The sequence below is a fragment of the Centropristis striata genome, chromosome 3, assembly GCF_030273125.1.
Source record: "Centropristis striata isolate RG_2023a ecotype Rhode Island chromosome 3, C.striata_1.0, whole genome shotgun sequence".
Lineage (NCBI taxonomy): Eukaryota > Metazoa > Chordata > Actinopteri > Perciformes > Serranidae > Centropristis > Centropristis striata.
Genome location: NC_081519.1, coordinates 30,943,350 through 31,231,707, shown reverse-complemented (window position 1 = coordinate 31,231,707; position 288,358 = coordinate 30,943,350). Strand labels below are relative to the sequence as shown.

Below are 288,358 nucleotides of genomic sequence, written 5' to 3'. Positions count from 1 at the left end.
ATTGTGACTTCAATAGCAGTAACTTAATAGTACTCTAAAATGGCTGTGGGACAGTGAACAGTGAGGCTGAAAATACTGAGCATATATACAATGGGTATGTGTGTAAAACATAAATAAAGGCTGAATATATCAGATTAAGAATCAGTGTAGTTATTTACAAATCACAAAGTTTATCAGTTTGAACAATAAATATATTCTTTTTGTACAGTTTGGGCAGCTGTGGCTCAGTTGGTAGAGCGGGTTGCCCACCAATCAGATGGTTGGTGGTTCAATCCCTGACCATGGCAGCCTACATGTCGAAGTATCCTTGAGCAAGATACTGAACCCCAAATTGCTCCCAATGCTGCTTTCATCGGTGTGTGGCAGGTGGCACCGTTTAGGGTAGCCTCTGCCACCATATGAATGTGTGTGTGAATGGGTGAATGAACTCTTCGCTTTGAGTGGTCGCAAGGCGACTAGAAAAGCGCTATGTAAGTGTCCATTTACCATTTACAGTTTCCAATTAAATGTATGTCACAAAGTTGGGTATACAACATCAGGAAAATCAGACCCTACCTGAAAAAAGCCTTGTCTCTTGCCTACAACATAGCAATGGGCACAGCCCCTTCTTATCCGAACTCCTTCCTTCAGGTCCACAAACCCTCCCGTCCACTACGCTCCTCGAGTGAAAGACGCCTGGCTCCTCCACCGCTGAAGGCCTCTACGTCTCAAACCAGACTCTTCTCCTCTGTAGTGCCACGGTGGTGGAACGGACTTCCAAACTCCATCCGTTCTGCTGAGTCCTTCTCAATCTTTAAGAAGAGACTGAAGACCAACTCTTAACTGAACACCTTCACACTTGATCTACACTGATGACTACGACAAGTATCGCACTGACCGCTCTTGCGACCTATGAAGCACTTGTGTCCTAATGGGCTCGAACTGGACCAACGACACTTACTCTTGCTATGTTTCTTGACTTCATCCTTGCTTGTGTTTTATTAACTCTCATTTGTATGTCGTGTTGGATAAAAGCGTCTGCTAAATGACACTGTCGAATTATAGACAAAGGATTAGAAAATGACCACACTCTATTTTATTTACAATTTAGACACCATCCCAACATATTTAGAATCAGGATTGTAGTATCAAAGATGGGGGATTTGATTTGATGAAATTCTTAAGGATTACTGCTCTAAGCTGTATTCTGTGGTGAGTGACTGAACATTGCTACATGATCTACTGAAAGTTTTTTTTTGGCAGATTTATTTTGTACTCATAAGGGATCAAATGATGATGTGACTGCTGAAGTGTTATTTTCTACCATTCAGCATATTTTGTAAAATAATTATGTACAGATGTGGTCTCTGACTCTTTTTATGGGAAAGGACTAATGCGACAGTTTCTTCTCTTTCAGTTTTACTGAAGTAGAGTTTCATTGATTTGAATAAAAACCAAAGAAGTTTTCCACACACAACTGAACACCAGTGTCTTTACAGGCCAGCTTCAAATGTCACACCGTTCTTTTCCCATGTTTTCAGTTAGAAAATGTCAAAGGTGGACCTGGAGGGGCTGTGACAAACAGGTAATGTCACAAGAGTGTGGGGGTACTGGAATCAGGCAAATTGGCCAACAGTGAGCACAGAATTCAGGAGGAGGGAAAGAACAGAGGCTGTAAGTGCAAACAGATGTGGAACAATGTATTCTGATACACCACAGATGTGTTCATACTGTATGTTTTTGTGTGCTTCTTCATTGAGCTTAAATACAGAAGAGAGAACTCAAAGGACAAAGGTGCAGTGATAAAGTGCAGTATCTTGGAGCCTGGTGAACTTCTTACAGGTCTGAATGTAATTTTGGATTTCAATGCCCTGCACTGCTGCTTGTGAGTGATTACAGGCCTGATTGAAAAGAACACGGGCCCCTGGCTCCATCTCAGCTTGAGGTCTGCTGACATCTGAGTGCTGGCCATTTTAAGCATTCACATAAAGCCTCCGATGTAGGAAGAATGCACAAGTCATTATCTTAAATGCAGCACATTAAACACAGGCTCCGGCAGCAGATATAGCATATCTGTGGTACTAACACACAGCACGGCCTGCACATGGAACTGCAAAATCAGGTTATGCAACCGGTAGAGATTTCCAAAGTTATACAATTTAAACCACTTTGTGGATTATTGTGAGAGCCCTGTAGTTTGGGCAGAAACAAACTGACAAGCAGAATATTTAGTTTTCTGAGTTACTGAAATGGATAACTGATTACTAACTGATCCTTTAAACGCAACTATTTTCTTACTTCCTGCCACATTGTGTGGGCTTCTTCTTCAGTGTACAGACAATTGTCATGACACACAAGGCATCCTTCGCTTTGGTTTTGCATGTGTCAGGAACAGTGGCAGCATGTGTCAGTTTCCAATCATTGCATGCAGAATGGCTTTTAAAATAATCTTCTGTGTTTCCAGGAAATGGTTAACATTTTGATGAATGTTAGGGTAAAAGAACAGGGCTGGGCTTCAAAACAACTACATCTGCACTTAACTAACATCAAATAACAACAATAGCTGTGTTTCCATTAAAGTCTGAGCACATTTTGCAATGTTGCATTTAAGAAAATGCTAATTAGTGACATTTTAAATCAACTGGTTTAGAGCGAATAAACAAAGCTGCATAAATGTACTTTGATCAGAAGATGGCAGTGTAATGTATTGCTGTAGGCTTAAACAGTAAACAGTAGAAGAAGAAAAGATTGTGCGAGAAAGAAAAAACAATAATAACTAGGACTGCGCGCAGTACCGAACGGGCCCTCGCAGAGTGGAGCCATCGGGGGAGGCGCCGTCAGGGGAGGGCACATCGGACGCGGCGATGTGGGCTCAGTCCCTATGCGTCCCAAATGGCGTGTCTCCTACCACTGTGCTCGGGGTAGGTGTAAAATATAATACTTGCTGTAGCCAGCAGGGGGCGCTATGACTGTGTGTAAGTATTGACACGTGGGTGTGTTCCGGGCGGGACCCTAATCATGTGTGTGAAATTTGGGACAGATTGGACAATGTATGGTCAAGTTATACAGTCTCGTGTGTTATGGCGAGACGCCATATTTAGCCGCCATACCACGCCCACATAGTGTGACCGTCGGTAAAGATTTATACAACTTTTGATCCCAAAGCCCTTGTGATGGTACTGACCAAGTTTGAAGTGCATGGGGTGAAATCTGTCAGACGAGTTATGTAAAGTATGCAAGGTGGTCATTTTATGAAAGGGGGCGTGGATTAAGCATAAGGGGCGGGGCTTTCTGAAATATTGTTATTTAGAAGTGTTAAGGGCTGGACTATGATGAAGCATGAGAAGTTTGGAGCAGATTGGACAAAGAATGGAGAACTTATAACAATCTCGTGTTTTATGGCGAGACGCCATATTTTGCCGCCATGCCACGCCCACATAGTGTGACCGTCGGTAAAGCTTTATACAACTTTTGATCCCAAAGCCCTTGTGATGGTACTGACCAAATTTGGAGTAAATCGGATGAAATCTGTCGGAGGAGTTCGTTAAAGTATGCAACGTGGTCATTTTATGAAAGGGGGCGTGGATTAAGCATAAGGGGCGGGGCTTTATGAAATATTGTCATTTAGACGTGTTAAGGGATGGACTCTGATGAAGCATGAGAAGTTTGGAACAGATTGGACAAAGAATGGAAAAGTTATTACGATCTCGTGTTTTATGGCGAGACGCCATATTTTGCCGCCATGCCAAGCCCACATAGTGTGACCGTCGGTAAAGATTTATACAACTTTTGATCCCAAAGGCCTTGTGATGGTACTGACCAAGTTTTAAGTCAATTGGGTGAAATCTGTAGGAGGAGTTCGTTAAAGTATGCGACCTGGAAATGGCAAAAATTCCATATTCGATCCAAGATGGCCGACTTCCTGTACGTTTTAGGACATGGCTTCCACTGACTTTTTGGTGCGTCTTCCCATGATACACGTATGTACCAAATTTCATGCGTCTCCGACAAACCAGTGGGAGGATATGAAATTTAGGGGGCGCTAGTGAGTCATTTTGCCACGCCCATTCCAGCGAATACTAGAATACGTAAATTTACAGGGAGATTGACGTATATTCCAAAAATGGTGAGTTTTTGAATATGATAAAGCCCCCAAAAAGGCGATTCATTTGGGAGAAGAATAAAAAAACAGACCAATTTCAATAGGGTCCTCGCACCGTTAGTGCTCGGTCCCTAAAGAATTAGGTTGCTAATCGGACAACTTTGGCCACTAATAAGAGAAAATGGTTTTCAGGAATTACATTCAATTGGGCAATTTATAATCTCCTGGGTCAAAGGTCACAGTTTGTTTGATCCGCCTGCTTCCACTCCTCGCTATTTTTAATTTGTCCATTACTCTGCAGGTCTAATACTGCTATGGATGGGTTGACATGAGGGCGACAACAACACACACCATTTTAAAAGCGGGTGAAGCAGTGTTCCCAACTTAGCGACTTTGTTGCTGAATTTATCAACTTTTCAGACCCCCTTAGCAACTATTTTTCAAGAAAGCGACTGGAGACAAATCCAGCGACTCCATCTTACTCTTCTTAACGAGCCGCTAACGAGCCGGAGGCCGGCTCGTTAAGAAGAGCCACAGTTAGCTCTGTAGCAGTACAGTGTGTATGTGCTGCTGCTACAGGAGGTGTTCACTTAGCGATCTCTGTTTGTTTACAACAAGCACCAGACACTCTGTGCACAGTTAGCGATGCCGTTAATTAACGATCACTATGTTTATGATCAGCGGAGACTCTGTGCATAATTATCTGTGCTGCTTTCACCTGCTGATATTGTGCACAGTTAGCAACGGTGAAAACCATACGTCACCTCCAGAGTCTCTAAATCCCTCTGGGGGCTAACTTGTAGTGGAGACACACAGAGTGATCGGACTTTTGAGAGGGTGTGGCCTGAGACTTTCCTGGTGGACACTTTCCCCCCTAGTGGAAACACGGCTATTGGAGGTAATGGAAAGTCTGTTGCACCTCATACACACTTTGTGACAAATTGTTGGTATCTGATGATTTGACAGTGAGAGGGCTGGGAATGAAATGCTTTAGGAAAGATGTAGCCAGGTGACCTAACAACTGAGAAATTTATAACAGGCTTCAGAAATAATCATGTGTTTATTGCCACAGTTCTCTTCCAGTCTCCTGCCCTCAAGAGAAGTGGCTGATTGGCTGTTTAAAACACAAGCTTTATTTACCAGTTGATAAATGTTATGAACATGGAGTTTTCATCAAAATGTGCTGCTGTGTCATGACACAAAGACAACACACACACACGTTTATCAAACTTTACTGATGGTTAACTAAACACTTTCTAAACCATCTTCCAAATACCTCCTATGATTTCAGCCAGAAGTTTCTTTGAAGCATTTTCATGATAAATCATAAATCAGGTCATAACCTACATTGTCTTCCTGTAACCTCCTTTGTGGACATCTTTAAATCGTTTCCCACAATGAGTTTCCCACATGACACCTCAGACTGGAGAGGCAGGTGAGGACAGGTATCCCATAGCAGCTGCAGACTCCATGCACAGCTCAGATATGTGAAGTAGAAATAGTGCAAGCCTGCTCAGTATTCATGTCCACATGATGCAGCATACCTCCAGCACATGGCTGCCTTGGCCGAGGTGCCATAAATCCACAGTGCTGCTTTCATCTGAGAGCAGAGCTAAATTGACAACAAATGTTGTCCTTCTTTTCCTCTGCCTCTTCTGGGTTCTGACAAAGTGTTTCCAGAGGAAGGCTGTGAGTGGCTTTGTGCCCTGAGGGCTCTTATTTATGTGTAAAGATGTTAAACGAACACACGCCTGTTTGGACCCATCAGACCACTTTTCACTGTTCATTCTGGACTCTGCAGGCTGAGAGTTAGATGGTTTAAGCCCTCGCCCCTTTCCTGCTGCACACTTTTCTTAAACAATTGGGTAGTCCACAGCTTGCACAATACTGTGTTCTTCCTCACTTCAAACTACCTTCTTTATTATCTGAGACCAATTTTAGATCTGCAAACAGACAGAAGACATGATGCATTGCATCTCAATAATAAACACATGCTGAGAGTGTGGTATAAAACAAGCCCCAGGTGAGTTTGAGAAACATCTTTGGTCAAATCTGGAGTGTGGAAAGTGAGGTCAGTCTAATGGGCTCTGCCAAGCAAATAAACAGGGAGAACACATCACAGCAGCGAGGTGCAATTCAGTGCATTTTCAGGCCAGTTTCCAGTCCAAAAACTGCTCTGAGCAAAACCTTTGTCCACAGATATGTGGACTGAAATCATCCAGCAGCGGACCGCAGCCCAACTGTGTTATTTAAGGCTTTCTAAACTTCCAAGCTGCCATGTGGTACACTTTATTAAGCTGTTTTCTCACTGCGGGTCAACACAAACACAGAGGAGGCCTTTTTGATAACATGATGGATGGCACTGCATATAAATCACATAAAACAACATACCAGCATATCGTTCGTAAGAATAGTTAGAAAAAATACAGGGCCTAATGTAAAGACATACAGTGATAAGAATACATGAAAAATAGGAAATGTCAGTGAGTCAGATTCTTAGCATAACAAGACAAAGTGGAAGCCTTGTATTTAACTGTATTAAAAAACATAATAACTTCTATGTTCAACAACTTGTTGGACAGACTCATTACAAGTCTTATTGTCCTAGTTTAGTCACTTTCCAAAGCACAATGGACAGCAAATAGTTTATTTTACTTTGTGGATAGAGTGAAAAAACATGTTGCAGGAACAACCATTATATAAAGGGACTGGATTAGATGATTGATCGCAGAATGTTTTGTGATTTATTTATTTATTGCCATGGTGAAAAAAGACAAACAGCCAGCTACAAAACTTCATTACTCAATGACAGACTTGGTGTTTATAGGGCTGCTCCCTGCTTTTCTGCAGTCCTACTAAAAAGATAGAATGAGATTAAATGATATAAACTATGAAGATAAAATATATTATATGAAACAATTAATTAATTTCTTTGACTGAACTGAGCTGAACGTGGTTGATTTCCAAGTTTGAACCTCAGGGAGCTGCTAGCCAGCTATATATATAGTCATAATGCCAGTTTCTATTTTGTTTTTTTCTCTTGAGATACTGACATTCATCTGTATGAAATTCCTTGGATGGGAAACCGCATGGTGAGAACTGGAAATGTCTAACTTTGTTCACTTCCAAATAGATGTATTGTATTTCCAGAGTGCTGGCATATACAGTAGGCAGACACACATGCACAGACACACAGCGAAAGCACATTGTTCATTTTGCCCAGGTCAGTGGAGGGCACTGCAGCCAAACATGCACAAAGATATTTACAGCTTCTTCACAAAAGGCTTCTTTTCACATCAACACACAGTGTTCTCCTGCCAGCAGTGAGTGGAGCAGGGGGAGCTGAAAAAAGCCAAGAACACTTTGTCCAGTGTGCTACTCTACACTTCAGCACAGACACAGATCAGCAGCTTGATGTAGTGGCTCCAACCTGCACTGCCAGGGAAGTACACATTCATTTAGTGACTTAGCAAAAATGTATGTTCATTTCAGCCAGCTCAGAAAACAATACTCCTTGGCAATTATTTGGCAGCGACAGCAGACTTTACATTGAGTAAAGCTAATATGTAGTTTGTTAGAGTACATCCAAAGTAATATTGAAATAGTTTTGAAGTATGAATACCTCGGAGGTGACAGTATACACCTCCGAGGTATTCATAGGTCATCCCTATGTTCCCCGGGACCTATGTTCCCTGTTTTTCCCAAAAAGGGTCCTATGTTCCCCTGTAGCAATACATACCAGGGAGAATAGGACCCTTTTTCTGAAAAAGCGTGCTATGTTCCCCACTGTTGCAGGGTTAGGGCTAGGGTTAGGCCTGTAGGCCTACATAGGCCTAAATTTGGCAGTAATGGTGGAAAAAGTAACAAACCGGGGAACATAGGACCCTTTTTGGGAAAAGCAGGGGAAAAGGGTCCTATGTTCCCCAGTCTCATACAAAGAGGGGAACATAGGACCTGACCTAACATCAGACATATCCAAAGTAATATTGGTATAGTTTGGAAGTATGAATACCTTGGATGTGATACACACCATACCTGGACACATGAAATATAGACTTACTCACTTTTTAAACATTTCTTTCTACTGAGCAGCAGAACCACAGCTTCACCTAGCAGTGGAACATTCATTGTGTTGAATTAAAGTGATACTATTTGACTTTTGCTAAGTATTAGCCACTTTCACCACAAGCTGTAAGTTAGGAAAGGATAACTTTTAAGGTGTAGTGTAACAGTAGCACAAGTAGAGAAGGAAAAGAAAGGTAAAATGGGGGTCGTGTAATGTGGTCTTTGTAAATGACAGTCTCCCTGAGTGTCAGAATAACATGCGTATCAGCTATCATAAGCATTAACAAGCTTGGCTAGCTAGCATGCTGGATTCTCCGGGGTCATCCCTATGTTCCCCGGGTCCTTTTAACCTTTATTTGTTGAGCGTTGCGACGCACCTCAACTATTGCACGTTGAAAGCGAAAGGAAACATGGTCGATCCAAGTTGTATCATTAACGATTGAACGAACATCCATTGAAAGGATCCGTAGGCCTACATAGGCCTACCTGCCATGGAATTTGGCAGTAATGGTGGAAAAAGTAACAGACTGGGGAACGTTGGACCTGGGGAACATGGGACCTGGGGAACATAGACACGCTCCTGGTTCTCCCATATACTGAATGCTGTAATGAGACAGACAGCTCCAACTGCTTATGGTAGATAAATACACTCTCCAGCCACTTTATGAGGTGAAGTGTGAAACCTAATAAAGTGGCCGGTGTGGTCTTCTGCTGCTGTTGCCCATCTGCTCCAAAGTTCAACGTGTTGTCTTCTGCATACCTTGTGTAGTGGGCCACACTGATGCACCCAACACTGAGCTGTGGTTTTGAACAGAGCTCTGATACAGCTCGTCTCTGACCACTCCCTTGACTAAGGCCAGACAATAAAGGCCACCTGGTTCACCTGGCTCGTTCCCTTGCTGTCCTCCTGTTGGCTGGTGGATGCTGAGCAGGTAAGTGCTTTTAAAACAGTTTACGCACAGTTTTTAAATCCTGCCGTCATGTTATATTGTTCTGTACCCAGTTTATTTCTAACTTCTGTGGTTTCTGGTTATTTCCTGTACAAGGTGGTGAGTAGGGTTATGACCTCAACTGAACATTTTATTTTTGTATGTGTAATTCTTTTTTCTTTTTATAGGTTCCCATGCTGCTGTTTTCCCCTCCCTCTTCAGTAATATGCTTAGCTTTTAGTTTGGAATTGGCTTCTCCCTTTAGTCTTTTTGCCCTTTTCTTAAGCCTGTTTCTTTGTTAAGTTTTGCTTGGTTTCTGTTGTGTTGGTTTAACTCTTGCCTTTTTGCTTTTGCTTTTGCTTAATTTGTTTTTGTTAATTAGTGTTGAAGTGTTTTGCCCCTTCACTAATTGGTTAATTTAATAATATTCTGTTAGCCAACTGGGAATGATTTTTATTTTGGTTCTTTTTTTCTGTATTTCTGTTCAGTAGCTGGACTCTACATTGTTCAGTGGCTAGGCCCCATGGTGAGGTCTCCACATGTGTGTGTGAATGCATGGGGGCACAATATTTAGACTGCACCTTTTGATTTGCTGCAAGGTTTGCCGTGCTGTACTTTGGCTGAGTATGTGATGGAACTCTTAGGCGCTCAGTATAGTCCGCCACTCACATGTGGCGCCAGCTAGGTTTCATTTCTTTTGGACTGCTAATCTTAACTGTTGCCAATTTTATATTTTCATTTTTGAGCCTTTTTCCTTCATCAACTAAAATTTGAATCAACTAAATTTTTCAGTTACTCTTTCTCTTTTAGCTATTCTAATTCACCTCAGTTTAATCCAATTTTTAATTCCTGGTGGCCAGTAAAACCACTTCGACAAAGTAACATCACAATAATGTTAGTAAGCTCAATCCTAAAAACAAATAGAGATGTAATATATTTACGGCCACAAGCGCGATTTTGGGGGCTGTTTCTTAGTAAAGAGAACAGTAAGGAGACCCAGTTAAAATGTATAAATAAATGTATACATGAATAAGTAATAAATAAAATATGATTAACTAAATGAAAGTTGATAGAGCTGATAAATATAATTATTCAATTGAACAAATTATAATTAAATAGGACATAAATGTATATCATGAATTATTTTCTAAATTTTCCTTTCCTTTATTCTTCCTTATATCTATTTTTTACTGTAAAATAGTCAACTTTTCATGTCAGAAAAACAGAAACCCTTTTTCAGTTTGTGAGGGGCATTCTGTGGTGTCTTCTCCTCTTCTTTTTATTGTTTTCTTTTTCAACACAAACCACTGCACACACAAAAATTGCATAGTAGGAAAAAAAAATGCTAAAGGAAATCTAGTTGTAGTCTTTTCAATAGTGATCCTGCAAGATTCACAGTCTTTGTAGAATCTCAGTGTGAGACTAAGCTGGGACTAAAAACTCTAAACACTTGTCTTTAGATGTGAGTAGGTATGAGCTGAAAGTCTTCCAGGAGTCTTTCCAAATCTTTTCAAAGTCTTCTGGTGTATAGGTAGCATAAGGTGCAGAAGAGGGAACAGGTTAGGTTTCGAAAAGCTAAGACAACAACTAGAATTCAGGCAGAGATCGTGTAGAGAGTTAGGCCTTGTTCAGACTGCCAGCCAAAATCTGATTCTTAGCCCATCCAGATTGGAACTGAATGGCTCTTTTGAAGTCTGAACAGTCACAAATTACATGAATCCGATTTTTGCGAACCGGATCGAAACCACCTTCGGGAGGTAGTTTCAGATCGCATTTGGACAGATGCGTCTCAGTCTGAACCGCTCCAAACACTTGGATCGGTTTTGACTGTCCGTGACGTCACTCTACGCGGCCACGGCCGACTCATACGGGCCAGCGGGGGGCGTCCATCCACCCGGTTTCTCCCCTGGTGCGTCTGAGATGTTCTGCACCTCTACTGGACAGTGATAAGGCCAATATACTGAGGTGACCTGCCTCCATCATGTTTGTTGTTGTTGTTCTTGTCGCCGTCGCAATTATATGACGTCAGACGATCTGACGCCGTTACTACAGCAACCTGTCAGATCAGTCAATAATGTGGCCCAGTCTGAACAGAGCCATATCCGATTTGGACACTTGTTAAAAACAGTGTCGACAGTCAGCCCTAAAAATCGGATTTGAGTAGGAATCTGATTTGAATCAGATTCGCCTGCAGTCTGAACGCGGCCCTATAGATGTCACTAACGGGTAGCAGCGTCTATAATCCAGCGCTGACTGATTGTGGCCGAGGATCTTCAGTAGAATGGGTTGATGACCAGATGAGCAGCAGCTGAGAGGCCCCGACTCCAGCACAGCAGTCTCCCATCTGTAATCAGGCTTTGCACACACACAAACCAGGGAGCAGGGGCAGAGGGCATAACAGAGTTGCTACCATGTGATTGGCTGATTACATATTTGCTTTAACACGCAGTTGAACAGGTTGAGTGTATGTGAACACGATGAAACTCAGGCCACGTTTATATAGCAGGGTATTTAGAGAAACAAATATTTCCCCCCCTCCGTTTTCAAAAAAGTTGTCATTGACATCAACCCGCATAAATACGCTGTCGAGCGCCATTATAATTATGCCAAACCTATGGGCGGCAGTGTAGGGAGAAGGATAAAGCCATGCAAGCCAATCAGAATCCTCAGAATCAACAACAACGAATAACACCAGCGACTTCCTCGTGAGAACCTAAAACCCCGTTTCTCCCAATTGACACGACAACACATACATTTTTTTTTCAAATTCTCCAGTTTGCCCGGATTTTTAAAAAATAATCGTTTTCTGTGATAAAAACGGGGTTTTCGTGTAAATGAGAGGCCAAACCGCATGGAAATATCGTTTCCCTTCGTGTAAACGGGGCCTAAAAAGCCTTTGTCAATATTTTCAGATGTTCTCCAGGCATAGATGGAGCATTTTATATCAATACCATCTCACAGCTGTCTCTTAATGTGATGCAGAGTGCCAAGTTCAAAGCTCGAGGCGTAGATGTTCCAGTTTCCAAATGGTAATCTTCATTTTTTTTTTTTTTTTTAATAAAAAAAACGTGTTAAAATATTGGCAACCACATTTCGATTGCATGATTGTTGTAAATAGAACAAATGGCAGTAAATTTAGCTCTATTAGTTGATTGAGTAACACTGATCTGACTCCTGACATGTACCATTTATTGGAGACAACGACTTTGGAAAGAGCTCCACTTTCAATCAAGAGCAAGTTTTATTGCAACATAAAGAGGAAGTATTTTTGTCTGTCCCTCAGCGGTGCAAATGTCAAGCATTTCATCAGCAGTTATCATGCAAGCAGGAACATTTGGCTGCTGTGTCTTCAGCAGGCCTCTGGAGAGCCATGCAGACTGGGGCAGACAGCGCAACGTCCTCCGCACAGTCTCAGCAGAAAAGAGGCGAGAATAGAGGACACACTGATGAGGCTTGAATACGACTAAGGAATATTTTTCCTGGGAGATAACCAGTGTTGCTAAGAAATGTGAACCTTAAAGGAATACGTCACCAGAAACCCAGTTTTCCATTAATTACAGACTGTGGCGGCCCGCCATATACATTGTCCTCTTCATGGGGTTTGTGTCTCTAGTGTATATCAGCTGTTGAATGGTTTATGGTAACTCCATGAAGGATTTTCTGCCACTTTTATACACAAGTCCCTCTGAGATGCTTCTGGTGGTTCCCATCCTCCTCCCAGATCAGTTTTGCAGTGTAGGCGGGACCTTACCTCTGATCGGTGTTGAGTGATTTCCCTCATGCTTTTCTGCTTCTGCTTTTCCTATAATCCTACTCACAACACATAATTTATTATACAGTATGTTGTCATAACAATTTGGCTATGAGAACAGGACCAGCCTCAGGTTGTATGCATGCATCATTTAAAGTGATTCCCATTGAATAAGCTTTTGAAAGGCAAAAGGATAGATATCTAACCTTCCATCAGGGAGATTATCTGTTTGTTCAGCAGCTTAATAAGACCCATAATTGTGATAGCAGAACAGAAGTTAGAGTGTAAAAAACAGGGTTCAGTTCATGGGTTGGAGGGTCAAACAAACACAGGAGATCCATGTTTTAATATATATTCTCAGACTTTTAATATGTATTCTCAGGTTTCAATATATATTCTCAGACTTTCAATATATATTCTCAGGTTTTGAATCCATATATATAATCATTTCCTGAACGGCTTGTCATAATATAAATATATACATATATATATATATATATATATATATATATATATATATATATATATGTATAGATACATAAGATGAACATTACAATGGATATTAAAATTATATTCTACTTTTTATGTTCCTGTTTTGCCAAAAATAATGTTAAAACATATGTATATATATATACATATATATATATATATATATATATATATATATATATATATAGGGTACTTTCCCAATGCTGTTTGTAGTTATGCCTGCCTGCACATCTGCTCACAATATCTCAAGGATGTTCTGCATGCTGTAGATGTTCCTCCAATACATTTGGCCTCATCAGATTCTGGTAATAATATCTCCTCTTGGCTCAGTCCACTAGTAGTAAGTGGATTGTCTCTGGCATGACTATCCTTCCCACCCAAAAACTGCCAAGGTAAGATGTTTTTGATTTATACTGCACTCTAAAATAAGTACTGCTGCTCCAGAGACTTTGGTTAACATTGCTTTCTCTGACCTTCTCTTGTCAGGCTCTTCCTAAATCTAGATTATGTAACTACAGCTTTTCACCAGGTAAGCATGCAGGTAAGATCTCCTCTTAGTGACAAACGGCTGAATATAGCACATGTGTAACCAATTTCTGTAGTTTTAACCACCTGCATGGTGTGACAGAGTGGATTTATAGTGTGGAAACACCTAATGGGACCAAACAGTTGGAGAGGCTTTTCACTGTGACACAGTGGGAGCGCTGGGAAGGGAAACACCTGCTCAGTAATGGAGGACAGATTTTGGATCAGCCATGTTAAATCCAGACTGTCACAAAGGTGGCTGTTGGCATGTACCATGTGTCCAAACGTCTGGACTTCAGTAACTGGTTTGGGCTACATGGAAGAATGTGTGTGAACTGAACCTTTAGTAATGTATTACAAGATCATTTTTTGAGGGCCTTTTAACAGCATAAAGTTAGATCATGACAAAGAAGAGCCTGATCTATCAGTCAGGATTGGTGAAGACTGCTTTGTGAAACACAAGAGATCGATCAGTAGAAACTATTAGTTTTTCATTGGAGCAGATGCGCCAGCAGAGAAAGTCTTGCGCTACAGGGTTTAAAGGGAATGTGGCTTTCATCTTGGAAAACACAATTTTGAGCAGAACATTGTAGACTCCTTTTTTTCCTCCTTCAAATTACACTCTTCTGTAAGTAATTTAGATTTGCAAAGTATGTTCACTGGCTACATTCAGTGCCACTGCAGGAAGCAGTGTTATGCTGTGAATCACAGAGGACATCATGATGGAAGAAGTGTATGTCTTTCACATCAGGGAGCCACATTTTATAGCCACATTGTGAATGAGGTTGTTCATTGTGACAAATCTACAGCAAATGACCAACTCTGCAGTTCCCCCTCAGCTCTGAGGACTCTGTTGAATCTTATGGTTTTGGTTTTAGTGTATGACCATGTGGTTTGTTTGTTTTCAGTGAAAAAGCTTATAGGTCACCATATAAACCCACTGGACATATTATTTCTCAGGTCTTGGTGGAGACCAAAAACAGATTGCAGACTTAATTTTAATGTTTGATACATTAGCCCCAACCATTTGAGCAATAATATATCAATGTTTTATTTACAAGTTGCACTGCTGCCCCATAGTGGCCAAAAAGAAAAACATAATAATGACCCATGCAGTTTCAAGTCACACTACTAACTAATTTAAGATTAATCAGAATTACTCACCATTTTAAGGCTATGATATGACTCACATGTTTAGGTTTAAGTAACTTAATGTTTTACAGCGAACCATATTCTAGTTGCGACAGTATCACAAAGAAAATCTAAATATTGCGTATGAATAAAAAAAATTTCAAATTTCCAAAAAAAAAAGGAAAAAAAATACATATATACACTTATATATGTAACACTTATATAACCCTTGCCTATATAACAAAAACAGGTAACTAATTTGGGTGTATCTCAATTATTATTATTTTTTCACACTTCGGAAGCCTAGGCAGGTATTGTATAGCATATTGCAGGGATACACAGACCTCAAAAAAACAATTCAAACCTTAGTTCACTGTCACTTTAAAAAAAAAAAAGTAAGAAGGAATCCAAAGACAATAGCCCATCAAATAACAGAGAGCAAGCCTCATAAAAAAATAACAAGTGAGTTACTCACGTAGCTTCTGTCTAAAACTCGAATCCTTCCACCGTTCTTATTTTAAAAAATAAGCATGTCAAGTATATGCTCAGGTGTAAGACGTGAGTGCAGCCTAGCAACAGTGTGTCCATCAACTGAAAATACTCGCTCTGAGGGACAGTGCAGTGCAGACTACGACGTGTTTTTCCTCTTTATTAAATGCCAACATCAGATTGACGAAAATTACAGTGATCGACCAAATTCTTAATGACCATTAATCGATCATCGATGAATTATTCCCATCCCTAGTCCCGAATCAAACCCATGCTCTCACACTCACATTCATCTTCTTCAGACTTGACAAGTCTAACTCCCTCCTCTCCAAAATAAACCACAAGTCACTCTCCTTGAGGCTTCTCACTGGTTTATACAGATTACATCCCATCACCCCAATCCAGGCTTCTCTTTAATGGCTCCTTGTGCAAATTATTTTAGGGTTTTACATGGTCACAAAGCAGGTCTGGGTCTGGAGCCTAGCTACATAGTGGAAATGTTGACTCCATATGAGCCAAGTGGCATCCTTGGATCCTCTTCCAGCTCGTCTCATCGTTCTAAAATTGAGGCTCAAATCTCAATGTGACTATGCCTTCACTTCTGCTTTGGAACAACCTGCCTGAGGAGATAAGGCTCGCAGAATCAGTGACTTCTTGAGACCCATTTTTATAAACTAGCTAACTAACGCGATGTCATCTTTGTGTTACTTGCCCTTGTATTACTTTTTATTGTTTTAACTTTTTTTCATTTGTATTTTATTGGGGTTTTTTCTGACCTTTTTTGACAAACTTGTGTATTTGCATTTTTGTTCTTTCATTTTACCTTTGTGGGGGTTCTGTTTGACTTTTTTATGTGTTTTTTTATATGTTTTATTTTGTGTTTGTTTTTCCTCACCTTTCTCGTCCCCTCTTGGTTCTCCTCCTCCTGGAGGGCATGTTTGTGGCTGGCTTCTTCCTCAGCAGCAGACGAAGACTGCCTGTTTCAACTCAGCTCATCAACCTCACTATAAAATCCTGGGGCCGGATTCACAAAGCATTCTTCAGGAAAAAATGCTTTTTTAAGTGCCACTTTTTCCCCCTAACTTTGCTCTTAAGACAAAATTTAAGAAGATTTGGTATTCATGAACAAATTCTTATATTTTCTTTTGTTTTTTCTTAACTTTCTTCTTAAGTTTCTTAAGATAGAATTTGAGAACAAATGAGATTCTTTCCTAGTTCCTAGATTTCTTCTCAAATTTCTTCACAACTTTAAGAGAAGCCCTCAGCAGTCTGAAAACAGCTACAGTGAAAAGGTTAGTCTTGATTTGTATTTACTTGAACAAATTTGTATGAGATTTGTTTGATTTCTTTCATATTAAGTTTAGCCCTAGACAATGTGGTAACAAATCTTGTTCAATGATGTTGGTCAGAGTAGTTTTTTGTGAATGTATCACATAAATCTTATTTTGGCAGTTGACATATAATTGAAATGTCCTTTCAGTGTGTGTGACATGTGACACTATACCTAGATTACAATACAATGTAATCTAAGTAAATCACAGAGGCAGTATTTGATACTTATGATCTAGTGATCTTAAGTTAAAAATCTAAGAACGTCCTAAGTGAGAAAACTAAGAACTTTCTAAGACATATGATAATTCTTAAGAAAAAAATGGTGAATAGCATTTAAGAACATTCTTAGGAACATCTTATCTTTTTTTCTTAAGAATTGTCTTAAGTTTTATCTTAAGAATACTTTTGTGAATCCGGCCCCTGGTCTTTACTCAGCTACTGTGAGCTGCTGGGTATTTTCTTGGGTGGGCCTGAATTATCTGAGCTGAATGTCATTTTTATACCTTGTCCTGCTGCCAGTGACTGCCAGCCCTGCCATCCCAGCTCCTGGTGCCAAGGTGACCATGGGCGGCCTAAAAGTCACAGGATGCCAGCACATAGCCATGCCCTCTCTTACATGTGAACTCAGTAAGGTGTGCATTCTCATTTAACAAAAAGTACATCCTCTTTGAATAATTTCAGATGAAAAGCACTGAAGAGACGTGCTGAAAATAATGCTTGTATTTATGTTTGTTGATTCACTGACTGTGTTTGTGAGCGTGAGAGCGAGCAGGTGTTTCAGTTTATTCCAGGAAAGCTGATGGAGGACATGGTGTGCACAGTGTGTATTTATAGTCATTGAATCTCCAGCTGTGGAGCCTGGGTTTGGTGTGAAAATACACTCAGATGCCTGGATACACAACAGCGACCCCTTTGGAGAGCTCTCAGCCAATCAGGACAGACTGACACGCACACACAAGTTATAATTATAATCTGCATGATGGATTTGTGGAGCTTCTGCGTACACTGCAGAATATAGAGCATCCTCCTTACTGTATACACAGCAAACACATTTAAATAGATAGAAATAGTCCACATCTTGTCAACCAAGACATGTTTTTACAGTTCAAGATTTACATTGTTCAAGTTGTGGAATCACAGACAAACGACTTTTTTCACAAAATTCCTTTTAATATTTGAGGATCTCCTGTATTGTGGTGAAATGAAGTGTAAAACGCGTCATGGGTAAATGTAGCTCCAATTCATTCATCTCTGCTTAATCGCATAATTAAGAAACTTCCAATTAATTTCTCAGAAAAGTCCACTGTGTTCCCTAAACTTGTTAGATAACATTTAAATGAAGTTTGGCAGGGGTTTTCCACTTCAAGGTGGAGTAATTTAGCATTCCATCAAGTTTAAAGACTTGCAAGAAACTGACTTGGTTCAGAAATGAACCAACAGCATCTTTTTGTATGTGTCAGCTCAGTTTGATACTATTTCATGGTGGAGTGCTGCCCCCTTGTGTGTGAAAAGAGGAAAGACAACAGAATAATGGAAATACATGAACCTTCTTCCTGACTCATTGAAATGACCAGATGACATGGAATCGACATTCAAATCTCGAAAATGAAAAAATGAATCTATATTAGCAAAGACACATGCACACACACTCACTCACACCAAAACTGCTTTCCAACCACAGTGTCTCTAGTTCTGGTCTGATGATCAGGTTACTGTTAAACTAAGTGGATCATTAACATGAGTGATAACTGATGACCACAACCAACCAGTTCAGACTGAACTAAGGCACACACACGCACACACACACACACACACACACACACACACACACACACACACACACACGAGATGAAAGTATCACAGAATCAACAGTTAAGGTTGAAGAGTACAATAAGACAGAAACATAAGTGTGATCCACCAACTTAGTAAGTGTGTCCAAAATGCTTTTAACCCTTGTGTATTCCTAATAAAGGTATAACACCCATCCTCCTCAGGGGTCAAAAAGGACCCCGTGACATCAGACTGGTTTTAGGACATGTAGAAAAAAAATATTACCAACTTTTTTTTCACCTTTTAAGGCAAGTCATGGCCATTTTTTTCATTATTATTGGTCAATTTAGTCAAATATACAAAATGAGGCCTGATTTCAAGAGGGAAAAAAAGTAATAAAACCTGAATATTTTTTTTCAATATTTATAGTGAAATAATAATTTCTTGATGGGAATGCACTGAGTAGGTTATGTCAACTTTTAGTGAAACTTATGTTTTGAAAGCATTGTTCATATTTGGATGTCAGCAAAAATAAAAAAGTATAACACCCATCTTCCTCCGGGGTCAAAAAGAACATGTAGAAAACAATTATTACCAACATTTTTTTTTCACCTTTTAAGACATAACCTAACCTTAGGCCTAATTTTGTATATTTGACTAAAATATCTATATATATTAATCGTATGTTGAAAATTATTTGGGGTCAAAAAGGACACCAGGAGTACAGGAGGATTAAATGGTCTGAACCCTATGAGCCATTGCATAACAATAAGAGGGTATAAAAGAGGGAGAAGTTTATAGATGACAGTGTTCTATAACTGAAAGGGCTGCTGTAAAGGCTCGTCTGCTGTTTTTGCCCACCGCATATGATAATGTAATAGTAATCTGATGAGAAAATACAATAGAAAACTGAAAATGTAACTGATTAACAAAAAAAAGTGAATAGTTCAACTTAAAAGTGTTATTTACCTCACTTTCTTCTGTACAATATTTTGTGTGTTGCATTGATTATCTGCAGGTTAAAGGTTACAGTGTTTAGGCCCTTTTTTTTTTACCTTCTTGTCCTCTGATCTTTCTTAGTAGAGCAAAAACAAACATCAGTTCCCAGGTCACCTGATAAGATTTACATTTTTTATAGTTTCTTTCACTTTAGTTCAATCTGTGTACCTTTACCTTTAAGAATTATGAACTTGCAGTGATCACATTGGTCACATATAGAGAATAGAGTCTTTATTGTCATTGCACGGTAGTATAAAAAAAATAAGTTAGCACAACGAAATTGAGGCACAGCTCACCCGTCAGTGCAAAAAAGATAAATATTAAATAAATAACCAAACAAGGCATGCACCCATCAAACAAACAAAGAGGACACCACACACAAATTACAAAGTAAGGGACTGTAAACAGGACTGCAAACAGAGACAAGCTGCAAATGATTGTGAACACTGCACACATACATTGTGCACAAAACATTGCATTTATGTTCAGGAAAAAAAAAAAGAGAAAAGGAAAAGCCTACTGCACATGTCACACAGAAAAAAAGCTTATTGTCCATGTTATACAGGGGAAAAAGCCTATTGCACATGTCATACATGAATGTGAAACGACGTGGCTGAAACGTCACGATTGTGTCAACTGTTTTAGTTTAACAGGGCTATAGGCCTGTCCCTCAGTCTGTTTGTCCGTGTTTTAAGCATCCTGAAACGTGTGCCAGAGGGCAGCAGCTGGAACACCAGCTGTCCTGGGTGTTACTGTCTTTCAGAATGCTGCGTGCCCTACTCAGACAGCGGGTGCTGTAGAGGTCCTGAGGGGAGATGACAGATGATCTTCTGGGCTGTGTTAATGACCCTCTGTAGTGCCTTTCTGTGTGCAATATGTCAGCATACTCTCAAAATATGTTTATTATCATTTTATTTTTATATCATTCTTATAATTTGTGATATGGCATCGTTATTATATGTCACCCTTTCTGCTCACTGCTACAATCATTTTGAGTGTCAGCAGGACTATTGGACTAAGGTAAAAAAAAAAAGAAATAAGTCAAAAAGAATTGTGCAATGGGTGTCATGGATGCGGAAGTTTGTTTACAACCAGTTTAGAGTTCACGGCTGTTGAATGAACTGCTGTGACCCTGTACTGCTGTCTTATCTCTGCTTTATTCAAAATCCATTTTCATGTGCACTCTGTTCTGAGGAACTCTAGTTTCAGAATTTGGCAAGCATAATTAACAAAATCTTTTTTTTTTTTTTTAAATCATCCTGCTTTGTTTCTGTTGACTATCTCATTAAATGGCCTTCAACTGTATTATTTGGTAACACTGTATTTTACTTTTTCCTAGAAAGAACAATGTAAACTGATACTAGTTTATCTGTAGAAAGACGTCAATGGACAAATCAGGGGAACTAGTTAAGTCTCCATTACTACTGTGGTGTCTCGCTACGATACGTAATGAATTAAAGGGAGCAATTTGCTACTTTAACCTTTTCTTGGGTCAAACATTACTTTTGACAATGATGTCTAGAAGTTGTTTCACCAAGTTGAGCTGCTAACATGATGAAACAACAAGTACCGTCAACTAAGCTAAAACTGCTGACCTAGCTGATGTTGAATACCAGTGACTGTGTACTGTTATTGGTGTACTCTGTATTATCACTGGTTAACTGTATACTTTCATTGGTACACTGTAAATAATCACTGTGGAATCTACAGTTATTTACTGTATTATTCACAGTTCATCACTGTGTTTGATTTTTACAGTAAAGTGCTGTAAAATCGCTCCTTGTGACAAAATTACAGTAGTCAAAGCATTACTGTGGAACATCACAGTAGTTAAAACATCACTGTAGTAAAAAAACCCAATAGACAGTGTAGTACTGTAAAAAGTAAAGTAGACTACTGTATTTTTCCATTGTTATCATAATTTTGATCAGTCCTATACAAATGCTGTTTAAAAATGAACTTAAAGTAAACATTGTCATACAAAACACAGTATGGAAATCAATGGTAAAACCATAAATTTATTAATATTATTTTCTTCAGTGTATAGAGTAATTACTTGCAATTACTAGTTATTTTTTTATAAAAAGTAATAATTAAATTATTATCAATTCAACAGCATTGTTTACTGTGCCATATTGCCATATACCATTAAAAATCAGTGTTTAACTGTTATTTTTATTCTTACAGTAAAAAAATCAGTACTATAAACACAACTAAAAAAACGTTTAAGTGTTTAATTGATTTTTATTTAACAATAAAGAAACCATTACTGTAAATAAAACTAAAATCACAGTGTTTGTTTTTTTATTTTACAGTTTAAAAAAACAGTACTGTAAATAAAAATGACAGTAAGTTAGTTGTTAATTGCTGCCAAAAAGTTACTGTAAAAATCACTGAATTATTTACAGTGTATACTCTATATTGTCACTTGTATACTGTTGGGGTTTACATACAGTATACCTCCAACCTGAGTAACACTTGTGTCAGTCTCACGGTTCAAGTGTGTTTAGATGGCTATCAGAATTATTAATAATGATCATAAATAATTATCAATTCTAATATAATATATGACCTGATTTACTCTAGGTCACCTCAAGATGGAGCACCACTTTGTAAAACAGAGAAAGCATAGCCAGTTCACCTAAAACAGTCTCATAAAGTTACTAAACTATCAATTTGGAACACTGATTAACAAAGAACTTAATAATTATAACCTAATTACCATATTAATATTCAGTAATGGTTGAAGGAATTTGGAATTATTTTCAAGACATATACATCACACATGTACACCATTAATGGACAGCATTTATTTTCCAAAAATCAGATATTCATAGAAAGCAAAGTAAAAAAAAAACACTGTCCAGTTTTATCCAAATCACCACATGGCTTGCAAACAAAGGGTCGTAAAACCTTAAACACAGATAGTGGAGAGCGGTCAAGTACTGAACTTAAGTACAATTTTGAGGTGCATTTCCATTTCTGTAACATTATACTTCTACTTCACTATATTTTAGAGGCCATAGCTGGCAGCTTTATTTACATTTCAGGTCAAGATTTTACATGAATTTAAAATGATTACAAATTGTAGAAATTAAACCTTCGTAAAAGTATATTAACCCTTTGGAGTTTGGAGCCATTTTGTCAGTTTTTGACGACTTTTCATTCTGCCTGTATAAACAACTTAAAAAGTGTTCACCATGCCATTTTGGAATTGTTTTCAGTACAACCTCACCTTTATGTCCTGATTATTATTTTTTTTCATTTTGACTCACTGGATCAACATTTTCAACACAAACCACACAAACCACACACAAAACACACACAAAATTACAAAAACACATAAAAAAACACTTAAAACACATGAAACACACCGAAAGCACAGACTTTTTTTTTTTTTTTACCAAAACCACCCAAATAAATTACAAAAAACAAATAAAACACACAAAAACAAACAAAAAATGACAAAAAACACACATAAAAACACACCCAAAAACACATAAAACACACAAAAAATGACAATAATCACACACAAACTATAAATAAATTAAAGACAAAATATTGCATTAAAAATGCTGAATGCAAACTACAAAATTTGAAAAACCTCTGCAAAAACATACACTTGGTCAAGGTGTTTTTTTTTAACTTTGTTGAAAAAGAGTTGATGCACTAAATTGGACATGGAAACTTCTGAAAAAGGTGACAGCAGGGCTCCATGCTGCTTCGTTTTTACGTTGCAACGTCATGAACAAGTCATGCTCCAGTGCTTTCGTGGACTCCAGAGGGTTAGGTAAATAAATGGACCCCCACCTGGACAACAGTAGAATGCTGTTTACATGAATGCATCAAAAATAATAATCCAATAATGATTGGATTATTATGACAAGTGAGGGTGCGGGCCGTATGCGGCCCCCGGGCCTCCAGTTACCCATCCCTGCTGTAAGGGATTTCATGTACCCTTTAAACTTCTAAAGTTGGGTGGAGTTTTGGAGTATTTGCATTTGTGTATGTGAAATTCGCCATACAAAATGAACAGGTTTGTAATAAAGGTGATGTCATTTTCTCCATGGGAAAAATACATTATCACACTTCTGCAGTCACCTCATATCTTTTTTTCAATATTCTAGTCATTTATCAAAGTTGACATTGCTCAGTCTGCGTGTGATTGGACTCGCTGCAACACATTAGCAGCTGATTGGCTGGCCCCTGCAGCCTCATGGCCCGTCCTGGCCAATCAAGCTGCTTTATGTCCATGTTATGTAATTGGGCCGTTGCCTGAGTGTGTGGGGGAGGAAATTAAAAAGCAACGCTCTCTGCCCGACCTCTCTTTCCAGGCAGGCAAAGGAGCTGTGGGTCTGCAGGCGGGGTAAGGGCTCACTTAGCTTGTTTTCTTCTCTTGTGTTATTCTTTGCTTCTAAATGAGCGTGCACACTGCTGATAGCTATCCTGACACACACACACACACACACACACACACACAGTTGAGTGCTCTGGGACAGAGCTGTAACAGGTGGCTGTTGGTGTTTGCAGTAACTGTTGAGGATACTAATGTGACAGTTCAATGTTATGGCTGCACACGACTTGATAAAAAGTTGTGAGGATAATATGCGATTGTTATGTTGGCGTGTGGTGAGCTTTCTGTGTGAACCTTGTCCCTGCATTGGGCTGTCATATTCCTTCAACTGCTCCTCACTTTTGATTGGTTAACACGAGAGTCATGAGCCACACTGATGGATTTGATTGGTTTACACCATAACAGGCCCCGCCCCTCTAATTTCGGGTGAATAAACTGTCAAACAGTCATGATGACTGAGAGCTTTTTGTCTCATTTAGAATATGCTGAGTTGTGATTGCTTTGAAGTGATTATTTTATTGTTTTTATACTGAGTATATACATGATATGCAGTCAAACTGAAGACAAATGATGTCACTCTTTATTTAATATTTAGAAATATTCCAAAATAGGGCTGGGCGATATATCGAAATAAAAAATGTATCAATATATTTTTAAATGTGATATGGAATTAGGCCATATCGCATATATTGATATAGTTAATTTTTTTGTCTTTCTTTATATATAAATGCTGCCCTTACTAGGGTTTGTCATATTTAGTTCTTTTGTAATGTTTGTTATTCTTTTCTCATATAAATATATTTTATATGAGAAAAGAATATTATATACTTATTTTATAGATTGGCCTATTTTATTTCATAGGCTATTTATTAAGGATATTTTGTATTTAAATGTGCACTTTATGGAGCTTTGATTTAAAAAAAAAAAAAAAAGGTACTCCTGTTGTAGCCTTGTAAACGGCTTTAATAAAACTACTAATGACATGTCATATTTGACTTTTACTGAACATTTGCTCTCACTTTGCGATAAAAATATTGGGATATATATCGCATATCGATATTCAGATTAAAAATATATCGGGATATGACTTTTGGTCCATATCGCCCAGCCCTATTCCAAAAAATGTTCTAATCAATTCAAAATACTGCTAAATGGGACATATACAGCAACAATTTTCTTTGATCAAACATCTGCAACCAAATCGAAAATACTTTTGCGCCTTTTGTGAAAACAGATTTAAAATGTGAGTCATATAAATATTTTGCCTGTGTGACATATCTCTACATGTCTTATTCTTCATAGTTTCTTGTAAAGTCAAACAATGGTGAAACCACCATGGAGTTGCTCAGTTTGCTCTTTGGACTGAGTCACATAGTAAAGACTTTGACATGTTTGTCTGAGTGTGAGCCAGTCTTTAACATAACAGCCTGAAACAACAGAGCTTTATTGTGAAATAATGCCTGCACACATGCATACCTCATAGAAGCACAGGCATGTTTGTCCTGTCTGAATTTTGCCAAGTGTGTTCTGAACTCAGTGTGTTCACTGTATGAGGGTAATGTTCTCTAGGAATTTGAAGTGCCCTTTAAACAAAGAAAGATTGAAACAAACTGAAATGTTTCAGGTGTCTTATAGTTACAAAGAACTTACAAGTATGAAAAAATATATGCAGTTTGTTAAGCCCAAAAACTCACTTGCAAATGTGTTTTTTTTTGTCATACATGATATAATGCATACACCTTGATTGCTTGCACTAATTACAAACATATCTTTTGTTGCTGCATCTGCAGAACACAGTAAGGTGTGAAGATGAAGATTGCAGTGATTGGACAGAGTCTGTTTGGCCAAGAGGTCTACCAGGAACTGAGGAAGGACGGCCACACCATCGTAGGCGTCTTCACCATCCCTGACAAGGATGGCAAGGCTGACCCACTGGGTGAGAACTTTACTGACTGACCCAACGTTAGCTTTGTAATACTTTTAAGTGCATGGCTGTAGGAACAGACAAAGTGGAATATTTAAACTGTCTTAACTCTGTCAATACAAGGATTGACACAGACTCATGATGGTGCAAAATGAAATTTGGACCCTTCACATCACACCACTTTTATCATTTTGCGCCATCAAACTAAAAAAAAATCAATATAGTCCAATAAAAGTTGCATAGTCATTCATATTGGTGTTCAAGTGCAGTATGTCAACACATGTATGCTGTCTTTATATCTGACACTACAGATCATCATCTTTATTTCGGCACAATAACCTGCAGTCACATGGTTATGTTGGTATTTACAGCACTGTTAAAGTTTCAGCGTGGAAATGGCGAAAAACGTCTAAAACGCCATTTTCAATCCAAGATGGCCGACTTCCTGTTCTACGACAAACAGTTCAATAGTTATGAAAAGGGGCCGTGGTTAAAGCATAAGGGTTATAAGACCACTTTGTGAAATATTGTTATGTAGAACTGTTCAGTGATGAACCATCATCATGTATGACAAGTTTGAGGCAGACTGGGCAATGTATGTTCAATATATATGTGTTTTATGAAAAAACGCCATATTTTGCCGCCACGCCCATATAGTGTGATGGATGCTAGAGCTTTTAATAACTTTCGATCTCAAAGGCCTTATGATGGTACTGACCAAGTCTGAAGTGGATCAGATTAAATCTGTAGGAGGAGTTTGTTAATGTATGCGGCGTGGAAATGGCGAAAAACGTCTAAAACGCCATTTTCGATCCAAGATGGCCGACTTCCTGTTCGTTTTTGGGTATGGCTTCTTGAGACTTTTTGGTGTGTCTTTCCATGATATATGTATGTACCAAACTTAGTGTCTGTACGACAAATCTGTGCGAGGGGCTCAATTTTAGGGGGAGCTAGTAGGTCATTTTGCCACGCCCATTTCTGAGACCAATAAAATACGTACATTTTTACCGGGATTGAATTATGTGCCAAGTTTGATGAGTTTTGGAATATGATAAAGCCCCCAAAAACGCAATTCATATTTTGGTCATCTACTTACCAGGAAGTTTGTTATCACGCGCATCTGTTACCTTCATATGGCAGACAAAGTGAAATATTAAAACTGTCTTACCTCTGTCACTAAAAGGACGCCTGCCATGAACAGACTCACAATGGTGCCAAATGAAATTTGGACTCTTCACATCACACCACTTTTATCATTTTGAGCCATCAAACTAAAAAGAATCAATATAGTCCAATAAAAGTTGCATAGTCATTCATATTGGTGTTCAAGTGCAGTATGTCAACACATGTATGCTGTCTTTATATCTGACACTACAGATCATCTTTATTTCGGCACAATAACCTGCAGTCACATGGTTATGTTGGTATTTACAGCGCTGTAAAATAATAAGGAAGGCTAGGAATTAATGTAGGTCTGATGGTTTATGAGGTAAAACTACAACATTCAAATTCAATCTTTCTCCTTGACACAGACAGCATTACATTTGTGAATTATGAATTGTGGTTGGGCTCTTCTGTGTAGAGTTTGCACATTGTCCCCATATCAGTGTGGTTCTCTCTGCATCCTCTGGCCTCCTCCCACAGTCCAAAAACAAGCAGCTGTTAATTGGTTAATCCAGTTAATAGACGAACAAACGACAAACCTGTGTGAGGGGCTCAATTATAGGGGGCGCTAGTGGGTCATTTTGCCACGCCCATTTCTGAGACCAATAAAATACATACATTTTCACTGGGATTGAATTATGTGCCAAGTTTGATGAGTTTTGGAATATGATAAAGCCCCCAAAAACGCAATTCATTGGCAGTTACAACAATAAATGAACCAATTTCAATCAGGTCCCTGCGCTGTTAGTACTTAGGCTCTAAATATTTTGGTCATCTACTTACCAGGAAGTTTGTTATCACACGTATCTATACCTTCATAAGACTTTCCATGATTATTGTGGAATAGTTGAATATAACTTCTGAATAATGTTGAGCTGATTTCTGAAAAAAATATAGGCAAATTTAGGGGTAATTTGGTGGTAATTTGAAATAAATGTTAAATACATGGCTTGATAATTCTTGCTCAATACCATTACATTTGCGGACCTGTAAAATGAAGTGTACCAAATTCATAATAAAAATTGTCATATTTTTTTGTCTTCATTTATTGATTGAGACTCCCACCCACCCCACCCCTAATTCTCTATTGAAGGGGATAATCCATAAAGAAGTGAACTTTGTAATTAAGAAGAAACTTTAAATCATGTTATGCTTTACTATTGATTGTTTGATTGAGAATTTTATTTCGAACATGTAAAAGTCAACAAAAACACTAAAAATAAGAGAAAATAAAAGTGAAATGAAAAGAAATATACAATGATAGGAAAAAAGAAAAGAAAAGGAACAAGTCAAACCTGTACATGCAACAGCTCAGTTGTTCATTTCTCTTAACAGATTAAATTAAAGCTTCCTCTCTCCCACAGCCACTGCAGCGGAGAAGGATGGTGTTGCCGTCTTCAAGTTCCCCCGCTGGCGTGTGAAGGGCCAGGCCATCCCGGAGGTGGTGGCTCAGTACAAGGCCACTGGCGCCGAGCTCAACGTCCTGCCCTTCTGCTCCCAGTTCATCCCCATGGAGGTGATCGACAGCCCCAAACACGGCTCCATCATCTACCACCCGTCCCTGCTGCCTCGCCACAGGGGAGCCTCAGCCATCAACTGGTGAGTCATGTGTTGGTCGTTGTGTTGGGGTGTGCATTAGGGTTGTCACGATACTAAAATTTTCAACTCGATACCGATACTCAGGAAAATATTCAATATTTGATACCATTTTCGATACCACAAAGATAAAACAAAGACTCCAAAATGTAACAGAAATATTTTTATTAACAAGAAAAATGCAACATTTAAAAATTAACAGAACCACAGGTTAAATATTTATAATACAAAAAAGTTGTGCAAAAATAAACTGCAACTATGATAACAAGCTTCAGGTCTGAGGTAGTGCAAAAAATAAATCAATACAATAAACAATAACAGTTAGAACAATATTTTCGGCTGTGTGTGTTGCTGTTTGGTTGCAGGTCGACTTTTCTCTGCTTCATTCTGGGACTTCAAGAGAGAAAACACTTTTCAGTCACCAATATTTATGTAAACTTATGAACTCTATGCTTATGTATACTGACACTGTGTCAATTAATGTAATATGGGCATACTACGTGCCTGATTTATTTATTTATTTACGTTGTTTATAATCATTAACGTGACGTCAGCCTTTAATTGCTAGCTGTGGCTAATGGGGTATCCATACTTTTGAAAATGAGTATGGTATTCGGATACAACGTTTTAGAATCAATACTTTTTTTAGGAACGATACTTTTGAACACCCTAGTGTGCATGATGACGAGCCCACTCTTTTACACACTATCTCTGGCACACAGGACCCTGATCCATGGTGACAAAAAGGGAGGGTTCACTGTGTTCTGGGCCGATGACGGACTGGACACCGGCCCAATCCTTCTGCAGAGGGAGTGTGATGTTGAACCCAATGACACTGTCAACACAATCTATAAGAGATTTCTCTTCCCAGAGGGAGTCAAAGGCACAGTAAGTGTAGTGATGACCAAGGCATTGTGGGTGGAGCAAGCAGGCTGTGTTTAGCTGCTGTAGGCTGAGCTAGTAGGTCAAATAAAATGAAAAACGGCATAAAAAAAAAAAACGTTTATATTACAAAGGCTCGTGCTTAACCCTTCATAGGGCACTCACTGAAATACTTGCAAATTCCAAATTTCAACCCTAGAGAATATTGGAGGATATTGCATACAGCCAGAATGTGTAAAAAAGAAGACATACGGACCCAGAGGAGGGGTGATTAAAGTGTCAAATCTACGAGAAAAAATTTGCAGATTTATGAGATTTAAAGTGGTGAAGTTGCGAAAAAAAAATGTTCCCCTGATTTTGTCTCGAAAATCTGCGACTTTTTTGAGGAGATTTGCCACTTTAAATATCTTAAATCTGCACCCCCCCCCCCCCCCCCCCCCCCCCCCCCCCCCCCGCTTGTCTAAAAACAAGATAAAAACACTAAATCTGAGGGAAATGATCTTGCTGGATGGACAGATATTTTACCTTGACAAGATTTCTGAAATTAAGATTATTAAATCTAGACACTTAAAATAAGAAATTCACTCTTAAAACACACTTCTAAATCTAAAGTTGTTTTTTTTATCTTGGTAAGAAACAAATAATTGTCAGGTCACTCTGCTCTGGCCAGTTCATCGCTGCTTGCAGCTTTAATTTATCTTGTTTTAAGAGTTAATTTCTTATTTTAAGCGTTCAACATGCTTATTTCTAGTTTTAACAATCTTAATTTAAGAAATCTTGTCAAGTGAAATTATCTGTCCATGCAGCAAGATCATTTCCCTCAGATTTCATTTTTTTTATCAGTTTTTAGACACACCTTCTTTGCAGTCTACATTTTCCTGAATGAAAAAGGACTCCAGGCTCTGCTCTCACCTGCCGTAGTTAAACTTTAACTTAGCTTTATTGACTTTACTTTGCCTCAGAGTTTATGGGGTTCATGTGTACACATCAAATGGTCAGTCAACCTAAAATATACAGACACACAGTAATTAAGAAAAAACAGTGTGATCATTTGCTAAATCCTTTTTTTCATATATTCAGTTAAATTGTACAAAGACAATTATTACGGTAATGTTCCAAATGATAAACTTCATTGTCTATTGGAAATATTCACTAATTCTGAATTTGATGCAGGAACATGTTTCAAAGAAGTTGGCGACATGGGCATGTTTCCCTCAGTGTCTTGTTTGTATTTTTCCATTCCAAGCAGTTATAGCTTTGCATTCATGATGCCTTATTATTTAAGTTGCATTATCATGGAGTGGAATTACAGGGCAGACTATTAAAATCAATCTAAACTTTTACTTCACTGACGATCAAACTGCTAATGGATTTTTACTTAACAAAATTAAAGGTGGGAGTAAAGTAAAGCTGACTGGGACAGTATGATAAATCTGAAACATTACTCCATGGTTTGAAAAATGGAAATATACATTTTATTTGATTTGCAGATAATGAAACAAAGCCCTTTCAAGTAACAAAGTGACCAAAACAGCTAAATAAGTAAATAAGTGTTGTGTCATGTTTGGATCCTACTGCTCGTTACCGACAGCTGCCCTCTCCTGGGGCCTCATGTATCAAAGCGTGCGTAGCTTTCATACTGAAAGATGGCGTACTCCCAAAACTATAAAAGTACGTACGCAAACTCAATAAAATAACAAGTGTTGTGCAACAGTGACAATAGCTGCTTGTTGTGCTTCCAGGTGGATGCAGTGAGGCTGATTGCAGAAGGGAAGGCCCCGAGGATCATCCAGCCACAGGAGGGAGCCACATACGAGTGCATTCAGAAGAAAGATAATGCTAAGGTAATACACAACGATATCCACAAACCTCACTTCACGTCAACAAATAACAATCAACAAAAAAAACGGTAGAACCAAGTCACTGTTTTACTGTTTTGTGTTGGTGAATCTTTTTATTTTCTATCCCAGACTAAAGTTGGAGGGGTTTGTGGAGCAACTGGCTTTTAGTAGATGTAGACAAAGAAGAGGTGTGTGTGTTTGTGTGTGAATTAAATGAGGTTACGTGATGCTTTCCATTTTCATGAATGATAATAATCAGATGAGATGGTATTAAAAAGCATTGGGAGCAGTAACGCCCTATAAGTTTGTGCTGATATATATATTTAAAGCTTATGGTATGCTTATAAGTACCTCAAGTTGAAAACTGAATGTACTGCATTGAAATAATTAACTTTGAATGTATGTGTTTGATGCCTTTGGAATTTCCGCTAAATAATTATCAATCAAATAGTTGATTTGAATGTCATTTTTTTACTTGAATGAATTGTCCATGTTGCTCAAAGTCAACTGGGTATTTTATGTTTGAAAAATTTAAGCCAAGTAAATAAATCAAGTTGCTTAAATTGGATTGATAACATTCAGAGGCCAAAAAATTAAAGTTGAAAATTCAAACTGAACGTTGGTGCTGCAGATAATAAACACTGAACCTGAATGGAAGCTGTCAAATCTCCATCCCATTATAGCTTATAGTTAACTTCTGGAAAGTTCAGATTAATGGTTTTTATTATTACCTCAATTTAATGTACATTACATCTGAAGTCATAATAACTGATTCTGTTTGCAGATTGACTGGAACCAGTCTGCTGAGGCTCTTCACAACTGGATCAGAGGAAACGACAAAGTGCCTGGTGCCTGGGCCGAAGTTGATGGACAGGTAAAACCCTGGACTATAGTCTGCTCTCACAACAGAAATCATATTGTCTATTTATATCTTATGATTTAAGCTAATATTAAATCTGTTAAATTACTTAACCCTCTGGGTCCACTCTAATTTACTACCCTTTCAGACCCTACGGGCTGAAAATGTCGACTTCCAAAAAAAAAACGCGATAAAAACTTTACAGATTTTTATTTTTTTCTACTTTTTTCTGCATAAACCTCTTAAACAACTTCCACCCTGCACAAAACTACCAAACATTCAAATATTTTGAGGATTTTAACCCTTTAAATGCCAGTTTGATTGCACAATGTCACTGATGGGTTTTTTTATGAAAAAAAAACACAAAACTGTAGTTATTTTCCACATAATAAATAATTTTTGGCTGGGTCATCGGTTTATCACAGCCTTGGAAACTAAAAATGCATCAAAATCAATTTTGTTCTTAATCTTTGACATATCCAAGGGTGTGATAAAAACCAATGCCCCAGCCAAAAATTATTTATTATATGGAAAATAACTCTTTTTGTGTTTTTTATTTGAAAAACAGTGACATTGCGCAATCAAACTCCTCAAAATCTTTGAATGTTTGGTATTTTTCTGAGGGTGGAAGTTGATTAAGAGGTTTATGCAGAAAAAAGGAAAATATTAATATGTAAAGTTTTTATAGCATTTTTCGGATGTGGACATTTTCAGCCCAAAGGTTCTGAATAGTAGTAAATTTGTACAGTGTATTATTGACACATTAGAAAAATTTAAATTTAAATTTCAAAATATATATCAAGTAAGAAATCCTTCTTCCAAAAATCATGTCATTTACATTTCACAGCTAAAATTATTGCCAAAACAAAAGTGAAAAATGACTGAAATGGCTCCACAGTGGGCCCAATGAATACCAATGCAATAGCCAAGAAACAGTGTGGCTGTCAGCAGGGAAATGTCCTTTAGCATGACAGGTTTCTGTATTTGAGATTTTCTAAGTGCAAGTCTCACAGCTTTGAAGCGGTTGGGACTCTCTGTCAAAAACAAAACCTATAATCAGAATCAGAATCGTTTTTATTATCAACTAGGTTTTCACATACAAGGAAATCATATCATATACAATCATGTCATATAAATCAGAATGTCAATCAAATCAGTTTCGTTTCATTCTTTGTACAGAAAGTGACTTTCTACGGCTCCTCTCTGGTGGGCAACAGCAGCACAGCTAACGGTCAGGCCCTGGAGATCCCCGGAGCCAGCCGGCCCGGCATAGTCACCAAGGCAGGCCTGGTGCTGTTTGGCAATGACAGTAAAGCAGTAAGTCAAAAATGTTATCTGTGTTTTCTTTTTCTTCTTCTTCTTCATTTTTTCCTCCTCTAAAGTTGTAACCGGAGCTTAAGTCTTTGATCTGCACTTTTATTTCTTGCCTAAATTCAATGTCATTTCAAATCTTCCACCAAAGTTTCATGTGACCACAAAGGAATCATAGGTCATTTTTATAGGTCTGTAGCAATCGCCTACCTATAGGGTGCAAAGAAATTTACTACATCGATCCAGGACAGATTAACATACAGTACATAGGACAGTGTATGCATATTTCTTGCTGGCCTGTAAAGTATATAAAAAATGACCCTGAACAAATGTCAGCACATTAAAAGTTGATGTGATGCCGTAAATGAGAAAATACAGCATCAAGTGCTTCACAACAGCAACAATAAAAACAGAATCCAATAGAATTTAGAAAATCATCATAGCATAATAAAAATGATATAGAAGTAAGAATAATAAAAAGTCCTTAATATAAGATTAGAACCCTGCCCACTGATATCCACCATATTTGGGGTATTTCCTGTTCCGACTAGTCTCACTAAGGAAAATTCTGATATTATTGCTTTTGCCTCGCTCATAGCCTGCAGATGTATTCTATTACAATGGAAAAGCCCAAACGCTCCCTCTACCTCTTCATGGATGACTGATTTAATGTCTTTTCTGTCTTTGGAAAAAATTAGATATTCCTTGAGAGGCTCAGCAGCCAATTTTTATAAAAGATGGCGACATGTCATCACATATTTGAGTACCCTCACGTCTCTGGACCCCAACTGACTCAATATGATGCATCCAATTTTCATTTATTTTATTAAGGTTTTTTTTAATGAGCACACTCGGCATCCTGTGTTTATTTATGTATTGCTATTGTTAGTATACTTGTTAATGTTTCTGTTTCTGTTCTCTGCTCTTTTGTCTTTCTCCCTTCATATTATTATAAAACTATGTATTTTATTGTATTGTATTTATTTCTCTTTTTGTTTCGTGGGATGTCTTTTTTGTGGTTCTGCGTTCTAATGTACTGTTCAAAAAACAAAAATGTGGAAAACAACTGTGGAATAACTAATGTCTTGTATTGATGCTTATGAATGCTGATTTCCAATAAAAAATATTATTAAAAAAAAGAAAAGAAAAAAATAAGAATAATCCAGTTTATAGTAAATAAGACGGTAGCATTGATTATTAGACATGCACAGAAAGGAAAGGAATTATAAAATCATGCCTATTTTTAAATGAAACTAGTTTCACGTTTCAATAATTAATTATGATGATGTCATGCTCTCTTCCTCTGTAGCTGCTGGTGAAGAATCTTCAGTTTGAGGATGGGAAGATGATCGCTGCAGCACAATACTTCAGCTCAGGGAGCAGCGCTGCTGTGGAGCTCACCGAGGAGGAGAAAACCTTCGCTGAACAGATGAGGGTGGGGCCTCGTTTCTACCATCCGGGGGAAGTTTTCAGCACAATTTGTATTTGTTCACTAAAAATGCCTCTTGTTTTGACAATGTTTCCTCACAGGCAGTGTGGCAGAGTATTCTGACTAATGTCAGTCAGATTGAAGACTCCACTGATTTCTTCAAGTCTGGTGCTGCTTCCATGGATGTGGTCAGGTAATGAAAGAGGGGTGAAAGATGATTTTAACCCTTTATAGGGCACTCTTGGAAATTGAAAATGTCAACCCTGAAGTGTTATTAGAGGATATTACAAGACTTTTTGCTAAATGTTTTTTTAATTTTTATATTGCAAATCGAGGTCAATTAAGTCATTATTATTATTATTATATTAATTATTGTCTCTTTCCCACAGCAACCCTAAATAGACAATAACACATCATTTGCATCCATCACCACTTTATCTTTTACCTTTAAACTATTTATTATCTTTTTAGACTACTTATTACATATGCTTAATGTCTGAATGTCTTTTTTAAAGCTTATATAGCTTATAACCTTGTATATGATATATTTAGAGCGAGGAGACCTGTTATAGATGTCCGCTCAAGTTACCAAATATGGTTATTTGCCTGATAAAGGGTTAATTAATTCATTTCTTTAGGGTAATTATACCAAGAGATCTTTCCTTCTCTGTCTGCGACATTCTTCTGATTCCTCCCTCTCTTAATAGTAATAATAATAATTTTTATTTATAGAGCACTTTTCAAAACGCATGTTACAAAGTGCTTTACAAAGACAAGTTAAAAACAACCATGAAACAACAGATAACAATAATGTTACAGCATTACATAGTTCTCTGCAGTTAAAAGACAGTTCAAAGGAAGGTAAAGTTCAGGTAAAATCAGGAAAGGTTCTCTGATAAAAGTATGTTTTAAAAAGAGATTTAAAAGAGCTCACTGACCCAGCCGACCTGATTTCCTCGGGCAGGTTGTTCCAGAGCCTCGGGGCCCTGACTGCCAACACTCTGTCCCCCTTAGTTTTCAGCCTCTGGAACAGTCAGGAGACCTCTGCCCGAGGATCTCAGGGTACAGACTGGTGTTTAGGGTGTTAAGAGGTTATATTATTATTTATTATTATGATATATTTTTGGGGTTTATTTTATTTTTTTCCGTTTATTTTGGTTGAAAGGACGCTACCTTTTATAGAAGCGATGTTTGCCTGGATTAATGATGTCCAGGATTACAATCAATGATACTGGTTAAAGCTGTATTGTTGTTTTTTTTGTATTTTATTTGTTTTCTGATCAAATGCACCTGACCAATTATTCCTAAACATTTAATCCAGTTTGATTCTGCAAACTGTCTTTTTAATTTGTGCTGCATTTTGTAATGTACTTTAGTGCTGCACTTTTTTTACTGTTAAAAATGTACTTGTTGGAATTTGGACCCCAGGAAGACTAGCGAACTGCCATGGCATAAGCTAATGGGGATCCTTTAATAAAACATAAAACATAAGAGGTCAGAGATGTAGCAGGGAGTGAGGCCATGAAGGGCCTTAAAAGTTATCAGTAAAATCTTAAAATCAATTCTAAAACATGCTGGGAGCCAGCGTAAGGACGCTAAAACAGGAGCGATGTGATCATATTTCTTGGTTCTGGTTATAAGTCTGGCAACTTCTTCTCTTCCCCTGTTGCTCCTCAGGCTGGTGGAGGAGGTAAAGCTTCGGGCCAGTAGCTGTCAGCTGCAGAATGAGGACGTCTACATGAACTGCACTTTCCAGGATTTTATCCAGATGTGTGTCAGGAAGCTGAGAGGGGAGGACGATGAAGAGGAGCTGGTCGTTGACTATGTAAGTGTGATTGGCTGTGTTTAAATTTACAGACTGGCTGGTATTTGTCACTGACCAAGACAATTGTTGACTGGTATCATTCCTTAGGTGGAGAAAAACACTAACAACATGACCATAAAGATGCCTCACCAACTCTTCATTAATGGAGAGTTTGTTGATGCAGAAGGAGGAAAGACCTACAAGACCATCAACCCCACAGACGGCACGGTAAAGAGCAAAAGACACAGGATGAAGATAAAATGAACACTGTTATCAAACTACTTTTAACCCTATGACTTCTGTCTAGAGCAAATTATTCGGTCTCTTATTTAACAAAATCTTTATATTTTTAAGACTAAATAAAAGGTTGCAGATATTAAAAAGTGCTGTATTATTAGATATCGGTACTCATTAGAATGCCTTTGACATAATGCAGGTTTTACAGACTGACTTAGTGAAGATTTTAAAGTATCCTTCACTGGTATGCACCAAGGTTATAATAGTTTTGGATTTTCTTTAAATCAAGTTAGTTTTAATTTGTTTTTAGAGTGAGTTTGTTAGTTTTAATTAGTTTTTATTTTTGGGAAAAGTTTTATTTTTTTATTTTTTTGTAATGGGGTGTTTGTTGGGTGCAAGATTAAAAAAAAGTCGCAATAAATGTTTCCTTTATTTCCTTTGTCTGATCCATCTCAGCCCCAATAAGTTTATTGAGTCATAAAACCAGATAGATGAAATAGATTTCATATCAACCAAAAAGGTTTACGTATGAAAAAAGTTGACAAAGATGAAAACGAAGTATATTTTCACTATAATTTTAGTTTTTAGTTATGTAACCACACAATACAGTTTCAGTTAGTTATCGTGTTTTTAAAAACTCTCATTTTTATTTTTATTTCAGTTAATTAAAAATGTTTTTTCAATTCTAGTTTTCGTTAGTTTTCGTTAACTATAATAACCTTGATATGCACATTCTTCAAGAATTGTAACCCAGCCCAGCTGTCGTCTTTGCTGGCTTTGTAATTCCATGTCCTGTATCTGTCTGTCCTGCAGGCCATCTGTGACGTGTCTCTGGCCCAGATTAGTGACGTGGACAAGGCAGTGGCTGCTGCTAAGGAGGCCTTTGAGGAGGGAGAGTGGGGCAGGATGAACCCCAGAGACAGAGGCAGACTCTTGTACAAGTCAGTGCCCTTATTGTTCACTTAACGTAAATTACTAAATGTGTCAGGCTGGGCTCAAGTCAGGACTCAGATGCTGAGCAGGTAAACTAAACGTTTCTTTATTCGAAGAATGCAGCAGGGTAAGTCCTCACAGAGAGAAAGAAAAGGGCTACCAAACACCTGACTCTGAGTAAAAACTAAACAAAGAAAAGTCGCTCCAAAGGAGGAAAAACACTGAATCTATCTACACTAAAAAATAAAAATAAAAATCCTAATCTAAGATAAGGGGGAAAACTAACTAAACTCTCAAGGTTTAACTCTCTACAAACAAAAAGGCGCTCCAAAAGGGAGGAACAAAACCTGATAGGAAAAATAAAAGATTCTACTAAAACATTATGAAAAACTGGATCAGGACTAAAGGAGGAAAAATAATAAAGAACACAAAATCACTCCAAAAGGAGGAAAAACAAAACGGCTGACTCAAAAAACTATGAAACTAAGAACTGCGCTTAACTAATAAATTACAAAGAAAATTCACTGTTACGAGGAATCCAAAAGGGCGAAAACAAGACAAGCTGTGGCAAGAAGGAGATAAGTGGTTGGTATGGTGACGGAGTCAAACACACTGGACCAAGACAAGGGAAAACACAGACTATTGGAACACATGGAGGGAAGGGAGCACCAGGTGAACACAATCAGTAATTAGGGGAGAAAATCAGACAAAAACTATGTTTAAAATAAAACAGGAAATAACAAGACCAGAACACAAAATAAAACACCATCTCACCGCAATGTGACAAAATTACTAAATGCAGATTCAGGCTCTGAAGGCAACACATTAGGCCACACACTGCTTTCTGACATCACGTTCTGCATCCTATATCATACCTTAACTACACAGGTGCATGCTGCACTGCAGACCGCATGATTATTGGTGGTTTATTGGCTTATTTTGTAAGTATCACTCTCATTTCATGACCTCTGACCAAAACATAAAGGTTGGCTGGTTAAATCACAGTTTTTAAGTTTATCCATGGAAAGTTTAGTTTCCCCATATAATTAACTGGTAACACAGCATGATGCATAACAGTTGGAGTTGGAGTCAGGACCATGGGCGGGATTACCCATAGAGCAAAGCGGCCTACTACCCCAGAGGCCCCATAATCCCCTGCTTCTCTGTTTGTTGATAAATGATGCATCATTTATACATTTGTTAAGGATTCAGCACCATTAAGTACTATAGTAACTAAACCAGGTTCTAGATACTTATATGTGCTCTGTGTCAAAAGACAGCCTTAAGACGTTAATATTTTAGTTACAGTGGGGAATATCTTTTGCAAACTAGTAGCGCGAAGGAGTAATATTTTTAGTTGGTTTAGTTGGTTAACACGGCACAATTCCTTCTGCCAGTTTCATGTTAATCTGCTGTCTGATGGCTGATGGCAGTAATGCACCAAAAAAATCTAGTAATACGCCAAGAAAAGCAATGAAGAATACTGCTAGCTGGTAACAAAGGATGTAAACAATGCAGGTTTCAAAATATTCTAAAAAGTCAGCTGTGCAAAGGTTTAATGAGGAACAAAATGCATTTAACAAGTGTGTTAGACTGCTATAATGAACAGAATGTGTTTTGGTAAGAACCATTGAAAGTAACATAACTTTTTCTGGTGATTAAAAGCACTTCACAGTGTACCTTTTAAGGTGTCAGGGTGAATAATCTGAATGGACAACTGACAGACAATCAGAAGCATTCACTTGTGCTGACATATAAACTCCTGCTTCCTGAACCCACAGGCTGGCTGACCTGATGGAGGCCCACCAGGAGGAGCTGGCTACTATCGAGGCCATCGACTCTGGAGCTGTTTACACTCTGGCCTTAAAGACTCATGTGGGCATGTCCATCCAGACCTTCCGCTACTTTGCTGGCTGGTGTGATAAGATCCAAGTAAGACAGATGGAGACTGGAGGCCACTGGTGTCACTTATGATATTAAATCAGACTTTTTTTTGGCTTAAACCACCAAACGTTAGTAGTATAAGCCTCATCAGCAATAGATGAAATGATGTCCTCTTCACAGGGAAGCACCATTCCCATCAATCAGGCCAGGCCCAATCGCAACCTCACCTTCACCAAGAAGGAACCAATCGGGTAAGAGACAAGGTTATGATAGTTTTGGATTTTTCATTAGTTTTAGTTTTAATTTCGTTGTCAATTTTTGTTTTCAAATTCAGTTAGTTTTAATTAGTTTTTGAGTGTGTTTGCTAGTTTTAATTAGTTTTTATTTTTTGGAAAATGCTTAGTTTTAGTTTAGTTTTTATTAGTTTTAGGTTTTTTTTGTAATGGGGTATTTGTTGGGTGTGAGATTAAAAAAAGTCACAATAAATGTTTCCTTTATTTCCTTTGTCTGATCCATCTCAGCCCCAATAAGGTTATTAAGTCATAAAACCAAATAGATGAAATAAATTTCATATCAACCAAAAGGTTTACGTATGAAAAAAGTTGACAAAGAGGAGAACTAAGGAGATTTTCACTAAATTTTAGGTGGTTTTGTAATACAGTTTGTTAGTTATCGTTTTGTTTTTTTTTTAACTTTTTTTAAAAATGTATTTCAGTTAACGAAAATGTTTTTTCAATCCTAGTTTTCGTTATTTAGTTAGTTTTAGTTAACTATAATAACATTGGTAAGAGAGAGAACTGACATGTCTGCATGATTAAACACAGAAAATGTTTAAATTTCATCTGTAACTTGTGATTGTAGCTCTTAAAAAGTTAGAAATAGAGACACCACTTTAAGTGTGATGTTCAACAGTAACTCAGAAGAACAAGTCCATTCAACATCTTAAGTGAGACCTTTTAAATTATTGCCTTAAATCATCCCAATGTTTTTTCCCATGTTACACAAAAACTGTCTCAGAGTGTGTGCCATCGTGATTCCCTGGAACTACCCTCTGATGATGCTGGCCTGGAAGACAGCAGCCTGCCTGGCAGCTGGAAACACAGTCGTCCTCAAACCGGCGCAGGTCAGTCCATACAAGAGGAAATGCAAATGGCTGTGCAGTCTGCAGTAATACTGTTGGGTGTGCAGCAATGCTAGCTGTGAGGCTGTACATAATGTTTACCATTAAACATCTTACTTTAGCTTTTTAACATTTGTTCCTATTGTTACACACACTGTAACTAAGGCTGATCATTACTTTTGCATGTATTTGGTTGAAAATGGCATTCTGACCTGATGATGATGCAGCTAGATGAAAAGTCACACCCTGTTATAATAATTCATCCTGAGGGGAACAGGAGTGTCTGCTGCTAGTGTGGCTCTAAACAAGTCAATTGTTTGCAGGTGACTCCGCTGACCGCACTGAAGTTTGTTGAGCTGGCAGCGAGGGCAGGACTGCCCAAAGGAGTGATTAATATTCTGCCTGGATCAGGTAGGAACACACACTTTCATGGTTATTGCTGTTTTTTAACTGCCTGTTTCTAGCTAAAACTGAGGTACCAGCATATTGTATGATCATCTTAGCACTCTGTCTACCAGAAAGGACACGTTTCTGGGGAGCGTATCTATGTTCCCCTCTTTATATGAGACTGGGGAACATAGGACCCTTTTTCCCCGCTTTTCCCAAAAAGGGTCCTATGTTCCCTGGTCTGTTACTTTTTCCACCATTACTGCAAAATTCCATGGCAAATAGGCCAATGTAGGCCTACAGGCTGTTTGACGCGCATATGCAAATAACCTAACCCTAACCCTAAAAGGAAAAAGCTAAGCCTCGATGCAAGACAGTATGATTAAGGGTGGGAATATACAAACATGAGTAATCCTAGATTTAAAAGCCAAAAAATGAACTGCAAAGTTGTGGGCTGCTTGAGCTAAGGTGGGCCATGTGACGGTTGGCCTGCTGGCCATGCTGAGAGTCTACCGTAAAGATTGATAGATTGCGGGGAACATAGGACCCTTTTTCTGGAAAAGGGTCCTATGCTCCCCGGTATGTATTGCTACAGGGGAACATAGGATCCTTTTTGGGGAAAACGGGGAGCATAGGACCTTTTTTCTAAAAAAATATATCAGCAAGCTAATGTTAGCTATGGGGTCATCCCTATGTTCCCCGGGTCCTATCCCCGTTTTTCCCAAAAAGGGTCCTCATACAAAGAGGGGAACATAGACACGCTCCGTTAGCTATATGTTAGCAAGCTAGCAAGCTTTCTGAATAATCCACGTTCTACAGCACACAAGTTACATAGTGTCAAATGCTTTAGATTAATTTAGAGAAATGTAGTTAGCCTAAAACTGTCTTTGGATGTATGACTTAGTATATTTAATGCTAACTTATGTATGCAGTGCATTTTTACACTGAGTTTAAGCATCACACAGTTTTTCTTATTGTAACTGATGATGTTGCACGTCGGTATATGTCTGTATCCAGTTTTAGACATTTTTGTTGTTGTTTGTTAATAGACAGAATTGTGAAGGAGGCTCCTTTATTCAATGCAAAGTCAGTGGAGAGAGATGTTTTCCCCTTTGGTGGGGACGGGGCTTAAGTGTGCTCTGTCTCTATCTCCAGATAACAATTTGAACAGCAGCAGCCCATTATGTGTGTTGTTATTCATGTCAGCCTTTATCTCCTAGGTGCTCTGGTGGGTCAGCGTATGTCTGACCATCCTGATGTGCGTAAACTGGGCTTCACAGGTTCCACTGAAATTGGTAAACATATCATGAAGAGGTGAGAGGTAAAACACATTGACAAAACTCTCTCTGAACAAAATGTAGCATCACTGCTCATCTTTGTGTGTCTATGTGCTCCTCCATCTAAAGCTGTGCCGTTAGCAACGTGAAGAAAGTCTCTCTGGAGCTCGGAGGAAAATCTCCTCTCATCATCTTCAGTGACTGTGACATGGACAAGGCTGTGCGCATGGTGAGTTCAGTCATGGAGCATGTTTTGAGTCATTTTGCACATGTTGAAATTGTTGCACAAGTAAAGCAATGATATCTGTGTAATTCAGGGCATGAGCTCAGTGTTCTTCAACAAAGGAGAGAACTGCATCGCAGCTGGCAGACTGTTTGTGGAGGAAACCATCCATGACCAGTTTGTGAAAAGAGTGGTACGTGTCTTTTCACCTCACACTTCAGATCGTTTGCCACTCCTCTGAACAGCAAAAAGCTCCTGAGGGGCACTTTATTTTTTAATCGGGATCTGAATATTTGATTAGTCTTCAGAGATGAGTTTATAGCCATGGCTGCTTTACTGTAAAAAGGCACGACCAACCCGCAATGTGCCAACACTGTAAACCCATACACTATGAAGTGACATGCCTGGGGCCAGATGCATATAACCCATGTGTACACACCAAGCTTATAATAGTTTGGGATTTTTCATTAGTTTTAGTTTTAATTTCATTGTGATTTTTTGTTTTCAAATTCAGTTATTTTAAATTCATTTTTAGAGTGAGTTTGTTAGTTTTAATTAGTTTTTATTTTTTGGAAAATGCTTTTTTGGAAAATGCTTAGTTTTAGTTTAGTTTTTATTAGTTTTAGTGTTAGTTTTTGTTTTTTTGTAATGGGGTATTTGTTGGGTGCGAGATTCAGAAAAATCAATAAATGTTTCCTTTATTTCCTTTGTCTTCTCCATCTCAGCCCCAATAAGTTTATTAAGTCATAAAACCAGATGGAATAGGTTTCATATCAACCAAAAAGGTTTACATATGAAAAAAAGTTGACAAAGACGAAAACGAAGGACTTTTTCACTGAGTTTTAGTTAGTTTTGTAACCCCGTAATACAGTTTCAGTTAGTTATCTTTCTTTATCTCTCATTTTTATTTTTATTTCAGTTAACGAAAATCGTTAGTTTTCGTTAACTATAAAAACCTTGGTACACAGAAACCATTTCCCACACATGAATTAATATGTGCAACTCAGCCATGCTTCACACCAGGTGGACACACATTTTCTGAAGTGATCTAAAGGTGTTAAGAAGAGAAGACATTTTTCAATTGACTGAAAAGCGAAAGGAACAATATTTTACTATTCAATTTCAGTTCAATTTTCATTTTCTGTCTACACAACAATTCATAAAATTCCAATCTTAGCACACTTTTCATTGACAGAGGAGGCATTGTATTCCCATCTGTGTATATGATCCTACACCTCACTGCTGCTCTGTCTTTGTTTTGTGTGTTTTTTTTCACGTTTATCTATTATTTGTCTGAAGCATTCATATGCATCTCATTTTCATCTATCCTGGAGAAAGAATCTAATTATTCATTCATTCATTATCCTTAACTGCTTATCTGAACTCGGGTCGCGGGGGATCCCAGCTGACATCGAGCAAGACTAATTACTCATACAAACCTAAAAGAATTACAATGAATGTATGCAATCAATGAATACACATTTTCATATCTGTATACATTTTTCACCTTAATCTACAGTGTCTTATATCACTGTGTATGATTATTGTTGTCGGCCATTCATCTGTCATAGACATTTCATGTCATGAAGGATGTATTAATTGTTTGTATTCTGCTTATCAATACTTATTAGCTTTATCAAATACAAACGTGCCGCCAAACAAATCATATTATCAATTGATTGTAAAGAGGTTATTTGCAGACTCAAAGTGAGAGACATACACGGCGGCTTACTGTAGTTTGGAGGACACAAGGTTTGATTGAAATTCAGATCAATGCTTCAGTTCAGTAAAATAAAACCCTTGATCTGCTGTATGCTAATGTTTCCAACAGGCTTACAGAGCTACTGCCTTGCCCCCAATTGGACAATCCGAACACAACTTAGTTCTTCTGGAGACTTGTTACAAACCTTGTTTGTGGAGGCAGCCTGCAACTAAACATCAGCCATCAGGCTGTCTCATTCTTCTAGACTAACTGAATTTCCCCTCAGGGATAAATAAAGTAATTTTGATTTGATTAAAAACTGAACTGAACTCATGTAGTGAGTTTATATTTTTGATCCCAGAAGCCTTTGTATGTAGACTTTACTGGGGTTTCCAAGCCGACAGCATGTGTCTTTATTTTTCTTGTTGTCTCATTGTGGTGCCTTTTCTCTCAGGTTGAGGAGGTCAAGAAGATGAAGATCGGAGATCCACTCGACCGCTCCACAGACCACGGCCCTCAGAACCACAAAGCCCACCTGGACAAACTGGTGGAGTATTGTCAGACTGGCATCAAGGAGGGAGCCACTCTGGTCTGTGGAGGAAAACAAATGCAGCGACCAGGTGAGGCTCTGTGTGCTCCACCCCTGACACGACAGATAATGGAGATGGACTTACTCCATATTCATGGTCTTATATAATGCGCTGTCTGCTCCCAGGTTTTTTCTTCGAGCCCACGTTGTTCACTGACGTGCAGGACCACATGTACATCGCTATAGAAGAGTCGTTCGGCCCTGTTATGATCGTTTCCAAGTTTAAAAGCGGGTAACTCTACATTATTCTGCCTCATATCCCCTTTTTGCCACATTTACCACAGCTCACAAATGTTCACATACACTACAAGCCAAAAGTTTGGAAGCAAGATCAAATTTGTACAAAAAAAGATCACAGTTTCATTGCTATACTTTGCAACAAAATAAATGTGATTATTATATAAAGAGTCACTTATTAGAATACATTTTTACTATAATTATCAGGTCTTTGGGTTTTTATTGCTTAGACTTTGTGTTTCCTTCTTTTCTTAATTTATAAATCTGAACTCTTGTTTCTTTACTCAGCTGCTTCAGTTTGAGCCATTTCTGTGGTAGTTTGTCAGAGATATGAACACAGTTGAGATTTATTGGGATTTTTGTATCCAAACTCTCAAATCCAAAGAGCTAAAGTGAATAATGCAAATTGTGATTTGTTTTTTTACTTTTGCACTGAAGTTGTGACTCTTCTAAATCTTCTCAACCCTAAAACTAAGCCCTTCTTTTCTTTTGTTAACATTTATTCAGCAATGGTCTACTAACATCAATGTTTACCTTACATTTTCCTCCATTGACCTTTAGGTAAAGTCTGATCATGCAGTAAACGCATCCAAAAATACAAAGAATCCATACTGGTTTTTAAGAAAGCCATTGTGAACAGAAAATTTTAAGTTGCTTCCAAACTTTTGGCCTGTAGTGTATTTATGAAAAACATCACTAGACTTACCCTCTTTCTAATCTTCTCTGTCCTGCTGTTCTCTCTGCCTCAGTGATGTGGACGATGTCCTGAGACGGGCCAATGCAACCGAGTACGGCCTGGCGTCAGGTGTTTTCACACGGGACATCAGCAAAGCTTTGTATGTCAGCGAAAAGCTCAACGCTGGTACAGTTTTTGTCAACACGTACAACAAGACTGATGTGGCCTCACCTTTCGGAGGTTTCAAACAGTCTGGCTTTGGCAAAGACCTGGGTAAGAAAAACTGCTGCAGACACATTTATGGCAGGGTTGTACTCACATTTTGAAGAAGACGCTTATTGTCACATATATTCTTGTCTGTACACTAAATATGCAGCTTGAACCCTCCTCTCATTAGCATATGTAGGTATAAAGACTAGTAACAGCAAACAGTTCAAAGCTAGCAAAATCTTCCCACCAGCACCACTGAAGTCCACTGAGTCACATCTTGTATCTTGTTTGTTTAATATGTAAAAACAGAAGAACCTGAATGTAAAAACAGGGTTTCAGAGATCTTCTAATCTGGAAATGAAAGCAAAACGACTTTTCCCCCCAAACTATTGTATAAAACTTGATAAATGAGATGAAATAAATGGAAGACAGTTAAAGACTTTACTAAGAAAGGAAGTTAGACTATCAGCGTGAAGGCAGCTACCCTCATCACCAGATGTGTGACCATGTGGATACTTCTGCTCCACAATGCATAACTAAATTTTCACTCAGGTTTGATTTTATGTTGATTTGTTTCTCCCGAGGAACAAGAAAGACGTTCATGACATTGTTTTTCATACCCAACACAATTATGGCAGAATATCCAGAGGTGGTTATCACATATCAGTATCAAACACAAGGAAAAAATGTTACAAATGTAATCAACAGTAACACTGAATGTTGGAAGGACAACTAAAATAATATCATGTTGTTTCTCTCTATAGACCAGTATGCCTGTGTGTGTCCTGATAAAGATTCTTGTTTTCATTTAGTATTGTAGTTTATTACTCCTCTCAGCTCCTGTGATGCTTGTTGATCCCCCTAAAACCAACAAAGTGTCTGGGCTCTGCTTTTTTCTCGGAAACAACAACAAATTTAAGAATTTTATCTAACTGGCTATGCATTACAACAGGGGGTCAGACTGATCCATTAAAGGGCACGTTTGACTCCACTCATTCACTCACCTGAAATGTCTTCACTCAGTGGATGTGTTAGGTTTCCTCCTGCTGGGTTGGAACAAGAACCAGCAGCCACAATGCAACACTACTGTGTTATATTGACCAACAATTGGCTTTTTAACCCTTTGATGCACAACATATTGACACCCCTTTAATGCACAACATGGGACAAAAATGACCCGCATTCATTTCCCATGTTATTTCATGCTAGCTGTGTGTTTCTGTGCTCTATCTTTTGATATCAACTTATCTTATGATTGTTTTATATTCCAAGTATTCTTTAAATATCTTGTTTTTGTAACAACTGATCATTATTTCCATTTTGCCTCTCATACTTTATGAAGAAAAAAAGTTTTTGTATTATTGCATGGCTAACTACTACTTAGCTTGCTAAGCTAACTACTTAGCCAAGAGGTTAGCTAAGTAGTTTATTGCTATAGAACATTAATATTAAAGATATAGAACATACAACTCATATATATTGGGTCACTTTAGACCCATGTTGTGCATCAAAGGGTTAACAGTATTTTCCAATTAGGATCCATTTGGATTCTTATAACATTTCCCTTCATCTCACTGCTGATGGTTGGAGGGTCAGCTGTTAATGGGTAAACCAGGATGTAAAAGGCTGATTTTTGAAACTCACCACACTAAAGAAGGAGATTAATGTCCATACTTACTATCAGTGTCTCTGTCCCTGCAACAGGACAAGATGCTCTCAACGAATACCTGAAGACAAAGGCAGTGACCATCGAGTATTAAGTCAAACTCAGAAGACATGCGCTCCCTGCAGCCTCAGGACACCATGTGTGTGGACACGGACCAAGGAGAGACGCAGAGAGATCCACAAAGGAGTGACGTCAACCCCAGCCTGTAGTCATGTCTCTCACTAGTGACTACTGACTAATAATAATGCCTTAACATGCTAAATTTGTCTCACACATGAATGTTGAGTTCTTTGACTCATGTTGAAGGAAGTGTTGTCCTAAACTATGCAAATGAAGAATGTTTGTAGTGAGCCCAAATGACCTCTCAGAGTGCTTTGTAATCAAGGTGATTGACTTACAAAATAGGAATCATTTTAACAGACTGCATTAATTTCTAATATGGCTTACATTAGGTCAGAAAAGTCTTCAGAAATGTAACATTTCTAATAACGATTTTTGATTATAAATAAACACTGCTGAGCGAAATTATACAGTTTCTGTCCATGACTGCTCAACTCTACTTAACTATTATGGTAACACTTTAGATTAGGGAACACATATTCAACATTAGCTGCTTATTAGCATGTAAATAAGTAACATATTGGCTCTTAATTAGTCATTAAGTAGTTAATGGCTAATTCTGCATGGGGTTTAAGTTCTCGGCCTACTGTATTAACTATTTATGTAGCATATGTTTATTGTTTTCGAATTGTATTCATTTCACAGGTTCAGACAACATGTTGGTGACATAAACAGTCTGTAAATTATAATGGGGGAAAGAAAAAAGCATGCAGGCATTTTAACTAGCTTTGCCTAAATAATGCAGAGGCATGTCTGTTACACAGCACAGATACAGGACTCAAATGCAGCACTCTGGAGGCAAATACAGGAGGTAACCAGTCTTTATTCACAGGCAATGGTTCGGTACATGGGAGTTCAGTCAGGTAAGGCAGGCAAACAATCCAAAGGGATAAGGCAGAGTCCAAACCAAAAAGCACACTAGGAAAACGCTGGAGAGTAGGACACATGGTACACTAACAATCTGAGGAAAGGGACACAAAGGGTTTAAATACTGAGAGTCAATGAGGTGATGAGACACAGGTGTGTGATTAGGGGCGGGGCCACCACCAGGTGGGAAAACTGGCAGACTGGAGTAGGCAGAGGAGGGCCTGACTGTGACAATGTCAAACTGTAAATGATGTTAGAATAGCCTTTACCATTGGCTACTAAATGTTGCAGTAGGGATACTTTCCCATTAATAAGGATAATAAATGACATATTTCAAACTTTTGCATGTGGTCTCAGTATCCATGTATGTGTATGTGCATAAATAAGCACAGAAGACCTTCAGAAGCCAAGCTGCCTTGAGTCATCACTCCCTTTTACACCCACCTGCACTGCACCCTGCTGGCTGGCAGCTCAATCCTCCTCTCTCTCTCTCTCTCTGCCTCTATTTCTGCCTCTCTCTCTCCCTCTCTCTCCTCTCTCTCTCTCTCTCCCTATCTCTCTCTGCCTCTCTCTCTCTCTCAAAATAAATAAAAAAATATCAAATTTATATAATTTATGCTGGGTGTTTTGCTCACGGCTCGCTGTGCCCACGGTGGTGCTGTGTCTCGGTATGATCCCCCCGCCGTGTTTCTCGTGAACAGCCCACTCTTCCTCTTCATTGGTGCCTTTAGAAACAGGGATGGGCTCAATCCTGCAGGAGCGGGTACCACAACAATGTCTGGAGAGAGTTTCCATCAGGGACAGGGAATGGAAGAAGAAGGCGCCGTGGATCAACAACAGGCCTAATGTGCCCAGGTAGGTGATGAGGTGATGGAGGCTCTTCGTGGCTCTATTTCTCTGTTTCTCCGCCATATGTGGATCACAGAAGAGAACCGTCATGTCGGGACTGCGAATCGCGGGATGTGTGACTGTGTCTAGGTTTCATTGCTGTAGCTTATTTTATACAGTTTTATTTGGGTCATTGGTTTTCATCTGTGGTTTCTTTTTCAAGCAACAAGATGGGAAGGCGGCAGTCACAAAGGAAGTCCCTGCAGCCGCAGTACCCGCTCCCAAGTCAGGAAAATAACAATGAGAAGGTAAGTGTGAAGTGGAACAAAAAACACGAGTGGATTCATAGATTAGACAATCACGGGGAATTAGTCCGCACCATTTTGGCCATTTATTATTCATTTTTCAAGCCGAAATAACATTTGCTCATTAGAGCTTTTTCCTATTTTTCACTCTAAACTGAATAATAACATTTTTTTTTAAAAACAAATCACTTTTAATAAACAAAAAAACAGTTATTATAAACACGTATTCACATCTAGCTCTAGGAAAGTGCACTGAACATTTTTCACAATTTTCAGATGATTAATCGATTAACAAAAAAAAGTCCAATTAGTCACCAGTGACAAATATGCAGCATTACTGTGCTGTAATTATGTTTGTTATGTAATGAGTGATGTGAACTCCATTAAAGATATAGAATAGCCTAATATAGTTCAGTAAAGAATACTAAGTACTACGTAATAAACACAGCTATATAATATTAAATTATATATAGCATCTAGATTTAAGTAATGGATATTAAATGTAAAGATGAAATAACATCTCCTAAATGGATATATATGGAAATTATTTCTATTAATGTACTATTAAAATATAGACTAATATGTAAGTAAGGTATATTAACTACTACATAATGAATATAGCTATAGAGCATTAAATGTATAAAATGTAAAGAATGTATAGAAGATCCTGATTTTGAAGATTTGCTATCTTTTATATTCTAGGTTTTCTTTTTGTTTTTCTTTTCTTTTGTTTGTTTTTGCTTCACTATTCCAATTGTTAACTCTTTAAGTTTGTTTTAATTTAAGTTGTATGTGTATATTATAGATAGATAGATGATAGATAGATAGATATATAGATAGATAGATAGATAGATAGACATACTTTATTTATCCCAAGCTGGGAAATTACAGTGTAGCAGCAGCATTACACACAGAGACAACACACAACAACACAATTTAAATAAAAACAACAACCTAGGCATACTTGAGGCAATAAAATATAAAATACAATAAAAAATAAAGTGTCTAAAGAAGGAGTATGTATTAAGGAGTAGAATTCCAGTGCAAAATAAATATGAATATACAGTATAAAAATATTGGTGCTGTGAAACAAATAAGGTGCGATTGGTACCTGCACAGTGTGCATAAAAAACACAAAGTGAATAGCAACTGTATGTAATGAACCAGACTATTATCTGTTATTGTACAGTGTGATGGCACGTGGCAGGAAAGATTTTTATATCTCCAAATATCCAAATAAAACAAAAAACAATGTGTAGAAAGTGTGTGCAGCCTTAATATTGTCTCTCTGTAATCACAGAGGCTGCAGCAAAGAAGAAAGCAAAAACCTCACAACCCCTCCACCAAACATGTTACCTCTCAACACAGGTGAGATTGCTGTCTGTGCACATTTCATGCCTTTCTGTGCTGCCTGGATGCTAACATAATGTATGTACTTTTCCCTCAAGTGCTCAGGGAACCTCCGAGTCAAAGTCCCAACCACTGTCCCCTGCAGAGGACAGGATGGAGCCAAAGGTCCAGCCGGCTGCTCAACACTGCCACAGCCACAGGGAACACAAGCACACAGGTTTTAGAGGCAGCAGACACACGCCAGCCTTTCCCTGCCACCACCTGTCTGATCCAAGTCCTGACCTGCAGGAGAGGCTGTCACCACAGCCAGAGGTAGGAAGTCTGAGCGGCCATGGAGAGGACGACAGTGACACTGACTTGTCTGAGTCAGAGAGACTTCCTGTGTCGCTATCCGGTCGGGTTCCTGCACAGCTCCAGCTGAGGCCAGAGGTCATCCAGGCTGAAGACTGCTCCTCTGGCAGCCACAGGTCCAGAGGACACGGCCATGCTTGTTTTGACTTCCCAGACTTCCTCCCTCCACCTTTTAACAACTGGAACCTCAGTCAGCTGGCTCATTTCTACAACATGGAGGGCCGCGGGGCCCCTCGGCCCAGACCTGTGGGCCCTTTGGAAAGGTACCTGGAGAGACTGCTGCAGCTGGAATGGTGCCAGATTCAGACTGTCCAGGAGGAGGGTGAGAAGTCAGCGGTGCCAGATGTTTCATCCAGCTGCCACAGACCGCTTGCTGCAGTCTCGTCACGCCTCAGCTCTCCCAAGTGCATCCTCCAGTGTCAACGTGCCTTCCCCCTCACCTTCCTCTCCTCTCTAGCCAGTCACTCTGCCCTGCTCTCAGGCTGTGCCTGCACTCTCTGCCGTATCCGCTACTCCACCTGTAGCACATCATGCTGCCGCTCCACCCACCACACCCGTCAGTCCAGACAGAGTCCCATGCTGGAGCGCAAGGGGCCCACGTCACTTCCCAAAAGGAGCTACAGCGAGAGCCGGGTTCATTTCTCAGAAAGAAGCTCTGCATCCCGAGCTCAGGTGTTCAGCAGCCCCGTGAGGACCAACAGCCACCAGAGGAGAATGCAGGCATCAGGCAACATCCGCAACCCTGTTCAAGGTGCTAACACCACAGCTCATCCCACTGCCAGAGACTCTAGTGTCGGGGCACGGAGGGACTGTTTGGGGGTTTGGCCGGATGTGTTGGACTACAGGACAGGGGGGTTTAGGAGGAGGAGTGGCTCAGAGCAGAGAAGAGGTGGACTAGAAAGACAACAAGGTTCGTCAGGGAAAAGACGAAGTGGTTCTGAGTGTAGAAGAGGAGGAGCTGAGCGGACGAGAAAAGCTGAACTCAAGGAACGGGAAATAAAACCAGATGCTGTCGCTGCAATAATGGACAATTTGCCTGGGTCCAAAAATCCTCCAATAAACAGACCAGGCAGACAGAAACAGGTTGAATTTGTTACATAACAGCAATATGAGTACTGTAAGTGTAATCTGTATGCCACAGCTACAGACACCATGTTTAATATTTGAATATGAATGTATATTTTACCTTTTTTCCTTATTTGATCAGGTTGACAGAGTGAAGTTGACACTCGTGGAAGTCATGTGATATGCGATATTTTTGTTACAAGCTAATTAGTTACAATACTATGTTAATTATTATGTTCTAAATCCTACATTTTTTGAGCATGTGAATATTTATTTCGTTTTGGATTTAAATCAACCCAGTCAGCCTTTGTCAGCACAATACATGATATGTGTATGAAGGAGTTTTCAGCACAACATCAGTTTTACTATTAATTCGTTATTAGTTTGTTCACAAAATAACAGCATAAGAAAAATGTACCAAACAGTTATAATTGACGGGCGTAATTCCTTAAAGTCATAGAAGGAAGTGTGGAAAAGTTGTGGTGCAGGTCCAGTTGAAACTGTAATTACTGTTTAATTTTGCAATAATAAAGTTCTTTTTTTTTTTAAATACTCGACTCTGTTAATTCAATGGATTCACATACACACACATGCATTGCTTAAAAACAAAGACAATGTGGCCAACTGAGAGGTTCCACTAGACTTAATGGCAGGACTTGTACACTGCTGTTCACTCACAGTCTGTATGTGACTTCACAGAGCCTGAGCAGTTTTTGAAAAGAAGAACGAGGGCAGATTTTGTAAAGCTGATAGCAACATTGGATCAAAGAAGGCCTATATTGTCAGGTGTTCAAGCGTGTCCTAAAAACCTGTAATGTGGATATATTACACTGCAAAAACCAACTGACAAAAAATAAGAAATAAATAACTAGAATTTAGCAAATACATGCTTGAAAACAAGCAAAATTATCTGCCAGTGCCGTAAGAATATTTTTCTTTGAATGAAATCAGTAAAAAAAAAAATATCTGGACACTGGAAAAACCAATGATATGTTGAAATAAAAATAATAAGTCCAAATATACTTATTTTGAGCAATTGTGGCTTGAATAGCCCAACTTTAGTAACATTAAAATAAGCCAGTATTACTTGAAAGGAGCATGTTTTGGTGGTAGAAAATGCTTGCTGCTGAAATAGCATCCAAACTTCATGCAACCAAACATCTCAATTGGAGCCAATATTTTAGGTAAAAACTCACCATATTCAACAGTTGAATAGCTTGAAAAGCAAGAAAAAGCTCACAATGTCAATCCGAAAAAGAAGTCTTAAAAGTCTAAACAATAAGAATTAAATAAGCACATAATAATAACAATAATAACAATAATTAAATAAGCACATAATAATACTTATAATTAAATAAGCACATACAGCTATGGTCAGTCGATCAATTATACTCAAAACAATATAATTAAGATACTATTGCTAGATATAAGAAGAAAATACTTGGTAAGCTTCATGTTTTTTGCAGTGTAGGTTTGATATTGTGTTTTTGCAGGGGGAATCAGAGGAGTGGAGGTGAACATTCATTGCAGGGAATGAAATTCTAAGAATCTTGTGATTAATTTTCAAATTAGAAACTGAATATGACAAAAATGCAGGTGGTGGCCATTAATTATTTCAGAAAGACAGTAGACAAAGTCTGCAAAGAAACAAGCCTCTATTTATTTACCTGAGGGAAACAGGACTTATAGAGAATTTAGTTGTGTATTTGATTATTTATATTTGTATTGTAATATGCTATTATTGACAATATTCCCCCCCTTTTCCCATTTAAATAATGTATTTATCTTAATTTTATTATTATTATTATTATTATTATTATTATTACTTTATTTGTTTTTATTTAATTTATTTTATCAGTATTATTATTTTCTCTCCTTATTTTCCTGTCAATGGACTGCGCCACAATTATGAATTATTATATATATATATATATACACACACATACATATATATGTATGTATGTATATATATATATGTATGTATATATATATATATATATATATATATATATATATATATATATATGTATGTATATATATACATACATACATATATCTGTATATATGTGTGTGTGTGTGTGTGTGTGTGTGTGTATGTATGTGTATATATCTGTATATATATATTCTAAATTTTCCATAAAACATTTAACAACATAAAAATCAACGGTCCTTTAAATGTATGTGTCTTTCCTATATATGTTTTACGCCTAGACAGGCGAGAAACCATATATGGTCACTTCATTGATCTTGATTTTCAACATAAAAATTAAAAAAAATTAAAATGTCACAAAAGTAAAAGTTATAAAAAAATAAAGCTTTTGTAGTGTCCTGCAATGACACTCTAGGGTTGAAATTGTGAATTTCCAAGTATTTCAATGAGTGCCTGATCATTTATCAGGCACTCATTGAAAGGGTTAATTTCGTGTCCATCTACTGCTCCACAAGCTAGTCAATAGGTGGCGGTAATGCACCTGGAAGTTGGAATGCCAACCGCCAAAAAATCCTCAGAAGAAGAAGAGGAAGACTTTCTGTTACACTCGTTGTTTCAGACCGGCGTATTTTCATAGTGACACAGCCACCATGGACGCGGTTTCCCAGCGTGTTTTGGAGTATATGACCGAAGTTGAAGAGGCAGCCGAGGATGTTCTCACTACTAAACAACAGGTAATAAATAATAATAATAAATACAGAGAGATCACGGCCCCCCGGGAGAATGTTAGCAGCTTGGCTAACTAGCGCGACGTTCAGTCAGTTTATGTACAGCTAAATTTCCATTTGTTAAGCTGGGTGCATTGTATTATATAATAGCTTTTGTATTGTTAATTGTACATCTTGGTTGATATGTATTCTGTTTCAAAAGAGGTTTGATCAAACAAGCCAACAATGACTCGTTAATGACATTACTTTGAAGCATTTGGTACAATTTTATTCAAGCAAATTCAGAATGAGGCTGTAAACTTTACCAGAGAGCATTGTGAAATTATGATTGAAACTTATTTTCTAATACAATGTCCACCTCAGTTTTTGAAGGAACACAAATCCAAGAAACGCACTGCAATAAAATGCAGTTAGTCCCCAAACATCACGGTTGACACAGTGGCTGTATCCCCAAGTCAAGGATCCTTCCTTCAGAGACGGGTCCTCCAGAGGACAGAGTCCTTCCTATCACTGGTATATAGACCAAAAGTCATATCCAGATATATTTTGGCTGAACATTGATATACAATATATATCCCGATATTTTTAATGCAAAGTGAGAACAAATGTTCAGTCAAAATCAAATATGACATGTCACAAGTTGTTTTATTGAAACCGTTTATTTAAGTGAACATAAATACTGTTTAACAACAGGAGTACCTTTTTTTTTTTTTTTTTTTAATCAAAGCTCCATAAAGTGCACATTTAAATAAAAAAAAAATCTTAAATAAAATCTTGCCTGGAGCTGGAGCAAGGATCACAGTGCAAATTTGAACTATATCGATATATGCGATATGGTCTAATTCCATATCACATTTAAAAATATATCTCCCAGCCCTAGACTATATGAAACAGCCTTCCGAGTGTGCAGGTGTGCCTCATTGCGTAACTGGACATCCTGCTTAAATTCAACGCTGCATTTTCAAAACCAGTTCACAACATGATGTGTCTTTGGCATCAGCACTCTGACACATATTAGTGAAAATGGAAGAAGATGCTTTAAGGTTGAATCTCCACGATTTAACAAGTAAAAGCCACAAAGTGGATTAAACCTGAATAATTCTCTGATCCTGGCTGAATTTGTTTGCTACTTAGTTTCATAAAAGCAGCGAAGCACAACTCACCATGGAGGTGTTCTGTGATTTATTTTTTATTTTACAGTACAGTACAATAAGTTATTTATAAATAACAATAACGGATAATAGCGGACTGTCGGTCCCTGTTAACACAATAAACAAATGTATAACTTTCTGAATGGCATAGCTACATATACTTTGGACATAGTACATTATCTGACACATATATATGAATTAACAATTAATAACTTTGGCGACTGAGACGGCATCAATTACACGGCAATGTATCAAGATGACGTTTATCATCTTTTAGCTGAATATACTGTTATTTGTTTATACATATTTTTTGCTTGACTATGAACACAAGTTTTGCGAGTTATGTGATAACAAATATTTAGTGTTAACTGAAAATACAATTATTCGATTAATCAAACAATCGACTATTAAATTAATCAACTATTTTGATAATCAAATAATTGGTTTGAGCAGTTTTTTAAAGACAATAAGTCCAAATTCTCTGATTTCAGCTTCTTCAATGTCAATATTTCTGGTTTCTTTGTTCCTTTATGACAATAACCTGAATATCTCTTTGGTTTGTGGACAAAACAAGAGATTTGAGGACGTCATCTTGTGGTTTGGGAGACACTGATTGGTATTTTTCAACATTTTATTGACCAAACAACTAATCGAATATTTGTTTAAATAATCAACAAATTAATCGATAATAAAAATAATTGTCAGTTGCAGCCTTATACAACAGTAACTGAATTTTAAGATATCAACTGACAATATATGGTATCCATTATTACAATGATTGTTTCCATCTTTAACACTGTAATACAAAACATGGACAACTAAAACATATGACTGCTCCATATTATTATATGAGCACATTAATGTTTATGCATCACTTCCTGTATATTGTGGATGTTTCAGATAGTGGACCTGGACACAAAGAGAAACCGGAACAGAGAGGCACTGAACGCACTGAGACATGAAATGTCAGATTCAGGTGAGTGAGCCTCCATCAGGATGCTGTCAGAGAAGAGAAACAGCTTCCTAATGTTGAAGTTTAAGTTCGTACATGCACGTTTAAACAGTGGACTTTAGATTATTGAAACAACTATTGTGGTGTTTTCACAGTGTAATACAGGTTGTTGACTAACCACTGCTGTTGTTGCAGAGAAAGTGAAGGTTTGCTTTGGAAACATGTTCATCAAATTCCCCAAATTGAAGACAAAAGAAATGATTCAGAAAGGTAAAAAAAAAAAAAAATCCAATCAATAAAATGAAAAAATTATTAGATTTATATTCATACATTTGATTATAGAGTGAATTGTTGTCCATATATAGTAGCCACATTTGATGACTTCATCCTGAACTTTTTTTTCTCTTCTGTAGACCAGGAGCAGCTGGACAAGGAGATAAACGACCTTCGCAAAGCACTGAAAGCAAAAGTCAATTGTCTACATGAGTTGCAGGGTATGAAGAGTATTCAGCTGTCCAACTGGCTCACTGCAATATGCTCATTAAAAGAGATGGTTTGCCGTTTCGGAAAACCTGTTTAATTGCTTCTTATTAATAGATGGTCTCATTGGCCTTTTTTGCGTGATTTCAACATTTTTTGTCATTTTGACTTTTTTCATGTGACTTCAACTTTTTTCTTTTCATTTTGACAGTTATCACTTATTTTCACTTATTCTCATTATTTTGACGATTTTCTCGTTCTTTTGACTTTTTTTCCTCGTGATTTCGACTTTTTTTTACTTATCATTTTAACCTTTTTTACATGATTTCAACTTTTTTTTAAATTTGACTGTTTTGATGTGACGTCAACTTTTTATTTTCATTTTGACAATTTCCTGTCACTTTAATTTTTTCTCATTAAAATGACGATTTTCTCGCCATTTTGACTTTTTTTCGTGATTTCGACTTTTTTTTTGTCTCATTTTTTTTTTTTTTTTTTTTAAAGATTATTATTTTGGCATTTTACATGCTTTATTGAAAGCGAGAGACATATAGAAAGGGGGTGACAGAGGGGAGGACATGCGGCAAAGGGAGCTCAGGCCGGATTCGAACCCGGCTCCACTGCAGCGAGGACTGTAGCCTCTATACATGGGGCGCCTGTGTAACCCACTACGCTACTAACCACCCCTTTTTGTCTCATTTTGAATAATTTCTTGTGACTTTGACTCATTTTTACCTTTTTTCCATGATTTTGACTTTTTTTCTATCCTATCAAAACAACGAGAAAATAGTAATAATGTGACCAATAATAATAACATTATTAACTGTTTTAAATGTATAATTGTCCAGATTCATAGTATAAAACATGAAATGGGAAAGGAAGTAGAAGCGAGGCAGGTTATATCAGAGAGCAGGCTGCTTGCATCGTCCCCACATCAGACTCAGCATAGCATCCGATTGGCCCTCCTCTCTGCCAGGCTGTTGGTCTCTGTGCCTCCACTCAGTTAGTAATCTCTCCTTGGATGGAGCTCAACTCTTTGGGGACATGTCCGTTGCACCAGTCTCCCAAATGCTGATTTTCAATTTAGGTGTAGGTCCTAATTTTAGGTTGGAGAGTAGAACATGCAGGTTCATTATGTGTCATTATGCTAATCACTAATTACTGTCTTCTAGTTTTTGGATCATGTGGACAGTAATTTTGCACCTTTTTAAGGAAGCGATTAGCGAGAGTGGAAACTCATTTAAAGCTCCATGGTGTAGCTTGGTTGTTTAATCTGTAAACAAACCTGTCAAAACAAAACTTTATGATGTTATGAGCAGTCCCATGTTGGAACTACTTTTGGGGGAACAGTCAGATAACTTTTCAGAGAGTCTTGTTGCCATGAGACTGTCTGGAAAAGCAGCAGAGGCTGGGCAGACGATCAAATGAGCCGTGTTTCGTTTAGGGGGAAGAGTGACCACTGGGGAAGTCTCAGGCCACGCCCTCTAAAATGTCCTCTCACTGTGCGTTTCTCCATTACAAAAAGGCCCCCAGAGGGATTTATGAGACTCTGGAGATGACGTATGGTTTTTCGATGGTCAGAACAGATTAAACACGGGAGATGCAACTGTGGCCGCCGTCGCTAACTGTACAACGTCAGCAGCTGATCATAAACAAAGCAGCATGGCTAATTATGCACAATGTCTCTGCTGATCATAAACATAGTGATGGTGAATTAACCAGCATCGCTAACTGTGCACAGAGTGTCTGGTGCTTGTTGTAAACAAACAGAGATCGCTAAGTGAACACCTCCTGCAGCAGCAGCACATACACACTGTACTGCTACAGAGCTAACTGTTAGCCTATTAGCAATTTGCAGACTGGACGCTAAGGGGCTAACATCCCCCCCGGCTCTGCAGCTGGGAGAGACTGCTGCAGGAGGACTGTGCTGCTTCGGCTTGTTCTTAGTCTTTCTAACGAGCTGCCGGCCCCACGACTATTTTGATAATTGAATAATTGGTTTGAGCAATTTTTTAAAGACAATAAGTCCAAATTCTCTGATTTCACCTTCTTCAATGTGCATATTTCTGGTTTCTTTGTTCCTTTATGACAATAAACTGAATATCTCTGGTTTGTGGACCAAACGAGATTTGAGGACGTCATCTTGTGGTTTGGGAAACACTGATTTTTTCAACATTTTATTGACAACCAAACAACTAATCGATTAATTGTTTAAATGATTGACAGATGAATCGATAATGAAAATAATTAGTTGCAGCCCTAATCCAATGCAAGTGGAACATTTCAGTTATTACTGAACTATATGTTTCTTTTTATAAAGAATACCTCCTAAAGTCAAGGCTGATGTGTCAGTGCACTTGGTGTCTTGCAGCAGTGAGTGAGCATGATGTGTCTTTGTTTTGATTGCAGGAAAACCTGAGCTGAGAGGCTACAATCTTTCTCCTCTGTCCACGGATGAAATCAAAGCGATTAACAGCCTAATAAAGAGATGACATCAGGGCTGCTAACTGCAGAATACTTTTGAGGACAGAAGAACAAAGAGAACATTTTAACAAGATGCTGGAGAGCCTCAACTCCAACTCTTAATTGTGCACGTTGCTGTAACATGCTAAAATCTGGAGTATCTTGTGGAACCATATACGTCTCCTGGATCATTAATAACAGGGATGTATTTGGCATTTTCATGATTTATGTTCAGGACATTTTTGACATTTTTGTCAGACATTGTATTCTGGTTGTTAAACCTTCAAAAAGCAAAGACAATGTGTACTTGGATGTTCCCTCTTTCCTCTCACTTGCTTGTCTGTTCCAACATTTTTCAGTTATGTTGAGTTTCTGTGCTTTTAAGGGAGCCTCTAACCAGAAGCAGTGGGAGCGAGAACCTAAAACCTAATGGGTTTTTTTCTCCCATGTCCCTTAAGGGCTCCATACATTTCAGACCAGACTGCAAAGAAAATGATAACTGCAGTGACTTTTGGCTGGGCATTTTGAGGAGAAGATTATTTTTTTTTTAAAGGACAAAAAATCTATTGCGCCTTCAGCAGAACTGTCAAGACCAAAGTAATCATAAAATGTGCAAATTTTTTAAGATATGGCCAGATATAAACTAACATTTGCAAAAGAATTTGAAGAATTGACAATTTTGATATTATTTCAAGACATATCTATTGAGTATGCTAACCAGCTATTCCTGGGACATCCTATATTGTAATACTACTTGTACCTCAGAGAGGAGCAAGAAGTAGACGCAAAGCCCGCCCTGACCAACATGGTGCCCCAGGCAAGACTATAGTAATTGTACAAAAATAGTACAAAAACAGCAAGTTAATAACACAAAGCATTCATGCACAAAACATGTTTTAATGATCACATGATGCATGCTGTTTGCTAAACATACCAGAAAAATGATTTGATAATTAAATATACACAGGCTTATAAGATGGGATGGAAAAGGAATCATATTCATTTACTATTACAATCGTGGCTAATTTGGCTAAAAAGATATCAGCAAAAAAAAAGTAGGACTGGTTTCTTTAGGCAGTGGATGGTTTGTGTTGGTTATTCTCCAAACATATGAAGTCTCTAACCTTTCCTTGTAAATTTAAGGTGGGAGTAACTGATGTTAATTTTAGCTATTTAATGTTATTAAATTAACAAACGTTACCATCGTCCAAAGTGAGCTGATAAAATGCTACGGGCTGTATGGCCCTATGAAGAAAAGTGAGAAAAACTGCTTTAAAGTTTTTTAATGTTTTTTTTTTTTTTACTGGCCAGCCTAATTGGTTGGTAGATAAGTAATATGACAATTATTTCTACATGTATTGATGTCATTTTTATGCTCAAAAATCATGATTTATTTGACCTTTGACCCCAAAAACGTAGTGACTGCATTGCTGTGAAAGGTATATAATAGTAATGCAAAAACAAAGTGGAGTAACAACAACGTTGTCTTCTTTCGTTTTTTTTTTTTTTTCAGTGAATAAACATTTTAAAATTGACTCTGTTATCAGTGTGTTCAAAAGTGTTTAACAACCCTATTCCAAGATTTGCGCATTTTAGACTTAATATTATAAAGTGATGTTATATTTTAGTCCTCTTTATATCATTTTATTTCACTTTTTTTTACTTAATCACCATCTAGATAATAATTTCCCTTTCAAATAAACTTGTATCTATTATTTTTATGTTTAAATTAATATTTATATCCAAAGCAGACCATGGTAAGTGCAATTACTGCTTGGTTTTTAGTTGGATTTTGTGGTTTTTATGTCATTATTTCTTTGATATAAAGCAAAATTGAAACCTAAAACTCTGTCACAAGATAAAACAGACATCAAGGAGTTAATTTTTAGTTAGAACTCAATTTTGACCAAAAATGTAGTTACTGCAGTTAGACTTTGTAGGGCAGTGTAGGCTGCTCCAACTGTAACTATGCAGTACAACTCAAAGGTAATGTTATGATTTTTTTTACCCAAACACCTGAATAATCATACCAACTTTCCTGAATGAAGTTAACCGATCTTTAAAAATGCCAATTGCTCTGTGGAAGTGTACGAGACTGTCTGACGGACCTCCTGTGGAGCTCAGGCCATATGCTGACTGGCCACAAGGTGGCAGTACATGTGTACAGAAGACTGTCAGAGAGTTGATTCACTCTGCCTTTGTTCTAATACTCTTGTATTAATTCAACATGTCTAGTGTATTTTCCTGTTCATAATGTGAAATGCTTACCATTGTATAATGTCGTTATTTGCCATCTTGTCAATGAATAAATGTATTTAATATGTTTACACTGCAAAAAGGTTTGTCTAAAAACACTAAATCTGAGGGAAATGATCTTGCTGCATGGACAGATAAGATTTCTTAAATTAAGATTATTAAATCTAGAAATAAGCATGTTGAACGCTTAAAATAAGAAATTAACTCTTAAAACAAGATAAATTAAAGCTGCATGCAGCGATGAACTGGCCCGAGCAGAGTGCACTGACAATTATTTGTTTCTTACCAAGATTTTTTTTTAAACTTGTTACATAATTTATCTTGTTTTAAGAGTTAATTTCTTATTTTAAGCGTTCAACATGCTTATTTCTAGATTTAACAATCTTAATTTAAGAAATCTTGTCAAGTGAAATTATCTGTCCATACAGCAAGATCATTTCTCTCAGATTTAATGTTTTATCTTGTTTTTAGACGCCCTTTTTTTGCGGTGTATGATTTTGGGTGATTTTTTTGTTGTGTGTGTGGTGAGAGTTACTCTCACTATGCCTGAATGACTTTTTGTTTAATTTGTTTTTTTCTGACTGAGACATACCGTACATCCTTAGTCACAGTGTGAGTGATAAACAACCAATGTGCTTTCCCGGGAATAAACTTTATTTGTGTGCATTGCGTGTAATTGCTTGGCCTGACATGCCATTGTATGACAGTATGAGAAGACATGGATTGCCTCAGGTAACAGGAGACAAAACAACATTCACAAAGCAGGTATGATTGTTGACAAGTGCGGAGGTGGCTGTGGTTTTGTTTTACTCTCTCCTCAGACTTTGGTTGCGTGCCACCACCCTCAGACCTGGGACCAGCTATTAGTGATGAACTCATGACTCAAAGGATGGGAACCTGCTGATCATGTCAAATGTAAGACAATTATTCCCAACAAGGCACGCTACAGTGCTATGTTAAGAAAATGACTCAATGACACACAGCATTTGTCATCCACCTGTGAAACTAGAAACTGATGATAGGTTATACAGTGTTTACCTCTACTAGACTATAAAAGCTAATTAGTCATTCCCAAAAGTAATACAAAAGAAATCCATAAACTATGAGCAATTATAGTGGCTTTGGCAGTGTAAAGTAATGTATCAAAGGCCAAATCTGTGCAGAGCTCTATTGAAATTAATCACAGTTTGAAGTCACTTGTATGTGTGCCACGGTTATAATAGTTTGGGATTTTTTTTAAATTAGTTTTAGTTTTAATTTAGTTGTGATTTTTTATTTTTATTTTGTTATTTGTGGGAAAATGCTTAGTTTTAGTTTAGTTTTTATTAGTTTTAATTTTTTTGTAATGGGGTATTTGTTGGGTGCCAGATTAAAAAAAGTCACAATAAATGTTCCTTTATTTCCTTTTTTCTGATCCATCTCAGCCCCAATAAGTCATAAAACAAGATAGATGAAATAGATTTCACATCAACCAAAAAGGTTTACAAATGAAAAAAGTTGAAGTTGACGTTCGTTGGTTTTCGTTAACTATAATAACCTTGATGTGTGCCAGAAAGCAGTGGTGTAGCTGCAACAGTTGGATCAACAAGATGTATAATGAACACATCCAACACCTGTCACTCTTTGAAAGACAACTTGAATTAATCTACATTGATTACTGAAATCTAACTCTAAAGTACCTGCATGGAGAGTTTTCAAGTTTTCCTTGGCACTGTGTGTGTGTGTGTGTGTGTGTGTGTGTGTGTGTGTGTGGCAATGGTTCCTTCCTGTTGCAAGACTGAATTGTTTAATGACTTTCGAGAGAAGTTCTCGTTTAGTTGTCATTCCCATGTCATCCCAATCTGCAGAACCAGAGTAATGATTTACTGTAAGTTATGGGCTGTTTGTGAGTGGAGAAACCTCAGAATGTGTGCGGTCACAGTGCTGCAGATGTAAATGTGAAGTCAAATCTTGAAGCAATAATTAGGTAGATCAATTTCATATGCAGGGTAGAAAAACTTATTTTGACAGACTTGACTGAGTCGTATCAGTTAGATTGAATGGAGAGCGCTTTACTTCTCATTAGTCAGTGAGAAGGTGTAAACTGTTAGAAATAATCAGTTATTCTGTCTCTGTTGTCTGTCTCTGTTAACGTATGTTTCTATGCGTAATTCACTGTATGTGTGTGTGTGTGTGTGTGTGTGTGCCCTCTCAGTGCATGCAAGATGCTTTGATACAATGATCATGTGCTAATATTATTTTTAAACTATGATTAAACTAAATAAATGCTGCTTAAACTTCCTCTGCCCTATTTAGAGTAAGTAAGTTTTATTGTTTTGTTGAAAAATCTGTGTCTCCAATAATGTCTCTGCAAGTCATATCAAGGCAGGAGTTTATGTTTTGAAAGTTTTGTTACAGGTCACAGACATCAAATCAAATCAAATCAAAATTACTTTATTTATCCCCGAGGGTAAATCCAGTTAGTCTGGTAGAATCTCTGTTAGAATGAGACAGCCTGATGTCTGTAGGAGAGAAGGATCTTTTGAATCTCTCCGTCCTGCAACAGAGAGAGAGGAGCCGTCCACTGCTGTTTTTTTGTCCATAAATGTTTTGTGTAGCGGATGATCTGGGTATTTCAGGATGGCCTGAACATGTTGACAGGTCATCTCTCCCTAGATACACCTAGATACTTAGAACTTGGCACCACCTCCATGTCCACCCCACAGGTATTCACTGGCTGAAGAGGGGGCTTGAATCTGTGGAAATCTCTGATCATTTCCTTAGTCTTTGAGGTGTTCAGTAGGAGATAGTTCTTGTGACTCCAGTCACTGAAGGCTTTTATCAGATCCCTATATTCAGATTCTTGTCCATTCCTGATACACGCCACAATAGCAGTATCGTCGGAGTATTTCTGGATGTGGCAGGACTCAGAGTTGTAGTTGAAGTCCACTGTGTACAGTGTGAACAGGAATGGAGCCAGAACAGTCCCATGGTGTGCTGAGCAGAAAGATAACTGTCTTCTCTGCTTGGTAACATGACGTGTCCACGTATGCAATAAGCTGACAAATCAGTGGCTTGAAAGGAGGCGACTTCTGGAGAGTTCTACCTACATTTTTTAGTAAACCTGTTAGGATATAAAACAGATTTAAAGGAAAGTAGACTGGTCCAGACTTCATGAACTGACCAGCCTATGATGTCAGGGACGTGTGGATTGAACCCAGAGACTCTGTAAACTGCACATTTCTTGACGTATTGTAATAAAATGAAGTTAAACTGAGAACTTGGACGTCTCCTGCTCATCATTCTCCATCAAATGATCGGCGCAGAGAAATAGTGCTGAGGATTTTGTGTTGGAGTCAGATCATTTAATTTTAAAGGATTCCTCAATGCATTTCTCAACAAAACACTCAGAAAACCAGAGCAACACTTAGCAGAAAGAAAAGCAGCAGAGAGAGTGGTGCTGGTGTCTTCAATCACCAGGAGAATGCATGCAGCACATGGGGCTCATGGCTGCATTTATCTCCTCCATGGCAACAAGCAGCAATATGTCACCAGTACAACTCCCCCCAAAGCCCACAAATCCCCAAAGCCCTACACCCCCAGGCCCAGCCCTGTCAAGTCCTTCTCACCAGGGTGCAGCCCTTCCAGGTCCTGCCCTCCCCGGCCCTTCACCTATAGGTCTAGTCTTCCCATCCCCAACACTGGATCAGAGAGAGGAGGGTCAGCAGGGTGGTTCATATGGAGCCATGTCATTTCCCCTGCAGAGCACAAAATGTTCTAGGTCAGAACTGATGACCCCTTCCGGGAAAGCCTCCTGAGGTCTGTCAGTCAGCTAGATGCAGTTGCATCTTCATTAACCCTCTGAAATCTTGGACTATTATGTCCTTTAAAGAATCTGTTAACAACTCTTTACCATGCCATGTTGGTATCAGTTTTTCAGCATCACCTCACCTATATGTCCTGATAATTAATGTTTAACTTTGACTTACTTGATCAAAATGTTGAACCCAAAAGAAACTAAACGAAACATAAAATCTGATCTTGAAAATTGTATTTAAAAACACATAATTTTAAATGTTGCCAATATGAATACAGGTTGCAAATATAACATATAACAGGTAAAATGAGGATAATATCTAGTTCTATATTTTTATACTAAATATATTTGACATTATCTCCTTACTTGGCCGAATATAATAAAAAAAAAATCTGGCATGGCGTTTCAAGCCAGAACTTTAGAGGGAAGCTGATGGCATGACTCGATGTTGCTTCATTTTTATGTCTTCATGAAGAAGTAATGTGCAGGTTGTTTCATGGACTCCAGAGGGTTAATAAAACTTTTGGAGGACAACATCATTTTTATTTACCGAACAAGAAAAAGTTAAACAACTTAGGAAGGAAATAAGGTAAATTATCAAACAAAAAGTAAATATTTACATAGTGACACACCAGGTGTTGTTAACATTGATCTATAATGGTAAACAAGTGAGAGGAGGGTTATTGTGTGGCCTTACATATATACTGATGAACAGACCAGCAAACAGACTGGTAGACAGACAGACAGACAAGGAGGTAGCCTGACCAATGGGGGGTGTGTGTACTCTGTATTTATAAGTGCTTGTATATATGTGTGGATATTTCAGGGAGAAAAAGAGGTGTGATACAAAGTTCTGTTGAATTGACAGCAGGCATTTGTAGAGGTGAATTTTTTAATAAATGTAGACCAAGTTTTGTTGAACGGGGAATGTTGTGATTAATTGATGCTGACATTTTCCCATTGAACTTTGATAACAAATTCTTCAAGTGTGTGATGTTCAGTTTACTTCATGTTTTTGCAGTTTAGGAGGATCGTTTCCTTGGTGACAGCTAGGGCTGTAAACAGTGTAATGTGATTATGTAATTGTGAGAATAAGATGCAGAGTTGAGGGCATAGTGGGATGTGGCAGTCTAATATATGTGATAGATGATCGGTGACTTGTATCCAAAATTGTCTAATTGCTGTACAGTACCAGAAAGCATGCATGTGCTTGTCTGTTGTGTGCTGTGTGCAATTAGTGCATTGGTCTGATGTAGTGAAGCCCATTTTATGTATTATCCTACCTGTGTAGTATGATCGAATGTTTACGTATGTAAACACGGTTTTATGAATGAAGTGAACCTGTAACCATGTGACTACAACCCTCGGGTAGAAGGCATTATACCAAATTAATTGCAGCTGTGGTTGCGCCGTCAATCACTACACCTGTGTATATATGTGAGGCGCACCCACGCACTCTCCCTCTTTCTATCGACTGGGAAGGATGCCTACCTTCATCGCCGAGTGACCTCGTATGGTTACAGGTTCACTTCATTCATAAAACCGTGTTTACATACGTAAACATTCGTTTTATTTCATTTCAGTGAACCTGTAACCATGTGACAACTGAATACCAAATCAGTCACGAGGAGAGGGAGGTGGCACCACCTGCAGGTTAAATACAGGACATTATGTGCACAGAGGTCATTCAGATGACATCTCAGGAAATACATTGAACACAATCAACTGGGTTCAAGCTTTTTATTATCATGATTGAATAAAGCATGGTAAACAAAAATCCGTCTCTCTGGAAAATAGTGTCAACAGAAACACATGACCCAATGTCACTCAATCGTACATAAGAGAGAGGGAAGTGACACCATAAACAAAAACAGCAACAAACTCAATTACGTGCTGCAACCCCGAGAACAGATGAGGGGATAACTGATGAAGCCAGGTTAAAACGGTAAAACCGGGCGAATGTCAATGAGGAAGACCAGCCAGCTGCAGCCAACACCTCTTCCAAGGGTGCACCCCTTAACATAGCCCATGTAGTGGCAATTCCCCTAGTGGAGTGCGCCACGAGTCTTGAAGGGGGATCCACCCCGGCATGCTCATACGCAAGGGCTATGAGATCCACTATCCAATGGGCCAGACGTTGTTTTGTAACAGCCCTGCCCAATGTGGTCCCTCCATAAGACACAAACAGGCTGTCTGAAGCACGGTAGGACTTTGTGCGGTCAACATAGAACCTGAGGGCCCTCACCGGGCACAAGTTGTGAAGCCTCTCAGCTTCTGAGGAGGTATGTGGTGGTGGATGGAAGGCCTCAAGAACCAGAGGCCTGGATACAAAAATTTTTAGGCAAAACCTTAGGCTGAAAAGCTGGATTTGGCAAAAGCTGGACCATCTTGTCCCCGAACCTGAGACATGCCACGCCTACGGAGAGGGCATTCAGCTCACTCACCCGTTTGGCCGAGGCAAGTGCCAAAAGAAAAACAGTCTTCCAACTTAGAAGACGAAGGTCAGTGCTCGACATTGGCTCAAAAGGGGGAAGGCAAAGAGCCCCAAGGACCACCTGGAGATCCCATGGGGGTAGCAGAAGCTTCTGGGGTGGACGTCTCCGTCTCACCCCTCGCAAGAACTGGGAAGCCAGGGGATGCGCACCTGGGGAAAAACCATCACACTTATCATGCACAGTTGAGACTGCAGCAAGATAACCCCTGATGGTAGATTCAGCCCGACCCAGCACAAAAAGGTGATGGAGGAAGGAGAGGATGACTGAGATGTGAGAAAGTCAAGGGGTCTTTGTTCTTTGCACGGCACCAGTCCGTAAACACTCTCCACTTACTCATATACTGCAGTTGAGTGGAGGGGGCCCGCGAGGCTTGCAAAGTCTCCACGACCCCTCCCTCCAAGCCAAGGGATGTCAGATGCTGCCGTTCAAGGGCCATACATGAAGGCTCAGAACCATGGGATTCGGGTGCCATATCTTGCCCTGTACCTGGGATAACAGGTCCACTCTGACCGGGAGACGCCATGGGCAACCGTCCAGCATCTCGCAGATGCTTGCCATCCACGGCCTTTGTGGCCAGTTGGGTGCCAACAAGAGCACCTGGGCATGTGAACACCTGACCCTCCTGAGGAAAACCGGCAGGAGAGGGAGTGGCGGGAATGCATAGAGCTTCACCTGAGGCCATGACAGGCTCATGGCATCTGTTCCCAGGGGTCCTGGAGGCCCGTGCATTGATGACCACAGAGGACAGTGGGTGTTCTCTGATGTGGCGAAAAGGTCCACCAGTGCCCGACCAAAGCAACACCAAATTTGGTCCACTATCTGTGGGTGCAGTCTCCACTCGCCAGGGTGAGGACCTCTCCGTGACAGCAGATCCGCCGCCACATTCTGAGGCCCTGGAAGATAAAAGGCTCTCAGGAACACCTTCTTGGACTGAGTCCACAGGAGCAGCTGATGCACCCTTGCATGTAGGGATGGCGACTTCAACCCGCCTTGACGGTTGATGTAAGCCACCACCGCTGTGCTGTCTGTTCGAACCAGAACCTGTCTCCCCTGTGCCACAGGGAGGAAGTGTCCCAGGGCCAAGCGAACAGCCTCCATCTCCAGGTGGTTTATATGCCACCCCTGCTGCGCTGTGCCCCAGTGCCCCCGAGCAGTCCTGCCCTCCCAGACTGCGCCCCAGCCTGATAGGGAGGCATCGGTTGTTATGGTGACCCTGCTGCCATCTTGGCCCAAGGGAACACCGTCTCGGACAGCCTGTGACCGGCTCCACCACCTGAGGACTCTGATGCCTTCCTTCGACAGGGTAATCATCCTCCCCTTGTCTCTGGGTAGAGACACATCCTGGTGTACAAACCAACGCTGGAGCGGGCGTGTGTGCAGGAGGCCCAACAACACAACTTGGGCAGCTGCTGCAAAGAGGCCCAACATCCTCTGGCACTGCCTCACCGAAACTGATTTTTGGGAAATACATTTGGCGATGCACTCCCTGATTGCCCTCCTTCTCTTCAGAGTCAGGTAGGCCCTCATGGCGCTGGAGTCCAGAGTAAGGCCCAGATACTCGACTGACCTGGCTGGGGCTAGGCAGCTCTTTTCTGCATTCACATGCAGCCCGAGTGTAACTAAATGTGCCAACACTGCCTCTGTATGGCTCTTCGCTAGGACCTCGGATGAAGCACATACCAAAAACCCCTGTCTTGCTCCGTCTGGGGACAGAGGCTGTATTGCACCCTTCCCCAATAAGGCGGAGATCTCGTCGGCCAGAATAGCAGATCGAGTTGCATCCTTCCTTGGGGTTTCCAAAATCCCACGAAAGCGACGGGGATGGACCCTGAACTGCAGACGGTACCCGAACTCCAGAGTATTCATCACCCATGGACAGGAGGTGCACTGGCGCCAAGCGTTTAGCTGGGTGATGGAAAAAGCCAGCGCCAGTGGATGCGCACCATCAGGAGCGCTGGCGGGGCTCTGCTGCCCTATAATCAGCACGTCTGCGCCTTTGCTGGACCTGCACCTGATGTCAGGGAATCCCCTGTCGCACCTGTCCGAAACCCCGTGAGGAGCCCTGCCCCATGGGACAAGTCCGCTGGGGGTTTCTATGCCTCTCCAGAGGACCCTGAGCAACAGCTCTAGATGGCCGAGGCCTAGACTGCCCAGGCCGTTGAATGGACTGCGTGCGCAGCCTGACCTTCTGGGCCTCATCCAACGCAGCCTCTGCTGTCGGCCCGAACACGTCTCCAGGGGTAATAGCAGCCTCTAGGACAGCCGCCCTATCACCATCAGATAATCCTGACTGGCTCAACCACACATGCCGCCGGGCCATGGTCAATTGCGCCATGGAGTTACCAAGAACCCTGGCTTGGGAGCTAGCGCCCTGGATCACAGTGTCCACCACCTTGATAATTTCCGGCAGGTGATCAGCTGAGCCTTTGGACTCCAGGTCCCGAATCAGGCTCTCCAAATAAACCAGCAAAAGAGCATTGGTGTTTGCCAGCCGTGACGCCATGGCTACAGACTGGTAAGCCTTAGCGACTAATCCATTAGTCGTGCGGCACTTCTTATTGGGGTGGCGCACAGCTCTACTGCTCGTAGGCGGAGCCCCTGCCAACAATGCAAAGGTCTTGCCCACCTTCGACACCCCATCCAGGCCATGCTCTGCAGCACCCTCCAGGATGCTAAGTGCAGAGCGGGCTGCAGTCGCCTCTTTTGGGTGAGCCCAAGACTTCTGCAAAAGTGCAACAAAATCAGGATACAACGGCAACAGGGCCTGTCTCTGGCTCCCGGGATCCCGGTCTAGTGCCGAGGCCTTTGCAGCTGCTGCTGCCCGTGTGAGCAGAGATCCAATAGAAAAATCACTGGACTCAGGACAAACCTTGTCTATTTGGGAGCTGGTGTCAAACTCCTCATCACTATAAACATCTAGCTGCCCAACGGAGCCACAGCCAGAGCTAGTGGTCTTATCCAAGTTATTTGAGGCAGAGAGAGACACAGCATCAGGATGGGGAGGCACCCCCAGAGGGGTGTCACGTGGTAGATCAATGAGGCGGTGCTGATTTGCAGCCATACATTCGATGGTCTTACGCATTTCCTCCAACTGCTGTTGCATAAGATCCACCCTTGGATCGTTGAAGCGGTCTGGCTCGGTCCACTTCCGCTTCTTACTGGCCTTCTTCCCGCCAGCTGGAGCATCTGAACTCTGTGGAACTGGCTCTTGGCCAGGTGTCATGCCATCATCAGGACCACTGCAGTCCTTGTCGCCATCCAGAGACGCCATCCTTTCCGGGTAGGGAAAATGTGGCGGTCACACCAGATCTGGAAGGTTTAATACAACAAACATGGAACAATATATTCCAAATTAGAGAAAAAAACAGTGAGTCCAAGCATGAACAAATTGTTTCCAATTTATGCTATTGTTTTCTATAGAAGAAAAACAACAAAAACTAAATTTTACATTCCAGATAACTGTCAGCCTGGGTGCAATACCACTCCAGAACACCTGCGGTGCACCAGCCGGAGGAACTTCAAAAAACTTGCTCAGCAAGCCAGATTAATTGCGGAGCTGAATGTAATACCACCCCAGAACGAAGGGTGGCGAGAGCTCACCAACAGCTGGTGAGCCCAGTAAATACTCACCAAGCCAGCGAGCGAGTCTGCATAAGATGCCAAACACACAGTGCGGCAGCGTGTCTCTGACAAACTCTTCTCTCTGCAATAAACAGACAAAATTCACGGCACGCCAAAGGGGTGCCAAATGCAAGGCAGCCCAACAGTCGGCACGAACGCCGTGAGGAATCAGTGAATTGTGAAAACTCACACACAGGTATAAGCCTTACCGACCAGGAGGATAGAAAGAGGGAGAGTGCGTGGGTGCGCCTCACATATATACACAGGTGTAATGATTGACGGCGCACCCACAGCTGCAATTAATTTGGTATAATGCCTCCTACCCGAGGGTTGTAGTCACATGGTTACAGGTTCACTGAAATTAAATAAAACTGTGGTAAACTTTGAATTGAATGAGTTGTAAATTTGGGATTTTGTAGTGAGTGCAGTTATTGTTTTGCACATTTGGGACCAGAAATCTGTATTTGGAATGATGGAGACATCCTGTTCCCACTTTGAGGTTGGGAGAAAAACTAAAGTGTCAGTAGTGTTTAGAAATGTATATATCCTTGAGAGTAATTTAACAGAGCAGAAAATCTTTGAAAAGTCATATATGATAATTGTATGAGCTTGCGTCTCAAATCTATTGTTGATTTTGAGGAGAATGGTGGACTAAAGCTGTAAGTATTGGAGATATTGACTGTTACAACTGTTGAAAATTGATGATTTTGGAATCCTGAACAATATGGTGGAGATGTGTGATACCTTTTTATTTCCATGACATGAAGTTTAATTGTTTCCTGTTTATTGTAAAATCTAGGTTGTTCTAAATTGGTGAACGAGTGGATGGTGCAACCATGGAGCCTTTATTTTCCACCAAGCTGTCAGAGCTGAGGCAATGGAAATGTTCTGAAAACTGTCATTTTTAATTTTTTGGCTGATGAATGGGAGGTTTGAGAGGTTTATATTCTTGCAAGTGCCTGTTCAGTTTCCAACCAGTGTGAATCATGATGTGAAGAAGTGAGCCATTGTTTTAAGTATTTTAAGAGACTGGACAGGTGATATAATTCAAAGTTGGGTGCATCTTGTCCTCCTTGAAACTTGGGTTTTTGTAGTGTTGATCGTTTTATACGAGGTGTTATACGAGGTGTACGAGGTTCCAATGGAATTGAGATATTCCTGTATTGAGGGAATTAAGCCAGGGTAAATTTAGAAGTGAAGGGATCATGGTGAATAGGTGATTCATTTTAGGGAGGACTGACATTTTTATTGTTGAGATTCTTTCTGACAGTGAGATTGATAGATTTGTCCAGCATTTAAGGCAATTTTATATTGATTTTAGTACCGATGTGCTCTGACAGCCTGTGGGAAATGTGGATTCCTAAATATTCTGGCAAAGACTTAAAGGGATATACCCAGCCAAAAGGGTGGTTATAAAATGTAAAATTCACTAAGTTATCTTTGAGACAGAGGTGACCAACTGATCTTTTTCTGTGTGTTTTTAGTTATAAAATTGTACAGTTTGTTTATGGTATTTAGCATGTTCTGTTTGGTGCACTCCATCAACCTACATATCAACTTGCAATATGTAGAGTTTTCATTTTCATAAACAGATCTACAACAATGTAATTATCTACCAAAACATACCTTGAGATGTGACATGAAGCAATTTGACACATAAAAGGGACCTCAGACCAGGGCCAGATTAACACTTTGCTGTACCCTGGGCAACAATATTCAAGGGCCCCATCATCACGACCCCAGAATCACCATAATCTGGCAAAATACAGAATAAATTACAGTAATATACAGTTAATATACTCAATACATCAATAACTAACTGTCATCAAGTGCATTTTCATGTACGGATGTGCAAACCCACTCACTCACATATGATGTTATGAAAACAAAACACATCAGCATCAGTATAATCTGGCAAAATTGACCTACTACATAGATAATAATAATAATAATAATAATAATAATAATAATAATAATAATAATAATAATACATTTTATTTGGAAGGCGCCTTTCTTGGCACTCAAGGACACCATACAAAAAGACAGAAAGAAGAAAGAAAGGGAAGGAAGTGTCCTCAATTTTCACAAAAAAATAAGTAAACAACCACTTTCAAAGCATCCAATATTCATTTAACAACACCTATTCCCAGCAGCACAAATGTATTTAATTGATAGAGGCATCACAGAGGAAGACAAGACACAAACAGATATTTTGCTTGTGCCCACACTGCCCTGGGCCCTTTAGAGGGCGTGGGCCCCTGGGCAATTGCCCAGTTGCCCATATGGTTAATCCAGCCTTACCTCAGACGATGGCTTGTGACTGTAGGCTGTGGAGACAAAACAAATAAATTACACACAGTAAGATAAGGCATTACATAAATACAAATGCACACTGTGTGTGGCTCTGTCTGTGCTGCTCCTGGTGCTGTTGGTCGTACACACCTTCTCTGGTTGAGGGTGAGCAGCATCTAACTGTAGAGGATGCATATTGATTTCCGTCAAACCTTGTCAGGGTCACCCAGCGGTCCCGTCACCCAGCGGTAAATCTATCACTTGCAGGACAGAATGCCAAAGGCATGTGGTATATTTTCTGTTACTTTTAATCATAAGTCCTGTGCTTTTTTAAAAGGCCGCAGTATGACCTCCTGATCATGTAACAGCCGGTTTAAACCAGAAATAACCTACTGTAGGATCTGGGATTTGTCAGTCATTAGAGCCGTTTGGGGGCAGAATATAAACAGTATAAGTTGTATCCTTTTAAGGTTAAAAATAGACCTAGCAGCGTGCACGTTCAGGGAAAACGTGTCCGATATATTGGAGGTGTGGGATGTTACAATTGTGGTTTACAGAGTTGTTTAAATGCCCTGACACAGACAGAAAAGAGAGAGAACTCAGGGCTATATTGGACTCGGGGACACCTTTTTCAGCAGCCCTTAAGTTCTCCTCCGCTGTACCTAGGCAGTGTAATTTGAGGTCTGATACTAAAGAAAACTAAAAGGAACTTCGACGTGAACTTTGATTCATTTTCTCATTCCACTACAGGCACACTGAACAACTAGCCTGGCTCGGGAATGGTGATAATTGTCAATCCTCTGCTATAAGGGACCAGGGTAGGGTCCCATGAGGTTCCTTTGAACGGGGACGGCCTCATTACCGATGTAGACGAACCAATTAACCCTAACCAAGACACAAGGGGTATGTCCCCTTGTAGTTGTAGGACCTTGAACTAGATCTGAGATTGACCACATGTTTACCATCCACTACATAAAATTGAGAAAACATTTAGTATAATGAGTCAAGTATTAACCTCCTTTCATCAATCCATTTTATTTGGCTTATCTGGGGCTGGATCACAGGGACAGCAGGCTAAGCAAGGAATTCCAGACATCCAAACTTACTTGTGATCTAGACCCTTAAATACTAGACTTTGTTTCCACTAGACTTTGTTTTCAGCAGCTGGTAGCTGCTTTTGGAGGAAAAGTGTGTGATAAACTCACTGTACTTTACCTGCCTGGCAACAAACAAAAGTCAAGGATAGCAATTATTATATTATGTTATATTTTCCCACAAATTGGTGGAGACCAAAACAGAGCTACAAGGAGAATATTTAACTTACATATTGCTTATTAACTTTATAATGCCATAATACATTAAATTTGTGATTTTCAGGTTGTTGCTGCCTCCAAGTGTCGAAAAAATGTTGATTGTGGCTTAAAAACAATAAAAAAAATTTTTTGTCAGCGATAGACTGTATTCATTTAGGTTCTTATGTGGCTGCTTGTGTATCACTTGATAAGTTTAGCATCTTCTGCTAAATGAAAACAAGGTTTTGTCGTAAGATGACAAAATAAGTAGGTCTAACGTGTTGCCATCAGTACCATAACACATGGTATTGTATTAGCACTTGTATCAAAAATAATTTCAACCACATTTCCTACCACCATCCGAATATAATGGAGGGGACTTTTGTTTGTGGCTCTCACAGCAAGGAAACGAGATATAAAAAAAAACAGCATTGTCCCTCTCTGAAGCAGTGTTCCAGTTACTCTCAATATTTAACAGTAGTCACTTTATACACTTTTTATTGGGTTGCAGGAGATATGCTGATAACAGATGCATTTTTCAATACCTTTTATTTTGAAGTAAATAAGGGGCAGAATGCTTGCAATCTGCCATAAAACAGAATGAAGAAGAAGTGATGTTGAAGCTCTGTTTCGATAGAGAGTGCAAAGAGCAGCTGCTGCTGGGTCTGGGGTCAGGGCAGAAGTAAACAAGGGAAAAAACTGCAAATTAAAGAGCAAATAAGAGAAACCAAAAGGCAGTATTCTAGTTTGGCCATTGCTAAAAAAAATATTTGAGAATTCTAGAATTAAATCATAATATTAGAAGGAAAAAGCTGTATTATTTGGAGAATAAAGTCATAAAACAATAGATTGCTTCGTGTCAGGTGCAAGCTATAGCATGTTTTAGCATGTATGTAGCATGGCTACTGTCTCAAGTGATTTTGGCTGTTTGGACTGCAGCGTGGCATCTTTGCTCTGACCACTAGCTCTATGTCGCTGTTTCTTTTCTTTCGTCCCCTTCACTCAGAGCATCTTGTATACAGGCCAGTGGTGTGTGTGTGTGTGGTAGGTGCTTCACATTCTTTGGCAGGCTCGCAGGCTTTTGACAGCTGTGATAAAAACCACACTGCTGATGTTACATGTAAATCAAAAACAGTCCCGTAACTTTTTTACTCTTGTTTATGACTTATTTTAAGTTTCTCTTTCTCCACCCCCTTTAGCTTCAGTCTGTAACTGACTAAACCTTCTGACCTTTTTAGCAGTTTCTAACATATTTAGACAAACATGCACTAGGCTAGTATAAGATAAGGTGTGTAATACAACATTTCCTCCCAAACTGTCACAGCCAGAGGATTCCAAAAGCAGGTAGTCATTCCCGGTTGATCCATAAAGCAAATTCAACATAGTTGAAGCTCAGGGACTATGGAAACTTATGATAGGAATGTAGTAAGTAGTTTTGCTCTATGGTAGAACGAGTCAGACTTAACAAAATAAGTCTGGCTTATGGAGGAGTTTTGCCTGAGGACTTGGATGTCTCATACCAGTTTGATGTTTTTGGTCTGGAACATCTGCCCCTAACCAGAGTCCTGATTGATGTGGGTTTCTAAGAATCTCAAGTTATCCTGATGTTTTCCACTTACTAGTGGGGTTGTACAGTGTTAAGCATGACCTTTATTGCATAAGTTTGACAACAAGAAAAAGCTGTTCTTGCATCCATTTTGGTTTTCGTTTGTACCTCTAACTGTCAGCCTTGGTTATTGCATTTTGATCATTAAAATAGCACTCTTATAGTTGTTATATAATAGATAAAAAGCAGGGTACATGAATGAGTTATAAGAAGTGTCCAATGGACTTGAAGTAGCCTAATTAGCAAACATGTAGTTACAATTAATATATATTCAGCAATAGTAGAATTCAAGGGTATGAGCAACATAATTGTATTAATTACATATGGGTTTTCTGCAATGATCTGAATAACTAATGCATATATTCCTGTGAATCTAAGCAGGCATGATTACAGAGAAGCTAGAGATGTATGACAATCCTACCAACTTCAGACCAATCTCTTCAGTCTCCCCTTTCGGTCCAAAAATCCTGGAACGTGCTGTTGACTCTCAACTTAAAAACCTACAAAACATTTCAGTCTGGATTCTGCTCAAACCACAGCACAGAAACAGCCCTCCTCAAAATAACCAGCGACGTCCTGTCTTGTGATGCCAAAAATCTCAATATCCTCATCCTCCCTGACCTCAGTGCAGCCTTTGACACCATAAACCAATCCATCTTCCTCACCCAGCTCCAAACCACCTTCAGCATACCTCTCTGACAGACAACACTCCATGTCTATTAACAACTGCAAATCCACCTCTGCTCCTCTAAGGTGTCCCCCAAGGCTCAGTTCTCGGTCCCCTCCTCTTCACCCGTGCCTGTTCCCCCTTGGTCAAATAATCTGTTGTCATGGTCTCAAATTTCACTTCTTTGCAGATGACATCCAGCTCCTCCTCACTACAAAAAACATCTCCTCCACCACCACCACTCACTCAAACATCTCAAACTGCATTGCTGAAATAAAATCCTGGCTTCAAACAAATTTCCTCAAACCAAACTGCGACAAATCTAAAATCATCACCAACGGTCAAAAGAATCACTCCCCAAACCAACAGCTTCTCAATCAACATCTACAGTTTTCCAGTATCCACCTCCCCCAAACCGTTTACTTCGACCAACACATCAAAAAACTCACCATGAACGCCTTCTTCCACGCCTCATCCATGGCTCCTCTATGGCCGACCATCTAAATCCCTCAAAAACTACAATACATCCAAAACCCTGTTGCCACCTCCTCACCCCTGTCCTCTTTAACATCTACTGGTTTCCCTCAAAAGATCCATTGCAATCTCTTCCTATTGACCTACAAATCCCTACATAACCTTGCACTCTCCTACCTGACTGAGCTCCTACATCCACATCACATCCACCCACTCCCTCCACTCAGCTGACGTCGTCCTCCTGTCCCCCCCACCCGGACCGAGTCTAAAACCTAGGGAGACAGAGCCTTCTCTGTTGCTGCCCCCACCCTCTTGAACTCCTTCCCAAAACACATCCGTGATTCTCCCACCCTCACATATTTCAAAAAAGCCCTAAAGACCCACCTCCTCACTACCACCTTCAACTCATAAACTGACATTTTGCTTTTTGATTGTTTCTCTTGTCTGTCTGTTTGCTTTTCTTTTCTGTTTCATATATTTTCTTTGAGTTTTTGAAAAGCGCAATATTTATCAAATCTATTATTATTATTATTATTATTATTATATTTTTTATTTTTGGAACATGCAGCTCAAAGTGGTTTTTATTAAAAACAAAAATGAACAAACACATAAAACAATACATGATAAGAATATTTCAAAAACAAAAACGATACTGAATAAAAATATATGTACACAAGAAGAAATAAAATGCTTAGTCCTACAGAGAAAGTAAATCATTTAAAAGATTGGCTAAATACAAATCAATTTAAAGTCATATAAATAATTTTAAAAAACACAACATTTATAGATTGTAAAGATAATGTTTTTGAGAGCCGTTTAAAAATGTCAACATCAATTCCATAGGTTTCAGGGAGTCAGTGCAATGTAACTTGTATATTGGAGTGATCTGATCTTTCTTCTTTATTTTGGTAAGCAGTCTAGCAGCAGAGATCTGGATTAGTTTTAGCCTCGAACAGACCTTTTAGGAAGCCCCCTAAAAAGCGCATTGCAATAGTCTAATTTACTTGAGACAAAGGCATGAATTAATTCTTCAGCATCTCGTTGGGTTAGGAATGGCCGTACTGTGGCTTGGTTTATGAGGTGAAATATAGCCAGCTTGGTTGCCCTGTTTATGAGGGAGACAAAAGTCAAGTTGGAGTCTAAAATAACACCCAGAGCCCCAATTTATGCAAATCTTGTGACAGATGTTATGAGACATTTACAACTGGAGAAAATCAGATTCTTACTGAAAAATCAGGAAACAAAGTTCTATAGAATTTGGCAACTATTTATTGATTATTTTAACCAGAACACATAGTCTGAGGGCAAGTTATAGAAGTGCTCTTAATAGAAGGAAATAACTTTTATTTTATTTTTTTTTATTCCTGTCTCTGCTTATTCTTATTTTATTTTATTTTATTTTATTACTTTTGAAGAGTGTATACATGTTTGGGTGCATATATATAGGTATAATCTTTTTATTTATTTTTTATTTTATCTCCTACACCTCTCTACTTTTCATTTTGAGACACATAAGTTAATACAACTTAAATTACCTTTTTTCATGTAAACGTGTACTTGTAAATATGTATGGTGTCTGTAGTGACTGATATGTTATATGTTCAAAATGAGGAAAATCAATAAAAAGAGTTGAAAAAATAAAAAATAAATAACACCCAGGCTGGTAACTGCTGGTTTGATACATGCGTATAGCATGTGTCACAGCTGAACTGAACCAGAAGTGTAAGGTTACCATGGTCAAGCATTAAGTCTTAGATTGCTAACTATTTTGTAAGAGCAGTCTATTCTCGGATTTTGTTTGTTTTTTCTGGTTTATCCAGTTTCCAGGGACCTGTTTATAATATTCAGGACAGAGTTTCAGATCTTACTGAAAACACTGGGGTTTAGATGTGGTTGAATTTGGTCATGGTTGAAGGCAGAGGTCGAAGGCAGTTTTACAAAAGCGAAGATGTTTGTAATTATTTTCTAAAAGGAAATTAAAAAATTCCTCACATTTATGGGCCGAGGCTTGTCTCATAGGGTCAGAGACAGGGACATGTTAAACAATTTGTGGAGAAACATATTTTTAACCTTATCAACTTTATCCAATGTGGTAGCCTTTTAATGGAAGAAATTATAATTTTATCTAGGTTACAGCTCTCCTTACATGATCAAAAGAGCTTACAAGCTCCAAGAACTGGTTTCTCTGCTGTAGCATCTAAGAAACATTTCTGAATGAAGCACTCATCTGTGATACTAGCTATGGACAGGACACTATAAAAACACAGAGATGATCAGTCATAGTGACATGTGTTACTATAAGATTTTCAATTTCCAACATTGATAACCCTATGGCAGCCATTCTCGACCTTGGGGTCCTGACCCCAATTGGGGTCGTGAGAAAATTTCTGGTGGTCGCTAAATGACTTTAGAAAAATATAAATGCACAAAATTAATATTAAGTCACATAATTTCAGACAGGGAGATGTTTTAGTTGTAGTTTTGTATGATCTGAACTGTGCGCATGAGATTCTGTTCAGTAAGCACAGCGGGGGAAAAAACTAATAAAAAGGAAAAATAATGGCGCGTTGTTGCTTTACCGCAGCTGCAGTTTGCTAGCAGCTAACTATAACTGATGCTGGAAAAATAGAGCGATGGCTGCAAAGAAAAGCTCCAGACTTGGGTCGCGACTCAAAAAGGTTGAGAACCACTGCTCTATGGTATATGGGGGTGATTCCGCCTCCTCTCTTGTTCTGTCTCGCATGGTAGACTGGAGCCATGGGTGGAGACTTAGGCCCTCATTTACGAAGGGAACGTATGGCAAAAAAGGGGGTGTACGGTCATTTCTATGCAAGGCTCAGCATTTATTTATTATTTATTTGTGTGAAGGTTACAATCAAATCTGATGTCCGGTCTGAGCTCTCGAACAAAAGTTTGAGACAGCTTGAAGTCTGCATGTCTGAGTCAGAGAATTATTAGACAACTGTATCAACATCAGCATGAACCTTTTTTTTTTTTTCTAAATAGTGTTTTACAGGCGGCAACCTCTGGGTCTGAGCAGTGAAGCAATCCCGGAAGTCTTTCAAAATTCCAGCAGGGGGTTGCCAACAGAGGTTGCAAAAGAACTCCGGTCCTATCTATCTCAATACTAAAATCACCTGATTTATTACCTCAGAAAAATTCTCATGGCAACATTATTTTCTCCATTGCTTGTTTCAAGTATTCTTCAAGTGTGTAAATAATGGTCCCATTTAGAAGGAAATAGATGATAAAGGAGCTTATGATTTGGGGCAGGGCTACCTTTGATTGACAGGTTGCTATGGCAAGCTGTCAATCAGGACAGAAGCTGAACAATGTGAACATCTAAATAGGCGTGAATCTGTTTTCTGTGTTTTCGTAACAGAACTTTGACCCTTCCACTGTGTGTTATTTTATTAAAGTTTATGGACATTTTGGTCATTTAAAAATGTCTTGTTCAGTGTTCGGTTGTACTAAAAGACAAAAGTAACCTACATTTTGTTTTAGCATTAAGAGTTTATATGAAGATACACCTCTCCTTGGGCCTCCCCAGTCAAAAATATGGCTTCTCCCATAATACACAAGAAGATCTTTGTGGCATTGTGGAAATAATATTACATTATATTACATTACATTACATGTGATTTAGCTTTTGTCCAAAGCCACTTACAATAAGTGCATTCAACCTGAAGGTACTAGCCTTAGACCGCAGGAATCAAGTAAGTACAGAACTTTAAGAGCCATCTGTAATCGCTACAGGAGTGCTATATGCTAACGAAGAGAAGAAATAGAAGAGCAGAGGGTTGTTTTTTTTTTTTTTTTATATAGGCGACCATGACTTGACCGAGGTATTGTTGGAAGAGGTAGGTCTTCAGCCTGCGGCGGAAGATGTCCAGGCTGTCTGAGGTCCTGATGTCAGTGGGGAGCTCGTTCCACTTGGGAGCCAGGACAGAGGAAAGTCTGGAAGAGGTTTTCAGGCGAGTTGACCCACGCAGGGTGGGAGTCTTCAGCTGTTTGGCTGATGCAGAGCAGAGAGGGTGAGCAGGGGTGTAGGGTTTGACAAGGTCCTGGATGTAAGCATGACCTGAACCATTAGCAGCGGAGTATGCCAGAGCTAGAGTCCAGTTACCAGTGAAGGGAGCGGAGGAGGGGTGATGTGTGTAAAAATTTAGGAAGATGAAAGACAAATCGAGCAGCTGCATTCTGGATGAGTTGCAGAGGTCGGATGGCTTTGGCAGCAGACCTGCCATGAAGGAGTTGCAGTAGTCCAGGCGTGAGATAACCAGCTCCTGGACCAGGACCTGAGCTGCCTTCTGGGTGAGAAACGGGCAGATTCTTCTGATGTTATGCAGCAAGAATCTGCAGGATCTGGTGGTAGCTGTAATGTTTGCATTGAGGGACAGTTGGTTGTCGAAAGTCACACCAAGCTTTTTGGCGGTTTCTGTGGAGACAACCACTGTGTTCTGGACAGTGATGTGGAGGTCAGTGGTGGGAGAGCCCTTCCCTGGGAGGTAAAGTAGCTCAGTCTTTCCCAGGTTGAGTTTGAGGTGGTGTGAGGACATCAACTGGGAGATGTCGGCCAGACATGCAGAGATACGTGCTGCTGCCTGTGTTTCCTGTGTTCATATATAGCTGTTGATGGGGCAGGATGTTCAGTTTAAATAAACATTATTTCACTCCACAGATACAATCATCCATCGGCGTTCTGAGGAGGAACAACCCTCAAATGTTTCTCACATTTTGTTCCTTTTTGCAACGTATAAAATCACTTTTAGTTTTAACAATGTAAGGGAAGACATATTAAGCACCATCAAAGCACATCGATGGGAGAATAAATACCCTGATCACATGTAGAGTATGCATTGACTTTTGTGTGCTGACCTATTGCTCACCCTTCCTTGTGGAAAAACATTCTGCACGAACATAAATAAAGAAAAATGAATACATTGACATCTATAGTTCAGAAAACATATACCTTACACTTTGCCCAGGAGACTACTGCTTGCTACACAGATGATTCTGTCAGATGAATGACTTCCTTTGGAGACCCAGAGCAGTCATTTTCCCCAATAGTTTGGTGTGGTTTCCTTGTAGCTTGGGCAGGGCTCAAAGCAAAAAACTAACAATGTGTAATAGAGTTTTGTTGCAATATTTATTGTATTATAAATGGTTTCAACCCATGCCAGCAGCAGGGATCTGTGCCACTTTAACACGACACAGAAAAGCTGCCTCCTTGGATGGAATGAAAAATAAATTGGTTGTGTATCTCATGGCAGTATAAGAACTGCATGGTGATTCTGTGGAAATGTAAAACAAGCAAAGGGTCCAGTGTCTTCCAAGCTGAGCTAATCAACACAAAACTGACAATGACCTCCTCTGTTAGACTTTGCTTTGAAAAATGCAGTCAAAGCAACCAGATAATAACCAGAACAAATTAGAGAGGAATAACAGGAGAAACAAGGTCTTTTGTATTCACCTTCCATGCACTGTTTCACTAGGTTATTTTTTCTTGTAGCCAATGTATTAAGTATTTTTGGTTGTCAGGTTTATGGACCATAATGATTATCTCTGTTCCACATAATGCGGACTAAATTAAATGACAATAAACTAAAAACCTTTCCTGCAAATTATTATTTGAAAATCATCAGGCTAAACTGGAAACAGGGGCATGCGTTTAACATGCAGCAGTTGCAATTGCTAGACCTGCATTTGTAATTATACTATAAAGAGAAATTCAGCTGAGCCATTGATTGATTGATTGATTGAAAAAAATGACTGTAAATAAATGTAATATATTACTTATATAAATAAATAATTATGCAGAGCCTCACCGGGCAACATAACTTTGTACAAAATTTGCAATAAGGGCAAAGCACAATAAATCCAAAGAGCTTCTTTCCATTGTGGTCCTTTTAGCCACACCCTGGTTTTTAATGCTGTTTCACCAGACTTTATTTATCCTGCAGCGGGAAAATTTAGTTGTCACAGCAACTCAAGTTACAGACAGGGGAGTGTACAAAAGTATAAAAACAGGATAAAGGATACAAATAAGACATATACATACATACTAAACATGCATTAAACACCTTTTATGCATAAAGTACTTACATGGCTGCTATTTAGAATTTATTATTAAAATTGCACATATGTTTTATATATATATGTATATATATTCCACATAACTGCTGCTGAATTAAAAAAAACCTTTACACACAACTTTTTTATCTGCATCAAACTTGCTTCGGTGGGATAGCTGTGGACATTACTTATCCAAGAAAACTAAACATTTCCTCCAATCCCCTACTGTGGGGAGCAAAAAACAACTTTTAGCTAACTGCAGGAAGTTGTCAGGTATGCAGTCACGATGAAATTTCTTGAGTTGTACCTCATGTACCTCTGGATTGTTACGGCTCCACCCACACCCTCCTCCTCTGCCCCTTCACAACCCTCTGTTCCGGCCTCATCCACTCCCAGCACCTCAGCTCGCTCCCAGCGTGCACTCCACAGACACAGCTGCAACAGGTTGGGTTGACGAGGTGAATGAGCTTACAGCGGATCACTGCACACCTGCTGCCACTCTCCAATCAACCCCTCTGCCTACAAGACTCCAGCTCTCCTGCCAGTCATTGCCAGATCTTCCCTGATTGTTACCTGGCAAGTACCTAGTAGAGACACAAGCGCCCTGCGAAGTGTTTGTTGCTGTTGCCTTTTTTGGCTTTTTGACCTTTTTGCCTCCTTGATTGCTCCAGCTCATGTTCAACCTCTCTTCCCACAGATCTCCCCTCTCCAGCAGTGATCCGGCTTGCCTGCCCGTCAACCAGCCCAGTCACCTCACCTGCTCTTCACCTCCAGCTCACCTCCGGCTCACCTCCAGCTCCCCTCCGGCTCACCCAGCCTTTCCCCTCCACATCACCCTGCAAATAAAACCCTGAACTCCACTAAACCCTGCCTCCTGTGTTGTGTGCTCGAGCCTCTCCCCGCTAGCCCTAACATGGATAATATTATTCCACACGTATGAGGAAAGTGATGGCCTAGCTACTTAACCATCTGTTGCTAGCCAACATGATGAAGACATGCTATCTATTGAAGCAAATCTGAGGATTTTGGAAGAAGAAGAAACAGATGAACTGTAGAGGGGGTCCCTCCTCCCCTCAGTGACAGGATCTTGTTCTGCAAGAGCAGACTCCTTTAGGCTACCTGTAACCATCTGCCTTTAGAGTTCCACCCTCTGAACCAACATGGATGAACTTACAAGAGCTGGCCCGGCCCCAAGGCATTCCACCACCTACTGAGTGACTCTGGTCTTTGGCGGCTAATGACACTGCCCATGATCTAGACCACATGTCGGCCATCAGTGTTATGCATTGAACGTGAACATATTTTGGTGATGAATTAACTGAACCCATCATTTTGAGAATTAATAAAACTTGTGCTGTTATTGAAGGCACCCAGCATGCCAGTGTTGTGTGTCAAAGTTTGTTCCTGGTCTGAATGTGCTGTGTTCATATTTTGTGACTAGTACTTGTGAATGGTGAACTTGCATTGTGCATAGAGTACACGGCCTCTCATCAATTCTTTCAAGCCCTCAGACCGGATGCCTGTTGTCCTCGTTCACAGTGTAGAATCACTGATGACCTTCTAACCAAGACCTATGATATATCATCTCATATGGGCCGCACTTGAAACTCTCTTCCCACCTAATTTTAGCTCTTTTGCAAACTCTTCAGACTTACAGAGTTGATGCCTCAACACAGAGCCTGAGTGACGCTTCACTTCAGGTATTTGTTTTAAAGAGTAGAGAGCTTGGCAGACTGTTGTCCTTTGACCTCGGCCTGGCACCAAGTGTGCCTGTTGTTAGAGAAATGCATTGAGGAAACCTTTAAAATTAAATTATCTGACACCAACAGAAAATCCTCACCTTTTCTCTGTGCAGGTCGTTTGATGGGGAATGATGAGCAGGAGACGTCCAAGTTCTCAGTTTAACATACTTTTATTACAATACGTCAAGAAATGTACAATTACAGAGATCTCTGGGTTCAAACATCACTTCCCTGATACACAGAAGACTGGTTTCAGGTCATGAAGTCTGGACCAGTCTCATTTCCCTTGAACCCTTTTTTATATATATATTCTAACAGATTTTGCTAATCATAATGGTAGATTTCTTCCAGGAAGTGCTGCCCTCTTGATCCATTGATTTGTCAGTTTTAATCAATATAGGGACATGTCATGTCACCAGGCAGAGAAGATAGTTACTTCCTCTCCTCAGCACACCGTGTCCATGACCTGGCCTGCTCCCAAAACATTCAAAACATCTCCTGCCTTTTTATGACTTACAGAGATATAATTGGAGACACAGATGTTGCGATGTGCACATGAAATATAAAACATACCATATATCTTGTTATGGTGATAGAATCTTACTAAGTTTAAGCAGTTGTGATAAATGTATTTTAGTTTTTATGTATCTAGAGTAATCATAGTTTTAAAACAATATTAGCACATGATCATTGTATCAAAAGCATCTTTCATGATTAATATATAATTGCATAGAGAGAGGGCACACACACAGTGAATTATGCATGCATTTGATAGTGACCTTTGATAGTGACCTGCATCACGCACAGACAGACAACAGAGACAGAATAACAGATTATTTCTAACACCGTCATTCCAGGCAAGATGTCTGGGTCTGCAGCCAACAGGACACCTACCAAACGACCCCCTAAGATGCCCAAAGGTCATCAAATTGAGCTTCACTACCAAAGTCCAGTTTTTTCAAACAACATCTCAGCTGCTGGGAGTTCTTGATTTGGAATCCTTGGGTGTTGTTTCCAAGGGCTACAGTAATTAGCCGTGTTTCCTTTAAGGGGAAGAGTGGCCACCAGGAAAGTCTCAAGCCACGCCCTCTCAAATATCCGCTCACTCTGCGTGTCTCCATTACAAAAAGGCCCCCAGAGCGATTTACGAGACTCCGGAGGTGACGTATGGTTTCCGATCATTGCGTAATCGCTTAGCGACAGTTTCGAGCGTGATCCGTGATCACATACGCGACGGATTAAACACGGGAGACGCAACTGTGGCCGCCGTCGCTAACTGTGCACAACATCAGGAGCTGATCATAAACAAAGCAGCATGGCTAATTATGCACAGGGTCTTTGCTCATCATAAACATAATGATCTTAAATTAACCGCTAACTGTACACAGAGTGCACAGTGATTGTTGTAAACAAACAGAGATCGCTAAGTGAACGCCTCCTGCAGCAGCAGCACATACACACTGTACTGCTACAGAGCTAACTGTTAGCCTATTAGCAATTTGCAGACTAGACGCTAAGGGGTAAACATCCCCTCCGGCTCTGTGACTGCAGCTGGGAGAGACTGCTGCAGGAGAACTGGGCCACTTGGACTCGTTCTTACTCTTCCTAACGAGCCGATGGCCCGCGGCCTGTTAAGAAGAGTAAGAACGAGTCTCCAAAAGTCTCCAATAACACCAAAAAAAAAGTTGCTGGACTTGTCGCCAATCGCTTATTTGAAAAATAGTCGCTAAGGGGGTCTGAAAAGTCGCTAAAAATAGCGTCAAAATCGCTAAGTTGGCAACACTGAAAAACACCCCTGCTCTTCGACAGGGCCAAAAAAGTCCAGACAAAAGACCACTCAGGACAGCTCATATTCAAATTAGGGGCATTTTGGTGAGTGAGACCTGCCTCATTCCGGGTATTAGACTGTAATGGAAACACCTCTATTTGCTCAGATCACTGAGGTAAGGTGACCTCAACAATGGACAATTCAGCCCTTGGTAAAAAATAAAATAAAAATAAAAATAAATAAAACTAAAAATGCAGCAGCAGAAACTGCTGAATTGTGCTTTTAAGTGCACATCTCAGTTTTGTTGATGACCAAATAATTGTTCCATCCAGTCATATGAGCCTTAATAGCATGTACCTGGGCAGTTTCTAAAGGAAGATAGAGGCCCCGTTCACACGAGGACGGTCTGAACAGAAGATGCAAAAGTGGCGTCGCGTCTTCACTTTTTATTCCTCGTTTAGACGAGCATTTTCGGGAGGAAATCTGCGTGCATACGGTGACGCAAAAGTGTGTGAAATTCGATTGTATGCAGCCAGGCGGCATCACTTAAAGCGATAAGAGCATCTTTGGGCATGCAGAAGTTTTCACGCCACACATTTTCATCAGCTTCTCCTTCCACAAAGTTCTCCACCATCCACTAGATCTCCCAGGTCTCGTTCACAGCCGTCTGGCTCGCCTCCGACGAATTGCTGCATCCAAAATGTGATGGAGGTAATTACAGATCCTTCTCTGTTGACTAATACTATCTCTACATATCCTGTACATTTGGTGGAAAGACTCCTGTAAGTTTATTAGAGCTGCCAGAGCAGCTTGAAGGTCCGACGCATGGAAATAATCCCACGTTTGTTTATTTTCCTGTACTGGAGCATGTATGTGACGTAAACACGTACGTGATGTGAGCAGATCTGAGCAGAGTTTTGCGTCTTGGCAGTGTAGACGGACACGATACGGCGGAGCGTATTTAACTTTTCCACTTTGGAGGGTGGTTTCAGATTTTTGCGTCTTTAAGCCCCCAAAACGCCATCACCGTCTAAACGAAAGGCACTTCCGATAAAATATTTTTATTTTTATTTCACCCGCGAGCGTCCTCGTGTGAACGGGGCCTTAAAAGCTGTGGAGATTGCCTTAGCTCTCTGCAGTCGAGAGGAAATTGCCTACAAAGCCTACAACACACAGGTGGACCTAATCAGGGCTGGGGAGACAATCACACAGGTGGTTAACACATGGATGCATGAAGTGAGGAGTATTTTAAAATAAAATAGAAAGCACTACACGTGGATGACTGAAACAAGAACAACATAACCTAAGAGGAGAGCTTGACATGACAGAGGTGATTATGGTTCAAAGGTTTTTTATAACAATGTCAAAATATATTTTGCAATGCCTCAGTATTGTTTTTCTGCAAACACCTCAGAGAAAAAGCAAAAGTTATCAAATGCATGCACACCAGTTGTTTTAATGAACCATAAAATAATTTTGTCTATATACTGATTAACTAAATAATGATCAATAGCATATATAAGAGTCAGGCTGAGCAATCAGTAGCACCTTTCAATACTTTATAGACTTTGATATAGCAATAGCTGCAAATAAATTTCAGTCTGGACTGAAAAAGACAGTCTGACTTTCATTATGCAAAATCAACAACTAACAGTTTTACTGTTTTATTATAAGTTGAAATGATAATGAAAAGCTCATGAATGCTCAACTTGATTAAATCTGATCCAGGACTGATTCACAGGTGTTGTTTGGTTTAAGATAGTCCTCAGTGAATATCGGGTAAAACCACAAAGAGAACTGAATCATTTTTTTATTCACATAATGATTTTATTTATCACCGTTAGTCAAATATTTCTGTTGTCATCACAACCACTTGTGGGCAAAGTGGGCACTTGAGAATTTATGTGGAACATTCTTGAATTGGTTCTGTTGGCAGCAGTAGCAGAATGATAACTAACAGAAAATCAGATTAAACTGCCTCTGCCATGCTGAACATAACAAACCTCCCAGAACATTGATATCACATTATTCTGCAAAGCCATGTATTATGGTAAAGTTTTTTAATGTCTGTGGCCAAAATATTCAAAACATTATTTCTTCAACATCTGTGCATGACAACCATGATTTGATTATGAATAGGGTAAGGTAGCTTCCAGAGAAAACTGTGGGTACACTTAAAACCCAACCACAGTATTTAATGTTGGATTGTGACAGGATATAATCTCCAAAGTAGCAATTTAGCACCTCAACCACCACAGCCTGGTGGCCAGGGTTAGGTGAGTGAAACATCTGGAGAGTGTTAGGGAAATATAGAAAAGCTGTTAAAATGCACATACTTCCTTCATTGCCACTGAACAAAACCATTGCACAAAATTATACACAAGGCAACTTGGATCAACATTTCAGTTTTTGAATGCTACCAGGCTACCAGTAACACCAAACCTACTCCTCATCCTGTAGTGATGTTAACATGGCAGGGAGGAATCAATGTGTACAAAGCATGCATGGAGTATAATTTCAATAGATATCTTTAACCTTGTGTAGTGTTAGGATGTAAGTCCACAAGCAGATACAATATATGAACAAGTACACTGCCCTGCAGTAACTACATTTTTGGTTGAAATTGAGTTATAACTAATAATAAGCTCCTTTATGTCTGTTTTATCTTGTGACGAAGTTTTAGATTTCAATGTTGCGTTATTTCAGATGAATTATAATGTAAAAGTTGCAGTAGCTACAAAATCCAACTCAAAACTAAAGCTAAACTTTGACTGTGATACAGTGTAGCCTTGAATTTCTTCATTGTGTTGAATAGTGAAGACAAGATAAATCAAAATTATAAGTTTATTTGATAGGGAAATTATTATCAGGATAGTGATTAAATAAAAAAGTGAGAAACAAGTCTAAAATACACAAATATTTGAATAGAGTTGTGCACTCTGGTTTTGCATTACTATTGCAGTAATGCAAAACCAGAGTACAGTTACTACATTTTTGGGGTCAAAGGTCAAATAAATCGTCATGATATTTGAGCATAAAAATGACATCAATATATGTAGAAATAAGTGTCATATCACTTACCTACCTATAACCAATTTGGCTGGCCAGTTAAAAAAAACTTTAAAGCAGTTATTCTCAGTTTTAACCTTTGCATAGTTACTGCAGTTAGACTTTGTAGGGCAGTACAGATCACTGGTGTTATCAGGCGGATCTAGAACCTGACAGTACAGTGTAATACAATATGCATGGTGTGCTGCCATGATGGCTTCAGTTAGGACAAATACCAGCTATAGATGGTCTAATTCAGACTCTAATGATATGAACTTGGTATGGATGTGAAAGGAGCCTCTGATCAAACTAACCATACATGGATCAGGAACATTAAATAGGTAACAATTTCTTTTTACATATGCATCAAAAAGCCAGATTTTCAAAATTCAAACATTAAGCGAGGAATCAGCATTTTCCTTTTGTCAGACTGAAACAGAATAATGGGCAGTGTTTTTCTGGGGGAACCATTCTTATCATCATTCCTGTGCACATGGTCAAGAGAAAGCACTTTACTGTTTTTTTTTCTTACCACAGAGGACTGTTGATTTGCATCATCACATATATAACTCTATATACAAAATCAATATACATATCTTATTATACACATTTATTGTACACATAGGTATTGTATGAAAATATAATTTATAGCCTTTATATATTGAGACACATTTCATATAGAGAAGACTTGGATACAGCTTAATAAAAGTTCCTTTACCTCCAAAAATCTCACAGAAACATAAAGTAATTCACTGAAAGGCTTTCAACAGGAAGCCTAAACCATGACCCTGTGGAGTGAGAAGTTCCTGTGTGAGTTGAGGTGGAGTCGGATGGCAGCGGCTCTTGAAGTGGCCTCAACATCACGCGGCGTATACATGTGAGAGGCGGACCAAAGTCTTTTAATGATGGACACAAGCAGGCCATGTAAACCATCCTCACTGTGATGGGATAATGAAAATCATTGTCCACACCTGTCCATCAGGGCAGAGTGCAGGTACCACTCACTGTCAGTTTTTGTGCATGCAGCTTTGGGGTTATTCATCCGCCAGTCTGATGACAAAGCACCAAATAATGGGATGCCTTATGTAAACAGATATGTCCGCCTTTCATGTTATGAGCTTGTCACTCAAATGTTCATTTCATAACAGGCCCCTTGCGCAAAAAAGCCGTCCTCTTGTCTACTTGAGGTGCTGCTGCAGCTGGCCTCCTCTGCCTGCTGGAAAAAATATACACAGACACACATCTGATCAGGTGCTGCTCATATAGTCACAATTCAAAGAGCACCATGAACCAAAACTTTGAAAGTATTTATATTTGGTTCAACTCATGATTAAGGTCTGTTTCTGAATCTTTGGCTGATGATTGTCCCCACACTGCAAAAAAGGTGTCTAAAAACAAGATAAAGTTGCTGCATGGACAGATAATTTCACTTGACAAGATTTCCTGAATTGAGATTATTCAATCTAGAAAATAAGCATGTTGTACGCTTAAAATAAGGAATTAAATTAAAACAAGATCAATTAAAGCTGCAAGCAGTGATGAACTGGCCCGAGCAGAGTGCACTGCTAATTATTTGTTATTACTAAGATAAAAAAAACTTTAGAAGTATTAGATAATTTATCTTGTTTTAAGAGTTATTTCTTATTTTAGGCGTTCGACATGGTTCTTTCTAGATTTTTTTTTTTTTTTTTTTAAGAATATTTTTTTGGTATTTTTCATGCTTTATTGAAAGTGACAGATAGAAAGGGGGTGACAGAGGGGAGGACACGCGGCAAAGGGAGCACAGGCCGGATTCAAACCCGGCTCCGCCGCAGCAAGGACTCGGCCTTAATGGTACCGTTCTACCAGTGTGAGCCACCGGGACACCCTTCTTTCTAGATTTAATAATCTTAATTTAAGAAATCTTGTCAAGTGATCAAGCAAGATCATTTCCCTCAGATTTAGTGTTTTTATCTTGTTTTTAGACACACATTTTTGCAGTACATCTCTTAAGTTGGACTTGGAAGAGTCAGTATATAGAGTGACTTGACATCCTTTAACTGGTCATGGAGGATAAGCATGTTCCTATGGTTACCAGCAGTTTATATATAAATATTTCTTGAAATGTCCAATGAACTTTGCGTTTCTTTCCTGTGGTGCAGTTACCTGTCCATGCAGAAGCCGCTGCAGTCAGAGTCAGTGTGCTGTGTGCACACACAGCGCTGAGCCAGCGCCCCCCTCTTCTGCTGCTCAGCCCGAGCAGATCGCCTTGCACGTAGGGAACCCTGGTAACTGGACATACCATACGGTACAGTGTGCCTAAAATAACATACAAACATACGTAAGCAGCCGGATAGGAAACCATGTGCATTAGACTGACATGACACTTCAGCCCAAAAGTAAAGCTATACTTCTGACCTGAAGTATAGGTTTCACACTGTAAACAGACACAGAGATTCAACTCAAACAAATTATTCTTCAATCACAGCCACAGAAAAGGACAGTTCCAATTTGTGAATGTAGCCATATCACAACATCCGCAACAGTCCTGTACTCCGGAGAAGAAACTATATGAAAGGGCACCCAAAATGTTGGTAATATTTCCTCATTGCAGTAAGCACAAACTACCAAACTGTGGTAAGTACAGAGTCCGTCTGTTAATTGTGGTGGTAATATGTTCCCATTCCCTTTCTTTTCTCTGCCAATTAAGTTGGATTAACTTGTGAATGTGTTTACAACCTATTGGACTGGTTGGCTGCTCTTGCGCTGTGTCTCTTGTCCCTTTGAACTTTGTTGCCACGATACAGCCACAATATTGCCGTGTTACAGTATTGTTCTTGGACAAACCATTAAATAAGACCCAAGTTGTAAGAAACCAGGGCTCTTCATTAATTTCAGCTACAACACACTCTTTGTACCTCTTTTAAACCATCTCAACTGAAGTAAAACAACCTTCTCTTCCTCACCACAGAGCTGTCAAACTGTCATTTCTTGATATAATTACTGTCATTATACATATGCACGGGTTAATAACTCCTGACAAGTGTAAAGTTATTTGTACTGTTTCTTCCAATTAATACCTAATTCCCAGTATATGCTGGGATCGCTCCACCTCTACCTCTGAATGAGAACAAGCACCTATAGAAAAAGCATGGATGGATCACATTATGTTGCTAAAACAGAATTCAGCAAAAGAATGCAGTGTGAACTTCTTATACTCTCTTCTGAGCACATGGCAAACAGTGCTCTGCTTTAAGAGGACTGCAGGTCTTTGAGGTCTTTGACTGTGCTGAACTCCCCTTGGACAGTAAAATCTGATACTATGGGCTGAAATATGTGCCACCAGAAACTGAATTTTAATTATTTATAGTTGAATTTAAATTGCTTTAACTTAAATAATTGCATTGAAAAACTGGATTTGAATCACATAATTTGAATTTTTATTGTTCAGTTTGAAACACTGCATTGAAAAACTGAATCTGAATTGTAATTTGAAACTAGAAAATTTCCTCTGGGGAAATTCTGAAAGGGCCCCAGGGGCTACTGCCGGTATGTGTACACTATGATGAGATTCTTCAGAGATTTCAAACTATGCCCTTTAACCTCAAAATGTGTGTGTGTGTGTGTGTGTGTGTGTGTGTGTGTGTAGCGAAAATCGCATAAAGTTACCTGTGTGTGTGTTTGAAGCATATGTATGCATGTGTGAGGAGTGTGCGCGATTATGCGTGTGTGTGTGTGTATTTGTAACTGTAATCACATCAAAGATCAAACGCGATCAGATCAAAGCAATCAACAGAATTAACTGGCACCTGTTCCGGCTCAGTGACAGCAGAGGTAGACAGATTGGAATTTCTGGCCTCGAACAGAAAGCATTTTTGGCAAAACCATAATACCTATCATTGATCCGAATTCACTTTGAGCGTCCTGAGTTCTTCCTGAACGTCTACATATGTTTGTTTTTTTAAGAAAAATGAAAAAATAGCTTTGTTAGAGCGATCTAAAAAAACTGTTACATCTCCCTTATTCCAAAATCTTCCTGCGTTTTTAATATGGGAGCCAATGAGGCTGTTGGTGCGTGTTGGTGGCGCATCTTTGCGTCCTACACCCAAACTATAACTCTGACAGCTTTACCAGAGGATTGTGAGGGAGAAGACAAATTTTCCTACGTTTCTATGTATAAATTATTTCTGTAGAGTGGAATTTTCAGTCTGGAGCGCAGTTTTCAAATTTATTTTTGGACCATTTATTCTCTCCCTCTACACTCGCGATGATGTCACACACTGTGACACGAACATTCCGTGCAATACACACCCATTATAATCTCAGAATTTCTCCAAAAATGATCATGGTCATTGAACAGGGATTGATAAAAAACTATATGACCTATCGAAATGTGGATTAATACACCGATACACAAGACTTGTGTCTACTGTTTAAAGTTTAAATGGAGTCTCTAGGTGAAATAATGCCGGAGAAGTAGACGTTTAAAAATCTCCAATTATTGTTCTTTTTCGCTCATTTTTTGTCGGCCGTCCCATTCATTTCAATGCAAAATTTTGGGCAGTTTTTCGCGACATAAGTCGCGAAAAATTTGTGTTCTGTAGAGAAAAGTAATAGCACACCGATCCCGATCAAACCGCACGTTTTGAAATATAATTTGTCCTGCAACTCTTCAAGTTGTAGGACTAGTAGCGGGACGAAATTGCGTCCGGAAGAGGAAGAAGAAGAAATCCACAGTATAACAGTAGTGCTCGGGGCCCTACAGCTATTGCTGTATGGGACCAGTGCTTGGTGCGATTGCCCCGAGGCCCTAATTAAATATATTAGTTTGGAACTGAACATTCAGTTCTCACAATTCAAATTACATTTTCTGCGACGAACATCCGGGTAGTTGAGGCAGAGCAATCGAGCGCAGAAAACGGAGGTGCTGATTGGCCGAAGAGGCGCTATGGCAACCGGGTGGCAACAAGTGTTACAAAAAAAAAACGGAGGAGCTGATTGGTCAAAGAGGCGCTCTGTGTATCTGTGCTCGATTGCTCTGCCTCAACTACCCGGATGTTCGTCGCAGAAAATTGAAATTGAATTTTGCGAACTGAATGTTCAGTTCCAAACTAATAAAAATGAATTTCAAATTACAATTCAGATTCAGTTTTTCAACGCAATGATTCAAATTGAACTATACAAATTCAAATTATGTGATTCAAATTCAGTTTTTTAATGCAATTATTCAAGTTAAGCAATTAAAATAAAAATATTAATAACACAAATTCAGTTTCTGGTGGCACATATTTCAGCCCATACGATACGGTCTCATACAGAGATGTCTGACATTACGCTTGGCTTGCACACACCACGTATGCTGTAACTGTAAGGGGCACTCATGAACACATGAAGTAATCATTACACTCAGCACTTCTCACCCTCGGGCTCTGGAGAGAATTTCTGAGAAACTGATCTCATCTCAACGACTCATAACCTTTCCGTTCAACTTGAGATGGAGGCTATCACCCTAACCCCAACCCTATACGGGCCTATAGAGAATGTGAAGAAATGAAATGAATAATGATCTGCCAATGCACAGTTTTTCCTTTTGCAGTCATGAAAATATATACGAGGGACTTCAGAAACAAAATCAGAATTAAATATTGAAGTACCCCCTGCATAATTTACATGTTTCAGAAGCATGTGTCACTGAGAAACGTTTTGACATACTTTTCCAGCAACAGGAGATGGTAAATCATGGTACATTCTTATAAAAACTATTCAGTAGACAGGTCAACTTACTGAAACAGCTGCAGGCACCTTTAGAAGCTATCCCCTAAGATCCATAAAACCTCCAGTTATTCGTTTTTAGTCTCAAATATTCACTTTTTCACAAACAGGCTTCCAGGTGAACCACCAATCACAAGAGACAGCTGCTCCTTTACATCCAGGACAAAGTTTAAAATATCGTATGCAGTTAATCATCAATAATATATTTGTCAAAGAATGATTACTGAGGCCATATGGTTTAAAACATGTCAAGTAAGTATGTTAATATGGAATGGTAGCTCATGAAAGCTGAGAACTCACAGGTTAAAAGGTGAACAAGGAAAGGTGCCTAAATATTATACTGCTCAGGGTCCCTCTGTCTACCATGTCAACAAGTACATTTTCCCCAAAGAGTGAAGTGGAGTCTAAGTCAAAGCAGGAGCTGTGGACCTCCTGTGAAACATGAGCAATCAATACCTGCAAACCAAGTGACAGCAGATGACAGACCTTCTCCCTGGAGCTTGATTCACTCCACATGGTATAAAAGGTTACACTGAGCCAATTCTCAGCTTCATCTGCAGTGCATTACTGCGGAAAATAGGCCCTAATACTGTTTGCCACAACGCCTTTGATCTCAGTGAGGATTGCTGTTGGTCCAGTGGTATGTAGCATGTCAGGGCTTTTAAAGAGCGAGTCAGAACTGAAGCAGGCTTCCTGCACCAAAACATGTTTAAATGGCTTAAAATAGTATGTGACATTAACCCTGCACTTAATGTCAAGGTATTTCCAATGCATTTCTTCATGTGCTTGTAGGAATCAAAGAACTAAACACACACTCTCACTGTCATCCCACACTCCATCATCACTCCATCCCCCACTCTATCAGGCTATAAATCGGTCTACTAACCTGCTTCATGCTGCTGACAGGCATCAGCGTGCATCTTGTGCCAGAGATCAAAAAGAAGTTCAAACTGACTTTAGCCTCTAATGCAGTGTTTCAAAACCTTTTTTGAGCCACGGCACATATTTTATGTTAGAAAAATCACACGGCATACCACCAAACAAAACGTCAAAAAGAGAGTAAAAACACCCTAAATATGTTTAGAACTGCAAATGCCAATGTCATCTGTCACAATTCCAACCCTCCGCCTTTATCTGGCCCCGGGACCGACAAAAGTGACCCAAAACAGACACTCTGACTGTAAGCCAGCCGGCGGCGACTTCGTGCATGTGCGATTAATTTGCAAACTGGAACCTGAGGGGTTAACATCTCCTGCTCTGACTGCAGCTGGGAGAGACTGCTGCGGGAGGACTGGGCTGCTTGTGAGTGCTTTGGGACGGGTTAGGGGCCCAAGGCAGCACCCGCGGCTTGATAAGAAGAGTAACGACTCTCCAAAAGTCTCCAATAACACCAGAAAAATTCACTAGATTTGTTGCTAGTCGCTTTTTTGAAAAAGAGTCGCTAGGGGTGTCTGAAAAGTCGCTAAATTTAGCGACAAAGTTGCTAAGTTGCAACACTGTTCCAGCTGCTGGACATATCGCGCTGATACACTGCTCTCTGTTGGAAGAGAATTTAATTGTTCTGACTGTCACTACACTGAGGGCACCACAGTCGATAGACACTTTTAAAAAAGGACTAAAAACATTCCTTTTTAGCAAAATCTTTGGTTCCTCCCATCTAGATGGTTTTTAAATTATGTATGTATGTTTTCTGTTTTGCTTTTAATCCTGTAGCACTTCCTGTAATGTAAAGTGCATTACAAATAAAATGTATTATTATTATTATTACACGATGCTCACTTAGAGTACCAATCAGGTGAAATTGGATAATCTTGCACAGCACATCTGATGATTTCTCACGGCACACTTGTGTGCCGCGGAACAGCGGATGGGAATCAGTGCTCTAATGTGTCAAGTGTATTATATTGTGCTTTCATTGTTGCACATTGTGAAGCTCGTCTGAAATTAAACCATGAGACAGACGTTAACAACAATAAAATAGTGACCTTTCCTAATCGAACCCACGTAAGGGGATTTTTTTTATGGATAATAGCAAAAAGAACTGTTAAAAGGTTGTTACCAGACTTGTTGTTGAAATGTAAAATGTCGAATCAGCAACATTCTAAAGCAAATGGAAATACCTGAAAGCTGCTATGGATTACATTATAAATACATGCTGATATATGACAAAAAGCCTGGATTCCCCCAAATCTATCCATGGCAGAGTCTTCTTTCAACACACAGTTCAGGGTTTAATTTTGTCTACAAAACTCAAATATGTGGGCCTCCTACAGTATACCTGCATGCATGTGATGACTGGTTTCCAGCACACACAAGTGCAGTGATGTGCTGCCCACTGCTCCTTGCATGGTGTGTTCACTTGTGTGTAAAAAAGGATGGGTTAAATGCAGAGGTTGAATTCCCCCATTGTGGGATTAATAAAAAGCAATTAATCTAATTTTAAGATTAATCAGAGACTGAAGCTGAAAGTATATGGGTGACACTATATTAACTGCAGTAAACTTATTTCAATGATAACTGATCTATGTCCATGATCAATGCAGTGAAAGTACACCATAAAGGTATCATGGTAAGGTAACAGAACTGCAGCCATATAGGATATGAAATAACTGGCCCCACTGAGCATGACTCTTACTCTGGTGTGTTGATCCAAATGATGTCCAGGTGGCAGTAATACACACATTCCTTGTCCTTGTAAGTGTAACACGTGCATCTCTTGGAACGCCGCCTGGCCTCCCGCGGGTCACAGGCAGAGCAGGGCTTCTCTTCACCTGCGGGGTCGTCCAAGCTGCCGTGCTGCAGCATGCTGAGTTTAACTGCTTCCACCTCCTTCCTCTGGCTCACATCTTTGCTGGATGAGGAACCTGCTGGATCACAGTTTTTTGGCTATTTGAGATCTGAAATAGTATCAGGCAGCTATATGTCACATATGACATATATGACATATATACGTCTCCCTGAGGGGGATATGTCTCCCTGAGGGGACATATATAGGTCTCCCTGAGGGGACATATAGTGTGTCTGTTGACTCAAAGGATTCCTGAGATTTGCATATGGAGGTGGTGCCATCCATGACACCTGTACTACCTTTACCAGTTATTATCAAATTTTATAATAATAACATTAATCTCTTATTTGTTTCTGTTTGTATAAATTACGATTATTAGCTGTACTACAACTTCAGTGTCTGTCAGTGGCTGATCTGATTAGTTCACTCTAACTAGCATTAGTTATAATAGTTTCAATTATTGATTTAGGTAAGGAGAGCAAACAGGTCACTTTGATGATCTGACTATATTCTGTTACACCTCAGAGTCTCTTCCTGTAGGTTTTTGATGTGTAAGAAGAAATCTCTGTAGTTACCTTAGATGGACATTCGTATCAGACTTCCACAGTGTTACTGTTATTGTTATATATTGTTATTGTGATCCTACAGTGGCTTCTATGTGTATTTAATGACTAGGGCTGCAACTAACGATTATTTTCATTACAGATTAATCTCTCAATTATTTAAACGATTAATCGATTAGTTGTTTGGTCAATGAAATGTTGAAAAATGTCAATCAGTGTTTCCCAAACCACACGATGACGTTCTCAGATAAAAAACTGCTAAAACAATTATTCGATTATCAAAAATAGTTGACGATTAATTTAATAATCAATAATTGTTGGATTAATCGAATAATTGTTGCAGCTCTATTAATGACTTTAACCCATAGAAGCTACTCACCGTTTGTGAAAGATGCTGTCACCACGATAAGAAACAAAACTCCCACATCAAGCGATGACACGTTAGCCATCACACGTGAAACATTAGAAATTAAAAAAAATAAAAATAAAAATAAAAATACAAAAATGAAGAGAGAGATAGATAATGGTTGAAATGAGCAAACAGCACGATTAAAGTATGTAAAAGTCCAAAGCGTCCTCAGTGTTTGTCCTGATAAAACATCTCCTGTGTTGTTGTACAGACAGCTGCTCACACTCCCGTGCCTCCCTCTCACACTCTGCTTTATTATGTGATGACAGCTCACCGACAAGTCACCTGCAATTTACCCGAGCTTCCTGCTACACTTTACAAAATAAAAGCTTTCCGGTCCAACGCCAATGAGAAGTGCGAGACAGCTGGGACAAGAGCTGCTGGTTTACTCCTGTGAAATAGCATAAATTCATTGTAAACATATTCATTTATTATAACGTGAAGAAAATTAAGATACAACTTCATTGTTTTGACTCAGAATGTCAAGTCAAGTTAGAATTACAAGGATTTTTTATTTGATTTTATTTATTTTATTTTTAAATTTAAGTTTTTCGTATTTAATTTCTATTTTTCCCCCACATTTAAGGAGAAATAAATACAATGTGTTTATTTATAAGTATAAGAAAAACAATCTGACCCTGAATCAGAGCTGAAACTTTCCTTGTCCTTAAAGCTTTCGTACTAAAAAACATTTTAAATCTCCAGTAAAATATTCAAACAAAAAGCTTCATATCAGGCTCAAATCACAGATGGCAACCTGCACAAACACCACCTTAAAAACTGTATCATAACAAAATATTTCAAGTCCAAGCCATTTTGGTGATGAGAGCTGCTGCTTTTGGGTGAAAATGTTTAATTTTAAACTTGCATGATAAATTATATTTTGTCATCCAAGTTCCAAGATGTTGCTGTCTGCAAAATGTGGCTAGTTTAGAAAGCCTACCATACAGTCACATATTAATTTTTCCTTTATTGATTTAAACACAGAATCAAACTGGTGACCTTCCCATCATGCACTCAGGTTTCTAACCCACTAAAATTAAAGAAAATAATAATAATAATAATAATAATAATAATAATAATAATAATAATGATAATTGATTTTATTTATAGAGCATAACAGCATTTAATACTGTTAAAATACAATTAATTAAAAAAAACATTATAGTGAAATTAAAGATTACCAATAAATGCAAAGTGGTCCCTTCAGTTCACACATCCAGTTTTTGTTCTGAGCTCAATTAATCACTTTTTCTTTCAGTAATAATATTGCAGCTAATTCCAGAGAAAAAAACAAATCCTGTAGATTTTGGTTATGCATCTGACAATTGTTGTCAATGCCTATTTATTAGTTAGACTTCACATGTATTCATCAAATTAACTTTCATGTATTACTTATTTATATTTCTTTTGTGCTTGTATTTTGAAAAGAAATTCTACTTCAATTTTGCTGTGGTCTGGAGAGCATCACCTGCTGGTCGCAGGGCGTTAGTGATGGCTAAGGACCTCTTCAGGGATGCGGTCTCCTATAGTGGTTCCCAAGCCGTGGTTCAGGGACCTCAGAGGGCCGTTGTTTGAGTTTCAAAGGTTCCACAACCAAATGACAGACAGGCCAGCATCATGTATTTATTGAGACAAGAAGAACAAGTAAGTAAGTAGTACAAAGTGTTGTACCATGGCAACATGCAGTCTTACACTGTAAAAAAATGTTTGTAGAAATTACAGTAATGTAGATTTTGACACCAAGATTGACCTTCTAAATGGCTTGGTAGATATATTGGTTCTCATAGACTTTATATGGCTGCCATCTCCGATCCACAATCTTGATGAAGTGGCTCCCACCAAAAATTGAAACTTATGATGATGGAGAGCATGTGGAAAAAATGTGATGCTTTGATTCGACGTGTCCCCATTCTTCTCAAATCTGGTCCTAAATCGCCTGACTAAGCTTACTGCCTTTCGACACCAACTCTGTACTAACCGCACAAATATTGTTATAAATATTCTCATCTTACACTCACAAGCAAATTAGCCATTTTTTTCACTGAACTGTTACTTCGGATCAACAGAAATTCGGTTGTATTTTGTATTTTTGCTCTTAACTCACAGCTGACTAAGTGGAGACAGAAATGAAAAGGGAGAAAGCTTAAAGATCAGGAACTGAACAGAGCTACTGTTACATGGTACATTTTTTGTACGCTTGAAGGCCCAGCAGGGGCCCTGTAAACTATACCGTTACCTGATCAAAACGTTTATATAACAACTGAGAGGGGGTAAACGGACACAGGAAATCAGGTCACCCTAGAGAAAACCCACACATGCACATGCAGATGGGTGTTCGGACATACTGTGCAGTTCCATATGTTATCAAAACACATGTGCACATAATTCTCAGAGTTTCTCAGAAAACAACAAAATGCAGCTTACTGTATGTCAGTCTTCACTTTAGGTGGCATGCCTTGGAGTGTCTTCAAACACTTTAGTATCCCAACAGTGTGATTCTTATGAAGCCAGTCTAAGCTATGTCTGTGAAGATTATAAGGACACACTTTATTAAACTAAATATATTTCACTTTATATGAATGAACAATAAAGCCATAATGAGCCACACTTCATTGTTTTGTGTTAAAATAATATTTTCTATATTTTTGATTCACAAATTCATTACAGTAATGTGTCCAGATAAAAATGTCATGGTTTCCTCACATTTATATACAATAAATATTTAATAAACTTTATAAAATAAATAATTAATTTGTTTAAAAATGTATAATTTAACAGAATATAATCAAGCATAATGGTTTTTAACAATGTATAAAGAACAAAATCAGAATAAAAATTAATGAAAAAAATGGTTAGATGTTACGGTAATGATAGAATTGTTTGCATTAAAATATGTGTATATTTTAATAAAATACATTTTGGTGATACCAGCTACCCTTGAGCATATGTGCTTGCCAAAGAAGAAAAAAGAAAGAAAACTTGTTTACGGTAATGAATTTAGCTCACAGTGTCTCTAAAAATGTCAGAAAATACCTTAAAATTCTTTAAATAGATTATAAATTCATATTAAACAGTGACTTTAGATTGTATATGTTATAAAGGGTCAAAGAAAATATGTATTCAATGCTCTTGGATTTTTGCTATGAGCTGTACCATGTTACTGAGAATCACCCAACAGTCTGCTTAGTTGTTTTGGATGAACACCAGTATCCTTTTTCAAATTGTCACGCCTTTAACCCCAGCACTGCCACAAAACACATCTCTAACATCTCTGATTTTGGAAAATGAACAATTTGGGAAAGTAAACGCAGTACCATAAAGCTCTGACTATGTTTGTTTTAAGCCTGAGATCACTGTGGCCAACTCATCATCATCATCTGCTTCATGTTCCAAGCCTGGAATGAAACTGATTCAACTTTTGTTTATACTTGAGAGAACAAAGAAAAGAAAGAAAAGAACACACAGAACAAAACAACCACAGAGTTATTCACAGACAGAGGCAATACCATTATAAAAACAATTAAAAAAATATATAATTTCCATAACTAAATAATTGATAAATAAGTTAAAAATAATTATAATGTAAAGTTAAAACACACTAATGTAAACCAATTACAAGTAACCATATGGAGGTGTAAGTGAATTGATTTTAAGTAGTAGTAGTGCAGTATTTTGTTCTAGTCAGGTGCACTCTAATTAAAAGCAGTTCTTCAAAGTTCAGCCTCACGAAACATGAAGCAGGAGCCGCTCAGTAAAGCGTGTATGATATCGCCCTTCAGAATGACAAAGCGAAAGTGCTTTATACATGACAGATACCAGCCAGTATCACATCTCTCTTGGAGAAATAATGTTGTGGACAATGATGCCCAGAAGAAATTGTGAGTAATGGAAACCAGAAATTGTAATTTTGTATGAATTGGTGGGGTTTTTTCAGAGCAGAAAAAAACCCTTCCTCTCTTCTGGCACTTAATAACAAAAAAAGCTCTGACTTTTTCCAATTCATTCAGTTTCATAACTCTAAAGTGTGCTTTTAATTTGGGATTTGGAGCCTGAATGTCAACTTAAGTAAACAGCTTGTCAGCAAGTTTCCAGCCACTTAAATGTGAATATGAAAGCAGGTCGAGAGACGTTCAATTCAAAGCATAACTGAACATCTGGTAGGTTGTTATTTCAGTTAGTAATTGATTATGAGCTGCTATATATCCTCTTCAATTGCATTTATTTTCTGCCAGCCAGGGTGTTCCCCTGGAGCCCGATGGTGTTTTGACAGAAAACATGATGTCTGGAGCAAGGTTATTACAGTTAACGAAAACTAACGAAATAACGAAAACTAGAATTGAGTTTTTACAGAAACGATAACTAACTGAAACTGTATTGTGTGGTTACAAAACTAACTAAAACTAACTAAAATTATAGTGAAAATTGTCCTTAGTTTTCGTTTTTGTTAACTTTTTTCATTCATAATTCAGTGTATTTATTTGAACATGCAACACATGGTAAATATGTTTACTGAGACTGGGATGTCTACACTAGAACCAAAATTCAAAACACCCAGAACTGTAAGAGTTAATAACCTTATTGGGGCTGAGATGGATAAACCAAAGGAAATAAAGGAAACATTTATTATGACCTCTTTGAATCACACACCCAACATATAGCCCATTACAAAAAAACCTAAAACTAACAGTAAAACTAAGCATTTTCAAAAAATAAAAAATAAACTAAAACTAGAAAACTCACTCTAAAAACTAACTAAAACTAACTGAATTTGAAAACAAAAATTCAAAACTAAATTAAAACTAAAACTAATGAAAAATCCAAAACTATTATAACCTTGGTCTGGAGTGCAGCACTAGCTGTCTGATTGGGGACTGTCTTTGAAAGGTTACCTTGTGACTGCATGGCCCCATTCCAGAATGATCCACTGGTAACATAATCTTATTAAAACACTTGGTATGAACCCCACCAGACCTTTCCTGATCCTATCTATTTATTGACCCTATAAGGTCAGCAGTTAGAAGTGTGGTCTTGATGCCAGTGATCAACATACATTTACATATAAGGACATGTAACATATTTAGAAATAATATACAGTCATACCAAGGCTTACACAACCACACCAAAGGGTTTCTCAGTGGAAAGGCATTTATCACAAGATTGGTCTTGCTGAGGCATGAAAAAAATACAAAAGCAATGCCCTGAAATGTTTTAACATGCTGAGATCCAGCTTTTCAAAATGAGTCATATTAGTCATCTGGGAATGAACACTGCACCACAATCCTTGCCGATACCCAGATCTCAGCAGAAGGCAATGTCAAAATAGAGAGCCAACTGTACAGAGAGCCAAAGCCCTGACGCTGCTGTCTCTCTACACTGCAGAAAGAGAAAAGTTGGGTGAACTCCAAATTTCAAGGCAACAAACTTCGATAAAATTTTAAGTTGGACAATTAAACTAAATATTTTAAGTTCTGTTTTTGAGTTTGCTCAACTCTGAATTTCTCTGGCACGATTGTAAAGCCACTATGAATGTCAGCTATTGTTGTGACCACAATTTTGAGTTAGCATTGATACGCTAATGGCTACTCTTGTAGCTGTAACACCACCGCTAGCATCAGTTAGCCGCTAGCATCAGTTAGCCGCTAGCTTTCGCTAATGACCAAATTTCACAACAAAGAAATAAGAGTTAGCAGAACTATTGTCTCTTGTTTTGAACCCCAACTTAAAGATATAAGTAACAACAACTCACAAACTTGTTTTTGAGCAGACAACTGGCTTGCTTTGTTGTGCTAACTTACATTATTGCCCTAAATGTCAGTAATTTATATTTCCAAGTTTTACCAAATTAAATCACTGTTTTAAACCAAAAAATACAAGTTGGCTTTTTTGCAGTGTAACTGCTGATCCACAAGCTTCTTTAACTCATTCTGACCTGATGATGAGGAGATCAAAGTTATTTCAATTCATCCTCTGGGGACCATGAATATGTGTACAACTTTTCACAGCAATACATCGAGTAGATGTTGAGATTTTCCAATAAAGAACTAAATCGTCAACCTAATGGTGGCACTAAAGATAAATACAGAGAAAGTGAGCAGGATACATTGCATGGGCACTTTATGGCAGCTAAATTAGCCCTGGCTCCTGAACCCCCATTGAAACTTTAATTCCATACCATTGTAACCTTACCTAATGGGAAAAATATGTTTTGGGTTATTTTAATTATTTAAGTTACTATTATATACAATAATTATTTCATTATTATTTATGGCACTTTAACTATAATTTATGTATTAATTTTCATGTGTTATATTTAAGTTGATATTACTTGTCCCCTTGCCCAAAGTAAATTAGTTCCTACCTTGTTTTGGGGGACAATTGTATGTGAGGGGTCGTCAAGCGGATTCAGTAGTTTCGCGGGGTTTCTCTTGTGTTGTGACCCGTGAAGTGGAATGCTGTATGCTGTCGTGCCGATGTTAGTTATTAAAGAAGATTCAGGAATAAGTGTTGACTTATCTTGTAGCCCGCTGATCACCCATCAGCCCGAGAGACGGGAGAATGCTACCCCGAGAAGAAAAAAGGGTTACACCATTCACCAGAATAAATGTTGGCAATGTATGTTTCTGCAAAACACAGATAATGTTGAATCTCTACATTTTCATTGCAACCTGTTCTCATTGTGACAAATGGTGGCCACTGCTTTAATCACATTGTAACGTGTGACGATTGCTGATGACCCCATGATCACACCAAACCACCTAGTTAAGCTTTGGTAAAAAAAAAAAAAAACAGGATTAAGCTAAAAAAACGAATTTCTCACATAACTTGCAGTAACCGTACATCAAAACACTACGTCTCAACACAACTTACCACAATGGGATGCGAGAACCAGTCTCCCTGTTTAATGTTCTGGGTTGTTTGATCGCAACAACCCCCCTCCCATTGCTGTCACTGGACAAAAAAAATTAATTTATTATCATAAAAAAATCTTCTAATTACATCATTTCGAAACAGATACAGCTGAGGATGATGGGAATGACACTAGTATATCAGGTAGATCATAAAACATTGAACAAGTTTTAATAAACACAGGAGATCAATGTACTGTATTACGATACATGGCCAAACGATGTAGAGGTGAGGCTGATGGAATCGTCGGTGGGATTCATCCTCTGGTGATCATGAACCTTGTGGAACATTTCCTGACAAGGTGATTGACATCTCTGTCCCTCGAGCCTTGCTGCTTGTGAAGCTTAAAACCCATCAGAAATGCCCTAATTTTTCTTCAGAATGGTCAACTGAGTGTGTTTTCAAATTATCTTGATTATGATTGATGCACTATTTTATGAATAGGGTTATTTAAAGTGGCTCAACAGAGTTGTTCAGAGATGTAGGATCAGATAACACAAGTACATTTGAGCATCACCAAGCTCCACCCTCATATACTGAGGAAATGAGAGACAAAAACACTTTGTTGTATTTGCTTCTTCAGCTGTATATTTGTCTTCCAGTCAGGAGGTTGGAAGTGAACTTGATTGTTTCTGTCTTTCAGGTTAATTCACAACTTTGATTTACATTATGTTAGAATAAAATTAAGGCTATATATATATATATATATATATATATATATATATATATATATATATATATATGTGTGTGTGTGTGTGTGTGTGTGTGTGTGTGTGTGTGTGTGTGTGTGTGTGTGTGTGTGTGACTGGAGTCACAAGAACTATCTCCTACTCAACACCTCAAAGACTAAGGAGATGATCATAGATTTCCACAGGTTCAAGCCCCCTCTTCAGCCAGTGAATCCTGTGGGGTGGACATGGAGGTGGTGCCAAGTTCTAAGTATCTAGGTGTATACCTGGATAATAAGTTGGACTGGTCCCTAAACACAGACACTCTCTACAAAAAAGGGGCAGAGCTCCTCTTTTTCTTCTTGAAGCTCAGATCTCTGGACATCTGTAGTAAGATGCTGCAGATGTTTTATCAGTCTGTGGTGGTAGTGTGTTGTTTTATGCTGCAGTCTGCTGGGGAGGCAGCATCACACACAGAGATGAAGGCGGTTGGACAGACTGGTCTAAAGAGCTGGTTCTGTGGTTGGAGCCAGGTTGGAAGACAAATATTACGAAGGAGTATTAGGGCCACATTTAGGGGAAAAAATCAATTACGAGAATAAAGTCATAAATATTGAATTTATAACGACAAAAACTACATTGCTAAAATAGACTAGTAGTAATGTTGGCTAGCTGGCTAAGCAAGTGTCTTTCACATGAGAATGCATTACAAAAGAAAAAAATAACTTTTGCAGAGGTAGTTCTCTTGGTACACGGACTGCTCTCTGAAAATATTTCCCGTTTGATATCAGCTGATTTATATCTGTCAGCATGCAAATTACCCGCAGAGTTTATCACAACTTACTTAATTAATTTTTATCTGAATATAATATCCCTGTTTCTCCTGTAGATTTTGCCAAAGTTTTTGGAGCGATCCCATCTGGTGTTTGCATGTTGTTTAGATCTCAACCAAGAGTGGAAACCCAACATTTGTCCCTGCTGTCCTTGTCAGACACCCCAGTGGGTAAAGCTTGTTTAACTGGTAACCATGGTAATAACAACTTAATCAGAAGCCTGTTTAAAAAGGACGTCACTACAGCTCCATATGTGCTCTCATACTGGAATAAATACATAGAACACAATAATTGGAAGAAGATCTGGCTATTACCCAACCCATATTTGATAACCAATAAAGTGAGAGAAATCTCATTTAAAATAATTCATACATTTTATCCATCCAATCAGCATATTGTTAGAAGATTCAAAAAATCTGTTCTGTTCTGAAAATATTGAAACTGTTACTCATTTATTTTGGTACTGCCCCTTTGTCCAAGGTCTCTGGATTGATATTTTCAACTTTATTGGAAGCAATGTTGATAAAGATTTTACGTTGTTTTGGAGGGATGTACTATTTGGGCTCTTTGACTTTAACAAAAATAAAGAAAAACTCAATGAAATATTTATTATAAACCTCATCATACTGATGGCGAAATATCATATTCATAAATGTGAATTTGCTCGAAGAAAACCATCTTTTGTTGCCTTTCACATTGAGCTCAGGCAGTACATCGCTTCTATTAAATTCTCCAACAACCAAAAAGCTATTAAAACAGATATTTGTGAACTATTAAATATATTACTGTAAGCTCTTCCCCCTGGCGTAGAATACACATATGAAATGCTTTTTGTAAGGAATTGTATGTTTTTTTATGTTTGTGAAACAAAGTTATAATTAAAAAAATAAAATAAAATAAAAACGTATTTACCGAGGGTCTGTCGCATATGTCACAACTTGTCGCGGGACCGTGATGTTTATTATGAGTCCCAAGATGCATTGCAGTTAAAAACCATCCCATCACCTTGCATAAGATCTGTTGATGTATCGCTAAAGGTGGGCTGTAGATAAATATTGCAATTACATCATGAAACACTGGGCCACATTTACTTTCTTATTATGACGATAATTCTGACTGGTGATTATTTTAGAAAAAATAAATTAATAACGGGTAGCGCAGAGAGGGAGAAAATAGCCCCCGCTATTAACGCTACCGCTATTAGCCCCGCTACCGTAACGCCGGTGATCTCGCTACGAGCCGGGGGACAGCAGAGCCGCTGAGAGACCTTTCGCCTTTCAACTTTCGCCCTAAACTATTTAAAACACCATCTACAGCTAAAGAGAGTTTCATGTCTGCTGCAGCCATGTTGGATCCGTAAGAAAACTACAAGCTTCCGTCTGCCGTCCCTCCCCGCTCTGTGATTGGATCCCTAAAACAGGGCTAAGAAACCTCTCTGGTTGCCAGACTGCTTGGAGGTTCAAAATGAAATTCGAGCGCGCAAGGCAGTATGGGTATACCCAGGCTATCATGTAGCACCGTGGTTGGGTTATTATTGGATTGGTTATTATTGGAGTGAATAGACGGCTGTAGAGCAGAGGCTGCTCTAAGAGTTCTAAGAGTTTCTCGGCACCGCGAGCAGGTTTATATTGGAGTCAATTGAAACCTAGAGCCTTTCTCACAGACGTGCAAGGGTGCCCTTTGTGTCAGTATGATACGTCTAGGGGGGGGTGACAAATCGTCGGTATTTTACTTTGGGAATGAGAACGGTTGGGTTGGACACACGTGAGGAGGTGGTGGAGAAATGATCTGTCAGCATGTTCTAGGCCATCCTGAAATACCCAGATCATCCGCTACACAAAACCTTTATGGACCAAAATAACAACAGTGGACGGCTCCTCTCTCTCTGTTGCAGGACGGAGAGATACAAAAGATCCTTCTCTCCTACAGCCATCAGGCTGTCTCATTCTAACAGAGATTCTACCAGACTAACCGAATTTACCCTCAGGGATAAATAAAGTTATTTTGATTTGATTTGATTTTTCAGGGGAAAAAAGCTGTTAAGCGCCCCACCACATACAGTAGGTGCCCTTTTTTATTATTTTTGCCCCAACATCCTAAATTCACCAGTGCCAAACACAACCAGAGTTACCGTTAGATGATGCAGTATAAATTGTACAGGTAACTTGGGCTAAAATCACAAGTATTTCCTTATTGCTGAATCCTATTGCAAAGTACATTTTGATGATGTCATCAACTGAAGGCATAATACACAGCAAGCAATGTGGTTCCTTGAGGGAAAAGAAACAGCTTTTCCAAGTTTTTTTTTAATTGTAAAATTCTGGCATTTTTTCCTTATAAATAAACCAGTCTAATCTTTTAGTTTAAGTCTTAATGCTAACCTCTTTCTTGCAATATTGCCTCACACGTGAAGTCAGTCATAAGATAACCCGGATCTACCTCAAGACTGTGGCAGCATCTGTAAGACAGGTTTAACTCAAGAATGGACCCACACAGTCAGACCAGGAAAAAAAGGTTTAATTTACCTCTCCAGTTGTTATAACGGATGTGCAATAAATTAAAGATGCATTAAGTTATTTTGTGAGTTATACCTTCTGATGCAATCTGTAATAAGGATATAAAATTAGAATACGAAATGAAACAAATATTCATATTACAAACACAATAATAAATCAGCTTGTACTCCTGCACACATAGCCTACACCTGTCAAGTCCACAAAGTTTTATGACCACTAATGTGCTGAGTATTGAGAAGCGAGTCAGCATGAGCTGTAGCTGTGGACTTATGTACAGAAATGTTCACATACACCCATTTCCTGCTGCCGTGAGTCCCAGTGCCTAATCATAGCTGCTGACTCATCACAAACCCAGACTGGGAAAAGGGTCATGCCCCTCCAGCCAATGCCTGCTTCATCTGGGTGATCTGATTGGCAGCAGAGATCTACTTAATGGGCTTTTGGCAGCATGTGCACATTACTCACACACACAGGTGCTGTCTGGGAAGGTTCCAGAGTGATACAGAGTGCAATTTATGAGAGAGAGAGAGTGTGTGTGAGAAGGCAGACACCAATTATGGCAAATTCTGTGTTTGTGTGTGTGTGTGTGTGTGTGTGTGTGTGTGTGTATGTGTGTGTTCTTGTATTTCCTACATAGTGAGGACCGGAACACGTTTTTTAACCAACAGAGTGAGGACATTTTTGCAAAGTGAGGACATTTCGGCCGGTCCTCACTTCTTTAAAGGCTTTTTTTTTTAGATTTCAGACTTTGTTTTAAGGGTTCAGGTTATATGATAATGATAACTGAAATTGTATTGTGTGGTTACAAAACTAACTAAAATTATAGTGAAAATGTCCCTCATTTTCGTCTTTGTCAACTTTTTGTCATAGATAATGAAGATGGAAGGAAATAAAGGCAAAATTTACTGTGACCTATTTTAATCTCCCACCACATAATAACCTTCCATGAGGGCTGTTCCAATGAGGGCCCTCACAACGATAGAAGTACAAGTATGTGTGTGTGTGTGTGTGTGTGTGTGTGTGTGTGTGTGTGTGTGTGTGTGTGTGTGTGTAAGCGTGTGAGCAGAACGGAAGTACGGCAGCATTTCTCCGGGGCAGAAGTAATCTCATTGGTTGGATTCAATAGCAGAAGCAACCACAATCTTTCTGTCAACACTCATGAAACCAAACAAGAAAGACATGAAGTAAAGAAGGAGGAAGCTAATGTGAAGCAATCACTCGCTGCCAACAGACACAAAAGCTGTGCTGTTTCTCAGCAACTAAAGTTAAAAAGAAACGTTTGTGACATGGGTACACTGCTAAAAAGGTGTGTCTAAAAACAAGATAAAACACTTAATCTGAGGGAAATGATCTTGCTGCATGGACAGATAATTTCACTTGACAAGATTTCTTAAATTAAGATTGTTACATCTAGAAATAAGCATGTTGAACGCTTAAAAAAGAAATTAACTCTAAAAACAAGATATGGTAAATGGACCTGCACTTATATAGCGCTTTTCTAGTCGCTTTGCGACCACTCAAAGCGCTTTACACTACAGACTGCGCTCATTCATACATTCATACTGGTGGCAGAGACTACCCTAAACGGTGCCACCTGCCACCATTGGGAATTCATTCACACACCGATGAACACAGCACATCGGGAGCAATTTGGGGTTCAGTATCTTGCTCAAGGATACTTCGACATGTAGGCTGCGATGGTCAGGGATCGAACCACCAACCCTTCGGTTGGGGGCCAACCAACTCTCCCAACTGAGCCACAGATAAATTATGTAACACTTCTAAATCTATATATTTTTTTCTTGGTAAGAAACAAATAATCATCAGGTCACTCTGCTCGGGCCAGTTCATCGCTGCTTGAACTTTAATTTATCGTTTTAAGAGTTAATTTCTTATTTTAAGTGTTCAACATGCTTATTTCTAGATTTAATAATCTTAATTTAAGAAATCTTGTCCATTAAACTAGCTGAAAACAGGTAATGGCCATTACTTCCTTTATATTTATTCATTTATTTGTACACAGTCGTCCATAAAGTTGCAATAAATTTGTTTTCAGACACAATTCTTAGTTGTGGTTTCACTTTCATTGTGATATGTTTGGAAGAGATTGATTAATAAAGTTTTGAGAAGATATACACTTATCTGTCGAGAATAAATCACGTTGTCACAATCATTTCATGGAAAAAGGTAAAAAATATTTTATTCCAGCTTTATGGCGACCATGTATATACTCCCTAGAAAGCCTTGGTGCATGTTGTAGCATTACAGGCTTGTGGGCAAGTCCCTGCATGTGTGATACGTTACATAATACATTCATGCCATGACAGCAGAATGGGAACAATGACAAAACCTTTACTTAGCACTCCCAATTTAGCATTCATAAAGCCCAGGTGGTTACCCCCCCCATTGCCACTAGCCATCTTTTATATCCTCTTACATACTGTATTTGTAAACCAGTAAAATCAGATGCAGTGTATTGCTCTTTTTTGGTTACCATAATCTTCTGCATTAGTCTTTACAATGGAACATGCAATTGTTTTGTGGCTCCTTGCCATGTGGGAGATACATGGACAGTCAAACTTGGAATTAGGACTGGGAGGCAAGGTTAAAATAGTTCTGGATTTTTCATTAGTTTAGTTTTAATTTCGTTGTCAATTTTTGTTTTCAAATTCAGTTAGTTTTAATTAGTTTTTAGAGTGAGTTTTCTAGTTTTAATTATTTTTTGGAAAATGCTTAGTTTAAGTTTAGTTTTTATTAGTTTTAGTTTTAGTTTTAGTTTCTTGGTAATGGGGTATTTGTTGGGTGGGAGATTCAAAAAAGTCTCAATTAATGTTGCCTTTATTTCCTTTGTCTTATCTCAGCCCCAATAAGTTTATTAAGACATAAAACCAGATAGATGAAATAGATTTCATATCAACCAAAAAGGTTAACGTATGAAAAAAGTTGACAAAGATGAAAACCAAGGACATTTTCACTATAATTTTAGTTAGTTTTGTAATTTCAGTTAGTTTTGTAACCACAAAATACAGTTTCAGTTAGTTATCGTTTTTTTAGTTAGTTAGTTCTCGTTTTAACTTTTATTTCAGTTAACGAAAATGTATTTTAAATTCTAGTTTTCGTCATTTCATTAGTTTTCGTTAAATATAATAAGGTGAACGTTTTTTCTACCAGGCCACTTGGTGGTACAACATGACGTAAATGCAGCATTAGCTTGCGCTCAACTTACACTATTTTGTTGTTAAGTTGCCAATTGACCTTTTAATTATTAATATCAGAAAATATATTTTAAAAGTTAATGACAGTTAATTCATATTTGTACATGTTTATTCGGCTCTGCCCACCAACTTCACTCAGCCATTGATATTATTGCTGCCTCCAGAGCAGTTATGCCTCTGAAAAATAGATACGCTTTCTGCAGCAGATCAAACTCACAATAGCACATGAGGGGGTCATCCCTATGTTCCCGGGTCCTATGTTCCCCACTCAGGGAACAAAGTATCCTTTTTTAGAAAAAATGTCCTATGTTCCACATTTTTCCCAAAAAAGGTCGTATGTTCCCCTGTAGCATTACATACCAGGGAACATAGGACCCTTTTTCTGTAAAAGGGTCCTATGTTCCCCACTGTTGCAGGGTTAGGGTTAGCTCGAGACCTGCAGGTTTGCCACCCCTGATCAAATCTTTCCTCGTCTAGGCCTATTTGCATGTTCCCCAGGGAACATAGGACCCTTTTTTAGAAAAAAGGTCATGTTTCCCGTTTTTCCCAAAAAGGGTCCTATGTTCCCCTGTAGCAATACATACCGGGGAACATGGGACCCTTTTTCTGAAAAAGGGTCCCATGTTCCCCACTGTTGCCGGATTAGGGTTAGGGTTAGCTCGAGACCTGCAGGTTTGCCACCCCTGATCTAATCTTTCCTCGTCTAGACCTATTTGCATATGTGCGTCAAACAGCCCGTAGGCCTACATAGGCCTATTTACCATGGAATTTGGCAGTAATGGTGGAAAAAGTAACAGACCGAGGAACATAGGACCCTTTTTGGGAAAAGCATGGAAAAGGGGTCCTTTGTCCCCCAGTCTCATACAAAGAGGGGAACATAGACCCTTAGCTTGCTGACATATAGCTAACATTAGCTTTCTAATCCTCTTTGTATGAGACAGGGGAACATTGGACCCGGGGAACATAGACACGCTCCCCATATGAGCATGTTCCCCTAAAGCTCAATGATAAGCTTTCCTTCATCATCACTACTGCTGGTGTCGTCTGTGTAGTCCTGACAGCTTTGCACAGGCCTCACTCCACTGTTGGGACCCTCGGCTGGCTGGTAGCCATGAAGCTGACCAGACAAGAAGAAACACTGGTGGTAATTGTTGGTAATGTCAGGTCTCCCGGACGTGCTGCTCTGACTCGTGTAGTCATTTGGTGCGTTGTCCTTGGTGTCTTGATAATCATCAGGCTCTGGGTATGTAAAAGGCTCTGATGGCAGCACAGTATTATTTTCCAGCACATTGTTGTTGGACGTCTGAGTTCTCCCTGACACTCCAGCAGCAGCAGCTCTACTGACTGGTCCAGAAGAAGAGAGTTGGCTGGGCTGAGTGGAGGGTGCTGTGTTGACATCATGGGAGACACTTGTGTGACCTGCTAACGTAGCACAGCAGCTAAGAGTCGTGGTGCTGTTACCTGCAACCGGAGTGATGCTGATCTGCTTTTGGTCCTGGTGTGAATACGATTGTGTTTGCTGAGTGCTTGACTGAACTTGTGAAAAAGCATTTTGTGTGTCTGTTAATTGGGCCTGTGTGGTGATATGTTGACATGAATCTGCTTCACATAAGATTTGTGTTTGTGGGTTATGGATGATGCTGCTTTCCCAGTGTTGTTGTGAGAAACAGAAGCTGTTCATTTCCAATGTGGGCTGTGGAGAAGTGAAGAGGCTGCTCTGACAGCTGCTGCCAGATGAATTCAGGATGTTTGACTTGCTTGGAGCTTGCTGATGACTCTGTGGAGGGTATTCAGACATTCCTGAGTGTGTCTGGGAAAGATGCTGAGCATGCTGCTCAGTTAGCCAAGAGTTTTTGTAGGAATCCACCTTGACCGTTCTGTCCTGTCCCTGTTAATCAAAGAAAAATATTACCATCGTACCATGCTTGCCCTCCCTCCAGTTTACCTTCTCTTTCATTCCTTCATTGGTTAAATACCACAAAACTTAATGTGTTCAATTATATTAAATAACATACTAATATAATGTTTAATGATGTATGATAAAACTGTCACAGGCAAACTGATGGGGCATTCAGCTGCTCTTAAAATATGAAGTAGAAGTGTGAAGTCCTTTAGTGGAGTTCTGCTATAAAAGATTGACTGTGCCAGTCTTACTGCTGAGGTGTTTTCTGTTATAATGTGTTTCTGATGTTTTAAACTTTGGCAAAAGGCTCATGAAGCTCATGATTTATATCTGACTTGCCACTGTGTGTGGTGGTATACATTTCTGTTCAGCATATTTGCTCTGTTGTGTAAATCTTTGTCTTTTCTGAAGCGCATGCTTCACTGTTCGACACATCTTGGGGGTCATATATTCATTGTGCTGCAAATCTTTCATGAGAAAAACATAAATTGTGGCTTGGGTGTCTCTCCTTTTGTTGAATGTCTTTAAAAAATGAAAAACAATGTTGTAACAGCCCATAACGCCTGAAGCCTGCTCCACCGTGATCCCCAGATCAGGTCGTCTGGCTGTGAGGGATTGGTGGAAAGTTTCAAAATAATTAAAAAAGATTTTAGAAAAAGTATTTAGAAAGAATGCTGGGTCAGAGAGAGTACCTTGTACAATTGAACTCTGTGTCTTTGAGACATTTCTGTGCCAGGGCTTAGACACATGTGGGGAGGGAGGTACAGGAGGGGTTTGAAACAATGTGTGGATAATAAACATCCAGTGAATACATTCATTCAGTCTCACCTCTGGCTTCGTCCGATCTGATAAAGATGTGCAGTCAGACTGGACCTTGTCCCACTGTCCCGGCAACTCATCTGTCTCCATCCCTCTGTTCTTATCCTCCCCTCTATCACCTCGCCCCTCCATCCATTGGAGGTTAATCTTTCCAGCCTCATGGCTTTGCCTTGGCCTCCAGTCTGTGCTGTCTGGCTGCCCAGCAGTCTCTCCCTGTCCCAGTGTCTGTGGCTCCTTCAGCAGGCAGGCTCCTTCCATAAACCCTAAAGGAAACAAACAACATTTGTTCATCAGTTGATGTCTTGCTTAGCAGTCAGATTTCATTTGCCTGAAAACAAAAGTTAGAATATACAGATGTGTGGTTACATTGACTTTGGATAACAACGCATCACATTACCCATTACCTGCCTGCCAAGCAAATTAAAGGAGGCAATACGTATGCTGTGGGGGTATAACTGTTTTCAGTTTTTTTTGTTTTTCTTTATGAAAAACAAATGGGCCCATAGAATTTCTCTTAAATTTTTTTGGTCTGGCAAACTTGTGCTCGAGGAAAACTCACATGGACTAGCGCCACCGCTCCTTCTCTCCTTTCCACTTTCCTTAACTTTACACAACTGCCGTGTTAGTCGCAAGTCAGTTTTGTGTCACTTAGCCAGGATGGAATAACTTTTATTTATATTGTGCGTCCCAGAATTACCTTTTGACCTGCTATTGTGTGTAGTTCATTTTTACCAGTGTTGGGTTAGTTAGGCAGTGCTCTGTGCTGTGATGGGGGTCGAATGGCACTGTTAAATATTATAGGGCATGGGTCTCAAACTCGCGGCCCGCGGGCCAATTGCGGCCCTCGTGACAGTATTTTGTGGCCCCCACCTTGATATGAAAGTTTAATGTGAGTTTTATATGAATGGCACTTTACCGTGTTGTGTGTGGAAGGTCCCTTTATTGCTCCAGCTGGAGCTTTTTTTCACTTGTATCTATGATGCCATTAACAAAAAGAAAGTCAGCTGCTACCAGAGCGTTTATTATCTGCCGTGTTATTGTTACCGGAAGAAATGGAAATGTTATAGAATGTAATTTTGGTAATTTTTGGTCTTTTTTGGTAATTTTGTGTCTTTTTTTGGTAATTTTGTGTCTTTTTAAAAGTTATTTAGGGTTTTTTCAGTCATTTCGTGTCTTTTTAGTAATTTTGTGTCCTTTTTTTGGTAATTTTGTGTCTTTTTTAAGTAATTTAGTTTTTTTCTGTCATTTTGTGTCTTTTTTTTTTGTCATTTTGTGTCTTTTTTTGGTCATTTTGATACCGCCTCGAGCGGCCCCCAGGTAATTTGAGTTTGAGACCCCTGTTATATGGCATTACACTGCAAAAAAAGGGTTGTCTGAAGAAAAGATAAACACACTAAATCCGAGGGAAATGATCTTGCTGCATGGACAGATAATTTCAAGAATTCTTGACAATTCTTGACAAGAATTCTTGAATTAACACTGTTAAATCTAGAAATAAGCATGTTGAACACTTAAAATAAGAAATTAACTCTTAAAACAAGAAAAAATATCTAACACTTCTAAATCTAAGTTCTTTTTTATTTATAAGAAACAAATAATTTGCAGTGTACAGTTTACTGTGACAGCCTGAGGCCACAAGTCCTACTACTCCAGTCCATAGTAGTTCAGTGGTTCACCATGAATAAATTCTTAAGATTATAGTTCCTTAGACTGTATTTCATTGTTCAAAAAGTGAAAAGACCTCTACATCAGTTGTGGGTTTTGTGATTTCACCATACCAGTGATCATATAGTGCCATCTGGTGGTTAAAAGTGCTTACTGTCTTGAAATGTGCTCAGACTTTGTTTGTGAAAGCAAATCTACTACAGTCTGTACATAAGTCTCTGAACACAAGTCTCTGAACACAAGTCTCTGTACACAAGTCTCTGTACTCGGGGACATGGGTCTGACAGCTGAACAACAACTATGAGCTTCACATCATCACCACAGAAACAGTAACTGTAGCCCTTTTTACACATACAATATAGGATGAATGTTACCAGTTCATAGTGATTATTTAGTAGTTTCTTACTGAATTTGTATTTACTAATGTATGTGGGAATATGCACCATACAACACAATAAACACATAATGAAGATATCAAAAGTAGTTTTGTTATAACAGATGACTTGTTTAAAGGCCAACGTTAGCACAAACAGAAGACAGTGAACTTGGGGCTCTAGGGTTTTTTACCCTCCTTTTGTTTTTCAGCAGTGAAACATAATCAGTTGGAATGAAGTTCACTAAAACCATTGGTTGCCAGGTCTGTACTGTATGTTTAGGCTTGTGGCGACATTATCCAATATCAGGAGACAATTAACAAACAAGACCTGAGCTGTTCATGTAATGTGGATTTGAACATGGGCACCATAAAGTCAGCTATTCACCCTCAGTCATTGTTTCATTTTAAAAACCAATGTGCTGGACTACACTGCCCTACAAAGTCTAACTGCAGTAACTACACAAAAGGTAAAACTGAAAAAAAAAACTGCTTTAAAGTTTTTTAACATGTTTTAACTGGCCAGCCAAATGGGTTATAGGTAGGTCAGTGATATGACACTTATTTCTACATGTATTGATGATGTCATTTTTATGCTCAAAAATCAGGACGATTTATTTGACCTTTGACCCCAAAAACATAGTTACTGCACTCTGGTTTTGCTGTAAAAGGTTCTAATAGTATTGAAAAAACAGAGTGCAGTAACTACAATGTTGTTGTCTTTCAGCTTTTATATTTAGTTTTCAGTGAATAAACATTTTCATATTGATTTTGCTATAAGTGTATTTAAAAGTATTGAACAACTCTATTCAAAGTTTTGTGTATTTTAGACTTAATATTATAAAGTAATGTTATATTTAAGTCTTAATATAATTTTATCTCACTCTTTTACTTCATCACTATCTAGATAATAATTTCCCTTTCAAATAAAGTTATAATTTCTATTATTTTTAGGTTTAAATTAGTATAAATATCCAAAGCAGACCATGGTAAGTGCAATTACTGTTTGGTTTTGAGTTGGATTTTGTGGGTTTTATATCATTATTTCTCTGAAATAAAGAAAAACTGAAATCTAAAGCTTTGTCACAAGATAAAACAGACATCAAGGAGTTCATTTTTAGTTATAACTCGATTTTGGCCAAAAATGTAGTTACTGCTGTTAGGCTTTGTAGGGCAGTACAAAACCAAATCAGTCACACATTGCACTGTAAATCGTTCAGTAAATGTACAACATAAATAGTGATATAATTAAAAGGGTTATAAATACCTGCAGTAGGACTCTGAATACTCGTTAACTCAGCTGGGAGGTCTTTGGGTCTTTCTGCCTGGATGTTAGAAGACCCTGAAATAAACTGAGCAAGTTGTTTTTCTGAGTGGCCTGAACTGATTACATTCTGGGATTCACTTAGAGTCATTTCCTGTGAAGGTCCCACCCTGTCACATCCCATGTTTGTATGTTTACATGAACTCAGAGCCTGTGATGATGTAGACTCCACTGGATTATTGCAGTAGATGGACGTGTGTTGGTTCAACTGTCTTGAAGTCTTGCATGTATTAATAAAAATAGAAGAAACTGACCCGGAGAGTTCATCAGTACATGCAGCACTGGATGCCTGAGAGAGGCCAGCCTGCAGAGGGGGGAGGCCTTCTCCACTTTCTGACCTGCTGCTTTTGTAAGCAGATGCTTCGCTCATGGCTTTCTTTATGCCTACATTACATGAAGCTGCTTGATTTGTAAGTTTTTGTTGGCTTTCTTTTCCCAGTCTTTCACTTCTCGTGCTATTCTGATTTACTGTGCAGGGAGGGAGAGAGTTCCCGCTGGGCTTGTGTTGTCCAGAGAGTGTTTGTGAGGTCTCTCCACCTTGACTGAACCTCCTGTCGGGCAAAAGTTGCTCCTCAGCACAACGGGTCAGAGAATGGGTATGTTCCTCCTCTGAAGTTTGGCTCCTTTCTGACTTTGCACCTTTGAGTGAAGCAGCAGTTGACATAACATTGCCTGTAGAGCTCTGAGTCACAGTGACCATGTTTACATGACCATATTTGTGGGGGCGTAGTGACGAGCCTAGCACTTCAGGAGGTGTAGATTTAGCTGATACTGTGGCGGGAGTGGAATTACTGTGTTCTGGCGAGTTGAGATTTGGCTCTGGCTTCCCAAATTGTACAGACAGTGGAGGTTTTAGAGTGGGCAAAGACTCACTTTGCTCCAACGCCTGTTGATGGTCCTTTCCATCTTTGCTACTTTCCATGGTGCAAGAGCTTTGATCTTTGTTCTGGATCACTGCGTCCACATCACGTCTCTGTGAGACGGCTTGCCTCTCGATTTGGGGTTCAATGAGAGCCAGCTGCTCATCAGATATGATCTGGAGGCAGATCTGAAGGTCTGCTGTGTGAACATGAAACACATTCTGAGCATCTGGTTGCATCTGATCAAATGGTACAATGTGACAAGGTAGGACCGGGGTGTTGGAGCTGGCATATTGGCTGTTTGCAGGGCTCGACTGTGATGCTGGCGAGAGTTGTGTGAGCGATAGACAGGGGTTGGGGTTCAGTTGTGAGAAAGCTGTAATGGCAGCAGCAGATGACTGATTATTTGCTGTGGGCATGGTAGGTCTGGGTAACTGCATAGACGCTGAGCCCCCTGTAGATTTCGAGGGCTGTACTGAAGTGCTGCATAATCCTGCCTGATAGTTTTGTAGGCATGTTGTGGTCATTGTGGTAAATTGTCTGTGCACTCCAGCTAGACTAGAAGTTGCATTTTGATTTAGTCGTGATGTTTGTGCCTGACAAAAGGTCGTGGCTACGCAAGGTAAGACGTGCTGCTCCTGTGTGGAGCTAAGAGTCTTTTTGATATCACAAGTCTCCATCAGCGGTGAGGTGACAGGATCACCACATTTCTTCTCAGAGGTTTTGACTGAGGGAGAGATTTGCTCAGTGTGAGATGATGGCAGCCCAGCATCGCTTCCTGTCGGTTCATCCGCAGCATGCGCCGATGGATTTGAATCAGGTTCAGCAGCATTAGGTAACTTGAGCTGGTACTTGGGAAGGAAGCTGGCCTTGGCAGTGGTGGCTGTGGAAGTAGCTGGCGAGGTGCTAACAGACAGTGTGTTTGCATTGATTATGCATGTTGGGAAGAGAGCTGATTTGAGCTGAGAATGTTTTTGACTTTTTTGAGGGTTTATATGACTGAGATTTGTATCCTGCTGAGGCACACTGCCAGTGGCAGAGGGGAGGGGATGAGTAGATACGTTTGGTTCAGTTTCCATCTGCAGGGGGCAAATTATTTTATCATCAGTTTTCTGCTTTTTCCTGTCTGAGGGAATCTGGGCTTCACAGAGCAGCGAGGTGCAGTCAGTCTGTTTTCCTTCATCAATCATTCTCTCTGCTTCTGCTCTGTTCAAGCTGTCAGTTTGTTGGCTAACCAGTGATCCAATTGTAGATAATGGCAATACTGACAAAGACAGGTTTCTCCGAAGTGGAGTCTTAAGAGAGCTGCATGATGTGTGAAGCTGGCTGGTTTTTAGATTCAAATCCTCAGCGGAGATGAGGGACTGTGTGGCAGGAGGGCAGCCTGAGTGGCACACTGTTGCACCGCTGCTTGTGAAGGTCATTGTCGAGCCTGTTGTTACTGTCTCCTTTTGAACCGCCAAAGACCTTTTTTGCAGGCCCTGACCGACCTCATGCTCTGGGTTTGCCAGACACTTCCTGCCTTTAATAGCACAGTCGTCGCCTTTTTCAGCATTGTAGAGCTTCTTAAACGTCCCTCCACCATACATGTACCACTTGTTGTAAGCAAACTTCTGTGCCTTCTTCCTCCGGAACTTTCTGACGCTTGGCTCTCCACAAATGTCACCGCCATCCCCATCGCAGCTGAGACTGCCGGTGCATGCCTCCTCCACAGATGAATTCATGAAAAGACCGTCTGTTGCGTGGTTGCCGTCTACGGCTGTCTGCCGGACCAGTGGGCGGTGGGTGGATGAATGCTGGTTCACAGGCTTGATTGTGAAACCTGTTGGATTGATCTGGCCAGAGCTTCCCCTCCGGGCAAGTGTTACATAATCACTGTGATGGGAGGAGGCTGGGCTGCTCCTCTCAGGCTGCAGGAGGGTAACGCTGAATGGGAGGGAGTTGCTGCGGGTGAGGGGTGCATGCTCCATGGTGATGGATCGCTGAGTCGGCACAGAGCTGTAGAAGTCCGGATTCTTGTTTCTTTGTAGCCCAACATTGGGAGCCTTACTGATCCTCATATCGAAGTGAAAGGAGTCCTTGTACGTGTACGGCATGGGGAGGTCAATGCTACCCTGCTTTGACAGAACTGTCTTCCGCGGCCTTACATTCTCAAGCTGTTTATCCTCCACAACAGCTGTATTCTCTGAAATCAGCTTTGAGATGCGCTCCTCCAGTGTCTTCTGCTCCTGCTCCCTTGCAGTGTATTTGGGTTCCTGCCCCCCCTGGTCCGGTCTTGGAAGTGTTTGTATGCTGGTGGTTTCTTCAAGGTGCTCTTTAGTGGATTCAGTGAGAGAATCCATACTGTGCTCAGGTAAAACACTGCCAGGGCTCGGGTAGTGGTCACTGCTCTCACCAAAGCCTGAGTCTGTGCTCTCATGGCTCTGTGATTTCCCTCTGGATACAGAACTTTCCCACTGCTTGGAGAACCGAGTGGCTTCTTGTCTCTGAAGAGGAAGATGTCGACTGGCAGTCAGAGGCAGTTTTTCAGTTTCCATCCTCTGTTTTTCTTCTTCTATTGTTACCTTTGCACTTTGACTTGCTTCTGTCTTCTGACCTGCAGGGGTCAACAGATTCTGTTCACAGACAGAGCCCTGAGTCTTTACAGAGTAGACCTTTGTACTGGCTGGACAGGTGATCTCAGCAGCATGCAGTGTGGCATCCTTCTCCATGGTGCCCGACTCGTTGCTGCGCTCATCCAGAGACAAACTGGAGGTACAAGTCTCTCTGGAGTTGGACATGCTATCTATGCTGCTCATGCTGCTCTGCTCTGATTCAGACGAGAGACGTGCATGAGCCTGAGTACGCTTATGTTTGTAGAGGTTGCTCTGAGTCTTGAAAGAAACTCCACAAGTGGTGCAGGGGTAAGGCCGCTCCCCGGTGTGGCAGCGGAGATGTTTCTCCAGCACACTGGGCTTCATACAGTCCCGTCCACAGTGAGGACACACATGCTTTCCTGCAGACTTGGGTCTGGCTGCAGGAGCAGCAGCTGCCAGACTCAATCCCGGCTGAGACTGCAGTCCACCAGCAATATGGAGTGTGAGAAAGGGAAGCGTCTCCTTGGAGTAAAGCGGCGGCATGGCCAGATGGAGTGTGGCTGGCTCCCGGGCAGCTGCAGGAGGCGGGGGGTAAGGCTGTGCTGGTACAGCAGGCACTGTGTGGATGTAAACAGCCGTCAGCGGGGCCTGGATGTCCATCCTTTTCTCTGTCTGCGCTGCGACGGAGCTGATGTGCACTGGAGCACTCGCCAATCCTGGCTTGCCAGTCTCCATGGTAACCCTGCTGCTGTCGTGATGTACCAATGCCAGGTCTCTAATTACCTGTAAGATAAGAACAGTTTGCATTAGACCTCAGATCAAACAGGGCAGATCCATCTTTTTAAGCAGGGATGTTTCAGTCTTACTCTAAGAGAAGAAAATCAGACTTCATTTGTGGAGAATATTTTTATACTGGTGGAAAAGAAAAAAGGAGCATAGCAATGAATAAATGTACTGAAGATTAATAATGACAGCTTTGCAGTACCCTTTAGGACAGATGGCTAATATAGCAATTAATCCAGTCTGGATAGATTTTGCAGGGTGATAAAACCCAGGGAGATATGATTTGCAATGATGTCCACAATTCTACAGCACCAAAATAAAAGCACATCTATATCTGAGTATAAAATAATACCCATGGTTGTTACAGAGCACAGAGAAACATAGAGGAATTTGAGTCTCTGCTGCATGATTTTGAAGAGCAGGTGGTGCAGGAATACAACTCTTTCTATATGTTTTGTATGTAGACAGTGGACATATACATGAGGATAGAGATGTATACATATACAGCAGAGAGAAAAAGGGGATTTATGTTGTAGGAGAGTGACTCACAGCACGAGAGGAATGAGGGAGTGAGATCATACATTCATATAGTACATCAGAGGCTTTTATCTTGCCAAATGAAATGTGTTTTCTGACATTAGCGGTTGCCTCTGTCACCAGTCTGCACCAATTAAATGGCATACCCTTGATGTTCACAGTAGCGTGTGGCGGCTTTGTTTCCTGACACGCTGTCATATTTGTGTAGTAATCTAATCAAAGCGTTGAACCACCTACATGAAAAGATAAATCGCTTCATATTAGGTCACGCAAATTTCATTTCCTGTTGCTGTAACGGTGCTTCTACATGCATGGTGATTTTGCATAATTCACCCACATAGGTACAGTTGGCACACGCTGTCTTAGTTTTACGGCATGAGTACTCCCACGTTACACCACTTTTGTGGTGGTGGGAACAGAAGAAAGTTTGTCTCTGTTAATATTCAAGTGAAAACGGGAAGCACTGTATTGTGTATTTTGATTATTAAACATTACTACGTAGATCAACCGTCTTAATGTAATGTAACATTATGTGCTTTCAGTACCTTTTGGCTTTGTAAAAGTAATTTTGTTACGCATACCTTTGGATTTTTTTAGATGCAGGTTTTATTGTTTCAACACTTGTAGTCAGTTTGAAATGATGTGTGAAGTGTGTCCCTGGTGTTTAAAAAGAGACTGAACTGTACAGAAAATTGTTTCTGCTTGTAGTTAGAATAAGCATTTGACAAAATAGGTAGCATTGAAATGTAAACAAAAAGGAAGGCTTTCCAGATGTGTGCATTTTCTTGTGTCAGAACATTTCTTGTTTAATTTGATCTACTCTATCCATCTGATGTCCAGCTATTGGTCTGATGAGGTAATATTTGGAAAGAAGAAGGAAGAAGTGTACATACAGCACTACAAGAAACCATAACATTCCCACACGCAGAAGCAACAGAAAACCGTAAAAAATAAAAAATGAATGCAGGTCACTTACCTTTGTACTTTGCACTTCAATCAACAATGATCATCCAGCTAGGAAGTCTGCACACTGAACATCCCCATTCTCAGTGTACCTGCTCATTTCGGTCTGCTCTGCCATCCAGGCAGTCTGATTGTCTCTCACAGCTCTTTCACGTGAACTGTTTCTTGTTGAGGAAGCGGAACAAATGCAAATGAGAGAGAAGATGCACTATGAAAGTGGTGAGGCAGGGAGGAGGAGAGTGAGGGAAGGAGAAGGGCTGGCTGGCTGGCTGGGTGGCTGGGTGGGTGTGTGGCTGTCAAACAAAGACTTCCGGAGGACAAGTTGAAAACATAGATTGCACAGAGTGATCAGTGCAGAGGCCCTGTGCACAGACGGAAGGATTTACAGCTAATACAAAGTGCTGTGCAGAAGTGAAAGCTGCTGCTTGGCAGAGGAAGTGCAGTGACAGCTTACCTTCAACAGTCACGTTGGCCGACTGACTGACTTTACCATCAACAGTACCTGACTTCTGGCCCACTTATATACTTGCTCCCCCACCTACGTTCTGCTTCCCACACAATGTATTTCATACACCCACATAGACAAGGGAGCAGCAAAGCTAATGTTGATGTGGCTGCTTTGTTGCACGTGCACTGCTCTCACTCTCTCGGCAGAGAACAAACGGATGAGTTGTGAGTGGCTGGAGTGAATTTCCCACCTCCAACCACAGCCCCCATTACGTTATTATGTATCATTTTGCACCACTAGTTCACACAGCACATGCTTATACAGTAGTAAGGTTGCCCTTTTCTGAAAGCCTGTCTCATTGCTTTCCCACATTTTTGGCTGATTTAAACCAGCAAAACTGTGGATTAAAGAAACATAATGCAAATTCTATTGCTTTGTTTTAAACTCAGGAGTCTGACTAATCTGGGGGTGTGTTATTTTTAGGACCAGTTTTTTAAACTTTTCAAAGATCAAAGCATTAATCAACATGTATGATCAGCTTATTTGTACAGCTACACACAACTGGATTTAAATGTCAACGGACAGATTATTACAGTTCATGGCAGCTTCTCTGAACAACATGAAAGACGAAGAGGATCCTGTCTGGGACAGTGGTCTCAGTGGTACATTACACATGGCAGGTGGCCTCTAATGGCTTGTACAAGATAATTAATAGAATTATGCCTTTGGCACAAGTTCACCACGACTGGACTGGATTATAGTCATGAAATCCTTACTGAATTGATAATTTGGTCACTTTGGGGCAGCACAATAACCTTTAAACATCTGACTTACGTGTTCATACACAATTGCCAGTTTACACATTCAGCAGATACCAAGAAGCATAAGAATTCATTCGAAATAGTGCATCAGGCCGCCTAATGAATGTGTATTTATTCTTGTTATAGCTTTGTTTTGGTTTCCACCACTTCTTGAATATTTTTACATCTACAGCCTGTAGCTGCTGAAGACAACACTGATCGCAGAGGAGGTGATAACCAAAACCAAAAAAAGTGAGCTGAAAGAAGCTAAAAAGCTCCATAGAGCTGAGGGGAACCGCAGAGTCACATTATAATGCTCCATACAAACAACCACTATAATATTACATTTAGTCATATGATCCACTATAAGGCGCCACAAGAATGAGTTCTTGAACTCAAATGTAAGTTAGCATTTTAGCGCCCTGGGTCTAGGATTTTGAATGGGTTTTTGGATAGATGCCTGAAATAGGGTCTGCGTACCACAAGCTGAAGAGATATTTGCGTTTTGTTGTACAACAAAAAACGTTAGTATATACCCACACTTATGAATTTTGAAGTTTTTACGTGTCCTTAAAAAGACGGTAGCTGACAAGTGGATAAATGAGACTACACTGGTTGTCAGGGACACGGACGAGAACTCTAGTCACAGCCTCTAGTCATGTTTTTCCAGTGCTCTTGCAAACTCTTGTAGATTATAAATTATTATTGTTAATTAATTAGTTAGCTTGTCGGAGACCATCTGAAGCAAAACGGCTGTGACGTTTTAGCCATGTGACCGTGGTGTAGTTTGCCATAGCATAACGTTAGCTTTTTACTTCTTTCGGCTACATTAACACTACAAACATAATAAAAGTGGTGTTCATTTATGAATATTATCCTGATGAACAAAACACTTATGTGTGTTTGCCACAGAGGTTATTTCCTGCAATGATCCACAATTCAAAAGTCCCATAGACAAATTGTCAATAGACCCCATGGAGATGCCCTATGCCCTAATACACCATTCATTTGCTCTCCATTAATACAAAATGATTGGCTATAGCTGCTTTATGCTTTTTCAAAATATTTTTTAAAACCAACTCTCTCTAGTTCCAGTGTAAGTTATTGTTTTCAAAGCTCAGATTTGTTGAACAGTATGTCATCGTGTGGGATCGACTGTGCAATTATCAGATGACATCTGCTAAAAGAAAACAAATACTTTTTTTAATATCATTTCACTGCTACAGAGTCTAGTTGGTCTCCAAGGCAACTGCAGGCTGCTCCACTGAGAGCATGCTTTGTGTTGACATGGTAACAAGACACCTCCTACCACACATGTTTTCTACACTCTCAAACAGCTCACTGTCCTGCAGGGTGGAAGCATAGTTTCAGACATGTTTTCAGAGACTGAGTCAGATGAAATGTTTCAAATCACAGTGTGTGTATAGTCTATAAGGATTTACACAGATGTCTTCTCCACAGTCAGCAGGCGTTTAATATTGTTTATGGATTGTATTTTGACCATGTTACTAGGATACGGGGTTGAGTCAAGTTTTACAGCTGATGGTCAGCAGTTCCCAGAGACCAACTTCTCCTGGTCTCCCGGTTGCTGAACCACTGTGTAGTTTAAGATAAATGTATAAATGGGGGAAAAAAGATGTGAATATGGCAGTCTGTGCATTTTTTTCATGTCATGAAATTGTGAGATTTATGTTGAATTATACCACTGAAATATTTATACAATGCTTACAAAGATAATGCCATAATGAAAGAACTACAACTAAAGAACATCTTCAATCACTTGAGACAAATAGTTCCTCGCCCTTCACTCTCTTATTTTTGTGCCTCTACACACTGTGATAGACCAGTTCTTTCAGGTCATGGCACTAGATCCAGTACCAAGGTAAACACCAGCTTACACTGCAAAAAAAGGGGTGTCTAAAACAAGATAAAAACACTAAATCTTAGGGAAATTATTTAACTTTAGATTTAGAAGTGTTACATAATTGATCTTGTTTTAAGAGTTAATTTATTATTTTAAGCGTTCAACATGCTTATTTCTAGATTTAACAATCTTAATTTAAGATATCTTGTGCGTTTAAACACACCTTTTTTGCACTGTACTTTGTTTCTGAATCCCTTGCTACATGTTTGCATGTGAAATAACAAATGAAAGGGGTATCATTTGAAAAGCCCATATCTCCAAGAGGCTAAGCAACCCTTATCCATGTGCATGTATACATTTAATTTATGCCTCTTTTTTGCCGGCAATGAGCCACATTGCAGGAAGTAGAAACTGAGAGACTGTGTGTGGGTGGGTGCTGAATTGCTGGAGGCCTATAACCACTTACATGTTACTTATGTGTTTTCGGTGGAAAAGAATAGAAGTCTCCTGCCCCACTTCTGTCTTCAGCACCGGAACCAGTAACTCCACTACTACAAGCTGCAAGACGCAGTGTCCCTGTCAGTGTTGTCTCAGTTTTACTCGAGAACACAGTCTTTACCCCTGTGTTCTGCATGTAGCGCAGCAGAAGGCATTTCCAAGCTTACAACTGTACACCAAGACTGCAATCATGGCAACAAAGCTGTGCTCAATCCTTGGCACAAGCACAAAGCTTTTTTTTCTTCAGTCTTTCAGATGCCATACTTGTGCACCCTCTGCTGGGCCATAGCGTCAGCCTGCATGATGTAAAATAAGGTTCATACGGATACAGTGGAATCATTACTGTAGTAGTTGGTGAAGCACAGTAAAACACAAAGCATTTCAACACATTTAAGATGACTTTTTCATATTGCTTTTTATTGCCAGAGCAAAACGTTATTTTAAACAGAGAGGAACAGCAGCCAGAAGCTGGAAACAAGAAAGAGAGAACTGCCATACAGGAAAGGTATGATGCCTTCACGTACTTTGTAACTGCACAATAAAGTAGCTTACTATAATAGTTTAATGATGAAAAAGACCGTTATTTCAACGGATCTTTTCATTTGCAGCAAGCTAAGCTAAGCTAAAGCACAGAGGACAAGTATGATAGTAGTGCTTTGCGTTAGCCTATTTTTTTAATTGCAAATTTAGTAATTTCGAAACCACCATTTTCTCATTTAATTGTACATTGAGAATGTTACACCGAATGCTACTCTACTTGTTGTCTAATTCACTGCCGAAGTCACGATGATACCGATATTTAATCATTATTATTTTTATTTTATTTTTTCAAAACTTTATTGAGAAGTGCCAATTACAGTCAGAACATTCATCTTGGGTAGAACAAAACAAAGTCTGGCATTACAAATTGAGAAAATAAATAAATATGACAAAAAAGTGAATGAAGTGCATAAGTCAGTACAGGTGTAAATTAAACAGAATAATAAAAAATAATTACAAAGGAAGGAGGGGAAAAAAAGAAAAAGGCACCGATATTTAATTATAACCATTACATTATTACCACTTCAAATCTGGAAATTCAGTTTACCTTGAAGGCAACCTTACTATGTGCTGTGACGTAGCACGCAATTACGTACAACGTAACGCACGTTTGGGTCGAGGAGCGCCGTTGGAAGTTTGAAGAGGGTTAGATATTTTTATGTTTTAAATTGTATGATGCAGCGCATTTCCTTCAACAGAACAATATGCTGCTGCTGCGTTGTACTGACTTTGTCCAGTCTGTTCGGGCTTTAAATCCGCACGCAAACTGCTGTTGTTTTGCTTTGTCCTGATTGTAGCAACAATGCTAACATCATTAGCAGCACTGCTTAGCACAAGTTTCATTCATTGGTTGTAGCTGACCAGACGTTAGCCCGAGCTTACGGTTGAAACGTCTGGTAGCAAACATCTAGTTTTATACAACACGGTAGCATATAAGATGGTCTTGTGAAACATAGACAAGTCAACAGCACCAATGTAGTGATAATAACATTAATGTTAACCTGTCTTTTGTTTCAGCCATCAGGTTGTTGCTATTGACGCCCCTCCGCTGCTCACACTGAGCCACCATGTATCGTCCCAAACCTACTCTGAAGGACCGACAGCAGCTCTACAGGCTGATCATCAGCCAGCTGCTCTATGATGGATACACCAACATCGCCAACAGTCTCATCAATGAGGTCAAACCACAGAGTGTTGTGTCTCCCTCTGAGCAGCTGATGCAGCTGGCAAAGATAGGTAAGACTCAAATCAAATCAAAATAACTTTATTTATCGAGAGGAGATAGTTCTTGTGACTCCAGTCACTGAAGGCTTTTATCAGATCCCTATATTCACATTCCGGTCCATTCATGATACACATCACAATAGCAGTGTTGTCTGAGTACTTCTGGATGTGGCAGGACTCAGAGTTGTAGTTGAAGTCCCCTGTGTACAGTGTGAACAGGAATGGAGCCAGAACAGTGCCTTGTGGAGCCCCTGTGCTGCTCATTAATGTCCCAGAAACACAGTTCCCCAACCTGACATACTGTGGTCTTCCTGTCAGGTAATCTGTGATCCAGGAGATGAAGGAAAGATCCACTCCCATCTCTGTGAGCTTGTTTTTGAGTATAGATTAGATTAGATTTGACTTTATTAATCCCACAGCGGGGAAATTTCTTTGTTACAGCTGACCACAAAAATTGCACACAAAATTATTTCCCTTTTAGATAAAGATAAAATAATAATCAATCTAATATAAAAAGACATTTTACAATATACTATATACAACATAGTGCAAATTAAGTGAAGAATGTGCAGAGTGCAAATTATATGCAAAAAAGAAAGAATGCAAACTACAACACATTCAGGTTGTGCTCGTGTTGTGCAGTCTTATGGCAGCTGGAATGAATGACCTGCAGAAGCGTTCCTTCTTACACCGTGGATGTAATATTCTGCTGCTGAAGGAGCTGCTCAAAGACCCCACAGTGTCATGCAGGGGGTGAGAGGGGTTATCCATGATGGATGCCAGCTGTTGGGTTGGATGTTGTTGAATGCGTTTGAAAGATCAAAGAACATGATTCTCACATAAGCACCAGTTTCCTCCAGGTGAGCAAGGGCACGGTGAAGCATGTAGAGGACAGCGTCGTTCACTCCAATGTTGTTGTTTGTATGCAAACTGCAGGGGGTCATTCCTTCAGATGTTGAGAAATGCATTGAGGAAACCTTTTAAAATTAAATGATTTGACTCCAACACAAAATCCTCACCTATTTCTCTGCGCAGATCGTTTGATGGGGAATGATGAGCAGGAGACGAGTTCTCAGTTTAACTTCACTTTATTACAATACGTCCAGAAATGTGCAGTTTACAGAGTCTCTGGGTTCAATCCACACGTCCCTGACATGACATTAGGCTGGTCAGTTCATGACGTCTGGACCAGTCTACTTTCCCTTGAACCTTTTTTGTATCCTAACAAAGTTTACTAAGAATGTAGGTAGATCTCTTTCAGAAGTCGCCTCCTTTCAATCCGCTGATTTGTCAGTTTATTCAATACATGGACACGTCATGTCACCAAGCAGAAAAGACAGTTATATTTCTGCTCAGCACATCATGTCTGTGACCTGTTAACAAAACTTTCAAAACACAAACTCCTGCCTTGAAATGACTTGCAGAGATATATTATTGGAGACACAGATTTTGCTATGTCCATATAAAATATAAAACATAAACTAGGACTGCGCGCAGTACTGAACGGGCCCTCGCAGTACACGCGTGTCGGGGCATGCTGCAGTCAGGGTCTGTGCGTTACAGGGACCAGTCTATACCACCCCTATGAATTTCATTGCCTTAAGTCTTATGGTCTGGGCACAGTGAGACTTATTAAATTAAACTGCCGCCAGAGCGCCACCTAGGGGCCGATCAATAAAACCTTCAAGGGTTATCCTCAGGAGGGCATTGACAATAAGTATACCAAGTTTGGTGTTAATCCGACCAACCGATGTGGAGATATAAAATACTTCAATTTAAAGCGCGCCACCTAGTGGTCATCGCCCAAAATTTTGCAGCGAGCCTCAGGGGCTCATGGGAAAGTAGTAACCTGAGTTTCATGTCATTCAGACACACCAATGTGGAGATATGCAACACTTTGTGTTTTGTGTTGAAAATAGCGCCACCTGCAGGAAGTTGTTACTTAATAACTTGAGTATTCTTTGGGTAATCAAAATTCTTTTAATAACTTTTTGTCATGAGGGTCCATAGATGCTGTGTGCAAAGTTTGGTGCAAAACGATGAAATTGCCTAGGAGGAGTTCGAAAAAGTAGGTTTACGACATTTCGCGAATTTGCGAAAAAAAACGGTAGGCGAAAATGGGCGTGGCTTATATCACGAGATTCAGCACAACTCAGTGAACGCGTGGATATAAGTTTTTTGAATGTGTGATGAAGTATGTGGGAGTTATTAGCCTAAACGCGCTTTCCTTTATTATAGCGCTACCTAGTGGTGGAAATTCAGGATGACAATAGATTATAAAATTTTTCGCCAGGTATGACTTATATTTAAAGTTTCGTGACTTTTGGGGTATGTTCAGGCATTGAAAAATGCGATCATTTGGGGGGAAGAAAAATAAAAATAATAAAAAAAACTAGGACTGCGCGCAGTACTAAACGGGCCCTCGCAGTACACGCGTGTCGGGGCATGCTGCCGTCGGGGTTTGTGCGTTACAGGGGCCAGTCTATACCACCTCTATGAATTTCATTGCCTTAAGTCTTATGGTATGGGCACAGTGGCACTTATTAAATTAAACTGCCGCCAGAGCTCCACCTAGGGGCCGATCAATAAAACCTTCAAGGGTTATCCTCAGGAGGGCATTGACAATAAGTATACCAAGTTTGGTGTAAATCTGACTAACCGATGTGGAGATATAAAATACTTCAATTTAAAGAGCGCCACCTAGTGGTCAGCGGCCAAAATTTTGCAGAGAGCCTCAGGGGCTCATGGGGAAGTAGTAACCTGAGATTCGTGTCATTCAGACACACCAATGTGGAGATATGCAACACTTCCTGTTTTGTGTTGAAAATAGCGCCACCTGCAGGAAGTTGTTATTTAATAACTTGAGTATTCTTTGGGTAATCAAAATTATTTTAATAACTTTTTGTCATGAGGGTCCATAGATGCTGTGTGCAAAGTTTGGTGCAAAACGATGAAATTGCCTAGGAGGAGTTCGAAAAAGTAGGTTTGCGACATTTCGCGAATTTGCGAAAAAAAACGGTAGGCGAAAATGGGAGTGGCCTATATCACGAGATTCAGCACAACTCAGTGAACGCGTGGATATAAGTTTTTTGAATGTGCAATGAAGTATGTGGGAGTTATTAGCCAAAACGCACTTTCCATTATTATAGCGCCACCTAGTGGTGAAAATTCAGGATGACAATAGATTATAAAATTTTTCGCCAGGTGTGACTTATATTTAAAGTTTCATGAGTTTTGGGGCATGTTCAGGCAGTGAAAAATGCGATCATTTGGGGGGAAGAAAAAAAATAAAAAAAATAATAAAAAGAATAATCATTCGAAATACAATAGGGACCTCGCAGGTCGTTGCCTGCTCGGGCCCTAAAAATATCTTTTAGTGATTATATAATCTTACTCTAAGTAGGACAGAGAAAGTTTAAGCAGATGGAATAAATGTATTTAGATTGGATGTATTTAGAGTAATCATAGTTTTAAAACAATATTAGCACATGGTCATTGTATCAAAGCAGCTTGCACGATTAATCTATAAATGCACAGAGAGAGGTTACATACACAGTTAGTGAATTACACATGCATAGATAGTGATCTGCACAGATTCAGAGTAACAGATTATTCTAACAGACTCAACTACCTTTCCTTCATATGTCTGCATGTTTGTGCTATGCCCTGACTGTTCAAGTTCCCTTGTTTTTCAGGGATGGAGAATGATGACAGTGCAGTCCAGTATGCCATTGGGCGCTCAGATACGGTAGCACCTGGTGTGGGTATTGATCTGGAATTCGATGCTGATGTCCAGACTATGTCTCCAGAGGCATCAGAGTATGAGACCTGCTATGTAACATCCCATAAGGGTCCGTGCCGCGTTGCTTCATATAGTCGCGACGGCCAGCTGATTGCCACTGGCTCAGCAGACGCTTCCATCAAGATCCTGGATACTGAACGCATGCTGGCCAAGAGTGCCATGCCTATTGAGGTGAGGCAGGTGTTAGATCACAGGACACTGCTTGTTCCTAATCCAGCAGACTTGTGTTGACTGTTTTTTGCGTGTGGCTTAATATGTCAGGTGATGATGAACGAGACAGCGCAGCAGAACATGGAGAATCACCCTGTGATCCGAACACTGTACGACCACGTGGACGAAGTGACCTGCCTCGCCTTCCATCCCACTGAACAGATTCTAGCGTCTGGCTCCAGAGATTACACCCTCAAGCTGTTTGACTACTCAAAGCCCTCAGCAAAAAGAGCATTTAAATATATACAGGTCAGATTTTGTACACACTGGCCCTCATTTATCAAACGGGCGTATGTCAGAAAGTGAGCGTAAAGTGGGCGTACGATAATTTCTACGCAAGCCTCGGCATTTATCAATGTGGATGTTAGCGAAGGGTACGATCAGATCTCAGTCTGCTCTCAGCTCGTGTACGCAAATTTGAGTCAGCGTGAAGTCCACACGTCTGAGTCGGAGAATTGATCTGAGACTAATGTATCAATGATTTAAACAGAATACCAGCCAAGGATTTTAAATGTCTCTTAAATGTTAAATCTTCTGCTGTTTACTGTTATCCAGCTCCGACACCGGAGCGCCAGCATCTCCTTCACCAGCGGTTCTGCCCGACTAGAAACATTTCCAATAATCGCTGCCACACACTCCTCTAACTAGGACATCATTATTAGTAAATTTAAAGAGGTGAATAATATATCTCCATCATAATAATAACAATATTCGGATATTACATAGATTATTAGGCTTTATATATCACAATGTATAAATTAATTACTCAAACCTCGCCGGGAGTTTAATGGTCTGCTACTCTGCTGACAGCACCACTGATTTCCTTCCTTTCCCCTTTTATGCTGACAAACAAAACCAGTTTGTTGTGTTGCAGCTGTTGGACGTCAGCGTTTCACTTTCTGACTGAGAAATTCCTCTTCTTTTAAAATTAAAACTTACTTTCAAACATTGTTTACCTTCTTCAACCAAAAAGCTGTGAAAACTTCTAAGTCTGTGCTCCAAATGTAAAATATTCACTGAACTTGTTTGAGTTTATAACTATAAGTACTTTTATTTCATAAACCTCCGTCGCTGCGTATTTCTATATTTCTACTTCTATATTGCCCCTATTGTTAATTGTAACGGTGCACTTTGCTAATAAAGCTGACTTTAGGGGGTGAAAAATCCTCTTTGTGGCCGTATTGTGCCCTTCGGTGTCGTAAACTCTGGAGGTGAGCCTTCTGAATCAGTGTATATATTATGTATATATATATTATATATATTAGGGCGCGGTATTTAAATTACGCTTGTTTCCAGCCGCCCCATTTATCAACAGCTGATCATTCTCACGCTGTGATTGGCGAGATACAATCGTTTGATAAATCACACGTGAACCCTGTCGTAAGACGAAATATACGCTCAGATCTGAGGTCGTTTCTACGCTCGTTTGATAAATGAGGGCCACTGTCTCTGGTTTTCCCCAAACGTGTTGAAAGTGGAGATGCCACATTACATCGAAATAGACAAAGCATCATTATGTTTCAATCGAATCTTCTATCTATTTACAACAGGAAGCAGAAATGCTACGTTCAATCTCCTTCCACCCATCAGGTGACTTCCTGCTGGTGGGAACGCAGCACCCCACCCTACGTCTCTATGACGTCAACACCTTCCAGTGCTTTGTGTCCTGCAACCCTCTGGACCAGCACACAGACACCATCAGCGGCGTCAGCTACAACCCCAGCGCCAACAGCTACGTCACCTGCAGCAAGGACGGCAGCATCAAGCTGTGGGACGGCGTCTCCAACCGTTGCGTGACCTCTTTCGATAAGGCCCATGATGGGGCAGAGGTTTGCTCCGCCATCTTCTCCAAGAACTCCAAGTACATCCTGTCCAGTGGCAAAGACTCCGTAGTGAAACTGTGGGAGATTTCTACAGGCCGGACACTGGTCAAGTACACAGGTAAGAACCACAGTGCACATTCATACCAGGAGAGGTGTCATATTTCTTTATATTTCATGTGCTAGGGCAACTTGCAACTCTTTTTTTGTGAGTTTAGCCCTTCTGTACTCTTGGGGTCCTTTTGGACATGAAATCATTTTCAACATATGATTAATATACCGTATTTCCTGAAATTAAAGCCGGGCCCCTATTAATGACCGGCCTCGTTTAGTAACTGGGTGTAAAAACAGTTTTTAGTAAATAAAAGCCGGCCTCTTTTATAAGCCGGGTGTCTTACCGGTGTTATGTCAAAGTCTGTTCCTCCGTCGATATGTGTCCCCCTTACCTTAACCTGCACCAACCTGACCCCTGACCCCAACCAGTCCTCCTTTAAGTTGTTAACATGAGCCCAAGTTTACCTTAACCCCAAACAGTTCTCTCTACAAGGCCTAACCTTAAACTTAAATCCTAACTCCAACCGTGGAGGTGATGCTACGGAGAACACCATTCAGGAAACATCATTTGACGGTAACAGATTTCCACACAACACCTGTATTTCGAAGTTTGGCCACACGAGTTAGTACTGTAGGTAAATATGGTTGTTTCTCCCGCTGTCCTAGTCATTCTCTGTAAAGTCGAGCCATTTACGCACGTTCTTCTGGGCTTTTTAGTAGTTTACATTTTAAATCCTACTTAAAATGAACATTCAGCGTGCTGTCAAAGTGCCAGTCAGAGCTGCTCTGATTTTCTTTTTTTAATAAAAGCCTCCTTCAAATAATAGCCCGCCCCTATTATTAGCCGGGTCCCAAACAGATTTTTTATTAATAGAAGCCCCGGCTACTATTTGAGGAAATACGGTAGGTTAAGTTTCATAGAATTGCTTGAAATGTTATGTGCCCCTCTGCATCCTTTTATAGATAATATCAATTTCAACTTTCTTCATACATTTTTACGTGTTTTATAAATTTTTACAGCACCCATGCTCCTCAGGGGTCAAAAGGACCCCATGACATTAGACTGGTTTTAGAACATGTAGAAAAAATTATTACCAACTTTTTTTTCACCTTTTAAGGCAACTCATGACCAACGCATTGATATATAATTTTCATATTTTTTTTCATTATTATTGGTCAATTTTAGTCAAATATACAAAATTAGGCCTCATTTAAAGAGGAAAAAGTAATAAAACCTGAAATTTTTTTATAGTGAAATAATAATTTCTTGATGGGAATGTACAGAGTAGGTTATGTCAACTATTAGTGAAACTTATGTTTAAAACCAGTCTAATGTCATGGGGTCCTTTTTGACCCCTGAGGACCATGGGTGTTATACTTTTTTTATTTTTGCTGACATCCAAAAATGAACAATGCTTTCAAAACACAAGTTTCACTAAAAGTTGATATAACCAAATTTTTCTCTTGATATGAGGCCTAATTTTGTATATAGGACTAAAATTGACCAATAATAATGAAAAAAATATGAAAATTATATATAAATGTTTTGGTCATGAGTTGCCTCAAAAGGTGAAAAAAAAAGTTGGTAATAATTTTTTCTACTTGTCCTGAAACCAGTCAGATGTCATGGGGTCCTTTTTGACCCCTGAGGAGGATGGGTGTTATACTTTTTTTAGGAGTACACAAGGGTTAGTGTGATCTGATTTAGTAAGTATTTCAGTACATGATCCAATGCAAAACCAACAGATATACTTTTGAAGTTTTCATACACTGATTCCAAGTGATTTTTCTATGACTCAGTTTACTAATGTTCCATTTAACGTTGATTCAAAAGACGGTCAGTGTCTTCCATCTAAATGCTGTTTTCAGTTCTGTTAAATGTGTTTGTAGCTGAAATGTTTCTCAGCTTCAGTTAAGAAAACATCAAGCTTTATACATTATTGAAGATCAGTTTTGTACCAAAGATACTCAGTCTACAAAATAGAACAAAAATGTGTACGTAGACATATTAAAATGAATTCATACAATTAACATAAATAGTACATTAATATATATATAATATTTATAATGTAACCAACTGTGTTGAGACAAGAATAAACAACAACATGTGCTAGTTGAGGGGAATGGGTGCAGTTTAAAGTGTCTTGTCTCTAGATGGCAGTATAAGCAGTGCAAAATTGTCTGACAAGTGTCTGAAAATCTCAATTTACAGAAGCTTATTTTTTACATGTCCATTTAAGAATGCGCTCAGAAAGAGGCAAAGCATAATTTATACTTTTGACCTCTGACCTTTTTAGCTCAGCCAACTATATATTTTTAAATTCAAGAATTTTTAATTATTTGATTTTCAGTTTTTTGCTTAATGTTTTTTTTGATTGTTGGAGATGTTGGTTCATGTTTGTGGTGTTCATTGGCCTGTAAGGAATATATTTTAGCTTTAGTTTGAACTCTGTAGTGAAGAGTTACAAATAACAGGAGCGAAATACACCATTTTACAGAAATACACAGCAACGGAGGTTTATGGGGTAAAAGTACTTATAGTTATAAAGTCAAACAAGTTCAGTCAATATTTTACACTTGGAGCACAGACTTAAATTTTTCACAGCTTTTTGGTTGAAGGAGGTAAACAATGTTTTAAAGTAAGTTTAAAGAGGAATTTCTCAGATGCAGAAAGTGAAACGCTGCAACAGAACAAACTGGTTTTGTTTGGCAGCAATAAAAGTGAAAATTAAAGAAATCAGTGGTGCTGCCAGCAGAGTAGCAGTGGACCATTGAACTCCCTGCAAGGTTGGAATATTTAATTTATACATTGTGATATATAAAGGCTAATAGCATATATAATATGCAAATATTGTTGTTATTATTATGATGGAGAGATATTTCTTACATTTTGTAAGATATTATTTACACTTATTTACATTTAGTAATAATTCTGTCCCAGTCAGTGTGGCAGCGCTGATAAGAAATGTTTCTATTGGGTCAGAACCGCTGGTGAAGGAGATGCTGACGCTCCGGTGTCCAGCAGGATAATAATAATAACGGTAAACAGCAGAAGACAAAAACATTTAATAGCCACGGCTAGCAGCCTGAAAGAAAAGAGAATTTCACGGTTGCAGGGTGTATTTATTTTTAATGATGTTTTAATGATAAATGATGAAGCCTAAACATGCTTTGGTTTGTCACCATTAAAAAACAAAACATTTTATCCGCTCCAGGCATCGAGTTTAAGATCAGTTCTCTGAGTCAGACGTGTGGACTTCATGCTGACTCAAATTTGCGTACACGAGCTCAGAGCAGACTGAGATCTGATCGTACCCTCCGCTCACATCCAGACTGATTCATTCATTCATTCATTCATTCATTCACCTTTATTTAACCAGGCAGGTCATTAAGAACAAATTCTTATTTACAATGGTGGCCTGACAAGCGACAAGGGCCACTTGAGGGAAGGGGAGGTGGGCTAGGGAGTAAAACACAGTAAAGATCGTAAAAACACAACAACAGTAACAACAATAACAAATATATATATATATATGATAAATGCCGAGCCTTGTGTAGAAATGATTGTACGCCCACTTTTAGCCCACTTTATGTCGTACGCTCGTTTGATAAATGATTGCCAACGACTGCACTTTGGTGTGTGTGTTTTGGTTAGTAACGCTCACACTTCCGTCTCTGTGTGTTTCACTGCACTGAGTATCTAAGCTCAGGTTAGTATCCCTCAAAATCCAGACTCTGGTCTGGATTTGGACTGAACCACAACTGTGTCCAGACTCTGAGCAAACTTTTGATACAGTATCACAAAAGTGAGTACACCCCTCACATTTCTGGAAATATTTTACTATATCTTTTAATGGGACAACACTGAAGAAATGACACTTTGATACAATATTCAATACAATATATACAATACAATGATACAATACAATATTCAGTGTACAGCTACAACTTTTCTTGGCAGCAGGTTAGACATGAATGGCTGTGTGTTGCGTTACTTTGAGGGGACTAGGGCTGTACACTGACTACTTTACATTGTATCAAAGCTTTTCTAGCCTTTACAGCAGTAGTTCTCAACCTTTTTGAGTCGCGACCCCCAATTTAACATGCATGTTGTCGGTGACCCCCACTCACTGAACAGAATCTCACACGCACAGTTCAGATCATACAAACTCAGTTGATACGACGAATTTTGGACAAATAATGAACAGCTAAAACATCTCTCTGTTTTTGGATTTATGTTTTTTTTATATTTTATTGTTACTTTTAATCTAAGTCCTTTGCTATCAGTTTAAAGGTCCATTCTGACCTCCTGAGTGTGTCACAGTCAGCTTCAAGCCAGAGACTCCTTGGAAAGTAATAACTTGCTACTTTGGGACTTGTCAGAAAAGACACAAAATTACCCAAAAAAGAATCAAATTGACCACAAAATGACACAAAATGATCAAAAAAACATTAAATGACCAAAAAGACTAAAACACATTAACACATGAACACTTTAACACAGTGGAGACGGAGCTGACTTCCAAATTGATTTGGCGACCCCAAGAAATCATCTCGCGACCCCAAGGTTGAGATTGTCTGCTTTACAGCACCGGTAAAGCAGCCCAGGAAACTCATAGACAAATTGCAAGCATTGTGAATCAGCTCACATGCTCAGACAATCCAATCTCAGGGGTTTCCACAAGAAATTGGCCAGTAGGAACAAGCTAGCTGTATCAGTAAAATAGTTGACAGCACAACAATTAGAATTAAACCAATTCAAAACTTTAATAAGCACACTGTTTATTGTAATTTACTTATAATCAACTGATGGACTGTTTTTCTTCTCTAAGAAGTGTGTGTGGATTGCATAACACAAAGTATAGCCCGTCACTCAAATCTGGCTCACATCTTCATTCTTCCCACAGGCAGTTCAAAACCAGTTTGGATCAAACGTTCTTTGAGCAAATCTTCTGAGGAAACATAGACTCATGTCTGAACTGAGGGCAAGAAATAACTGAAATGTAATTTCTTTATTTAATTTAACAGTCAGTTTTGCAGAAAAACAAGATAACGCAGAACGTACAGGCTGTAGTCGGCAGTCATCGTGGCGATGTGTTTCACTCTGGTTTCACTGCTTTTTTTCACCCAACTGTGTCCGATGAGAGGCGACAGAATTGTCGGACAAGAGCTTGTCGGCGTCGGGTCCCGTCAGGGCGGTGTATGGGGGCCTTAAGGCGCTGGGCTGTAGACTTTAGTAAGCATTTTAGCTGGCTAAAATGTAAAAAAAAAAAAATTAAGATATTTTTGGGCTTTATTGATAGAGACAGAGTGAAAGGGGAAGACATGCGGGGAAGGGCTCCGAGTCGGAGTCGAACCCGGGCCGCCCGCTTACGAGGACAATGCCTCTATGGTACACGCTCAACCAGGTGTGCCACACCTGGGACGCCCCTAAAAACATTTTTTTAATGTCATATATAACTGACACATTTTTACAACTGATAAATACAAATTGATTTGGGCCTACACCAATGTTATATATTAAGTGTAAAGAAATAGATGTTTCATTTCATATCATTTTGTTGTCACAGCCACAGGGAGCCACTGCAAATGGCCTGAAGAGCCTCATGTGGCTCCGGAGCCTCAGGTTGCCGGACCCCTGCCTTAGGGGCTCCATAAGATTGTGATGTTTATTACAGCCCATCCTCCCTCTACCAGCAGGACCTGCAGGCAGTCAGTCTGAGGGGGCATGCCCCCTCTACAACCTGGACAACAATAAAAAAATGTTTCTTTCTCCCCAGCAACAGTGGTTAATTAAACATAAATGAAAATGTTGGTGTTCAGCTCTGATTTAATCGAGTGGTGTTGGTGTGTGCTGTAGGTGCAGGACTGAGTGGACGTCAGATGCACCGTACACAGGGAGTGTTCAACCACACAGAGGACTATGTGCTGCTGCCAGACGAGCGCACCATCAGCCTGTGCTGCTGGGACTCTCGCACGGCCGAGAGGAAAAACCTGCTGTCTCTAGGACACAACAACATCGTCCGCTGCATCGTCCACTCGCCCACAAATCCCGGCTTCATGACCTGCAGCGACGACTTCAGGGCTCGCTTCTGGTACCGCCGCACCACCACAGACTGAGACACATCCAGCCTAATGTCCCTCTCACTTCCTCTCCTGTGTGAAAACCAAACGTCTTCATGACCTCAGGGGACTCATCAGCTCTTCTGGTCTGTGTGACTTCATTTTGATTTAATTTGGCGCGGCAGTGGAACTTGTTGGACAGTTCTTAAGAAAAGGAGTTGCCATTGAACCATCTTAAGAATAAAGCACTGTTCCTTTAGATGTCTTCTCTTTTTGATAACAACACGTTGTGATACAATGAACTGTTGTTTTATTTAGTTCAAAGTCTGATCTTATAACTTCACCTCTTCTCACATCTCATAATTCTCAGTTGTATGTCCCGAATGAAAACGGAGCTGTTTTGTCGTCTTTTCCACTTTTATATTTTGTCTATGTCCTTTGATGTAATTCAGATTTTTATTAAACAATTAAAAGGAACAAGCCTCTTCTGTGAATTTGATGGTGAAAAATCCCCTTCAGAAGTCACTAACCACACTGATGGTAATATCCTGTCAGTATTTTAAGACCACAGTTGTTGCTGCAAAAAGTGAGCAGGCCTGCAGGGAGCACAAATGGACAATGATATACCACAACACACACACGCACATGCACACATTGTAGATACACTTTTATGGTTCTGTCTGGCTTAACCTTTAATAAGGCACTCATTGAAATACTTGCATTTTCAAATTTCAACCCTAGAGAATATTGGAGGATATTACATACTACCAGAATGTGTAAAAAAAAAACATACAGACCTGGGGGAGGGGGGTAATATTTTGAGAAAAGTTTATGAGATTAAAGTGGCAAATCTATGAGAAACAAATTTGCAGATTTATGAGATTTAAAGTGGGTAATCAGGGAGAAAAAAAGTTGCTTTTTTCCAACTTTTTTCTCGTAATCCTGCAACTTTTTTTGTGCAGATTTGCCACTTTAAATCTCTTAAATCTGCAACTTTTTTTCTTGAAGATTTGCCACTTTAATCTAGTAAATTTGCCACTTTTTTCTTGAAATATTACCCGAAGTTACCAAATATAGTTCTTCGCCCGATAAAGGGTTAATTCATAAACCTAGAGTATTAGTATAAACCTAGTTTTTTTTTTTTGTTTACAAACATTTTTATACTGGCTGTGTTTAGTGACATCCTGGAAAAAAGTCTGAAAATTGATAGAGACAGAACAGAAAAACCTATGAAACCTCCTAAAGTCCTCCTCGACTCCAGCCTGCACCCACAGACTGGAGGGTCACCCTGCCCCATCGCTCCTCTGCATTCCCCAACCCCCAACACAAATCTCCCAGACGCTGCCGTCTGTGTTGTCCAGACAACAACGAGGAAAGCTACAAGAATTTGTGCTTCAACCCCCCCCCTCCTCAAACCTGCCTTATAAATCTGTCACACATATGGAGCAGTGTGTCAGACTTATAAGAAAAGAGGAAGCTAAATTAAAAGAGATGCCAAAAATTCCCTCACTTAGTTGGAAGAGTTAACCAATGACAAGTGATGCACTTCTGCTTTATCAGAAAGCTGTGGGGGGAGAAAGAAACAACCCAGTGGTTGAGAGGAGCAGCTGCAGAGAAGGGGTTGTGTCTGGCCAATGGGGCTGCAGCTCTGTCTCTGACATGGAAGTGGGTTACTCCGCCCTGGCCGTACAACAGTGAGGCTCTCAGTGACAGCTCACACAATATGCTTGTGAGACAGACGACGAGTAAATCCCCAGAGTTTAAACACACTCATGGGTGAGATGGTTCACTGAAACTGAGCCTCTGTGTACGGACATATTTCTCTCTGGACACTGAACACAACTGCAGAAGCAACATGGTGAGTACTGCAGCTGCCTTTGACTAAACCACAGTAACTTTAGTTACAGCTCACTAAGCATTTTTTATGAATGAATTATTAACTGAATTCAGTGAAGTCTTTTGAGTTGAGTTTGTGTTGCCCTGTTGCTTGTCCAGAGGAATGTCCATGTAGACCACCTGCTTGGATTTCACTTTAACTTGCGGTGTCAGCTACCGCCTATTTCTACACACAGCCCCTGTGACCTGCTCTACTGTAGGCTGTAACCTGACACAGAGCTGACGGTGAAACTTTATGAGCCTCATTAACACACAACTGACATTATCAATGCGGCTGCTCAAAAACACAAAACACATCATTCACCTCCTATACGAGAACCTGTGCAACCTTTAGAAGTTTGATTCATTTCACAAACATGTATGAATCATAAAACCAACATGTCATGTGTAAATGTTAACAAGCTCTCAGCATTCAGACAGCTGATCAAACTGCCTGCATGTCATTGTGCTCTATGTGGACTGTTTGGTGGAGGGATCTGTGGAGTGAACCTTTGTATATGATTTGGTCCCCAAACTGGCCTGTTGAACCCTCACATTCTCTGATGCCCCTTTAACCTCAGATGGACTGTCACTCACTGATATTTGGGTGAATTTGGTGTTGAATTTTGAGTTTGGTTACTTATTGCTCTCTGAAGCTGTTTGCAGTTTGATCTAGAGATGATTAGGGCTGGGCGATATATGGATATATTTTTTAAATGTTATATGGAATTAGACCATATTGCATATAGCTCAAATTTGCACTGTGATCCTTGCTCCAGGAAAGTTGCTGACTTTATTTAAGATATTTTTTATTTGAATGTACACTTTATGGAGCTTTGATTTGAAAATAGGTACTCCTGTTGTTATACAGTATTTATGTTCACTTAAATAAACGGTTTCAATAAAACTACTTATGACATGTCATATTTGGCGTTGACTTTGACTGAACATTTGCTCTCACTTTGCGATAAAAGTATCGGGATATATATTGTATATATCGATATTCAGCCTAAATATATCGGGATATGACTTTTGGTCCATATCGCCCAGCCCTAGAGATGATCAATACTTTCTCTTCAGGACAGTGTTTGTTAGGGTCCTCAGAGTAACTAGGTGAGAAAATGACATTCAGTATGAGAGAATCAGAGAATGTCTGAGACTTTCTCCATACATTGGCGCAGACTATTTTTGATTGATAGATTGAATTATTTGCTGAATAAAGTGACACTGTGTGCAGCAGTAGTTACACTTGATCGGGGCCAGTCATTATTTGGTTTGGGGGTCACTGGGTGGAAATGGTAAATGGAAACCACTCAAACTGCTTTACACTCCAGACTGCGCTCATTCACCCGTTCACACACACATTCATACTGGTGGCAGTGCCACCTGCCACCATTGGGAATTCATTCACACACTGACGAACGCAGCTTCGGGAGCAATTTGGGGTTCAGTATCTTGCTCAAGGATACTTCGATATGTAGGCTGCCATGGTCAGGGATCCAACCACCAACCCTCCGATCGGTGGGCAACCGGCTCTACCAACTGAGCCACAACTACAGCCTCCTGGAAATCGTTTGAAAAGCCTCACCATGATTAATGTAAAAGCAAAGAACAATCTTCTCATGCCCTAACTGTAGATCACAGTAAAGGGAAACAATATTCGTCATCCTGACATATTCCCATGCAAAGCAAATCTGCAGCTGAGCTCATCTTATTCATCACTATTCAAAAAAACTTGACCGCTTTGGCTGATGACTAATTGTCATTTTAAGCAATCTCATTTCCGTTCCATAAGGCTATTTTGTATTGGAAATGTTTGGTTTTTGAGTTCACTGAGAGCTATTTTGGGACACCTCGTGTGCTGTGAAGCTGTCTGTCTGTTTTTATCCTCTGAGAGCAGGAGTCAGTAGACAGTCATGAGGCTTACACAGCAGGAGGCTGGCAGGAAGAAGTGGCAGCATCCTCTTCGAATCCCACTCAAGGAAGATCAAATAATGTTTCATTGTCCATCTGTCCTGTATGTTATCCAGCCACTGGGCTCTGGCCCCCTGAAAAGTCTCGCCATATATGAGTACGAGAAGAAAGATGATGAAATACTGACTTGAGTAATGAATGAATAAGTATTTCACAGAAATGGCTTGCAGCATCACAGGGGTTGTTTCTCAGACGTCTAGACGTCACATTTGATTTAGCTTGTAGTCACTCCTTGTGACAAATACATTTAATCTCACGCTCATTATTTTCTGCCACATTATGTGAATCATTGTGGATTTTTTTTATTTTTTATATTTAATTCTTTTTTTTACATCGAGCAGTCTTCTTCATCACCTTGGAGACTCATGTCATAAGTCATGTTGTGAAGTGTATTATGCTTATGTTGATGAGGTTTTTTTGAGTTTTCATTGTTGTTTCCTCCCTTCCTCTCCTCATGTTGTGCTGTATTTCTTTCTCTTCATCTCTGTCTTCCTGTCCTGTCCACCTCTGTCATATTGTTGTGTGTTTTTTTATACGTTTTGGACGGGTTGAAGGCAAATTTCGTTGTACTACCCTGTGCAATGACAATAAAGGCTTTCTGATTCTGATTCGGACTACAAAAAAAGAGTCTTAACTCAAGATCAAAGTTCCCTTGCTGGCTTTTTTTTAACTGGTCTTCTTCTCACAGTCTTCACCAGCAAAAGAAGTTTGCTCAGTTGTCATTATGTGCTCCAGAGCACCATTGGTGGTCAAAAATTCCACAGGTGATCAATTAGATTTCCTACAAATCTGACTGTGTTCCACACAAAGTTGAAAGCAGTGTATGGGCTCATAGGAAATGCCAAACTTCCTCTACTCAGTTATGTTTTCATAACATGTTTAATGTAGCATCATCACATTCACAGCAGGTAAAGATACACTGTGTCTGCAGGGACAAAGACCCCGCAGTGATTGCATTGAAACACTGGTTATTGAGACCAAAAGACAACAATCTCAGCCACCTGCCCCTTAAAACAGCCTCTATTAGAGCTCCATGTAAAGCACCAAAGTGACCACATAGTGAATATATTTAGTGGCAGAAGGCAGGAGATGAGACAGAGGAAGTGTGAGTCTAAATAAAACCCGAGTGTGAAGAGTGAGATAAGTGTTAGTGTAGAGCAGTGAGCCTGCGGTTATCTCCCTGTTACACCTCACAGTGTTTCTTCTCATCCGGTTTGTTGGTCGATGCAGTTGAATGTTGGGACTCAGAGCTGCAGTCTAGCAGCTGTAATCCAATGTCTGTAAACAGCTTCTAATATCTGCACCAGTGCTCTCATCTCCTTTTCAGAGTTTCATTCTAAATTGTACTCATAATCACTACTGATGAAGTCTGCAGCCTGAATTGTGATTCAGCAGTGTACTACAGTAGAGCTCAGACTTTAAAGCTTATAAAGCTTATAGTATACACAATTTCATTCCATACATGAATTGTTATACTGACACATGCACTGCAAAAAAGGCGTGTCTGAAAATAAGATGAAAACGCTAAATGTGAGGGAAATGATCTTGCTGCATAGACAGATAATTTAACTTGACAAGATTTCTTAAATTAAGATTATTAAATCTAGAAATAAGCACTTGAAATAAGAAATTAACTAATTAAGATAAATGATCTAACACTTCTAAATGTAAGTTCTTTTATCTTGGTAAGAAACAAATAATTTGTGGTGCATGCTCTTTATTTGTGCTTATGTTAATGTCGGTGTTAAATTCATGTTATAAAACCATTGAAATATTTATCTCTAGAATGTTAAATGTGGTAATGGATCTGCACTTATATATCGCTTTTCTAGTTGATTTGCGACCACTCAAAGAGCTTTACACTACAGACTGCGCTCATTCTCCCATTCACACACACATTCATACTGGTGGCAGAGGCTACCCTAAACGGTGCCACCTGCCACCATTGGGAATTCATTCACAAACTGATGAACGCAGCATCGGGAGCTATTTGGGGTTCAGTATCTTGCTCAAGGATACTTGGACATGTAGCTGCCATGGTCAGGGATCGAACCACCAACCATCCAGTCAGTGGGCACCCCGCTCTACCAACTGAGCCACAGCCACCCCAAATGTGGTATAACAATAACATCAGTAACAAAGAGTCATGAATACATTTTATTGACTTTGTTCAGTTCCGTAGCTAGTAGCTTACATAGGCTCAAACCAGCCCAAGTGAAGCTGGAGCACGATAAACAATGATGGACATAATTATTTTAACATTAATAGTTCTTAAACTGATGGAAGAAGAGCTAATCTGCACCCCAAAAAGAACAAAATAATCTCTTGGATATTACAACTTTTTTGTTCAGTTTTAAAACATATTAAGTCAAGCCACTGTTTTGTTAGTTTCATATTATGATAAGAAGATTATCTGTCTATGTGGACAGTCCTAGGAAGTTTGTTTATGAGATTTTGACATAGTTCTCACCAGTTCCCATACAGGAAATTCCAGGGCAGCTGTAGTGAGTCAGTGTCCCTGTCTCCACAGTCTCTTGGACTGCTTTGGGCTGGATAGAGGGTTGACAGAGGTGATTTTCCACGGAGCACATCTGAGGATCGTTTAAGATAAAATTGATCGGCCAGGAACAAATTCCTAAAATGTCAGAAAATAATTTATATCTGTTTTTCTGTCTATCCCAGTGTCTCCTCCTCGTCTCTTCCCCTGCCCCCCTCTCTGTATCTAAGATACTGTGGGAAAGTCTAATATGTCATATTTACAGGCTGACTTCCTGTCCAAATTTAAGAAAAGGGATTATGTCAACTATGCATCCCACTCCTGCAGCTATGTCTGGGAAAAACAACATTTTAGAGAACTTTTCATTGTGTGTGTCAGATTTGTTCACCAACACTGTCCATTCATTTAACATGAAATTTTTATATTTTACAGTAAAACTGTGTGCTTTCTACACTTTTGTACTATTCCTTGATTTACGGTAATTACATTTTTCTACTACAGTGATATGCAATTTTCAATTTTATGCCCTATTTCTCATTCAATTTGACAGTCAATTTTTTTTACAGTGTATGTATTTGACATATTGTGTCTGCACTGTAAAAAAAGAAAAGTTGGGTGAACTCAAAATTTCAAGGCAACAAACTTCGATAAAATTTTAAGTTGGAAAATTAAACTAAATATTTTAAGTTTTGTTTTTGAGTTTGCTCAACTCTGAATTCAGATTTTTGTCAACTCAACTGTAAGTTGTACTAACTTATAATTTTACATTATAAGTTATAATAACTTTTAATCCTTACTTCTGCTAAGTTCTGCAATGTGCTGAATTGGCACAATTGTAACGCCGCTAATAAATGTCAGCTATTGTTGCGCTAATGGCTACTCTTGTAGCTGTAACAAGCAGCGACGCTAGCATCAGTTAGCCGCTAGCATCAGTTAGACGTTAGCTTTCGCTAATGACCAAATTTCACAACAAAGAAATAAGAGTTAGCAGAACTATTGTCTCTTGTTTTGAACCCCAACTTAAAGATATAAGTAACAACAACTCACAAACTTGTTTTTGAGAACTGGCTTCCTTTGTTGTGCTAACTTACATTATTGCCCTAAATGTCAATAATTGATATTTCCAAGTTTTACCAACTTAAATCACTGTTTTAGGCCAAAAAATACAAGTTGGCTTTTTTTGCAGTGGTTACTTTAATAATTAAACTACCAAGCACATTTTAGAGATCTTTTCATTGTGTGTGTCAGACTTGTCCACCAACACTGTGGGTGTTGAGCAGGCCTGGCATGTGTCTGACTGTATAATGGATGAGGTGCTGACCTGACCCTGAGGTCGTGCCCAGGCTGTCAAGGGGCAGAAGGTCAGAGTGAACCAGGAGGGTGTCGTTCCCACACTGGGAACCACATCCTGGACTGGTTCCTGTTCCAGAGGTTCTCTGTGACGTGAACATCTTATCAGGTTCACTCAGTAATGAGTCAGGTGCTCTCTGGTTGTGTGAGAAAAAAAGATTGCAGTTGCCCAACAGCATTGCTCTTATAGTAACAGGGTCAGTTACAAAATCAATGATGCAATGTCTGTCTCCTGATGATATCAGTGATAAAGTTTGAATTAAAATGCACTGCAAACCGTCTGGATGATGCATCAATCTCTTTAAGCTCAAGAATGAAAGTAGAAGTAACATTCTTTCTTCCTTTTTAAACACTCTTTTTTATTGTTTTTTGAATTTTACAAGCACAAACAAAAACAATTCAGACAACAAAGCACGAAACAAAATAAGTCCCACCCCAAACTAACAGAGTGTTGCGCTATATATTTCTATTTTTACATAAAATAAGTAAGTAAATAAAAAGACGACAGGAGACAGGTAAACGAAGAGCACATACGTAAGATAAATGAAAGGGCAGACAGTCCTCATCTTCCAGGGACAAATGAAGAGTTATAGCTTCTGTAAAAAGGAATGCAATGGTTCCCAGATCCTTCTGAACTTGTCCGATTTGTGATTAAGGTCATGCGTCAACTTCTCGAGAGGAATAAGAGAAAATCAGAAATCAGAAATCTGTGATATCCACATGTCGACTGGAGGTTTCTGGGGAGTTGACCACCGCAGCAAAATACATTTTTTAGCCAAAAACAAAAGATTTATCAACAGAGATTTGGTGTCCGTGCCCAAGAAATTGTCTGAAGCATGATTAAGTAGATAGAAAGAAGGAGTCAACAAAAACTGTTTACCAGTGACCTCCTGCATTACAGAGTGAACCCCTTCCAGAAAGTCTGGATGCAGTCACATGACCAAAACAAGTATATATACATACATATATATATATATATATATATATATATATATATATATATATATATATATATATATATATAGTATAAATGTACCTTCTTTTTCAAATGGAATATTATCAATAAAACACAAGCATCCTTACTTTAATACAGGATGCTCTGGTCTCACCATCAGCTTATGTGTAAATACTCATAAATACCAGACTTACAATCAGTTCACTGAATTTGTGACTTCTGCTGTTACAGTAACATTTACACAGTCCTGCTTTACGTCAGAAACATTTTTCAGCGTCACAAACATGCACTTCTTTCTGTTTTAATTCATTGCAAATTAAATGTCTTTGGGTTTCCAAGTGTTGATTGGACAAAGAAACTCTGGGGGTCTGGAAAGCTCAAGTTCAAAAACATGTCATGAAAAAGATAACAATCACTCCACATCAAGCATTGTCTCTGAAGTGACCTATTGCCTTAACAGAAGCTCTTCTCCGAGACTTTTAGAAGCATTTCTTGCGTTGTGTCTGACAGGCCAATGTTAATTTGTGAACAGGATGGAGCGTGGAGACGGTAGAGGCACACACAGCTGTGCAGTTAAAGTGCTGAAGGCCAGCTGTCAGAAGGCTGATCTGCACAAGCAGGCGTGTGCAGGAATCCAAAAGAGTCACAGCTGAATGTGACTTTGTTACTGTACTGAGTGATCAACATGCAGACACAGAACCAGGGACACAAGTAAACACGCCACAAGTGGCCTGAATTCCATCGCTATATATCAACTTTGGACAAATAATCAGGTCACATGATGGCCTTGGTTGAAATGACGGACACTTAAGCTCTGCAGGCTTTTTACACACACATCTGACTATGACCTGGATGGATAAAATAAAGTGATAAAGTGTGAGTGGAACACAAGCTGAGTTTCTAAACCAATCAGTGGCTCTTGTCATGCAGGATGATCCTGGGACAAAGTATGACAACGTAAATCGTGCTGGTACGGTCGCTGACTGTCATTCGACCCTATATATTTCACTTGCATGTCTGTAGCATGACCCAGAGGATTAGGCGGTGTGTGTGTGTGTGTGTGTGTGTGTGTGTGTGTGCTGAGAGTCTGCTGTGGTCAGTGTGCTCCACAGGCCTGCATCCCAACAGGTGCTGAGTGTGTTGGGCTCTGATGGTGAAAGGGCTCTTTGTTGCAGAGGATTCACCCTCAGAGTGAGGGCAGAGCCAGCACACACACACACACACACACACACACAACCACGCACACACGCCCAGCTGAGAGGGGTGTGTTTGTTTTGTCGATGTGCGTCTGTAACATTATTCCTGTACTGTGTGAAATGTAACCAAGTAGCGTTACTCAGAAACTAAATTGCAATTCTGAGGAATTTGTACTATATGTGAGTATTTGATCCTACTCTATGCTTGTAGTTCACCATGTTTAATAGCGAGTTACTGCAGTTTTCACTCTCCTATACACTGTAAAAAATAATCTGTTTAATTTACGGTAAAATACCGGCAGCTGTGGTTGCCAGAACTTCACCGTAAAAATTACAGTGAGTGGGTTTTTTTCTACAATTTTCTTACAATTTAAATGTAAATATCATCAAAAACTAGACTGAAAAGTCCCTTTATTTTTTAGGGTAAATGTGTCCTTGTGACAATATGGTATTTCTCCATTAATTTTACATGAAAAGATTATATTTTACAGTAAAACTGTGTGTTTAAAACTGTGTGTTTATGCAATTTTCAATTTTACGCCCTATTTCTCATGCAATTTGACAGTGTTTTACAGTAATTTCTACAAATACTACATAATACTCAGATAACACAATGTATGACACCCTGTAAAAAATAATCTGCTTAATTTACGGTGAAATAGTGGCAGCTTTGGTTGCAAGAACTTTACCGTAAATAATAAAGTGAGTGGGTTTTCTATTCTATTCTGAATTTAAATTTAAATATCAGCAAAAACTGTAATTTAGACTGAATATTCCCATTATTTCTAGGGTAATTGTGTCATTGTGACATCATGGTATTTATCCATTAACTTTACATGAAAATTTTATATTTTTACAGCAAAACTGTGTGCTTCCTTACGGAGCCCCCCAGGGGACACGGGGGGGAAAAAAAAGATGGGTGATAAAAAAAATGATGGGTGAAAAAAAAAAAAGGATCCCGAGATACTTTTGCGAGATCCTGAGATACTTTTGCGAGATCCTGAGATACTTTTGCGAGATCCTGAGATACTGACGAAAGAAGAGGAGCAATGGAGGAGGACTTGAAGAGCTTTTTGACTTCAAGATCGGTCCCAAAAGAGGACATAACTCGCATGAAGAGAGACAAGGTGAGCATAGTAATAGGCTAATATTATATAAATATTCATTCATATTCATTAAAAATTAATTAATCAATGTAGCAACGCAGACCCCGAGTCAGTGACAGCTAGGGCTAATGTTTAAGATAATGCTCGCGCTCATTACTTCCCTGCTCTAACCAGTATGTATATTGTATATACAGTCTATGACAGACTGTATATAAAAATGCTCTAATGTTAGTCCTACGACCATAACGTTGTGTCGTTAGGCGTTTCATTTTACTTTGCTTTATGTAGAGCTACGCATGCATACTGTATCCATAGTAAACATGCACGCCATGGCAAGTTGTGCATACGAGGCTGGTACAATGAAATACAACGAAACTGTATTGTGACCACCAGGTTTATCCCTTGAATACAAATACGAAAAAGAAAATAATGCGTGTAGTGTGTCACGTTTTGTGGTGCCTTAAACAGATTTTGCAGGTTTTGCAGGTTTAGCTTTGCATAGCATATATTTTACCGTCGCTTATTTTTATTAATAACCGAGTGTTTGTCAGACCTAAACAAAACCAAAAAATACATCAACACATTTCTGCAGCAGAATAAATACATGTGCTGTCACTTGCAGGGGTGTTCACTTACTATTAAACTCGAAACTGCACCCATCTGCTTGAAATGGATGTAATGGATTTTGTGTGAAGTAGGCCAGCTTTCTATCTCGCATCTCTGTGTTTCTCTTTCCGTTCTTACTGTAATACCAGCTATGTCCAGGTGCATTCGGTTATGAGGTTATGGGAAGTAATGAGCGCGTGCATTATCTTAAACATTAGCCCTAGCTGTCACTGACTCGGGGTCTGCGTTGCTACATTGATTAATTATTTTTTAATGAATATGAATGAATATTTATATAATATTAGCCTATTACTATGCTCACCTTGTCTCTCTTCATGCGAGTTATGTCCTCTTTTGGGACCGATCTTGAAGTCAAAAAGCTCTCCAAGTCCTCCTCCATTGCTCCTCGTCTTTCGTCAGTATCTCGGGATCTCGCAAAAGTATCTCGGGATCTCGCAAAAGTATCTCAGGATCTCGCAAAAGTCCGTCCTTTTTTTTTTTTGTGTGTGCACTGTTTTTTTTTGTTGTTTTTTGTAATGTCTTTGTGTTTTTATCTGTTTTTATAATTTATTTGTTTTTTATGTGTGTTTTTTTTTATTTTTGTGTTTTTTGTATTTTTATTGTGTTTGAGGTGTGTTTTGAGTGTGTTTGTATGTGTTTTTTTTATGTTTAATGTGTTTTACTTATCTTTTTTATAATTTTTTTGTGTTTTTGTGTGTTTTTTGTGTTCAAAATATTGATCCAGTAAGTCAAAATGAAAAATAATCAGGTCATATAGGTGAGGTTGTGCTGAAAACAATGATACCAACACGTCATGGTAAAGATTTTTAAGTGGTTTATACAGGCAGAATGAAAAGGAGTCCAAAACTGACAAAACAGCCCCAAACTCCAAAGGGTAAAGTAATGTGAATGCTTAGACTTCTAATGATTCATTTGTATTGATTATTTTCCAATTACATAAAAAAGATAAACATAAAAAACATTACAACTGTCTGTGTTTTATGTAGATTGTTCTTTCTAGATATTGTTAAAGTAAAAGTTCTCTTCGGTAGTTCCTCATCCCACTCTGGTTTTCATACTGAGTTTCAAACGCATCTCTTTGTGTTTTCCTGACATTGATAAATTGTCATTGCCAGGTATTTTGGTGTCCAGCTCAAAGCGCATGGTGCACAGCTGGGAGGAGAGGCAGCGTAATAGATGTCGGAGCCACGTCAGTATCTGGCGCAGCGCGTCCTTACTGTCTATCTGATGATTTGATCAGCGAGACAAAACAAAGCACTACGACATCAATTATAAAGTAGAATCAAATCTTTTTGTGTCTTTTTTTTGTCATTTTGTGTCTGTGGTTGTCTCTTTTTTAGTTATTTTGTGTCTTTTTTTTGTCATTTTGTGTCTTTTTTTGTCATTTTGTGTCTTCTGTGGGGGTTTTTTGTGGTCATTCTGTCTTCTCATTTTGTGTCTTTTTTGGTCATTTTGTGTTTTTTTTTAGTCATTTTCTGTCTTTTTGGTCATTTTGTGTCTTTTTTTTAGTCATTTTGTGTCTTTTTAGTCATTGTGTGTCTTTTTTAGTCCTTTAGTCCAACATAAAATGTGGTTTTGAATCTTTTTTTTACTTTCAAAACACTATGCTCAATAACGAATTTTTACTTGTTTCAAGCATGTATTTGCTGAATTCTAGTTATTTATTTCTTATTTTTTGTAAGTTGGGTTTTGCAGTGTTGTGACTAGAAGCATGGGGAGCAGTGATTGGCTTAGCTGCTTCAGAGCAGTGAGACCAGTGATGTAATTGGCTAACAGTGTATATATTAATCACCACACTGGCTGATCAATGCTCACCTTCAGCAGCCATTTTAGCCATGTTATTTTTTTTTTCTTCTTGCACTGTTACAAATATACATAACCAAAATAACCGGCGGGCTTGGAGACGCTTGGAGACCTACACTCACACATGCAACACATTGTTTCTGTACACATTTTTTTAAAAATAGATGCAATGCAATATTTAATATGTTTTTTTTTTAATTTATTATTAATTTAAACAAAACACAACATAAATCACCAATGGACAAACACAGTAAAAAAAAAAAGAGAAAAAAAAGAAAAAAGGAACAACACAATCATAAAACCAACATAAATAAATAAATAAAACTACAGTAATAAATAAGAACTTTAACACATTAAAACTAAGCAAGACACAAACAAACATCAAACATAATTACCACATAAAACATACAGTATATCAGTAAACTTGATAACCTAAGAGAAAATAATAAAGGGTTAAGTTAAATGCCAGCCTTCCACTTCAATAAACCTTTATAATATTTAATATATTAATATTTAACATGTTAACAATGTTACTTACTTTATTCCTTTGTTCTTTGGATTGAAAGTTTGGCAGCAGAGTTTGAAACGACTTTTTGTATACTTATTATTAGTAGGAATAAAAACAAAAGAATACACTGCACCACATAGTTTGTTTGCATACCAATTTTATTATAAATACCTTGAGTTTACTGCACATTGAAACTGGTGTTGTCTACCACATTAAAGTGTCAGCTGTGATTTTGCACTATTTTGTAGTATACCGAAAAATCAACATAAGCAATATCATCAGGACACAACAAAGTTTGTTCACATTTCCGTGAGAACCAATAAGATGCAATGATGAGATACGTGTGCTTGTCCTTTTTTTCTCTATGTGGTTGATTTCAGTCCAACCACAAGCTGCTATCTGAGGGTGCAGCTCTGCCTCATGGCTTTGGTTAAGCAGGTTATTTCTCAGAATGTCAGCCTGCACAAGAGGAACCACGGCAAAGAGGATGACACTGAAATAAAGGAAGTTGTCACACGTCAGTGATTGTGGTCATCACATGGTGCCACATCCGATCGACATTTCTCACCTATACGAAGGAGCAGGGCAGTGTATGTTGAGTGGAAATGCGTCAGCATGGCATTGACTTCTCAGGGAAACACACAAAGGCTACCTGTAATCAGAGATCATCCCTCGGCAGTGGCGGACTCAGACTGTTTGAAGGGCAGGGGCGAAAAAATAAAAAGGGCACATTCTGCACAACATGGGGCCCCACCAGGACACAAAAAACTATGATGCATCATGTATGATGAAATAGTCCTCACTCTTTACATCATCAAACTGAACCATATAGGGGGGTCCGGGGAGAATATTTGTACATTTTTAAGTAAAATGCATCAATTTTGTGCAATTTGAGAGCTAAATGAGAGCAAAAACCTCACATAACATTTGTGATCCTGCCTGTCCCTGAATGGGCTAAACGTGTGATTGGGTTTGTCAGTATGAATGAAGGAATGGATTGATGTGTTTTTGTCAGTGGCACTTTATCATTGATCCCAAAGGGTGTCACAAGATGTAATTATTTTCCTATGATGACAGTTATAGCAGCCATTTTAGCCATGTTATTTTTTCTTTCTTCTTGCACTGTTACAAATATACATAACCAAAATAACCGGCGGGCTTGGAGACGCTTGGAGACCTACACTCACACATGCAACACATTGTTTCTGTACACACTTTTTAAAAACGGTCTCAACGGTCTCAGCGTCCCAGTCCGCCATGTTGGCTGTGTTGGTTGTGTTTGACAGGCTTGCAGTAAAGTCAGTGCTGCTACACACTTTTTAAAAAGTGTGTACAGAAATGCTGAAGGATCCGGTGACGACTACATGTCCATTGCTTCTATGAAGCCGAACTCAATGTGACTTTCATGGTACCCTCTCTTTTTCTTTTTGAGATATTCAGCATTTTTGTCTCCCTGACGCGTCGCCATTTTTCCATTAGCTCTGTGTTTCTGTTGTTAGGTGAGGTTATTGCTAGGCGAGGTTACCGCCAGGTGAGGTTACCTCTAGGTGAGGTTACCGCTAGGTGAGGTTACCGCTAGATGAGGTTTCCGCTAGGTGAGGTTACCACTAGGCGAGGTTACCGCTAGGCGAGGTTACCGCTAGGTGAGGTTACCGCTAGGTGAGGTTACCACTAGGCGAGGTTACCGCTAGGTGAGGTTACCGCTAGGTGAGGTTACCTCTGTGTATACTGCAGGAGGGATGTTACATGTGTCCTTATTCTCGCAATATAGCCTTTATATTTAAACTTTTCTATAGTGATTTTTCTATTTAAATAGAAACCCCCCTGGGGGGGTGCGGGCCCCTTCTGTTGGGAATCACTGCTCTAGAGGGCACTTTAGCAACACCTTTTTAACCATGGAGGAACCAGACAGGTAGAAGGGCACTCATTAAGGCACATTATCAAATTTTCTTGCTCTAGAGGGCACATCATCATAATTTATTGCATGAAGGGGCACCCTAGAGGGCACCCATTCATTTTTTTGCATGTGTAGGGCAGCCAATAAGGCACTTCCTCTTGTTTTCACCACTCTAGAGGCACTTTAGCGGCTTTTTCAACCATGGAGGCATGAGGGGGCGATCGCCCTGCTTGCCCCCCCCGAGTCCGCCACTGTCCCTCGGAGATTCATATTGACTGAAATGAGGTTTCACTTCCAAGTCAATGTATTTTTGGAGTGATGAGATCGGATGCTCGAATGCCTGCAAGAGGAAGAAGAAACTTGTTTTCCATTTAGCTCAATGCAAATAGTTTAAACAGGAAATGAAAATACAGAGCAAATAATGTCACATTCAGAGGAAAAAGAGCCGTCACTTTAACAGTAACAACACAAGTAACGTTATGTTGAATGTTAATGTCTACATGACTGGTAATGATGAAATGACTTTGTGAAAGTTTTACTTGTGAATCAGCTGACGAATCAGTGTGCAACTTGTAGCAACATTTTGCAAGAGGAAATGTTGTCATAGGACTATCGCAGCAGAAGCAATCCTTTACATTCAGTTAGAAGTCAAACTTCCATCTAAATGTGGATCTGTGCTGAAAAACACAGAACGCGACCAGGGAAGTGCTGCACATGGAGGTTGTCTTTGTGACAAGAATCTTACTTTGGTCATTTTAAAAAGTGACACACAATTAATCTGCATACACGTATGTTTGACTTCCTAATCTTTATTTTTCATGTTCTCTGTCCTTATTTCAGAACAAACTTGCGAAGGCTCTGTATGACAACACTGCAGAGTGTGCAGATGAGCTTGCTTTCAGAAAAGGGGACATCGTCATGGTGATGGATCAAAACGTGGCCGGCACCAGCGGATGGTGGATGTGTTCTCTTTATGGACGCAATGGTCTGGCTCCTGCAAACAGACTGCAGCTCCTGCCACAAACTGCAACCACTGCAGCATTATTAACTCATGACATAGAGAAACCCAACTTAACCGATGGTGATCCTGATGACTGTGCGCAAAATATCTACCAGATCCCGAGTGTACCCCGACTCTCCAGCAGCCCTGCTTATGAACGCATGGACATGATCTACAAGGTCCCGTCCACTCCTTCATCAGCTTCAAAAATTCCAGTCCAGCCAGCACTTAGGCACAGAACAGAAGGACCTGACGGAAACAAGGTAAATATACTGTACTAAATGTATGTAGAAAAGAGCAAAAACCTTAATGTTGATATAAGTATACACTGCAAATAATTTGTTTCTTACCAAGATAAAAATAACTTAGATCAGGGATGGGCAACTGGAGGCCTGGGAGCCTCATACGGCCCTCACCCTCACTTGAAGTGGCCCTCAGTACAACTACATGCATTTGAGCATGAAATATTAAAAGTGCAGTGTAAAAATGCACAAAATGACTTCTTTTCTTTAATGTTGGTCTGCTGTTCTTGCACTGATAAAGAAGAAATCACAGTTTTTTATTTGCTTCAAACCTTTTGTATTCCTATTTATACTGTTAAACATGCATTTGAGCATGAAATATGTTAAGTTACTGCACTGTAAACATATTTAAAATTGCAGTTTCATCATATCTGGTGAAGTGCACGGTCCTATGTGGCCCTGTGGTAGTGTTGATGAAAAACTGTGGCCTCCTGCAGCTTTTAAGTTGCCCATCCCTGACTTAGATGTAGAAGTGTTAATTTCTTATTTTAAGTGTTCAACATGCTTATTTCTAGATTTAACAATCCTAATTTAAGAAATCTTGTCAAGTGAAATTATCTGTCCATGCAGCAAGATCATTTCCCTCACATTTAGTGTTTTTATATTTTTTTTTTAGACATCCCTTTTTTCCAGTGTAGTTTACTTCTCTGGGGTCAAAGCTGGTCCTTTTTTCCTTGGGAAGTGTTCACCCTCATGATTAGAGAGGTAGACTGTTGCAGAAATGCAATGCTGTGAAACCCCTGCTGGCAAAAGAGCTTACAGATGGGGGCCAGGGGCCTCTCCATGGGACAGGCATGCAGCACTGGGGTCTTTATGGGCCCATAAAAGACCAACAGACACAGACTTCAGACACTTTTAACTGCAAACAGCAGCTCATGCCGCCAGGGACCCAAGAGAGACAGAAGTGTCTGTACGGGTGCCTGTGCGGCAGAAGGTGTGGCGAAATAAACCCACATGTTCACCATTTCCTCTCCTGCTCCAGGGGAGTCCTGTTCCCTTCTGCAGTAGCCACCTAATATTCAATGAGCAGCATGGTTTCTATTATAGAGCTGCGTTAATTGGCAAAGTGCATGCAAAATGGGCTTCTCCAGCACTCTCAACAGGCTTCAGAGAAAACTCTGTCCCTATAAATGTGTTGATGGAGAGGTCAATGAGGTAGATGCAGCTTTGATCAAAGCAATGAGAGTGTTACCAGTCATCCCCAATATTACAGCCTGTCTGTCTTGTCTGCAGCCTTCATTCTTCAGCATGGCGTCCAGTCCAAAAGGGGAGGTTTACGACGTCCCGAGCCAAGCCAGACGAACTTCTCTTTTCACTGTGAGCTTCTGAAAAAGACCAGACAAAATGCATGAAATGGAGGGAGTTGTATATATTGTGCTGCTTCACAGTTATTGTCATGTTCTATTTGCAGGCAACAACAACTCCAAGAACTGTGCAACGAAAAAACTCACTGATTACAATTTCAGAGCTGGAGAAAAGGTTTGACTCTCCAGAGGGTTTAAGATGCAGCAGTCCAGGAGATTCTTATGTAAGTTTCAGACATTTAGAGGGATTCATGAAGAAAGGCACTCCCTTTGAAATGCTGTAGTCTTCCAAACTGTGATATTAACAAATCTGTTCTTGTGCACAGGTGTATGCAGTTCCACCACCTTTGCCTCAGGACCCCAACTATGACATCCCTGTTCCCTCCACCACAGAACCCCACCACAAACTGATGGGTGGATTCAGCACCCTTCCCAGCCCCCGCAAGCCTGAGTGGATTTATGATGTGCCAGTGGGTCCTGAGAGACAAAGTCCCCCCCAAACCTACTATGATACCATGCCCTCCAACGCCACTTGCAGGCAACTCTACGACACGCTTCCAACACATGCTCGGCCCATTCAAAGAGGCAGTCCAACTCACTCGCTTTATGATATACCAAAACCCAGCTCACTTGAAAACCCAAGTCCACCTAAAGTGCTGCCAAGGGCCCCAATTTATGACAAGCTCCCAACTCAGAGGCTTAAAGAGGAGTTAGTATATGCGGTCCCACCACAGGAGGAACCCCTCAGTGATCCTTCCATACCCCTAGAGTGCAGGGGGGACTCAAGCAAAGCTCATGAACTTGCAAGGGTGCGTCTGCAGCGCATGAGAAACTTCCTGGCCTGTACAGCTTTCCGTGACCTTCCTGGAAGCGGGGAGTCACTGGTGCAGGAGGATGAGGAGCGAGGGAGAACCCCACGTCTCTCTGCTGCAGACAGTCAAAGAATCAGCACTGCCTCCAGCTCCTCCACCAGCTCCTGTGACTCTCTGGCTCTGAGCTCGTCCTCTCCAGAGCCTCTGCGAGAAGTGACGCTCAGCCAGGATGAGGCCAGCCACAGACTTATAGACCTGCAAAATTCCGTTTGCAAGGCCGTCCCGTGTCTCATGGATTTCGTCAGCAGTCACTGGAGGAGCAGAGAGCATCTGGAGAAACACCTGAAGGAGATCAAACGAGCAGCAGAGGAGATAGCATGTTCGCTGACATGCTTCCTAAACTTTGCCCTGGACATTAAGGGCAATGCCCGTCGTTTGACTGATGCCAACCTTCAGACGAGGCTCTATAAACAGCTGTCCATCGTAGAAGACTCAGGTGTGATCCTACAACAAACAGTAAGTGCTTTGAACATGGCTGGCTGGCCCCTCAATACTCTCTGTCAGGACCCTGGGCAGGTCCAGACACCTGACCAACTGGAGCGGTTTGTCATGGTGGCGCGCACTGTTCCAGAGGACGTCAAGCGCCTTGTGTCCATCATCAATGCCAATGGAAAGCTTCTGTTCAGAGCTGCTCACAAAGCTCCAGAGCCTCTGAACACCACAGGCCAGCCAGAGACAAAGAAGAGTCTTGATAGGAGTGAACATGGAGGGGACTCAGTGGAGGATGACAACGACTACGTAGAGCTTCAGGTAAAAGCTTCTAATCTTTTAACCCTCTGGAGTCTCCAAAAGCACCAAATCATGACTTCTTCATGACATCCAGACTAGAAAACAAAGCAGCGTGGAGCCCTACTGTAAATTTACCTTTAAAGTTCTGGCTGTAAACTCCATGAGGCCAGTTTCAGCTTGATGATGATATACCAAGTAAAAGTGGAAACAAGCTCAAATATATTTAGTATAAAATGATAGAACTGGATGGAACCCTCTTATATGTTAGATTTGCAACATTTGTTCACATTTGCAACATTTCAAATTCTTTATTGAGCATGATAGTGTTTTGAAAGTAAAAAAAGATTCAAAATCACATTTTATGTTGGACTAAAGGACTAAAAAGACACAAAATGACTAACAAAAGATAAAGTGACTAAACGAAGACACAAAAAGACACAAACTGACAAAAAAAAGACACAAAATGACGGAAAAAAGACTCAAATGACTAAAAAAAGACACAAAATGACCAAAAAAGACACAAAATGAGTAAAAAAAGACACAAAATGAGTAAAAAAAAGTCACAAAATGACAAAAAAAGACACAGAATGACCAAAAAAGACAAAATGAGAAGACAGAATGACACAAAAAAAAAAAAAAAACCCACAGAACACCCTCTTATATGTTATATTTGCAACATTTGTTCACATTTCAAATTCTTTATTGAGCATGATAGTGTTTTGAAAGTAAAAAAAGATTCAAAATCACATTTTATGTTGGATTAAAGGACTAAAAAGACACAAAATGACTAAAAAAGACACAAAATGACTAACAAAAGACACAAACCGACCAAACAAAGACACAAAAAGACACAAAATTACCAAAAAAGACTCAAAATGACTAAAGAAAGACACAAAATGACTAAAAAAAGACACAAAATGACCAAAAAAGACACAAAATGACTAAAAAAAGTCACAAAATGATTTAAAAAAGACACAAAATTCACAAAAAAGACACAAAATTCACAAAAAACACACAAAATTACCAACAAAAGACACAAAATGACCAAAAAAGACAAAATGAGAAGACAGAATGACCAAAAAACTCCACAGAAGACACAAAATGACTTACAAAGACACGAAAAGGATTCAAAAATGGACAAAATAGCCCAAGACTCCATAGAGTTAACCCTTTGATGCACAACATGTTCTAAAGTGACCCGACTAAGTTTTTATTTTCTCTATCTTTGTTATAAATACATTTCGTCATTCAGTATTGCAGGTTTTCCTCAAATAACTTGTTTTTGATCATCATACATCCTCATTTTTTGTTTTCATTTCTTACTTTTTGAATAAAACCCCTTTTTGTATCACTACTTAATGCACAAGGTCATTTTTGAAACATTTTGTGCATTAGAAGGTGTTTATATGTTTCACCAATTCACCAATCACCAATTTAAAGCCTGACAGAGAAGACACAAATATGAACTATCCTATTTTGTTAAATTGGTGTTTTTCCAATGGACATTGTTATTTGGTGACTCTAATAAGTCTCACATGTTAAAATATGTAATTTTCCAATGTAATCTGGTGGTTCTAACAACTCTTTTAAAGTTAAACCTCAAAAATAAGACAAACATAGTTACACATGTACTCAAATTGTTAATTTAGTCTATCACTTTTTTATCACTACGCTTCTAATGCACAAGGTCATTTTTCGCCCGTGTCTACATACTAAAAATAGTGATAACTGAATGACAGGATTTCATCAAGGCAAATCTAAGGCATATGTAATAATGTAACTTGCATACTAATTCAATTGATTTTGACTTTTTCTCAGACTAAGAATGACTTTGAAAAGCAGCAGAAGGAAATGCAGAAGGAACCAAAAGAAAACGTCTCTAACCCCATTCAAGTGAGTATCAAGGTTGTAATAGTTTTGGATTTTTCATTATTTTTTATTTATATCGTTGTGATTTTTTGTTTTAAAATTCAGTTAGTTTCAATGAGTTTTTAGAGTGAGATTGCTAGTTTTAATTCATTTTCATTTCTTGGAAAATGCTTAGTTTTAGTTTAGTTTTTATTAGTTTTAGTGTTAGTTTTTTGTAATGGGGCATTTGTTGGGTGCGAGATTCAAAAAGGTCACAATATATGTTTCCTTTATTTCCTTTGTCTGATCCATCTCAGCCCTTATAAGGTTATTAAGTGATAAAACCGGATAGATGAAATAGATTTCATATCAACCAAAAAGGTTTACGTATGAAAAAAGTTGACAAAGACGAAAACGAAGGGCATTTTCACTATAATTTTAGTTTTAGTTAGTTTTGTAAACACACAATACAGTTTCAGTTAGTTATCATTTTTTAAAAAAACCTTGTTTATATTTTTATTTCAGTTAACGAAAATGTTTTTTCAATTGTAGTTTTCGTTATTTTGTTAGTTTTTTGTTAACTATAATAACCTTGGTGAGTATCTCCTACAAACACAAAGAAATTATTCTTACACTAAGTAGCATGTAGCATGATGAAAACACCTTTGCCTCAAAAAGATATCTACAATGTTTTTATCCAGGATTCAACACTTTCCCCATAGTCAGAAAGAGACAGGAGACGTACACTGTAAAAAAAAACAACAACTGTTGTTTTTACAGTAAAAAAAACAGCAACTGTGGTTGCCAGAATTTTACTGTAACAAATATGGTGCAACTTTTTGTAATATTACCATAAAATTATATTAGCACTGCTGATTTCGCGTTTAAGATTGCCATTTTAATCCATATTTTACCGTAAAAAATAAAAAGTTTTTCCATCAAAAGAAACGCTGTTCTGCCATATAATTGACAAGAAAATACTTTATAAATGCTGCATAAATTAAAGATTTTACCATTAAATATTACAGCATATTTCTGTAGAGATATGGTGTTTAGTACATTTAACAGTGAGAAAAAGTATTTTTTACAAAAAATAAATGCAAAAACGATGACTTCTTTGTGTATTACAGTAAATTTTTGCTACAAACATGGTGCCAGTGTATTTTACAGTGGGGTAATGTATTTAAAAAAAATAAAACTGTAAAAAATACTCTTTTGGCTGATGTATACATTTACGGTGTTTCATTGTTACTGAAACTGAATTAACCCATTTATCATTTTACGTCTTTTACTGTCATGGTTTAGCAGTTTTTCACCAAAATATATAGACATTTTGTTCAGTGTACTACGTGGCCTTCTTCACCTTCTTTGTTCATTTCTCCACTGTGCAGGCTGATAACAAGCGTCTCTCCTCTGGGTCCGGCAGTGGATCAGAAGAACATCGTCCAGCCTCCCTGTCAGAGCACTGTCGCCTCTACTTTGGTGCTCTTCAGAAGGCCATTGGGGGATTTGTTGGCAGCCTTCGGGATGGCCAGCCACCAGAGAAATTCATTTCGCAAAGTAAGCTGGTGATCATGGTGGGCCAAAGACTGGTGGACACGCTGTGCAGGGAGGCCCAACGTGGAGAGTCCACCCAGAGCCTCCTGTGCAAGAGCAACCACCTGTGTGCTCTCCTAAAGCAGCTGGCTGTGGCCACCAAGAAGGCAGCACTGCACTTCCCAGATAAACAAGCTCTGCATGAGGCCCAAGAGTTTGCAAAGGAACTGGCCCAAAGAGCACAGCACTTTCGGATATCCCTTGACCTCTGAGCATGCACATATCAAGCATGTTGATTTGTTTGTACAGCAAAAGACATTCATTCATACATCATGGGTTTCCTTTATTATTGATGTCATATTCAAACCTGGTCTCACAGGAATCCGTGAAATAGCCACGGATTTCGCTACAATGCAAGTTAATGACAGTCATATCCCGTGGCTATTCCACGGATATTTTTTCCTATTGGTTTGTTCGAAGTCACGTGACTTTCAGGGTCCCGGCGGTCAGAACAAAAAACATGGCGGACAGTTCTCTCATTTTTAGTGAAAAAATCAATATTTTCTGCATAAAAACGGATTTTGATCACATTTCTAGCGAGAAATATATGTTTTATTTTCTAAATATTCACTCAGTGAATGTACATAATCACTTTGTATGTTGGAATAGCCACGGGATATGACTGTCATTAACAGTCATTGTAGCGAAATCTGTGTCAGTTTCACGGAAATTTGCGTGATTCCGTGGCTATTCCACGGATTTCGAGTTAAGCGAATCCGTGGCTATTTCACGGATTCCTGTGAGACCATATTGCATATTCAACTACGTTCAAGCTTCACTAGCCAAAAAGATCATTGCTTTCTGCTCAATGTTGTTATTATAATGAATGTAGGTACTGGTTAAATTGTGTATTATGTCAGGATAAGTTAATGTAATGACTTCCAAAATTAATTGCACATTTAGAATACTGTTCATAAGCCAATTTTAAAATGAAACTAAAATAAAAAGTATAAAATAATTTGGTGATGTAATTTACAACAATTTTATATTCTCTTTGTTATGTGGATATTTTCTGTATTTTATTACTTTATTGTGCAAGTGGTATACTCTCCAGGGTAGTAGTTTGATCCAGTCTACTTTTCACGAGTCTATGTAAATATTCTAAAATATGTGTTATGCATTCCCAAACAACACATGTTGGATTTTTACTGATATTAAAATTAAAAACTGAAAAACACTTCTACAGTTATTTTGTTAATGTCTATCTGAGGCAAACATAAAATGAACCATTAGTGAGTGTTTACCAGGCTGTGAGGATTTAATGCAGACGTTGTTTTTACTAAGGGAAACGCAATCAAGTTTTCAGATTTGAATCCATCCTGCGGTCTAAATGTCAGGATATCTTGCCTGTGCTGCTTTATTAGGGCCAGGATAACAGCCACAGGATAACATCCACTGTTATCCTGTGGATTTCTTCTTCTTCCTCTTCCGGACGCAATTTCGTCCGAAATTCCAGGCTGTCCACCTCTGGCTGCTGTCACTCTTCCGGAACATTCAGGTGGCAGTTAATTCTGTTGATTGCTCTGCTCTGATTGCCTTTGATCTTTGATGTGATTACAGTTACAGAGACACACACACACACATGCGCGTAAGCGCGCACACTCCTCACACATGCATACACATGCTTCAATCCAACACACACACACACACACACACACACACACAGGTAACTTTATGGGATTTTAATTACACACACACACACACACACACACACACACACACACACACATTTTGAGGTTAAAGGGCATAGTTTGAAATCTCTGAAGAATCTCATCATAGTGTACACACACCAGCAGTAGCCCCCGTGGCCCTTTCAGAATTTCCCCAGAGGGAATTTTCGAGTTCTAATATTACTACAGTCGGGCTATTCAAGCCACAATTGCTCAAAATAAGTATATTTGGATTTATTTCAAGACATCATTGGTTTTCAAGTGCCTCGATATTTTTTTTACTGATTTAAAGAATTCTTACAAAGATACATTTTTACTATCTAATAAATTATTACTATCTAATACTCTACTACTATTTTATACAGTCTATGCTAATACTGCATGGGAAATCCATCTATCCATTATCCTTATCTGCTTATTAGAACTCTGAGCTTTCACTTCTACGGACAATTTAGAGTCAAAAAATGAACATGAGATGCATGATTTTTGAAACCAGAATACCCAGAGAGGACCCACACTGACAACAAACAAACTCAAGACATGCAAACATGCAAACAGAAGAGCTGCAGGCCGGAGTCGAACCAGTGACCCTTTACTGTGAGGGAAGACTTCTAACCACTACACCACTGTGCATGTTCTACCTCTTACCAATGCTGTTAAATACCAACTTCTATTGGAGAATATTATTATTATTATATAATAATGGCTGGGTGGCTGGAGCTGGGTGGCTGGAGCCTATCCCAGCTGACATTGGGTGAGAGGGGGGGTCCACCCTGGACAGGACGCCTGACTATCACAGGGCTGACACATATAGACAGACAATCACACTCTCATTCCCTCCTACGGGCAATTTAGAGTCACCAATTAAACCTTAGTGCATGTTTTTGGACTGTGGGAGGAAGCCGGAGAACCCAAAGAGAACCCACACTGACACAGGGAGAACATGTTAACTCCACACAGAAGAGCCGCAGGCAGGAGGCGACCTGGCACAGCTCTTGCTGTGAGGCGAGAGTGCTAACCACTACACCACCGTGCAGCCATTATTCTTATGATTATGATTATTATTATAATATTAATTATTATTATCATTATTATTATTATTACTATTATTATTATACAACAATGTACACAATCAGTTATATAGAGCAAAGGTCAGCTGCTCTGTAAATGTATCTGAAGCAGAAGCATGTGAGTGCGTGCCCTCTGCTGTGTGGCTCTTGTCTGGATGTCTGGCTCCCATTTCATCACCTCAGTCTAAAAGTCACAGGTATGTGATTGTGTGTTTGAAGAGCCGGGAAGAAAAAAAATGTCATGAGTATGGGAGTGGGTTAAGGTATGGACAGCAGGGCTTGAGTCAACTTCATTAGTTGACGGTAGGTTGCTCCTTCATCTCTATTACACCATTTCACTGGCTGATATGTTGAGGAAACAAAGTTTCAATAAATAAAGGAGAAGTTAAGCCATGAATGACTCTGTGCTGCCCTCTAGCAGTACTGTGTGGACACGCTTTTATTTGCATGTTTGCTTTTCTGCTTTTTTCTGCTTACTGATTATCTACAAAGACATTTGGAAATTCTCTTTAGTACTGATCATTTAATAAAATATATGTGTACATTTTTTTTTTACATCATGACCACATTGTCTAGGTGTAAGCTTCTTATCACTTTAAATGTTATAAAGTTGTAATTATACAAACCAGATTTAAATGTTCTGGACTGAAACATGATAAGGAGAAGGAAATGATTAGGGTCAAAGCAACAGGGCCATGAATATTTAATATGTTGTTGTAATATGTTGTTGGACAGCATTACATTGAAATATAAAGCAAGGAGTCTGTGTGAGAGTAAGTGAGTGAGCAATGACCATTTGACCATTTTGGATCTATTTCAGTGCAATGGTGATTCTAGGGTTTTTTTCTCCTTATATATATTTAGAAATACAATTTCTACTAGTAAAAATGTTATTGTGGATATCTTTAATGACCAATCCTGACTGGTAAAAAATAAAATATTGACAAGGAGAAATTATTATATAGATATAATATTGATTATATCTAGATAGATAGATAGATAGATAGATAGATAGATAGATAGATAGATAGATAGATAGATAGATAGATAGATAGATAGATGGATAGATAGAGTGGCAAGATGATGGAAATTTTACTGATGATATGATGGTAATAATGTTATTGTGACTAGACAGTATATAATATTGGTACAGTATATAACAATAATAATAATAATAATAATAATAACAACATAGCAATGTGTCATATATTATTATTATAAATATATGATATGATATATATGATATATTGTACCAGCATTATATATGCATATAAATACTAGACAAGACCAGATATACATACAATAGATAATATACTAAGAGTATAAGAATATGTAAATTAGTAGAATGTGCAAAAGGACAAGAATATTGTATAAATATGATATATAATATCGATGCGATGAATACACATTCATCGCATGTCGTAAAGTATATTATAATAGGTCTATTATGGTAACTTTAGTCGAGGCCCCAGGCAGTTGCCTACCTTGCCTAACAGTAAAGTCTGCCCCTGGTGTTTTTCCACCACAGAGTATTTCACTGGTGAGTAGCTGTGACTTGGTCATGGCAGGTGTAGGTTAGTGTTTAGGACCAAAGGAAGGGCAATGTGAAGTAGTTTGTAAAGTGGCTCAAGCAGCAACATCCCGTCCTGACAAAGCATGTTTTTGAACTGATTGGATGGTTCACTGTTAATGCCTGAAGATAAACCTGTGGCCTCACACAGATCAGGAAACAAAACCACCAAACCTAAAGAGTCAAACTTGTCAAGATTGTTCACATCCAGCTTGTGGAAACCCCAGTTCTGATCATACAGTCTATGGTTCTGATGCCAGAACTTTGTGTAGCTTACCTTGGATTTAGCACTTGTGTGTGTTGTGCAGTAGTATAGATCACAGAGAATCAGCACACAGTTGCATCTAGGACGAATAATCATAATGACATTAAATATGTAGTGTTTTGAGCGAAGGATTTGGCTTTAGCTGCGTGAAATTAACGGCGGACGTAGAGTGCAGTAACTATCTTGGTTTCCTGGTGTGTCTTTGTACGTAGCTGTGCGTCATGCCGTCATGAATCCCACTTTCTCTCACTCCGGACAGACTCACAGGCTCAGACATGGCTCCGTGAACCAACACATGGCAACCAGTAGCCATGAACCAAAAAACAACTCACCAAAAACTGACGATGCTCCAGTAGCAGCCTTACTTCGTTTCTTTCCAACTAACTCCAGCTCCCGCAGCGTCCACAGCTGACGGCCGGCTGTCACTCAGTGCGGGGGGAGGCACTACGACCCCCTTCAGTTTCATCTGCTCCGACATTTCGCTTTAAAGTTTCCGTCTCTTTTCAACATGGGTGTCCAGGGTTTCCAGGAGTACATTGAGAAGCATTGTCCCACCGCTGTGGTGCCAGTGGAGCTCCAGAAGCTGGCCCGGGGGAGTATGGTCGGAGGTGGCCGGCAGAGACCCCCTCAGAGTCCGCTGAGGCTGCTGGTGGACGCCGACAACTGCCTCCACCGACTCTACGGAGGCTTCTACACCGACTGGGTCAGCGGGGGCCAGTGGAACCACATGCTGGGCTACCTGGCCGCCCTCTCCAAGGCCTGCTTCCACGGCAACATAGAGCTCCTGGTGTGCTTCAATGGCGCCCTGGAGAAAGGCCGTCTTCACGAGTGGGTCAAGCGGCAGGTGAACGAGAGGCAGACCGCCCAGCAGATCATCAGCCACATCCAGAACAAGGGCACCCCGCCGCCCAAAGTCTGGTTCCTCCCTCCCGTCTGCATGGCCCATTGCATCCGACTGGCGCTCCACAGATTCCGCGTCGGGGTGAGTGTAAACTCGGCCGGGCAGTGCCTGTTGAACAGATCCCCTCTGGAGTACCACTGGCTCCCACTAGCAGGCTCCTGTTAGCCCGCTAGCTGCCCACCATGTCACACTGCCAACTTCACCCGTGATAAAAGCTGTTTGCACCCTCGGCCAAGTGAATCCCAGTGCCTCCAGGTAGGGCTGGGCGATATGTACCAAAAGTCATATCCCGATATGTAATAAATGTATAGATATAGATATATAATAGATGTATAATTAATTCGTTTTAATAAATTTATGACATGCATGTTTAGTTATAAAACAATGCAAGCACAATTCATTGCATTTAGAAGGAGCAAACCAAATGGATACAAATAGTTTATGAGAACTAGGGCTGGGCGATATGGACCAAGAGTCATATACCGATATATTTAGGCTGATAAACGATATATATCCCGATATTTTTATGGCAAGGTGAGAACAAATGTTAAAAGTCAAATATGACATGTCACAAGTAGTTTTATTGAAACCGTTTATTTAAGTGAACATAAATACTCAGGAGTACCCTTTTTAAAAAAAAAAAAAAAAAAATCAAAGCTCCTTAAAGTGCACATTTAAATAAAAAATATCTTAAATAAAAAAACCTATGGAATAAAATAGGCCAATCTTTTTCTAAAATAAATATAATTATATGAGAAAAGAATAACAAACGTTACAAAATAACTAAATATGACAAACCCCAGTAAGGGCAGCATTTATATATAAATATATAAAACATTTTTAACTATATTGATATATGCGGTATGGTCTAATTCCATATCGCATTTAAAAATATATCGATATATCGCCCAGCCCTACCTCCAGGAGGTTTAGCTGTGGAGTCAGTGGACTGCTTCTTAATACTTAACTCGCTCTGATTTTATGACATGACCTCAGACTGTGGATGCATGTGATCAACATTGTAATGGGGTTTGAATATTATCCAGGTGTTTGCTTTGTCCAAGCAGAGCAAAACCAACTGAATCACTGAGTCGTCCCAGAAAGTCAACAGAGGGAAACGGAGAAGATAGCAGTTCTGGGGGACACTCTGGGTTTTTAGGATCAGGACATTGAATAGCCTACTGAATATAAAATTCATTTTTTGAACTTATACTTATATTTTTCCTAAAATATTTATTAAATCATTATTTTAAAGGATTTTTGCATGGATGCTACTTTTTAAATGTATATTTTAAAATCTCACGTACCCCCTGGAGTGCCTTCACGTACCCCCAGGGGTACAAGTACCCCCATTTGAGAACCACTGGATTAGACCATTTGTTACCTATGTAGTGAATTCCTACATATTTTAGTTGATTACCCATCTCCATTACTAAAGCCTTCAAACAGTAAAGCTGCCTATCATTCTCTTTTTTGAAGCAGTTACTTGAAGGGGTTTACTAGGAAATTATTTTTGTAACACACATGCAACTCCCATTTTTCTAAGTTGCTACACTAATTTATCTGACGTGATGTTATGTGGTATATTCTTTATATGGCGTGATGTATTCATATAATGGAGCTTTGAGATCAGGATCTATTGACATACTCTGGATAACATGTATGGCTTATTTTTTTTCCAAAACTTTATTAAGTTTTTTCAAAAAGTAATACACAATGAACACAACAACAGACATAAAACCCCTTCCCTCCCTCTCATAACCAACAGTCCTCTCGGAGGAAAACAAATACTTGAGTTAAAAAAATAAATAAAATAAAAAATAAATAAATAAAATAATGATAATAAATAAATATTAAAAGAAAATAATAAATTAAATAATAATTATAATAATATTATTATTAATAATAATAATAATAATAATAATAATAATAATAATAATAATAATGAAAATAAAAAAATAAAAATGGGGGAAATAGATAATAAAATAATACACAATAATAATAATAATAAAATATACATAATTTAAATCAGTTGATTAGTTGAATAACAACAATATTAAAAATAAAATGAAATAAAATGAAATAGACAGTTTAAGGCAGAGTTATAAAATATGGTCATTATTGGTAACAATGCCAGTGCTTATCTGTTCCCAGGCATTTGTATATTCATGTCATTCATAAAAATAAGGAAAGGCCTCCATATCTTATACAAATCCTCAACTTTCATGTATAGCTTATTATTTCTCTCTCTGTCTTAAAGTATCCAATCAGCTGTGTAGGCTTATAGTAGCTAAAATCAAATAAAATTCACCTGGTTTGTAATCCCATTTCTGTCCACATTTCTCAAGTGCCTAATACACCATGTCTATGTAAGAGGTTTATTTTGAGGCTCAATCCTCTAAAGCCTCTTTCTTGTTGTTGCCACTCCCCAGGTTGTCCAGACCATCGAAGACCACCACCTTGAAGTGATAGCCCTGTGCAGAGAGAGCAGCTTCCACGGCCTGGTGGCCTATGACTCTGACTACGCTCTGTGCAACATCCCATACTACTTCAGTGCTCATGCCCTCAAACTAAGCCGCAACGGCAAAAGCCTCACCACCAGCCAATACCTGATGCACCAGGTGGCTCGGCAGCTTGATCTCAACCCCAATCGTTTTGTCATTTTTGCATCGCTTTTAGGTTAGTGAGATCCTGCTGGACACAATATAAATGGAAGTGATAGTTTAAATGAGGCTGACTAACACAATCGTCTGGTTGTCTGTTTGATAGGAAACCACATACTGCCTGATGAAGACTTGGCTGCCTTTCACTGGAGCTTACTTGGTCCAGAGCATCCGTTAGCATCTTTGAAGGTAAATATTTGATTACTGATTTCTTTAACATCATATGACTGGTGATCTAGTGTAACACATGTGGCCTGTGAGTTTTATAAGTGAATGAAGTAGAAGTCACAGTGAAGCAATGGGCCAGTGGGCCTCCTGAAGGCATGGATTTCTATCAGTCGGTCAAAGAATAAAAAGTTGATTTAAATTACTCATGAGTAATCTGGGCGTTATGGACCAAAATTCATATCCCGATATATTTAGGCTGAACATCGTTATACGGTATATATCCTGATATTTTTATCGCAAAGTGAGAGCAAATGTTCAGTCAAATATGACATGTCACAAATAGTTTTATTGAAACTGTTTATTTAACTGAACATAAATACTGTATAACAACAGGAGTACCTTTTTTAAAATCAAAGCTCCATAAATTGCACATTTAAATAAAAATATATCCTAAATAAAAATAGCCTATGAAATAAAATAGGACAATCTTTTTTCTGAAATAAATATATTTTTTTGAGAAAACAGTAGTGACATTACAAAATAACTAAATATGACAAACCCTAGTAAGGGCAGCGTTTATATATAAAGAAAGAAAGAAAATTGAACTATATCGATACATGCTATATGGTCTAATTCCATATCACATTTTAAAAATATATCGATATATCTTTTATATCGCTACGCCCAGCCCTACTCATGAGGTAGTAGTACCAATTGAGCCTGTGAAAACAGTTGTATAATGTCCTCTGTGGCAAAAGCCCTGATGATGCTTTTGAGTTGCATCATGGTAATTTTAGGATACAAGGTTTTTGTACTTGGCCCATTATAGGAAGCTTTTTTCAGTCTGTCTCTTGTGAGTTCTTTAACTTTATGGAGATGCAATACTAAATCACTCGAGTACCCTTGAATGGAAGACTTAAACATATCAAATGTAACATTTCTGCATTTCTAAAAGACCTATCTTATATATTTTGTTGAGGTGAGAACTTGCATTATCCCAACAATATTCAAACCCAGTTTGTCTGCCAGCTGTCATAAACTGATTTAATTTTTTTAAATTCCAGTTTTAATTAGGGATGTCCCGATCCCATATCAAAGATAGGGGCAGATCATGGTATTTTTATCGGTATCGGGCATCCACCTTCTCTGTTTTACAGAAGCACTGCATGCTCCCTCAGCTAATGGCAAACAGCTGAGTTTACAACAATTTTCAAACAATGATCTGAGACAAAGCTGCTCCTCCTCTCTCTACCACCATTACCTGCAGCCAGTCAATCACATCAGCAGAGAGAGGAGGACAGCAGACATTGACTGACTTCATTCTTTCTGAACTTCACAAAGCATTCTGATGTTAGGAATATTATTTGTTGTTGATATTTTTGATTTTTTTTAATCATTTAGATATCATTGAGCCTTTTTTTCAAGTGTACATCCGTAATGACAATAATAACTCAGAAAACAGGGTCCAAAATTAACACTCACCACTCATCAAATTTCAGTAAAAATTTAGGTTGGTAGTAGCCTGGGTATACCCAGACTGCCTTGCACGCTCGAATTTAATTTCGAACTGCGGAAGGGTCTGGCAACCAGGGAGGTGTCTTAGCCCTGTTTTAGGGATCCAATCACAGAGCGGGGAGGGACGGCAAGACGATGACGCGTACTACTCGGCACTTGGAAGCTTGTAGTTTTATGGATCCAACATGGCTGCTGCAGACGCGAAACTCTCTTTAGCTGTAGACGGTGTTTTAAATAGTTTAGAGCGAAAGTTGAAAGGCGAAAGGTCTCTCGGCGGCTCCGCTGTCCCCCGGCTTGTAGCCAGATCACCGGTAGCGCCGGTGATTAGCGCCGCACCGGCGGTCTCGCCGCCTCGTAGCGCCGAGCCGGCGAGACCGCCGGTCACCGCGGGTGATCTCGCTCCGAGCCGGGGGACAGCGGAGCCGCCGAGAGACCCGCAGCAGCTTGTTTATTGCCCATAAAATCAGTGGATGTGTGTGGGTGAATGACATGAGGGGGAATAAAGAGTGAAAATAAATAATCTTGCAGAAAGCGAGAACTGGAGGAGCAAAACAGCAAACAACACTCTCTCACAGACACACACACAACAAACATCCATTTCTGTAGCTCTACTACGTCATCTGGTATAACTGATCTGATTGGCTAAGAGCTACCTACAGACGCTTTTGATAGACATTCTAAGCGCCCAATAAACGGCTCTGGAGGATCGTAAACCACACCTCCTCTACGGAGAAATCCATTGCTCGTTGCCAGACTAGACCTCATTTGAGAATAGGCTGGTGTTAGCAAGGCTAGGTTGGTAGATAAAATAAACGAGGTGAGTTGCCATCAGCAGGCCTACTCCCCTATCAACTCTCATCACTCCAGCATACTTTTACTGGCCACATTTTCTTTTGCACCAACTCTTTGGGGTCTCAAAATGTCAGGTCTCCAGTAAACTGTGACCCTTCTGGACAATTTAGTTGAATAGCCGTGATCTACAACCAACATGTCATTAGGAAATGGAATGGAAGCACTCTAAACAGCAACAGGATGATGCTAGACACACTCGTTTACATGACACTTGAAAAACTGAATTATTGCCTTAATCTGACTATAACTGGACAACTGAAGTGCATGTAAACGTGGCAGTCCAACTGATGTCGGAGTTCTCCAACTCTGATTAGGACACCCAGATAATGCAATTGGAATAGGATTTTCATCGGCATGTATGACAAGACAATGCATGTGCGTATGCTCCACCCCCTCGCTGACGTATGACCCTCGGAACAAAAACATTAAAGAAAGCTGGTCACATTAGCCGGTCGCACAGTAGCCGTTCACGTCAGCTGGTCTCGTTAGCCGGTCACATTAGCGGGTCGCATTAGCTGGTCGCGTTAGCCGGTCACGTTAGCCGGTCACATTAGCTGGTCACACATTAGCCGGTCACGTTAGCCGGTCACATTAGCTGGTCGCATTAGCTGGTCACGTTAGCCGGTCAGTAGCGACGGCACAAAGTGTCAAACTGAGGTCAACAGGAAGAGGGCCATATTAACCTGCTGAAACAACGCATATCTCCACTCAGTGTTGAGGAGGAGGACACGTTCCCGTCAGTTATTCCGTTTTTTCAGTTGCATGTAAACTGGGACAATGACAGAAGTCCGATTAGACGCCAAAATCGATTTTTAAGCATAGCTCGATTAAACTGTGCATGTAAACACACTGACTGACAAATTGTCCCCTCTGTTGTGAACTGTGTGTTATCATCCTTCAGGTGCGTGCCCACCAGCTTGTGCTCCCACCCTGTGATGTTGTAATCAAGGCTGTGGCTGACTATGTCCGTAACATACCAGACATCAGTGACCTGGAGACCATTGCTAAGGACATCTTCAAAAATTCCCAGGTATGAAAAGTAGAGCAGTGGCATTGACACTAATGTTGTCTATGTGAGAGACAATGGATGTAATGCAGACTGATCTACACTTGTTGTTCAATGAATTTCACATTAAAACATGTTGATAGTAGAGCAAAGAACTTAGCAGAATCCCACTTTTCTATTACATCTGACCTCTGTCCATCTATTAGCGATAAAAGAGATAATTCACAATTGTTTTTTCAGTGTCTGCTATGTTATGTGCATTTACAGATGTCTGTTTTGGGAGCGGGATGCCCACCCGCTGAGCCCCATTAATCAGCACAACTGAATTTAAAACCCTGAATAACAAACCAGTTTTTCTTGTGTTTTACCGAACCTCCCCAGCTTCCCAGCCTCTCTGGAGCTGCTGGGAGACTGTTAACATTAGGGCTGTTCCCACTACCGGGCAATACCCGGAATGAGGCGGGTCTCACTCACCGAAACGCCCCTAATTGGAATACGAGAAGTGTGGAGCTGGCTTTTGTCGGGACTTCTTTCGTCCCTGTAGAAGAGCAGGGTCTTTTTTCTCCCCTGAAAACAGCCTGGTTACTGATTGAATAGAACGCTAAGCAGGATGTGACGTAGTACTCTACACGACAACAACACACGCCATTTGTAAGAGCCAGCGGAGCAGTGTTGCCAACTTGGCGACTTTGTTGCTAAATTTAGTGACTTTTCAGAGCCCTTTAGCGACTAATTTTCAAGAAAGCGACTGGAGACAAATCCAGCGACTCCTTCTTACTCTTCTTAAGGAGCCGCTAACGAGCCGGAGGCCGGCTTGTTAAGAAGAGCCGGCAGTTAGCTACAGTTAGCTCTGTAGCAGTACAGTGTGTATGTGCTGCTGCTACAGAAGGTGTTCACTTAGCGATCTCTGTTTGTTTACAACAAGCACCGGACACTCTGTGCACAGTAAGTGATGCTGGTTAATTCACAATCACTATGTTTATGATCAGCGGAGACTCTGTGCATAATTAGCCATGCTGCTTTCAGCTGCTGACGTTGTGCACAGTTAACGACGGTGAAAACCATACGTCACCTCCAGAGTCTCTAAATCCCTCTGGAGGCTAACTTGTAGTGGAGACACGCAGAGTGAGTGGACTTTTGGGAGGGTGTGGCCTGAGACTTTCCTGGTGGACACTTTTCCCCCTAGTGGAAACACGGCTAGGAGCTACATTAGGATGGCCTGCACCAGCTAGTGGGGGCTGGCTTACTTCAGCAGCTACTATCCATGTACATGTATCATTATCAGTACAGGTGGCAGCAAGAGCAGCAACACATTTGACACACCAAGCAGGAGAGGGAGAAGTGAATAACTGAAAAGCTTAAAAACAACATTAGTATTGATATAACTAATATTACTATTATCATATTTATAACGTTCGCTCTATTATTGTTGTCGCTGTGCATGTCTATCTCTTTGTCTCAATTTCCCCCTCCTCCTCCCCTCTCATCTGTCCATCCTGGGAGGGCTATCCCTCCTCTGTTGCTCTCCTTGACGTTTCTTCCATAGTTTTTCCCCATTGATCCCCCCAAGTCTCAAAGGGCAGAGGGTGTAGTATGCTGTACAGTTCTCCAAGGCAAATTTGTGATTTTGGGTTATATAAATAAAATTGAATTTAACAAAAAAGAAGAAAATAGCAATTGTGTCAAGCAAGTTATTGTTACTGGAGATGCTTTTCTTTTTTGTGGTGTCCCCTGAGTGTATTCATTTTATTAAATGGTTTTTCCTTCAGACATGCACTGATGACAAAGTGATCCGCTTCAAGAAGGCAGTGGATTACTACTCTGTGGCCAGCAGACCCTCTCACTTCCCTCCACACTTAGGTGGGTTTCTGTCTAATCATATCTGTATGGTTTAGGTGGTTTTAGTCAGAGGTTGTGGTCTGTATTTAGAGGAGGAGCTTGGGGCTGGGGAGTCTTCACTGACATGGCTAGTACACGTTATAAATATGTTGGAGACAACAAACAAAGACAGGTTAAGGAGTAGTAGATCCCTTTTGTTGTAAATGAGTATCAGATGCTCCACTTTCTGAGTTCCTGAGTGTTTCTCTACGCTGTTGCTCATCCCCATACAGAAACACTACAGCAAATATATAGCTTTCTAACTTGTCAAGGAAGAATTCATTAAATTGTAGCTGCACCCTGAATGCCAGAGGCCTTGTGAACGTTCTTAGTAACACCTGCTTTTCCTGCTAAAACAAGTGAAAGTGTGAATGTCATAGAAATGTCTCTTCTCCCCTAAACATGACAATTTCATAGTCCCAGATACAGTATGCACACTGTCGGGGTTTCACAGGGCGTCACCAGCCGACCTTCCATTCACTTCCAAGTTTATCAAAATTTTAGCCATTTTCAAAGGTACTGTCAAGATATCTTGCTGAAAATGAGCTTCATGGCTACCCATAAGTCTCCTCTTTACAGACATGCCCAATATAAATATTGTATAATTTGTAATAGGAAAAAAACATTCTATGCATAATGACATTTGAGGCATTTAGTAGTCTCAATATAAGTCCTACCTTACCCTCTACATTAAAAAGATGATCCAATGACAAAAATCGCCCCAAAACCGATTGGTTAGTGTTGTCCTTTATTATGACTAGTGGTCGACCGAAACAGGTTTTTTAAGGCTGATTCCGATACCGATCAGTCTTTATCGATCCCCGATATGTGCTGCCAATTTTTTTGGGCCAATTCTTGAAGCCGATATTGCCTTTTCTCCCTACATTTACATGATAAAAGTGACAGAATGATAACAAATGTTACACAAGTCTCAATTTAAACAAAAAAATAAACATTTATTAACAAAACAAACAAAACATAACAACAACAGTTGGATAGCAAACAATGTGTATGTTGTTCTAGGCCTGGAGGTGGTGGCGCCTCAGATGATCCACATATTTGATGTGAGAGAATGGCAGATGTTGCACCGAGCCTTGCCTGGTGTTGGTTCAGTGAAATGGGCTAATTGATTGGCAAACGCATGCACGTATCGGCCGATGCCGATACAAGTAAAAAACACAAATATCGGCCCGATATTGGCCTACCTCTAATTATGACAGGCATTTGTATACCCTGATACTGCCCAAGCCAACTACACAGCATGTGTCTTGCAAGAAAAGCAGTAGAATTTATAACAAGTTGCTGCCCCATTTTGCAAAATACTGGGATTATTAATTATTAATCTTATTGTTGTACACTTTATGGTGCAGTTTAAACCTGGGAATTAAATTGTGTCATACTTGAAAATAAAATAAAATACTTAATGTATTTAAGTGTTTGCAATACACAAATTCAAGCTCCGATAGTATTTTGTTACAAATTACATCTTATGTTCTTGAAAAAAAAAAGTAATCAAATGCATATTTGAAATATGAAGTGATTGAAATACTGCCCATCTATGCTTGTTGTCCTCTTTGATAACTCCAGCTCTGTACAGCAGCTCCAGCCTCTCCAGTCTCTATGCTGAAATGTTTGTGTGTCTGTTTCACAGTCAAACCTAAACTAATGGGAGTGTCTGCTGCAGTGCCATTTCCAAAAATGCTCAACATTCCACAGCCGGCGCTGCCTGTAAACCCTGCGGTAAGACTGGGAAACTCACAGTGCTCAGCAGTGAAATGGTGCAGGTAGTTGAGCTTCATACTGGGAATACTGTGTTTCTGTCTGCAGGTCCAGCACTCGTACCCTGAGCCTGTAGTGGAGCAGGATGAAGGGAAGCACACACCGCTGTATGAGAGGTCCTCCTCCATCAACCAAACCGAAGCTGCTTTCTTCAATGCCTCTTCCACATCCTCTTCCTCAGAGAATGAAGAGAGCTCAGGCACAACTACTAAGTGAGTTCAAAACAACATCTATTGTCCTTTATTGTCTGTATTTATGACATCATGATAGTTAATCAAACCACAGGGAGCCATATCTTGTCTTTTCAAGGAACACTGTCATGTAAATCACATGATGTAAGTACAATGAAGACCAGTTTTGCAAATGCACAATAACATCTCCCAGTGGATGTCTTCACACCACCTCAAACTCAACCTGGGAAAGACTGAGCTACTTTACCTCCCAGGGAAGGGTTCTCCCACCACTGACCTCCACATCACTGTCCAGAACACAGTGGTTGCCTCCACAGAAACCACTAAAAACTTTGGCGTGACTCTTGACAACCAACTGTCCCTCAATGCAAACATTACTGCTACCACCAGATCCTGCAGATTCTTGCTGCATAACATCAGAATAATCCTCCCGTTTCTCACTCAGAAGGCAGCTCAGGTCCTGGTCCAGGAGATGGTCATCTCACGCCTGGACTACTGCAACTCCCTCATGGCAGGTCTGCTGCCAAAGCCATCCGACCTCTGCAACTCATCCAGAATGCAGCTGCTTGATTGGTCTTCAATCTTCCCAAATTCTCACACACAACACCCCTCCTCCCTCCCTCCACTGGTTACTGGTGGCTGCATGGATACGCTTCAAGACTCTAGCTCTGGCATACTCCGCTGCTAACGGTTCAGGTCCTGCTTACATCCAGGACTTTGTCAAAACCTACACCCCTGCTCGCCCTCTCCGCTCTGCATCAGCCAAACAGCTGAAGATTCCCACCCTGCATGGGTCAACTCAAAACCTCTTCCAGACTTTTCTCTGTCCTGGCTCCCAAATGGTGGAACGAGCTCCCCACCGACATCAGGACCTCAGACAGCCTGGACATCTTCCACCGCAGGCTGAAGACCTTCCTCTTCCAACAATACCTCCGTTAAGTCATGGTCACCTAAACAACCTTAAAAAAAAGAAAAAAAAAAAATCTCATCCTCTTTAACGTAAAGCACTCCTGATTACAGATGGTTCTTAAAGTCCTGTACTTACTTGATTCCTGTGGTCTATGTCTAGTACCTTCAGGTTGAATGCACTTATTGTAAGCCGCTTTGGACAAAGCGTCAGCTAAATGACATGTAATGTAATGTAACCCCTTCAGTGCTGCCACGCTTATGGGTGGCACTTACAGTGAGATAGCTAATTTGCAGTAAGCTAGTTAGCTCCAGTGGCAAACCATGGTGGCTAACTGCCAATGGAGAAAGTTATTTGCCTTCAATTTTTCAAATACTGCTTTGTTTTGTTTTTTAAACTGATATATAAATGTATATTTTTTATAATGGAAGAGGAATTGTATGAGGGTTTTTTTATTCAGTGTATTACCTACTACAGAAGCAGGCAGGAGTCCAGATACAAAAGCTAAGCAATGTACTGCTGAGGATGGAGGCGGAAGCTAAACCTAATTGAAACCTCTAAAAAGAGAACCACCACCAAATCAATATGAGTTTTAATGTACACTATATTTACATTATTTTCACCTCTGTAACTTGCTGCCATAAAACCTTGTCCAACAGGAAAGACTCCACACTGCAGCCTCTGAGTTAGTTTTTTTTAGATCTGAACACCAAAGTCACACTATAAGACAAAAAACAAACTTGATCATGGCAGCAGTGAACCAGACACTCCTGTGTTCCTTAAGGGTTAAATGAAAAGGGCATAGAAAACGGCATTGGCTATCCGTCAGAAAGGGCTGTCTGACTGCAAGGTTGAGAGTTAAAAATATTCTATATATAGCATATACTTAAAGTGGTTTATTTATTTAAGGTGGCTTAAAATATATTTCACTAATGGCTGCTTTTCCAACCCGGTGGTGTACGGATTGCCGGATTACTCTGTGGTCTGTAGCAGCAAAGTCAATAAAGTATCTAGTATGCTAGTGTACGTTATCTGAGGTCTTTTATTCAGGTCATCTCTGATCACATGATCCTGTTGATTCTCAACAGGTGGTGTTTCCTTTAGTTCCCACATGTTTTTATTTCACAATCACTCTATGAAAGAGGATTAGCATGCCATCATGTTAACATGGGAAATCCCTGTTCCAGTTCAGTTACAGATTGTGCTGGAAGTTGTAGCTCTAATTCATATGAGGTATCATAGGGGTAGGAGTAAGGTGGATACACAACTTTCTTACTGCTGTAGCTGACTGGGAACCCACGGGTCTTCCAACTCAATTAGCTAACTATAGTGTGACTCACTCACTCACACACCAATCTGGTTTTGCCAACCTCAGCACATGATGCTAACGGTGTACAGTTAAAAGTTTGGAGGAGTTTGGGACCTTTGGTTGACATGTGAATTGATCTATGTACATGTGTTCTTTGAGTGTTTTGCCTGTCTGGTTGGGTGTGTAGGGGTATCTGGTTGCAGATACAAATTGCCTCCAGCGGGGAAAACAATATGTAAGGGGTGTCCGCTTATTTCGATCAATTTTACTGTTAGAAATTGACTAAATTAATATTTAACACTTTAAATTAATTAAAGTTCCTGGGGGCACCACCTCTTTACTTAGAAAGAGGAAAGATAGCAAATCACAGTAAATCAGTCTCATAAAGTTACTAACTTATCAATTCTACAATGTCATTTAGCAGACGCTAAACATCTGGAACATTGATTAATAATTAACTTAATTATAATCAAATGACCGTATTCATATTTAGTATTAGTTGAAGGAATTTGCGAGTTCTTTTCATAGCAGAGATTGCTGTTTCACTCATTCATGTGCAACATTAAAAGGAGCAATGTACTAATCCAAAAATATATTTATTCTAAAACAAAGCAAAGCAAATAAAATACACAATAACTAGTCTAAAAGACTTACATTTTACACTGGAAATGTGGGAGGAAGAAATATGTGTAATAAAATGGCCGACCGAGGGCAGTAAAGGAAGCTAATCAAAATGGCGGGAGCCCTTTTGTTCCCGGGAAAACATTAGACCATGCTGACCTGAAAGTCTATGTGTTGTAGGAAGGCAAATTAAAGAATATTTTATGTGGATTAGTGTGTGAGCAAATCAAAGGAGTTAGAGTTAATTTACATGTACAACTTAAAGTCTGTAGAGCAAGATTAATCGTGCAACTTCAAATGATCTGGCTACACAAAATGTCACAACAATTATACTTAACAAACACACAACAGATCAACACCTTTGATTAAAGTTTAACAAACGTATCCTTGCTTGTACTAACTGCCCAGAGTACTGTACCATAGAAGTCGGAATCCTTTTAAAAAGGAGTCGGCTGGCGTTCCCAGTGGCACACCTGGTAGAGCGCGTACCATAGAGGCATTGTCCTCGTAAGCGGGCGGCCCGGGTTCAAATCCGGCTCGGAGCCCTTTCTCGCATGTCTTCCCCTCTGTCTCCCCCTTCACTCGGTCTCTTTCAATAAAGTCCAAAAATGGCCCAAAAATATCTTTAAAAAAAAAAAAAAAAAGGAGTCGGCTCCTGGTTGGGTTTCTATGTGTTCAGAGTCATTTGTTGTTGGCTCCAAAAGCTTGGTGCAGATCTTTGTGACCATATCCAGTATAGATCACAGGCAGGAAACTTAGAGCAGTTGTTGAGGTGATCCGGGCCCAATGGCTGGATTTCTGGGCCTTCTAGGCCAGGTTTGTCCCTTTAGAGCTGGAGAGAGAAAGAGAAGTCTGATCTACTCCCCTGGCAGACCAGACCAGACCAGACCAGACCAACAAGGGAGTTGAGAAGAAGAGCAAGAGAAGATGGCTGTAGGAAACTTTTGTGTCTCTACCTGGGAATTGTATTTCCTGGAAGAAACCGCCAATGAGATGTCACACCTCAGGTATATCCATGGCGATGTTGGGGGTGGGGGTCGTGTGTGTCTTTGTTTTGGAGAAACAACGAAAGACAACATTTTGAAGAAGTCAAGAAATTGCTGGCACAATTCAATGCATTCAGTCCATGAATCCAAATGAACTTGAACTACCTGTGACCCCTACAGGTGTACAAGCTCAAACCTCTTTAATTTTATGCAAACTGGCTAAACTAACATTGGTCATTATGGCACACAAATCGCACTTATTTTGTGTGTGTGTGTGTGTGCGCGCGCGTGTATGTATGGCCTCCCTACTTTATTGTCCTTCCTTTGTCCTTTCATTCAGGTACTTTACATCTTCTACATCCATCTATAAATCCAGGGATCTGTGTGTGGGTGTGTCATCATGGCAAAATGTGGTCCCACAGACACCAACTGTAGTGGGAAATACCACAGAGATGGTTTTGAGGACTTTGCAAGATGTTTATCTTGGTCTGTCAGATTTCATGAAAGTGATAGTGTTACAGCTGTGCCAGGCGCAGTCACAAAACTTTACAAGTGTGTATCTGAGATCCAAATGAAGGCAGAGTTTGAAGATCTCTGTGGTCTGAGCAAAGGAGACAGTATGTCAATACTGACAGCGATACTTTAACATGTAGTAGATGATGATCTACACGTTCCCAGTTTGAGAACCAGATGTGACTGCAGACAGGGCCTGTCACAAAACCCATCCACAGCCGTTTCATTTGGCACTACTCTCTCTAAACCATAGAACTTCCATGTTCCTACGCATAAGCGCCACAGATGGTCTGTTTTGGTTGGGATTCAAACAGAACCAATTCCCACTCATGGCAGCAGTAGCTCTCCGGGTTTGTAGGCATGGGTTTACGGTTTACACACTGGCAGTACCAGGTAGCTTGGGCTCTGTCTTGGGCTTCATCTTGGGGTCTAGTTTCCACAGAAGTTTCCCAACTCTCTCTCTCTTTCATCCCGTTCAGTCTCCATCTGCAAAAGTTCTTCTGCATATTCAGGTTCATAAAGATATTCTTTTGTCTCCATATTGAACAGCATTTCATCGTCGCTGCCATAATCACAAATTTTTACTGTCATGTATTTGTTGTCTCATAAAAGCTAGTGACTGGATTCTTACCAAAACAGCTGATCTGCGGCAGTGCGTAAAGCGTTTGATTGTGCTTATGCGTAGGAACATGGAAGTTCTATGGTTGAGAAAAAGTGCTGAATGAAACGGATAGCAGCTGTGGATGGCAACAAAAATCAGTGGACATAAACAGGTGGGCCTTTGTTTAAGTGGTTGAAATAAGTTTTATGACAGGCCCCGTCTGAAGTCTGTTTCCTACCTGGAGCGCATGTCTGGTTATCCGAGCTGGGAACGTGCAGCCTGCTGACCTGCCTGAATGCTGCTTCGAGAGTCTAGCAGTAATTATCAAATGAAAGTGAATTCAGTGTGCGGTTTTTATTTTCCTGCATGAACACATCAAGTTCTGTCTCTTTTTTTACTTGGGACACTGACAGCCAAAGGTGATCAATGGTTTGTCTTTACTTTATGCTGTTTCTTTAGTCATGTTAGTGACCATAAGGAAGGATGGGAGAAAAATGGACATTCTCCACTTTGTGAAAATACACCAGAGGGAGATCAAACAAAAGTGAGTAAAACATCAGGAACACTCCAGACCTGTACAGAAATCTCAACAGACAATTAAAATCAAGGTGTTATGTCTTGTCTCTCTCAGGCTGACCTCTGTGTGACTCCTGCTGTGAGTCTTCACAGCCTGAATGCCCAGATCCCCTCCCTGCTCTCCATGGCCACCAGGAACCACATGGACATCACCATCCCACCTCTCCCTGAAGTGGCCCCCGAGGTCCTGCGGGTAGCTGAGCACAGACACAAGAAGGGCCTCATGTACCCCTACATCTACCATGCTCTCACCAAGGTCAGGGGCTTGGACTCATTTCAACCCACTCTGATCATGTTTGGGTTAAGCTACTTGTAGCTGCTTTTCTGTAATAACAGTCAATGATCATGTAAAACTAAAGAAAAAAAAACATATTCCTCAATTTAAAGCCAGGCCCCTATTAATGACCGGCCTCATTTAGTAACCGGGTGTAAAAACAATTTCTAGTAAATAAAAGCCGGCCTCTTTTATAAGCCGGGTGTCTTACCGGTGTTATGTTAAAGTCTGTTCCCCCGTCGATATGTGTCCCCCTTACCTTAACCTGCACCAACCTGACCCCTGACCCCAACCAGTCCTCCTTTAAGTTGTTAACATGAGCCCAAGTTTACCTTAACCCCAAACAGTTCTCTCTACAAGGCCTAACCTTAAACTTAACTCCTAACTCCAACCGTGGAGGTGATGCTACGGAGAAGACCATTCAGGAAACATCATTTGACGGTAACAGATTTCATCACAACACCTGTATTTCGAAGTTTGGCCACACGAGTTAGTACTGTAGGTAAATATGGTTGTTTCTCCCGCTGTCCTAGTCATTCTCTATAAAGTCCAGCGGTTTACGCACGTTCTTCTGGGCTTTTTAGTAGTTTAGACATTTTAAATCCTGCTTAAAATTAACATTCAGCGTGCTGTTCATTGTTTGTTTACGTCGGAGTACTTCCAATATGGCCGACATCCAGGTAACTGGCTACAATGCGCTGTGTAAAACACTCTAAAAAGTGCCGGTCAGAGCTGCTCTGATATTCTTTTTTTAATAAAAGCCTCCTTCAAATAATAGCTTGCCCCTATTATTAGCCTGATTTTTTATTAACAGAAGCCCCGGCTACTATTTGAGGAAATACGGTACAACCAAAGAAGCAGAATTATTCACATTTTTAGTGATGCTACGCATACACACACAGTGGAATCTTAATATTTATTTGTGGCATTGTGGAGCATTTAGGTAATGTGTGTCTTTGCAGGGAGAGATGAAGCTGTCTGTCACCATTGAAGATGAAGCTAACAAAGAGCTGCCTTCAGCAGTGCAGCTGTTTCGGCCTATCCGTCAGTATGTTTACGGAGTGCTCTTCAGCCTGTCCGAGGCCAGGAAGAAGGCTGAGAGACTGGCCATGAGGAAGAACTGCCTCCCTGAATGTGAGTATGTCGCTTTATCACATCCTGCCCTGAGCTTATTGAGTGTCTAAGAGAAGGAAATTAGACCTCTGACCAAAAGTTGGCACAGTGATGTTTTTTTTTCAGCTAAATTGGTTAAAACAAGCAAGCCATGGTTCCAGCCTCCAATATTGTGGAGGTATGGGACAACTAAACTACAGCATCTCTAAGTGCACATACCATTAAGGAAGCTGTATCTTTCCAATACTGATACATCATGCAGCTCCTCGGGTGTGGTCAGTCATAAAATATTATATTTTACATTCAGGAATGATATTTTACATTACTGTATGAGTATGAGTTTGGTAGCTTCCATGTGTTATATTCAAGTATTCAACCACAAGTTCTGCCTTTAACCCATTTAAGCCAGGAAAGCATTATCGCATTTCTACGCTTAAAACCGGGGGCGCTGTTGCATTATTCTACCATTAAAGCCGGGAAATCGGATACGTCGTTTTGCAGTATAAGTAGTTTTTTCCACCTATTTTCGTTCTCTTGGCCAATGAAATGCATCAGAATACATGTGGGAGTGTCACAATGCAACATGGGACTTTTACAGAACTTTGAAATCATGGAGGAAGACGACTATAGCTGAGGGAGCTCAGATATAACAGCTTTAAGCTCTGAAATACTTTTTGAATTTCATTTCTATCTGCTACAGAGGTGGAAAAATCTATTATTTAGTAGGAAGCGTTGACACTTCTGTTGAATTTCCAAAAAAACTTCAGGTTTTAGGGGGTTATTTTAAAATCGCCCAGAGGTTTTACAGGCATTTTTTTCCAGGCGTTTTAGACCTAAATGGGTTAAGGGACAGAGAAAAAGTTATTAAAAGCATAAAAAAATCCTAAGTGCCTGGCACACATTGGATAACGCCTAGGTGCCAGCTGTTAAAGGACCACAAAACTAAAAAAAGCTTCTATCAGAAGTATATGTTTGCAGTAATTTGTGCTCTTTCTGCATCAATTTATGTGGAGTTGTAAAGGAACTGGCTGGTGACTGGTTCTAGGGAAGTGGAATATCATCTCACAGGCGGGGAAGGAGCTCAAGCTGGTGCAGGAGGTGGAGCGTTACCAGCTAGATCTAGTTGGCCTCACCTCAACGAATATCATTCACTCCGGAACCAAACTCCTGGTGCTGTGTTTGAGTTCTCCCCGGGAAACAAGAGGGTTGCCTCTATGTGACTGCACGTCACTTGGAGAAGGTTTCTGATACCCCTTTTCAACCAACGCAGTTCCAGGGCCGATTCGGAGCCGGTGCCTAGTCTTGAACAAGTTCTTCGATTTTCAACTGCCAAAGAACCGGATCTCGTCTAGGAAAACTGGTTCCAGAGGGGCACCACCTCTTTGCTGGTCTCGAACCGCAAAACCACTTGCGTCTGGCCCGGGGAGGGAATATCATGACCAACAAGTCCAACTAAAACGTGTGTCATTCATTTTATTTTGTTTGTTTAACTGCAATGTGATTGCTCGCGTTAGCTTACAACAAAGTCTAACATTAACATTAATGTTCAGTGTTAATAAGAACGTAACTTCTTTCATCAAGACGTGCAGAACAAATGCGTTGTGCGCGTCTTGTTTGGATGTGAATGTTGCTCATTTGTAAAAAGATGATGTAGTCTGCCATTGTTGTTATTATAGTCAGGAAGACGTTTCCAGACGTATACAGTGACATGACATGGCTCTCAACCTGGAAAAGCAAACAGGTTCTGAGACGGTTTGCAAGTTGAACCAACTGTGAACCAGCACCAGTCCAGCAAAAGAACTAAGTTTGAGTTGGTCAAAACGGTCTATGACTGTTCTTTGTGCCTCTGCGCCTAACAGCAGTTCAGAGTACCGGCCTTTTTGGAGTTTTTGGGTACTGTCCTGGAAATGATACCACTTGGAGACTCTTTAGTTTTTCTGGGGGACTTGAGTGCTCACTTGGGTGACGATTGAGAAACTTGTAGGGAGCTGATTGGGCGGAATGAGTCTAAGTGGTGTTTTGTTATTGGACTTCTGCGCTAGTCATGGATGGGCCATAACGAACACTATTTTCAAGCACAGAATTGCTCATAGGTAAACTTGGTACCAGAGCACTCTAGGCCAAAGGTTGATGATCTGTTTTGTGATCGTATCATGAGATCAGCTGTCTGTCTTGGACACTTGGGTGAAGAAAAGGGCAGAGCTGTCAACTGATCACCACCTGGTGCTGAGTTGGATCATATCTTGGGGGAAGCAGAAACATGGCCCCTGTTAAAACCCGCTCAGACTTTTTTTTCCCTCGCAGCACAACTATATCATCAGCTGGCGGCTAACTGGTTAAGGAAAAGTTCCGGCACAGCAAACAAACGCTTATGTTCATACTAGGGATGTCCCGATCAGGTTTTTTTGCCTCAGAGTCATTTGATTTTGAGTATCTGCCGATACAGAGTCCCAATCCGATACTTCTATAATACATTAGGAAAATGAAGAAGAGCGAAGAAACAGATCCAGGATGTGCCTTTTTTATTTTATAATTTAACACACATTCTTTGAGCACTTCTTTGAGGTAGCTTGAACAATCAAGTTATAATTACAAATAAAACAGAATATTTAAAAAAAAATGCCAAACATAAAAATGAACAGCAGCTCAATTTAAAATACCTGGCAGGCATGTATTTCCCAGTTTACATACCTCACAGTTTGCAATCGCAGTGTTATTTTCGTTCACTTTAAAATACTTCCAGACTGCAGACATACTCGCGCATCAGTTTAAACTCCTGCCGTGTTGTTGTTTTTTTTTCTTCTGCTTCTCTTCTTCTTCTTCTTGTAATGGCGGTGGCACCAACTTTATGGTGCATTAGCGCCTCCTAGATTGGAGTGTGTGAACTTCTGCTTCGCTTATTGACATGCAGCCTGCAGTAAAATGATATCATGCTGAATATACATATATCCGATGCCTGATCGGGACATAATGTCCGATTCCGATCGAGTCTGAAACCACGTGATCGGATCGGGACATCCCTAGTTCATACTCTCTTTATCTTGTAAAATGACGTGATACCAAACCGGATTAACTTTCATCACAATTTCTGGGAGAGACGGACACAAATCCTGATGTCTTTCAACTGTTGCCTCCCAGATACACATGTGATGATCAAAGAGTGGGCCGCCTACAAAGGGAAGTCTCCTCACACTCCGGAGCTGGTGGAGGCTCTGCCCTTCAGGGAGTGGACTTGTCCCAGCCTCAAGAAGCTGTGGCTGGGGAAGGCCGTTGAGGACAAGAATCGCAGGATGAGAGCCTTCCTGGCCTGCATGCGCTCCGACACTCCATCTATGCTGAACCCTGCCAATGTTCCCACGCCCCTAATGGTGCTCTGCTGTGTGCTGCGGTGAGTAGCCTCCTGATAACATATGTAGATTTCACAGCTGAGGTGAGAAGTCCAGTGTGAAATTGAATGAAAGGGAGTGAGAATTTGTATTTGTAACACTGTTAACTTTCTGTGTTTTGCTTCAGGTTTATGTTACATTGGCCAGGAGTAAGAATTTTGCGTCGTAACGAACTTGACGCTTTCCTAGCCCAGGCACTTTCATCTAAACTTTATGAGCCTGACCAGCTGCAGGAACTGAAGGTGATTGTGTAGTGTTTATTGTATGAGGAGTCTCTGAGTAACACACACAAATCATGAATGCCGTGGCCACAAACTGCCAGCCTGTCAGTCACTTACTTGTGTATTTTATGGCTCTAAACGTCTCTTGGATTGAGATAATTCATGTTGCTCTGTTCCTCTGGACGCTCCTCATATTTTGCAGACTAAACAACTTCCTCGACAAAACACGGTTTTGTACGAGCATGTTGTTCCTGAAGCCATAGCTTTACACTAAAAGACGAGCTTTGAGTGCTCAGGGGTTCTTGTGTCATGTGTGGATGGTTTATCAGCTCCATGTCTACTCATTTGGCCCTAGTTAATGTAAACCATCCACACGAGTTGTACGCTCTGGTCCTTGTTGTCTGTCTGTGTGTATCCCTTTGGGTCTGTCTGCTCTTTGCTGTGCCACTACATCCAGCTTGTGTGTGCTGGCTTTTTATGTTGGCTGGATTCGGTTGTGTACCGGTGTTTTCTGGCAGCCGGGAGTGAATGGGCTGCTTTCGCTTGCTCTGTGCTTTGCTTCGCACTTCATTAATCTGAATGCTCATTGGGGCTGTTGGAGGAACATACTGTCTTTTTTCTTTTCATCTGGACATTTCCTAAATCTGGATGTTTCTCTTGTGCAGATTGAAAACCTGGACCCTCGAGGAGTCCAGCTGGCTGCTCTGTTCATGAGTGGAGTGGACATGGCTCTGTTTGCCAACGACGCCTGCGGACAGCCAGTTCCCTGGGAGCACTGCTGTCCATGGATGTTCTTTGACGGCAAGCTCCTTCAAAGTAAACTCATCAGGGCCAACAGGGAGAAGGCCCAGCTCATTGACCTCTGTGATGGTCAGGTAGCTTCTTCCACTCCACCCACATGTCAGCAGAACAATTTAAGAGCTCTGAAACTTAACTTGCATGCAGGTTATGAAGATGTTAACATTATTTATATTCATCATAAACAATCACAATATATATATATATATATATATATATATATATATATTAGGGGTGTGACGATACTCTCAGCTCACGACAAGAGGCACGATATTGGGTTCACGAGGACGAGACGAGATTTTAAGAAAACTACAATGATAATATATGACTGGACCAACAGACTTTTATTTAACAGAGTTGCACATGCATTTTGAAATGTTTTTTTAGGGCCGGGACTCGATTAAAAAAAAAAAAAAAATCTAATTAATTAGAGGCTTTGTAATGAACAGTGAGAAGTCATTTTTTTCACATGGATTTTTAGTATAACATTGAATAATGACTGAATACATAAGCTTAAGCAACAAAAAATATTGTTTATTTTTGTTCAAGTCCAACAGACCAGTGCAATTTTTGTCATTAAGTGTAGCAATAGCATATTTAGAAATATAGTACATTTCAGAAATTCAGGTAGCCTATAGGTAGGTAGACCTTCTGTAAACTATAATACTTTGTTTTTTTAAGTAAAACACAATACTACCACACTAGTGTCCACACTAGCTGCTATATGTTTTGCATTGAGGTGATACTTGAGGCTTGATGTGCTGCGGTGATATGTGAATTCCTTGTTGCATAGCAACACAACCATGCTCTTATCGACGCTTCCATCCGTTGGTTTTTTGTAACAAAATGTCCCATCATCCACGGGGCCAACCAAAGCGTCTCATCAGCTTCATCCTTCATGTTCACTGTGGTTTGTTGTTGTCTGAACTCATGAACGCTAGTTGGTGCTCCAGTATAATCGGTCCGCCTGAAACTCATCCAGTGAGAAACGTTTGCGGTGCAAAAATAAGTGCGATTAAAATGCGTCAATTCTTTCAACGCGTTAATTTTTGTGTAATTAATTAATTTAACCCGTTAAAGTCCCCCCCCTAGTTTTATTATAACTCTTTACATGCATGATGTAAGCATGAGCTTTTAATAAACTTCTTTTTCCACAAATTGAAACTAAAACTAAAATTTATAAAAGTTAAAAATAAATAAATACAATTAAATATTTCTCTCTTTTTATTCAAGTGCAAACAATGTAAGCCGTGTTTCCTTTAGGGGGAAGAGTGGCCACCGGGAACGTCTCACTTAGTGACAGTTTCGACCGTGATCACATAAGTGATGGATTAAACACGGGAGAAGCAACTGTGGATGCCGCCGCCACTAACTGTGCACAACAAAGCAGCTGATCATAAACAAACAAGCATGGCTAATTATGCACAGCATCTCCTGATCTCAAACATAGCGATTTTGAATTAACTCTTCTTAACGAGCCACCGGCCTCTGCTACGTCATTCTGGCTGCTTGCTGCTTCCCCTCCTTCTCCTCCTCTTCTTCTTTTCCTTTTACGGCCCCCACAGGCCACAAATAGAAGTTTGGATAGCTCACAAATCTCGCGAGAGAGATTTTTAACGCAACGAGAAATATCGTTGAGTTTAATCTTGCGTGATCTCGTGGCACGAGATTTCGTCACACCCCTAATATATAGAATGTAAAGTATATATGAAAAAGCGTGTCAGCTATTTGCTCAAATGTAGGTGGTCACAAGGAGCAGGTGTCCACTGATACAAGAGCTCAAACATATAAGGTTGTACAAATGGAGACGGTGCACATTTTGGGCCAGTTGCTCTTCAAAGTCTTCGATGGTGTCACACTTGTTCACACTTGTCAGAAGAATGAGAAGACCGTTTTCACATTGATCATATATTTCAGTTTTAGTTTGCACAAAGAAATATTTGACACTGCAGTATTGAGAGCTAATATTTCTGACTTTATTCATTCATTTTTTTCCTAAATATCGATCAATCAGACTTTATTTGTACAGCACTTTTCATACAAGAGAGATGCAACACAAAGTGCTTTACATAAAAAAGGAGAAAATAATAATAATAACTAGAAAATTTCCTCTGGGGAAATTCTGAAAGGGCCACGGGGGCTACTGCCGGTGTGTGTACCACTTAGACTTAAGGATGAACTGATTAGATTCTGGATGTCAAGGGTCAAGCTTTTTGGCCATAACTCAAGAATTTATACACCAATTATGACTACATTTCACACAAATATCTAATAGGATAAAATTAAAACATCATAATGTTTTCTCTGGAACAGAAGGGGAGACAGGATACTGAAGTGGTGACGCTGATATATAAAACTGTGGGCACTGTATAGATTTTTTGAGCTGCCGGGGTTCAAGGTGTTGTGAAACATCCACTTTTTAGAATTTGTAGCTTCTTTGCCGCAACATCTGTCATAGTATCTTACATATGAATCTGGACAGAAATGGATAAAAAAAATGCAAATTGATTGGTTTGCAGAAGTATGCAACCGCATATATTGTGATTGTTTATAATGAATATAAATAATGTTAACATCTTCATAACCTGCATGCAAGTTAAGTTTCAGAGCTCTTAATGTAAATAATGTTTAATGGTATTTGTTTCCCCCTCGAGGATACACAGCATGTTTTGGTGAGAACACTGAGTGGAAACAATATTTTCCCTCACTCTTTCTGCTGTGCTTCTCATATATCATCTTTACACCAATATTACAAGTATCACAACGTAAAAAATCAACCACCAGCTGTTGGCCCTCACCCACAGGAAAAACTTAGTCTACTGGAACTTTTAACACAATGCTAAGTTTAGAAGTCTGTAGGAATACATGTGATGTTCCAGAAAACATCAAATGACTAGAAATCACAAGTGATTAGGATTTTTCTCCTGGTTATCCAAACCCCGGCATACTATGGCTATTCAGCATGATACAAATAAAATTGGTGACAACCACAGAAACAGAAAAGCCTTGTGTTATATTAGCCCCCACCAACCAGAAGGGAGAACACTACAGAAGCCGCGTTTCGACTCAGGGGGAAAGTGGCCACCGGGAAAGTCTCAGGCCACACCCTCTCAGAAGTCCACTCACTCTGCATGTCTCCACTACAAGTTAGCCTCCAGAGGGATTTAGAGACTCTGGAGGTGACGTATTGTTTTCACCGTTGCTAACTGTGCACAACGTCAGCAGCTGAAAGCAGCATGGCTAATTATGCACAGAGTCTCCGCTGATCATAAACATAGTGATGGTGAATTAACGGCATTGCTAACTGTGCACAGAGTGTCTGGTGCTTGTTGTAAACAAACAGAGATCGCTAAGTGAACACCTCCTGCAGCAGCAGCACATACACACTGTACTGCTACAGAGCTAACTGATGCTAACGGTGGCTCTTCTTAACAAGCCGACCTCCGGCTCGTTATCGGCTCATTAAGAAGAGTAAGAAGGAGTCGCTGGATTTGTCTCTAGTCGCTTTCTTGAAAAATAGTTGCTTAAGGGGTCTGAAAAGTTGCTAAATTTAGTAACAAAGTCGCTAAGTTGGGAACACTGCTTCGGCGGCTTTCACAAATGGTGTGTGTTGTTGTCGTGTAGAGTACTATGTCACATCCTGCTTAGCGATCTATCCAATCAGTAACCAGGCTGTTTTCAGGGGAGAAAAAAGACCCTGCTCTTCCACAGGGACGAAATAAGTCCCGACAAAAGCCACTCCGGACTGCTCATATTCAAATTAGGGGCGTTTCGGTGAGTGAGACCTGCCTCCTTCTGGGTATTGCCCGGTAGTGAAAACAGCCCTGTTGTAGCTTCACCTCATTTGACCTGTAACAGTCCTGCACTTTCTGACAACTCACAACTTCTGTCCCTCTGATTGGACTGATGATTAGAGGACATGAGCAGAGTTTCTTCTTGCATGAACCAGAAAAAGCAGTTAATAACATTTAGGTCAAACCACATAGAATCAAATTACGGCAATATGTGGCTTTTCTGACAGATACCTAATTAACACCTATTAAACTACGAAGTGTCCCTCAGAATAAGTAGGAAAGATACTTAAACAATGATAATAGACTAACTTTAATTAGACACTTTGAAGCTGCTGGTTTTATAAGCTTAGTACACTGACCTGAAAATATAATTTTTATCTTTTAATCTGCACTGCCTTTGAAAAGTAATGAATCAGCTATTCTAGCTATCTATCTGTTGATGTTCTTCTTACCTTTTTTAGATTTAGATTCAGAACCTTATTGCCCCCTATACACAACATAGCACAATGTCCATATCTCCTCCACTGTCCCCATGAACCATGGAAGAGGAAGACACAATGACGTGGACTTCTAGTTTGTTTTAAAACTAACCGCAGATGTAACAAACGACAACCTGAAAGATAATTGACAAAACACAACATTGTATTCAGACACCAAAATTATTATGCCCAGATAACTGGGCACAACAGGTCAGTGACCAAAATTTGTGGGTATTTAAGTCATTCAAATGTTTAAAATATTTTTATTATGAAGCATAAGAACAACAGTAATACAATCATTGTGGAATAGATATCCTGCTTCCTTTCAAATACTGAACCAAAAGACAAATGGTACAAAGTAGTAAAAGCCCCAACATTACAAAAATAAAATCAACAGACAAACAGAATAAAACAACAAACAAATAACTGAAAACAACAACTGCCAAAAAACATAAATAAATCAGGAACAACTTCACATTGGCCACCCACCCCTTCCCATCCCTGTGTAGGGCTACTTGGATGCACTAAAGACTACAGCTTGCATAGTCAATCTTTACCGTTCATCTTTTCCATAAATTAAATCCTCAGTCTCCAAATCTTTTCAAACTCCTCCACTATCATTATAATGAATCCTTTCCAAATGGAGGGTATCAGTCAGTGTCGCAATCCAAACTTAAAAATTCGGTACGTCTTTGGGCTGGGCGATATGGAACAAAAGTCACATCACGATATATTTAGTCTGAATATCTATGTACGATATATATCCCGATATTTTTATCGCAAAGTGAGAGCAAATGTTCAGTCAAAGTCAAATATGACATGTCACAAGTAGTTTTATTAAAACCGTTTATTTAAGTGAACATAAATACTGTACAACAGGAGTACCATTTTTAAAAAAAATCAAAGCTCCATAAAGTGCACATTTAAATAAAAAAAATATCTTAAATAGAAAAAAACCTTTAGAGGCCTATATAAATAAAATAGGCCAATCTTTTTCTGAAATAAATACATTCACATGAGAAAAGAATAACGAACATTACAAAATAACTAAATATGACAAACCCTAGTAAAGTCAGCATTTTCAAGGAATATTTTTTTTAACTATATCGATATATGCAATATGGTCTAATATATCCATATCACATTTAAAAATATATCGATCTATCGCCCAGCCCTAGTACCTCTTTATCTTTCCAGAGCAAAAGAATACGTGTCTTTGTGTAAAGGAGGCCGTAGGACAGGTAACGGTGCTGTGCGGTCTGTAGGTTTTTACAGTAGATCTGGTCTCATTTAAATTTTTACAAACCTGTCAATAGAATAAATTTTGCAACCCAGAATTTCTGTAGCTTAGGGCATAGTGCATAACTATGTAGTAAGTCGGCATTAGCTTGGTTAAATTTTACACAAATTAGTGAAATCTGGGAAAAAATTGTGTGTAGCTTCACCTTTTTGTAATGCAACCTGTGCAAATGAAGTCATCCAAAGATTGATTAAGCATGTATTGAACAGAAAACAGGAGTTTAGATTAGTTTCTCTCTCTTCAGGCTGAGCTGGTTGCCAAGGTGGAGAAGATGCGTCAGAGCATCTTGGAAGGTCTCAGCTTCACTCGGCCACTTCATCCTCCTCCGTTCGCCCCACTGCCGCCGCCACCTCCTCACAGGATGCCTTTTTACCCCCTCACTGGCTCCTTCTACCCCCCACCCCCTATGATGGCTCCCCAGGGGAGAGGCAGATGCATGCCTGGTGAGTACCAAGGTAATTATAGTTAACGAAAACTAACAAAATAACGAAAACTACAATTGAAAAAACATTTTCGCTAACTGAATAAAAATAAAAACGATAACTAACTGAAGCTGTATTGTGTGGTTACAAAACTAACTAAAATTATAGTGAAAATGTCCTTAGTTTTCATATTTGTCAACTTTTTTCATACGTAAACCTTTTTGGTTGATATGAAATCTATTTCATCTATCTGGTTTTATGACTTAATAAACTTATTGGGGCTGAGATGGATCAGACAAAGGAAATAAAGGAAACATTTATTGTGACCTTATTGAATCTGGCACCCAACAAATACCCCATTACAAAAAAACTACTTAAAAACGAATTAAAACTAACTGAATTTGGAAACAATCACAACAAAATTAAAACTAAAACTAATGAAAAATCCAAAACTATTATAACCTTGGTGAATACAGCCACTTTCACGTTTTAAATGAAATCATTGTGAAAGATTTGGTATTTGCTTTCCCTCTGCTGTGTTCTAGCTTCCTTTTTTCTTGTGTAATCAAAGCTCCTTTATTTATTGAATCTGTACGAAATGTTTGTGTGAATTGTACGTAAACCAAAAACATTCTGATTTATAAAACTGTGTGTACTGATACACAGAAAAATATGTCTGCCGATCAATAGTTCTTCATGGTGAATCATGGCAACAACTGGCAGCATCTGTCACGGAGCATTACGCACAAGTGTCGGCGCAGTATTTGTTTGTATCAGACTGACTGATTCACAGCTTGTCAAAATGATCGTGACAATCAGTGGTATCCCCTCCCTGGAACGTCAGATGAAAGTCTGATAGATGAACACCATTTATTTATATCTGTCTGTTTCATTAAGGACTGTAATTGTACGAGAGCTGTCACTGACTTCGTTTTAAGACGATGCTTATAGACACAATCCAGATGTGAAGATACAGTGGCTGAGGTGACAACTGGAGAAAGACACTTGCAAATACAAATTAACACAGTTGTTGTGCCTCCTTTTTAAAGGACTTGAAGGAATGTCGTCACAGGGTGGAAAGCTGGAGATAGCTGGTACTGTGGTGGGTCAGTGGGCTGGAAGTCGCCGCTGCCGAGGAAGAGGAGGCTCCCCTGTTCAGGTGGTGTCTGTTGGTGGACCGAACAGAGGGTACGTGTAGAAAGAAGATGAGATCTGTTTTCCCTCTATTTAGTTGTTTAACATGTGGACCTGTTTGTTTGTGTCTCAAGTCGTCCTAGAGGTGTGATTTCCACGCCAGTCATCAGGACGTTTGGTCGGGGAGGCAGGTACCACGCTCGAACTTTCAAGAATCAGGGAGCGTACCTGGTAGGTAACCTACACATGGAGGCGCTTTACTTCTAATGAGCAAAACAGACTGTTCCAGTTATCTAGTTATGCTTTCCCTTAGGACCCAGTCAGTACGTTTACATGACACTCGAAAAAAAATAATTATTGCCTTAATCTGACTATAACTGAACAACTGAAGTGCATGTAAACGTGTTAGTCCGACTGATGTCGGAGTTCTCCAACTCCAATTAGGATACCCAGATAATGTGATCGGAATAGGATTTTCGCCAGCATGTATGACAAGACAATGCATGTGCGCATGCTCAGCATGCTCCACCCCCCGCGCTGGCGTATGACCCCGGAACAAAAACATCCAAGAAAGCCGGTCGCACATTAGCCACTCACACATTAGCCGGTCACATTAGCCGGTCGCACATTACCCAGTCGCATTAGCCGGTCGCACATTACCCAGTCGTATTAGCCGGTCGCACATTACCCAGTCGCATTAGCCGGTCGCATTAGCCCGTTGCACATTACCCAGTCGCATTAGCAGGTCACTTTAGCCCGTCACATATTACCCAGTCGCATTAGCCTGTCGCACATTACCCAGTCGCATTAGCCAGTCGAATTAGCCAGTCACATTAGCCGGTCGCACATTACCCAGTCGGATAAGCCGGTCACATTAGCCTGTCACACATTACCCAGTCGCATTAGCTGGTCGTTCATTAGCCGGTCGCACATTAACCAGTCACATTAGCCGGTGGCACATTTCCCAGTCGCATTAGCCGGTGGCACATTAGCCGGTGTCATTAGCTGGTTGCCGGTCAGTAGCAACGACACAAAGTATGGAACTGAGGTCAACCGGAAAGGGCGCCATATTAACCCGCTGAAACGATGCATATTGCCACCCAATGTTGAGGAGGAGGACACGTTCCCGTCAGTTATTCGATTTTCTTAGCTGCATATAAACTGGGACAAGGACAAGGACAGAAGTCCTATTAGACACCAATATCGATTTTTAAGCATAGCTCAATTAAACTGTGCATGTAAACGCACTGACTGTGTCACTATCAGAAACAATAGTGTTTGGCAGCATGCTTTTGTTTCGATTTTTTAAAGGATTATTTTTACAAAGCAGCGAGATGGGTCCCTATTTGGTCCAAGATACTACAGGTGAAATGTAAATTCCCCAAAGCCTGTCAAAACCAACAACTTTTTTAGGAATGGCATAATCATAAAAGTTGTGCTTATATTTCAACTTATTATGTGCTTCAAGATACAGCTGTTTCTCTGTTCACTGTTTAATTACAGTGCTACAACAGAATCCATAACCACTGTGTGAGCATTCAGCACTGGATGATGGGAACTAAACAGCCCCTCAGCAGCTCTTTTGTGTTGTTAAAAGTCCTTTTACTTTCCTGATAATTAACCATTTGTTGCCGTCCACCCACATCTGTATTTATGATTTAAAGAAAGAACCCTCACAGTCACTGATTCAGAATAACCGTCTCTTTTGTCTGTCCTTTATACCAGGGTAAGCCAGCTCATAAGCCGGCTCCTACGTCTGGACATGAAGCAGTGAAGGAGAGAAGGAAATCCTCCCCTGCACCGTGTGACGACTCAACCACAGAGAACGGCGTAGAAGACAAAGAGCCAGAGCAGCTGAATGGTGAAAAAGAGGAACCTGAAAGTGCCTTTAGCAGTGACTCTAAGACATGCAATTCTAATCCTCACTTAAATGCACTAAATGTAGACAGCAGCTGCCATAGAGATGAAGGTATGGAGGCTGCTGTCTTAAAAACAGAAGAGTAATCTTATTTTTCTAGAGAGGGTGGAGGATAAAAGATGGAATGGGGTGAGGATATCTGGAAATTTGTCAATGTACCTTTTTCCTGAGATTAAGAAAAGACATGTAATTGGGATCCCTCTCAGTAAACACAAGATATACAACACATTGCTAGTTTAGGGAGTTGTTCACTCCATCACCAAGAGTTCTACATGTTTATGAGAATGATACTTTTCCTTTCCATTAGAATATTAAAGCAAATATTTTAGTTCTTATAGGTTGGTACTCTATTTGTCATCATAGTACTGTTATAAATTTTGTGTTGTCCGGTTACCTGCTTAATGGAATCCAAACATATAGAAAAACAAAATGCAACACATCTGCCTTGGTCACCACTTGTTGGTTTGGGTCATGCTGAAGCAGCTCTCCGTTAGTTCAGATGAGCTCCATGGAGTTTCAGTCATTTAGTTGTAAGTAACATTTGAAAAAACGGCTCTAAAAAGATCTTGTCACACTCTGACACCTTGGTTTTTTTAGTCAGATGTAGAGATGTAGTATTACCGCTTCAACAAAAACCTTGTGCATGGTTCACAGTTCAAGAGATGTGTAGTTATTATGCATGTTGTCCTTTTTCTCCCATCTTTACCAGTCTGTGCCCAAGTGCTAACTAACGAATGGCTAATATCAGTGAGGACCATTAAAGGTGTTCTGTTAGTAACACATTAGTTTGGACCTTGATTCTTTTGTGACCTGTGTTGCATTTATTTTAATTTTTTAAACAATAGATTATCTACCCACTTTGAGATAGTGTATTCACACAATAGTGTTCTCTATTGCTGTTTTCTGCATCAGTCAAATATCTGAAGGAAGAAAAAAATCAGTTGTTAGCTGAAAGCAATGTGCTTGACCTTCCAATTAAGACTTCAGCTGTCAGCCAGTAATCGGGTTTGACTTTAGTGTTGTTCTCACACTACACCACAATCATTTAACATTTTCACTTGATTCTCCTTTTCAGCTTTTCATCTTTCATTAGTGATCAGACAAATTGTGTATTCCCCAGCTAAATAGGTCACCTTCTATGTCAGTTGATTAGAGTTTCTTCCTAACTCATGGATTGTAAAAGAAAGAACTACTGTTGGGTTTGATTGAATATTGGTGAATTGTGGCGTGGTGTATTTGAATGCTACTTGGCTACAATGCTTAATAAAACTATATTCTTTTAGTACAAGTGGTTGGTCGTTTGTTTATTTATCCCTCATCATACTGTAACAGTTTGTAGGCATTAATATTTCACCGTTTCCCTGCTCACTTTCTGCATATTTAAATTTCTGCATTCATTTTTAAAAGCAGTAGATTGAGCAAATCTGCTCTAAATGCAAATTAGGCAAATCAGGAAATGATGGCTTGTGAGATTTTTGCCTTGTGGAAATGGAAAGTGTATTTTAGTCTGGTCCCCTGATCTTCAAGACCAGTTAACACAAAAGAGATATAATAAAAACACGGCACTATCTAGTTCAACTTGTGATATTATAGTATTATATTTTATCTGAATATTGTATTCAGATAAAAAATATAGGGCCAAAATACATTTGAAGATGGACAAAATACATTTGAAGAATAACAAGTAGCCTTTCATACACACAACTTCTAAGAGAATATATCACATCTTAAGAGTGAACAGTATTTTATATTTGTATATTTAAATAATGTTTAATGACATATATATATATATTATATTGCAACATTGTTAATGTGAGATTAATTTTACTGTATAAAACCAATATTTTCTGTAGAATGACAAAAACGTATTTTTTTTAAATAAAAATAATGAATATGTTAAAGTCATAATATCTGACAAAAATGACTTATAAATGAAGTACTTCTGTAATAACATCATGTACTTATTTATTTATTAATCAAATAAATAATATATGCTTAATATAATATATGCTATTATGGTCTTCCCGTTATTTAATTTGGCTCGATATATTCATCACGTAATTATGTAATAACAATCTTATTGTGTTATTACATGTGCTGTTAATATTTATTCAAACATTTTCTGTAGAATGACAAAAACATTTTTTTTAAATAACGAATATATATGTTACAGTCGTAACATCTGACAAAATGACTTATAAATGAAGTATTCCTATAATAACATCATGTACTGATGTATTTGTTTCTTAATCAAATAAATAATATATTCTTAATATATCTATTATGGTCTTCCCGTTATTTAAATTGGCTCGACATATTTTTCACGTAATTATGTAATTACTATCTTATTGTGTTATTACATGTGCTGTTATTATTTATTCCGTAGCTAACCATGGGCGATAATAAAAGGCTTTTATTTTGAGCTGGATGAAAAAAAAAATCTGCAGTGTAGATTGATCCGGACCTTCATTCATGTGATTTGAGCTGATTTAAACCCGGTCCCTGACGTAACTTTCACATTTATTTATTTCTTTATTTCGCAACGACATCGAGGCTACATTTTCTTCTGGCTCTAATATGACCGCCTCGGTGGCGTGCAGTCACCAGGGGGCATGCACATAGTAATAATAATAATAATGCATTTGAGGAAAGGCTGCTAGGACGAGCCTCCATCGTTTCCACCACTCGGCCGTGGTGTGATGGAGATGTGCTTTTAGTTCATGTGTCCGGCGGCTCTGCCCCTGGCTTTTTTTTCTGGGGAAGATCATATTGGATCATATTGTTTGCAGGACGCTGTTCCTCCTGCAGCCCCCCCAGTCTATCCCGACGTAGTTGTGAATTGAACATGGCGACTGTACCAGTATATTGCATCTGCAGATTACCTTACGACGTGACCCAGTTTATGATCGAGTGCGATGCTTGCAAGGACTGGTTCCACGGCAGGTAAGGCCAAATTGCTCACTGTGGTGTTTTTGTGTCGGTTTGCATTTGTTTAAAACAAACAAAAATGGCGAGGTCTCGGTGCGTTTGACAGCTTTGTGGCTCTCCGTCGGCCGTCTACATCTGAAGAGAGGCCGCTTGGAGAAGAAGAAGAAGGCGGAGTTAAATATAGCCGACCGACCGGGGTTGTGACATTTTTTCGCGAATAACACTAAACACAGACCTCTTAATAAAAGTTATGGTGGTTTATTGAGTGATTTTGATGCGGGCTTCGTCTATTAATTGCACTTTACGGGTATTAAACGTCCCCGCGAAGCCCCAAACTCAGCGTCCCCGCTGTAGTGAGGAGCGGGCGGCAGAGGCAGCGGGGGAAGCCTCGGCTGGCTCGCCGCTCATTTCTCTCACATTTCCCCTCTTCACGGCCGCTTTCTGCTCGATATTTTTGCCTACTTTGCCCCTAAATGTTGTCACCCTCCTGCCTTTCCCCGAGCTTTCCCCGAGGGTTTCACAGAGCTCGGTAAAAATCACGACCCGAGTCTGAGCGCAGCCCCGTCCAGCCTTCCTGCCAGCAGCAGCAGCTATGGCTGACAATAGCCCGGGCTGGTGCCCTGGAGCTCGGCGGGGAAAACAGCATAGTTACTAACATCCACCGAGCAGTTTGTCACTACTCTGGGTTGGAGCTAATTGTTGTTTATTTTCACTGTGATTAAACGGAGACGTATCGTATCGTCGACCGCCGCTCCTCACTTTCCCCGCCGTACATAAGCTGCAATGATCTCGGCCAAATCCCTGTTATCACCGTGTTACATTTCACCCTGTTGTTGTGCTGTTTGCTACACTAGTGTGTCCTGCACTCGGCTTTGTTTCCTTATGTTTCATGCTGTTCGGCTGCACTCTGCGTGTCTTTTTGGGACCAGATCATTTGTTAATTGTGTTTCGTTTGGTGAACAAGCCCTTCAGAGAGTAGACAGTATTTACGCGCCTGAACGTTAACCCTTTAATGCTCCCCCTGTCTGCTTGGGCTCTATAGAGCTTTATTACATTATGTAGTGGCGAATTAAATGCTGGGCTTATGCCATGACCTCCAGCCATGCTACACCATGAGCCACACAACCACCATGAAAATGTACACCCTAAATGTTTCCATATCAGCCTGATGCCGCTTACTGTAAGATTAATATTTGATTTATGTACAGTAGGGCATTCTGTGAGTTCTCAAAGGTCTATGTACCCTGATAACTAGGGAGACACTGTCTTTTGACCACAAGAGAAAAGTGTGTTACTATGGATTTCCCTTACATCCCTGCCTATAATAATCCAATCCAATCCACTTTATTTGTATTGCACATCGTCACCCTGTTAAAATAATCGCCTAACTCATTTTTTCAAGCTTTGCAGGAAACACAAAAAACTTCACCAAAAGTGTAACATATGACATTTATTGATCATTTCACTCAAAAGGGATGTAACAAAGGATGGCTATTGGCATAGTAATAACACTGTGTGTAAGTGATGTAACTTAAGAGAAATAAATGTCTTAGGCAATTTTTTGAACATGCCTTTGTGACTTAAGCAAGAAATGGTTACACTTTATTTTGAAGGTGTCTACATAAGAGTGACACAAGCCTGTCAGAAACATGACATGACAAGTATCATGAGCATTAATGTTACTTCAGAGGGTCATTGATGTTCATGACACATCCCATGTCATGTTTATGACACACTCATGTCACTCTTATGTAGACACCTTCAAAATAAAATGTTACCATATCTTGCCCAAGTCACAAAGGCATTTTAGTCACATTTTATTTTGACTAAGGCATAATAAATCCGCTTAAGTCAAACACTTGACATAGGCCATTATCTTAAAGGGGTAAAATCACATGATCTGATCAACTGAGGATGCAGGCGATTTTACCATAGGTGGCCGGCGTCATGAGGAGATGATTTGGACAAAAAATTACTTAGGCGATTATTTTAACAGTGTGACGTTATGTAGTGGTGAGTTAAATGCTGGGCTTATGCCATGACCTCCAGCCATGCTTCACCATAAGCCACACAACCACCATTAAAATGTGCACCCTAAATGTTTCCATATCAGCCTGATGCCGCTTCCTGTATGATATGATATATGATTTATGTACAGTAGGGCATTCTGTGAGTTCTGAAAGGTCAATATACCCTGATAACTAGGGAGACACTGTCTTTTGACCACAAAAGAAAAGTGTGTTACTATGAATTTCCCTTACATACCTGCCTATGATAATCCAATCCAATCCACTTTATTTGTATAGCACATTTAAACAACAAAAACGAACATTTCCATATAACAATCAGCAATAAATAATCAAATAAGTGCATGAATCTAAAATGATGCTATGAATAAAACAATAAAATCAAACAGATAAAGATAGTAAAATAAATAAAAGACGTAGTTAAACGTAGTCAAATAAATAAATGACACAGAGGACCACAAAAGTCACGCAAAGTTAAAAAGCCAGGGAATAATAATGGGTCTTAAGACAAGACTTAAAACACTCCTCTGGACCTCTATTAAGGGATAAATGGTTATTATACTCAAATCAGAAATAGATATAAAAACAGGACTGTAATAGCTCTGTATGTTTAGAGTAAAAAACTTTATCCACCTACATAGTATTATGTTCTTAGAAGAACTTGATCTGTGGTATGGTGGTTCTGAGATTCTTTTGAGGATGTTATGGTGTTGTTTCTACCATGTGTCATTAGCGTATAATACATAGTGTCTCCATATGATGACAACACCTATAATCTAGCTGTGAAGCAATAATGGGGCCCTGGGGACTCCACATAAAGTAAGATGCACTTCTGCTCGGCTATACTGCCCTACAAAGTCTAACTGCAGTAAATACAGATAGGCTAAAACTGAGAAAAACTGCTTTAAAGTTTTTTAATGTTTTTTAACTGGCCAGCCAAATGTTATATGTAGATAAGTGATATGACGCTTATTTCTACATGTATTGATCAATGTTATTTTTATGCTCAAAAATCATGACGATTTATTTGACCTTTGACCCCAAAAATGTACTTTCTGCGCTCTAATAGTAAAGCAAAAACAGAGTGCAGTAATTACAATGTTGTTGTCTTCTTTCCCCTTTTATATTTTGTTCTCGAATTGATTTTGTTATAAGTGTGTTTAAAAGTGTTTAACAACTCTATTCAAAGATTTGTGTATTTTACACTTAATATTATAAAGTATTGTTATATTTTAGTCCTAATATAATTTTATCTCACTTTTTTACTTAATCACTATCTAGACAATACTTTCCCTTTCAAATAAATTTATTATTTCTATTATTGTTGTCGTCAGTATTCAACACAATGAAGAAATACAAGGCTACACTGTATCACAGTCAAAGACCAGCTTTGGTTTTGAGTTGTATTTTGTAGTTACTGCACGTTTTATATAATTATTTCTCTGAAATAAAGCAAAATTGAAATCTAAAACTTTGTCACAGGATAAAACAGACATCAAGGAGTTCATTTTTAGTTATAACTCAATTTCAACCAAAAATGTAGTTACTGCAGTTAGACTTTGTAGGGCAGTATACTCATCAGCTGCGATGAGATAGAGATATAAGATATTTGCCATGGAGGTGGCACTTTATTGTACAATGTTTTCTGACATGGACATCTGCATGTGGCAACTGGTATGCTAATTACATTGTACAGCCATGGTAATATCAATTGTGTTGTGGAAATATGATAATGCCAGTTATAACAACAAGATATAATAAGACACAGCTAGGTGATAGTAAGCATGTAGTAGTTATGTTAATGTGTGCTGCCTTCAAATAGAACTTGTGAACTTGCAAAATAATACCATATGGGAAGTCATATACACAAGATGCTTGGTGTTAAGTGGTTATGTCATGAGGACGCCGTTGCTAGCTAACAGCAACATGTTTAGAAGCAACTGAGGCTAACAATTTAGCAAGCTAATGAACAGGTAGCATAACATCAGCACACACATCTTAACCAGTGAAGTGGAGTTTTCAGATATTTGGTTGTAAAAAACGACGGGAGGGTGGCATTTGTATGGGTTCATCAGGGGAAACATGACATTTGAGTGCACCATCATTGCCCAAATAAGGTTTCAAATCAAGTTGGGGAACATGCCCACTTGCTGTCATAGAGTCAGATAACAAGACTAGTATCACTTTCTGTTCATGTGCAGTACGTGTATGAGGTCTGTTCAGCTTCATAAAGATACAGCACAAAGTTAAGCTCCGACTGAAAACCCCACGTTGTTACAACTTACAAACTGTCGTGTTAACACCTGAGAGTCATGTTGGTTTTGGTTGTGTCTTGAGTCATAACAGTTGGAGATGCTGTTGGATGTTGTTGATCAGGAAGTAGTCCAAAGTTGAACTGTTTCTAAAACCACAATGTCTTGTTTTTGCTGTACCCGTCTGTTTAACAGTGTAACATGCACAAAAGGTCAGCTTTTGGAGTTGTTGGATTTCTAAAGCAGCAGTTATCAATATGTTTTTATTTATTTTTTTAATAACATTGTATTACAGAAGCAATGAGTGTAGGATTCAGGGGCCACCTTTGGCAGAAAGTAATATAATACTCACTGTTGTGTTTTTGTTAAATGAGAGAGAGCCCTCCATAATGAGTTCTCTTCACAGAGTCTGCTATCTTGCACTGCCATTCGTCTACAGTCCCTAGAATGGACAAACCAAACACTGAATCTAGAGAGGGCCTTGTATCTTACATTAAGGCAACCATAGGAAATTCATATATCTGACAGCTAAAGAGTAGTGCATTTTTTTTACCAGGGTTGGTAAAGACCAAACCCTCACCAATATTGTTGATTGATACATTATTATCTGCTGATGTTAGCTTCCAACCGATATGTCCATATGAGGTCATATGTTGGCTGATTTGTGACAAAAGTTGTCATACATAATGCCAAAGATATGTTTTGGGGTTGTCACTGTAACATACCGGTAGTTAATATAGTTTTTTCTTCAGCAGTTGCTGCTAGTTGCTATTTCTTTTTTGGCCGTGGGTTATTGCAACACAACCTGTGTTAACGCCCTCTTTTATAGCGAATTTGGGGTTGTGGTAGGGTTGGGCAATATGGACCAAAAGTCCGATATCCCGGACCAATCGGGACCAATATCCCGATATATTTAGGCTGAATATCGATATACGATATATATCCTGATATTTTTTATCGCAAAGTGAAAGAAAATGTTCAGTCAAAGTCAGAGCCAAATATGACATGTCACAAGTAGTTTTATTTAAAGTTTATTTAAGTGAACATAAATACTGTATAACAACAGGAGTACCTTTAAAAAAAAAATCAAAGATCCATAAAGTGCACATTTAAATAAAAAAACAGCTTAAATAAAAATAGCCTAATTAAATAGGCCAATATTTTTCTGAAATAAATATATTTATATGAGAAAAGAATAACGAACAAATTACAAAACAATTAAATATGACAAACCCTAATAAGGGCAGCATTTATATATAAAGAAAGACATTTTTTTTAAAAACTATATTGATATACCCATGATATGATATATGGTCTAATCTAATCTAAATCTAATCCATATCACATTTAAAAATATATCGATACATTTTTTACATCGATATATCGCCCAGCCCTAGGTTGGGGGACAGTAGATTTTTAAGGGGGACATAGCAGGTCAACTGTTGATGCCACATAGAAGTGGTGTACATCATCAGAAAGCTGGAGCCTGAAGATAAAATTCAGATGCAGCTATGCAACTGTGGCAAATTGCTCTAGCAGGGTTTCCGCTATATTCATTTAGTAGCGGCAGCCCGCTGATAGGGGATTGTTTTATTTTTTTATTTAACTCTGTAGCAGTGACCACAGTGGGAGGTGCGGCTTCCGCCCTCTTGCCGCGGGGACGACCAAATGGAACAGTGCCAGGATATCAAACACTCGAGATGTCATATCAACCACAACAGCGCGAGCACTCTGTTAGCATCACTGGAGTTTCTGAGTGAGGTTAGACTGCCCGTTAGAGCAGCTGGCTAGCTAACATTACTAGAAGAGAACAAAGCACACTGCGGTCGGTCAGCCTCCACTTGTTTTCCCAGTGAATCTATTAATTAAGCGTTACGGTAAGAATGTGTTAGACCCACCTTCATAATAAAAGCAAACACATGTAGCTTTCAAAATAAGAGCATATGGATGTGTTAAAAGAGTCCACCACCAATTTACAAGAATACTGTCAAAATAAGATGCCTTAAATAAAACAGAAGAACCCGTATTCTCCTTTACAATTATATATCTAAAATATGCAATGATTAAGACGAAATATTGGCATTAGAATGTGCGAGAGGCCAACAAATTTAGGCTTTTAGGGTAAAAATTTTCTCTGGGGGAGCATGTCCCCAGTCCCCCTCTTTTATTCAGGTCCCCCATTGTAATCTCATAAAATCCTGTGGGAAACACTGGTTCTAAAGCTTGTTTTGCAGTCTAGTGTCATTTTTTTAAATACTTTCTAAATTGCTGATTGATATTTATTTACACACTGACCATCCAGGGGACAAATGACCCTTTACCCGTGCTGTTGAAAAAATCCTAGAGGAAACACTGTCTAGTAAAAAATCTGTAATAAATAATGAATTAGTTACACTTACAGTGTGTAAGAGTTTAGCACATTAGGATATGGGAATATGAAGTCCATTCCCATACTCATTCATGTCTCATACTTTGTTGCAGCAATTTTTGGGTTGATACCATTTGTTACACAGATTTGGTGCTATATATATATATATATATATATATATGTATATATATATATATATATATATATATATATATATATATATACATTTTTTTAATTCAAGAACAGATAAAAATTATGTTTTGTTTTGTTTTTAGAATTTTATTATTTTATCTATTAATTTCTGTGGGTCATCATAGTTAGGTACCAGGATGTACATCAAAACATCAAAAATAAAAAAATGGCAATTTCAGAATTTCATCAATATCAGAGTTTCATAGTATTTCATCAAAATCAAAATGCGTCAGGTTCAATTCTTCCCTTAATACCAATGATTGGTTATACAGACCCACCCCTACCAACCAGCCTCCCCCCACCCAACCTACCCTTCCATAACCCAACCTGTCCCACCCCACACCCATTAACCCACCCACCCCGCACCGGATATAGCTGAAAACACCTAGCGCACAAGATTACTCTATCTCAATGCTGGTCCACATTCAAGACCGGACACACACAGACAGATAAAAATGATGATCCCTCCAAAATACCACATGATGACATCAAGACATTGAGGAACTTGAGAAACAGCATAAAATAATCCAGGCTGTGATTTGATTTCAAAATCCCTTGGCATTTTGGAGTTTCCTTTATTTTTAGCAATTGGATGGCGAGCACTTATATTGTGTAAACTGTTGGCTTTCATAGCTGAATAGACAATCAGGAGGTTTTCCTTCTTGTCAATACACCCAGGAGAGCCATCCTTCCTCTGAATGCTCCAGGTCTCTAGTTTGTGGTGGTAAAGGTTGTGATTATCCTAGAGGTTGCATCAGGTCATTTTAGACAGTGAGGACAAGTGCAATGCTCTCACTGCAATGAAATGCAACAATAGGGTCTTACATCATCACATATGAATAGAGGTTAGGGTTAGGGTTAGAGTCTCAGCTTTTCAGTCATACCCAAAAGCCAAAATAACACATTTTACTGCATGAGAAAAACTGCATGATCTCTGCCTTAAACTGCATGGGTTTAGCATAAAGTGGGCATGTCCGTTCGAAGGAGGCTTAGGATGTCACAATATGAAATTTTGATATCACAATTATTGTCAGAAAAAATGTCAAGGTTTCACACTTTTACATTTTTTTTTTTTTTTACCATTTTCAATCAGGGATTCATGAATGTCAAACACTGATAAAGAAAAAAGGGACATAGACTCATTTTAGAGTATCAAAAAAAACAACTTTCATTCATTTGTTTGGTAGGTGTTTGATTGAAAATCTTGGGACTCCTTTCCCCTTTTTTGTACACACTGTGAAACGACAGGATCATTAAAAATGTGTACCTTTAATTAAACCGAAATCACGTGTTGCAGCGCAGTCTTGACTGTAATTTGCTGTCACTTGTGGCAATTGAGCACAGATATGTGTCAACACTGGGTACTTTTACCGAGGGTGAGTGCCAAAATTGGATGTCCGTCTTTTACAACAACTCTCTGGTCATTTTGTAGATACCCAAAATGCTCCTTTATCATCATCGATTTAAGGCACTTTTTGGCTACTTTTTTGATATAAGACAGGAATGTCAGTTCTCTCTGATATTTTTACAGTTCTTGTCGATGCTTCATGTGAGTGAAAGGACTCTCACTCACAAAACAACCGTAGTACATACATATTGTGTCAGTTGCACACACAATTTGACTTGGAAAATATCATAGGACAACAATGCAGAAATCATGAGGCCATAAATATGGCAGCTTCTACTGGTGTTACACTTATGCATCCTGACTACCCTGGTGGTCACCCATGGAATATATTTTTATTCAGAAATCCTTAAGTCAGCAGTCAAGGGAACCCTTTCTGAAATGTAGCTCTGGAGTTGATCAAGGTTATTATAGTTAACAAAAACTAACAAAATAACGCAAACTAGAAACAAAATAAAAACATTTTCGATAACTGAAATAAAAATAAAAAGAGTTTTTTAAAAAACGATCATGAACAAATTGTATTTTGTGGTTACAAAAATAACTAACTAAAATTATAGTGAAAATGTCCTTAGTTTTTGTCTTTGTCAACTCTTTTCATACGTAAACCTTTTTGGTTTATATGAAATCTATTTCATATATCGGGTTTTATGACTTAATAAACTTATTGGGGCTGAGATGGATCAGACAAAGGAAATAAAGGCACCATTTATTGTGACCTTATTGAATCTTAAACCCAACAAATACCCCATTACAAAAAACTTAAACTAACACTAAAACTAATAAAAACTAAACTAAAACTAAGCATTTTCCAAAAAATAAAAAATAATAACAACTAGCAAACACACTCTAAAAACCAATTAAAACTAACTGAATTTGAAAACAAAAATTGACAACGAAATTAAAACTAAAACTAATGAAAAATCCCAAACTATTATAATCTTGGAGTGGATTCCTTAGATTGTCGACTTTCCTATAATACTAATTTTGTTCCCTGTAGACTTAAGAGTCTGCTATGGCCTCTGAAAGAAAAAGTCAGCAGTGCCCGCCGCCTGGCTGTTGGACAGCACCTATGTCCTACTGGACCCAACTTAACACCATGGCACTTACTCATTTGTTGTCTTTTGACTAGATCTTTGCTTGTGTTGTATGAACTCTCACATGTACCTTGCTTTGGGAAAAAAAGCATCAGATAAAATTGTTGCATTGTAACACAAAGTCTTTAAGGCATCAGAACAATTAGTGGTGTGAATGTATAATTCTGACTGCCTTAACTAAATACAACGATGACACATTGTAGTGTCACATTAGTTAATATCACGTTAACATCACACCTCAACACGACATGTTGTTAATGTGAAACTACCACTTCATCACAAGCACTCTTCAGTCCTGTATTGACATGTCTCCTCAGCAACCTGATCACAAGTGGAAGTACATCAGTTCACACCTGGCATTAGACTGCGTCTCCACAAGTGTCTTAACACTATTGTTTGGATCACACTTCCTATAGCACAGTGTTTCCTCTCGCATTTTTTTCAGCAGTGGGGGTAAAGGGCTATTTATAAATAAGTATAAAGTAATAAGTATAAAAAATGACATTCAACTGCAAAACAGGCTTTAGAACCAGTGTTTTCTGAGACTTTGATGGCGAGACTCGAACAAAATAGTGGGGCTGTTGGCATGCTTGCAATTTTTGCCCTAAAAGCCTAAATCGGGTGGCCTCTCGCACATTCTAATGCCAATATTCCATATTCCAATCTTAATCATACGAAAGCATATTTTAGATATATTATTGTAAAGGAGGATAAGGGTTCTTCTGTTTGTTTAAGGCATCCTATTTTGACAGCCTTCTTGTAAATTCTGTGGTGGACTCTGCTAACACATGTGCTTTTATTTTGAAAAGCTTCATGTGTTTGCTTTTATTTTGAACGTTCTTACCGTAACACTTAAGCACCAGAAAAACAAGTGGAGGCTGACCAACCGCAGTGTGCTTTGTTCTCTTCCAGTAACGTTAGCTAGCCATCCACTCTAACAGGCAGTCTAACCTTACTCAGAAACTCCAGTGATGCTGACAGAGAGCTTACGCTGTTACGGTTCTTATGTCATCCCAAGTGTTTGACATCCTGGCACTGTTCCAGTCGCTCGTCCCAACAGCGAGGGAGCAGAAAACTGCTTTGCGGAGCCTCCCGCTGTGGTCACTGCTACAGAGTTTAAAAAAATTAAAACAATCCCCTATTCTGAAGTAGCATCAGGTAGCTGAAGCTCAGCTGAAGTAGCGTTATTTTAGAAAAAATATGTACCCTAGTCAACGGTGAGATACAAATATTTTTTTAATCCTGTTTGAATTGTGATTCAAGTCAAATTGAAACATCATTTTTTTGTTCTGGAACTGTTAGAGACAGTGATACCTTTCTGATCTACGACTGTGTGTTTGTTGATCACGTGAACAACAAATCATCATTCATACTTTCCGCTTCACGCTTCTAACGCTTATAAAAATACCAGGAGTTCCTGGATAGAACACACCATGTAAGATATCATTGCATTTCTGCTCGGAACATAGTTAACCTAGTGAGCTAGCACGCAATGAACGTTAGCATGATGTATATTGTGAAAACGAAATGGTACTATTACAAGCTCCAACTTTCTTGACTTGTAAATGTATCTTTTAAACAGACAGACATCAGGTGTGTAATTCATGGCAATGTTCAAATATGATCAAAAAAAGGTTTTCTCTCTCCCATTGACTTTTTGCGTATTGTTTCTGAAATAAGGTCCTATGCAGGACACCGGAAGGGCTTCAGAGAGTCAGGGACTAGATCACATGTGTGCAAAGCACTGGAACAAAAACACAGACAGCATGATAATAAAATTCAAAACACAAGATGCACTCAGTGGTTTCTGTGACATGAGAAATACAGCAGCAGCAGTGTACTTCCTGTGCTTGCAGAGCGATTTTCTGTTTGTCACGACGAGCACAGTGAGACCCTGTGGATCCTGTGGATCCTGTCACCAGCTGAGTAGGCAGTCTTCAATGTGGCTCAGGACACACTGTTAAAGGCTGTGGCTATATGTTGCTTGGACATCTTTGAATGCTCTCACTGCGTCCTCAATGTCCACGTGTGATCGAATCACCTAGGGCACACAGACAGACAGTATTTTCACTGGTCCCTTTTTCGTTGGTTTCACAGAGTCTCTTTCTGTGAATGTCAACTGATGTTTCAGTTTACTATTTTTTTTTTTGTCTCAAATAACACAAATATTAACACTACATGCAACATTCAATACAGTCCAATTTCACTGATTGCAACTTGATATTTTTACAATTATCTGCAAGACCTGACCTGACCTGATAATACCTCACAATGACCTGAAAAAAGGTCTTGATACTAGGGCTGGGCAATATGGACCAACAGTCATATTCCGATTTATTTAGAATGAATATCGATATACGATATATATCCCGATATTTTTATCACAAAGTGAGAGCAAATATGGAAAGCCAAATATGACATGTCACAAGTAGTTCTATTGAAACTGTTTATTTTAGTGAACATAAATACTGTATGAAAACAGAGTACCTTTTTAAAAAAATCAATCTTTTTCTGAAATAAATATATATATGAGAAAAGAATAACAAATATTACAAAAGAACTTAATATGACAAACCCTAGTAAGGGCAGCATTCATATATAAAAAGAGAAAAACCCAATTTGAACTATATCAATATATGCGATATGGTCTAATTCCATATCACATTTAAAAATTTATCAATTCATTTTTTTATATCGATATATCACCCAGCCCTACTTGATACAGAATTTTAAAATATTGTACTCTATCTGTATATATTTCTGAATGTTTTATGTCCCAAATGTGTCTCTACCTGCTGTACATACAGTATGTATGCTTTGGATAAAAGCTGAATGACATTGCAAGATTGTAGAATATATAAATAAAACTATAAGTGAATTTGTTATTTAGGTCATTTTGCTAAGCAATAAAGAGCAGCAGAGTGACTGTGACAGCAGAGATTATGACCAAAAGTCATTATGACGTATAATAAGTGTGCTACTGTGCTGGGAGAATGCCATGAGAAGCGTTAATAAATTAATCATTGTTTAATTTTGCTACAGTTACAGTGGACTGATGATAGATAAAAGCCAGTGGCACTTTGACTCTATGTTATCACCCTATAAAGTTGCAGTGCTGAACGTTTTATCAAAGAGTTGCCAACTTCCATCAGCTAGCAGACACGGAGAGACACCATCATCCCATTGACATTCTGTTTCTGAGCATCAGACAAATGGAATTTCAATATTCACATTTATTTTGCTTTGATGAGACAGTGGCAGTAAATTTGCTGTGAAAACAAAACAATGAGTTAAAACACATTGCAGAGTAAGATGAATGATTTGCTCCTAAGAGCGACGCCTTTCACAAAACGCGATTATAGAACTCTGATTAATGGAGCTTCATTTCAGTCCTTTGACTTACTGTCAATGGCTGCAGTTATGTGCACAGTGGGCAGACATAGTGTCTTCTGCTGAGAAACAACTGTCAGTATTGAGCTACCAAGCATAAAATAAGCCCCAGTCAACACTTCCTGCAGCCGCTTCAGAATAAAAGCTCTGTGGTGGTTCAATGGAGAAAGGATGCACAGGTAGTGAAGACTTCATTGCAGATCCATCTATGACCACATATAAATCAAATATTTTGTTGTCACCATGCATCATCCCCAGGTATTAAAAAATAAAGAATAATAACTTAAAGTCAAATAAGGAGCCCTAATTATAATACCATCAGGTCTATACCAAGCATCAGTCAACATGGAAACAGTAGAAATCATGAAGCAGTGTTGGTGTATAGATGCAGGTTCATGTCAGAAGTGTCTTCATGTAGGGACAGAAAACAGGACTCTTAACCCCTGATAGCTGATGGAGATACTCCTCTTATTAATAAAAGCACCATAAGCCGTGTTTCCTTTAGGGGGAAAAGTGTCCACCAGGAAAGTCTCAGGCCACACCCTCTCAAAAGTCTCTCACTCTGCGTGTCTCCACTACAAGTTAGCCCCCAGAGGGATTTAGAGACTCTGGAGGTGACGTATGGTTTTCACCGTCGCTAACTGCACAACGTCAGCAGCTGAAAGCAGCATGGATAATTATGCACAGAGTCTCTGCTGATCATAAACATAGTGATTGTGAATTAACGGCATCACTAACTGTGCACAGAGTGTCCGGTGCTTGTTGCTAACTGCGGCTCAAGAAGGAGTCGCTGGATTTGTCTCCAGTCGCTTTCTTGAAAAATAGTCGCTAAGGAGGTGTGAAAAGTTGCTAAATTTAGCAACAAAGTCTCTAAGTTGGCAACACTGCTTCGCTGGCTTTTACAAATGGTGTGTGTTGTTGTCGTGTAGAGCAGCTATTCTCAACCTTGGGGTCGCGAGATGATTTCTGGGGGTCACCAAATCATTTTGGAAGGCAGCTCTGTCTCCACTGTGTTAAAGTGTTCATGTGTTAATGTGTTTTACTCTTTTTGGTTATATAATGTCTTTTTTTGGTAATTTTGTGTTTTTTTGTCATTTTGTGTCTTTTTTGTCATTTTGTGTCTTTTTTTTAGTCATTTTGTGTCTTTTTTGGTCAATTTGAGTCCTTTTTTGTTTATTGTATGTAATTTTTTGGTCATTTTATGTCTTTTTTTTGATAATTTTTTGTCATTTTGTGGTCAATTTGATTCTTTTTTGGGTAATTTTGTGTCTTTTCTGACAAGTCCCAAAGTAGCAAGTTATTACTTTCCAAGGAGTCTCTGGCTTGAAGCTGACTGTTACACACTCAGGAGGTCAGAATGGACCTTTAAACGTATAGCAAAGGACTTAGATTAAAAGTAACAATAGAATATAAAAAAAAAAACATAAATCCACAGACAGAGAGATGTTTTAGTTGTTGTCTGCTTCATTATTTGTCCAAAATTCGTCGTATCAACTGAGTTTGTATGATCTGAACTGTGCGTGTGAGATTCTGTTCAGTGAGCGGGGGTCACCGACAACATGCATGTTAAATTGGGGTTCGCGACTCAAAACGGTTGAGAACTACTGATGTAGAGTACTACGTCACATCCCGCTTAGCGATCTATCCAATCAGTAACCAGGCTGTTTTCAGGGGAGAAAAAAGACCCTGCTCTTCTACAGGGATGAAAAAAGTCCAGACAAAAGCCGGCTCCGGACTGCTCATCTTCAGGTGGTGTGTGATTCCATGTATCAGTTCAGCCTGTCACTGTATGGCCTGTCCTGGTGATTGACAGATAGATACTGGAGACACACAACTACAACAGGAAGCTTTCCTCTCTGTTTGTCAGAGGCACTTCTGAATCTGTCTTGACTTGATTTGAGATCCACAAAACCTGACTGTCAGTGGATTAGTTCAGCAAACTGACATCAGTGTTTGGGTTCTGGCCGTTATTCAGCTGCTGTATTAATAACGTGTTTATGGTCCCAGCCCGGTGGAGTCAGGCTGTGTAGTTTGACTTTTATCTGACGGCGGTCTGAGATGTGTAGAGCTTTCCAAACATGAGTGATATAACAGTGATAAACACACATTTTGATGTATTATCTCATAAACTGTTCAGAAACTTCTGTTATCAGTCGCTGCAGTGGAGACATTTCTCTTGCACCCTGCAGAGGAAGGGACCAAGCTGGAGCTCCTGCAGCTCAGACTATTAAAATACGTCCTGTACTCACAAAACCAACACAGGACCCAACAATGTAGAGAAGTTAAAGCGCAGGTAACCTGATTTGATGATGTGCCACAGCTGTACTGTACGGCCCTACAGTTTTTTTCCTAGCACCACACGATAATTCTACTCCTTAAAGAATTGTCACTAGCACTTATTGATGCACTAATAGCTCTTACTGCACTATGCCTTGATTGTTTGCTTTTTTTTCTTCCTGTAAGTCGCTTTGGATATAAGCGTCTGCTAAATTACTAAACGTGAATGTAAATGTACCAAGTCTAACTGCAGTAACTATGCAAAAGGTAAAACTGAGAAAAACTGCTTTAAAGTTTTTTAACATTTTTTTTTAACTGGCCAGCAAAATTGGTTATATGTAGATAAGTGATATGCCACTTATTTCTACATGTATTGATGATGTCATTTTTATGCTCAAAAATCATGATGATTTATTTGACCTTTGACCCCCAATACGTAGTTACTGCATTGCTGTAAAAGGTTCTAATAGGAATGCACAAACAGAGTGCAGTAGCTATAATGTTGTTGTCTTCTTTCAGCTTTTATATTTTGTTTTCAGTGACTACACATTTTCAAATAGATTTTGTTATCAGTGTGTTTAAAAGTGTTTAACAGCTCTATTCAAAGTTTTGTGGATTTTAGATTTAATATTATAAACAAATGTTATAATTTAGTCTTAATATCATTTTATCACACTTTTTTACTTAATCATTATCTAGTTAGTAATCTTTTCTTTTTTTTAACAAATTTTCAGTAACAGTTAGATTAAATTAAAAAAAAAAATGCCATCCATCTATTTTCAACAGGTAAATTGACTTCCACTTGACTGCCCGCCCTCCACCCTCACAACACAGACAGAAGCCCCTCATAATTTCCTTTTTAAATAAACTTGTTATTATTTCTATTATTTTTATGTTTAATTTAGTATATATATCCAAAGCAGACTGTGGTGAGTGCAATTACTGCTTTGTTTTGAGTTGAATTTTGTGTTGAATTTACGAATTTATATCATTATTTATCTGAAATAAAGCAAAATTGAAATCTAAAACTTTGTCACAAGATAAAACAGACATTATGAAGTGAATTTTTAGTTATAACTCAATTTCGACCAGAAATGTAGTTACTGTAGTTAGACTTTGTAGGGAAGTATACTGTAGTTTAATCATGATTGTCAGTGCTACTAAAACTTAAGTACAAGTACAAAAACAACAACAAATGAAGTGACCACACCTCACTGAAGTCTTACTGGCTTCATTGATGCCACAAAAAGCTGTCAGTGCACATGTCCAGACATCCGTGTGTACAGTTCATATTTAGTATGTATGTCCACACCCACCCACTCTAGTATTTGCCTTCAGTGAAAGGGAGTAGGCGGTGTAGTGAGGCCGTGGAGTTGTCAGGGAAAAAAGGAAGCATTCTGGGAAACTCCCAGTTTATTTGAGCTCGGGAGCAGCGGCGCCACATGGGAGGAATTTGCTTGTGCAGACGACCATGACAGCTGAATGCGGGACTGTTTGTGTTTTGATCTCTTGTCTTAAGTGTTGTTTTTGTTTGTATGTTGTCATAACTTTAATATGTTTGTGTTGGATTGTTGTCACACAGTAATGCTCGCTTGGTTCATATCCCTCATGCTGTTTTCATTTTTACAGAGTTGAGTTACAAAAAGCTTTATGGGAAATGAATAATTGTAAAACTTTTTCAAATGTTGATCTAATGTAAAACACCTGTCACAGTGGCTCTCTTTTTTCTTTCTTCTTTAAAATTATATGACAATAATCACTTGAAAAGAGCTTGGTCCATGCTGACTAGCTCACTTTTATCATAAAGGAGTATTCCTCAATAGCTCTTTCTTGTGGATGGAGAACTAATGTTATTAAAATGCACAAATTATTAGGTTGGTTGGATGTAAAAACTAGATTTTTGTCATTACTGATGGTTTTTATTAAGAATGTAATAATAACAAAATCACCTCTTATTATTTATAGAAATTTGTCTTTCAGTTAAGAGGCACAGAATTATTCAACAAGGCATGCAGTGTATATATGTATATATATATATATTTTATTTTTTTTTTTTTTTTTTTTTTTTTTATTTTATTATTATTATTATTATTTTTTTGATTAGTTTTTATTTTTGGAAAATGCCTAGTTTTAGTTTAGTTTTTATTAGTTTTATTATTTTGTGATGGGGTATTTGTTGGGTGCCAGATTCAATAAAGTCACAATAAATGTTTCCTTTATTGCCTTTGTCTGATCCATCTCAGCCCCAATAAGTTTATTAAGTCATAAAACCAGATGGATGAAATAGATTTCATATCAACCAAAAAGGTTTACGTATGAAAAAAGTTAACAAAGACGAAAACGAAACTATAATTTTAGTTAGTTTTAGTTAGTTTTATAACCACAAAATACAGTTTCAGGTAGTTATCGTTTTTTTAAAAACTCTAATTTTTATTATTATTTCAGTTAATGAAAATGTTTTTTCCATTCTAGTTGTCCTTATTTCATTAGTTTTCGTTAACTATAATAACCTTGGTCTCTTTCAGGCAAGTTGTCCGTTACACTGCAGGAAAGTAGACACACTTGTACATGCTTTGGAAAATGGGTCCTTTAAGGTCACACTTCTAAACATTTCTGTTTCTCGTGTTGTTTCAGCTGTGTTGGGGTGGATGAGGATGACGCTCCAGATATTGACATATATCACTGTCCAAACTGTGAGAAGACCCACGGCAAATCCACATGTAAGTAGCAGCTTGTAGTGTCTGCCGCTGACTGAAACAAAGACAACTGGAATAACTTTTTGACACGTGATGTAACATTCTCACAACAGACCATACTATACTGTAGGGTTGTCACGATACTAAAATTTTCAACTCGATACCGATACCCAGGAAAATATTCGATTTTCGATACCACAAGGATAAAAACAAAGACCCCAAAATTATTAACAAGAAAAATGCAACATGTAAAAATTAACAGAACCACAGCTTAAATATTTATGATAAAAAACAGTTATGCAAAAAGAAACTACAACTATGATAACAAGCTTCAGGTCTGAGGTAGTGCAAAAAATAAATAAATACAATAAACAATAACAATTAGAACAATATTTTGAGGTTGTATGCTGTGCACAATATTAGGCAAGCTTGATAAGTCGACTTTTCTCTGCTTCATTCTGGGACTTCAAGAGAGAAAATAACACTTTTCAGTCACCAACATTTATATAAACTTATTAACTCTATGCTTATGTATACTGACACTGTGTCAATAAACGTAATATGGGCATACTACGTGCCTGATTTATTTATTTATTTACGTTGTAATCATTAACGTGACGTCAGCCTTTAATTGCTAGCTCCGACTAATGGCTAATAATAACACGGCCAACATTAATGCGAACCACCGGCCACGATAACATCAGTAATAGTTCAGTTTGAAACGAAAGGTCGGGGGGGGATATCGATACTTTTGAAAATGAGTATCGTATCCAGATACAACGTTTTAGTATTGATCCTTTTTTGAGTATCGATACTTTTGACAACCCTACTATGTTGGAAGATTTTATGCTTGTATAAAAAATGAAATGATTTCCCTTTAGGTCATTTGATACTGTCTGCTACTGAATTCTAAGTGGGTTTTAAGTTTGACTTTTTTCTGTTCCTCAGTGAAAAAGAAAAAGAACTGGAGCAAACATGACACGGGGCAAAGCACAGATATCAAAGCTGTTCAGAACGGCAGTCAAGTTTTCATAAAGGAGCTTCGCAGCAGGACCTTTCCAAGGTAAACACATGGAGACACTTTTAAATGTTTGTGTACCACTCAGTACTCAACTGTTCAACTGTCCACAACACAAATACTCATAAAGCTTCTATGTGATAGTCAGACGCAACACTCTTTCATTGGGATCACACTTTATCCTTAGAAGTGTAAGCATTCACATTACTTAAACCTTTGGAGTTTGGGGCTATTTTGTCGGTTTTGGACTCCTTTTCATTCTGCCTGTATAAACCACTTAAAAATCTTCACCATGCCGTGTTGGTATCATTGTTTTCAAGACAACCTCACCTATATGAGCTGATTATTTTTTTAATTTTTGTCTGACATTTTGAACACAAAAAACACACACAAAACACATAAAACACATAAAACATGAAAAACAAACCAAAAACACACACAAAAGCACACAAAATCACACACAGAATTACAAAAAACACATACAAACACACTCAAAACACACCAAAACATAATAAAAGTACAAAAAACACACAAAAATTACAAAAACACAAATAAATAAAAAAAAAACAACAGTAAACACAAAAGGTTGCATTACAAATGCTAAATGCACAAAGCTAAATTAGAAAAATCTCTGCAAAAAAAAGTAAAATCATGATAACCCTAAAAAAGGGTTGATGCATTAAATTGGACATGCAAACTTCTGGAAAAGCCAAAACTTTAGAGTTCAGCTGACAGCAGGGCTCCATGCTGCTGAAGTTTTTACGTTGTGATGTCATGAAGAAGTCGTGCTCCGGCGCTTTCATGGACTCCAGAGGGTTAATAGATTCGATTATAATAACAGTCAATGATTTCTCATTAACTGCTGATTGTTGATTTGGCCTTCAATAAGCACTAAATATTGTCCCCCTGCCAATATTACTACCCACTTTATTAATTAACCCACTCAGGGTGCTTATCTAAGTCCTCTTCACCCCTTCTGCTAATTTAGCCACAATGGGACTGAGATCTTTTAGCTGCTCTGCCCCTCGACTCTGGAACAAACTCCCTCAGTCCATCCGCTCTCTAACAACACTGTCAACCTTCAAGTCACACCTCAAAACGCACCTGTTTAGACTAGCCTACCCCTAATATATTCACCATTTTATTAACCCTCTGGAGTCCAGGAAAGCGCCAGAGCACGATTTCTTCATGACATCACAACATCAAAATGAAGCAGCATGGAGCCGTGCTGTCAGCTGAACTCTAAAGTTTTGGCTTTTCCAGAAGTTTCCATGTCCAATTTAATGCATCAACCCTTTTTTAGCAAAGGATAAAAAACACCTCGAAGTGTATTAACATTATTTTACTTTTTTTTGCAGAGATTTTTTTTTATTTAGCTTTTTGCATTTAGCATTTGTAATGCAATCTTTTGTGTCTACTGTTTTTTTTGTTTTGTTTTGTTTTTGTAATTTCTTTGTGGTTTTTTTTTTGTGTTTTTTTGGTTTTGAGTGTGTTTGTATGTGTTTTTTTGTAATTTTGTGTGTGTTTTTGGTTTGTTTTTCCTGTTTTATGTGTGTTTTTTGTATTTTTTGTGTGTGTGTTTTTTGTGTTCAAAATGTTGATCCAGTAAGTCAAAATGAAAAAAATGATCAGGTCATTTAGGTGAGGTTGTCTTGAAAACAATGATACCAACCCGTCATGGTAAAGATTTTTAAGTGGTTTATACAGGCAGAATGGAAATCAAAAACTGAAAAACTAAAAAAACCCAACATAGTGCAAAGAGTTTGTGCGTAGTGCCTCTTTTAAACACAGTGACTGGAACCTGTCCATGTTCAGGGTTCAACTCTTTAAAGGAAGGATACAACTACTGACTAAAATGTTTTAATTAGTGTATATTAAATTCACAGAAAGCTAGAAAAGTTTCTTCTTCACTGCAAGTTTATCCTCATGTATTTGTGCCACTATGAAGGAGTGACTCTGGTATGTCAATGCCAATGCATTTAGAGTGGCTGCATGTTTAAATAAAAAGTACTGATATTTGGCCCCAACACATCAATATATGTATCACAAGAGGTTCTACCCCTATTCAGCATACAAACTGACTGTGTGTGTGTGTGTGTGTGTGTGTGTGTGTGTGTGTGTGTGTGTGTGTGTGTGTGTGTGTGTGTGTGTTTTGCAGTGCTGATGATGTGGTGGTGAAGCTCGGTGGCAGTCAGCTGACCCTGGACTACCTGGAGGAGGAAGGTTTCAATGAGCCAATCCTGGTCCAGAAGAAGGATGGGCTGGGCATTTCCATGCCTGCTCCCACATTCTACATCAGTGATGTGGAGAACTACGTTGGTGAGGACCTCACTCACTCTGTCACTGCAATAACCACTACTGCTACGGCACAACTAAATAACTACTACTGCTACTGCACAACTAAATAACTACTACTGCTACTGCACAACTAAATAACTACTACTGCTACTGCACAACTAAATAACTACTACTGCTACTGCACAACTAAATAACTACTACTGCTACTGCATAACTAAATAACTACTACTGCTACTGCACAACTAAATAACTACTACTGCTACTGCATAACTAAATAACTACTACTGCTACTGCATAACTAAATAACTACTACTGCTACTGCATAACTAAATAACTACTACTGCTACTGCACAACTAAATAACTACTACTGCTACTGCATAACTAAATAACTACTACTGCTACTGCATAACTAAATAACTACTACTGCTACTGCATAACTAAATAACTACTACTGCTACTGCACAACTAAATAACTACTACTGCTACTGCATAACTAAATAACTACTACTGCTACTGCACAACTAAATAACTACTACTGCTACTGCACAACTAAATAACTACTACTGCTACTGCATAACTAAATAACTACTACTGCTACTGCACAACTAAATAACTACTACTGCTACTGCACAACTAAATAACTACTACTGCTACTGCACAACTAAATAACTACTACTGCTACTGCACAACTAAATAACTACTACTGCTACTGCACAACTAAATAACTACTACTGCTACTGCACAACTAAATAACTACTACTGCTACTGCACAACTAAATAACTACTACTGCTACTGCACAACTAAATAACTACTACTGCTACTGCACAACTAAATAACTACTACTGCTACTGCACAACTAAATAACTACTACTGCTACTGCACAACTAAATAACTACTACTGCTACTGCACAACTAAATAACTACTACTGCTACTGCATAACTAAATAACTACTACTGCTACTGCATAACTAAATAACTACTACTGCTACTGCACAACTAAATAACTACTACTGCTACTGCACAACTAAATAACTACTACTGCTACTGCATAACTAAATAACTACTACTGCTACTGCATAACTAAATAACTACTACTGCTACTGCATAACTAAATAACTACTACTGCTACTGCATAACTAAATAACTACTACTGCTACTGCACAACTAAATAACTACTACTGCTACTGCACAACTAAATAACTACTACTGCCACTGCATAACTAAATAACTACTACTGCTACTGCACAACTAAATAACTACTACTGCTACTGCACAACTAAATAACTACTACTGCTACTGCACAACTAAATAACTACTACTGCTACTGCATAACTAAATAACTACTACTGCTACTGCACAACTAAATAACTACTACTGCTACTGCACAACTAAATAACTACTACTGATACTGCATAACTAAATAACTACTACTGCTACTGCACAGCTAAATAACTACTACTGCTACTGCACAACTAAATAACTACTACTGATACTGCACAACTAAATAACTACTACTGCTACTGCACAACTAAATAACTACTACTGCTACTGCACAACTAAATAACTACTACTGATACTGCACAACTAAATAACTTCTACTGCTACTGCACAACTAAATAACTACTACTGCTACTGCACAACTAAATAACTACTACTGCTACTGCACAACTAAATAACTACTACTGCTACTGCACAACTAAATAACTACTACTGCTACTGCACAACTAAATAACTACTACTGCTACTGCACAACTTAATAACTACTACTGCTACTGCATAACTAAATAACTACTACTGCTACTGCACAACTAAATAACTACTACTGATACTGCATAACTAAATAACTACTACTGCTACTGCACAACTAAATAACTACTACTGCTACTGCACAACTAAATAACTACTACTGCTACTGCACAACTAAATAACTACTACTGCTACTGCACAACTAAATAACTACTACTGCTACTGCACAACTTAATAACTACTACTGCTACTGCACAACTAAATAACTACTACTGCTACTGCACAACTAAACAACCACTACTGCTACTGCACAACTAAATAACTACTACTGCTACTGCACAACTAAATAACTACTACTGCTACTGCACAACTAAATAACTACTACTGCTACTGCACAACTAAATAACTACTACTGCTACTGCACAACTAAATAACTACTACTGCTACTGCACAACTAAATAACTACTACTGCTACTGCACAACTAAATAACTACTACTGCTACTGCACAACTAAATAACTACGACTGCTACTGCACAACTAAATAATCAATCAATTACACTTTATTTGTATAGCACTTTTCATACACATGCAACACAAAGTGCTTTACATAAAAAAGGAGAAAGTAATAATAATAATAACAAAACATAAAAACAAGCAAACACCCTCCACCCTGACCCTCCATCCACCATCCCATTATAAACAAAGCACAAACTGAGGAAGCTCCATCTGAACATGGAGCAGTGAGGAAACACTGGAGGCAGCTTAGAAATGATTAAAATACATATTAAAATATGTAGTAGTAAGTAGTAAATAAATAAATAAAAGAGAAGATGTTGTAACACTAAGATGTATGAGCAGAACATTTTCTAAAAATGGTTCAAGTAAAAGCCAAATTAAAAAGATAAGTGTTAGGTTTGCTCTTAAAAATATAAAATATAAAAATATCTATCTATCTATCTATCTATCTATCTATCTATCTATCTATCTATCTATCTATCTATCTATCTATCTATCTATCTATCTATCTATCTATCCATCTATCCATCTAATATTGCTGTGACTATTGTAGTAATAACTGGTCTACTGTAGTACCACTTAAATTAATTATATTTCTATAATGATTTAGATTTTAAAGTAAGGTGCTATAGTAATAAAATGACCCCTGTATCACGACAATAACTTTTACTACCTTATATAACTCTATACCTGTACAACTGTTAGTGTTGTAAATACACAGTTGCTTCTTATATTGCTATATGAGCATTATATGAGCAAGCAACAAGAATAAAGGCTGATATGCTTGTATACAAGTGTCTGCATTCAGAGTAATGGCTCTCCACTTCATTAATACTGTATCTAATGTGTTGTAGTTGGTGACTGCAGTTCATTTAATTTCCTCCTGTAAGTTAATAAAAACAGTACCATTTTCTTTTCAGTAGGGGGCGCATGTGTTCTTTATTTGGTTGTGTGCTGGTGCTCAGTGATGGCATCTTATATATCAACAGCTTACTGCTACACACCAGTTAAAGAAAATGCAGCTTGTTGGAGCATAGCTTGTTTTCTAATTTTTTCTGTGTCCTGTCATTGTCTCAGGTCCTGATGTCGGTGTGGACGTGGTTGACGTCACCAAACAGACTGACAGCAAGATGAAGCTCAAAGAGTTTGTTGATTATTACTACAGCACAAACAGAAAGAAAGTGTTAAACGTCATCAACCTGGAGTTCTCTGACGCACGGTACACACTCTCTCACTCATGGTGATGTCTGGCTTCTAAAGATGGAAGTCGGGAAACTGCTGCTATTAATTTCTTTTTCTGTTTTTCTGGGACAGGATGAACTCTATAGTGGAGAGTCCACAGATTGTGCGGCGGTTGTCTTGGGTAGAGAACTACTGGCCTGATGATGCTCTGCTTGGGAAGCCAAAAGTCACCAAATACTGTCTCATCTGTGTCAAAGACAGCTACACAGACTTCCACATTGAGTGCGCTGGCGCCTCCGTCTGGTACCACGTCCTAAAGGTCTGTCCCGTTCATGCTTAGATCAGTATGTGGAGTCACAATCACACCGTCAGTCTAGGGCTGGGCGATATATCCATATAAAAGATATATCGATATATTTTTAAATTAGGGCCGCGACTCGATTAAAAAAATTAATCTAATTAATTAGAGGCTTTGTAATTAATTAATCGAAGTTAATCGCATTTTGATCGCATATAAATATTTGACCTGAGAACAGTGAGAAGTAATGTTTTTTCACATGGGTTTTAGTATACCATTGAATAATGACTGAATACATAAGCTTAAGCAACAAAAATATTGTTTATATGGGTCCAACAGACCAGTGCAATTTTTTCCATTAAGTGTAGCAATAGCATATTTAGAAATATAGTACATTTCATAAATTCAGGTAGCCTATAGGTAGGTAGACCTTCTATAAACTATAATACTTTGGATTTTTAAGTAAAACACAATACTTTCAAGTACATTCAGAACATTGGAAACCCTTACTATTGGAAAACATCTCTCTGTTGCTTCAGAGGTCATAACAGACAGCTGGTTTAAAAAAATCTAATTAATTTCAGTCTAACTCTCTCAATAACATTGGCCAAAACAATAAAGAGTTCAACATAAAGTGCCAGTTGCACTAACAAAATGTCCCATCATCCACGGGGCCAACCAAAGCGTCTCATCAGCTTCTTCCTTCATGTTCACTGTGGTTTGTTGTTGTCTGAACTCATGAACGCTAGTTGGTGCTCCAGTATAATCGGTCCGCCTGAAACTCATCCAGTGAGAAACGTTCCGCGGTGCAAAAATAAGTGCGATTAAAATGCGTTAACTTTTTTAACGTGTTCATTTTTTGTAATTAATTAAGCTTAATTAACGCGCTAAAGTCCCGGCCCTATTTTAAATGTGATATGGAATTAGACCATATTCATTCAAATGTTCTTTCTTTCTTTATATATAAATGCTGCCCTTACTAGGGTTTGTCATATTTAGTTATTTTGTAATGTTTGTTATTCTTTTCTCATATAAATATATTTATTTCAGAAAAAGATTGATATTTTATTTTATTGGCTATTTTTATTTAAGATATTTTTTATTTAAATGTGCACTCTATGGAGCTTTGACTTTTTTTTTTTAATCGAATCCACTTTATTTATATAGCACAATTTTAGCAACAGGTTTCCAAAGTGCTGCACAAACAATACATAGATAACACACTACAAAGAGATGTGATAAACAATAGAAGAGTAAATTGCAATAAGATAAAATTAATTAAAAAAAAGGATAAAAATAAATAAAATAAAATGTAAAATGCATTGCCCGCACAAAATAAAATATGTATGTATACAAGAAAAAAAAAAAAAAAAAAAAAAAAATAACACAAAAAATCATAAAAAAGGTACTCCTGTTGTTATACAGTATTTATGTTCACTTAAATAAACGGTTTCAATAAAACCACTTGTGACATGTCATATTTGGTTTTGACTTTGACTGAACATTTGCTCTCTTGTTGCGATAAAAATATCAGGATATATATCGTATATCTATATTCAGCCTAAATATATCGGGATATGACTTTTGGTCCATATCGTCCAGCCCTACGTCAGTGACGTGTGCCTCTGAGGAAAAATATCACTTTGTACAGCTTTGATTTTCCTTTCAAAAGAGTGGAATACAACAACTCCATCTCTCCTTGATGATGATGACGATGATTGTGTCTGTTTTTGCAGGGAGAAAAGATCTTCTTCCTCATCAAGCCCACCTCTGCCAACCTGTCTTTGTACGAGCGCTGGAGATCATCGTCCAATCACAGTGAAATGTTCTTTGCCGACCAGGTGGACAAGTGTTACAAATGTACTCTGAAGCAAGGACAGACTCTTTTCATCCCATCAGGTCAGAACTGACTTCATCATAGAAATGATACAGACTAGGGTTGTCACGATACTAACATTTTCAACTCGATACCGATACTCAGGAAAATATTCGATACTCGATACCATTTTCGATACCACAAGGATAAAAACAAAGACCCCAAAATTTAATGGAATAATTTTATTAACAAGAAAAATGCAACATGTAAAGATTAACAGAACCACAGGTTAAATATTTATAATAAAAAACAGTTGTTCAAAAAGAAACTGCAACTATAACAAGCTTCAGGTGTGAGGTAGTGCAAAAAATAAATAAATACAATAAACAATAAAAAATCAATCAATCAAAAAAATGTAATGGTAAATACATATAATGCATATACAGAATAATGAAAGGAAGAAAATTAGAAGGTGGCTTACAAATTAAAAGTCAATGAAACAAGTAAAAAAAAAGATTTTTCTTTCATCTTTTATTGGAAATATTGAATTAATATTTCCAATGGTTTCCTCAGGTTGGATCAATGCAATACTGACTCCAGTGGACTGTCTGGCGTTCTCTGGACACTTTGTCCACAACCTGAGTGTGGAGATGCAGATGAGGTGAGGAAACCTGCTTTATTACACACTCATCCTTTATGCTTCCTTGCCCTCTTTTTTTTTTCTTATTGCAGTGATCAGCCATGCCTCCTGCGGACTGTCGGCTCCTAATTTGGGAGGTTTATTGTGTATTTGGTTTAAGCTGATCTTAAATAGTAGTTTCCATTGGGTCCTAATTTAGGACCAATCTGTTTCTGAATTTGTAAAATGCTTGTTGCAACAAAGCTCTTGGTAATGCATGATGTTGTTTATCTGAATCATGTTGCTTACTTCCCCTCAGGGCGTATGAAATCGAGAAGCGACTAAAGGTCAAAACTCTCACCCCCTTCCCTAACTTTGAAACGGCGTGCTGGTATGTGGGACGACATCTCCTCGAGAGATTCAAAGGTAAATTCTGATGCATTTATAAATGTGATTTTCACTCTAATATGTGTGGGACTGATAGGCACTGGACAAAGGCTGGTCTCAGGCTTACACACTCGAACTTCCACATATACTGATACGCATACTTCCCCGCCCCCAAACCATTCATAGTTTTTTCCTCCTTTCCTCTCCTCACGTTGTGCTGTATTTCTTTCTCTTCATCTCTGTCTTCCTGTCCTGTTCACCTCTGTCATATGGTTTGTGTGTTTTTATACGTGTGTTTTGATGGGAAATTTCATTGTACTACCCCCTGCAATGACAATAAAGGCTTTCTGATTCTGATATTTAACATCCATCCTCCGTTAACTCACCATTTCTCCAGAAGAATGCATGAAAGAAGAAAAAAGAAATGTGTGGCTGCATGTCTGCTGCACAGATGAGGAGCTGGATGCTCTAATATTATTTCAGTCATTAAATCGCAGAGTTCACAGATGATTAGCTTCAAAAGGTTTGGCCCAGCTAGAATCACTTGCTCCATTACAAGCCTGTGTTTAAACTCCTCTCCGCTGGCTTGGGCCAATTGTTTATGTTTCCACTATTTTCTGTGTATGTGTGTGCGTGTTGAAGCTTGATTGCTATTGTGTGTGGTGCACGCTGCGTCTAACCCACAGCATACCATTATTGTTTTTCACTTCAGGGTCAGTGCAGGGAAAAGTCACTGTTGCTATTTTGCCTTAATGTTAATAATCATTTCCTGTTTTGCTTGTAAATCCACTTCAGTTAATATTCAGACTGACTTTCTTCCATCAAAGTGAAATTAAAGAGGAAATCCACATTAAAATTACATTTGCCTAATTTCACATAAACTGAGGCAGCAGTTGAATCTAGGCCAAATATCAACGTAAGTCATCAAGAGGCACAATGTGGAGCGCTTTCTCTGGCTTTGTTGTGCTTTATTTAAAGGAGCGTGTCAGCGAGTTTGCAACAGAGCCTGGGTGATATTGGCTTATTGCAAATATATTGGCATCTGCCAATATGTCGGCTAACAAATAACACATATGTTTAAGGTTATGTAGAAACCACAGAGCCATTACATAGTTTGTCCAACCGAGAGCACTGACTGCATACGCACTAGATATTCTACAGAATGTCTGAATATTGGCTGGTATATTATTAGATTTTTTGGGAACACATATTCAACATGAATTAGTTGCTTATTAGCATGCAAATAAGTAACATATTGGCTCTTAATTAGTCATTATTAAGTAGTTATTAATGCCTTATTCTGCATGGCCTTATTATACAACCAGTAAGACATTAACCAAGAGTTTTCCCTCAATAACCTCAGAATTATTGCTTATTAGTAGTAAGTAAGGAAGTTGTTGTATATGAGTTACGATCTTAATATGCTTTACTTTGTATGGACTTTATAAGTCTCTTCTTTTTGTTCACCGCTATGTAGAGACTTATAAAGTCCATACAAAGTAAAGCATATTAAGATCGTAACTTATTATTATTATTTTTTTTATTTAGGTTTGTTTTGTGATTTTGTTGTTGTTCTTTTTCTTTTTTTTCTTTTTTTTTGTTTTACTGTGTTTGTCCATTGGTGATTTATGTTGTGTTTTGTTTAAATTAAAAAAAATATATAATAATAATTAAAAAAAAGATCCTAATACACAAATCTAATGTAAATTATTATGCAGTACATCACGAAATAAACACTGTGTTGTTTGGACATTATACGATGCATTTCTTTTCCTGCAGGTTTACATAAAGCAAATAAACAACCAGCTCCATACCTGATACATGGTGCCAAAATCATCAACGGAGCCTTCAGAGCTTGGACTAAAAAACAGGTATGGACCTGTCAGGATATATGTGTCAGCTGTCCATCCAAGACCTTCTGAAAACTAATGACAGCTTGGCTTGTTTCCCTCCTTACAGGCCCTCTTGGAACATGAGGATGAACTTCCAGAGAACATGAAACCATCACAGCTCATTAAGGATCTGGCCAAAGAGATCAGACTGTCAGAGGTATTCTCATTTCATGATAAAAATATTCTCTAAAAGTTCCACATTGTTTTACCTGTTGTTAGTCCTGAGTAGCAGAAAGAGATGATAGTTTAATTTTAAACATCAAAGTGATGATGTCCAAAGAAATCCCCATCACCCCTAATGATTCTAACTTTTGTTGTAGCACCAAATGCATAATAATAAGTATTAAACCTTTCTCTGTACTGGTCCACATCAGCCTTTAAAAATGAAGAATTTTAGACTTTTCTTTTTGGAGCTTTTCTTTACTGCCAAACTCAGGTCCATAATATTTGCTACAACATTAGGGCTGTTTCCACTACCGGGCAATACCCGGAATAAGGCGGGTCTCACTCGCCGAAACGCCCCTAATTTAAATACGAGCTGTCCGGAGCCGGCTTTTGTCTGGACTTTTTTCGTCCCTGTAGAAGAGCAGGATCTTTTTTCTCCCCTGAAAACAGCCTGGTTACTGATTGGATAGATCGCTAAGCAGGATGTGACGTAGTACTCTACACGACAAAAACACGCGGCATTTGTAAAAGCCAGTGAAGCAGTGTTGCCAACTTAGCAACTTTGTTGCTAAATTTAGCGACTTTTCAGACCCCCTTAGCGACTATTTTTCAAGAAAGTGACTGGAGACAAATCCAGCGACTCTTCTTACTCTTCTTAACAAGCCGGCCTCCGGCTTCTTAGCCGCTGTTAGCATCAGTTAGCTACAGTTAGCTCTGTAGCAGTACAGTGTGTATGTGCTGCTGCTGCAGGAGGTGTTCACTTAGCGATCTCTGTTTGTTTACAACAAGCACCGGACACTCTGTGCACAGTTAGTGATGCCGTTAATTCACAATCACTATGTGTATGATCAGCAGAGACTCTGTGCATAATTAGCCATGCTGCTTTCAGCTGCTGACGTTGTGCACAGTTAGCGACGGTGAAAACCATACGTCACCTCCAGAGTCTCTAAATCCCTCTGGGGGCTAACTTGTAGTGGAGACACGCAGAGTGAGCGGACTTTAGAGAGGGTGTGGCCACTTTTCCCCCTAGTGGAAACACGGCTATTCATGGTCCCCAGAGGATGAACCCCTTTCATTGAAATGACCCCATCCCTTTACTCTACCGTCACTCACAGGACAAACGTTAGCTTCTCTACTTGTAACTTTAGAAATTGCAACGCCCTTTGTTTTGTTCCATGGGAAGAGAGGAAGGTCTGCAGGCGACAGGTGCTGCCACAAAAGTATAAAAGCAAAAAGCTTTACTGTGAATTAAAGACATGTAGTAAGAAAGACACACAAAAAGAACGAAGTTCAAGTTGTACAAGTCAACTTCAACTTTATCCTTATTCTTCTAAGTGAATATGATCTGATCACATCAGTCTGTTCTGTAACAGAAATTGTTTTATTTCAATCAAACGACTCCTTTCTACTTCTTAAAATAATGGTTGTATTGTGTGTCTTAAAAAAAGTTTATCAGATGAGTATTTATAATACTTAATAAGTGAATAGTGTTGAAGAGATGACACACTGACTGAGTTTATTTCAAGTACATTTAGGGAGTCAAAATAGTCAAACAAGGAGGAAATGTGCCAAGTATTTAATATTGTGTAATACAGGCAGATTGTAAAGGTACTATTAGTGAAATGTACATAACCCTCAACAGACAGCAACATCTTTAAGAAACTGGAGTCAGACTTTTATGAATCATTAAGAGCAAAAAATAATAGGTATGGAGGTATAAAAGCAAAAAGCTTTACTGTGAATTAAAGACGTGGTAAGAAAGACATACAGAAAGGACAAAGTTCAAGTCAACTTCAACTTTATCCTTATTCTTCCAGATCGATTTCTTGTCATGCTTACGTTAACGTTGTAGTCAGGAGAGGTTTGCTCACTGAAGAGTGGAAAATAATTACATTGTTGTATTTTATGTTAAGTTCTGAAGGCATAATTGTTGTAGGTACACTTTAGGTTCTAGTTCAAGTCAGTGACTTTCTTACTGGGGATTTCCACCGGACGCGTTACAGCAGCAGCACGTCTCCACAGCGTTTTTGCTGCGTCTGTCAATTCACACCGGGCGCGTTACAGCAGCAGCACGTCAGCTTAGCGAGCCGGCCGTATACACGCGAGAAAACGAGATCACGCGATAATCCTGACCATACGGGAGACCGCAAGATCCCGTGATAAACTTTAAACTCTATTTATACAGTCTATGGATAAACTGTGTGTATAAAGTAAACAACAACAACAAAAACCAACTTACTTTGCTTCTCTGAGGTGAAAGATATGTTGATCTGACCATCTATCCTTATAAAAACAATATGTTATGTCATAAATGATTGTATGATGCTCCACTTCAACAATCAGTCTCTTGTCTTCCGTGTCGCCGATCCTCTGAGACCCTTTGATTGATTGATTGCTGATCTGGTGCCCCGGTCATAACATAATGTTGATGTGAAGTAGTTTTAGGCTGCATGAACTGCGTATTGTGTTTTATTTTGAAAGGGGCGGAAGTGTTTTACGCTGATTCTGAGTCGGACTTCCTGTCTGGTGCGATCTGCTCTGTTGAGATTCACGCGATTTGGCAGCGTCTCGTGGAGAAATAGAAGTCCTACCTAATGCTCGCGTAGAGACGCTGACGCGACGCTGCAGTAACGTTACGCTACGCGCCCGGTGGAAATGCTCTCATTGATTAGAGTGTTACCTATTTGCAACGTCATACGCGACGCTGACGTTACGCTGCAGTAACGCGCCCGGTGGAAATCAGGCTTTAGGGTAACACATATTAATCACTCTCTTCCTACTGGCATTCCCAGTTTAAAGCCAGAACTTCAATAAAATTAAATAAACACAGGTGTCAAACTTCAAGATATCAATAAAATCTTGGGTAATCCTTCTTTTTAATCATGTCGTAAACTGTTTGGTACTTGATTAATTAAATTATGTCTATATTGGATTTTCTTTTTCTTTTGTGACCAGCTAAACTGAACTTCATTCCTTGTTCAGTGGGACTTTCATAGTCTTTGTGGGGTTTTTTCATTGCCTATAAAAAGATTTACAGCTCACTTTACAATTTCCTGCTTGTAATTATAGAATGCAACAAAAGCCATTAAGAGTGAGCCCAGCATAAAGGTACCAGTGGAGGAACCCCCATCCACACACTCGGAGCCTGAAGATCCCGTTTCCCCGGCCCACGTCCCCTCACCCAGCAGAGAGAAAGGCAGAAAGAAAGCTTCCAAACCCCCCAAACCTCCCAAACCTCCCAAACCCCCAAAGATGCCCAAGGCACCGAAGCCTCCGAAGGTACCCAAGGTCAAGGAAGGAGGAAAGAAGAAAGCAAAGAAAGCAAAAGAATCGTCACCACCTCCTAAACCCTCCAGTTTCGCAGCTCTTGAGTCCCATGCAAAAGACATCTTGAGTAAAATGGACCAGCCAAAAAAGACCAAGGTGAGTGGATGGTCAAGCTTGTCAAATGTAACCATATGTGCAGAAAAGTACACTGCAAAAAAGGTCGAGAGGTGTCTAAAAACAAGATTAAATCACTAAATCTGAGGGAAATGGCCTTGCTGCATGGACAGATAATTTCACTTGACAAGATTTCTTAAATTAAGATTATTAAATCTAGAAATAAGCATGTTGAACAATTAAGATAAGAAATTAACTCTTAAAACAAGATAAATTGTCAAACACTTCTAAATTTTAATTTTAATAGTTTTTTTAATCTTGGTAAGAAACAAATCATTTGCAGTGCACTCTGCTCGGGCCAGTTCATCGCTGCTTGCAGCTTTAATTTATCTTGTTTTAAGAGTTAATTTCTTATTTTAACCCTGTGGAGTCTCCAAAGGCTCCAAATCCAGACTTCTTCATCACATCCAGACTAGAAAACAAAGCAGCGTGGAGCCCTACTGTAAATTTACCTCTAAAGTTCTGGCTGTAAACTCCATGAGGCCAGTTTCAGTTTGATGATGATATACCAAGTAAAACTGGAGACAAGCTCAAATATATTTAGTATCAAATGATAGAACTGGATGTATCCCTGTTATATGTTATATTTACAACCTTTGTTCACATTTGCAACATTTGAAATTCTTTATTGAGCATGATAGTGTTTTGAAAGTAAAAAAAAATCACATTTTATGTTGGACTAAAAGACTACAAAAGACACAAAAAAATTACCAAAAAAAGGCACAAAATGACTAAAAAAGACACAAAATGACCAAAAAGACACACAATTACCAAAAAAACACAAAATGACTAAAAAAAGACACAAAATGACTAAAAAAGACACAAATGATTAAAAAAAAAGACACACAATTACCAAAAAATGACCAAAATTGTTGGTTCAAAATGTTGATCCAGTAAGTCAGAATAAAAAATGTATTATTATTTAGTCATATAGGTGACCAACATGGCATTTAAACATTTTTAAGTGGTGTATACAGGCAGGATGAAAAGGATTCAAAAATGGACAAAATAGCCCCAGACTCCATAGAGTTAAGCGTTCAACATGCTTATTTATAGATTTAATAATCTTAATGTAAGAAATATTGTCAAGTGAAATTATCTGTCCATGCAGCAAGATCATTTCCCTCAGATTTAGTGTTTTTATCTTGTGGTTAGACACACCTTTTTCTGCAGTGTAAAAGCAAGCCATAGTTAATTTGGAATTGTTTGAATTGTTCTGTTAATGACTGTGTCTTTCTTCAGGCTGTTAAGAATGTCATGAGTATATCAGAGAAGGAAATATCAAAGCAGAACAACGTGGAGAAGTTTGAAATCAGAGAGCAGAATAAAAACAAGACTGAAGCAAAGTGGAAGTACAAGGTAAAACCATTTCAGCTCATTTCCTTTAAATGTTCTTTAGTACACGTGTGAAGGTTACAAGCTGAGAGGCTCAACAGAAATAATTGAATGATTTGCACGCTTGACTTGAAAGCAATCAGCAGAAATAATGATGTTTGAAATGAGCTGCTCCAGCCCTCCACAGTTTACCATATCCACACTGCAAAAAAGTTGGGTGAACTCAAATTTTCAAGGCAACAAACTAAATATTTTAAGTTTTGTTTTTGAGTTTGCTCAAAATTCAGCTAACTTCTGCAATGTGCTGAATTGGCACGATTGTAACGCCGCTATGAAATGTCAGCTAATGTTGCAACCACAATGTTGAGTTAGCATTGATACGCTAATGGCTGCTCTTGTAGCTGTAACAAGCAGCGCCGCTAGCATCAGTTAGCCGCTAGCTTTCGCTAATGACCGAATCTTACCTATTTCCCGCATTTCACAACAAATAAATAAGAGTTAGCAGAACTATTACTACTACTATTTATATTTCCAAGTTTTACCAACTTGAATCACAATTTTAGGCCAAAAAATACAAGTTGGCTTTTTTGCAGTGCAGTGCCTTCCCTCTCACTATTTACACACACGTTTGTTGTATCATTATTGCTGGACAACAGGCGAAGGCTTTTTCAGAGCAAAAGTGTAATTTTCAGACATTGGAGGTCTTTAGTTTCATGGAAAATTCAATGCCAAACCGGTTTGGAATGACTGCCGCCCCCCCCAGGGATCTCCATCCAACTGCTCTTCACATCAGGCCAAACATTTGCAGCTGGAGTAGAGAGCCTGTTCATGTTTACCAAGGTCACTGCAGACCACATCTCCACTGTAAGAGTTCACAGCTCTTCTGTGGAGTGTGCAGGACTCCACAGTAGGTTCTTGTCACTTCAAAGACGTCAGTGTTGGCTTCAGGTTACACCACTTTGTCACATGCTTTTCATTTAGGAGTCAAAATTTCTGCGGAGTGATCATTTGAAAATATATATTCTTGGATGTCAGTTAATTACACGGTCTGCTCAGTGGTGATTTTTATGGCAGAAGTTTTGCATTCTTCTGACTAAATGTTGTTGATCTTAAATTGGGTCAGAATGTGTCATAAGTGAATATAATCTGATCACGTCAGTCGGTTCTGTAACAGAAATGGTTTTATTTTAATCAAACGACTCCTTTCTATTACTTTACATAATGGTTGTGTTGTGTGTCTTAAAAAAAGTTTATTAGATGAGTATTTATAATACTTAATAAGTGAATAGTGTTGAAGAGATGACACACTGACTGAGTCTAGTTCAAGTACATTTAGGGAGTCAAAATAGGAGGAAATGTGCCAAGTATTTAATATTGTGTAATACAGGCAGATTGTAAAGGTACTATTAGTGAAATGAACATAACCCTCAACAGACAACTACATCTTTAAGAAAATGGAGTCAGACTTTTATGAATCATTAAGGGCAAAAATTAATAGTTATAGAGGAGATAGAGACATCTTCACATTACAAGGTTTCAATCTACTTATTGTGACCCAGATATTTACTGAGCATAGCATTATTATGTACAGATAAATAAATGAAACTGTTTACCTCTTCATGATTATTATGATGATTATTATCATCACTGGAAATCATTGTTATTAACAAATATTAGACACAATAAATTCAATCAACTGTATGTCAGATGCATGTCAAATCATCCTATCTGAACAACACATATACATATATAGAGTTATATAGAGTGAATGAAGCTGTTCATTTGATGTCTTTTATTTGGCCACTTGGAGCCGCTGAATAAGCTGTAAACACCACTGTAACGCCGGCAAATGTAATAATGCCCACAAACGTAATAAACCACAAACGCAATAAAAATCTGCAGCTTTTAATGCAATAATACCCCAACCCTAATACATTTTCCACAAACGTAATAGCCGCTGCCTACGACAAACGTAACACGTGATTTCCCACAAATGTAATAACTATTAATAATAACAACTATTACGTTTGCAGGGACTTATAACGTTTGTAGGGAAGTGAAAATCTTTTTTTTCCACTTGACAAATACAGGTTCATTATTCACTCTGCTTTAGCTCTGTGTTTGGTCTCCACCAACTCTAGGAAACCCCTGTCTCTTCAGCTGTTAAATGCTCCACTGTGTTCACCAGCTGCTGTTTAACTGCTAACTGGTTCTGGCCAGGTACTATTTTATCACAGGCTTCTCTAAAAACAGGTGCTGCTGCTGCTGCTGAGGAACATAGTATATTGGACTTGGAGCCATCCATTTTTAATTAAAACATTTTGGGTAACACTTTAGATGAGGGAACACATATTCAACATTAATTAGTTGCTTATTAGCATGCAAATAAGTAAAATATTGGCTATTAATTAGTCATTATTGAGTAGTTATTAATGCCTTATTCTGGGATTGGTAGATTGTAATGTCAATCATTACTCTACAAAGTGGGTCACTTTGCCCAATGTTAGTCTACCAGTGACCCACTTTGTAGAGTAATGATTGACATCACAATCTACCAATCCTCATCCAATCATCCAAAAGGAGCCACCAGCCACGTCAAAGGTCTGGAGAAGGTGGCTATTTGTCGTTTCCATGGTTTCGTTCACCACTATGTAGAGACTTATAAAGTCCATACAAAGTAAAGCATATTAAGATCATCAACTCATATGCAACAACTTTTTTACTTACTACTAGTAAGCACTAATTCTGAGGTTATTGAGGGAAAACGCTTAGTTAATGTCTTACTGGTTGTATAATAAGGCCATGCAGAATAAGGCATTAATAACTACTTAATAAAGACTAATTAAGAGCCAATATGTTAATTATTTGCATGCTAATAAGCAACTAATTAATGTTGAATATGTGTTCCCTAATATAAAGTGTTGATAAGTGCTTTAAGTGAATGGATCTTTCACTAAATTGCTGCGACGTGATCAGTTCACAGTTGACATTATTTCCCTTTGGACTCCACAGAACAGTAAACCAGACTCCCTGCTGAAAATGGAGGAGGAGTGCAAATTTGACAGAACACCGCTGTCGGGCAATAAAGACAGATTCAGCTTTACTATGTCTCACAAGAAGATGCTTGGGTATGTATGGAATGTTTGAGTGTGCCATATAAAGAGGAGAGCATGTCCTTCTCATGTTGGCTATCATGGTGATTATAGAGCTATGTGGCCATCAGCACCAGATCCATTAGAGACAATTCAAGGACTCAGCCTCGCCTCACTCCTGCATTGTCCTGTGGTTTCCTTTTCAGCTCGAAGACGCTGAAACCTCAGACCAACTCAAGTGTTTTTGGATCATTACAAAACCTAAAAGAGGACAAACCCAAGCCAGTGAGAGACGAGTATGAGTACGTCTCAGATGAGGGGGAGCTGAAGATTGATGAATTCCCCATCAGGCGGAAAAAGAACACCGTCAAGAGAGATCTGTCCTGTGAGTGTTTCAGCTAATTTCCACTATCACTGGGCTGGGTATCAAACCTCAACACGTTTTCAGCATTTCACTTCTGAACTGTGTGTGGAGCACTGAAAGTGTTGAGAGTCAGCATTAATGATCGGTCCTATTATTGCATTGTATATATATATATATATATATATATATATATAGATAGATAGATAGATAGATAGATAGATAGATAGATAGATAGATGTAGGTGGGATTAAGAGAGATATTATCTTCCTACATAACTAGCTACCTAGAGGAGCGTGTCTATGTTCCCCTCTTTGTATGAGACCGGGGAACATAGGACCCTTTTTCCCCGCTTTTCCCAAAAAGGGTCCTATGTTCCCCAGTCTGTTACTTTTTCCACCATAACTGCCAAATTCCATGGTAAATAGGCTTATGTAGGCCTACAGGCTGTTTGACGCACATATGCAAATAACCTAACCCTAAAAAAGAGGAAAAAGCTAAGCCTCGATGCAAGACAATATGATTAGGGGTGGGAATATACAAACACGAGTAATCCTAGATTTAAAAAGCAAAAAAATGAACTGCAAAGTAACCAGAAAGTAGCTGCTGTGCAAATGTAAGTTTTGGGCTGCTTGAGTTAATGTGGGCCATGTGACGGTTGGCCTGCTGGCCATGCTGAGAGTTTACCATTAAGATTGATAGATTGCGGGGAGCATAGGACCCTTTTTCTGGAAAAGGGTCCTATGCTCCCTGGTATGTATTGCTACAGAACATTGGACCCTTTTTGGGAAAAAAGGGGAACATAGGACCCGGGGAACATAAGGATGACCCCGCTACCTAGCTACAAATATGAAAAAAAAAAACAACAGAACGACGATGACATGCAGTGATGAGATTGTGGCAGCTGTACAGGTTGTTGACTTACACAAATAACACTCAGCTGTGACAGCTTCACAAGACACACATATGTAAATATGCATAATTTCTGTGATTTACATTATATATACATTTTATCCTGTGGGTTGTTGTGTACACATGACTACTTTCTGTTTGTCCTGGGAGGGGATCCCTCCTCAACTGCTCCTTCTGAGGGAGGTTTTTCTGTTTGGGTCAAAGTTCAGCGGGTGCTGTATGCTGTATAGATTGTATGACCCCTCTGAGGCAAATTTGTAATATTGGATTTTATAAATAAAATTGACGATTGAGTCTAATACACAGATGAGGTAAGATCATGTTTAAATTTACCTTTATATCTTTTTTAAGTATTGCTTATGATAACTGCAGATCAGGTATTGGATTAACAATGATATGACGCCCTATTATCAGTAATTGAAATATTTTTGGTTTAAGCTGTTGCTCAATGGGAAATGCCTTTTTTTCCAGTTTTGTCAGACATCAGAGAACCCATTCAGCCAGCCAAGAAACCAAAGTTCCAACCCCTGGTGACCAAGGTACGTACCACATGATCTGACAATAATCATATGCTGTGATGCTAAGTAGCAGCTAATAATTAGAGTAATTGTAATGCTATGCTACTGCTCTATATACATAAAGAGACTGTTCAGTGACTCAGCCAGCTGTGTCCCCTCAGGAGCTCTGTGCATGTCAACTTCTGTAAAACCATCATGTTCCAGGGCGTTACATACATAATAACATGCTGCAATGCTCCTTGCAGCACAGAGTTAACAAAACAACATAAACAATGTATAAAAAAAAACAAGTCCCAAAGCTGTGGACCACCACACACTGATGAGGGAAATAACTGTGGCCTGAATGAAGGAGGAAGAAGAAACAGACTTCTACCAGATGCTTCAGTGTTTACTAATGAGAGGTCACAGCTTCAGTGATCTGTCCCAGGATCAGATCCTGCCACATCTAACATTCCCTTTAGGGTTCATTTTTGTTGAACTGGCACCTCTCCAGCTACCCGGTCCATCCAAGACTTGAACCTGTGACCCTCCGGTTCCCTACGTACTGAGCTACTGCCACCCTGGTGGTGTTTTAACCCTTTGATGCACAACATGGGTCTAAAGTGACCCGACTAAGTTTTTTGTATTCTATATCTTTGCAATAAATTAATTTCATCATTCGGTATTGCAGCATTTCCTGAAATTACTCGTTTTTGATCATCATACATCCTAATTTTTTGTTTTCATTTCTTACTTTTTGAATAAAACCCCTTTTTTATCACTACCCTTCTAATGCACAAGGTCATTTTTGACCCATGTTTTGCATTAGAAGGTCTTTATATGTTGTTACCGATTTACCAATTTAATTGTTTTTCCAATGGAAATCATTATTTGGTGGCTCTAATAATACTCAAAAGTTAATCTGGTGGTTCTAACAACTCTTTTGAAGTTAAACCTCAAAAATAAGACAAACATAGTTACACATATACTGAAATTGTTAATTCAGTGTATCACTTTTTTTTTTTATCACTACACTTCTAATGCACAAGGTCATTTTTGACCCATGTGTGTTAACTTGTTGTAATAATACAAAAAATATTTCTCTTCATAAAATATGAAAGGAAAAATGGACATAATGGTGTGTTGTAATAAAAAAAAAAGATATTCAAACACACAGCCAGCATGAAATAACATGGGGAATGAATGTGGGTCATTTTTGACCCATGTTGTGCATTAGAAGGTGTTTATATGAAATGCATCAAAGGGTTAAACTAAAAAAACACAAAGAGGAGGTCAGACGGGGTCCACAGCTTATTTTTACCTAAATGTATTTTTCTTCTCCATCCAAAATCAGAGCGTGGACTCCTCAGATGAAGAGACTCTGCACATAGACACAGAGGCCAAGCCTGAGGTCAAAGGTCGCAACTCGAAGGTGAAGAAAAAAGCTGGCAGTGCTGCGGGGATTCTTGACCTGCTGCAGGCCAGCAAGCAAGTGGGAGGGATTGACTACAGCACCAACAGGTAGACTTCCCCTGTAAACACATGTAACACTCAGGTTACAGTACATGCACAGTTGGCTCTCTGAATGGCCCCGCAGGGCCCTTTCCCCTCTCGCTTCATGGATCTTAGGTCCGATGCTCCTTAATGGGGCAACCCCCAAACGCGAGGACGCTTTGATTGAATGAAAAATCTGAATTTTATGACTTTGCTTCGAGCTGAAAAATCAACTAGCGACTGAAGCAACAATTTACGCGGACTCTGTCAGCAGTTTGTGTTAAGTCAATGTTTGTTTCATCTATCAAACGCTGCGTGGCTCCAGGCTCTTCCCTCTGCTCTTGATGGTCTGCTTCCACCACACTGAAAGCTGCAAATGAGCAATGAAAGAAAGAGAGAAACATTGGCTGAAATATGATAATTTCTCAAATTGTTTGGGTGCTTTGAAGAGGGAATGTGGTGAGAGACCACAGTTCACTGCAGCAGCGTTTGACAGTTACTTTGCTCATTGTTGCAGCTCAGCAGCTAATAGTTTAGTAGGTGTGTGAAGGTCCACGGAGAGCATTACAGTTTTACTTTGCTCCTCCAGATTCGGAACCGTTCTTAATATTTCCCGGTGTCAATGATAATTATACTTAATAGCCCAACTGGTGACGTTTAGATGGACTTGAAAGCCTTTTCAAACATGTCTCTCAGTCACTCTTCACCTCTGCCAGCGTGTTGGCTGCTGTGTAATGGCTGTGCTGTTGTGTATTTTTTATTGACGTACTTACAGTCAGCCACCTGCATCTCCCAGCACACAGGAGGCCATTCAGGGCATGCTGTCCATGGCCAACCTGTCGTCTTCAGACAGCTTGCAGCAGCCGTGGAGCAACAGCCAGTCCAAAAACAATAGCCAGTCGAAGAGCAACTCGCACAGCACGCAGAGCGGCAAGAAGGCCACTGGAGGAGGCGGCGGCGGCGGGGGCGGGAACAACAGCAAGCGGCCAACCAAACGGCCCACCAAGAAACCCAGGAAAAGCAGCAGTATTGAGAGTCTGGACTATGATGACGACCAGGACCATATGGACGCGTGTTTCAAGGACTCTGATTATGGTAAGCGCCCACTCGTTGCTCTTGTTCCTGTTTTATTAGAATGTTTTAAACACAGCGTCTCAAAGCTTGCCGGGGTCGGCCTAGTGTCACCGGGTTAGCCAATGAGAAAATAATTATCTGCGATGCCTGATTCTCAGTGCTGCTAACAGGTGCTGTTAAAAACACATTGACCCTTGATGGATCAACATGCAGGTCTTTAATTCTAAATGTGTTCTTGAGCTTTTCATTAGAGTAGATGATAGGGCTGATGTTTATTTTTCATGCCTCCTCTCTAAATCGGCCCTTTCGTGTTGCTCCAATTTGTGATTTTTTTTCCTCCTTTGAAACATTTTCTTTGTGAGTCCGTCCAAACACAGCTGTTTGGACCCTCCCAGATTGTTAATAAGCCATTAACACGAGTTGCGAATTGTTATTCTACATGCTTTTTGAACTTGTAATTAGTGTCTCATTAGTTGTTCATAGCATGGACATTCTCCAGCGTGAAGCTTTTCTCACACACTGGCACTCTTTTCTTCTCTCGTAAACAGGCCATTTTTTATCTTGATCATCCAATTATCAGATATTAAAGGTCTCGATGGAATGGTTTTGCTGTGAGCAGGCAGAAAAAGGGGGCAGTCAACAGCTGTCTCACAGCTGGCCTGCATGCTGTCACTGGAAACTTCCACCATTTTAGATGCACGGAAAGCAGAAATAAGTGCTCTTAAGTCACATTCTATGCTTTACATATGTGGCTGGTAAAGTTTAATTTTCTACATCCTCTCACTGAAACCCTTACATGCCTGACCTGTTAGTAATCTGTTACATCTTTTGATTTTAGTTTACCCCTCGTTGGAGTCTGAAGAGGATAATCCTGTCTTCAAATCCAGATCGAAAAAACGGAAAAGCAGTGACGACACTCCGTACAGCCCGACAGGTAAATACTGCCATTATGATCAAAGATGTACACTTTCCAGTTTTATGCGGTGAATATGTTCTGAACCTTAATATGGACATCATCACAGCCCGGGTCGGACCCTCAGTCCCTCGACAGGAACGGCCGGCGAGAGACGGGGCCCGAGTGGCCTCCATAGAAACGGGACTGGCCGCAGCTGCAGCAAAACTCTCCCATCAGGTATGTCATGATAGTATTCTTACATGATAATTATAGTAACTACTAGAGGCTTTGTAATTAATTAATCGAAATTAATCGCATTTTAATCGCATATAAATATTTGACCTGAGAACAGTGAGAAGTAATTTTTTTCACATGGATTTTTAGTATACCATTGAATAATGACTGAATACATAAGCTTAAGCAACAAAAATATTGTTTATTTTTGTTCAAGTCCAACAGACCAGTGCAATTTTTGCCATTTAGTGTAGTAATAGCATATTTATAAATATAGTACATTTCATAAATTCAGGTAGCCTATAGGTAGGTAGACCTTCTGTAAACTATAATACTTTGGTTTTTTAAGTAAAACACAATCCACGCTAGCTAGCACACTAGCCGCTAGCTGCTATATGTTTTGCATTGAGGTGATACTTGAGGCTGGATGTGCTGCGGTGTTATGTGAATTCCATGTTGTCTGAACTCATGAACGCTAGTTGGTGCTCCAGTATAATTGGTCCTCCTGAAACTCATCCAGTGAGAAACGTTCCGCGGTGCAAAAATAAGTGTGATTAAAATGCGTACATTTTTTAACGTGTTCATTTTTGTGTAATTAATTAATCTTAATTAACGCGTTAAAGTCCCGGCCCTAGTAACTACACCTGTAAGTTCTGATTGACAAACATACTGTATTTGTTCGTAGGAGGAGCAGCAGAAAACTAAGAAAAAGAAGAAAAGCACCAAAAAGAAGGCAATAGTAATTGAGGAGCCCCCGAAAATCTCTCAGGACAGTAGCTCGCCAGAGCACAATCTGGACTCCCAAGACGGCAACCTGACAGACCACGAGTTCAACACTGGAACAGTCAAGTCGCCGGGAGGGCCGCAGCCCATGGCGCCGGGGGTTTTTCTTAGCCAGAGGCGACCGTCCATGTCTTCTCCCAACAACAGCACCAACTCCACGAGCACCAACAGCAGCAGCATGGCCAAGGGGGAACGATCGGTGTCAGCAGACGCCAAAGGTGAGTCACGGTGACGGCAGGTAGCCTGCTTTCACTGCTGCTTCTTCAGGCCGCAACCTTCACCTCTCTGGAGACGCTAAACTGCATCAAGGCTGAAACCCTCAGGTGTAGAATCGTTAGCCATGCTAGCAGCCCACCACTTTGATGCAGACTGAAATGTCTCACCAACAACTAGATCTGGTAGATGTTCACATTCTCCTCATGATGAACATTAAAAATCCCCTTACTTTTCATTTCGGGCCACCACCAGGTCAACAACCCTCCTGTACTCCTGGGCTCCTTTTTGACCCCAAATCATTTTCAACATACGATTAATAAAGGTTAACTTTCATAGAATTGCTTGAAATTTTCAGCATATTTGCCCCTCTGCATCCTTCATAGATAATATGAATTTCTTCATACATTTGTATGTGTTTTATAAATTTTTATAGCACCCATCCTCCTCAGGGGGTCACTGGTTTTAGAACATGTAGAAAAAAAATTATTTCCAACTTCTTTTTTTTTTCACCTTTTAAAACTAATGACTTTCCTATCAGAACGTCCTTAGCATATGCTAAATGTTAGCATGCTAGAGATGACTGCAGAGTCTCAGTCTTGTTATCTGACTACAGATATTTTCAACACATAGAGGACTGTTCCAATCATTTCTCACTCAACTACAGACATACTGATGGAACACAATTTTACACACAATTCTTCAACACAAAGGTAATTACTTAGGTAATAGGGAGAGTCCAGTAATAAGACTAGTAAGCCTTGTAAGACCATATTGACCATCTGAGCTCAGCATTTCTGTTGCCTCTTTGTGATAGTCAGGCCTTCCCACGGTCCAAAGTGTACTTGACAGACAAACACATTCAGCCAATCAGAGAACCAAAACATGTGATGGGCTGTTCAGTGGATTCAAAGGAGTCAATCCAGTTGATAGAACTATGAAAACATCTCAGCTCAAACAAACTTAGTTACGTTGTCCACTATTGCACGGTCTCCGATTGGCCCGGATACATTTTAATGTCTTGAAACAATGTGTAACGGGAACAGGCCAGACTGTTGAGCTCATGTCATAGTAGGGCTGGGTGATATATATCGATATAAAAGATATATCGATATATTTTTAAATGTGATATGGAATTAGACCATATCGCATATATCGATATAGTGATAAATGGTACTCCTTTTGTTATACAGTATTTATGTTCACTTAAATAAACGGTTTTAATAAAAATTACTTGTGAGATGTCATATTTGGCTTTGACTTTAGACTGAACATTTGCTCTCACTTTGCAATAAAAATATCGGGATATATATCGTATATTGATATTCAGCCTAGATATATCGGGATATGACTTTTGGTCCATATCGCCCAGCCCTACGTCATAGGATGGTCCTACCAGGCAAGGCAGCAAAAAAGAAAGCTTGTACTTGCATGTAGACTTGGCAGGTTCAAGTGTACATTATTTAGCTTCAATAGGGAGTGAAGATAAATTCAAAGTTAACACGAACACTTTAGCTGGAACATCCCGCCTCACCTCCTGACTTTTCTTGTTCTTTTCGCAGCTAAGCGGCTAAAGAAAGGCATGGCAACAGCCAAACAGAGACTGGGAAAGATTTTAAAGATCCATCGGAATGGAAAGCTCCTCCTGTAGCATGCAGCAGACCGCTGTCGGACTGGGAATTCATGAGCTGGGTCCGGCCCAACCTCAGCCCCTGTTCACTGATTGAAGCCAACAATGGAAAAATAGAACATCATGCATTTTTCAATTTCTAAGAAGAACATCACTCAAATAGGTTTTTGCCTCTACTTATACTTTATAACTTTCAAATACTAAAGTGTACAGAACCTACTATAAATATTTTTTAAGAGAACATGTCTCATTTTACTACAGCTGTCAGTTTATCAGGGGTTGCTAAAACATGAAGTAGAAGTACATTGCAGTCATTCCAAGATTTCTGAAAGTATCCCTTGCATGTATTCAGTTGCATGTGCGCTTGGGTCAGGGTTTGGGGATTTTCCACATTAATTCCTACTATATGGATGCAGCTTATCATTGTCACAGCGATGATGGACGGGTTTCCTGTCTGTGCAGCTTGGAGCATGGTGATGATTGGAGTCAACTCGAGCATTTATCTCTTTATGTTAACACTTGGGTTTGCAGAGCACTATCAGCAGTGATATATTTATTTATTGTGTCGAGTCGTAGATAGGAAGGAAGACTGTAAAGCACAACGTGAATCATGAATATTGCTGTGTATGGAACAGCAGCCGTTTGATAGGAATAAGGACATAGGACTAAAAGGTAGCGGAGGCCTGCTGTGTGTGGACATTTGGGACACGATGTGGGACCTGTACCCAATGATAAGCCTCATCCATGTCAGTGTGCAGTTACATGGGGATACTTTCTCTCTTCTTTTGCTTTCACAGGCAGCACCGACAACCCCCACTTCTCTCTGCGTTTTTATGGCTTCACACAGTACAGTATATAGAATGTAGCTTGTACATAGCCTTTTAAATTACTACTTTTTGTATCCTTTCCCCTTAAGGCTTAATTCTACATTTTTACTGGTTTTGCTAATTATGAATAAATAAATGAATATATATATAAATATACATATATATATATGGATATACAGTATAGTCCTGATTTTTTAACGTTCATTTTTTTTTAGTTGTTTTACTAGCAGAGATTCATTTAGATTTTTTTCCCCCTGTTAGATTAAAAGGTGTTGCCTGGAAAACAACTGAAGAAATAATACATTTTATTGTCATATGGCCTTACATACACAAAGCTAATTGTATTGTGATTCTGTTTGAACAAGAGATGAAGCTTTGAGGAAAAATTATATAAAAGGAAAAAAAAACACTTAAAGTTTCTCTGACCAGCCTCTTGTTGGACTTCTAGTATCCTGAAGGGTTTCGGAATTATTTTACTAGCACCTTGTGAAGTGTTTCTGTGTCAGTGATGTAATTTATTAATGTTTGTAGCTTTTTTATACTTGTACAATTCTTAAGAGTTTTTGTTTTTGAATATTTCATCATCTTGTGAAAATACGCTTACCAGACAATTATTGTTTTTTTTTTCTCCTTGGGATGTGTGTGTGCGTGCGTGTGTGTGTGTGTGTGTGTGTGTGTGTGTGTGTGTGTGTGTGTGTGTGTGTTTGAGGGGCGCCATGAACATTTTACACACCAGAATCTATGTTAGCAAACAATTTTTTTTTATCTCCATCCTGTCTTCTCTCAATGTCAATGTTATCTGGGAAACATTTCCAATGTGTTATTATTATTATTATTATTGTTAATATTATAGTTATAAGCCTCCATCACAGCGTTTTACTTTGGTCGGGACATTTTGAACGTTTAATGAGCTCTGCTCTATAGACGCAGTGTTTTAGTCACAGATGTAAACCACGCGTTCACCTGTCAGAAATGAGATGCGCTCCGATCAAACTGTCAGTGGGACATATTTTCAGGTTTTTATTTGTACAATATGTGTGTTGCTTTGTTGTGGTTTATTTTTGTATGTCCGACCTATTAAATGCATCCACTGTGCCAGGACAGTGAATGATACCTGTTGTAGCTGTCTTCCCTTACTGTTCTTTGCAGTACTAGTAAGTATTTACAATCCTTTTTGACCTGAATCTATATTTTTCTGTATTTAGATGATTCTGTTTGAGATCATGGCTCACTTTTTTAAGACATCAAGAAATGGCAAATTCCGAGGAACAAGCATATTGTTGTTGAATGATATGATTGTCCGCCTTGTTTACTTTTGCAATACAGTTACTGTGGAAAACCTACTTTGTAATGTGTTCCTCTCCCACTTACAATGTGACGGCTTCTGTGGTGACGACTAAACATGTTTTTCCTGCTTCACATTGTCGTGCTTTAAAGTTGCATCAGATCCAACATCACACTGATCACAAGCTGAACACTGCAAAAACTGGGTGTCTAAAAACAAGATAAAACAGTAAATCTGAGGGAAATGATCTTGCTGCATGGACAAATAATTTCACTTGACAAGATTTTTTAAATTAAGATTATTAAATCTAGAAATAAGCATGTTGAACGCTTAAAATAAGAAATGAACTCTTAAAACAAGATAAATGCACTGCACTGCAAATTATTTGTTTCTTACCAAGATAAAAAAAAACTTTAGATTTAGAAGTGTTTGATAATTTATCTTGTTTCAAGAATTAATTTCTTTTTTTAAGTGTTCAACATGCTTATTTCTAGATTTAACAATCTTAACCCATAAGAACCCATGGTGACACTCGTGTAACAAACCTTAAAAACACTTTAAATCTTCTATAATCTCCCATATTCAGCTTTATGCTTCACCTTAATTTATTAAATCCCTAAGCAACACATACTCGACACCCTGGTGTGGTGGTCATGTGACTGTGACAGGAAGTGACTTCTCCAAAATGTGGCTGTGACTGGAAACAGAAATGTAAAAAAGTAGCTAATTTCAAAAAGCTTATTTTTTGTTTTATGAGGCTAAATTTAAACACATTTAACAATTCTAATCTGTTAATAGGGTGTCCTGTATTGCATTTAACTTCTGACCATATTTCGTGAACAAATTAAAATCACAAATTTGATATATGTTATGGAGATGCAAAAGAAAAAGGCAAATGTGTATTTCTGTAAGCAGAAAATGTGTCTAGTTTTTTCTATGTTAAAATAAGAAATATCATAAACATAAATACCATAAACGCTCAAAGTAACATATATGTCACACCACAGATCTTTGACATTTAGGGCTAGTATTTTTTTTTAAAAACATCAGAAATGTGTTCTATGTGGTCCACTTATAGAACACATCCTTTAAGGATAACTGGGTCTGAGTTTTTATAGGTTAATTCAAGAAATTTTGTCAAGTGAAATTATCTGTCCATGCAGCAAGATCAATTCCCTCAGATTTAGTGTTTTTATCTTGTTTTTAGACACACCTTTTTTGTAGTGAACAAAAAGCAGCTGCTTTAGCCAAGTCAGTGAATTAAAACCAAGCCAAAATCAACACCATTAAAAATGTATTCATGTAAAAGTGCTCGCAAGTAGTCAGACTCTTTTATACTGAAGGAAGCCCTGTAGAACCTGATAATGTAATAAATTCCCGATAATGTAATAAAAATCTGCACTTGAGTCCATTGAAAATGTAATAAAACCTGATAATGTAATAACTTACTGATAATGTAATAAAGTGCATTTCCCAATAATGTAATACACTTTTTACCAATAATGTAATAAAGTATTACATTAATGGGAGGTTATTACATTATCAGGCTAGCCTTCATTTCACAAGTCCTGATAATGTAATAATTCCCCAATATTGTAATAATTTAACAGCAGACCACCCATTACTTGGGACCAAGTGGTGATACTGTGTAGGCAACTCTAGCTCAAGAGCTCTAGCGCCACCAACAGGTCAAAGTTGAATGTTTATTAACTTTTGACCCGTTTTTCACAAACAAGGTATCCATGACACACGAATGCATTCAACAGCTTCTTGAAATCTAAAGGTACTTGGTGTTATACTTTATTACATTATTGGTAAAAAGTGTATTACATTATTGGGAAATGCACTTTATTACATTATCGGGAAGTTATTACATTATCAGGTTTTATTACATTTTCAATGGACTCAAGTGCAGATTTTTATTACATTAATGGGGTTATTACATTATCAGGAATTCATTACATTATCAGGTTCTACAAGCCCTTTCAGCATCCTGGGCAGGTGTTAAGAAGAGGCACACAGAAAGCCAGATTTCCTCACGTTTTCTCTCACTGCCTCACAAAATTTCACTTTGTTCCTACATCTGTGTGCAGGCAGCCAGTATAATTCTTTGGCAACAGCAAGCCTACGCCACTAGATGGAGTCAAGAAATATAAGAATATAGATGCATGTTTTTAAATCATCCTAATGTTGAAGCAGAGCACAAATGCAGGATTCAAATATGGCAGAGCAGTTGTGTTTTAGTTTCATATGCATATTCAGACTCCTTCAATAAACTTTTAATACGCATTTTGATTTAATCATTTTATAATCATGGAAAAGAAAGTTAAAATAAGACTGGAAATTATCATTAATGAGGAGATTTAAAAAACATTTAAAGTGTGTCTCCAACAAAAATAAGTCAGTTAGCTCGTGCTTTGTGTAATTAAAGATGATTGCATAAAGAGGGACGTATGATGCCTTCATCCATTATGCAGCCTCTTTGAATACATCTGGACACAATTGATTTATGATTAAAAATAAAAGGCGTGCAGTGATCTTTATGGGAATCTGCATTTCCCCATGTTGATGTTTGATTTCATTCCTCATCATCAGATGTGGCTGTGTGAATGAGATGTGGGCGTGCAAGTGAAGCCGCGCGCCTGTTAAAGGTCCTGACCCCGTTTCCACCCTGGTTAGCATCAAAGTGAGTTGTTATTGTTCGCTAATTGTTAACACAAGAACGTGAAGTGCTCCGCCATCAGCAAATGAAACAATCACATCACTGGTCCTCTCAGCTTCATGAACACAAGCTCACTTTCACACTGCACAAGCATTTACTGTCTGCAGTGGAGGTAAAAATCAAATCACTTTTTTTATTGGTATATTTAAGTTCCTAATATAGGCAGATTAGTGGGCTAAAAACTGCTAATGCAACATGCCAAAGTTAACTTTAGTGAAGAAAACAAAAACAATCCACTAATTTGTGGATCTAAGATTAAAGATTAATTACTTTTATTAATCCCACCATTGGGAAATTCAACCTCTGCATTGAACCCATCCTTTTTTTTTTTTTTACACACACAAGTGAACACACCATGCAAGGAGCAGTGGGCAGCACATAACTGCTCAAGGGCAGTCTTCAGTCTTTGACCTGTCAGTACTGGGATTCGAACCGGCGACTCTCCAGTTTCAAGCCGGATTCCTGACCTCTAGGCCACGGACTGCCGAAAACTAAACATTGTTTAAAAAAAAGTTGACTTGAATTGTTATAAGTTAGAAACAGATTAGAACATAATAATAATAGTGATAATAATAATGATAATGAAAAGGCAGTTTTTTTTACTTGTAAGAAATAAAAAATATTGTTTTTCAAAATGGACAAGCTATAATGAAGAATGTAGAAAAGTGCGCTACATATCTTCTCTCCCGTTCGAAGCCGTGGTCCCCTCCCTCCTCAGTTCCAGTGCAGTTGGTCCCCTCGAAAGGCCAAGTGGGATCACAATTTAAATGTCAGTGTATTAAAAACAATGCCTGCAGAGTGTTACAGTCTAACTGCATTCATGGTCATGCTGCACTGGCTTAGTGATCACAGATGTGAATGTGCTGCCCTCGGTTGCTTTGAAAACCCTCCGGTCCTGTATGAGAATCCCAAGTGGTCAAGAGAAACGTGCCATGTGAGAGATGTGTTAATTACACAGGAATGTCAGCCTGAGCTGTGTCTTTGTGTGGCCGTGCTGTGATGCAAGTTGCTAAAAGATTTTTTTTAACGCTGCCTTTTATTCGTGCCATTCTTCTGAGTTCCTGGCTGTCATGAGTAATAATGCGTGGTGATTCCTCTGCCAACAGATTGGTAAAGCTAGTGGCGGCCCCGGAGCCATCTCCTCACAAAGACTCTCAAGCTGCATGTTTGTGTGGCGCTGATGAAAAGTGGCACACCTGAAGCTGCTCGCCTCTGTGTGGATTAACTCTTCTGTCAGCCAGCAGGAACTCCTCTGCTGCTGTTTCACACACACACACACACACACACACACACACACACACACACACAGTTAGTTTAAATTAGTTTTTACAGTGAGTTTGCTAGTTTTAGTTTAGTTTTTGCCTTTAAATGCTTTAGTTTTAGTTTAGTTTTTATTAGTTTTAGTTTTTTTTGTAATGGGGTATTTGTTGGGTGGGAGATTAAAAGAGGTCACAGTAAATTTTGCCTTTATTTCCTTTGTCTTATCCATCTTCATTATGTATGAAAAAAGTTGACAAAGATGAAAATGAAGGACATATTTACTATAATTTTAGTTAGTTTTGTAACCACACAATACAGTTTCAGTTAGTTATAATTATCATGTAACCTTTAACCCTTAAAACAAAGCCTGAAATCTCAAAAAAGCCTTTAAAGAAGTGAGGACCGGCCGAAATGTCCTCACTTTGCAAAAATGTCCTCACTCTGTTGGTTAAAAATGTGTTCTGGTCCTCACTATGTGGGAAGTACAAGAACACACACACACACACACACATATGCACAGACATTTACTCTACAATTTGAGAGGTTTTAATGCAGTCTCACTGTCTGAAGACAAACTGCTGCTCCATTAGTATGTAAAGTAACAAATGAATAAAGTGTCATTTTCTGGTAGTTTTCTATTTGAAGGCTTCAGTATGGAGCGAGAGGAAGCGTTGTCAAATAAAACACGGTGTTGCCTCAGCATTTAAATGTACGTCCGACAGCTTGAGAAGTGCAAGTAAACGCTGCCCGGTTTCAAGACAAACACAGAGGCTCTGTTTTATGGTGCCGTGTTTCCTTAACCTTTGGCAGGCCTGAAAGTTTGGAACTGGAAAACAACACTTCATCGTTAATTATTGATGCCCATCAAGGAAACGACTGTCACGAGTGAAGTGAGAGCCCACCCAAATGAGAGTATTATTAATGTGAGCGTGATCAAGGCCTCGGTGGAAAGCTTGTTTTATTCACTGAGTGTTCACAGGGACAGCTGCTGAACTCACAGCTCCATTTATATACATATATATCTATAACTCTCTATATATTATATACATTTTATTGTTATATTATATTATATTACACACTTAGATGTTCACAATTGTTTTACCATATAATCAAATCAAATCAAACTTTATTTATATAGCGCTTTTCATACATATAAATGCAACACAAAGTGCTTTACAAAAAATAAGAGTAAAAACAGACAATAAAAATGACAAAACCCACCCCTCCCATCCCCACATACACATCTGTATGTACACGTACACAAACATTGACACACCACATAGACACGCACGCACACAATCACACACTCAGACTCACACACAGCACATATTGATTGACAATATTAAACCATTATATCATAGAAGTGTATGTTTTTTCAGTAACACAGTTCAAATTTGAGTCCAACGTCATTCACTGCATTATGACTTTATGATGCTGCATTCATGCATTATTCCAGCCACTGTTTTTTCACTCACTCTATTATTATTGTGACAATATTGTACCTGCTGGCAGCAGATAAACGTGTGATTTAAGTGGCACAGAGTAACATGGGAGTACATTTCATTCTTGATGAACGTGTGCCATTAAAACAAATCATCTGTGTTATTTATCTTTATTCTACAATTTAAAGGGAACATCTTACAACATTCACTCAAACTCAACACAGTTATAACTCTGGGCCAGTTTAAAGCTCTGCCTTTCACTGCAACTGTTTTGATGTTTTTTCATGGGTTTTGTCTGTGCTGTTTTGTGTTTTCTAAGTGGAGTGGCTGGATAAAATAGTTTTAAATATGTAACTGCATAGCAGTGAAAGTGGGGCTGGTGACCTGCTGTCAGTAGTTTTCTGGGGTTTTAAATATTTTTTATAAACGATAGTAAACACGAACAATTATATTTTACAACACAGTTGTAATTTGTCTGACTTTAGAAGAAAAACTTCCACCTCGAGACCCGCCAGCTGCAGGATATTGTTATGAACCAAACTACGGGTAAAAATAATCACATTTATCATACATCAGTTCTCCAGGGGAAAAAAATGTCTAACTGCTAGCTTCTTTCCTTCTATTTTTCTGTGTGTACGCCGTTATTTAAAAAAAGAAGAACAGGCTTTCAGGATCAAGTATCTTTCTGAGAAGATCAGCACACATGAAATCAACAGGACAACACAGTCAATATGTGCTGACAGCATACAAACGGACAACTGACCTGAATAACAGCAAGTTGAGGAGAACATGTGTATGCTCAGTCAGTGTCACCTCTGTTAAACTGCATGGGAAATGTGAAATAGTGCATTTTGTTAAATTCTGTAATTATTGAGTAAAAAATCATGTCATCTTCTGATTCTGCATCTGTGCAAAGATGTTGTTTCCCCACCATAAAACACCAGACACAGATAAATGTGTCTCAAATGTCAATAAGACTTAATTTAGGTTGAAATCTTTGCTGTCTATCTGTTAAATTCCTGATTTCACTGACTAAGAGGCATAGACATTTTTCCAGTCGGCTGCTTGTAATTACTGTCAAACTAATTCCAGCCAAGAGACAGCGACCAGTCAGCAGGTAGCTGGTGGGTGAGATACTAACCAGTAGACTCAAATATTTTCTCAGTTGTTCCTGTGATCCCATCCCATCATTCAATGTGGTTTCACACCTAAATTAACGCTCATGATGGAGGAAAAACAAAACAGCAGTTAGTTTGTTTATACTCCTGTGGAAATTCAAATACATAATCAAATGTATTCACTTTTTCTGTATAATTTTCAGTATTAGAAATGAGAGATTGGCAGACGGACACAAAACAACAAAGATATGTTTTATTAATATGAACTTGCTTAAACAAAAGCACACATTACAGCGTTCTCTGAAGCTTGTCTACTTTTCTCTGTTCACCATGTGTTTTGTAATTGATATTTTGACAAGCTTTTCTTCTCTAATTAACATACCTTCTGCATTATTTGTATCTTAGTATCCAACTCCAACCGCTGGCTCAACTTCAGTACACATGTCACTAAATAACTGTGACCATTTCAGAAGAACACAATTGGTTGTGAGAGAGCGTGTGTTACAAAGGGAGATAATGAGTGAGTGAAGTGAAGGCCTCCTCACGTAAACATCTATGATGTGCACTTTGTGACAGATCCCTGTAAACAACACATGCAACATATTTCACATCTGTTAGCATAGCTGAGCAGTTATTTTTAGAGGATTTGTGTTAATAAGAAGCAGCTCAAGCAGAATGCTGTCGGTACTGACAATAGTGGTGATGTTACATTGTATGCAGTACAATTGGTTTGCAGTAATAGCTGCAGTGTGAGTAGAAGCTAGTTCTGAGAATTAAAGACCAAACAATGCATTGCAGAGATCATTCTGCCAGCCCATCATGAGCATGAAAACCACCATACAGAAAGAACAAACATGCTTTTTAAAGGCATATTTTTTAATAGGAGTTGAATCTGCTCACATTAACCCTTTGATACACAACATATAAACACTGTCTAATGCACAACATGGGTCAAAAATGACCTGCATTCATTTCTTATGTTATTTAATGCTGGCTGTGTGTTTGAATATCTTTTTTTAATTATTATAACAGATCAGTATATCCATTTTTCCTTTCATACTTAATGAAGAAAAATTGTTTTTGTATTATTGCATCAAGTTTACACACATGGGTCAAAAATGACCTTGTGCATTAGAAGCGTAGTGATACAAAAAGTGATTCACTAAATTAACAATTTGAGTATATGTGTAACTATGTTTGTCTTCTTTTTAAGGTTTAACTTCAAAAGAGTTGTTAGAACCACCATATTAGATTGGAAAATCATATATTTTAACATTTGAGACTTATTAGAGCCACCAAATAATAATCTCCATTGGAAAAACACCAGTTTAACAAAATAGGATAGTTAATATTTGTGTTTTCTTTGTCAGGTTTTAAATTGATGATTGGTGAATTGATGACAACATATAAACACCTTATAATGCACAACATGGGTCAAAAATGACTTTGTGCATTAGGAGCATAGTGATAAAAAAGGGTTTTGTTCAAAAAGTAAGAAATGAAAACAAAAAATTAGGATGTATGATGATCAAATACAAGTTATTTGAGGGAAAACCTGCAATACTGAATGATTTAATTTATTTATTGCAAAGATATAAAATATATAAAAACTTAGTCGGGTCACTTTAGACCCATGTTGTGCATGGGTCTAAAGGGTTAATAATGATTTGAGAAAGTTTCCCTGCTGTTTGCATCACATGAACAGAAACACAGTAATAATGATAATAATAACAATAATAATAATAATTATTATAATAATAATAATAACAACAACAACAACAACAACAACAACAGAGAAACACATTCACATATAAACAGGATAAACAGGCTACTTGACATATATTTGATGTTTGTTATTATAGTAGTAGTGATCTTCATTATTTTATGTGCTGCCTTTTTTATGTATTTAAAGTCATTTTTTTCTTATCTTGAATTGATCATAATTTTGTTATCAGTAGTTTAAGTAAATTAACTTTACAGTTTAGTTAAAGAAACACAGTCGCCCATAAAGTTGGAATAAAATATTTTTAAACTCTTTCCATGAAATGATTGTGCCAGTGTGATTTATTCTTGACAGACAAAGTGTATATCTTCTTCCAAACATATCACAATGAAAATGAAACCACAATCAACAGAGGATTGTGTCTTAAAAACAAGATTATTCCAACGTTGTGCTAATATTCTTACACTGTAAAAGGTTTTGGTGCAGATCATGGGTCAGGCCTCTCACAATCAAAGTTCTTATCAAAATAGTTTGTTTATGTTATGTCATCTGAAAAAAAAATTAGCCAATAAATCATTTGCAATGTTTTTTAGGCATTCAAATATCAGTATATTTGCTTAAAAATCCAGTTTGAGCCAGGCTGTAATAATAATATCATTAGAGTCATAATGAGATTTGTGAGAAATGATTCTTGTCTGGCATAACAGTTACCATAGTGACTGTGATTTCATTGTGGATGACGTGGAAATAAATTACACTCCGCTGGCACTGGGAGTCTCCCAAGTACAATTACTCTGTTTACATGCAGTAGTTGGGGAGGGAAATTGCTTTTGAAAGCACTCTTTAAGGTCATGCCTTTGTTGCTGTGCATAAGCCCAATGTTTACAAGAGTATTTTAAGGAAACTCAAAGCCACGCCACGCATCAACAAGTGTCTTAGAGGGCTGCACAAAGGGCCTGTTTTTAGCCCGAGTGAGGCAGATGCTCACCTAATCCTCTGGAGAGGCTCCTGTAACGGGTCCCTCCATCAAGGACTGCATGAGGCCTCTTTAACAAGGTGCTGAAGTCACTTAAGCACCAAGTAAACAAACAAACAATCCAAATCATTCGCTGCATTTCCTGGACTTAGTTCTCTAAACAGCTGCACGCACACAGCATCTACGGCGCTGCGTCCAGAGCTGCTGCTGCTGTGTGGTCATCTGTGTGTAATTATTCATCATTCTACATGAGGATTCCAGTGACGTGCTGCGCTGGTGAGGCAGCATTAGCCTTCTCTCAAACAAGCGGGGTTTATTTTCAAACCTCTGCCTTTTCTCCACGGCCAGATTGCCTCGAGAGATTGGCTTTCTCCAGGCTGTGTAACAGATACCATCTAAATCATTAGGGCTCATTCATTGCCATGTGCCACTCTGCGGCTCAGGTTCCTGCGACCCCGAGGTCAAGCGACTGAGAGCTCCCTGACCTCCAGCACTTCCTCTGAATATTAACAGGGTAGTTATGTAGTCAAAAGCCCTGATATAGAACATTGGCTCATTTAGATAATAGCCAATCAGGCGGAGCGGCGAGGAGTGCACTGATCTCCACAGGATGGCTGGGCCTTTATGTGGCTTACTGAGGGCATAATGACAGCAAACAGAGGAAGCGTAGGCCTCTCTGGCTGAAATTATGCGGTCACATGCCTGCTGGCTGTAATGCTTTCCTTTAACCCAGCTAAGTTGGGCTCCTTATGGGGGACAAATCCAGCCAGGCTCTGCTATGAAGATAAATGTTGTGCAGTTATCTTGCAGACATTGGGCCTTAATACAAGACAGAGTGGAGTTTAAAGGCCACCATGTTGAAAGTGGTATTTACAATGCAACCTCTGCACACAAATCACCAGCGATGAAATATTCAAATGATTTTTAAAGACAGTTTGTGTGAACCTGCTGACTTGAAACTGGGAATGATTAGATTGTGGTGTGAGACTTTTTCTCTCTTTAAATCTGTGAGTTTGTGTACTTTACCAGTGTGGTCCCATGTGATCCAAACTCAAGTGCACGCCAAAAGCACTCATGACAAATCACAACTAGCTGGTGTCCACTCGCTCTTACACGCCTTCCTTTTTAAAAGAAAGGATTAGGACCACATGTGAGAAATGTGTTCAAACTCAGAATTCTGACTTCATTTTCTGACTTTCTGAAAAACAAAGCTTGATCAAAACTTTATGGCCGCACTGATGTGTGTCACCATGACAGCGAACAACAATCACAATGAAATGTACTATTCTATTCTATTCTAATTCTATAGTTGTGATGATTCACTTTCTTTTCTTCTTTTTACAACTCTTTTTATTGATTTTCCTCATTTTGAACATAAAACATATCAGTCACTACAGACTGCATACATATTTACAAGTACATGTTTACATAAAAAGGTAATTTAAGTTGTATTAACTTATGTATCTCAAAATGAAAAGTAGAGAGGTGTAGGAGATAAAATAAAATAAATAAATAAAATAAATAAAAAAGATTATATGTATATATATGTACCTAAACATGTATACACTCTTCAAAAGTAAAATAAATAAATAAAAAGTTCTTTCCTTCTGTTAAGAGCACTTCTAATATAACTTGCCCTCAGACTATGTGTTCTGGTTAAAATAATCAATAAATGGTTGCCAAATTCTATAGAACTTTGTTTCCTGATTTTTCAGTAAGAATCTGATTTTCTCCAACTCTAAATGTCTCATAACATCTGTCATAAGATTTGAATAAGTTGGGGCTGCCTTTTGTTTCCAATAAAGTAATACCAATCTTCGCTAGTAGGCTGACAAACGACAGACTATGTTCCATGTTGCTTTTCATCATACTTGAATCAATAATTCCTAGAAGCGCCGCCAATGGATCTGCTGATTCATTTTCAAAGAGCAAAAGAAAGAAATCTGATTTCTGAGTGTAAAGTTAGAAACCAAATACATTTTTGGCCCTTATCTTCTTCTGCAGAAATCATGGTCAGTGAAGCATCTTTTCATATTTTAAATGGGAAGTTGTTAAAGCAGTCTTAGCCTCAATCATCCTCCCTCCATGACTGCCACAGTATGAGTGACCCTGTGTGACTGCTGAGCGCCCGCTCTTCATCCACAGCCACACTAACAGGCCTTTAATCAGTAAAACATCGCCGTGTGTTTGTGGAGCTGAAATGGAGCGTGGCAGCCGCTGGAGGCTCTCAGGAGATGGACAGCAGCCACATTGTCACCCCTCTGTGCTTAATTGTCTGTGTGCTGCGGGAGAACCAGGCTGCTGTTGTCCATGATGAGAAGTGACGGAGAGTCCTTCTTTTTAACTATGCCCCCAACTATCGCCATTTTCAAAACAAAAGTTAAGACCAGACTCTTTTTGGATGCTTTCTGCAGTTAATGCACATTGGTTTTTTGTTTTAATGTTCTCATGTTTTATGTCTTTTTAATCATCTCATTAACTTTTAAACTGCCTCTTTTCTGTTGGTGTTCCATGTATATATATATATACATACATACATACATACATACATACAGGTATATGTGGACATACATACATGTATGTATGTATGTATGTATGTATGTATGTATGTATGTATGTATGTATGTATACATACATACATACATACATACATACATACATACATACATACATATGCCTTGCCTTTTCTTTTTAATAACAATGGTCCCCTTCCAGTGGATTAAGAATATTCCCAGTGAGTCTGATTTAGGAACAACAAGACTACAAGCGCTTTCAAAACAATCACAAATATGTCCACATATGTCAATTTTGGATATTTTTTGGATATTTTTTAAAAACTTTTTTCTCAATATTCTCTTTTTTGTTACTCTAAATTGTAACTGAGTAGTTTAAAAGACCTCTCAAAATTATTCAAAGGAAAACATCTCATAAAATATTTTATTTTCATGGAATTAAAGATTTTTTTTCCAATATTTGCTCTCTTTTTTTAAACTCTGTTTTGGTCTCCACCTACTCTTGAGGCAAATAACTGACTCTTAAGCAGTAAGATGTTCTACCAGCTCAGACTGGTCTCCCCTCAAAAACATCATTATAAGGCATTTGTACATTTGTGTATTCAACTCAAAATTACATTTTGGACTGTCCTCCGCCACCGTCTTGCGTACGTTGTGGTAATGACCGATGTCAAAGCAGAGTTTAAATGGCAAATAGCACACTGATGATGGGAGGACGGGGTGTGGATGGTTTGAACAAATGGGACACTTTCACCCAGGAGAATGGGGTTTGAGCCATGTTTGAAAACAAAAGTCAAATACTTTTTACGTAAAATCTTGATTTATGTTTTGTGAATCACGTTTTTTTTAATGTAACATTTATGTGCATTTATTTACTGTTAAAACTGACTTTTATAACGCCTTACCAAGAAGTTTTTTGCCTTAAACCTAGGTCATTGTTTTGTAGCCTAAATCCACAGAAATGCAGCCTTCTTTAAAACCACAAACCATAAGTGTATGTATTATGACGTGTGTGCTATTTTTAAAAATGCTCTGCAGCTCCGTGAGCCACATTACGATCATTTTGACAAACGCTCATATGTGTCGTTATGAGTGGTGTCGACAAACGGTCTATTCTGTCGTTTAGGTTGGAGATGTTGTTGAGCAGCTAGTTGCTACCATCGTCTGTCTGCCGTTTGGTGCTCGGATGGGAACATTTCATTGCGAACAGCTGCCTGCTGCAGCTGAAAACAAATTTTAAAGCGTTGCTTCCTATCCTATCACATGGTTTGAGGGTTTTTTTTACTGATAGGTGAGATTTTAAAAGATGTAACATGTAACATCAAGAGGCCTCAAGGGTTAATTCACACACAATCATCATAATGTAAAAGCAGCATGAGACCTGAAGTGATATAGCTTTGAGACTGAACCAAAACAGTAAAATTTGGGCTTTACAACGACAAACTCACAATCATTAGATTCATTGTTATTATAAAAAGCATTAGTGCAGCTTTTAATCCAACTTGTGACAATTGGTCACACGCACTGGTACATGGCTTTGTACTAGAAAATTAACTGATTTAAACATGAGCTGTTGAGATATTTCTACACTGCACAACAAGTTCCAAAAGTGTTATTAGACTCTTTTTATGAAGATAACGTTGCTGCTGTAAGGCAAGGCAAGGCAAGTTTATTTGTATAGCATAATTCAACACAAGGTGATTCAAAGTGCTTTACATAAACATTAAAAACAGCAAGACACAATTGAAAACAGTAAAAACAGTCAATTAAAACTGGGAAATAGAAATAAAAATACAAATAAGATAAAATAAGATACAGCAGGATAAGAAAAGAGATAAAATATTAAAAAGCAGAAGTCAAACATTGCGTAATTAAAAAGTAAGGGCAGTAGAGTAGAGCAGATAAGTGTTAAAGTTAAGAGTATGCTGTAGGTGAACACCTCCTCTGTGTCTGAAATGTTCCACTGCTTTGGCTTCAGAAACCTGTTCACATTAGAGATCAAACTGGAGCGATCATTCTGCAGAGCACACAGGTCTGTAAGATGTTGATTCTTCTTTGCTGCTGTTAGACGCTCCCATAGTGAGCCATCCTAAGCTTGAATGCACATCAATTACAGCCACATTCTCCTGGACCTCAGTGAGTAAATAAACACCCAGAAACCAGTGGATAATCATCATAGCCACAGCCAGTCCTATTGCAGAATCTAGTGGACACATGGAGGCGGCCCTCCACTATAAATAGTCGGCAGCAATCAAACAAAATAAATGAACTGTCAGAGCACAAGCATTTACAAGCACAACAAAATTTTAAGTAATTATAAGTAAATTTGTTGCATTTCTGAGTAAGTGGTAGCAGATAGGCCTCTGACAGGGAGGCAGTGGGGTGTGACGGGTTGATTTAGAACTCTAAGACTGCCCGGCTCTGAGTAAACCTTCAACCCCAGCAACAAAAAAGCCCACTCCACATCCCACATCGACCACATCTCGATGGGGAGGAACGCTAAAGACATCTGTAGGGCCATTACACTCACTTAGCCGCACATCAAGGAACACTCGGCTGCTGTGGCACTCCTGCTAAACTTCCCTCCAAATGGCTATTTGTTTGTCTGTTAATGTTCTTTTCCCCCTCACCCTGGTCCCCCCTGACCCTCTGGAGGCTTTAAAGTTGTTTACGGAAACAAGCAAATTCTGACTGACGTGTAAAAATAAAATGCGTAACGGAAAATTGATAAGCATAACATTATCCCATGCTCGTTTGAAAATGCAGCAAATGGGTGACTTGAGATGTTCCCCACAGGACCATATTTGTGCACCATATGACATGATTTATAGACAATCATGTGATAATTTACATCTTGTTGGCCTCATTCATGTGGCTTACTGAGGAGGATTTGCAGAGCCCGCCTCGCTGATTACAGAGTGAGCTGTGCTGCTAAAACAATGTGTACTGCAGAAACTCTTTATAATCAAGGGCTATTTTAGGCCTTTTGAATCTTTCATTTGGAATAAATGTGGCATTTGTTCAAAGTCTCTCTTTGTTGGAAGTCTTAAACAGGACAGATACACAAAGAGCACTTGAATGGATGTGTTACCTGACCAGAGTCGGGCTGTTTCACTACAGAGTGTAAAGGTGGGACTTTCCGGGGCCATGTGGCAGCAACCTCTTTTTGGAGTTACTCAGTGGGACAATAAGCAAATGACAGATAAGGAATGATTTGCTAAAAGCAAAACCTCAAAAATAAACAAACCATTAGGCCGTGCCACGGGAGAGCTGGGTTAGCGCTTCTAATTCAGGTGAATTGCAGACAAATTTCCCCTGGCTGGCACACTTACAGCTGTAATAATACAGAGAGGGCCGCAGAGCGGCCTGCACAGTGTCCACACATGGCTGGAGTCTCACAGCAACACCTCACATGGCAGACCTGACTATGGAGGGAAAATAATGCATATATTATTAACGTGTTTGACAAAATGTATGCGAGTACATAAGTAAGGTCTTTGTACACAATGTGTTTCATTTCATGTAACCTTTTTTACATAATAAATCTCATAAAACACATGTAAATAAAACACACATTATTGTGTGTATTATGTATTATGTGTGTTTCTGCAGGGAAACGTGGGACAAACCCAGACACAAAGACAAGGCAGGGTAAACTGGTCCGTGTTTTCTTTACCAGGAGCGGCTTGTTTATTTTTTGTTTCTTCGGTTTCAAAGCATGGGCACCAAACTGCAAAGGAAACACGAATGATTAAAATGAAAGTGCTTTGATTGAATGCTGTTTTTCCAGCCTGTGGCACAAACATTTGCAGTTTTGTCCTTTTATAGGGATTTTAATGACGTGTTGGGAACACTTGGCCTTAAATGATGTGTTACAGGAAATAAACTTCAGAGTGATATGCCTCACCGTTGCCCTGAGTCACATTATGTAAAGCAGATTTAATGGTTTTGATGTTTACAACTGTTAGTATTTAAAGCTTTGAACGCCCTCAGTTATGATTAAGCTGAATGTGAACAGTGTGCAAAGAGGCCAGAAAGCATCCAGGAGTAGAATAAGGACATGTTCACTTTGAATCCCCATCAGCGAGGCCACACACTCTCATATATCTTCACCGTGGCTCAGTCTGAGTCTGAGGAAACCTCGCTCATCAACGGGCTCGAACCGGCGTGTGTGCGAGCGCGAAGGGCAGAGCAATGACACGGTCCTGAGCGCCTGATTGCAGGCATCTTGAAAAGATCTGGCTGGCTCGGGCTCACCACAGGTCCCCTTTCAGTGGGCTGTCATTACCGCCGAGGTGAGCTCTCACACGCCGACCCACACACACGCTGACACACACACATGCTCGGGGGGCCACGGGATGAATGAGCGCACTGAGGCCTGGGCCTGATCAAGCGAGCGGCGGCCGGGAGTTGGTGTAAGGAAATCCTCTAGTGGGACTATCAGAGCACATTAGACTGAGCAGGCCCCGGCTGGAGCACGCAGCTGCAGGCAGAACACACTGGGGCAGTATTTCAGCAGACGCTTTAATCCTAATATAAATATGTTAGCCAAATTGGAAAAAGAGGCTTCATTTACCTATTTCACAAATATTCTATGTAACAAGGATGAATTACTTATGCAGGCGTTAATCATCAAATAGCAATGTGAGGACCTAGCGCCCTCATCAAGGAGCCGACAGAGCGGATAAAGCTGTCTCTTCATTCAGTGTCACACAGCTAGATTTCCTGTCATTCACACCATGTAGAGAATGTATTAATGCCTGCATCCCTTCAGGTCAGTTCCAGTGTGTGTGTGAGCTGTCTGACAGGTGTGCTGCTCCTCTCCTTCATAGACTAACACATGCAATCAGAGACTGTTTGTACACAGTCTGTCCTTTCTCAAAAGGACCTCAGAGATTTGCTCAAGGAAGTGAAATTGCTGCAAAACGACCTCATTTGGCACCAGGCTTCAACTTGTATGCTTGAGTGAGCGTAATTGCTGGAGGGGTGGTGGTGGGTGGGGGTGGAGGTCCAGCTTTAGGTTTGCTATCTCTGGGCATTCCTTCCCCTAATAACAACTGCGACTGAAATCAAACCGGCTCTGTGTTTGCTCCGAGAGGTGATTAGCCAGGGAAGTTAGGATTTCAAATGGACCTAATTGGGCTGCTCTATTTACCTTAGCTTGAGATTTATCATACAATTTGTGATTAATTTTAAATGGATTAGCCCCACGCATTCTGTTTCAGAGTAATTGTGCTTAAGTGGAGCATGCACAGCAACAGATTGCTTTCATTATTGGAATTATTTGCCATTTGCACAACAAGCAAGAGTGTAATCTCCCTCTTCTTGTTGTCAGTGGAGAAAATGAGGATGTTACCGTTGGCCTGCTGTCAAGTATGATGTCTGTCTGTGCTGCAGCTAAAAGCAACCTCACTGCAGAGACTGAAGGCCCAGCCATTGTGTTGGTGCTAGTACCTGTTGACTAGCCCCAAGCTAGTTCATGTCAATGGAGCAGTTTCGTCTGTGGTGTGTGTGTGTGTGTGTGTGTGTGTGTGTGTGTGTGTGTGTGTGACCTGGCCAGGCACAGAGTTTCATGTCGGCTGTCAGACAGACTGAGCCGTAGCTTTCAGCAGTGATGCTTTATGGGGCATTTCCTCCGCTGCTCTGACATGTGCTGTCACCCCGCTGTGGTAGACACTTCCATCTGCCTGCTAACAGCCACCGCTGTCAGTACACACACACACACACACTCAGGAGAACACCCACTAGCAGACATCACTAACACACACCTCTGTTGTCCGCCAAGAAAACGATCAGGATGTACCGGATTAGAAATATTTGAGTTGTTGACAGCTTTTCACCGGGATAACTTTACCACTTGGCTCTCATGTCTTACACATTTTTCATCACATATCATTTTTAAGTGTGTGTGCTTTTGCTGCCATGCACAGTGCATTTGGCTTTCACTGATTGGGTATTTGAAGGCCAATGTGGAAGTTATTAGACTACAGTTGCCAGTTGCTGTTATCTTTTTGATTTTTCAGTGTATTTATACAGTAGGTTCAAGGCTCATTTATTGTCATTCTGCAACACAGAGTTGAACAACCTAATGCAAGTTGTAGTCCCTTTATGTGACACAAGAAAAAAGAACAACAAACACAACTTAACAATTGTTTATGGTGAAGTCTGGAGGATGAGATGGGGAAAGGTGCTCCTCTGTAGTGTGGTGGCACGGTGAATAGGGTTGGTATCTCACTAATGCTTGATCTGTGGGTACCAATGAGAACCTTGACGGTTTGAATCCCCCGCTACAGAGCCCTCCTGTCTTGGACCTCTTCACAGAAATGTATGGTCCCCCAACAATCCCTGAATTCCTATCATATTTGACATAAATGACAATATAGCCACATGCTAAATTAAAGAAAACAAAAAATAATTAAAGTATGCGGGGTGGAAATGGCCAAAAACAGCCGTAAACGCCGTGTTCGACTCAAGATAGCCGACTTCCTGTACGTTTTCGGGTATGGGTTCTTGAGAGTTTTTGGTGTGGGTGCCCTTGATACACATATGTACCAACTTTCGTGTGTGTACGTGAAAAAAACCTATATTGTGAGGCTGTTTTGAAATTTTCAAGGGGGCGCTACTGAGTCATTTCGCAAGGTCCATGACTACCAGAATACGTAAATTTCACGGGAGATTGATGTATCTCCCAAAAATGGTGAGTTTTTGAATATGAGAAAGGCCCCAAAAAGACAATTCATTTCGGAAAAAAATAATAATAATAATAATAATAATTCCTTCAATTACAATAGGGTCCTCGCACCATCGGTGCTCGGTCCCTAAATATAAAATGTATGCATGCATCAAAACCTAGCTAACTGCAATAGAATATCAAGGACATACATCAGAGTACGTAAACATTCAAACTTACATACTAATTATTAATATAGCATGCTCACGGTACAAAAGTTAACATCTATTAGGGGTCATCCCTATGTTCCCCGGGTCCTATGTTCCCGTAAGACAGGGATGGGCAACTGGAGGCCCATTTATACTGTTATATGCAATTGAGCATGAAATATGTTAAGTTACTGCACTGTAAACATATTCAAAATTGCAGTTTCATCATATCTGGTTAAGTGCACGGTCCTATATGTGGCCCTATATGGTAGTGTCCATGAAAAATTGTCACCCCCTCCAGCATTTAAGTTGCCCATCCATGCCCTAAGACCTAGGACCTTTTTTAGAAAAAAAGGTCCTGTGTTCCCCTGTAGCAATACATACCGGGTAGCATACCTATCCTCTCCGGTTAGGGTTAGGGTTAATAATAATGGCCTATTTGTCATGGAATTTGGCAGTAATGGTGGAAAAAGTAACAGACCGGGGAACATAGGACCCTTTTTGGGAAAAGCGGGAAAAAAGGGTCCTACGTTCCCCAGTCTCATACAAAGAGGGGAACATAGGACCCGGGGAACATAGACACGCTCCCCATATATTACAAACATGCTAACGTTAAGCTACTAGTTTTAGTATGTTAACGTACAAACAAGCCACATGTAAATATTACATGTTAGTATAATAAGTATGAGTGTTTACATGCTGAATATCCCATGTTGGTATAATAAGTATGAGTGTGTTTACATGCTAAATATTACATGTTTAATGTCAGCATATTAACATGTACATTAATATGCATACTGTTAGCATAACAGCTAGCATAGTATTACAGTATTAATTTACTATGCCACAGTCTTGTTATTTTTGCAGCTCCAATATATGTATAAAGTAATTTACTTTTATTTAGATCTCAATGAATTAATATTTTAATTCAAGTGGCATACAGCCAAACGTGCACAGCGCACATGGGATTAAAACACAAAACATGAAGAATGGTTTCTGCACTAGTTGTATAAGCTTACTGTTATACAGTACATCAGCAAAGTGATACATCAGTCGGACTCTGTGTTATGTTATATGCTTTGAAGAAAATGTCAGTACCCAAAATGTGTTGAGTAGCAATAGTCAACAAACATAAGAGTATCAGTCTTTACAACTTCCTGTTACAAGGGTCACCTCCATCTTTGGAACGATGGCAGTGCAGCCGAACAAAAGCAGCAGATGATTCATGCAGGGAGCGCGGGGCTCGGCCCGGGCGTCTGATGGACCACCCCTCTGGAGCAGCAGGACATGCTGTTTGTAAGGCGTGATGAATTGGCTGCATGCTTGAACCTAAAGGTTGGCAAATTAACAGTTAATTAGCGGCTGATAAATGACAGATGGACACAAGCCCTCGGCCGCTGCCGTCCTCTCCCTCTATCTCACTAAGGCAAGTGTTTATGTGCTGGTAACAAGTGCCGGGGCAGACTGTTATGTCTGCATTTTGTCACACGGTGCGATTGTTCTCAGATGTGCCCCCCAGTCCTGCCCTCATTTACCTCCGGTCCGCCCCCATGGCGAGGCCCTCCTTCACCCTGCACTCATTGATCTGTCTTTAAGCCAGAATTTTATTTTTACCTGTCCATGTAAGTGTGGAAAACATTACAAAACGTCCCATTCTATCACGGTAAAAAATCCTGTCAGCTGATGATGAAAGGAAATCAACATGGCTAATGTTTTCTCTCCTCTATAAGGATCCTTGCCATGATAACTGTACAATGCAAAAAAGGGGTGTCTATAAACAAGATAACAACACTAAATCTTAGGGGAAAAGTACTCAAAACAAGTGAAATTGTCTGTTCATGCAGCAAGATATTTGCACTTGACAAGATTTCTTGAATTAAGATTGTTAAATCTACAAATAAGATTATAGTGTAAAGTTGAACACTTAAAATAAGAAATTCACTCTTAAAACAAGATAAATTATCTAACACTTCTAAATCTTTTTTTTTTTTTTTTCTTGGTAAGAACCAAATAATTGCAGTGTAGTTCTGCTGCAGATTGTGTTCTTGCCATGACTGAAGGAAGCAATAATTTTGGACCTAATGATGTAAAGTGCAGAGGAAGACATATTTAACCTAACAATGCCTCCTGTCGTTGGCAATGAGCTGCAAATGGTCCTTTATTTAAAGGAGTTGTGGCAGAAGTGAATAATAATGGTATTAGTCCAAGAATCCATCGCCCTTTAAACTTCTTCTTGTGTATTTTTCCTCTCACAAAGAATTTATATGAACATGAAGGGTTTTTTACCTGTTCCCAGAGAAAAAAAAAGAAAAATAATAATGGATATTTTGTCATTAGGTGCAAATTAGTGTCAGTTCTGTGGTATAAAATCTGTTTCCTCTCCTGACATTTTCTTTATTGAAGGGTGGGAGGGTGATTTCCAAATAAAAGTGAGCAAAATTACACAACACCACTGCATTCACCTAACCATATGTTACCCTGCTACGTAAACGGCGTGTGATTGAGTGGTTCTGAGGGGAGAAGACAGTTTTTGTAAAATATGTCCCGAACTGTTTTTGAGTCATTCATGTTTCAGCAGCAGTGGGGGAGGTAGAGGAAACAGCAGCATGTATGTACATTCATTACTGCCACTTGGCATGGGAGGAGAAATAATGTGTTTCAGCTCAGTGACTGACTGCCAGAACAAAGTATACACAGTACTGCAGCTCCACTGCTGCTCCTGCAGGGCTGTGGCTATTCGCTGAAACATCGGAGCAGGAGGTTTGTGTGACGAAATGACCACAGGATATGAATTCATGAGCTTGTTTTGATAAGGATTGAGAAAACAGTTAGTGGGAAATTGAAGCAGCCACACCTGAATTCAGCAGAATCTGATTCATTTCACCCACTGTGTATTTTCTCCCTGGATCATTTCTTCTCGAAAGGCTTATCGGGGACATAGCATTCATCACCTCAAAATTAGCTGCAGCGAGTAGTGAAAAAATAAAAAAACAGGCTTTCCAGTGAGCAGAGACCCTGCAGACCTGGAAGGTGATCATTATCATTATCCTGAGTCCCTGACTGATATCACTCAACCTCTCTGGCACAGGTCTGCCTGGGTTCTGGGCGGAGAGTGCAGCATTGAGAGGGCCACAACTGTATTTGTTCCAGCTGCTCTGGCTGCAAGCAGCTGGTTGTGCCTCAGCTTGCCGTGGACGGCTCATCGCTCTCGGGGAGCGTATGAGAACACAAAGCCTGTCATTAGCACGCCGACAAGCGAGCGGTCACTGCCAGACTCCCAAGCCAAGCATCCAAATGTTTGTATCCCCTTTCCCATCTGAAACGGAAACAATTTGGTTTGTCCTAACAGTGCAGCACATCTCGGCTCCAAAAAAGCTCCTCTTGTGTGTTCAAGATTCTGGGTGCCATTTTGGTTGCAGAGTGCTCGGAGCCAGCATGAGTCACAACGCTAATGTCAGGAGCATTACTCTCATTATTTCATGGTTAGTTTGACACACGGCTAATATTCAGATGGCAGGAGTTGAAATGAGCAGCCTGAGGAATATGAGGTGAAAATATGCAAGTGGGAGGTCTGCGCTTAGTGTGTGTGTGTGTGTGTGTGTGTGTGTGAGGGAGAGAGAGAGAGTATGGGAGGGGCATCTGGAGTCTGCCAAACAGTTCCTGACAGAACAGTGCCTCTCTCGGCCATTTCCTTCAAACAGCAATCAAGCAGAATCAAAGCAGCTGCTCTGTTCTTGAATACTCCAATTGCGCTAATCAACTCCGTTTAGCAGCTCCTCGACCGTTGGGGGGCTCCGCCACACGGCCTCCTGAACACACACACACACACACACACACACACACACACACAAACACACACACACAGACTCACAGGCTCAGATGCTGTGGGCTCAGGCCACCTTTCAAGAGTCCAGTCAGAAATAATAACACTTATTTTATTAGCCCTGTAGGAACACACGAGTGGAAAGACTGTTAAAGATTCATACAAATCATCTGCTCATTTCTGGCCCGACTGGAGCAAATGCCACTTTATTCTCATGGATCTGTTTCTCTGCAGCAGCTGTTGTGTGTATTGTATATGACAATTCCAGTGTAAACAACATGGCACTAATCCGCCAATTTCCATTCACTCAGATGACAACAATTCAGGTTAATCTTGCATGTTGAAAGCTATGCAGCGGTGATCCAAACAAACGTCTGGAGCAGGCTTTGCCTCGCCTACCCCTGGATGCTCTGCTAAAGAAAACAATGCTAATTGTTCTGACTTGCCTGGTGATTTCAGCTCTGAGTAAGCCTGCAAATTCATTTTGTGACTTCAGCCCTGCTCGCTGCTCGCTGTGATCACCGTTACATAAATCCTAACATTTAACAACACAAAGCGGAGGAAGTAAAAGCACACAGAAAGTGTTTCAATGTGGTCTGGCTGCGTAGCCTTGGCCCTGGGAGAGACTTCCTCTGTGAAGTATTTAATGTTGGAAGCCTTCTCTCTCCAAACACAGAGCACCTGGGACAACAGCGGCCGTTCCAGAGCCGGTGTTAATCAGCAGCAATGCAGACTGGCAATCAGCGGTACCCACAAGAATACAATTAATACGGTATGCTGGCTCTCTATACGGCCATGCCGCCTCACTTATGAAAACAGAAATTACAGTGTTAAACTGCTCTAAACATTCGGGAGAAGCTGTGTGGTGCATCCAGAGAAAATCATCTTGATTGCTAAAAGGATTGCATGGGAACTGGATGAAAGAGGGAACATGCAGCTTTAAAAGCATTCTTTGCTCCACTGCAGTCAATTATTTTCTTCTGTTTCAGTCAGACAAAACACGTCCTCTGGAATTTGTCCAGTGTCACTCGACAATGTTCAAGAGGATTTCAGCCAGAGGTTTCCCTGATGGATTTCACTTTAAGCCGCTAGTGAACACGTTGGCTCCAAGTTACAGGATAATCCTGCTTTATTAACATGTCACTAATTTTCATATGACTTTGGAAAATTCAATCAATTGTGACAACATACTCAGCAAAGTGACAGCTGAGGAAAAGTGACATCGCTACACAGATTTTCAGTCGCTCTTAGACCTAAAAAAAAAACTTTATTATTTGAATATAATTTTAGTCAATAAAATAATATAAATCTGGAAATCTGGAAACTATTTGCTAGCATTTTTTGCTGTAACACTAACTTATTTGTATGGCACAATTCAACACAAGGTAATTCAAAGTGCTTTACATAAACATTAAAAACAGCAAGACACAATTGAAAACAGTAAAAACAGTTGATTAAAACAGGGAAATAGAAATAAAAATACAAATAACATAAAATAAGATACAGCAGGATAAGAAAATAATAAAAAATAATAAAAAGCACAAGTCAAACATTGCGTAGTTAAAAAGAAAGGGCAGTAGAGTAGAGCAGATAAGTGTTAAAGTTAAGAGTACGCTGCAGTAAACAATAGTGTTTTTAGTCCTGATTTAAAGGAGCTGAGTGTTTGGGCAGACCTCAGATCTACAGGTAGTTTGTTCCACAGGTGAGGAGCAGAATAACTGAAAGCTGCCTCACCCCGCTTAGTTCTTGTTCTTGGGACACGCAACAAGCCAGTTCCAGATGAGCTATATATACTATATCCATGTCAGGTACTGCACTTTGTCTCCTCACTGAACACTGAACTGAACCACAACAGTAAAGTTCCAGGTCTGTAGGCCTCTGTGGGGAACTGTGTGTGGGTTCATCACTATGTGACCACATATTAATTAAAAAGTATTTATTGGAACAGCTTTAAAGAGGTGTGAATAACAGCTGTCATTTTTTTTATCACTTTCAGTATCCTGAAACGACAACCCTCATATCAGTATCACTTGAAACCAATTGAATTGAATGTAACATTATGAATAGAAATGAAGCGTAACATGAGCTGATAAGCAGCTAAACTGCAGGCGATAGTGCTGAGAGAGCACTTCTCAACACTGCAGGATCCAACAGCCTGCCCGAAAAACACTGGCAGCGTTTTAGAGTGGTCAGTCTGTCATTACGTTAATGCTCGTCCACAGTTTGGTCTAAACACAGAGCCTTTTATGGAATTATCCTAATTAGTGTGACCATTAGCCTTAATGGGGAGTAATGGCCAGTTAGATGTTATTTGGTAAAACAACATGCCAGAGGCTGGAGGTGTTTTATTACAGCTCTATATTAGGCTCATTTCTGGAAGGTAAAGAATGTTTCCAGATCGCAGGCAGAATTGGCCGGGTGCTAATTCAGTTTCCACAGCCAGCAGAGTGAGGACCACCCACCAGGAAAATGACATGCAGCAAGATGCTTGCTGCATGCTAATAACATTTTCTCTCAGCTTTCTGTTTGGCAGACTTGATTCATAAACTTGACTGTGACCTGGTCTAGTCCTCTTTGTAGGAGAACTGCACAGACTATTCATACACAAAAATATGGCAGATATACATTTATGCATTATTCACAGTGGTTTGTGATTAGATTAATAAACTGTAGTTACATGATTTGATGATCTGATGTTGATGATGGGTGCAGTCTGTGAGCATGGAGCACCTCAGGGAAAAGCTGGGGCAACATTGTTACCCCGCTCAGCTTCACTGGACTTATTTGAACACGACAAGGCATATCTCACTGTGGGTTCTTTTTAAAGTGACGAAATGTTTCTCAGCGTAGTTAGCAGTGGTTTGTAACATTAAGCCTGGGAACACAATAACCTCTGGCACTTCTGATGGTGTGGTCTACGATCTGCAACAGTTGTAATTGCTGTTTGTACTGCTGTCCCTGTGGGATGCCGCGCAGGCTGAAATGCTGCTAAAATCACAAGAGGCAACTTGAGCAAGAAAAATCACACTGTAAGACGGTTTAACTGAAGTGTTGGTTCCTCTTCAAATGATTTCCAGATCAGACAGTAATCACCTTTTCCAGGGGAATTCCTTCACACCAGAGCCTCTGTAAACACAGCCAATAACGAGTTAATTGCTTTGCAGGGTGAATGATAACCAGCTATTTGGCGGCGGTGGAGTCCTAAGTGTGAAATGTGGATACAGTGTCACCACATATGGTGTCTCAGAGATTTATGACACATCTACAAACCAGTTTAATTCCAGCGTCAGTGTTTGAACTTTGCCACGGGCCATTTACTTCACATAAGCACCATCATTCATGAGCTGACTGCATATTGTCTGTCTTTATGAATCATGTGCAGTGAACAGGACGTGTCCTCCCCTTAGATAAACCTTTCACATCATTGATGAATGGAGATATAATCACATTTCAATCACAGATCTGTCAACAAAATGCTTGTTGTGTTTTGTCACTGAGGCTGTTGAGCTAATGTTACACACATCTGTTACACAACAGCCTGCATGATACTAGTAAGGCCTCAGATGTACAGGTCATGTGTGTGCTGATGGTATTAAACTATTAAACTTTCTGCTTTCTCTTCTGAAATACTGTGTATGTTTAACCCTCTGGAGTCTCCAAAAGCACCAAATCCAGACTTCTTCATGACATCCGGACTAGAAAACAAAGCAGTGTGGAGCCCTACTGTAAATTTACCTCTAAAGTTCTGGCTGTAAACTGAGGCCAGTTTCAGTTTGATGATGATATACCAAGTAAAACTGGAGACAAGCTCAAATATATTTAGTATAAAAATTATGGAACTAGAGGCGTTCCCAGTGGCACACCTGGTAGAGCGCATACCACAGAGGCCCAGTCCTCGTAAGCGGGCGGCCTGGGTTTGAATCCGGCTTGGAGCCCTTTCCCGCATGTCTTCCCCTCTCAATATCTCTCCTGTCAATAAAAAGCTACAAAATGCCCAAAAAATATCTTTTAAAAAAAAATGATAGAACTGGATATAACCCTCTTATATGTTATATTTGCAACCTTTGTTCACATTTGCAACATTTAAAATTCTTTATTGAGCATGATAGTGTTTTGACAGTAAAAAAAGATTCAAAATCACATTTTATGTTGGACTAAAGAACTTAAAAAGACACAAAATGACCAACAAAAAAAAACACGAAATGACTAAAAAAAAGACACAAAATGACTACAAAAAGACGCAAAATGACTAAAGAAAGACAGAAAAAGAAACAAAATGACACAAAATGACTAAAGAAAGACAGAAAAAGACACAAAATGACTAAAAAAAGACACAAAATGCCCAAAAAAACAACACAAAATGACATGAAAAGATATGAAAAGGATTAAAAAATGGACAAAATAGTCCAAGACTCCATAGAGTTAAACATGTATTAAAATCAACAGAAAACATGAAGGTCTTTTTAATGACTCATCCTGAATCTGGGGGTCATAGGTTGGCCAAAAGAGCATAGTTGGACCGTTGTCTTCTATGTCACACCCACTTTTGTGATATCCAATCAAATCCTGGAACGCTTGAGTCACTTCTCTCTCAAATTGATGCCCAGCCCACATGTCACTCAGCAGTATTTCACATTAGCTTAGATTGGCAAACAGCAGTTAAGTCTTTGGTAAAGTTAGTGCCAACTGCCAATGTCGATGTGCATCATCGCACCAGCTTATGCAAAAGGCTGCCTATTGCTGATTCATCTAAAGACTTCATGTAGTTCTTTCAGGACATCAGTAGACAGGTCCTTTGCTAAACAGGTGTTTATTGTTTGTGCAGTGTAGTGCTGTTAGATCTGCTCAAAGTTCATTAACAGTTCTGTCTTAGCATGACAACAGCTAACATTAGTACTGAGGAACAACATGAAACACAAACTGTTTATTTATTGCAGTAAATAATTTCATAAATTTATTTTTTTATTTATTCATTGCAGGGAAAAAAAAGCAATTATGCATCAGAAACACAACATCTATGCAACAGCAATTCATATAAAAGTCTGAAATTCGTTTGAATATGAGACAAATGAAGACAAGTTAGAGAGATAGATAGATAGATAGATAGATAGATAGATAGATAGATAGATTGATAGATAGACAGACAGACAGACAGACAGATAGACAGATAGATAGATAGATAGATAGACAGACAGACAGACAGACAGACAGACAGACAGACAGACAGACAGACAGACAGATAGATACATACATACATACATACATACATACATACATACATACATACATACATACATACATACATACATACATACATACATACATACATACGTACATACATACTTTATTTGTCCTGCAGGAAAATCTTGTAACCAGCAGCACAAAACACAGCACACAGCACCAAAGCTGCTCAAATGAATAATATAATAAGTATAAAAAATATAACAAAGGTACATAAAAGCAGACAATGATCCATACAACAAAGCAAGTGCAGGGCTGTGACATTAGAGAAACATATTCACCCTAAAACCCTGTAAACTGCAAAGCGGCTCAGCAGGGCTGTGATGTTTTAATCCCCAGAACCATCAGAACCTGACATCAACATTAACCTGGGACATTTTTCACAACTGGGACTTAAACCGAGCATCAATAGAAAAGTGGAAGAATGAGATCACTTTGAAAATATGTTGAGTCTAACAAACGTCTCATCAGGCCTTGGCGATGTGGAATGCTCCAGCTCAAACTCCACCCAGCTCCTCTCATCAAACACACATACAGTGAATCAGAGACAAGCTGCTGCCCATCTGACATGTGCTGGCTCATCAGTATCAGCTTTCTGACCCAGAGTCAACTCCACAACCAGACATGAAGCTGTGTGATTGTCAGGCTACTTCATTAAACCTGACCAGAGATTCTGGAGCCTGGAGGAACATCCTCATCATCATTGTGAGGAAGAAGAAGATCTGCTTCACACTCAACATGCTCACAAGTTAGACTTAGAATCTCTCTCTCTCTCTCTCTCTCTCTCTCTATATATATATATATATATATATATATATATATATATATACACACACACACACACACACACATATTACATACATACATATTGTATATATCGATTCAAAAACTGAAAATATATATAGAAAGTAGTATATCGAAAAAAAACTTTTATATATAGAAAAATATATATTTAAAATCTGAGAATATAGCCTATGTTAAAACCTTCAGTTAAAACCTTCAATATATATTCTCAGGTTTTGATATATAATCTCAGACTTTTAATATATATTATCAGGTTCATATATATATATAATCAGGCTTATATTATATATATAATATATATATAATATAAGCCTGATTATATATATATATATATATATATATATATATATATATATATATATATATATATATATATATATATATATATATATATATATTATATATATAGATAGAAAAACAAAAAAGAGTAATATATTAATAATAATAACATGCATAGTGAATAGTAATGATGAATGAATTCTGAAATGTAAAACACTTGGTTTGTGATCTTCTATAACAACAAATATTACAGCTAAATAAACAACAATCAGAGTTTCAATAAGATAGTTGAAGAGAGATGTCTCACAGGGACTGAAAAAGCATCCTTAACAATTGTAACAGCTGACTGAAAACAACTTTGAGACTTCATATATGAAAGACAAAACTGTAACTAACAAAAACATATTGTCTATCCAGCTGGTTTGGGTTGTATGTGTTTATGTTTTGCAACACAATATAGTGGATGTAGATAGGACAGAATTAAAAGTGACATTTATATATTTCAGCAGCAGTTCAGCTTGTGATGAAGATCTCATTGTTATCTCATTGTTAACGGTACTTTCTATCAATAAAATAGTCCCTATGAATATTTGTAGTGCATACTGTGGATTATCATATCAAATCAGTGTTATTTTTCTGTAAACATCTGTGTTGGCTCATTGGATACAGTTACTCTTTACTGATCTTACAAGAACTAATTTACAATTCCATTTTTATTGCACTGTAATTATCTGCATTTTAAAAAACACCTCTCAAAGATTCATCTTTGTGTTTAAACACATTCGATTTGGAAACTACAGCAGCGTACAGAAGTGGGTTATTACACTTCTGTTGAGACTTGAACAAAGTGGTGTCAGACCTCGTCTGTCACTTCCACCTGACTGACTAATTATTAGACTTGTTACGCTTGTTAGGCAGATACACTTTCATATCATAAGAAGGTGTTAATTTGTGGTTGTGAGATGACAGGATAAAAATTCACCCAAGCGAAATTTGCCAACTGACGCTGAACTTTATTACCTGACGAGATACTTTCAAGTAGGTCAGCTTGAGCATAAATGAGCATTTAGCTCTCTCATTGCAGCCTGACTCTCTTTGGACTTCTTTCATACTGATTACCTTATGATTAAGTGTAAAATAGAATATTAGTGGTATATTTCTTCTGCTGATTCATTGTCCATACACTGTTTCTCTCACCATCTCCTCCTCAACCGTTGGTGCCTGAAGGCGTCGCTTTAGAAAACGCTCCCATGTGTCATTTTAGGAGGTGATGACATGAAACAGATTTTGTTGTTTACTTTGGAAAAACTAGCACAGGTTTCCAAAAATGTCTTCAATTCTGATCTTCGATTTACACGGTTGCTCATAAAATTAGAATAATTTCTGTTTTCAGACACAATCCTCTGTTAATTGTGGTTTCATTTTCATTGTGATATATTTGGAAGAGATTGATTAATACAGTAAAGATATACACTTTATCTGTCAATCACATTGTCACAAAAAAATATATTTTATTCCAACTTTATGGGCAACTGTGTATGAATTATTATATTATAAAACAGTATTTGGGTTATAAGCGGAAAACCAAACCAAAAAGTCAGCTGATGATGAGTGAGTTGAAAAATTATATACTATAAGAAAATATTTATTTGAAATATATAAATGTTTTGGTTAAATATAATATAGCAAATATAATCAGACCTATTTTATTGAGATTAATAAATTATAAAGTAATTACATAATTAAATGTAGCAATATGTTAAAAATGTTGGGGAATATTTCAATGCATTTAATGAATTTGCAGGAATAAAATGGAAATGCCAGTTTTATTTTCACAGGCTGTGATGTTGATACAGAAGCAGACATAATTGCAAAACGTCATAATCAAAATCACAAAAAGTAAGAATCAATAATGGACTTGAGTTGAAGGGATTCACTACTTGAACAATGCTTATTTATTTCGCTCATATTCTCACACTGTTTTACAAACATTGAAAAAATGAGTTTGAGTTTGTCCTCTAGTGCAGTGGTTTTCAAACGTTTTGTGCTCAAGGTACACTAAAGTGCAAGCCAAAATCTCAAGGCACACCTGTACGGCCCTACAAAGTTTAACTGCAGTAACTACGCAAAAGGTAAAACCGAGAAAAACTGCTTTAAAGTTTTTTTGTGTGTTTTTTAACTGGCCAGCCTAATGGGTTATATGTAGGTGAGTGATATGACACTTATTTCTACATGTATTGATGATGTCATTTTTATGCTCAAAAATCATGATGATTTATTTGACCTTTGACCCCAAAAACGTAGTTACTGCACTCTTGTTTTGCTGTAAAAGGTTCTAATAGTAATGATAAACAGAGTGCAGTAACCACAATGTTGTCGTCTTCTTTCAGCTTTTATATTTTGTTTTCAGTGAATAAACATTTTCCAATTGATTTTGTTATCAGTGTGTTTAAAAGTGTTTAACAATTCTGTTCAAAGATGTGTGTATTATAGACTTAATACTATAACGTAATGTTATATTTTAGTCTAAACATCATGTTATCTCACTTTTTTACTAGACAATAATTTCCCTATCAAATAAACGTATAATTTATATTATTTTTATATTTAAATTAGTATATATATCCAAAGCAGACGGTGGTAAGTGCAATTACTGCTAGGTTTTGAGTTGGATTTTGGGGTTTTTGTATAATTATTTCTCTGAAATTAAGCAAAATCTAAATCTAAAACTTAGTCACAAGATAAAACAGACATCAACGAGTTCATTTTTACTCAATTTTGACCAAAAAGGTAGTTACTGCAATTAGGCTTTGTAGGGCAGTATAGCCAAATCCCATTTTCCTACAGTGTGAATCATGTGCAACATAAATCAGCATTGATACCAAATCAACAAATGCATTCCCTTTGATCTGACATTTCCAACAGAAAGCTGTAAAACACTGTATCAGTGTGACACTAATACAGATCCATTGTCTCATGTGTATTGAGCATGAAAAACTAATATCCGTTTTATAAGGTCATCTTTTTTCCCTGGAAAGTAGTTCCAGCCCTTTATAATGCAAATGTAAATGATGAATAAATTGTAAATAAGTGAATCATTTTGAAACATTGCATAATAAATGTATGTGTTTGTTCCTGATGTCTGTGTAATCTGGAGCATTACAGCAAAGTGTTGCAGTAGTTTTGTTAACTCTGCTGTCTTTCAGCTGAGGTAATGCTGCACTAACGGTGAGTAGGATCCCATCTGGGATTGGTCAGAGTCCCTCCAGTTCCCCTGGAGAGTTTGTGATCTTCCCTGATTACATGTGGCAGCCTCTGACCTGCACTGAAGACCCTCTCCTGACATGGAGGATTGACGATTATCGATGCAGAAACCTTCGTTAATTTGGCGTACAAGGTTGTGCGCTCTGTGCAGCTGGATAACTGTTTTACCTCATTCTGATGAAATCAAGTTTATTTTGGGATAAAAATGAATAATGATCATGGTTTTGAGCTAAGATTTTTATACTCCAGAATACCAGTGTTGAGCTTGAATCTTTCTGATGCTGCATGTGATTCCAGATTTAGTCCGGGGTCTGTGGAAACTGGAGCTCCCTCTTTGATTGAGTGAATCACCTGCTGTGGAAATTATAAACACTGAGCAGGAATTTACATTAGGCACCCAGTGGAAAAGTGCACTGTGCTGATGGCTTTGTCTGAACGATGGAGTAATAAAATCTCTTTTGTATACAAGACATATTTCATCAAGGTATCTGCACTTCTTCACTCCGACTCTTTAAAAGCCATTTCATCCATCTTCAAATAGAGCTAGAAGAGCCAAGTGTGATGATTTCAAAACATTTCAACTGCACAGACACTGTGCTTTTGTGCTTAGCTTTAAAGTGAAAAGTGTTGCCTTTAAATCTCGTTTTCGGCATAATGGAGAACTATGATGCTGTGCAGGAAATTGCACATAAAAAATAAAAGCACCATCAATTCAACTATGAATGATTGTGGTCAAAATTCAACTAAGACGTGACACCCAAGAGCCTGGGCACTATGGACAGTGCCTCCTTCAAAACTCATTTAAGTATAAGTAGTCTTTGTTAAGTGCAGATTGGGCTTCAGCTCTCTGAATAATACTTAAAAGAACTAAAGACAACAGAGCTCTGTGATCACTGCCTTTACCCTTCTACCTCTGTGTCTCAACTCACAGCAGCCCAGTTTACCAGAGAGAATTCCTCCAAGTTTATTTTGCTGCTTGAGTTGGCCAAAAGCAACTGTGCTGCTAAAGAAACCCCAGGAACGCACAGAGCCAAAGTGCTGCAAGGTCTGTGGTGAAAAAGAATGTTGGAGTTTTTCCCTCATGGCTATCACAGAGTATGATGATGATGATGATGATGATTAATTCAACTAATGTCGATGATAATAAGATAAGATAATTGTAACACTATCATAAAGTCAGACCGTCAGCTACTGCTGGTGCTTACTCAGTCAGTCAATGTCACATAGCGTAGCATTAGCTGTTAGACATTGTTTTTGTAGCTAGCATAGTTCTCTGCATTCACAACCTGGGCTAACTATTCTAACGCTAACTAGCTAACGCTATTTTGTACAAAGCCCACTGCTGTGAGTGATATTTAGATGATTAAGTCTGTAGAATATACAACACCTGGCTCTACTGTGCTAAAGTTTATGACTGTTTATATGGGGTCATCCCTATGTTTTTTGGGAAAAAAAGGTCCTATGCTCCCCACAATCTATCAGTCTTTACGGTAGACTCTCAGCATGGCCAGCAGGCCTACCGTCGCATGGCCCACCTTAGCTCAAGCAGCCCAAATCTAAATTTGCACAGCAGCTACTTTCTGGTTACATTGCAGTTCATATTTTGCTTTTTAAATCTAGGATTACTCATGTTTGAATATTCCCACCCCTAATCATATTGTCTTGCATCAAGGCTTAGCTTTTTCCTTTTAGGGTTAGGGTTAGGGTTAGGTGTTTTGCATATGCGCGTCAAACAGCCCGTAGGACTACATAGGCCTACTTGCCATGGAATTTGGCAGTAATGGTGGAAAAAGAAACAGACCAGGAAACATAGGACCCTTTTTGGGAAAAGCAGGGAAAAAGGGTCCTATGTTCCCCAGTCTCATACAAAGAGGGGAACAAAGGACCCGGGGAACATAGACACGCTCCCGTTCTCTGCACTCACAACTTGGGCTAACTATTCTAACGATAATTAGCTAACGTTATTTTGTACTAAGCCCACTGC

At 39.1% G+C, this 288,358-nt stretch overlaps 9 protein-coding genes across 13 annotated transcripts; 7 read left to right on the top strand and 2 right to left on the bottom strand.

Annotated features, from left to right (window-relative positions):
• The first annotated feature begins 23,854 nt into the window (after positions 1–23,854).
• Positions 23,855–48,391, top strand: aldh1l1 (aldehyde dehydrogenase 1 family, member L1). 2 transcript variants are annotated; one of them, XM_059328953.1, is made up of 23 exons: positions 23,855–23,927; positions 25,706–25,851; positions 28,368–28,602; positions 29,322–29,487; positions 31,224–31,325; positions 32,107–32,196; positions 33,361–33,498; positions 34,802–34,927; positions 35,023–35,114; positions 36,599–36,746; positions 36,834–36,953; positions 37,776–37,903; positions 39,677–39,827; positions 39,960–40,030; positions 40,797–40,902; positions 41,223–41,310; positions 42,507–42,600; positions 42,693–42,792; positions 42,881–42,979; positions 44,943–45,108; positions 45,204–45,309; positions 46,064–46,263; positions 47,905–48,391. In XM_059328953.1, exons 2-23 carry the CDS (start codon positions 25,725–25,727, stop codon positions 47,958–47,960), a joined length of 2,709 nt encoding a protein of 902 aa, XP_059184936.1. In that variant the 5' UTR covers positions 23,855–23,927; positions 25,706–25,724; the 3' UTR covers positions 47,961–48,391. The 2 variants fall into 2 exon arrangements, 1 of the variants encoding a protein (XP_059184936.1); XR_009394025.1 differs by lacking the exon at positions 47,905–48,391 and having other exon boundaries at positions 44,943–45,110; positions 45,205–45,309; positions 46,064–46,215.
• Positions 48,392–49,534: 1,143 nt separating this feature from the next.
• LOC131968596 (uncharacterized) lies at positions 49,535–53,302 on the top strand. The gene is made up of 4 exons (XM_059329548.1): positions 49,535–49,708; positions 49,905–49,989; positions 51,287–51,354; positions 51,435–53,302. Exons 1-4 carry the CDS (start codon positions 49,593–49,595, stop codon positions 52,786–52,788), a joined length of 1,623 nt encoding a protein of 540 aa, XP_059185531.1. The 5' UTR covers positions 49,535–49,592; the 3' UTR covers positions 52,789–53,302.
• A 1,970-nt stretch (positions 53,303–55,272) lies between these two features.
• Positions 55,273–61,827, top strand: pdrg1 (p53 and DNA-damage regulated 1). The gene is made up of 5 exons (XM_059330196.1): positions 55,273–55,416; positions 57,462–57,537; positions 57,709–57,783; positions 57,927–58,007; positions 60,403–61,827. Exons 1-5 carry the CDS (start codon positions 55,333–55,335, stop codon positions 60,483–60,485), a joined length of 399 nt encoding a protein of 132 aa, XP_059186179.1. The 5' UTR covers positions 55,273–55,332; the 3' UTR covers positions 60,486–61,827.
• A 31,879-nt stretch (positions 61,828–93,706) lies between these two features.
• Positions 93,707–101,307, bottom strand: LOC131968900 (endothelin-3). Its single transcript, XM_059329952.1, has 3 exons — positions 101,070–101,307; positions 99,975–100,203; positions 93,707–93,886 (listed from the first exon to the last, which is right to left on the bottom strand). The coding sequence occupies exons 1-3, from the start codon at positions 101,137–101,139 to the stop codon at positions 93,730–93,732; spliced, it is 456 nt and encodes a 151-aa protein (XP_059185935.1). The 5' UTR covers positions 101,140–101,307; the 3' UTR covers positions 93,707–93,729.
• A 14,499-nt stretch (positions 101,308–115,806) lies between these two features.
• On the bottom strand, positions 115,807–127,128 carry znf831 (zinc finger protein 831). Its single transcript, XM_059328837.1, has 5 exons — positions 127,057–127,128; positions 123,671–125,543; positions 122,198–122,383; positions 117,972–118,225; positions 115,807–117,128 (listed from the first exon to the last, which is right to left on the bottom strand). The coding sequence occupies exons 2-5, from the start codon at positions 125,493–125,495 to the stop codon at positions 116,235–116,237; spliced, it is 3,159 nt and encodes a 1,052-aa protein (XP_059184820.1). The 5' UTR covers positions 125,496–125,543; positions 127,057–127,128; the 3' UTR covers positions 115,807–116,234.
• Positions 127,129–131,761: 4,633 nt separating this feature from the next.
• cstf1 (cleavage stimulation factor, 3' pre-RNA, subunit 1) lies at positions 131,762–144,846 on the top strand. Of its 2 annotated transcripts, none has more exons than XM_059330362.1 (6): positions 131,762–131,838; positions 132,211–132,429; positions 136,113–136,390; positions 136,481–136,678; positions 137,980–138,370; positions 144,164–144,846. In XM_059330362.1, exons 2-6 carry the CDS (start codon positions 132,261–132,263, stop codon positions 144,421–144,423), a joined length of 1,296 nt encoding a protein of 431 aa, XP_059186345.1. In that variant the 5' UTR covers positions 131,762–131,838; positions 132,211–132,260; the 3' UTR covers positions 144,424–144,846. The 2 variants fall into 2 exon arrangements, with proteins under 2 accessions (XP_059186345.1, XP_059186344.1); XM_059330361.1 differs by lacking the exon at positions 131,762–131,838 and adding an exon at positions 131,855–132,118.
• A 1,199-nt stretch (positions 144,847–146,045) lies between these two features.
• cass4 (Cas scaffold protein family member 4) lies at positions 146,046–169,141 on the top strand. 2 transcript variants are annotated; one of them, XM_059328125.1, is made up of 7 exons: positions 146,046–146,224; positions 160,995–161,417; positions 162,690–162,773; positions 162,868–162,984; positions 163,087–164,382; positions 166,180–166,254; positions 167,601–169,141. In XM_059328125.1, the coding sequence occupies exons 1-7, from the start codon at positions 146,222–146,224 to the stop codon at positions 168,015–168,017; spliced, it is 2,415 nt and encodes an 804-aa protein (XP_059184108.1). In that variant the 5' UTR covers positions 146,046–146,221; the 3' UTR covers positions 168,018–169,141. The 2 variants fall into 2 exon arrangements, with proteins under 2 accessions (XP_059184108.1, XP_059184101.1); XM_059328118.1 differs by lacking the exon at positions 146,046–146,224 and adding an exon at positions 160,468–160,874.
• Positions 169,142–172,629: 3,488 nt separating this feature from the next.
• On the top strand, positions 172,630–204,973 carry LOC131969142 (constitutive coactivator of PPAR-gamma-like protein 1 homolog). 2 transcript variants are annotated; one of them, XM_059330310.1, is made up of 17 exons: positions 172,630–173,362; positions 175,714–175,960; positions 176,051–176,133; positions 179,381–179,509; positions 181,255–181,345; positions 183,015–183,103; positions 183,191–183,354; positions 188,730–188,814; positions 188,902–189,102; positions 190,083–190,254; positions 193,372–193,621; positions 193,747–193,861; positions 194,506–194,715; positions 200,456–200,654; positions 201,683–201,821; positions 201,902–201,998; positions 203,493–204,973. In XM_059330310.1, the coding sequence occupies exons 1-17, from the start codon at positions 172,889–172,891 to the stop codon at positions 203,769–203,771; spliced, it is 3,024 nt and encodes a 1,007-aa protein (XP_059186293.1). In that variant the 5' UTR covers positions 172,630–172,888; the 3' UTR covers positions 203,772–204,973. The 2 variants fall into 2 exon arrangements, with proteins under 2 accessions (XP_059186293.1, XP_059186292.1); XM_059330309.1 differs by having other exon boundaries at positions 200,456–200,666.
• Positions 204,974–206,140: 1,167 nt separating this feature from the next.
• phf2 (PHD finger protein 2) lies at positions 206,141–254,389 on the top strand. Its single transcript, XM_059330308.1, has 22 exons — positions 206,141–206,628; positions 224,256–224,341; positions 225,266–225,380; positions 227,494–227,654; positions 230,976–231,117; positions 231,213–231,399; positions 233,115–233,277; positions 233,768–233,855; positions 234,133–234,239; positions 235,980–236,071; positions 236,160–236,249; positions 239,327–239,680; positions 240,941–241,057; positions 244,046–244,161; positions 244,332–244,510; positions 245,870–245,937; positions 247,250–247,416; positions 248,165–248,484; positions 249,302–249,397; positions 249,486–249,595; positions 250,278–250,593; positions 252,151–254,389. The coding sequence occupies exons 1-22, from the start codon at positions 206,531–206,533 to the stop codon at positions 252,237–252,239; spliced, it is 3,261 nt and encodes a 1,086-aa protein (XP_059186291.1). The 5' UTR covers positions 206,141–206,530; the 3' UTR covers positions 252,240–254,389.
• Positions 254,390–288,358: the final 33,969 nt, after the last annotated feature.

Coding starts and splice junctions, on each gene's coding strand:
- aldh1l1 (XM_059328953.1), top strand. CDS start 25,725: ATGAAGATTGCAGTGATTGGACAGAGTCTGTTTGGCCAAGAGGTCTAC. Junction 25,852..28,367: donor TGGCAAGGCTGACCCACTGG/GTGAGAACTTTA, acceptor TCTCTCCCACAG/CCACTGCAGCGGAGAAGGAT. Junction 42,793..42,880: donor TGGACAAGGCTGTGCGCATG/GTGAGTTCAGTC, acceptor TGTGTAATTCAG/GGCATGAGCTCAGTGTTCTT.
- LOC131968596 (XM_059329548.1), top strand. CDS start 49,593: ATGGGCTCAATCCTGCAGGAGCGGGTACCACAACAATGTCTGGAGAGA. Junction 49,709..49,904: donor AACAGGCCTAATGTGCCCAG/GTAGGTGATGAG, acceptor TTCTTTTTCAAG/CAACAAGATGGGAAGGCGGC. Junction 51,355..51,434: donor CATGTTACCTCTCAACACAG/GTGAGATTGCTG, acceptor TTTTCCCTCAAG/TGCTCAGGGAACCTCCGAGT.
- pdrg1 (XM_059330196.1), top strand. CDS start 55,333: ATGGACGCGGTTTCCCAGCGTGTTTTGGAGTATATGACCGAAGTTGAA. Junction 57,538..57,708: donor ACATGAAATGTCAGATTCAG/GTGAGTGAGCCT, acceptor CTGTTGTTGCAG/AGAAAGTGAAGGTTTGCTTT. Junction 57,784..57,926: donor AAAAGAAATGATTCAGAAAG/GTAAAAAAAAAA, acceptor TCTCTTCTGTAG/ACCAGGAGCAGCTGGACAAG.
- LOC131968900 (XM_059329952.1), bottom strand. CDS start 101,139: ATGGCTAACGTGTCATCGCTTGATGTGGGAGTTTTGTTTCTTATCGTG. Junction 100,204..101,069: donor GACAGCATCTTTCACAAACG/GTGAGTAGCTTC, acceptor GTGATCCAGCAG/GTTCCTCATCCAGCAAAGAT. Junction 93,887..99,974: donor ATTTGGATCAACACACCAGA/GTAAGAGTCATG, acceptor ATGTTATTTTAG/GCACACTGTACCGTATGGTA.
- znf831 (XM_059328837.1), bottom strand. CDS start 125,495: ATGGAGACTGGCAAGCCAGGATTGGCGAGTGCTCCAGTGCACATCAGC. Junction 118,226..122,197: donor TCAACAGGCGTTGGAGCAAA/GTGAGTCTTTGC, acceptor TGTTTCCTTTAG/GGTTTATGGAAGGAGCCTGC. Junction 117,129..117,971: donor CAGATCGGACGAAGCCAGAG/GTGAGACTGAAT, acceptor TTTGATTAACAG/GGACAGGACAGAACGGTCAA.
- cstf1 (XM_059330362.1), top strand. CDS start 132,261: ATGTATCGTCCCAAACCTACTCTGAAGGACCGACAGCAGCTCTACAGG. Junction 136,391..136,480: donor AGAGTGCCATGCCTATTGAG/GTGAGGCAGGTG, acceptor TTAATATGTCAG/GTGATGATGAACGAGACAGC. Junction 136,679..137,979: donor GAGCATTTAAATATATACAG/GTCAGATTTTGT, acceptor TATTTACAACAG/GAAGCAGAAATGCTACGTTC.
- cass4 (XM_059328118.1), top strand. Junction 162,985..163,086: donor GCAGTCCAGGAGATTCTTAT/GTAAGTTTCAGA, acceptor TCTTGTGCACAG/GTGTATGCAGTTCCACCACC. Junction 164,383..166,179: donor ACGACTACGTAGAGCTTCAG/GTAAAAGCTTCT, acceptor ACTTTTTCTCAG/ACTAAGAATGACTTTGAAAA.
- LOC131969142 (XM_059330309.1), top strand. CDS start 172,889: ATGGGTGTCCAGGGTTTCCAGGAGTACATTGAGAAGCATTGTCCCACC. Junction 183,355..188,729: donor AGCTCAGGCACAACTACTAA/GTGAGTTCAAAA, acceptor CTGTTTCTTTAG/TCATGTTAGTGACCATAAGG. Junction 193,622..193,746: donor GTGCTCTGCTGTGTGCTGCG/GTGAGTAGCCTC, acceptor GTTTTGCTTCAG/GTTTATGTTACATTGGCCAG.
- phf2 (XM_059330308.1), top strand. CDS start 206,531: ATGGCGACTGTACCAGTATATTGCATCTGCAGATTACCTTACGACGTG. Junction 236,072..236,159: donor GAGCTTGGACTAAAAAACAG/GTATGGACCTGT, acceptor CCCTCCTTACAG/GCCCTCTTGGAACATGAGGA. Junction 249,398..249,485: donor CACTCCGTACAGCCCGACAG/GTAAATACTGCC, acceptor ACATCATCACAG/CCCGGGTCGGACCCTCAGTC.